A 288,358-nucleotide genomic window follows, 5' to 3' on the forward strand; every position below is an offset into this window, starting at 1 on the left:
TTAGTTTCCTTAGGGAACTAGTTGAATAACGAGTAGAGGTTATGGTGGTAGTTTAAAATTTAAAATAGTTGTTTTTGAGGTTTGAGTTTTGTTTTTCTAAAATGGCAATAGTAGCAAAGATAATGTTCCCTTAAGCCCAGAAATGACTTTCACAGATCCTGGATCTCGTGAGTAAGGTTGGGTATGTTCCTGGCGTATTTGAGATAGTATGAGAGAGGTAGAATTGCGCTTGCATAAGCTTAAGCAGGCCGCAGGTGAATTGTGATGTATGAGAGGGAAAGAGTAGGGAGTTTGCGTACTCCAGTTTAGAGTTAGGAGGAGTGTGCGTACTCCTAAATGGTGTGCGAGCAGGGAAGTCGTCGAACTTCATGTGTGTGTAGCGCTTTGTGCTATAAAAAATTGTCCACGTGGTTGTTGGTGATGTACGGACCCTGCGTGGTCTACGACTCTGGAGTATATTGACAAGTGTAGGAGACACTTAGGTATATGTTGTAATCTGTCTGGTCTAGTAGGTTGATCGGGGTGGTCAACAAGTCTGAATGAATGTACATCGAATAAAAGATGCTTCGACTGAGATTTGGCGAGTCCTATGTGCACCAGGTCAGACCCAAGGATCAGTTGAGAGTAAAGTTTGAGGGTCGAATATTACTTGCAAATGTGGGGGATTGAGAAAGAGGAATAGCTAAGGTCCCAGAGTGTGCCTTTTAGTGAAAATCTGTAAGGTCCCTGAAGTGATTGTGTCCCTTCCTGTAGTAGACTGGTGGATATGTTTTAGTTATTATTTGGTGAAGACGCTCGCAATATAATTGCATTAGTCAAATGAAATTGAGTTGAGGAAGGCGAAGCCGCAAGACTTTGTCAGCTGCTGTATGTTAGTGTGACATCAGTGTGTGCCACGCTGGGATAGGTCGGTTATTGAGAAGAGGCACGACCGGATTGGCAGCCATCCGCAAGAGGCAATTGGTTGAGCGAATGGGTGAAGGGAATCTTGGGAGTAAAAGTAATTTCACTTATTGAATTGCTATATATAAAACAGGCAAAATTAAGTTTTTCAAAGCTTTTAGAAGTGCGATGAAGGGTGAATCTTACATTAAGGCTTCAGTGGGGGAGCCAACCCCCCCCCAGACGACAGTACAGCACATCTCGTAATGACAGAAAAGGGCATAGCTTCTTGTCTTTGGTTAAAGCAATGGAGCGAATTGACTTAGAATCATTATCATTGTATGACATGAGACCATTACCGAGACTAGCACAGTTTGAGGCTTTAGCAGTTTGGGAGCTAGTGGCCAGACAGCAGCATGAGCTGAAGACCAATAGAAGGATAAAGAAGATAGAGAAGTCACTAGCTGAAGCTAGGTGGGATTGGGAACAGAAAAGATGGTGAATGGCAACCATGAAGGAGATTAAGATTTTCCCTGCAATTACGGAAGGTGATGATTCAGATAAGAGAGACGATAACAAGGAAAAGGAGAATGAGGAGAAAAGAAAGGGGAAAAAGTCTTATGTAGACGATGACGATTCTGATGTTGAGGATTACATTACGCAGTTACTGAGAGATAGACCTCCACGTATGTTGACTTATGCAAGGGGTTCAGGGAATATTGCTACAGCCCCTCCTGCTACTCCTGGGACATCCCAGGGAGCCGCGAGTGCTGTACAAACAGAAGGAGGACAGATACCAGGGGTAATGCAGAATACGCCGTTTACAGGAATGAGAGCGGAAGCTCAAGTGCAGGTACCTACACCTTCAGCACCAGTGATTTACCCGAATGCACTAACAATTGAGACTGTTTCGAATATTTTGGTGCTGAGTGAACAAGTGCATCCTCAGCCAGTACTAGTTCAGACAGACCCGACACCAATGTTACTGCCGCCAGCACAAATACAGAATATGTCAGGGTCTAATCAGTTAATGGGGACAGCAGTAGGTCTCGCACTAGTTATGAATCAGGCAATGGGAGTACCACTTACACAAAATACAGGCTGTAGTACAGCCCCAGATGCAATATCGCTACCGATTACTGTTGGTCCAGCGGTACCCTTATATGCTCAGAAGAAGCTAGAGGCAAGAGGACATATCGAGATATCACAGAGTCTGGTGAAACAAGGAACGGGAGACTTAGTACAGTCGACATCATCATCAAGTACTTGTCCGGGTGAGATTAAGGGGGTCATTCTGACCCTGGCGGTAATTACCGCCATGGCGGAGGTCGGCGGTAGCACCGCCAACAGGCTGGCGGTGCACCGCTGGGCATTCTGACCGTGGCGGTTCAGCCGCGGCCAGAAACGGAAAGTCGGCGGTGTACCGCCGACTTCCCGCTGCCCTTGAGAATCCTCCATGGATTCTGACACCCCCTACCGCGGTTCTCCCGCCAGGAACAGGATGGCGGTAGGGGGTGCCGCGGGGCCCCTGGGGGCCCCTGCAGTGCCCATGCCAATGGCATGGGCACTGCAGGGGCCCCCGTAAGAGGGCCCCACGAAGAATTTCAGTGTCTGCTTTGCAGGCACTGAAATTCGCGATGGGTGCAACTGCACCCGTCGCACCTTCCCACTCCGCCGGCTCCATTCTGAGCCGGCGTCCTCGTGGGAAGGGTGTTTCCCGCTGGGCTGGCGGGCGGACTTTCGGCGGTCGCCCGCCGGCCCAGTGGGAAAGCCAGAATGACTGCCGCGGTCTTTTGACCGCGGAGCGGTCTTTCGGCGGGAACCGCTTGGCGGGCGGCGACCGCCGTCCGCCGCGGTCAGAATCACCCCCTAAGTCTCCTGTGGGATTTAGTCGTCCAATGGCATTGCCAGATGCGAATAAGAGTATGAGACTTTTAATGCCACAAGCTGTGGGAACAGGGGTACAACAGTCAACAGTGGCTAGTACGAGTAATGTCTCATTACAGGGATTGACAGCACAGCAGTTAAACAGTTGGCTGGAGAGTTTGAGTTCTTCGCAAAGTGTCTCAAAGGGAGAGCAACTAAATCGAGTAGGACTAAATATTGAGGCGAATGAATTGGTTGAGGGTACAATGGGATTGAACAGGTTAGAATCCTATACTGAAGAAGAGCTGAGGTATTTATTTCCAAGGATTACAAAGGAAGTGGAGAAAATACACCAGAAATTAGCAGAAGTAGCAGAGAAACATGAAATTGATCTTAAAACAACGAAACATTTAAGACGAAGCTACAGATTTAATTTTGAGGCAAAAGATTTCGAACACATGAGATGGGCAGGAACGAAGGCACATCTGAGAGACTTTCTGCAGAGTGCGCAGATTTGGGGAGCATTGGAGAAGTGGGAAGGCAGATGGGCGAAAAGAAAAGATAAACGGAAACAAGATTCAGAAGGGGAAACAGAGGGAGTAGAAAAGGGAGAAGCAGTCAAGATGTTACCAATGAGGGAAATCCCAGAGAGACAGTTTGTTCATGTTCCTTGGCATCGAAGTGACATACTGTCTTTTACCAATGATTATCCTAAATTGAAAGAGAAGCCAGTTGAATGGCATCAACAGACTGAGAGGTACATGAAACTCTCCAAGTGTTTGTGGGAAGATTTGAACACTTTGTTTGAAATAATTGTGCCAGTTGACTTATGGGTCGAGTGCAAAAGAGCATTAGATTGGCCAACGAGTGAACCTGAGAGGCACAAAGTTACAGGTGCACCGTCACCTGAGGTAATGAAAAATTATTACAAGGTGATTGAGTACTTGAAAAGTAGGATTTCTCCAAAAAACATTGATTGGCAGAGAATTGACAGGACGGTTCAGGAAACAAAGGAGTCAATACATACCTACTATGAAAGATTGCTAAAGGCCTTCAAGGAGTACAGTGGTGTGTTAGTAGTGATTTGCTGCTGGTCACTAGGCACACTGCTAGCTAAACGCCAGTCCACACACAGGGCTTTTCATTTTTGTGAAAGCTCTTAGTAATAAAATTTTATATATTGAACCATCACTCACCTTTGTGCCAAATCCAAGTAGTATGTGTGCGTACTTGATGAATATATGATTGTGAAGAAATAATTGTATTTTCTGTCTTTCTCTGCCAGGCTGTATATTGTCTCTACATTGTCTCTTGTTGCGAATGTTGTAATGCGCTGGGCCCAAGGCTGGCAGTGTGACTAGCCTTGTGTTTGTCCCAGATGAAAGGAGTGTGAATGGCTTATAAAGCGGTTGGTGCTGGTGCCATGTCACGGCTTTACAGCCCACAAGCTGTGACCCATTGGTTCAGTTTTTTGACCCTTCAATTATTAACAGTGCATTTCATTTTTGTGAAATCTCCTGTTAATAAAATGTCACATATTGAACCATCACTCTCCCTCATGCCAAATCCAACTAGTATGTGTGTGTAAAAATAATGGTGGGTAGCCACAGGACGTATTTATTGCACTTCTCCTCTCAGTTGGGAATTCAACTCACAAAAAAACACTCCACTATAATCAGGCCTCAAATCACTCCCCTCACATGATAGGTGTCTCAGGTGGGACCCCAATGATAAGCATGCCACCTACTAGGTTGGGGGGTGAGGGGTGTAGGAAAGTACCATCTTGCCTGGCATGTTACCCCCATATTTCACTGTATATACAGTATGTTGTTTTAGTTGTATGTGTCACTGGGACCCTGCCAGCCAGGGCCCCAGTGCTCATAAGTGTGCCCTGTATGTGTTACCTGTGTTATGACTAACTGTCTCACTGAGGCTATGCTAATCAGAACCTGAGTGGTTATGCTCTCTCATTTCTTTCCAAATTGTCACTAACAGGCTAGTGACCAATTTTACCAATTTACATTGGCATACTGGAATACCCTTATAATTCCCTAGTATATGGTACTGAGGTACCCAGGGTATTGGGGTTCCAGGAAATCCCTATGGGCTGCAGCATTTCTTTTGCCACCCATAGGGAGCTCTGAAAATTCTTACACAGGCCTGCCACTGCAGCCTGAGTGAAATAACGTCCATGTTATTTCACAGCCATTTTACACTGCACTTAAATAACTTATAAGTCACCTATATGTCTAACCTTTACCTGGTAACGGTTGGGTGCTAAGTTACTTAGGGGGTCATTCTGACCCTCACGGGCGGCGGAGGCCGCCCGCCAGAGTTCCCCCCTCCAGAACACCGCTCCGCGGTCATAAGACCGCTGCGATGATTCTGGCTTTTGCACTGGGCTGGCGGGCGGCCGCCAAAAGGCCGCCCGCCAGCCCAGTGCAAAAGAGCCTTCCCACGAGGACGCCGGCTCAGAATTGAGCCGGCGGAGTGGGAAGGTGCGACGGGTGCAGTGGCACCCGTCGCGTATTTCAGTGTCTGCAATGCAGACACTGAAATACAATGTGGGGCCCTCTTACGGGGGCTCCTGCAGTGCCCATGCCATTGGCATGGGCACTGCAGGGGCCCCCAGGGGTCCCACGACAATCCATACCGCCATCCTGTTCCTGGCGGGAGAACCGCCAGGAACAGGATGGCGGTAGGGGCTGTCAGAATCCCCCATGGCGGCGCAGCAAGCTGCGCCGCCATGGGGGATTCCCAGGGCAGCGGAAAACCGGCGGGAGACCGCCGGTTTTCCCTTTCTGACCGCGGCCAAACCGCCACGGTCAGAATGCCCTGCGGGGCACCGCCAGCCTGTTGGCGGTGCTCCCGCCGACCCTGGCCCCGGCGGTAGTGAACCGCCGGGGTCAGAATCACCCCCTTAGTGTGTGGGCACCCTGGCACTAGCCAAGGTGCCCCCACATTGTTCAGGGCCAATTCCCTGGACTTTGTGAGTTCGGGGACACCATTACACGCGTGCACTATACATAGGTCACTACCTATGTATAGCTTCACAATGGTAACTCCGAATATGGCCATGTAACATGTCTAAGATCATGGAATTGCCCCACCAATGCCACCCTGGTATTGGGGAGACAATCCCATGATTCCCCAGGTCTCTAGCACAGACCCGGGTACTGCCAAACTGCCTTTCCCGGGGTTTCACTGCAGCTGCTGCTGCTGCCAACCCCTCAGACAGGTTTCTGCCCTCCTGGGGTCCAGCCAGGCTTGGCCCAGGAAGGCAGAACAAAGGACTTCCTCAGAGAGACGGTGTTACACCCTCTCCCTTTGGAATAAGGTGTCAGGGCTGGGGAGGAGTAGCCTCCCCCAGCCTCTGGAAATGCTTTGATGGGCACAGATGGTGCCCATCTCTGCATAAGCCAGTCTACACCGGTTCAGGGATCCCTCAACCCTGCTCTGGCGCGAAACTGGACAAAGGAAAGGGGAGTGACCACTCCCCTGACCTGCACCTCCCCTGGGAGGTGCCCAGAGCTCCTCCAGTGTGCTCCAGACCTCTGCCACCTTGGAAACAGAGGTGCTGCTGGCACGCTGGACTGCTCTGAGTGGCCAGGGCCAGCAGGTGACGTCAGAGACTCCTTCTGATAGGCTCCTTCAGGTGTTGCTAGCCTATCCTCTCTCCTAGGTAGCCAAACCTCCTTTTCTGGCTATTTAGGGTCTCTGCTTTGGGGAATTCCTTAGATAACGAATGCAAGAGCTCATCAGAGTTCCTCTGCATCTCTCTCTTCACCTTCTGCCAAGGAATCGACTGCTGACCGCGCTGGAAGCCTGCAAAACTGCAACAAAGTAGCAAAGACGATTACTGCAACACTGTAACGCTGATCCTGCCGCTATCTCGACTGTTTTCCTGGTGGTGCATGCTGTGGGGGTAGTCTGCCTCCTCTCTGCACTAGAAGGTCTGAAGAAATCTCCTGTGGTCGACGGAATCTTCCCCCTGCAACCGCAGGCACCAAAGAACTGCATCACCGGTCCTCTGGGTCTCCTCTCAGCATGACGAGCGAGGTCCTTTGAACTCAGCAACTCTGTCCAAGTGACTCCCACAGTCCAGTGACTCTTCAGTCCAAGTTTGGTGGAGGTAAGTCCTTGCCTCCCCACGCTAGACTGCATTGCTGGGAACTGCGTGTTTTGCAGCTACACCAGCTACTGTGCACTCACCGAGGATTTCCTTCGTGCACAGCCAAGCCTGGGTCCCCAGCACTCTAACCTGCATTGCACGACCTCCTGAGTTGCCCTCCGGCGCCGTGGGACTCTCTTGTGCAACTTCGGGTGAGCACCGATTCACTCCACTTCGTAGTGCCTGTTCCGGCACTTCTGCGGGTGCTGCTTGCTTCTGAGTGGGATCCTTCTCTTGCTGGCCGCCCCCTCTGTCTCCTCACACAATTGGCGACATTCTGGTCCCTCCTGGGCCACAGCAGCATCCAAAAACCCTAACCGCGACCCTTGCAGCTAGCAAGGCTTGTTTGCAGTCTTTCTGCGGGAAAATACTTCTGCACGACTCTTCACGACGTGGGACATCCATCCTCCAAAGGGGAAGTTTCTAGCCCTTGTTATTTGTGCAGAATCCTCAGCTTCTACCATCCGGTGGCAGCTTCTTTGCATCCACAGCTGGCATTTCCTGGGCATCTGCCTACTCCCGACTTGATCGTGACTTTTGGACTTGGTCCCCTTGTTCCACAGGTACTCTCGTCTGGAAATCCATCGTTGTTGCATTGCTGGTGTTGGTCTTTCCTGCAGAATTCCCCTATCACGACTTCTGTGCTCTTTGGGGAACATAGGTGCACTTTGCACCCACTTTTCAGGGTCTTGGGGTGGGCTATTTTTCTAACCCTCACTGTTTTCTTACAGTCCCAGCAACCCTCTACGAGGTCACATAGGTTTGGGGTCCATTCGTGGTTCGCATTCCACTTCTAGAGTATATGGTTTGTGTTGCCCCTATCCCTATGTGCCCCCATTGCATTCTATTGTGACTATACATTGTTTGCACTGTTTTCTATTGCTATTACTGCATATTTTGGTATTGTGTACATATATCTTGTGTATATTTGTTATCCTCATACTGAGGGTACTCACTGAGATACTTTTGCCATATTGTCATAAAAATAAAGTACCTTTATTTTTAGTATATCTGTGTATTGTGTTTTCTTATGATATTGTGCATATGACACTAGTGGTACTGTAGGAGCTTCACTCGTCTCCTTGTTCAGCCTAAGCTGCTCTGCTAAGCTACCTTTTCTGGTAGACACCCCTCTACACTAATAAGGGATACCTGGGCCTGGTGCAAGGTGTAAGTACCCCTTGGTACTCACTACAAGCCAGTCCAGCCTCCTACAAGGGGTCTTCTTTAAAAATAAAAAAATAAAACCTAAGGTCATTTATTTTCACAATGTGAGTGTTTGGGACATCAACGAAGTAAGAGACTTGGTAGTGTGCTCGCGTCTTGTCTACAGAAAATCCACCAACTCTAGATATATTGGAAAACTAGACACCCAGAGGAGTACAGCGTGGTATGCCTCGCATGGAACCCAACAAGTGTTTTCACCCACTATGCCCTGCTAATCTCAAAATGTGACTAAAACCTCACATTTCCCTTACATTTCTGTGCCATACCTTCCACAAACAGAAATAAAGCATAAATGTCCTATCACCCAGAGTACCCCTTGGTCTCCGGATAAAAATGATAACTCACTTGTGTGGATGCCCAAAGCCGAGTCAGCCTAAAAACATATTAAAAGAAAAATGTGCTTTTGAACTTTTTTTTGTGCCCCCTCAATCTCTCCAGGTTTTTGGCTCTTCTCCGTTGCAGGCACTTGGCCCAACCACACATATGAGGTATCGGTTATTGGGAGACCAAGGGGAACATTAAGTGGTAGGACATTTGCGGTTCCCCCCCAGATTGCGTAACTTTATTTTAGTTTAGAGAAATCTGGGGAAATGTGTTTTTAAACAATTTTAAGGTTTACAAGGGATTCTGGGAACGAAATGTAGAGAGAGAGACACACAAGTCACTCCATCCTGGATTCCCCTAGGTATCTAGTTTTAAAAAATCGACAGGTTTGCTAGGTTTCCCTTGGTGCCGGCTGAGCAAAAGACCAAAATCCACAGCTAGGCACATTGCGAAAAATGAGTCAATTTTTAGGGGTAAAATGTGATGTGTGCATGTTGTGTTTCTTGTGGTAGGCACTAGGCCTACCCATACAATTGAGGTACCATTTTCATTGGGAGACTTGGGGGAATGCTGGGTGGAAGGAAATGTGTGGCTTCCCTCATATTGCAGAATTTTCCATCACAGAAATGTTAGGAAAATGTGTATTTTTAGACAAATTTGGAGGTTTGCAAGGGATTCTGGGTAACAGAACCTGCTGAGAGCCACGCAAATCACCCAAACCTGGCATCCCCCTAAGTGTGTAGTTTTAAAAAATGTAGAGGCTTGCTAGGTTTTCCTAGGTGCCGGGTGTGCTAGGCCTTAAAATCCACAACTTCGCACATTACAAAAAGTCAGTCAGTTTTCAGTGGGAAAATGTGATGTGTCCAAGTTGTGTTTTTGGCCATTTCCCGTTGTGGGCATTAGACCTACCTCCAAAAGTGAGGTATAATTTTTAACAGGAGACTTTGGGGAATAATGGGTGGAAGGAAGTTTGTGGCTCCCCTCCGATTGCAGAACTTTCCATCACAGAAATTAGAGGAAAATGTGTTTTGAGACAAATTGTGAGGTTTGCAAGGGATTCTGGGTAACAGAACCTTGTGAGAGCCCCACAAGTCACCCCATCTTCGATTCCCCTAGATAACAAGTTTTAAAAAATGCACAGGTTTGGTTCGTTTCCCTAGGTGCCGGCTGAGCTAGAGGCTAAAATCCAAAGCTAGGCACTTTGCAAAAAACAGCTTTGTTTTCTTTGGGAAAATGTGATGTGTCCATGTTGTGTTTTGGGGCATTTCCTGTCACAGGCACTAGGCCTACCCACACAAGTGAGGTACTATTTTTATTGGGAGACTTGGGGGAACGCTGCATGGAAGGAAATATGAGGCTCCTCTCAGATTCCAGAACTTTCTGTCACTGAAATGTGAGGAAAATGTGTTTTTTTGCCAAATGTTGAGGTTTGCAAAGGATTCTGGATAACAAAACCTGGTGAGAGCCCCACAAGTCACCCCATCTTGGATTCTCCTTGGTGTCTAGTTTTTAAAAATGCACAGGTTTGGTAGGTTTCCTTAGGTGCCGGCTTAGCTAGAGGCCAAAATCCACAGCTTGGCACTTTCCAAAAAAACACCTCAGTTTTCAATGTAAAAATGTAATGCATCCATGTTGCATTTCCTATCATGGGCATTAGGCCTACTCACGCAAGTGAGGTACCATTTGTATCTGGAGACTTGGGGGGACACAGAATAGCAGAACAAGTGTTATTGCCCCTTGTCTTTCTCTTCATTTTTTCCTCCAAATGTAAGCCAGTGTGTAAAAAAAGACATCTATTTGAGAAATGCTCTGTAATTCACATGCTAGTATGGGAACCCCGGAATTCAGAGATGTGCAAATAACCACTGCGTCTCAACACTTTATCTTGTGCCCATTTTGGAAATACAAAGGTTTTCTTGATACCTATTTTCACTCTTTATATTTCAGCAAATGAATTGCTGTAAACCCGGTACAGAAAGAAAACCCATTACAAGGCGCAGCTCATTTATTGGCTCTGGGTACCTAGGGATCTTGATGAACCTACAAGCCCTATATATCCCCGCAACCAGAAGAGTCCAGCAGACGTAACAGTATATTGCTTTCAAAAATTTGACATCGCAAGAAAAAGTTGCAGGGTAAAACATGGAGAAAAATAGCTTTTTTTTAGCTGTTATTTTCTGTAGAAAAACCTTGTAAGATCTACACAAATGTGCTTGCTCAATTCAGAATTTTGTCTACTTTCCAGAAATGGTTAGCTTTCTGGGATCCAGCATTGGTTTCACACCCATTCCTGTCACTAACTGTAAGGAGGTTGAAAGCACAAAAAATAGTAAAAAAGGGAAATGTCCTAGTAAAATGCCAAAATTGTGTTGAAAAATGTGGTTTTCTGATTCAAGTGTGCCTGTTCCTGAAAGCTGGGAAGATGGTGATTTTAGCCCCACACACCCTTTGGTGATGACATTTTCAGGGGAAAAACAACAAGCCTTCTTCGGCAACCCTTTGTTGCCATTTTTTTTTTTTAAACGAAACGTTTGCTACATTTTGGCTAATTTCTTGGTTTCCTCCACTGGAAACCCACAAACTCTGGGTACCTTTAGAATCTCTGGGATGTTGGGAAAAAAGGACGCAATTTTGGCGTGGATAGCTTATGTGGACCAAAAGTTATGGAGGCCTAAGCGGGAATTGCCCCAAATAGCCAAAAAAGGGCTCAGCACTGGGAGTTGAGGTCCAGCAGCCAAGGGGTAATTTGCCTCTTTTCGACGTTTAGTCATTGTTTGGCTGTTTTACAGCACGGGTTTATCGAGCTGTTGTACCGCCACTGCTTCAAAATACTGTAAACGACAGGTCAATAGAACTGATGTTATCTATGTAAAAAAAAGAGATAGGTGAAGTTAAGCTCTTGGTCATATTTTAAAATCATTGCGAATTTATATAAATATCTGATGCATTTATGTAAGTGCGACTAAGGTTATTTACTGGTAAAAACCAGGCAGCGTTTGAAAAGTTTGGTTTAGTGAAATAGTTATCGATATTTCCGGGACAAGCATTTCTCAAAGGCTGATGTAATCTCGTCTGTTTGGTTAAGAAATACAAAAGAGATTAGCATACCAAGAGACAAGCAGCGTTGCAATGTTCACCTGTGGACCAATCAGTGACACGGACGGACTCAACAAGAACAGCTCCCAGAGCCATGAGAAACATTCCAAACAGCTGAAAGGACAACATTCACCTCAGGCAGGTGCAAGGCAGAGGGCAAAGGCAGGGCTGACTCTCCCACACACCATGGATTTTCTTCGAAACCTCTCCATGGAAACGTGGACTCTGCTCGTCGTGCTCGTGACGGTCGTTTTTCTGTAAGTACTGCACCTTCACGGTGATTCTTTACTTTTGTGTCCAACTTAAAGGAGCTGCAGATTATTCTCCTAAAATTGACCCGCATAAATGCCCTTCCTTGAGGGGTATTCAAGTATTTCATTAGCTAAATGGATGAAGCACCAGCCGCACTGCCCTGTGGCCTCCCTTACTTGCAGGCATCAAGTTTGATCCTGGCAGGGCTGGCTCAGCCTTTTGTCTTTCCAATGTGGGCAAAACGAGTGTTGTGTAGAAACAACTGCTAATAAACTCATAGCGACAAATTTGTTGTAATTTATTTAATTAATATGGTTATTACTATACACTGAATAAAGTACTTGTCGTTGTGAGGATATTGCAGCTCAATAAAGACTTTCATGATAACAGAGAGAAACAAGCCTTAAAACCCAGTGTTTTTTTAAGACCACAGAGCCTCAAGGTGACTTCTATAGTCTATTTTACAGCCAACTATTGCATTTTATTCTTTATGATATATGGCTGCAAAACCTTAACCTCCTTTCAGAGGTTGCGACTGAGTGCATTTATATTTCTTTCGTGTTACAGACTACTGAGTGCCTCTTACTGTAGTTAATACTGTAGCAGTACAGGGGAGACACCTCTGAAAATCAAATGCTACTAGTGGGTATGAGTAGCCCTGTAAACATGGATCAGACCCACCACTGCAGTGTCTGTGGGTGCAGTTTTAAACCGCCAATTAGACCTGCCAAGTGTAACCACTTGCCAGGCCCAAACCTTCCCTTTTTATACATGTAAGACCCCCCACCCCCCACCAGGGTAGGCACCAGGTAGCCCCATGAGCAATGTGCAGTGCATTTTAAAGGTAGGACATGTACTAGTGGGTTTTTACATGTCCTGACAGTGAAATACTGCCACATTTGGTTTTCACTGTTGCAAGGCCTGTCTCTCTCCTAGGTTAACATGAGTGCTGCCTTAAAATAACTTTTAAATGCCGTTTTCCTTTGCTAGAAGATAAAAATATGGAGTTTGGGGTCTCTGTACTCACAATTTAAAAATACATATTTTGGTAAAGTTGTTTTTTAAATTGTTAGTTTGAAAATGCCACTTTTAGAAAGTGGGCATTTTCTTGCTTAACCAGTGCTCATGTGCCCAGGACGTAACCATTACGTCCTGGGCACAGAGCCCAGAGGGAGCGCTACGCTCCCTCTGTGTTCTTCCCTCCCACCCCCCAAAGGCAGGGATGGAAGGGGAAGCCCTTCCCCTTTCACCCCCGACAGCCCCCCCAACCCCCCTGTGACAACACCGCGTGATCACGCGCTGACCCTCACAGAGGCCTCCTCCCATCGTGCTGGAAGCTCAGCTTCCAGCCCAATCGGAAGAGAAATGCTCACCATTTCTCTTCCAATCACGAGGAGGAGGCCTGAGAGGCTTCAAAGGGAAGGAAAGGAATTTCCTTCTCTTTGAAGTCTCTCTGAGCATTTTAGCAGCAAAGCAATCCGGCTGCCAAAATGCCCACTAGACACCAGGGATTTATTTTGTAGCTGAAATTGGCATAAGGGGAGCGACCCCTTGGGCAAGGGTCGCTCCCCAGGGGGTCATTTTTTTTAATATTAGGCCGATCTGCACCCGGGGGGGCAGAAACCTCTAGGCACCAGGGATCATTTGTGTTTTTTTTGTTTTGTTTTTGTTTTGTTTTTTAGAGGTGGGGAGCGACCCCTTAGGCAAGGGTCGCTCCCCTAAGGGGCATATTATATTTAGGCCATTTCTACCCCCAAAGGGGGGCAGATTGGCCTATTTTTATGAGGCCAATCTGCCCCCAAGGGGGACAGAAACCACTAGACACCTGGGAGTTTTTTTTGTGTGAATTTCCCGCAAGGGGTGCGACCCCTTAGGCAAGGGTCACTCCCCTGAGGGGCAAATTTATTTTAGGCCATTTCTGCCCCCCTGGGGGGCAGATCAGCCTATTTTAATTAGGCCGATCTAGGCACCGGGGATTTTTTTTGTTTGTTTTACAGATGGGGAGTGACCCCTTAGGCAAGGGTCGCTCCCCTGGAGGAGTAAATTGTATTTAGGCCATTTCTGCCCCCTTTGGGGGCAGGTCAGCCGATTTTAGGTTAATCTGCCCCCAAGGGGGGCAGAAACCACTAGGCACCGAGGATCTTTTTTTTTGCGCCAATGTCACGCAAGGGGAGCGACCCCGTAGGCAAGGGTCTCTCCCCAGGGGGGGGTCTGGGGCAGGGGGGAATAAAAAGCCATTGCCAGGTGCAGCTCATTTATTGGCTCTGGGTACCTAGGGTTCTTGATAAACCTACAGGCCCTATATATCCCCACAACCAGAAGAGTCCAGCTGACGTAACAGTATATTGCTTTCAAGAATCTGACATTGCAGGAAAAAGTTACAGAGTAAAAAGTGGAGAAAAATGGCTGTTTTTTTACCTCAATTTCCATATTTTTTTTATTACAGCTGTTATTTTCTGTAGGAAACACTTGTAGGATTTACACAAATGACCCCTTGCTGAATTCAGATTTTTCTCTACTTTTCAGAAATGTTTTGCTTTATTTTACATTAAACATTGGTTTCTCACCCATTTCGGTCACTAACTGGCAGGAGGCTAAAAGCACAAAAAATAGTAAAAATGGTGTATGTCCCAGTAAAATGTCAAAATTGTATTGAAAACTTGGGTTTTCTAATTCAAGTCTGCCGGTTCCTGAAAGCTGGGAAGATGGTGATATTGCCACCGCAAACCCTTTGTTGATGCAATTTTCAGGGAAAAAACCACGAGCCGCCTTCTGCAGCCCTTTTTTCATTTAAAAAAAAAAAAAAAAACATTTTCACTCTATTTTGGCTAATTTCTTGGTCTCCTTCAGGGGAACCCACAAAGTCTGGGTACCTCTAGAATCCCTAGGATGTTGGGAAAAAAAGCGTGGGTAGCTTGTGTGAACAAAATGTTATGAGGGCCTAAGCGCAAACTGCCCCAAATAGCCAAGAAAAGGCTCAGCACAGGAGGGGAAAAGGCCTGGCAGCGAAGGGGTTAGACCCTTCTGTGACTCTGCCTGTTTGTGTATTCCCTGTCTGGGTCAGACTGAGAGTTGGGCTGTTTTTGAATCTCCACCAGACAATGGCAGAAAGCGAGCTAAGGTGTAGCCTGCACATCCCTCATGGGCCATCTGGGCTAGAGTAGAGGGAGGAGTTGACACACCTGAATGGGCTGTGCCTACCTGCCCTTACACAATGCATTCTCCAACCCCCTGGTGTGAGTCTGGAGGCAGGCCTGGGCAAGGCAGGATCGTGTGGACAACAGAGACTTTCCTTTGAAGTTTGCCTACTTCAAAGGCAGAAAGGGGTATAAGTAGTATACCCAAAACCCCAGATCTTTAGATTACTTCTGGACACAATAGGAATCTCTGCCAAGGAGAAGAACTGAAGAGCTGGAGGAGGAGTACTGCCCCTTTGCTTGTGACTGTGATTTGCTGGGTTGGTCTGCAGTTGTTGCGTCTGCCTGAAAGAAGACAAAGACTAGACTTGGTGGTATATTTCTGCTTGTGAAGTGTCTCCAAGAGCTTGGACTGAGCTTGCCTTCTGTTTTGAAGTCTCAGGGCCATTAAAGACTTCCTCTGCGAGCACCTGGACTCTCTGCTGAGACTCCTGCCCTGCCAATTGGTGCCCCGCTCCAGTTCCTGTGCCCTTGAAATGTTAAGCTAGTGGAACCAAGATGGAAATCCATGCACAGGAACCTTGCGGGAAAACAATTTGATGCACCACCTGCAAGACGGCTGTAAAAATGACTCACCACCTGCATCGCGGCTGGGAAATCAGCGCATCACCTGCATCGCAGGTGGAGAAACGACGCAACACCTGTGTGTGACTACTGAAGTGAGCGCAAGCCTCACGCAGTATGGTTCCTCATCACTGTGCAGCCGGATTTTGCGTGCATCATTGCTGGGCATCAAAATCAACATGAACCTCTCTGGACCCGAGGTGACCCTCCAGAAACAACACATCGCCTACCTGAACGGAGAAGAAATGACACCCGGCCTCACTTGCGAGTAAGGAATCGACGCATCAATGACTTTTCCAACACCCGCTCGCCTGCGAGGCTTAATTTTTTACACAAACCAGGTACTTTGTGCAACACCAATGCATCCTTCGTTATCTATGTACATGTGTATGATGGATATTTGTCATCTTGGTCTTGTTTGATTTAGGTAAATATTGGCTATTTTTCTAAACTGGTGTGGTGTCTATTTTGTAGTGTTTTCACTGTATTACAGTGTGTTTTGGTACAAATACTTTACTCATTGTCTTTGAGATAAGCAAGACTGCTTGTGCTAAGTTGCCAAGAGGGTGAACAGGGGTTGTCTTTGGAGTGTAACTTCCTTACCAAATTTAGAGTGAGGATCCTTGCTTGGACTGAGTGCAAACTGACTACCAACCAGAGTCCCCATTTCTAACAATGGTCAAACCTGTGAAGGTTAGGTGGCAGAAAAAATTCTACAACAGCTGCATTAAACCACTGAGCTATCCTTCCATCTACTGGGGCATCAAACTCACTTCTACGTTTGCATAACAGAAGCTCAGTATTTGACCAGTTGTGAATGATTGACTCCTATTTTTCTCCTATTTCAATTAATACAGTCTTTTACTGTTTGGCCTTGGAATGGAAGTAATGAGGTTAGCCTCTGGGTCTGGATATTGGGTCTAATGATCCAGAAAAGTATGTTAGGCGCAAAAGCATACATAGGACTCTATTTAGACTTTAGTGGAGAGGTTACCTCAGTGGTGACAGTGCACAATCCCTGCTAAAGCAAAGTTTTGCTCTCATTTAGAGACAGGCGGAACTTCATAGTTTCTGCTGCCTAAATAATCCACAGATAGCCCTATGTAGTAAAGGTCGTCAGAGGTTTGGTCATTTGTCCACCCACCATATTTAGAGTTGACATGCAAATGTTAACTTTTCACTGTCTGTTATCTCCAGGTAAAACCTGGTGTTAAGGGACAGTGAAGACTGTGAAATGACCCCCATAAGTGGGAGAATTGTTTTTATATTTAAAATAAAATTCCGCTTTGGCATTTTCTTTTTAAAAAATATTTTAAAAAATTGAAAGATTAACGTACAGTTCTGTCACATTGACAGACCCGTTCATCAAACTTTCAATGCCTTTACAGGAACTGCCATGATGACAGTACACAGAAATGCAAGAGATATCAGCTGGGCTGGTGGACTTCTCTAACTTTGGCTGGCAGACTGCCCTCACCATGACAAGAGTAAAGAGTAAAGTACGTTACTAAATCCACCTGCCAAATTCTAAATAAGGCCCTTAGTTCTGAAAACGCATTATGTATGTTTGTGTGCATTCCCAAGCTCCAATCTACTCTGTTTCCACCATGGAAATGGTTGCATAAGGTGGAATGGATCACCACGAGATTGGCTGGGTGTGGAGGAAGAGCTTTGGAATGGAAGACTGCATACAACCAAGTGAATTGAATGCTATGTAGAACGGTGCACTGACAGAATAGGAGTCTGTGGTAATTGTCACATGTTGTTCCCATCAACACATCTGCACCTGCTGTCCAATGTACTACTCAGAATGATAGTGCTAAGAAAAAAAAATTGAAAATACACCCTGATGTAGATGTAAATCTCTGCCCATATTTCTACTTTATGTGTGATTTGGGCCCATTGTATTTCATGGCAAAGCCTTTCACTGTGAGAGGAAATTGCAGCATCATCTCTAAATGGGAACCAGATGGGGCTCGTGCTGCTACACCATTTGCTCTGGTTTCTTCTTGGGCCCCATCGATTCAAGTGTTGAATTTGCTGGGAGGCACCATGAAAAAAAAGACGCTGCACCTTCCCTCACTCAATTAGTCCAACTACCTTTCACTGCAAAGCAGTGATTCTTTCAGGCAGTTCATGAGTCTACATTTGTATAAAATATTTACACCGGATTTCCGATTCCGTATTTAATAGGGACTGTATCTCGGCTGGTGACCTCACAATCTGCAGAGCATACGTCTCTCTAGCTGATCTTTCAGACTCTGGTGACATATTGTGACCTCTACTGCGCTGTCTAACAGTGTCACTGCCCACGTCATGTTCTTCAGCAATGTTCTCAAGTGTACTGAGGTTTTTAATTGACAATGCTGCCACCTTTTTCTTTTTAAACTGTGGCTTCTGTTGTGGGGACTTATCTTCTTTTTTGACTAAAGACTGTGGTGAGCCTTTCTTCTGTTTCACGGATTCAGGACATCGATCAGGATGGCCCCCTCTCTTGCTACATCTATCCGGTGCGTCCTGAAAGGAACGAGAGGGACGTGAATCAGTATATCTGTCTGGAGCTTTTATAATTTCTCTATTTCTGAGAGTATATCTTCTTTCGGAGTTCTCCATATGTGGAGAATCTACTCTCTTATATTGTCTTTCTTTAAATTGTTTCTCCTTATCCCAGCTCTTCTTAGAACTTTCCTGTGCTTGTTTAGTAGCTTCCTTAGGGATGGTACTTTGTATTTCCAGCTTCTTCGACTTGGCTCCCAAACTATCCCATCCTGTACTAGTGTTGCGTGGGCTCTCATTATCCTAAATGAGACTACTGGATTTCTAGGTAGCAGGATCGTTCCTGGTGTGGGGGACTGAGTCTGACCCACTTGAAAGTACCTCTGTCACCCTAAATCCGGTTTTGCTCCGGCTAACTAGCATTCCCTCATCTCTCCCAAGGGGGAGGGATGATTGGGCAGCCGAGCACATGACATCTTTAGAACTTCTCAGGGAAGTCGTGGTCACTCAGGTCCCAACTAGCTCTCTCATTTACAGTATGATCTCATGTACAAATGACAAAGGCAGTTTAAGTTTTATATATATTTTTTAATTAAACGTCTGCATTTTAGATATTAAGGCATTAGCCGCAATAACCAGAACCATACAAAACAGTAGGATTAAAATAGTCACGATGATAGTGAAACATAAAAACAACGCTATCATGGTGTTAATAGATTCTATTCTCTCTCAGGAAGTTATATTTCGAGCACAGCATGTTAAGCTATTAACTTGCCCTTCAGATTCCCTGGGAAGACATCAACCCTCATACCTGAGCAAAGGCCTGTGATCTGGTTCAGCATCTGCAACAAGGCAGTCAGCGTCTAGTTGTGGTTCCCTGGTCGGAATCTCCCTCTTGCGTGTATTAGGACAAGGAAGTGTTTTTATAACTAACATGTCAGTGTGATCACAAAATGTCCTTACGCAATAATGTATTCAAAGACTAAACTCCTACCACGTCCATCAGCAATGTACCAGACCGTATCCTTGACTGGAGCCCAGAGTGAGCAAGAATGTGTTATTGAGAACTCCAGCTCTGAAGTAGGCTAAACAGTGTGATATCAAAAATATAACAAGACCGTAGAACTGGCTATTTGAAAAATAACAGTACGAAGCTTAATAAAAATGCATTTAGAGCAAAGTGCACAAAAGCTCAATGCTGCAAGCAAAGGAATAAAATATACCCAGGGCAAAGTGCACAAAGGCCTAACGACTGAAGCAAACGCGCAAAGGATACATATACCTGACCACACTACACCCTCCCCTTGTCGGTAGTAAGTGGTTCTAATTTAAACAAAAATAATATGCCCTAGATATAAAAACACACACAATATATATTTCGACAAGTCCAGAGGACAGCAAAGCACAGATCCACATATTAATTTTGATAAGCATGTGACGGTAAAGCCGAATCAATATAATGTCAAATTAAAAGAAAACCAATTTTAAATGGAAGCCACGGAAAGCAGGACATCCTCCACTTCGACAGATGTCAACACTGGAAAATCCACGCCAAATACTATCATGGAGCAGGTGTGTTCCAAAGCCCCAGAACCATCCAAGGCGGCACCCCGTGCAGGGCCTATGAATGAGACAATACCATCTTCCTCCAGGAAGGGAATCTCGTAAACTGCCTCACTAAGCAAACTCAACCGCAGTGCACAAGTCTGGGAATGAGCCCTAATCGGGAACATCAACAGATCAGCATCAACCACTGCGGAGCGCTGTAGTGAGAGACAGAGAGCCAGTGCATGTTCAAACGAGCACCAAAGGCACCGAAACACGGGTTGCACACAATCCAAAACTGGTCGGAATGACAGAGACCAGTCACACTCCAACTGTCCCAGGAGTGTTGCTCCAAAATGCTGCATCATGCGTTCACGACACAGCTGCGCTGACGGGAGCGCCAATATTGGATCTCGTTGCGGTGGGACAGCCATTGCGGAAGAACAACAGCAACAGCAAAACACCAGCCAATAAAGCCAAAGTAATCGGAAATCCCCCAAAAATGCTTCCAAAAATAGAATGAATAGCCGAAGGTATCAAACCGAATATGGAAGAGAAGGTATGAGCAAACCAACACCAACGGCTTTGAAAAAATGTGCAATTCCAGCAGTGCTGGACGCATTAAATATACGTCCCACGAGTTCACCAAAGTGGCTCGGAAAGTTAGTATTTAAAAGGGACTGTATTTCTGCCGATGACCTTGCCACCTGAAGTGCGTAGGTCTCGCGTGCAGATGTAAGGGCCACATGCTTTTGAAACAATAAAGCCTTTAGTCAACTCAACTTGTCGAAATTCACCTTGGAAGTAGCAATGTGAGGCCAGATGTCTGCTACCTCCCTAAATTGAGTGGGGGGAAATAACACATTTCCACAGCACGTAACGGCCTTGGTGACAACGACCACGTAAACTATTCCGGCACGCATGCCACAACAGGCTTCACTGTTAAGAAGGACGTAGCTGCCGTTTGAAAGCACTTGGAATGTGTTTTTAATCCCGGGAACTGGAACTCCCTTTAGATAGCAACCCAAATTTGCAACCGAGGCGTTACACGCCCCATGCAAGGACAGCTGCTTACAAACCATCAAATGGCTGACAGAAGTTTCACACTCGCTACCGCTAAGAAAAACCTCCCTCATTCCATTAAGACATCTGTATAAAAAGGGAAGCTCCCACACCTCATGTATGTAACTGTCTCCCAATTTCTCATATCTGCCCACCGGAATATGCTTTAAACAGGAAGTGAATTGCAGAGTAGAAATAGGCAAATTGATTACCCCGTGTATCAACCATTCAGCCGACGGAATCTCAGCCACAGTAAAAGTCAATTTTTCGAATTTTTCAATATTCAACATGACATATGTTGCCTCCTTCTTAGCCATCAGCTGCTGCTGACGTGTCAAATTAAAGGAAAAAAATATCTCCCTGGCCCTGATGTGCTGCCACAGAACGCAACCTGCCTTTAATGTCTGTAGAGTCCAACCCAACTGCATAATGGACCGCGTTTGACTCTGCCCATGATATAAAGAAGACATATCTGATCTAATAATGTCTATAGCAGAGGAAACAATGTTATCAATCGTATATACACGGTCACACAGGGTATGCATTCCATTATCCACAACAGATAATGCTTGTTTCAAATTCTCTTGATCTATCTGCCTCAACCGGGCCGCCGCCTCCTGTTGTGAAAGTTTCCATATCTCACTGTACACTTCATACAGAAAACTTTTTTTCCGGGGCACTCTTGGACCTGACAAAAAAATCTTGCAAGTCAGTATGATTAGACAGTAACGTGAGATGTGTCTTAACTGCATCCAGCGTGGATGACTTCAACCATTGTTGGCAAAGTTTCCCCACGCTATATGTAGTAATGATATCAGCATGTTCTGGTGATTTGTAGCGAGGGTCTGCCCTACTAGTCCTGAACCCCCCCGAAGAGGTGACAAAATGCTGATGACACCCATTAGTGTCTATGGGCCACAATAAACACCCGCCTGGATGTGTCAATGAAGTGTTAAGCGTACCATTCTGGACCCAGTCTGTAAGCTCACTAAACGTGGCATTAATATATTGCTGCCAATTTTTCATTTTGTAAGGGACAGGTATGCTAGGCAAATTCAAGTCTCTAATTGTTGCTAAGCCCAAACAGCTAGTCTGTTGTACAGTGTAATTTAAGAAAATCATTTGGACAGGAATAATACATGCCCTAAACAATGTGTCCCTACCCCGCATTTGCCAATTTTTCGTTCCCCAAACACTTTTCAAATCAACAGTTTTGGACCAGTATTCATACCCCTCAACCGAAAGTTTGGATACAAACAAATTTGAATACAGTTATTTAGTATCAGTCAATAACATCTGCTTATTAGCATGCAGAGTAACCTTAAAATAGTAAGACTTAGCACTCTGTTGATGATGCTCAGAAAAATATGCAAATTTATCAGAATAAGTTTTAGAACTCTCCTGTGGAGGAGTCGGGCAATTTTCCCATTGCATATACTCAAATATCGATTTAGGGCTACTAGCTTTATGAGTAAAGTGGTGTCCATAATAATTGTAACAAAACATGTCACCATAATTATCTCTAAACTGGTAAGCATCTTCATTTTCATAGACAGTATAATACTGCAATTCTGTCAACATAGAATCAACTGTCTTCACATCTCAATCATCAGATATAATGCCTGGTATTACTATATCATTCATTGATAATTTGAGAACATACGGTAGTTGAGTTATTTCCGTGGGACCATATATATCAAACATTACTCTATTGAACACAATCACATCCAGAATTGGTATAGCAGAAATGTTCACAAAGGACAAGTCTCTTCGAACCATATGTGATGAAAAATGCGGTTTCAACACCTTCTCCACCTGCTCAATCTCCGATCGTTCAGGAAGAAAATGACCATGTATCACCAAAAAAAAAGTGACAACAAACCCCAGCCATAGGAAAAAAGCCAGCACAGTCATAAAAAGCCACAGATAGTTCCAAGGAAAAACAAAATACTTCTGTTTGAGCCAATACAGCAGCTTACGTGGACCCATGACTGGTGTTGAAGAGGACGAAGAGTCCGACACGGTATCATCATTGGTATTAAAGCAGCCGGAGGCAGTTCTTGCAAAAGGTGCAACCGTAAACAAAGGAGCAGATTGTGGCTCTCGCCGTGGTACGCTGTAGATAACACCTTCAGCAACATCAGTAGTCACAGCAACTTGATCAAAAGATTCCAAATTATTCGCCGTTAGTGGAACAATCGCAAGATCAGATTCCACCCTCCCCAAGCTCGGAGAGGAAACAGCGTCGGTGCAAATCACCTGCAGCGGAACATCGTCCCCAGTAGTGAGAGGGATTCGGGAACTACTGGGCGTTCCTCTTGGTCTGCTGTGCAGAATCGGCCACATGTTGTAACTTGACATTGTTGATGGAAACAAAGCGATTTCCTTTGGCCCCTTGGAGCGGTGGCAAAATCACGGTTCTTGTGCCGTGGATCCCCAGTACAGGGACTGGTACTCTATATGAAGGGCCAAATTCTTTTTTCACTGCGACCTTTTCACGCACACAATCCCAAATTCTGGGAATCCAACCAGTAGGCGTTACTGGTTCATCCTTAATTCCTGTGGAGGCAGCACTGGCAGAAGAGTTATCTTCACGGAATTGTTGTAAATCCTGCAAAACAGTGACACGATCATTTATGTCAAAGGGCGTATCTGCCGTCTGCACACCAGGACCATCTAGATCAGGAACATACATTCATGTTCCAAACAGGCACTCATATGAAGTACGACCCCCCAGGGACCTTCTAGGCAAGTTATTAAGTGCTCTCTGTACTCCATACAGGTGGGCTAGCCAACTACAACCCGTACCTATAACTCTAGCCGTTAAGGATTGCTTTAAATCACGATTTAAACGCTCCATGACAGAATTTCCCTCGGGATGAAATGGAGACGAGAACTGGAGCTGGACCCCCAACGAAGCCATGGTGTCCCTGAATGCCTTAGAGGCAAAAGCAGGGCCCTGGTCCGAATAAAAAACTGCAACTGCATATGTATCGACAAAGATGCGCAAATCTTTAATAACAGTTCGAGCGTCAGCTGAGCGCTGTGGCCAGACCCACACAAATCTGGAGCACGAATCTACAGCAACCAATATATATTTGTATGCACTATCTGGTGTCAGTGGACCACAATGATCCAAATACACACACTGTAATGGTTTATTTGATATCAGAAGGGGCGTCTGCTGCGGGCGTCTAGCCGTTGAAACTTTAATTTGTTGACAAATGTCACACCAAAGGACATACTGCTTTGTCTCCTTATAGACACCAGGCCACCAGTAACGGGCCTGTAAGAGCGAAATTGTGGCAGCCATGCCAGCATGTGCAGATGCCGCCCCCTCATGTGCTGCTGTAATTAATCGAGGTCGCTCAATTTTATTGGGCATCTCACGTACACCAACGCCTGGGATCTTAACCTCAGCGTTCAGCATACCACCCATGGAATAGTGATATTTGGAAGGGAATTCTTTAGGATATGGCGTGCCATCAGCTGTAGCCTTTATGGCAGCCAAAATCTCTGTGTCTGGTTTGGAACTCGAACAAGTTACTGCGGCTACAGTGGCAACTGCCACTGCCGATTTCGCAGCTTCATCAGCCAAAGTATTCTCAGCAACGTGTATTCCAACGCGCTGGTGTCTAAGTGTATGCACAACATGGACTTTAGGAAGCGTTTCCTTCAGATCCGCAACCTTCCCCCACAGCAATCTGTGTTTTATGGTGTTACCCTTGGAATCTCTGACCCCATTCAACCTCCAGTAATGTAAATATTCATTGAAAGACTGAACACAGTAATAGGAATCACAAACCAGCAGTGTGAATATTGCCGGATCTGCATGTTCCAAGGCTAACAACAGAGCTTTCAGCTCAGCCAACTGTGCTGTATAGTCTCCCAAGGTCTGTGTAAAAGTATGTTGGGGGCATAACTTCTCCCCCTCCATATGGCCGCTCACCACCGCACATGCAGCGGCAGAATACTGTTGTTTAGTCCCAACCGCTGGTTGCTCAGAACATCGGTGTACATGACCACCTGATATTGATCAATAGGCAATGTGCCAGCGGGAACTGGGTACTCCATTTCATATTGAAGAAATTCCTAAGTCTGCAGTTTAGGGTCAAATATGTAATCTACATCAGTGGCTGTCAAAGACGTTGCCCATTGTATCCATCGCAGGTGTAAAGCTTTTTAATTAGGAACACTCGCTTTTGTAACAGCCTCTAAGACTGGAATCAGGGAAACGACAATGATGCGTTGGCCCTGGGCAAGAGGTCGTTCTTTAATCACAGCCATCTGTACAGCAGTGAGAATTTTCTCAGTCTGTGCAAAACGTTGTTCTGCAGCAGAATACAAGTGGGACGTGTATGCTATCAGGACTGTCTCACCCTCATTAAAGGTGACATATGTAAACCCAACGGCCCCAGCTATAACCCTGATGACCAGATGTGTCTTATTGTCCCGTGTGTATAAATGCTTTACCGCTAAGAGATCAGTTTGCAAATCTTGAAGAATATGTGTATGCTCAATCGTCCAAAATCTACTCAAAAAATTCGGGCGAATCAACTCATACAAAGGCTTTATAAGAGTAGCATAATCAGGAATGTAAGTTCTGCCAAAATTTAGAAATCCCAACAACGACTTGAGTTTCTTAATCGTATTAGGAGGTTGCAAACGTGCACATTTTTCCAAAAAGTGTGGCGCTAGGCTCTTGCCCTCATTCGACAGCTCATATCCCAGGAAAATGATGCTGAGGAAGGCAATTTTCGACTTCTTAAAGTGAAATTTGTAGCCAAGTTCGGCAAATCCCACAACAATGCGGGCTACCCGCCTTAAATGTTGTAGTAACTCGTCATCTGTCAGATATATATCATCGACATAAGACAAAGCTTCAGGGTCCAACTTGTGCAAAATTTCAGTCACACGAGCCGGAAAAAGTCCTGGGCTATTCTTATACCCCTGAGGCAAACGACAAAAAAATTTCTGAGAGCCAAACGCACTAAAGCTTGTAAAATCCCTACTTTCGGGCGCTATATTTTGGCAGAAGAAACCATTCGAGATATCTAAAGTTGTTTTGTATTTCTTACGCACAATATTATTCATGAGCACTGCGCTGTGTGAATTTTGTATTGCATATGTGCGTGTATGTCCATTTAAATGTCTGTAATCCACCACTATCCTATAAGAATGGTCCGGTTTAGCTACAGGAAATAAGGGATTATTCATCGGCGAGACACAGGGTTCAATAACTCCCTGGTACTCCAATTGTGTAAGTATTTTCCTTACCGATGCCCTTGCTTCAAATTTTATAGGATATTGCGGTTGCGGCTGAGGTTCGCCCTTAATCGGAATTACATGATAAGGTGAATCCCTATCCCACCCCACATGATTTCTATATAAGGCGGGTGCTTGTGCCAGAAAAAAATATAAGACTCTGTGAGTTCTCCCGGAACAAGTGGTGAGAATGAAGGTGTAATAACCTCCTCCCCAACTGGACAGTCGCGAACAAAGTCAGGTGGGCCAATCCTGTTTGGCTAGAAGAATGTCATACAGTTTGACTACACGATCCCAAAAGATGGCGTTTATTGTGTGCTCAATGTCCCCTTCTAATTGTAAAGTTACTGTATAAACTCTATCAGGATCAGAGACACGCATATCTGCTGTTTCGACTTGTATGAAGTCATCAGTTGCTTTCACCTCCAGATGCTCTAGAAGATTCTGGCGAACTATTGTGACCTCTGCCGCACTGTCTAACAGTGCTATTGCCCATGTCTTGTTCTTCAAGAGAACTCTCTTCTTGTGTGGCATGTCTAACCGAGACCGCCGCCACTTTCTTCTTTTTAAACTGCTGTTTTTGTTGGACCGGTTTCTCTTCCTTCTTGACAGAAACCTCCGAAGAGCGTTGTGATTCCTGTTTCGGTTTCACGTACTCAGTTCTCTGCTCTGACCGACCACCTCTCTCACTTCTCTTTTCCGATGAGTCCTGAAAGGAACAAGATTGGCGTGTATCAGTATATTGATATCTATCAGGCGTCTTCAAATTATCCCTATTTCTGAGATTATACCTAGCCTGCGGGGTCTCCAATCGCAGAGATTTTCCCCTTTCTTTTTTAGGTGTTTGTTGTTTTTTCTCCCAGCGCTTTTTAGCGCCCTCAGGTTGCTATTGTTTTGTAGTATCTTTACTACCCTTAGTCTGAAACTGTGGTTTTTGTGGTCTAGCCTCCAGGCTATCACGACCGATACTGGAATAAGTTTCCGCTATTATTCACGGCAGCTCCCGCTCCTGGTTAAGTTGCGGGACGTCTTGAAGGCGCATACGCACCGCCAGTGCCACTGCCTCCCCTTTCAGATTACTCAATATAATAGAAGAAACCGTGGCAAAATTGCCCATCAGTTGCATTCCTAAATCTAAGGCTGGGGCAGCCCCATATTCATCTTGAATTTGTTTGAGCACCTCCGGTAAATTAGCCAATGTCGGAGTACCGTGTTCTGTAGTGTAGAGCACGGCAAACACCGTGTCCCATGTATTACAATGGTCCACGGTAGGAACCATACCAAACGGCAAACACATCGTTAATATTCTATGTGTATCCTGAGAGTCCCGTATGGGGAAATACTGCTTCCAGCGTATTCATTTTTTGCGCCAGCCAAAATGGAGTTTCCTCTCGTTTAGCCGGTACTTTGCCCATAACCGAGTGCACAGTGGCCGGATTAATACCCGGAACCACTGCATGTGGTTGCGCCGGAGCAGCACGCGCTGGGTTTGTGTTTAGTGTCTGCATCACAAATTGAACTAAACGTCTATATGTAGACGTTAATTCCGTATATAATCGACGAACTTCAGCCACTGCCAATTGAGCAACCGCAAGATGTGGTGTATATGTAGCCAATAAAGGCCAGGTAGGGCCATCATTACTCAGCGGACCCAACAGAACTTGTGCTATGGTGTGTGGGAGGGCGCCATCAAGCCAATTATGTTGTTCTTGATGAGATAAAGGTATCTCTAAGTATGCATATGCCCTGTATTGTCAAGGGGCATTCACAACAGTGTAATCATGAAAAGTGTGTGAAGCCCCATCAACTGTCGGAAAGACGACCCAAGAATACAAAAGTTCTATTCTATAGGCTGCATGGGCATCCACCACAAATGTGACCGGACCCCCCTGGTTCATCAGACCATGTGTTATTAGAAGTCCCGTGAGCGCTTGTCGCATATTAAGTGCGATGTTGACTACTTGGGGATTCCCCATTATGAAAACAGCGCTAGGTTAGAGAAGGCACACCAATATCGGGGTTTTCCTTTCAGAGTTCAAGCTTGAACAACCAACCACAAAAAATAGGAACTACCTATATTGCGGTGGCGGAAGTCCTCAGTGCCACGGACGTCTCCGTTAACGGAACCGAGGAGTCAATATATATATGAGACTGAGAGAGTCAGCCGGACCCGAAAATTAGAGCCTGACCAATCATTGGCGGCGCCATGTCGCGTGGGCTCTCATTATCCTAAATGAGACTACTGGATTTCTAGGTAGCAGGATCGTTCCTGGTGTGGGGGACTGAGTCTGACCCACTTGGAAGTACCTCTGTCACCCTAAATCCGGTTTTGCTCCAGCTAACTAGCAGTGCCTCATCTCTCCCAAGGGGGAGGGATGATTGGGCAGCCGAGTGCATGACATCTTTAGAACTTCTCAGGGAAGTCGTGGTCACTCAGGTCCCAACTAGCTCTCTCATTTACAGTATGATCTCATATACAAATGACAAAGGCAGTTTAAGTTTTATATATTGTTTTTAATAAAATGTCTCCATTTGAGATATTAAGACATGAGCCGCAATAACCAGAACCATACAACACAGTAGGATTGACATAGTCACGATGAGAGTGAAACATAAAAACAACGCTATCATGGTGTTAATAGATTCTATTCTCTCTCAGGAAGTTATATTTCGAGCACAGCATGTTAAGCTATTAACTTGCCTTTCAGATTCCCTGGGAAGACATCAACCCTCATACCTGAGCAAAGGCCTGTGAACTGGTTCAGCATCTGCAACAAGGCAGTCAGCGTCTAGTCGTGGTTCCCTGGTCGGAATCTCCCTCTTGGGTGTATTAGGACAAGGAAGTGTTTTTATAACTAACATGTCAGTGTGATCACAAAATGTCCTTACGCAATAATGTATTCAAAGACTAAACTCCTACCACGTCTATCGGCAATGTACCAGACCGTATCCTTGACTGGAGTCCAGAGTGAGAAAGAACGTGTTATTGAGAACTGCAGCTCTGAAGTAGGCTAAACAGTGTGATATCAAAAATAAAACAAGACCGTAAAACTGGCTATTTGAAAAATAACAGTACGAAGCTGAATAAAAATGCATTTAGAGCAAAGTGCACAAAGGCTCAATGCTGCAAGCAAAGGAATAAAATATACCCAGGGCAAAGTGCACAAAGGCCTAACGCCTGAAGCAAACGAGCAAAGGATACATATACCCAACCACACTACACTAGTATAGGTATCGGAAATAACTTTCGGTAGCTCACTCTCCTGGGCCAAATGTGGAATCTCTCAGAGACGCTGGTGTATAGCCAGTGCTAACGCTTCCCATTTAATGTTACTGAGTATGACTGAGGAGACTGCGTAGAACTTCTGCATTAATTTCATCCCCAAATCTAGGGCTGATGCAGCCCCGGGCTCATTCTATATTTGTTTTAACACTGCTGGTAAATTGGCAAGTGTCTGGGTACCATGTGTAGTAGTGTATATTGCAGCGAAGACTGTACCCCATGTGACGCAGTCATCCACGGAGGGAACCATCCCGAAGGGCAAGAATATGGTGAGAATTCTATGTTCCTCCTGTGGTCCCTTATGGGGAAACACAGTTTCCAGCTGATTTGTTTTCAGGGCTATCCAGAACTGTATTTTCTCTTGTTCTGTGGGTACCTTAACCATGAGGGTGTGTACTGTTTGTGGATTAATCCCAGTAGCCAATTGGTCTCCAGCAGGTGCTGGTGTTGTGTTCAAGGTTCACATTACGAAACGAACTAGTCGTCTGTAAAGTGTTACTACTTCAAGATATGAGTCTTGCAGGTCTGCTGCAAGACTGGGTGTTGTGTGTATGTGGCAAACATAGGCCACGTTGGTCCGTCATTACCTAAAGGACCTAATCTCACATGTTGTATTACATGTGGTAGGATGCCTTCAATCCAATTCTCTTGATAAGTGAGCAGTATTTCAAGATACTGGTATGCTTGGTACCGTTGAGGTACGTTCGCAATGTTATATGTGTGGAATGTGTTTGATCTGCGATCTTTAGCAGGAAATGTGACCCAAGAATAAAATATTTCTGTTTGGTAAGCTTCACTAGCTTCTACTATGAATGTAACATCCCCGCCCTCTTCTGCTAAGCCATGCCCTACTAGGTGCAAAGTTGATGCTGGTCTAGCATTCTTGGGAATGTCTATGGCATCAGCCATATTGTGAAATGAGTAAAGGGATAGAACACCAAGTGGGGAGTAAAGTTCTTTTATGAGTTTGAACTTGAACAACCTACAGCCTAATTAGCTGATCCCTGTTCAGCTGAGGAGGATCTTCTCCAAAACCACGGACGTCTCCATATAATGGTACTTTGGGTACCTGTATTATCCCCTTCGCTGCCAGGACTTTCCCCCTCTTGTGCCAAGCCTTTTTTTGGCTATTTGGGGCAGTTCGTGCTTAGGCCCTCATAACGTTTTGTTCACAGAAGCTACCCACGCCAAATTTGCGTCCTTTTTCACCAACATCCTAGGGATTCTAGAGGTACCCAGACTTTGTGGGTTCCCCTGAAGGAGACCAAGAAATTAGCCAAAATACAGTGAAAATATTGTTTTTTTCAAAAAAATGAGAAAAAGGGCTGTAGAAGGCAGCTCTTGGTTATTTCCCTGAAAATGGCATCAACAAAGGGTTTGTGGTGGCAAGATCACTATCTTCCCAGCTTTCAGGAACAGGCAGACTTGAATTGGAAAACCCAATTTTTCAATACAGTTTTGACATTTTACTGGGACATACCCCATTATTACTATTTTTTGTGCTTTCAGCCTCCTTCCAGTTAGTGACCAAAATGGGTGAGAAACCAATGCTGGATCCCAGAAAGCTCAATATTTCTGAAAAGTAGACAAAATTCTGAGTTCAGCAAGAGGTAATTTGTGTAGATCCTACAAGCGTTTTCTACAGACAATAACAGCTGAAATAACAAAATATTGAAGTTTTACTCTGTAACTTTTTCCTGCGATGTTAGATTTTTGAAAGCAATATAACGTTAAGTCAGCTGGACTCTTATGGTTGCGGGGATATATAGGGCTTGTAGGTTCATCAAGAACTCTGGATACCCAGACCCAATAAATGAGCTGCACCTTGCAATGGGTTTTTATTCTATACCGGGTATACAGCAATTCATTTTCTGAAATATAAAAAGTGAAAAATAGGTATCAAGAAAACCTTTGTATTTCCAAAATGGCCACAAGATAAGGTGTTGAGAAGCAGTGGTTATTTGCACATCTCTGGATTCCGGGGTGCCCATACTAGCATATGAATTACAGGGCATTTCTCAAATAGACGTCTTTTTTACACACTGCCTTACATTTGGAAGGAAAAAATGTAGAGAAAGACAAGGGGCAAAAACACTTGTTTTGCTATTCTGTGTTCCCCAAGTCTCCCGATAAAAATGGTACCTCACTTGTGAGGGTAGGCCTAGCGCCCACGAAAGGAAATGGCTCAAAACACAACGTGGACACATCAAATTTTTTCACAGAAAACAGAGGTGTATTTTACAAAGTGCCTACTTGTGGATTTTGGCCTCTAGCTCAGCCGGCACCTGGGGAAACCGAGCAAACCAGTGCATTTCTGAAAACTAGACACCTAGGGGAATCCAAGATGGGGTGACTTGTGAGGTTCTGACCAGGTTCTGTTACCCAGAATCCTTTGCAAACCCCAAAATTTGACCCAAAAATCACTTTTTCCTCTCATTTCGGTGACAGAAAGTTCTGGAATCTGAGAGGAGCCACAATATCCTTCCACCCAGTGTTTCCCCAAGTCTCCCGATAAAAATGGTACCTCACTTGTGTGGGTAGGCCTAGCGCCCACGAAAGGAAATGGCCCAAAACACAACGTGGACACATCACATTTTTTCACAGAAAACAGAGGTGTTGTTTACAAAGTGCCTACCTGTGGATTTTGGCCTCTAGCATAGCCGGCACCTGGGGAAACCTAGCAAACCAGTGCATTTTTGAAAACTAGACACCTAGGGGAATCCAACATGGGGTGACTTGAGGGGCTCTGACCAGGTTCTGTTACCCAGAACCCTTTGCAAACCTCAAAATTTGACCAAAAAAACACTTTTTCCTCTCATTTCGGTGACAGAAAGTTCTGGAATCTGAGAGGACCCACAAATTTCCTTCCACTCAGCGTTCCCCCAAGTCTCCCAATAAAATGGTACCTCACTTGTGTGGGTAGGCATAGCGCCCACGAAAGGAAATGTCCCAAAACACAACATGGACACATCACATTTTTTCACAGAAAACAGTGCCTACCTGTGGATTTTGCCCTCTAGCTCAGCCGGCACCTGGGGATATCTAGCAAACCAGCGCATTTTTAAAAACTAGAAACCTAGGGGAATCCAAGATGGGGTGACTTGTGGGGCTCTGACCAGGTTCTGTTACCCAGAATCCTTTGCAAACCTCAAACTTTGGCCAAAAAAACACTTTTTCCTCCCATTTCGGTGACAGAAAGTTCTGGAATCTGAGAGGAGCCACAAATTTCCTTCCACCCAGCGTTCCCCCAAGTCTCCCGATAAAAATGGTACCTCACTTGTGTGGGTAGGCCTAGCGCCCACGAAAGGAAATGGCCCAAAACACAACGTGGACACATCAAATTTTTTCACAGAAAACAGAGATGTTTTTTGCAAAGTGCCTACCTGTGGATTTTGCCCTCTAGATCAGCCGGCCCCAGGGGGGGCAGAAATGGCCTAAAATAAATTTGCCCCCTAACCCCCCCCTCCGGGAAGCGACCCTTGCCTATGGGGTCGCTCCCCTTGCGTGACATTGGCACAAAAAAAATAATCCCCGTGCCTAGTTGTTTCTTCCCCCCTTGGGGGCAGATTGACCTAAAATCCACTGATCTGCCCCCAAGGGGGGCAGAAATGGTCTAAATACAATTTGCCCCCCAAGGGAGCGACCCTTGCCTAATGGGTCACTCCCCATCTCTAAAAAATAAAAAAAATAAAAAAAACACAAAACAAAATTTGCCCTGGCGCCTGGAGGTTTCTGCCCCCCCCTTGGGGCAGATCGGCCTAATAACAATAGGCCGATCTGCCCCCGGGGGGGGCAGAAATGTCCTAAAAATGTGCCCCCCAAACCCCCCTGGGAGCGACCCTTGCCTACGGGGTCGCTCCCCTTGCGTAACATTGGCGCAAAAAAAAAATCCCCGGTGCCTAGTTGTTTCTGCCCCCCCTTGGGGGCAGATTGACCTACAATCCGCCGATCTGCCCCCAAGGGGGGCAGAAATGGTCTAAATACAATTTGCCCGAGGGGAGTGACCCTTGCCTAATGGGTCGCTCCCCATCTCTAAAAAAACAAACAAAAAAAACCACAAAAACAAATTTGCCCTGGCGTCTAGAGTTTTCTGCCCCCCCCCCAGGGGCAGATCGGCCTAATAACAATAGAAATGGCCTAAAATAAATTTGCCCCCGCCCCCCCGGGGAGCGGCCCTTGCCTACGTGATCGCTCCACTTGCGTGACGGCGCAAAAAAAAAAGATTCCTGGTGCCTAGTGGTTTCTGCCCCCAAAGTGGGCAGAAGTGGCCTAAATACAATTTGCCCCTCCAGGGGAGCGACCCTTGCCTAAGGGGTCGCTCTCCATCTGTAAAACAACAACAACAACAAAAAATCCCCAGTGCCTAGTGGTTTCTGCCCACCTTGAGGGCAGATCGGCCTAATTAAAATAGGCTGATCTGCCCCCCAAGGGGGCAGAAATGGCCTAACATAAATTTGTCCCCCCAGGGGAACGACCGTTGCCTAAGGGGTCGCTCCCCTTGCGTGAAATTCACGGAAAAAAAAACCTCCCTGGTGTCTAGTGGTTTCTGTCCCCCTTGGGGGCAGATTGGCCTCATAAAAATAGACCAATCTGCCCCCAATGGGGGCAGAAATGGCCTAAATATAATTTGCCCCCTATGGGAGCGACCCTTGCCTAAGGGGTCGCTCCCCACCTCTAAAATAAAAAATAAAAATTATCCCTGGTGCCTAGAGGTTTTGCCGATCTGCCCCCAGGGGGGGCAGAAAAGGCCTTAAAAAAAATGCCCCCCCTGGGAGCGCCCCTTGCCCAAGGGGTCGCTCCCTCATGCCAATTTCCCTTTAAAAATTAAATCCCTGGTGTCTAGTGGGGGTTTCAAAAGCCGGATTGCTTTACAATCCGGCTTTTGAAACGCAGAGAGAGACTTCAAAGGGAAGGAAATTCCTTTCCTTCCCTTTGAAGCCTCTCTTTCCTCCTCCACGTGATCGGAAGAGAAATGCTTTGCATTTCTCTTCCGATCATCGTGCTGGAAGCTGAGCTGCCAGCGTGAAGGAGGAGGCATTGTGACAATCAGCGTGCGATCGTGCGCTGACATCACAGGGGGAGTGGGGGGGTCGGGGTGGAAGGGGAAGGTCTTCCCCTTCCATCCCTGCCTTGGGGGGTTTGGGGGGAACCCCACAGAGGGAGTGCTAGTGCTCCCTCTGTGCTCTGTGCACAGGACGTAATGCTTACGTCCTGGGCACACGAGCACTGTGCCTCAGGACGTAACCATTACGTCCTGGGCACAGAAGGGGTTATGTGAGACAGTGATTATCACAGTATCCGTAAATTAGTGCCTCAACACCATCATTGGGTGCCATGTCGTAGTTGGACTCTTGTACTAGGCAAGACTGCTGGTTTAAGGATGACAGTACTTATGTGTGTAGCCAACTATACCAGTCCTACAACAAACCCCTACTGTCGTCCCAACCCTTTCGACTCACAAGCAGTACCTCACCAAAAACCCGTCAGTAAAAAGTGATTTGTGGCAGCCTTTACACATTGACTAAAGATTATGACATCTCAGGGAGCATCATGGTTAAACAGAGATTACCCCTTTCTCACATTAACAACATGTCTCAATCACACACAGGCAATGAATAAGATGCAGTAAAGTTTCAATATGTTTTATTTTAGCAAAACTGCAATCTGCGATAAGTTGCATGGGCTGCAATGATTATGGTAGGGAACAGTGCAAGAAACAGAATGGTAAAGACAAGAGTAATTAATACAAAGACCCTCTTGCAATATCATGAAATAACATGAAGTGTGTGATATGTCCTAATACCCTAGCATGGTAGGCCTAACCTCGAACCTAGAAGAGAGATAGTTATGATAAACCTCAATCTGCCAATGCCATGTCCATGAGAAGAGCCCCAAACCCTTGGAATGAGGTCTCTAGCTCAGACTCCGTAGGAACAAGAAGACTGGGTCGGCGAAGTGCAGCATCGATAGCAGCGATGGCATCTGGTCGGAATCCCTCTGACTATCTGTTAAAGTGAGGAATATTTATACAGATCTACTTGGACCCCTGACATAGGTTTATTCCAAAACAATAGATAACAAGGCATGCTTGGGACGGCAATTAATATAAACAATCCCCTCAAAAGCATGAAGAGGAAAAGTACTTAGAGTGAACACCTACAGTTTGTTTGTCTTTGTTGCTTGATCTTGATGCCTTAGCACAGTGGCACTGATAATGCAAACTAAAAGTATCCCACTAAAACAAACTAGGATTCACTAAACTTCCTGCAACATGTTCAACTTTTTTATTACTCTTTCTAGTAAATCACACCCTCTCAAGCTGGGAGAATAGTAAAGTATAAGTGAAGGTCGATTTAGCAGTTGATTATATGTCAAGTTCAACATAAGGTTGTGTAGGTACTATTTCCCAAGTACATAATGAACCAACCTATTTTCTGCTGTTCTCAAATTATGCAAAAAGTAATTTCTCTGTCTTTTAGTTGCTCCTGCTCACTGCCATTAAACTTGAAACTGGGCCTAGTGGATATTGATCAAATAAATCTAAAAAAAAAAAATGCAGACTTTTTTTTTCATCTTCTGGACCTCACACTGTTACAATTCTTTAGCGATCAGATTTGAAAATTAAGGCACGTTACCCAATATAGTAATTCTGACTGGTAAGCAAAAAATACAGGCGCCACAAAACAAGAATCTTTGATTGTGAGGTAGGAAAATGTAGAGTTAGCACTTTGTGGCTATGTTGAATTCGACTGGCACAACAATATTTCCTAATTTACTTGGAAAATGCATACGCATAGTTTAGAATGGTTTCAATATTACCTTTAAAGAAATTAAAGATTCATTCATAGCCTTGCTTGAGATAAACAGTTACCTGTTGTGATCCACTTGTCACCATATCAGATGATGCCTTAAGTTACTAATAATTTTTGAAGGCCTTTTGGGGTACATGGTAGTAATATAAGATTCTCAGCCTATGTAAAACTCTTGTTGAACTACTAATTGGAGTAGATTCTAAATGTGAATTAATTGAAAGTTATTTATAATATGTCAGAGTTATATGAGTTGCCAAAGACAAAAACTGCTTCCATTGCAATGCAAGAGAAGTGTAGTTGAAATGCATTAATAGACTGTATATAAAATGCCGGCTTCACTGTCTGGCATTAGAAGCTGAACACATGACACAGGAAATGTAGCAGCTATTGCTAGTGAGGATTCTCCGATTCACTCACATGGAAAATCAGGTGGAGAAGCAGAGACGTTTTGCAGAACCGGGAGTTGGGTCAAAGTCATATAAGGCAGTCTCTTGTGGAGTACTGAAGCATTGTAGAGTCAAGTAGGGCAGTATCATGAGGAGGTACAGAGTCATGTAGGACAGTTTCACGTGGAGAACAAGAGTCATATACGGATGGATATTGGGAATTACCAGAGTCATTTAGGGTGGTATCTTGAGGAGTACAGGAGTCATGTAGGGCGTTATCTTGAGGAGGACTAGAGTCATGTTGAGCGGTATCTTGAGGACTAGAGTCATGTAGTGCGGTCTCTTGAGAAGGTACGGAGTCATGCAGGGAGGTAGCTTGAGGAGGACCAGAGTCTAGAAGGGTGTTATCTTGAGGGGCACTGGAGTATTCTAGGGCAGTATCTTGAGGAGGACCAGAGTCATGTAGGGCAGTATCATGAGGAGGTCAGAGTCATGTAGCACAGTTTCATGTGAAGGACCAGAGTCATGTAGGGATATATCTTGAGGAATACCAGGGTCATGTAGGATGGTATCTTGAAATCTCACTAATGCAAGATCTATTGGTGTTATCAATGTTTTTTAGCCATGTTGTATAGCAACGCAGCTCTGTAGCATGGCTGAAAGTGTTCAAAAAAAGTGCTATGACGCAGTCACTCCTGGGCGCGTCATATCTCATTTTTTTGTTTTACTTTCATCCATGCTGCACATCAGTCATGCAGATTTTCACATGGCTTGAAAAACTTTAAAAGGCAAATAGTAGAGCTATTTGGATTTTCTAATGTTTTCTTTGCCATGGTGTACATCTGTGAGTCTGCTCTGCTACATGGTTGAAAGTAAAAAAATTAAATAAAAAAAATATACTATAAAGTAGCCAGCATTGATTGTGTCATAACACTTTTGTTTTCTTTTAGCCATGCTAAACAGCATCTCCACTGCTGTACAACATGACTAAACGACTGACAAAGCCATTAGACCTCACATAGGTGAGACCTATTGGCTTTGCCAGTGCCTGTATTTCCAGGGGAACATGAGCTTCAGCACTGGATATAAGGTCTTATCACCGATGTGACCTTCTGCGCTTGACACAATCTCCTCTCTGAGGCTCTCAGACACTGTCAATATTGTACCCACCTGTAAAATGCTTGTTTCTCTTTGGCTTGACACCCCGCCCTTGTTGGTGAAGGAGGGGTATGATGGGAAGTAGATGGTGTGGGGGCTGTTGGGGGAAGCAGGGCACACATGAATCTACACTTCATGCTCACAGATTTTTGTATAGCGCCACATCGCCATCAATATGGCATCTCACCTAAACTTATGTTAAAGAAAGCGTGTCCAGACTCTACCAAGGAGGGCCGGATCGTTGCTACTGTATCAGGATAATCACTAGCTCTGTAAATGAGTTCTATTTAGCGTAACTGGTTGTGAAATATTCTGTAGATTCCTGAAAATCTGGCATTGACGCAGCTCCTCATGGTGGATCTGTGCTGGACACACCTGAAGAGAGTGGGGTAATACCCGTACATCACTTGACCCTATAACAATATACTGTGCAGACATTCTACAAAGGGAGTCAAACTGCCCCCACAATCAGTGTCCGCCAATGACAGGATAACACACAGATTATGTTACCATCTCCGGCATGTTTCCTTATCTGGCATTTGCCAAAACATTGCATGTTAAATAGGATGCAATAATAGATGGACAATGCACAGACACACATTCCATGTTGTCCACGTCCATCCTAGTACAACAGAGTGCAGAAGTAAGCTTTAGGTCCATCGACTTCTATGGATCATTCTTGAAAAGACTGCGCAAACCATTTGTGGCTCGCTGCACGGTGAAAGGTTGGGACAGCACTCAGTGGGGGCAAATAAAAAATTAAATAAAAACATACCTGCCTCGCCGTGGTACCGCACCGCTCCTCTTTCCTGGGCAATAGATGCACAGGCTCCTAGCCTGCCCTGCGGCCAATCTTAACGCTTCATGGAAGCAGCATTAGGATTGGCTAGAGCGCTCTGGCTCGGTGCTCCCAGGCAAACTGGTAGCCTGTGCCTGCTCTCTCCAACCCAGCGAAACATTGCTGGGTTGGAGACAGCACAGTGCGCATGTGGGTTTGGCCAGCCAAACATATACGCGCACTGTCATCCCTTTGTCCCTGTCATCCCACATAGCCCCACCCCTCTAACAATAATAAATACAGTTTTATAGTGTTATAACAGCACACTCCATGCTATGAGTGCATTATGCACATTTCATTTCTCAATTGTGTGTTTATACCAGTGCAATGCACAATAGTGACTCTACACAGAGGCTTGGCTGGACAATACAGCAACTGACTAAGGCAATTCTGACCTCCTGCCCACCTTCTCCGGACTACATCAATCAGACCAAGAAGTGGCAGAGGATCGGATGAAATATCTAGACTACGGATCCGATTCAGCATCCTGTCTTTCCTAGTTACGACTGACTCCGGGTATCTAAGGGGCTCACTCCTCCCCTGGCTTGAAACCTCTTGATATCTGTGTCACTGTATATCCCAGAATGCACTCCATTTCACCCAGTAAAATCAATCTAAATAATACAGTGACCTAGCACCTGCAGTGGGAGCAAGTTGACAAACAACGTTAGCAGAATGGGACAAGCAATGGCAATATGACTGTTAGATTTTTTTACATGATGTATGTGTATCTGTCTAGCTTTCTTTCTGTAGCCACATGTACCTGTATGCCCTTTAATCTGTCTGGGTGTGTTTATGTTTATGGATTTTACTGGGGTTTGTATTCTTATGTGTCCACATGTTTAACATTATTGTAGCATTTGTATAGATGTTTTCGCTTTGTGAGCCCGACTGTGACAGTATGTGTGGGGATGCTATATGCTGGTGAGTTTATGCATCTTTATGTCTTTATGAATATTGGGGTGAGTCTCTTAGGTGTTCATCTGTTTCTGTACATGCCTGAGAGCCAACAAATAGCTGACAGATTCTGTAAATAAAGGAAGGTCAGCCTGTCAGACTGTAAAAGAGGGTAACTGTGATATGTATATCTTGAATTGGGCAGTAAGATCAGACTTTACTTATCCTTTGATGCATGCACGTTCATTGTCCTACTACCATTCTGCAGTGATCAGGCCTAGTACATAACGCTGTGGTAGCTCTGTACTTATAGGCACAGAGAAGTAATGAAGAAAAGAATATTGTGTAGTGAAAAGGGAGCAGCATTTGATAAGGTGCTGCTCGACTCGCTCTGCCTTTTCCTCTGTGCCTTCAACTTTATGAAGCTGTAACGCCATCATGTCCCATCTACAATAGTGTGTGGTGACTCCAGGTATGTGTGTTCCTAATTGCATATCGATCACTTACAAATATTTCTCCAAATGACTAACAAATTTAGTTCCCAACCGTGTGTTACAGACCACAGAAGCATTTTTGTGTTTTGTTTCACACAGTGAATCAAAGGGCTGGTATTTTAAGGGGGTCAAGTTGCATTCATGAATGCAGGTGAATGCAACAACCAGCAAACTAGAAAGTTTTATTCTTGGGAAAACAGAAGTTCAGCACTAACTAGCCCACTCTTCTATTTATGTGCTGCAAAAAATCCTTCTCAATCCCAGTACCACCACAATTGTCGTATAAATCCTCTCACCTTGAAGTCGGATAAAGAAAAGTAAACACCAAGCTCCCTTGGAAAACATTTGACCTTTGTCTCTAATGCACAGCACATTTGACAAGATAGGAACACAATTTAAAGGCCTGTTATGGAAATCCAGTACTGGTGGAAGATTATAGTAAATAGGGTTTGGGCAACAGAAGAGACTAACTCAAACTGGACAGCCTAAAACAAATAAAGTTTGCAAATAGAAAGCAAGTAAATGCGATTGACAAAGCCAATGGTAAGCAATGGCGGAACAACATTCTCAAGGCAGCTTTCCAATTGTCCCCAACACAAGGCAGCTGAGCTTGCTTAGCTATTTGACCTAATAATGGGCTACAGTGGCTGCATGGTGCTCAGTGTGCCACATGTGGCATCCTGTTGCTGTCCATTGGCTCCTGGTAGCCAAGTGTCCCTGGTTCCAGGTTCTTTACATTTGCCACTATTGTAGCTGAAATTTTCGTATTGTCTCTCATGTCACAGTGATCATCTATATGTGACACTTTATGCATTTTGTTAGTCAACGTACACATAGTTTGACTGTAAAGTGATGCACTGAGAAGTCATATTACTGTGCCTTCACCTTAGACTAATCACTGAAACCTAGGTGGTATCAAGATCAAATTACATGTTTGAAAAATTAATATGTCATTATGTTACATTTTAGAGTCTAATCTAGTAGTCTGCATTGACACAATATTAGGTTTTTGATGTTAAGTGTTTGAAATTCATATGCAAAAACAGAGAAATGCAATTCTGTGACACACTAATGGAAATATATTGACAGTTATATTGTTTCAAAGTTACTGTAACATTAATACTAATGAAAGATTTATTAATGCTGAAGTTATAGTTTACATATTAAAATGGTTATTATTTGAATGATTAATATGCTGTTTTAATTCACTTGCATTAGCCTAAACAAGGCCTGATGGGTCCTGTATTCGTGACTGTGTAGAAAATCTACAGTCATCTTGCTAACGTATACCTTTCTTCCAGATTTCGTTCCTATGAGAATGCTAGTTTGGTAATAGAGATCTATTGTCAGACACATTGATCATTCGTAAATTCACCCTTGAATAGGGAACATTTAGTGCTGTGGCCTGACATATACAATTGTTGCAGTCCCGCATGGAAGTGTACAGAAGGACAACATTCTCAGTACAGACCTGGGAAACTGTGCTGATGTTTCAAGTTGGAGTTGCATGATTGATTTATTTTTTATGTTACCCATTCAATGTGGATTGATAAGCTGACAAATCATCTTGCCCTATGAACTTTAATATATTGTCCCCCGGTTAAATTAAGAACAGATTATTTTTACCTACCTTCAGCTGCTGAACCCCCTGGACTCTGAGAGATTTTGTCCTCTCTACCCTTGTCCCCTTGAAATGCCTTGCTGAGAGCTAGAAATGTTTCCCCTGATTACAAGAAGACTCTTGACCAGGCTTCTAAATGCCTTCCTTTTTAACTTACCTTTTGCCCTCTCTAGTTAAGGACTAGATGCCCAAGATTTCCTTTTCCCAAATTTTTGGTCCCTTTTTGTCTGCATGCGTTCTGCCCAGCAGAGGTTGATCCCTGATTGGCTAATTTGTAGGGTATTCCTTTGACCAATGATCTGTATTCAAATAATTTAAATTCCCATAATGTTTATAAGAATTGAGCAGCACTTGTTTTCTGTACATTAAGAATTTTTATGGATGTTTTGTATGATATTTGTTGAGTGTCTAGTTATCTTAATGTTAGTTCACCTGAACCTGTTTTGTCGCGTTGGTCAACCCTTGGTGATTCTGTATCTTTAAATCTTTGTTTTGAGAATTGTCTACATGACTTTGAGCTTAAGTTTGTACTAAAACCCCATAATTGTATTCCTGACTGGAGCTTTCCTTGCATGGCCACATGGGTCATTCTCAATAAATTAATAGGTTTGTATTGAAACTTGTTGTCTGGTTTTCCACACTCCTATGCTGGGTCCAAAGATCCGTTGACCTTGTCAGACATTGATTCCTGCAAAGAAAGAAAATGATCCAGCACCACTAAGACTGTTACAAAGCTGATCCTTTGTTCATCCAATGTTGGTTGTTCTCCTACATTCCTTTCAGAACCCTCTATCACTCTAGGGCCATATACCATGAAGTGAGCACTGTAAATGCTGATTTAAAACTGGTCTCAGGGTTTTGGGCTGACTGGTGTCTAAAATAGTTGCATAGCAAGCGCTGTGGTATTTGACCACCTTAGGTAGTGGTAAATTATTGATGCTACATGAACTTTAAAGGCAAATGCTGCTGGCGGCTAAAAACATAGCAGCATTTGTTGACATTTAACGTATGCAAAAGAACATACTACAATAACATACACAACATGACAACAAAATGGAAACAAAACAGAGCATGGACAACAAAACAGTCCCAATGGAAAACACAACTACTACTACAGTATAACTCAGCTACTGCCTATTGCAATAACTCAAAACAAAAACACAGCAGGACAAAAAAAACAAGAGAACACAACACCAACCCAGCAAAATGCCACACAAGAAATATGCACAAAAATTCTTGCCACACATTTCCACAGCAGGCCTGGTTTCAGGATTTAGGGGATCTGGGTGGGCCATGAAGAAGCATGGGTGGGCCATGAAGAAACATGGGTGGGCCATAAAGATGAATGGGGTGTCCAGAAGCTCCCAAGTGTCTGTCAGATGGGTGTAGGTATGCTGGATGGTCGTGAACTGGTATGATCTGTAAGCCCTAGCTACTGCCAGGTTCTATTATTTTAAACTGTGTATTACTAGAGATTTAAACCTTTGGGCCCGATCGTTTCTGCTTTCGCCACCTCAACCTCGTTTCTTTCTGTCTCACCTTTCTCTCTCCTGACTTCGTCCTCCTTCCTGTCCACTACATTGGCTGTCCTGCTAACCTCTCAATCTACTTCCTTCCACCTCACTGTCTTCACATCATCCTACTCTCTCTCCACTTTACCCACCTATCCCTGTGCTGTGCACTTCTCTTTCTCCACTTATTTCTCACACCTCACCCTCCTCTCCGCCTTTTCCTACTGTCTCACTCCTGAGCTCGCCATTCTCGCACTGTGTCAACTTACTCTTGCTGCACTTCACCCTTCTTTTTCCACTGAAACATTCTCTCTCCACCTCACCCTTCTATGTCTTCTTTCCCCTCTTCTCTGTCCCTCACGTTCCTCTAACCCTTGCTCACTCCCCTCTGTCTCTCTGACTCACCCACCCTCTCTCCATCTCGACGTCCTTCTTTTTCACTCATCATCCATCCTTCCTTCTGTCTCGGCCTCCTCCCTATTACCCTTCCATCCCTCTTCACCTTCCTGTCTCTACACCTCATCCTTCTCTTTCTTCAGTTTAGGACTGAAGGGATAATAACAGCACTATAATGAGGGCTACTGTAATTATGAAACACAGAAGTACCAAATTTTGCAGCGTAATGTGAGGTATTATTGCTTTATTAATTTGTCATTTTTTACAGATTACAATTGTCTGGAAAAGTGTTGTACTTCATTAGTACTCGTTTAAAATGCAAGTACAACGATCAGCATCTGAAAGGTGATGGGTAAACCTTTCTGGAGGGCCTTCCACTGTGCAACAACATGTGACCACATTTTTAGTGACTTTCGATCTGTTTAAGATGGCTTTTTGTTAAAGTCTGTGTTAGACATGGGGTCTTTAGTTGGCAGTTAGTTTGCACTCTGTCCAAGCAGTGACCTTCACTCTAGTCAGGCCAATGTCGATACACACTTAGATAACCACTGCTCACCCCTGGGTAGCTTGGCACAGGCAGTCAGACTTATCTCAAAGGCAATGTGTAAAATATTTGTACCAACACACACAGTAATACAGTGAAGACACTACAAAATAGACATCACACCAGTTTAGAAAAATAGGCAATATTTATCTAACTCAAACAAGAGCAAAACAACAAAAATCCAACATACACAAGTCAAGATATTAATTTTTAAAAGAATAAGAGTCTTACTCTATAGGATATAATGGAAATGTTGATTTTACACAAAGTACCTGGTTTGCGTCCAAAAAAAAGCTGCAATGGCCTGCGTGCGTCAGAAAAGTCAGCGATGCGTTGATTCTTTACTTGCAAGTGAGCCCGTGCGTTGTTTCTTCTCCAGTCAGGTTGGCTATGTGTCATTTTTCTCTCCTGCAAGAGAGCAATGCGTTGATTTCTGGACGGTCACCTCGGATCCGCACAGGCTTGCGTTGATTTTTGATGCCCAGCGATGAAGTGTGAGAAATCCAACCACACGGTGTGGGAAAACAGAGTTGCGTGCGGTTTGCGTAGTTTCTTCCGCTGCGATGTGGCGATCCCCCAGCCACGATGCAGGTGAAGCATCGATTAGAGCCACGAAGCGGGTGGTGTGTCGTTTTTCAGCCACGTTTCAGGTGGTGCGTCAAAATTTCCCTGCAGGGTGTTCTCTGCGTGGATTTCAGTCCTTGTTCTGCCAACTTCACCTCTCGAGGGCCCAGGGACTGGATAGGGCACCACTTGGCAGGGAAGGAGACACAGCAGAGAGTCCAGGTGCTGGCAGAGGAAGTGTTTGATGGCCCTGAGACTTAAAACAGGAGGCAAGCTCAGTTCAAGCCTTTGGAGACTCTTCACAAGCAGGTATATACCACAAAGTCCGATCTTTGTCCTCTTTCAGGCAGAAGCAGCAAGTGCGGGCCAACCCAGCAAAGCACAGGCACAGGGGAAATACTCCACCTTCAGCTCTTCTCTTTGCCAGAAATTTCTCTTGGTTCCAGAAGTAATCTGAAAATCTGGGGGTTTGGGTCCACTACTTATACCCCTTTCTGCCTTGAAGTAGGCAAACTTTAAAGGAAAGTATCTGTTGTTCACAAGATCCTGCCTTTCCCAGGTCTTGCCCCAGACACACACCAGGGGGTTGAAGACTGCATTGTGTGAGGGCAGGCACAGCCCATTCAGGTGTAAGTGACCACTCCTCCCTCCACTCAACCTCAGATAGCTCATCAGGATATGCAGGCTACACCCCGGCTCCCTTTGTGTCACGGTCTGGGGGGGATTCAAATACAGCCCAACTATCAGTCTGATCCAGACAGGGAATAAACAAGCAGCCAGAATCACAGAATGGTTTAAGCAAGAAACAGGCCCACTTTCGAAAAGTAGCATTTTAAAAACCAACTTTACCAAAAGATGCATTTTTAAATTGTGATTTCTGAGACCCCAAACTTCAGGTCTCTATCTGCTCTCAAAGGGAAACTGCACCTTAAGGCTATTTAAAGGCAGCCCCCATGTTAACCTAGTAGAGAGATAGGCCTTGCAACTGTGAAAAACAAATTTGGCAGTATTTCACTGTCAGGACATGTAAAACACATCAGTACGTGTCCCACCTTTAACATACCCTGCACCCTGCTCAGAGGGCTACATTGGGCCTACCTTAGGGGTGCCGTACATGTATGAAAAGTGAAGGTTTGGGCCTGACAAATGGGTACACTTGCCAAGTTGAATGTGCAGTTTACAACTGCACACACAGACACTGTAGTGACAGGTCTGAGCCATGTTTACAGGACTACTGATGTGGGTGGCACAGCAAGTGCTACAGGCCCACTAGTACCATTTGATTTACAGGCCCTGGGCATCTCTAGTGCACCTTACTAGGGGCCTGCTAGTAAATCATATATGCCAATCATGGAAAAAACAATCACACATATAATTTACACAGAAGCACTTGCACTTTAGCAAAAAACAGCAAAACAAGAGCCCAGCCCAAAGTCAAAGCATAGGATGCAGAGGCAAAAAAGACAGGGGAGACCAAGCCAAGGATGCCAGGTCTAACAGTCTGTAAGTTATGCAGCAGATGATGGAATATGTGGCAAATATGACAAATCTATATCTACACATAAAAAGCTGTGGCTACACAATCGTCGCTAATTACAGTGGGCCTCGTAATCCATTTCTGTCTCTGCATGTGACAAAATCAGAGAACTTGTTGGGAAAGAATAAATGCACAGTCACTGGTGCCTCAAAGTGTGGTGTATGTTATTCAAGTTCTTTCTATTTAAATTAGAGGGCACTGCCTTCTGCGAGCACCTCAGGAGATTGAGAGTAGGCAGGACAGCAGCATGTTGCCAGTGCTACCATAAAAGTGTTGCCAGTGCTTTTCTTGGTATAAAAGACATTTTTATTGCTTCTTCACATTCTCTACCTGCACTGCATTAGTGAAACTTGACAAGCTTTTTTACTTATGAAGAGTCAAAACGTTGCTATTGTCAGTGTTTTTCTCTTATTATAGTGCCTTAAGCAGGCTCACTGCAATTATACATTTCTGCAGTATTCTGCATAATTATGAATTTGTCACATTTTTCACATGAACTACCATATTCTGCTGCATACTTTGCAGATTGTATCAAAAAATTGTTTGTTGCTCAATCTGTACAAAAAGTTCCTAAAAGTTCAGTAACAGCATAGTGGAAGGTTCTTCGCAAAGGGTAACTAATCACCTTTTAGTTTTTTATTTCTGTATTGTGGTATTAAATTGGTAATAACGAAGTGTAACCTTTGCCAAAGCAGTGTTAAAGTATAAAAATATGAAAATAAAAAAGTGATACTGTCACAAAATGTGCCCATTATGCAGTGTAATTTGCCTTTAATTGTCACATAATTTAATCAATCCTGCAGCAGAATTTGATTTTCCCCAGCCACATAATTCTAGAGGCCTGGCGATAAATTAGCAATAGCGTCATAGCAGAAAGAAAATAAAACCAACCACTACTAAGATATATATCCTGCTTGTATATACATTTTCACTTATTTTTCTTGAACGGCAAAGTCTTTCACACTGTTTTTATCTTTTAATTTCTGTGTCACGGGAGCTTGTGATCTCCATCTGGGGGTCTCAACTTCTTCCATTTACACTTGCACAGTAATAGCAGTCATTCCCGGTGATTTCACTTCTGCCTCCAGGCACTTAAGGTAGCCCTAGTCACTGGCATTTTACATGAAAGCTGCACATTTAGCCCTTAATAGTGAGGCTGTTGTCCCGTGTTATTTGTTCTTAGGAAAAATAAGAAATTCTTATTTTATTTTCTACTTATAAATGGGCATTGGCTGGGTCAAAGAGCTATTTAGGAGGGCCTGGCCCACCAGGCCTACCCTCTAGAACCGGACCTGTACCACATTCAGAATTCTGTTTCATACTAACGTGGTAAAAGGTGTTTGCACCAAGCTCTGTTTGAATTTACCACCCAGTCTTGAAACCGCGCCAGTAAAAAATGTTTGGTCATCAGGCTGTCTGGCTTTCAAATACTGGATCTATTTTTAGAAGATCCGCAGTGATCCCAGGCAGCGCAAACCGGGAAAATCTGGGTAGTAACTCGGATAATCTCGGTTTAAATTATGGCTGCCTCTGCTTTACTTCATTTTAGCCCCGGGATGCCCTTTTGGTTAACCATTTCATTTGTTTATTGATATATCTTAATATTTCTTGATGTTATAAAACATCCTGAGTTGTCACGTGCCATGTTATTGCTGCTATGCTGGGTTAGGCAGTGAAAGTAAGGCGCGGCCACCTCCAGTAACCAGAGCTGCGTGGGACAAATCTTTAAAGACTGTCAGGAAATATCTCGGAATTAGTAACCAGGAACAAAAGCACAGCTAATATTTCGTATGCCCCGGCTTCTAAAGTGCGCACAATTATTCCAAGAGCTCTATCCTTGTGCTGTTTCATTTTGAGATATTTTTCTTCGGGGTTTAAAATCAGGAACTTATTGTTCCGTCCTATACACTCACACCACCGCCCCTGGTTTGCATTATGCATTTATCCTCCCGCTGTGGTTGATTAAATGAGGGGCAAGACTGCTGGATAATGGCATTTGTTTCACAGAGTTGCCCCAGGCACACCTGCAACAGGTTTCTGAGACATACAAGCAACATTCTTGTAAACATTATCTTCTTTTAAAAAAACGAACCGTGTATTCTGTTGTACGGCTATTGCAGAAATCAGTGTATTTTTTTCTCACACTCTGGTACGAGTAGTTCCTTCATGACTATGGTTACCAGATGACCGCCTTTCATGACGTTCGAAAAGCTGCAGTCATGAGCTTTTCTTTTGGACATCAGTTTTCAAGTGTGCTAGTTCAAGTGGAAAAACTGAAAGGAAACAGGAGAGCAAGCACCTACCAGCTTTTGAACTGCAGCCGTTTTGTGCATTTGAACAATTTACAAGTGAAGAGACTTGTGTTCAACAAACGTGGCTCAATGAGAAAAATAGTTATATTGAATGTTATATGGAGTTTATCGGACACTTTGTGCTAACACTACTAATTAGTAGTTATGTGACTTCAACCACAAATAGTGTTAAAAGTGCAAAATTAACAGAAATGCGAAAAACGTTTCTGCATAGTTTTCCACTTTCAGCGGTCAAATATAGCACCCACATTTTGAAGGTCATAAATAGGCCTTTATATACTGTTTATTAAACAAGCATACTTTTCCTTCGACCCTGACTGTTTGCTTACCCATAGCTAGAGTCATTTTCTGTCTTACCTACGCCTAGTCAAAGTAAATAACTTGTTTCTCAAAGGAACTGTAAAACTGGATGCGTGCCCTGTATTCCAATACGGACATTTACCATGCTGTACAGAAACTGGATGGATCCACATGGGCCCTTGCGCACGGCGAGGCTTTTGTACGCAAGTTCACACCTCATGCGCATGTTTGCCTTGCAAATAACTAGAAATTCTTAGCTGAAAGGGTGTGAAATCAATTATACTCAGAAACAGCTATTGAAAATAGGAATCTTGTGAAAAATGGCATTGCAAAGCACCAATGCTCACCCAGGCACCCGCCCTTGGGTAGCATGCGTAAAAACAATCCACATACTAAGCAAGGAAGAAACTAAGCAACTTCACTGACCACCTGAGGGCCTTGTTTAGGCTGAAATGATAATTGCTGTAGCTTTTTGATTCTCAAAATGTTTTTCTTTTCCTCCACAGCTATGGAACCTGGACACATGGAATATTTAGGAAACTGGGGATACCTGGACCGAGGCCTCTTCCATTTATTGGAACATTCCATGGGTACAGAAATGTAAGTACTCCAGCTGTGATCTGCATGGAAAGGACACCGCTCATTATCTGTTTAATAAGGTCACCAGATAATCTTTTTGGAATGGAATCTAGGTGCAACCAATGTGACCTGGCCTCAAGATTTGTCTGTGGAATGTGCACCATATTTTATCTTTGTGGGGTGGCAAAGAGGTGTTATTTGTGTGATGTAGACTGCCAATGTGTTTTTTGTATCGGGGAACTTTAAGTAGAAGGGGCATCCTGTATGATCTGTGTGGAATGGGATGTATTTTGGAACAACAAATTCATTTACAACGCATGCCTTTACAACGCGGTCTTTACAACGACCACGTCTTTACCATGCATGCCTTTACCACAAATTTAGTTGTAAAAGCATGTTTGGTAAAGTAACATCCATGGTAAATTCTCCCCCGCCCTGCCCCCTAAACCTGACATCATACTCCACCTGCCCAAGCCCTTAAAACTGCTGTTTCCCACCCCTGCCCAGAGCCCTAACCCCCCCAGCTTACCCGGCCCTGTCCTAAAACCTGTCCCAACCTTTCTAAAAAACGACCCGCCCCCCCCTACCCTGCCCTAAACTCTAAAACCTACCCTGGCCTAAAAATTACCCCACCTGTCCTAAAAACTACCCCGACCCCTGCCCTAACCCATAAAACCCACCCTGGCCAAAAAACTACCCTTCCCTGCCCTGCCATGCCCTAAAACTACTCCCACCCTTATCCCGAAACCTAAAACCTACCCCACCCTGTCCTAAAAAGTACCTGACCCCCTACCCTAAACCATAAAATCTTCCCTGTCTTAAAACCTACCCCACCCTGTCCTAAAAGCTACCTGACCCTCTGCCCTAAACCTGAAACTGCCCTAAAAACTACACCTCCCCCACCCAAAACCTTAAAAGCTATCCAGTCCTAAAACCTCCCAGCCATGTCCTAAAAACTACCCACCCCCGCCCTAAGCCCTAAAACCTACCCTGTCCTGAAAACTACCCCACCCTTTCCTAAAAACTACCCAAGCTCCCATCCTGAATTTTAAAACCTCCCCTGCCCTAAAAACGACCCCAATCCCCTGCCTTCGCCCTAAACCCTAAAAGCTACCTTGCCCTGTCCCAAAACCTAGCCCACGCTGTCCTAAAACTACCCGACCCCTTTCCCTGAACCCTAAAACCTACACTGTCCAGTCCAAAAAACTACCCTAACCCCGCCCCACCCTAAACCCAACAACCTGCCATGCCCTAAACCTACCCCACTCCATCCTAAAAACTACCCAACCCCTGCTCTAAACCCTAAAACCTACCCTGTCCTAAAACCTACCGCGCCCTGTCCTAAAAACTACCCCGACCTCACCCGAAAACCTACCCTACTCTTGGCCTAAAACCTACTCCGCGTTGTCCTAAAAACTACCCGACCCCCTGAACTTAACCCTAAAAACTACACTGTCCTGTCCTAAAATCTACCCCGACTCCCTGCTCTAAAACCTTCCCTGCCCTGTCCTAAAACCTACCCCGCTCTGTCCTAAAAACTAGCCAACTCCACTCTATACCCTAAAACCTACCCTGTCCTAAAACCTACTCCACCCTGTCCTAAAAACTTCCCTGACCACTGCCTTCACTCTAAAACCTACCCTGCCCTAAAACCTACCCTGTTCTGTCCAAAAAATTACCTGACCCTTGCTCTAAACCCTAAAACCGACCCGGTCCTAAAAACTACCCCACCCTGTCCTAAAACGACCCAGTCCCCCTCTTCAATCCTAAAACCTACCCCATCCCACCGCCCCGCCCTAAACCCTAAAACCTACCCTTCTACTGTCCTAAAACCTACCTCACTCACTCCTAAAAACTACCTGACCCTGCTCTAAACCCTAAAACCTACCCTGTCCTAAAACCAACCCCACCCTGTCCTAAAAACTAACCTGACCCCCGCCTTCAGCCTAAAACCTACCCTACGCCTGTCCTAAAACCTACCCCGTCCTGTCCTAAAAACTACCCTGACCCCGCCTTCAGCCTAAAACCTACCCTACTCCTGTCCTAAAACGAACCCCACCCTGTCCTAAAAACTACCCCGCCACCTGCCCCACCCTGAATCCTAAAACCTATCCCACACTGTCCTAAAAACTACCCCGACCCCTGCCTTCACCCTAAACCCTAAAACCTACCCATCCCCTGACCTAAGACCTAACCCACCCTGTCCTAAAAACTACCCGACCCTGCCTTCACCCTAAAACCTACCCTGCTCATGTCCTAAAACCTACCCCGCCCTGTCCTAAAACCTACCCTGATCCCCCGCCCTAGACCCTAAAACCTAGACTGTCCTAAAACCTACCCCAGCCTGTCCTAAAAACTACCCGACCCCCGCCCTAAAACCTTCCACTGTCCTAAATCCTACCTCACTCTCTGCTAAAACCTCCTGACCCCCGCTCTAACCCTAAAACCTACCCTGTCCTAAAACCAACCCCACCCTGTCCTAAAAACTACCCTGACGCCTTCAGCCTAAAACCTACCCTACTCCTGTCCTAAAATGTACCCCACCCTGTCCTAAAAAGTACCCCCGTCACCAACCCCACCCTGAATCCTAAAACCTACCCCACACTGTCCTACAAACTACCCTGACTCCCACCTTCACCCTAAACCCTACCAGTCTCCTGTCTTAAAACCTACCCCACCTTGTCCTAAAAAGTACCCTGACCCCGCCTTCACCCTAAAACCTACCTTACTCATGTCCTAAAACCTACTGCACTGTCCTAAAAACTACCCCTGCCCTAAACCCTAAAACCTACCCTGTCCTAAAAACTACCCTGACCCCAGCCTTCACCCTAAACCCTAAAATCTACCCTTCCCCTGTCCTAAAAACTACCCCACCCTTTCCAAAAAACTACCCGACCCCGCCTTCACCCTAAAAGCTACCCTACTCATGTCCTAAAACCACCCCTGCGCTTTCCTAAATACTACCCTGACCACCCGCCCTTAACCCTAAAACCTACCCTGTCCTAAAACCTACCCCGGCCTGTCCTAAAACCTACCCGAACCCTTGGCCTAAGCCCTAAAAACTACACTGTCCTGTCCGAAAAACTACCAAGACTCCCCGCACCACCCTAAAACCTGCTGTGGCCTTTTCTAAAACCTACCCCGCTCTGTCCTAAAAACTACCGGACCCCGCTCTAAACCCTAAAACATACCCTGTCCTAAAACCTACCCCACCCCATCCTAAAAACTACCCTGACCCCAACCTAAACCCTAAAACCTACCCTGCCCTGTCCTAAAACCCACCCTGACCCCCACCCTGTCCTAAAAACTACCACAACCCTCCCTCCCCAACCCAGGCCCACCGTACCTCTCTCCTCTGGTTGCCGCTCCTTCCTGCTTGTTTTCTTCCGCCCGACTGCTCTCTCCACCATTACCACGCATATGCGTGGTAAACGCATGAGTACTCAATGCATATGCGTGGTAACGGCAGCGTGGTCCATGCATATCATTGCATTGACTGTGTTATTAGTGCTGTTTCCCATGGAATGTATTCCAGATGTTTTCTGTGGGAAACAGAAGCTAGATGTGTTTGTGGGAGCTGGATCTTCGATGCAATCTGTGTGGGTTGACTCCAGATGGGATCTTTCAAAATGGATACATAATAAAGGTGTGGAGGGGGGAGTAAGTTAAAGTGGGTGCGCTCACTTAAGGCTTAACCTAGGAAGAAACACACTAATAGTTCCACAAGCATTCTTCTATTAACTGGAATAGCGGGGATTCCTCCTTTTTGAAAGACTTGGGCGGTCATTCCAACCCTGGCGGTCCGAGACCGCCAGGGTTGGGGACCGCCGGAGCACCGCCAACAGGCTGGCGGTGCCCCCATGGGCATTCTGACCGCGGCGGTACAGCCGCGGTCAGAAACGGAAAACCGGCGGTGTACCGCCGGTTTTCCGCTGCCCTGGGGAATCCTCAATGGCGGCGCAGCTTGCTGCGCCGCCATGGGGATTCCGAACCCCATACCGCCATCCTGTTCCTGGCGGTTTCGGCCGCCAGGAACAGGATGGCGGTATGGGGTGTCGTGGGGCCCCTGGGGGCCCCTGCAGTGCCCATGGCATGGGCACTGCAGGGGCCCCCTAACAGGGCCCCAAAAAGATTTTCAGTGTCTGCCATGCAGACACTGAAAATCGCGACGGGTGCAACTGCACCCGTCGCACCCCTTCCACTCCGCCGGCTCCATTCGGAGCCGGCATCCTCGTGGAAGGGTGTTTCCCGCTGGGCTGGCGGGCGGCCTTCTGGCGGTCGCCCGCCAGCCCAGTGGGAAACCCAGAATAACCGCGGCGGTCTTCTGACTGCGCAGCGGTATTCTGGCGGCTCCCGCCGGCCCTGCGGTTACCGCGGCCGGCGGGAGTCAGAATGACCCCCTTGGTCTCATACACCTAATAGTGTCATCATAGACCACCTCTCCTCACCTTGGTAGGACTCAACCTCTTGGTTCGGGCCTACCAGAGGGAGTTCTTAGATACTACTTACTGGATAATAACGGAATCTAGGTTACTAAAATACCTAGTGGACTACCAGTAATTTACCTTTAATTGGGGTGTCCACTGATATGATTAAAAACAAGAATTGATGATAAGCATAAGTGTAAAGACTCCTCTCATTTTCAAAAAAGCCAACATGTTTCTGCCCACTCTAAAAGCCTGTATTTGTCTGGGGTATTCATAAGGGCTGTGGATCCCTATGTATGTTGTCATAGAAAGTCACCAAACTAATTATACAGTGGAGACAAACTACAAGGAATACACTCTGGGCCTACTTGAGTGGCAATGATCATCCGAGAATCTATTAGGGATAGATTACAACTAAAAAAACAGGATGACAAACTATGGGGGTCATTATGACCTTGGCGGGCGGCTACCGCCGCCCGCCAGGCGGTAACCGCTGTGCAGCCGCACTCACGCGGCCCCCATTATGACATTCCCTCTGGGCCCACCGGCCCAGCGGGAATGAGGCGGCAACATGGTAGCCGGCTCCTAATGGAGCCGGCGGTGTTGCGGCCGTGCGACGGGTGCAGTTGCACCCGTCGCGCTTTTCACTGTCTGCTATGCAGTGGCATGGGCAGTGGCATGGGCAGTGGCATGGGCAGTGCAGGGGCCCCCAGGGGCCCCAGGACACCCCTTACCGCCAGCCTCTTCCTGGCAGTGCAAACCGCCAGAAACAGGTTGGCGGTAGGGGGGTCATAATCCCCAGGGCAGCGCTGCTTGCAGCGCTGCCCTGGTGGATTATCACCGCCGGGGCTAAAACGGCGGGAAAACACCGGCCCCCGGCGGTGCGACCGTGGCTCTACCGCCGCAGTCGTAATAAGGGCCTCCGTACCGCCAGCCTGTTGGCGGTACGGACGCCACATTACCCCTGGCGGTCTCTGACCGCCAGGATCGTAATGACCACCTATGTCATCATCTACAAGGGAACTAGGTAGTGAACATGCAATGTGTGAAAGACACTGCAACCTGCTGCAAACATATATGATTCTGAAAAGTGTTGAAGTAGAAACATGCATCCGTATCTAGATAAAGCTGGGCATGTTCCGAAAAACACACTTCCTCGAAGTATCCAGTGTGTATTGTAAACCTTGTGCCGTGCCACATTATGGCACAGCAAGGAAATGTGAGCTCTCTAAGACATCCTTACCCTGTTCAGATGGGTTAATGGCCTCGAGTCTGGGACAGGGGCGATGCCTCTTATGGCCACACACTGTTTGGGAGAAGGAGATATTGCAGATGCTCATTTAATGACGTCATAAGTACCACAACAAAGGTTGAGCGGTTGAAGACAACTCTTGTTTTCATCCAAGTCAATCATCGGTAGAGGCGAGATGCCAACTGGGTCAGTGAATGCTGAAATCATGAGGGTCTTGCTTATTTTATACTCTTGTGTATAAAAGTGGTTCCCAAGAAGCTCCAGGATATTTCTGCTGTTTCAGTAAAATGTGGTGTTGTGTGTCAGGGATAGGTCTGGGCAATTTCAAGTTAACCTATGCTTGCTGGGATCAGGGTAGCGTGCTCCCACATAGAAAACCCCTAATGGTTGAACTTATTTGTCCTCCTCCTCTTAAAACAATCAGTCCAAGCTATGCTAGCAGGGTTCCCTTGTGGTGATCCCCGTAAGGGTCAAATGTCCCGCAGATCGCGCACTGACCTTTGAAAGGTCACCTCCGATTGCGCTGGAAACTGTGCTTTACACACAGTATGAAGCAGGCTGCGGATGTGGGTTAGGGGAGGGCTGGTTACAGTTTGGGTCGACTTCTTGGTGGGGGAGGGGCATAGGAACTTGCAAGGTTGCAGGGGAGGACTTGAAGGTGGTAGGGCTGGACTTGGGAAGGGAAACTGATCTCTTGGGGTTCACACGGGGTGGGAAAGGAGTGGAGAAAAGGTTCAACTCAGTAAGGAAAAACTTTTTAGACACACAGGGACCGTCATGGCAAAAGGGTTTGGGAGTGGAGGGAGAGGGAGTGATTCTAGGAGGTGTCTTGGTGGACGTTTTGGGTGCCGGTGTGTGGGTGCAGGTGTGTGCGAGGAATGCTTGTGTGTGCTGAGTGGGTGCATGTGGGTGTTTGTGTTTTTGGGAGGAGGGGTGGTGGAGGAGCTGGGAGATGCCATGCTGGATGGATGAGTGTCTGCAGGTATGGTGGATGTGCTGCATGTGGGTGTGTCTGTGATTGTGGTCGCTGCAGATGTGGCATCTGGGGTGGATGTCTGAGGGTCTGCTATTGTGTTGACTGTGGGTACAATTGGAGCTGTGGCTGGATCTGTGAAAGTTGGTGTGATGTCTGCTGTGTGTCAGGTGTAGTGTATGTGAAGGTGGAGGTGAGGGAGTCTGTGCAGGTAGTGGATGTTGGTGTGTCTGCAGGTGGGTGTTGTCTGTGTGCATGCCTTGATGGGGCTTGTGGTGCTTGTGATTGACTTTGGGAACCTTGTCTGTTGAGGTGGATGCATGTTTGTCTGTGTGCTCTGGCTGAGATGGGGAAGAAGGGTGTGGGATTGGGTTGTCAACATCAGGACACCGTGCGCTATACAGGCGACATAAATGCAAAAACCCAGTCCTTATGCAGAGGCATATTTCATGCATTGTGTTTCTATGCAGTATGTTAACCTTTTGCATTACAGAGCTTTCACCTTGAAAAATCATTAATGCTGTTTGTAATTCATTGTTCATTTGCAAGGCTTGTTTGCAGGACCACAGGGTGTGGTCCTTTAGTCTAAGACTTTCTAGAAGCCTTTCTTGCAGCATGGTTGGGTGTGGCTTGTGGGCGGGGCATGGCTCTATATAAGGGAGCCAGCCAATCTCCACCTGCTCACTATTCAGAGGTCCCAGTGCAGAGCAGCAGCATTTTCCAGGGCTCCTGTCCCGGAGGCCTATCCAGTCATTTCCAGGCCAGCACTTGCTTATTTGGTGATCTTCAAGCAGGGTGATAAGGTGGAGGTCGGGTTAGGCCCCGACTCCGTTTTCCAGTGACATTCGAGTATTGGGCCTAAACTTGAAATCGCATGTGCAATTGTTTTCATGGCATTTACATTGTGAATTCCGAATCGGCAACAGTGTGCGCGATTCTTTCCAGGCATTTATTTCTTGGCATTCAGATCGGCAGTGTGCGCAATCATTTCATGGCATTGGAATTGTGAATTGCGAATCGACAATAGTGTGCGCGATTCTTTCCAGGCATTTATTTCTTGGCATTCAGATCGGCAGTGTGCGCAATCATTTCATGGCATTGGCATTGTGAATTCCGAATCGTCAACAATGTGCGCGATTCTTTCCAGGCATTTGTTTTTTGGCATTCAGATCGGCAGTATGTGTGATCATTTCATGGCCTTTGAATCTTGAATTCCGAATCTGGAACAGTGTGAGCGATTCCTCCCAGGCATTTACTTCTTGGCATTCAGATCAGCAGTGTGCGCGATCATTTTGTGGCATTTATATTGTGAATTCTGAATCAGCAACAGTGTGCGCGATTCCTTCCAGGCATTTACTTCTTGGCATTCAGATCGGCAGTGCGCGCGATCATTTCATGGCATTTACATTGTGAATTCCGAATCTGCAACAGTGTGCGTGATTCCTTCCAAGCATTTACTTCGTGGCATTCAGATCGGCAGTGTGCGCGATCATTTCATGACATTTGTATCGTGAATTCTGAATCGGCACCAGTGTGCGCAATTCCTTCCAAGCATTTACTTCGTGGCATTCAGATCAGCAGTGCGTGATCATTTCATGACATTTGTATCGTGAATTCTGAATCAGCACAAGTGTCCACGATTCTTTCTCTGCATTTAAATCTTGAGTCATAGATCGGCATTGTGCGCGATCATTTCATTGCATAAAAATCTAGCTGTTCGAATCAGCAACAGAGTGCGCAATTTTTTCCTGGTGTTTAACTTTTGAAATACAGATCGGCGGACTACGCAATCATTTCTAGACATTGAAACTTAGATGAGTAGTTTTGATTAAAGTGCATAATATTCCCTGAACATCTAAGTCTTGAAATTCTTAATCAGAGAGCGACGTAGAAATGTTATTCATGGTACTGGTACAGTTCATTCATGTAGAGAAAAAAACATGTGCTCTTTGATTCTTGCTACAATGCAGAGATTGTTCTAAGGAGTATTTTGGAGAGAGTTTATTGTTCAAAATATAATATGCTAATTCTGGAATTTTCATGTGGAAACCTTGCATAACCTTTCTTGATTTCCAGGTGCCTAGATTCTTGAGGCCTAGTTATAGTGAAGCCTTAGCCCATTCATGTTTTCAGCATAAGTGTTTTATTTGAAACAAAACCTATTGAAAGTCATAGTGATTAATCTTGCAATTGTGTTGTTTAACTCTTGCTTCCACAGGTCTCTTTCCCCGCTGTTCACAACCCAAAACCTATTCCCCCACTTGGCCATTCTTTAACTCTGTGCTATATAATTAGTGGAGTTTGGAGCTGCCAAGAGGTGGGCATGTTGGGAATATGCGCAAGCCCCGAGGATCTGGTCTCCTTGATATGGGTAGAGTAAGATGGAGGGAGGGAGAGTGAGAGAGTCAGAGAGGGAGATAAAGGGTTATCACATTCCTTACATACACACATATAAACATGCACAACTGCAGGTGAACATGATCAGGTTAGGCTAACCCCATTGGCATTACACATATCCCAAATCAAGTCACATCATGTTACTACTATCCACCCCTTCATGTCATCCCTCCCCCCCACATCATATTCTGAGTAATTTAACACGACTGGACTAATCTATCTGCACACCTATAAAGCCATGTCGGCATGCTACTCATGCCCTTGCAGAAGTAGATATATCTTATTCCAAATCCTATCTTTTAGAAATAGGATTTTTGGTTGGCAGTCTGGTTGCTCCTGTCCAAGCAAGGACCCTCACTCTAGTCAGGGTAAAGGAGAATCACACTCAGTTAACCCCCGCTCACCCTCTTGGTAGCTTGGCACAAGCAGGCAGGCAGGTAGGCTTAACTTCAGAAGCAATGTGTAAAGTATTTGTACCAAAGACACAGTGATACAGTGAAAACACTACAAAATGAACACCACACCAGTTTAGATAAATAGGTAATATATATCTAAATCAAACAAGACCAAAACGCAAAAATACAACATACACAAGTTAAAACACTGCATCCTGCCCCTGGGGCTACCTAGGACCAACCTTAGTGGTGCCTTACATGTATAAAAAGGAAAGGTTTAGGCCTGGCAAGTGGGTACACTTGCCAAGTTGAATTGGCAGTTTACAACTGCAAACACAGACACTGCAGTGGCAGGTCTGAGCCATGTTTACAGGGCTACTAATGTGAGTGGCACAGCTCTTGCTGCAGGCCCACTAGTAGCATTTGATCTACAGGCCCTGGGCACCTCTGGTGCACTTTACTAGGGACTTACTAGTAAATCAAATATGCAAATCATGGAAAAGCCATTACACCTACATTTTACATAAGAACCCTTGCACTTTAGCATTGGTTAGCAGTGGTAAAGTGCCTGGAGTATCAAAAACAGCAAGAACAGAGTCCAGGACACATCAACAACCTAGGAAGCAGGGGCAAAAAGTTAGGGGAGACCACACCAAGGATGCCAAGTCAAACACCATCTCTCCATACTCCTATCACCTATTGGAAGAGCAGGTATGTGATCACAACACATCATACATGTCCTGACCAGTCCTGACCAGTCTATCTCAAATACTAATATCCCTTGAAAGTACCGAATTCACATCCCACGCTGCACATGCCATATATATCACATTGCTGGCTGACCCCCCTATACATATATGCCAACATGGGTACCTGAACTGATGAAGCCAAAGCAAGTGGCACTCCTATACAGGTGACAACTGATGTTTACCATACATGTCTGGAGAACAGCCATAGCATAACATTCATACAATCAGAGAGAAAAATCTGCACACACTAAACACAGATGCACTACATCACTTCATTAGTGCATATGCAGCCAAAACGGCCTACATTGCACCCATTGCACATCCATAGACAATCAGTGAGTGCAGTGTCACAACAACTATACTACAGGAAGCCACCATAGACATCATAGGCCACCTACCATTCCACCTGACATGCAGTTATAGTTCCAGGATTTGACAACATGAGTACACCAAAAACACTTGCACCATACCTGACATGTGATTACCTATACCTAACTCAAGACTACATAAATGTGACACGGAAATGACATGTACATATGATTTACACATGGTCCTACACGACTGCCAGTGCATTAAAAACATGTTCCCTTACAATGTGTACCCGCTTTCAACATAGTGGTACAACAAGACCATCACTTCATTAATACATAAGTGATGCAATACCGAATCCTCACCTGAGTGGACACATCAGCTAGTCCAAGGGTAGCATGGATTGTCCTACTCCACATGGTGTGCCCCCAATAAACCATTGAGCCATGATGTAGGTATCATATTACCAATGTTACAAAGGAATTGGTAGGGCATTTGCACACATACCAGTGACATCGCATATTGTATAAGTCTGGCTCTGCAAAGGCACTTACCTTCTCTTTAACTCAGCCATTGGGACAGAGATGAAATCCCTACATGTCAATGACATGGAAAATCATTAAGATTTAAAATCCAGAATTCAGACCCCAAAAGTAGACTGTCCCTTCCTTGCTTACTTCACATACCCCAATTGAATGGAGATGAACGGACAATGGGGTTACAATGACAAACACAGATATGTGCTGGCCTAGACTGGCCGTATCTTTGTTGTACATGAGATTGCAGCCTCACATGGAGTCCAGACGTGTACAGGTAAAAGTTATGTTTGGATCCTGTACCAAATACGTGACTCAACCTGTTGCTACAACATGTGATCAGCACAGATGGGAGTGGTCAGACACCTTAGAGCCAATGATGCACATATGCAGAGGAATGGACCGGGAAAAGGTAAAAGGGTATGGTGAAACACCAGCTCACATGCATAAGAATGACAGGATATGCAACACATGTGCCATTGAAATTAGGGCATCTCCACATGCAGTCAGAATGATGTCTTGATACATGATCCCAAAACTTACACTTAGCAAACCATGATGCCAGCTCCACATCTTATACACTGGCAAGGTGATACCAGCTGATTACCATTAGTCCAGAAACATTCGTCAGCTACTACATCGCCAGAAGATACAGTGAGACAGCAAACAACATACAACTAGAGCCAAGTACCAGGTAAATGCTGTGCTGCCCTCAAACACTCATCCCCTCAGGGTAGGCCACTGCCAGAATGCGGGCCATTAGGGGGGTCAGTTCCCACAGGCACCCCTGCCTCCTTGGGAGGACATCTCCAACTGGGCCTCCGCGGTCTTCACGGGTCAGTGTCTCTGGTCCTCCTACGGTTTGTGACAATGGGTGCAAAGTCGGCTGTGGGCCCCAGGGTCTGCACTTGCATGGTGATGGCACACCAGATCCCTTTCTTCTGATGGGCCTTTACCTGCATGGATGACACAGATAAAAGGAGAAAGTCATATACACATACATGCACCATACCAACAGTAGTTGACACAATGCAACTGTAACAGCAAGTGACCACACATACCCATTCTCCCTGCCCACACGCCTGTACGGTATGCCACATGCATGCATCTACACCCAAAACAGTACACATGGCCAACTCACCATCAAACACAACACCAATCACACATGTCTAAGGCATTGGACTCACCTGTTCCTCTGGTTCCCCATATAGCTGTCCATAGAGGGTAGGACCTCCTCCACCAGCTTCTCCAGCTCTTCCTGTGTGAAGGCAGGCGCCCTATCACCTGCAGGACATGACATGATGGCTCCCAGAGGCAGAACACAGCTGCTCACTTAGAGGAAGTCTTGCTAGCAACAATGCCAGGAGGCAAATGAGCAAGACTGTAGAAAATGGCTGTCACGGCCACCACGTACAGGACCGTCATCGCCATTGGCCCCAGTCCGCCATAGGCATCAATGTTAAACTATGACAAGTTGCATGGCAGTTGCAAGTGCCTACCACCATGACGACTTCCACCGGCTGATTTAGGTCACTTCCAACTGTCCAGAACAGTAGGTCAGGCATCTGCCATTTTGGTCACATGTAGTCAATGCATGCGCGTAAATAAGTGTGTCAGAAACCTTATCGACCAGAAATCTATGTCACCCAATGTTGTGACTTCATGATTGTGCTACATAATGAGACAATCATGAAAATATGATGTGTTAAGCCTGTATATATGTGGATAGTTCTGTTTAGCTACTCTGAGGTATATAGGCGTCAGATAAATATAGGTTCATTTAGTTACATATGTGTCATCAGTGCAGGACTGCACAGTCACCCACACATTTTCACATACATATGTGTCTTATCTGACTGACATTCCAGCCAATGTGCTGCAATGACGGTGCATTATGAGCATTCCTATGGTCTGTAATGTTTATGTCAGCACTGCTCTGCATCCCCTACATATGTGTAGGTGTCTGCAAGTATTCCATGTGCTGCTGACATGTGCCAACTGCATGACTTATTGTACATTTTCTCCTCTCAAATTAGATATCATGTTAAGAGGGAAATGAGACCCACCAGTGTGCTGTCCACTTTTACACACACCTGACAACCATGGAGGACAGGCATGTCATACAGACCTACGGTCTGAATCACCAGACGATCCAGGATCTATGTAGACAGTTGGAGCCAGATCTGATTCCAGGCAATCGCAATCCCTATTGCATACCTTCCATCGTTCAAGTATTGTCAGTGCTACACTTCCTGGCCACCGGCTCATTCCAACATACTGTCGCCTTAACAACAGGGATGTCTCAGCCCATGTTCAGTCTGGTTTTGAGGGATGTAATGTGTGCTTTCTTGCAACACCTGGACAGCTACATCAGGCTCCCCCAAAGAGCAGATATGACCAATGTGAAGGGGTGACTTTTATCAGATGGGACTGATTCCTCAGATGGTAGGGGCCATTGATGGCACCGGTGTATCCCTGGTCCCTCCCACTGTCAGTGAACAGGTGTATAGGAACAGGAACACTCTATCAACGTGCAGATGGTGTGTCTGGCAGACCAGTATATCTCCCAAGTGACTGCCAAGTTTTCTGGATCAGTGCATGACTCCTACATTATGCGGAACAACAATGTCCAAACCATGATAGCACGACTACACATAGAGAGGGCCTGGCTAGTGAGGATGCATTGTCATGTGTTTCAATGTAATGTGACCTGTCATCACAATCTGCACACTTGCAGTACCTCAATTGATTTTGTTACACCATTGTGTTCACAGGTGACTATGGCTATCCAAACATACCTTGGCTGTTGACACCTGTGAGGTACCCAGCCACTCAAGGGAAACTCCGTTTCAGTGAGGCCCACGGGAGGACAAGGCATGTAATAGAGTGTACTTTCGGCCTCCTGAAGGCAAGATTCAGGTGCCTGCACCTACCTGGAGGAGCAATCTTTTCGCCCCACAAGGTTTGCCAAAACATCGTTGCCTGCTGCAAGCTCCACAATCTAGCCCTGAGATGTCAGATACCATTGCTAGCTGATGAGGGTTAGGCAGCAGTACATGTGCTTGCAAATGGTGATATGGAAAGTTATGAAGAGCCAGAGGAAGAATGAGCAGCTGACCGTAGGACTGAGCTCATCAATTGGTACTTCCAGGGACATACATGTATGTGCGGTGGACCATTCCATGTCTTATCAGTGCACAATCAGAAGTGGGTAGCTGAAATTACACCTCCTGACCTTTAGCATATGTGATGATGTAATGATGTCCAATGCCTGTGTGTGAGTTGTGGTAGCAGACAGAAGGAATGTAAGGTGTACAGTATTAGTGGTTCAGCCCTAACATGTGTTGTATCAACTGAGTCCAAAATTCACTTTTCTCATGGACTGACAAGTTTAGAGCTTGGTTTTCTGCATTCTCCTATTGCCCGCTCCTCTCACCCACAGAATGCGTGGGTCTGCGACTTAGGGCTTGGGGTATACATTGTTTGTAGTCAATTGCAGTCAATGGCGAATGAGTACAGTTCTGAAAGGTGTTCATGACAGATAGCTTGTTAAAATTGTATTAAGAAGGCCCTGAGCCTTGTGCTGTATAGGTCCTATCTGGGTGCCCATGAATTGGAGCCATACTACAATAGGCATACAGTTGATTACCTGTACTGTGTGCTTATGCCTTCCATCCTGATGGTACTCTCTGTCTTTCTGTATTTGCATATGGCTCAATGGTCTATACCCTGGTGTCACTGGATTTCAAAATCATACTGTGACATCTGTCCAGTGACATTACTGTTGTCACGTGTGTCCTATTGAGGGGACCTCTGTCTAATAGCCATTATACTACCAGTTGGAATCAGGGGGGGCATTACCAGACCACATTTTGGTAGAAGGACATATGTTGCTGTACCATTAAACACACATGTACAGTTGATGTGTCCATAAGTGATTTATTGTGCATATCAGTTTTGTGAGAAGTAAAATAATAGTGAACAACATAACAAACAAGTGATGAGTGGAGTCATGGTAGATGGATTGATCAGAGTAGCTGCTACAACATTTGGTCACACAGGTCCTGTGTCCTTGTACCATGGGAAAATTGAGTTAGGATTCAGAACAGTCAGCTGAGTGTCTCAGTGGCATACAAGGGTGACAAAGCAGGAGAGGTTCACCTCCTGGCAGTGGGTTTCATTTTGGCATCTGCTGCAGCTGGAGGGGTATCTGAGGCTTGGGGTTCCCCTGGTAGGTCCTCCATTCCACTAGCTGCCTTTGATGTAGAGGGGGCCGATGTTATGTTGCTAATGGAAGGGGCCTGATGGTGGGTAGGCATATCACAAAGGTTGGTGTTGATGTCCCTCAGCAACCCTGCTATGGAGGCCATGGTGGGATTGTGTGACTGCCACTCCTGCATGGCCTCCTGGTGGTATTCCCTCTGCAGCCTTTGATTTTCCCCCAACATGGTGATGATCTGGCCCATCCTGTCCTGGGAAGTTTGGTAAGCTCCCAGGACTTGGCAGATGGAGTCCCTTTGAAGCCCCATCCTCTGTCCCACAGCATCCCTCCCATGCCCCCTTGCCCCGGTGCCTGTGCCCCTGGCACAGGATGCCCACCCCCAGTGTTAGCAGGACCATCATTGTCTGGGGTGTGAAGGTCCGACTCAGGTCCCTGTACTGTGGGGCACACATTAGATTGAACAGTCCTTGGGACACATATTTGGGGCCACTTGCTTGGCTGGGATGTCGGAGCAACTGGGGTGAGGGGTAATGATGTGGTCAGGGTCAGGCTGGGAGTCATCGACTGACCAGATGTCCCGGTCGGGCCGGTAGGTCGTCACTGTCCAGACATCCAGGCGTGTTGTCCTCACTGGGGCCTTCATCCTGAGGAGGGCTGGCAGTGTCTGGTATCCTCTCGATGGTGGCAATGGCAGGGTTACCTGTGGAAGGAGTGAGAGACAGAGTACAGTTTGAAAGTGTGTTTGGTACCCTCTGTGTGATACAGAAAATGGCCTACCATGATTACCAGCAATGACAATGACAGATGCTGCACAGCATAACTTGGTGGTACATAGAAGTCTGTGACAGGAGTGCCATACTCCATGTTGTGTGCTGTCATCAATGATTTGTACATATGGCACTGACGAGGGATTTCTGTTCCTATTTGATACTGATACTTGACATGACTAACAGACTCTGCTACCTGGTGTGTAGTCAGACATGGTAGTTGTCACACAACATGGCTGCACATTGCACCTTAATGTCATATAGGGAACAGAGTATTTGGGTATGCAAGGTTAATACTCATGTCTCTGGATCCTGTAAATGAGCATGGAGGCTGGCATCTTACTTTCCTACCCATGGTCAGTCCATTACAGGCTTCGGGATATGGATCAGTGTCCATTTGGTATAGTTACAGGGCTGTGTTTTGCCTTGCTTGTCATTGTGGTGTGCCATTGCATTGCTGACATGTACTGGTCCTCAGTCGTAAATTCTAGTTGGTGTAGGTAGTACAATAGTCATACATGCATGAAATGTGACGTTATATGCACATTGCAGGTATTCACATTGGTGGGTTGGTGCATTGTGGGAGTTGTAGTGAGAGTATTAGGCTATGGTATCCCTGCCCTTGCCAAGGGCTGTGTGGGCAGTAGCGCTGTGTGGGGTGGTCGCATGCAGGAGAGGGGCATTGGGTGATTGACAGGTAGGTGTAGTGGGACATTCAGTGAATTATGAGTTATTTGGGTAGTGAGGAAGCATGCAGGTCACGAAAATTGTGTAACATGGATGTAGTGGGCACTTACTAGACTCCAGTCCTCCAGGTATTCCAGTCAGGCCCTCAGGATGCAGTATCTCCAAGACCTTCTCCTCCCAAGATATGAACTGTGTGGGAGGAGGTGGGGGCCCACTGCCATTCTTCTGCTCGGCTGTTTGGTGTTTCAATGCCCTTGAACGCACCTTACCCCATAGGTCGTTCCAACTCTTCCTGAGTGTCGTCCCCTGTGTGTGGGTGGCTGCCCACTGAGTTGACCCTGTCGACTGTTATTTATCATAACTCCATTTTCCTGTACCCCAAACAGTTGTGACTCTACCCTGACAATTTCATTGACCATGACCCTCAACTCATTGTCTGTGAATCATGGGTGATTTTGTGAGGACATGTTTGAGATTGTGTTTACGGTGTGGAGGTGTATTGTGTATGAAAGTGTTCATTGTTGGGTGAGTGATGGGGTATGGGTGGTACATTGTGAGGGATGGACGGTTGTAGCGGAATGTGTGTGCTCATTTTGTGTGTATTGTGTTTGTTTATTTGATATGTGATGTGTGTGGGGTGTGCATGTCTGTGTGCCTATTGTGTTAGGGTGCTGTTCTCTCTGTATGTGCCGGCTCTCAGTGTCTCTGTATGGCTTTTTAGTTGCAAAGGATTGTGGGTTGTGTGTAGGTGTGCGGACATGTGTCAGGGGTGGGGTATTGAAACTGTCCAATGTGATGTTGTGTTCTGTCAGTGGTGGTTTCTTCCACAGCGGTTTGCACGCCAATGTTTTACCGCCATGGAAGGACTGCTGTGTTGACTAGTGAGTTGCTATCTGGTGGGTGGATTTGTGTCAGGCTGTCGGGGCTGGTGGTGGGACCACCTCTTTACCACCCACCAGTGTCATGGGGGTTTAGAATATTTTGCTATTTTTAGTGATCTTCACGGTGTGGGTCATAATAGGGCGGTCTGATGACTGCCAACATGGCGGTCTTTTAGCGGCGGCCACCGTGGCTGTCTTGCCTAAAGACTGCCAAGATCGTAATGAGCCCTTTTATGTCTATTCTAAGCCAGGTGGTTCAGCAGGGCAATTGTGTCTTGCTTGCAAGTTTCCTGTGTATCCGACACCACCAACAGGTTGTTGATGTATTGCACTAGGGCTGAGTTATAGAGCACGACAAAGGACTCCAAATTCTTTATGAGGATGTGGTTGGAAATTGAGGGGCTCTGTGTACCAGTGTGGAACTCAACACCATGCCAAAACATTTTTAAAAAACTAGAAGGCAAAGAGGAACCGACTGTCTTTCTGCCATGATATGGAACAGAATGCTGGCACAAATCGATAACAGTGAAGTAATCACATAGCAACTCGAATAAAATTACTGCTGGATTTGGTACTATATGACAACATGGAACAACAATGATGTTTATTTCTGTCTAATCTTGGACAGTGCGGTACTTACCACTAGACTTCTGCAAGCCCATAATGGGTGAGTTACATGGACTTCCCATATCTCCTTCAAAATGTGTTGCTGTGCCATGGATTCATTTACTGGGGTAATCCCTGCAATCATTTTGGGTGTTCAGTTGTAATGTGGGGGTCTTGGATACTCAACATTAGATTTCACTTCAATGCAGATAGGTTTAACACCTTTGAGACCTATGTCCTGTCTTGAAAAGTCCCAAACTTCAGGCTTAACTGTATCTCTAAGATCTGGTGGTAACTCATCAATTGTCATCATGTGGAGCAGTGCAACATATAGACCATCTCTTCCCATTCTAAAGGCTACATACTCATCATGAGTCTTCAGCTCCTTTCGTTACGGGGTTTGTAAATTGGCTGTTTGCAATTCCTACAATTTGGATTATTTTTCCTGAGAGGGATAGTTCTGGAAAATCTACTGTTCTAATAGTAGAGCAGGTAGCACAAATATCGATCAGAAATGATACAGGGGTAGCCATTCACCTCACCATCTACAAATGGACCACTTTGGTCTACCTCTAAGACTGCACTAAGCACACAATCCTCCTCCCTGCCTCAAGCACCATCATAAGGACGGGTCAGAACCGTAGTCCTCAAATGAGTCAAATATAGGGAACTGGTGGAACGTGGCCTGATTTTGGGAAAAGTCTGGGTTTAGTTTTGGGACCTGATTAAAATTTAATCTGGGACCATGTATATTTTGCTGTAGAATAGGGGCTTGTGAAACCTGCATCGCTCGGGCACATTCAAATTTTGTGTTCTGTCTTTGTATGTTCTGTGACTGGATGGGATTATTACTCTTGGGTTCTCTTAGTACTGAATTTTGAGGATTAAGATGACATTCCCATTTCCAATGCCCCAATTTATTGCAATGATGACAAAGATTTTACTTAATTTAAAGTAATCACATCAATTCCAGTACTCAGATCAAGCATGGCAGCATGTGCTCTACCTTGCTGTGGGAACCCATTTCCAGCTTGCATAATCGAAGCTCCCTACCATACATTCCCATCAAAAGGTTGACTCCGACTTCCTCTCTCTGTGCCGCCATTTCCTTCAATCGCTTCTGCTTCATTTTCAATTCAGTACTGCAATATCTCTAATGTATCTCAAAAACTCATTGACTGACTTATTCTGGCTACAAATCAAATATGGTTGAATCATCAAGCTAATCTCTGATCTCAGTCCCTTCACAAATCTGGACACAAGTTACAATAGGTTAAATTTACAATAGGTTCGAGAATCACCATTCCACTCTACTGTTTAAACACCTGCAACAATCGCTCATAAAAAGCATACACTGACTCTATAGGCTCTTGTATCATTCTTTCAATCTTGAGCCTATCCATGTCCTTTCCCTTCAAAAAGGTCATTACTTGTTGATGCTTTTTCATCACCAATGGTGAAGGGGCATTTGTTATTGGATTTCTCTCAAGTCACTCTTTATATGCTGTCTAGCAATCACTCGGAAACACTATGTCAAAGTGTTTAAATCCACCCACAAAACGTATGAAATCTTCACAAATTGCTCAGCCTGTTTATACTATTCCACAGGGTTTTCTCCCAATCTGTGGAAATCATTAGTAATGGATGCAAGGCCACTCCTAGTCCAATGTACATGAACATAACTTCCACCAGGCACTTACCGCAAGGGAAAAGCTGAATTACCCTCTCCATCCCTTAAGGATGGAGAGGGTACTTCTTTTGTTTTTTGTTTTTCTTACATCTACTTTCCCATTTGTCCAACTCAGTCCATTTTCAGATGCTCCTAATTAATTATTTAATAATTGCATTTTCATTGCTGCTGTTCTTATCCTGCAAATGACATTCTCATCAAAACATACTATAGCTTTTCTGTAAGGACTTGGTTCAAATTAAATCTACCTCATAAGTTTGAGCCAATTCGGGCAATTTATCATGAGCTTGTCCTGCACATTAAGTGACATCTTCACACATGAATAAAAGTTTGTTCTCTTGATAGGAGTCTAATGGGAAAGATCAAGATTCCCCAATATCATCTCATCTAATTTGAACTTTAATTTGACCATGTCCACTGTATTCTCTGTCACTGGAGTCTGGATTATTTCTCTGACTGATCTTTTCTTGGGGACCCATCAAGGAATCTAACCAAATTTTCTAGGGCTTGAGAATTTATTCCATTTTGTTTAATAGGGGTTCTGGGCATGACTCTTTTTTCAGGATTACTATTTGTAGCATGTGGAAGTGGGCTCAGATTAGACATGTTAATATTTTGCAATCTTGGGTGGACTCCTACAGGAACAAATCTTGTATGATTTACAATTGACTTTGGAGAGGCAACATGAGGAATATTTGTCTGTGGTGAAACTAGAGGAGTTCCTCCTGTAGGTTCTCTCAAAGTATGTGTAGTAGCTCACAAAGACTGAGGTCTGTATAATGGGAGTTTAGGACCAATAGTGACTGGAATAGTAATCCTGTCGTGGGCATTTGGAACAAAGGAGTTTACAGGGGCATTAATCCGTGAACTCTCACCCGTCAAGTTCTGACTCACATTTACTGGTGCAAAGGGTGTTGCTGAACATATACCAGTAGCTAAACCATCTGTTCCTTCAGTTTGGGCCACATTGGACTGAGTTGGATGTGCTGATAAGAAGGCATCCAATAAGTCACCACTAGAATCACTATTGCTTTGCCATTGTCATGTATGTTCTCTGTATCCTTTACCTTTTCCCCTTTCAGTTTCCTTGACTTTTCTTCTCCTTTTTCCTTATCCATCATCATGCTTTTCAGTGCTCGGTACAATCTAGCTCCGTCTATCATGTCATTCCACAACCTTTTCTATTCTGCATTCCATTTAACATGTGCACATGTATGCATTGCCTTTTGGAACCTTCCTTGGAACCTTCCTTAAAATGTTTCCCTCTGCTTGGCCTGGTCTGCATGGTTCCAACCGTTTAGTGCTTCATAATGTACAGGTCTAGGTCATGCTTTCACCTCGTAAAATATCCTCCTCAAATTTTCATTAATTCTCACATTGAATTTCCGTAGCGTGGAAACCTTCACGCACCTTCCTTTGCTGCGATCCTATGTCATTGGATCAGCCAAACACATGTATGAAGACCCACATTTATATCCATATAATGACCTGGCGTATCTTCGGGTGGTACCTTTTTCCCTACCTGAACAGGTATTTCCCCATCTTCCCTCAGTAGATCTCGTAAATCCTTAAATCATTTCTCAACAGTATTTTCAGCAAATGCAAAGTGAAATCAGCTTTGAATTAAAATTAGTCCTTCACCTACAATCCTCGTCTGACAGTAACAGTCAATAGTCATGTGACACTCAATGATGTAGACAACCAATACCAGCGCAGCTCAACACCAACCGACCAATATCAGTGCAGCACACCGTGACGTCAACCTCACTTGCAGCAGCAGCTCACCCTCCTTAACAATTTTCACAGAAGAAGCTTTCTGAACACAAAAAATGCACAGCAAAATGCAAAGTAATTCCAACAAACATCTTTGTCTGCTCCACTAAAGAAATGAAAGTAATCAACCACACAAGAAGTTGTTCAGAGTGACACTTTTTGACCCACTCTGACTCATACTCAAGTGAAACCTCAATCTGCGGGAATCACCCGGATTGACATAGTTTCTTTCTCCCTGCTCACTAGGAACTCACAACTCTAACCACACTTTACTCCCATGCAAAGAAGAATGTCCCTATCTCAATTGCGCTGTTGACGGTGTCTCACGACGAGCACCACCAAACATAGCAGAGAATTCAAATATAGTGTCTGCTTCACTTTTTAATACTATGTCAGGATTTTAGGCCACGTCGGATCCAATAATAGCTTCAATTTCTCTGCATCAAACGCCACATTCACACAACTTAAAATATTACTGTGTCTCAGTGTGGAATCTCTACAAGACAGCAAGCTAGACATAAACGGCGACCCTATTAATACTTACTCTTTCGCCGCTACAAATCTCTCCGGAATGGCTGGAACTCCCTCAGTCCCCCAACTCGAACCATGGGTTGTAGGGCTTGGACTGTGTTTGGGAAAATGTAGAATAGGGAACACCCTAACTCCCTGCTCCAGTAACTAACCATCTGACAAGCTACCATCTTGCAGGAGCACGCATGGAAGCAGTGGTCATTCCTTTCCAGGATCTTGCAGTGTACTGGGAATTCAAAGGAGTTGGTATCAAATATACAATGTACAATTTTGTGAAGCCCATTTGGCAACACAAAAAGCACCAGGGATTGATATTTGAGTTTAGTGGATTTATTACAAATGAATAATCAATCCAATATAGATGCGTATCAGAATCAAATTGTAAAGGTACAAAATCAGAACTGGCAAGTTGAAACACCGGAATAGGTTCAATCACTATCATAAGGCATATAATAATTTCAGTCACAGCAATACAGAGGCTAGTAAATTAGAGGTGTCAGCATTGCAAAGACTCCAGTAGAAGTCTTCAGAAATAAAAATCCTATGTTATCATGTAGCTGTGCACTGTAAAGGCAAAAGGGTCTTAGATGTCTGCACCCCTTCAAGTCTAAAGGAATCTGCTGGAACTCTACGAAGGTGAACACTAACTTAAAGTGGAAAGTTCAGGCATAACTATATCTCTAGTCACGTCATCCAGAGACTCCAATCATTTCTCATTCTCATAGAGCAAACTTGTAGCATGAAGCAATTCTCCCATCCCACAAAACTCTAACCACCAGGTCAACCTGGAGTCTCTTCCTCTCAGATAAGCATTGAGCATGAAGTTTTCTTTTCTTCATTAAATCATCTAGTTATTGCCAAAAATGTCCTTCTCAGACGTCGCAATCACTAGTATACAATATTCCTTCCTCTGGCTAATGAATAACGAAGGTACACCTGCAAAAGAAGAAAGATGCAAAGCACTGGAAAATACCTTTCACATTAATATGAAAAGCCTACTCTTGCTAACTTAGCAAATCATGGTTAATGTGCTCTTTTAGCGCTCAATTATAACTGCAAGCAAAATATCAGAATAAATGCAAAACAAACAATACATTCAGGATTATAGATGTAATGTGCTTTTCAATAAATGCAACATTTGGAAACACAAGTGTAAGTATGGGTGAGAACTAAATTTTTCACACTAAAGTTAAACATTAGAACATACACATATATATGAAAACTCTAGTTTCTAAAGTGAATGTACCTTCAATAAAACTTCTTAATGTTTATTTTATGATAATAATTCTAAGTCACACTGAATATATTGTCAATATTGTCAATTACAATTAACGTTACTTCTGTAACGTGTAGGAGTGAAGCCAAAATCATGCTTCTCCAGTGTATTTCATTACAGGCTAAATACATTTGTACCATTATAGCTGAAACATGTTTCATCATTCCAACTGACATTTTGAAGGCTCTATTTGTAAGTCATTTAAAATGTGCTCTTGGGGTCCGTTAATAGAATTAATTTAGCAATTGCAATTCATCTTCATTTGAAAAGCCTGACAAGATGAATCATGTATTGGGTACAAATGCATCAATGGATTTTCTTTAACTAATTAAATACAATACATAAAACAACAGAAAGGAATGACAAGAAAGCCAGATTTGAAATGTGCAGCATGAACATTGAATGAAATCATAATAGCAAGGGTTCAGTATGTCATTTGTATGCCACAGATGTGAGATGTGATTTGTATGTTAGGCATGTCAGACAGAAGTGCGACAGGGGAGCCATGTGTACTTCCGGAGTAGAAACAACAGATGTTCTGAAAGTGATCCTAGGTGTGATTGGGGCTGTGGATATCTCAAAGACGATCTCCTTGAGGTGTGGAGGGAGGTATTGGGAACCAAATATGTGTTATTTTTAAGGGTAAGTGAAAATTTCAATTGTAAAATAGGCAAGAGAAAGGGTTTATAATCCAGGCTTCTGTTCTTTTTTCCTTGTATCTGCAGGGCTCCACCTTTTCAGTAGTCTTATACCTGTGTTCTCTGAAAGCTCTCTTTGTTAGCCTTCATAAGAGACATTTATCATAGCCAATGTGTCATCAAGTAGATAATGAGTGATAGAGGACCAAACACTGACACATTTAGTTTCATGTGTGGGTATCAGATGTTTGTGACATGTTACTGGAGTGGCTACCATTCTCTCCTTGCTGACCCTTCTTTTGTAGCCAATGCTGTGAATAAAGGTATATAAAGAATAAGTAAAGCTGAATAAACTGAATAAAGGTAGCGCAGCTGGAATTATTGTGGTAAAAGACGCTAAATTGTTTGGAAGTTTGGACTAAATATGGAAAGAAATGGCACATTATGTGGATCATTTAGTAGTTATAATATCTCACAATTTTTTATTTTAAAGCAACTTCAGAAAAAGGACCTCACAAACACCTTGAAAAATACATATGTTTCTCATGAAACAAAAGTATATATATATATATATATATATATATATATATATATATATATATATATATATACATACATATATATATATATATTCACAAGAACCTATTGCAAATGTTACTCACCAACAAGTTACTATTTTGTTTTGCCTAGGAAGCTCATGAACACTATTTCATTAAACTGCCCTTCATAATTTCAACAGTAAAAAGTGTCCACAGGTAGACTTGTTTTGTCAGTGCAGCACTTTTGCTGCATTTAGCAGAAAACAATCTTACATGTATACACTTATGGTAATACACACTGTTTTACTCCAATCACTTACAGAATATTGGAAAGACGAATATAATGTAGACAGAATATCATGTAAAAAAATAAGGAGGATCAAAATATTGAAGGTAAGTGCTAATCTTAAGTGTAAATTTCCATTCGTAACTCCACACCTGAATATATATATATATATATATATATATATATATATATATATATATATATATAAATATTGTCAAAGTACATATATGTGGAGTTATATACTTAACTTTACTTACCTATAGAAACTTACATTCATGATATTTTTGTCCTTGCTATGTATGACACGATATTTTGTCTCACTATATTTGTGTTTCTGATATGCTTTCTAAATACAGTTGTACTCTTGGACTCAGAAGAAGAAATGTAAAACAGCTGCACCTCTTTTTTCTGTTCATATCAATTGTATGTTTGAGAAATGGTCTTTGCTTTTGTTTTTATTATGTACACATGTGGCCCTTTAAAGCACCTCTTTTCGATAAGAAAGAGCCCAGAAGAGCTGTACAATACAGGCCGGACAGGCCTCTTATTCCTCTGGAGATGGGCATTTTCCCCGTGGGCTGGAACCCTTGGACACTGGTTTGAAAGCCCAGGGACGATCCTGGTGCCTCTGTCACTTTCCACAGCTCTCTGAGATTAACTGTAGCAGAGGGCTTCAAGAAAACGAAAACGGGAAGAGAGGGCTGGAGAGATCTGAGTGGGAAGAAAAAGGATGGATGGTGAGCGGGATAGAGAGGCAATGCAGAGCAAGGGAGCATGGATGATTTGAGTAGTCAGTCAGAGCTTGTTTTGGTTCGCCAGTAAGACCCTGGCAGCATATGCTTTTTTGATTGTATATTCAATAAAAAATATAATAATGCACAGCACCATATATGAATAAATTACATGAGAACATGTGATAAATTGCAAGATCATAAAAGCCACACTCAGTAATACAAAAAAGGAACAAATGTAATCAACAGATGATTCTAAGAGAATTAGCTAGTTGGGAGGTAACCAAGATCAATTCATTCATTTGAGTTCATAAGCATGTGCCCCGATCATTTGCTGCCCAAGTTAGGGGGGTGGCATTTAATCTTGGCAACTATGAAAATAGATTGGTCAGACATATAGTTTAAGGTGTGGGGCAAAATGCAGCCCTGCTTGACACCAGTGCTGGTTGGCATCTGATTTATATATTCTAGGTAATTATCAATTGTATTTGTACTCATGTTAAATCACGTAGATTTTACATAAAATAAAATAGCATGAGGCTTATAGTCTGGGCTTTCATCTCAATCTAAAGTCTCCTCTGTCAACCGTGTTAGATGCGTTACTAAAATCAATGAAACAACAATAAACTACACCTTTATTCATTTGAACTACCTGACCAGCACATGGTCAAATAAAATCTTCATCTCTTGAGATTAACATAATTGTAACCTGATTAAATTAATATAAATAAAGATTACTAAAGATTACAAAAAGAGAAACCTGATCAACAGTTGAATATCTGAGAACAAGGTAGTCCATCATTAAGTAGGTCACATGGAAATTAATTTACCATTGGGAGGGTGTCATTGACCAGGGCATGCCAGTCTTTTTCACTTAAAGTACAAGCAGGGGATGGTTTTTGCTGAGTCATCTCGAAAGCCATGTTCCAAAAAGCTTTGAAAGATTTTCTCTTCCATATTTCAGATTTTACCACTATAATAAGTCCTGGCTTTCGGACGTTTATAGAGGGCAAAGCTCTGATGCTGAAGACCGTGTAAACTTCAAATGTCAAATCAGAGGTGTGCCTATATTCTTGCAGACACACACAATCTTAATTCTGAAGGAAGTTGAAAAAATAAGTAGTCCTCTCAGTTTGCTGCATATCAGCACAAGTTGGCAACTATTCATGTGGACATATTTGTTTTGAAAGACACGCATGAGTTAAATATCACTTTTGTGTATGGGTGACCTAGTACAATTAAAGTTGGGCCAGGTGTCACCAGCTTAATATTTTGTTCCATTGTCCAGAATATCAATTGCCTTTCAGATGTAATTGATATTTTCAATTAATTTGCTGTAGAACCATATATAGATTGAACCACTATGGGTACTGGATCATGCATGTAGTGCGTTGTGGCTAAATTGATCCACCATACTACATATTGCATATTTTTATGCCCACATCGTAGAAATGTGGGGATTTCATAAGGCACGAAGGGCATCTCTGTGCTGGGACAGAAAGTAACCCTAGTACATTTTTCCTGTGAGCAAAGTATGGCATCCTGGAATTCTACACTTCTGGTATGACTCGTTTTTATTATTTATTAGGTCTGTTATCATATTTACTTTATATATATTTCCACTGTTAGGACTATCAAAACGTCCTTCCAGCTGAAAAGGAGGAGTAAATATAAATGCATGTAACTTACCACAGAGTCCTTTTTCCTCTGTAATATCTGGAGTTGTCAATGTGAGTAGAAACACTTAACATCTAGGTCAATGAACAGTGCTAATTTGGAGGGCCACCCAACTTTATTGGAATGATTTTATATCTTGTCGCTTGAAAAAAATAGTTCCTAATTTTAGGCAATAAGATGCCTTATTACTGATGTTTTTGACTGCAAAAGGTGTTCGTGGCTGGACGCTCTGGATGCTACTCCTTGAAGAGGTTACCCTCTTATTAGCTGCTTTTAGACTTACCACTATTTGTACTTCAGTGTAATGATCACCATGCCACGAAGCACCTTTTCTCAATTACAAAGCTGCACTTGAACAATTTTTTATTTGATTTTTGGTTAATGGCTTGGTTTGTTGCAAATTAATAAAAGAAGTGTGTCCCAAATGTAAAGGGGAAACTTGTAAACTGGGAACATATTTACTTCATTGTTTAGATCAACATCATTAAAATCAAACCTAACTGTTGTGTATTAATTTCTCTTACACTTTTGTCACTAACCACTTTAACTTGTCTTCCTTTTCAGGGTATGTTGGAGTTTGATATGGAGTGTTTTAAAAAGTATGGAAAAATTTGGGGGTAAGTTTAAGCTGTTTGTTTATTCTATAGGCAGTGCAATTTCTGTTTGCCATTGTTTGATGTAGTGTCCTAGTTACTGGTCTATGAAATATATGTTTTTCTTTGTCTCTTTTTGAGATTTTGGTGGTGTGGCAACCCCACAGTGTTGAAATGCATTGTCATGGTATAGATCGAGTCAGGGGGAATGTATGTGATGGAAGCCGCACATTTTTTAATTTCATTCAATGAGTGTGTCATGCTACTTTGACAATTATTGAATACAGAATATTGAACCTGTGATAGGCTAGTTTATTTCTCAGAATTAAATACGATAGCCATCTTAAATGGTATTTATAGGACTACATGAGCAGCAGTTCACATATAGGAAACGTGGAACACTCTTGAAAGCAAAGTAGCAGGCAATGAATGTTGTGATGTTCAAAACAGAAGAAAACACTTGTTAGATACTTGTAATGTTGCTTGTCACAAATGTCGATTTAGCACTGTCATATTCAATTGAATATGTATTAACAAAATGATGAAGTAGAGACAAATCTTGCATCATGCATTACAATAAAATACTTTTAGAAATTAACATATTTTGTCCCTTATGTACAGCAACCTGGGCCAGACATTTTAGCATCAAGATGCTCACTACCAATTAGGTAGGCAAAACCATATTGCATTGCTAGCAATGTATGGTGATACTGGATTGATTTTGGGAGGGGAGTTATAGAACGGAAACGTCTCTTATGTGGCATGTACGCCTGCTCTGATTGCCTGACTGCATGTGAAATTGGCACCCTGCCTTTTATTTTGCAGATGGCGTCACACTTATCTAGCATGTGCACAGAGGCTGAGGCTAAGGTCTGTCCCTGACAATGTGAGATCAAGGACCAGTCCTGTGAACTTAAAGGAGGCCACCAAACAAGCCCTCATATCAGGCAATGGTCTACTGCCCTTGCCCTGGTTATATAGCATAAACTTCACACCATGTTGTGAATTTGTAGTGTGACCAGAATGTTTTTCTGTGCCAATTCCGCTTTCATGAGAAATTCAGTAATTTTTACTGACACTGTCTTTGTTTGTATGTGCAGTGCCTTTGTAGCATGGCACAAATTGAAAGGTGAGGATAGCTTCCCCAGAGAGAGGAAATGCACTGCCTGCATTTCTGTGCCTGGAGGGTGGAGCCCCAGGCACTAAAGTGAAGAGGATGGAGATAGGGCTACTCGTATATATTCCATGAGGGGTTTACAGGTAAAACACTGCTAATTAGTTCACTCCCATCCAACTTTTGGTAGGGATGAAAGATGGGACTGCAGTTTTAGTTGTTCAAGATGAGAATGTTACTGGGCAAGGCCTGCCCTTTTGTGACTATTGCTTCTGGAAGGCAAAAATAGCCAATACAATTGTTGTTAATTATTTTCATTGCAGCACTATTCAGCTCTTGCCAAAATAGACCAATCATTTTTTTTCTTCTTCAGAGGGAGACTCATTGTCTAGTTTGTTTCTTCCGCAAGACGTGTATCCACCTGACTCAGCTTGCTGAATATATCATAAACTGTTAATTAAACCATTACTCTCATCAGACAGTAAACAGTGTTTTGTAACCCTACTCCAAGTCAATATTTCTATTCATATCCAATACATAGTGGGATACTTAAGCATTAAAACATTCCACAATTAAAGTGAAATGTACTTGCTCTTGTTCACGTGTACTCATGATTAATTTACAAGTTGTTGTCTGCATCTTGGAAGAGTTTGAAGGGTGGGTGATGGTTGGACAGGAGTAGCCTGTTGGCCACACAATCTGCTTTTTTCCATATATAAGCATCTTCATTAGACTTCTGCTCAGCTCTGCATTTCCTTACACCTTACACCCTCTGTTCTTACAATCCACGTTTCCCAGATATTTTTGAATTGTAACTGACAGAAACACAGTCAATGGTTGTACACACTGTTGACAGTGAAATCCGGAAAAGTCTAAGGGCCTGATTACAACTTTGGAGGAGGTGTTAATCTGTCCCAAAAGTGACGGTAAAGTGACGGATATACCACCAGCCGTATTACGAGTCCATTATATCCTATGGAACTCGTAATACGGCTGGTGGCATATCCGTCACATTTGGGACGGATTAACACCTCCTCCAAAGTTGTAATCAGGCCCTAAGTGTTCTGTCAAAGGTCTTGTGCAGGACCACCACTGTGATGGCAGGGGTGAATTATGGGACAGAGTTATGTGTTGCTTGCTACCAGTCCCGTCCATGTGTCGTGGTGGCCAGATGGATCATTGCGTGGTAGGGATGGTATAGGTTGATATTCACATCCTCCTCTTAGTTGAGTAGGAGGAAATTAAAAGAATATGAATTGCATATCTACTCGTTGAGTGTTTGTTCCATTGTCCACTTATCCTATTTAAAATTATGCTTACAGACACATGCTTATCTTTCAGCCTCAAGGCCCATCTGGCTCTTGCAGTTAAGTTACTCTTCACTTATGTTACTCTCAAAATTTCTTTCAATATATGAATAGAGGCCACATCACTCAGTTAAATTCTATCCACAGCATTTGTAGGTAGTTCGCAAGAGCTCAAGGTTCCAACACTAATTATTTGGCATTCATTGTATTTTTTTCTTGCATCACCATCTTGACCTTCATTAGTTACTGACCACTCCATCGACCTGACCAGTATGCTGGACATATCTATCACCTCAACCTGACATTACTTTGATGTGAGTGCATGGAACTTAGTTTTGATTTATCCGCTGCATACTCTAGAATTTCCAGGAGTGAATAAAACCTATTCATGTGAATCTAGCACTCCATTCCCAGCAAGTTTTGGCAAGAGTCAAATAAATGTTATTACATGTAAAAGAAAAGGTTATGGTTGATGTAATGTACAAAAAAGTCTGTAATGCATAAACAGTAAAATCCAAAGTATGAAGAATTCGTTGGTGAATGAGGCACATCAATATTTCATGTTCCTCATAGAACATCTTTTTATTTTGAAACCGCAGTTTGGTTACATGAGAAGGAACGTCCATCAAACACAGCCAACACTTGTTTCGTCACACATTTCAAGCCTAGAATATAGGCAAAACTGTAGAAAGTTCCAAGTTGGGATTTTGTACACAAAGTAGAAACTGTTCAAGACAAGTAAATATGCGCGTCCGTGTAGGCAGTGTAGATCAAATGTCGGATATAAGGATAGGAGGACCTTGGTAAGTCCTAACGTGGTCCTTGTGAAGCGGAGTACCGTGTAACGTTCGGTCGTAGGGAGTCAGTGTGGTTGATGTAATATTCAGACTAAAGTAGTGGGCCAAGTGATTTAATGATCGTGGTTCATGTAATAGTAAGGCTAATGTAATGGTTAGTTTGAAATAATGGTCAGGTTAATGTCATGATTGTGCTTTATATTAATACTAATGGTTGATGTATTAGACAAGTCAAAGTATCGGTCATCTAATGTGAGCAAGGTGGGGTTCTGTCCTTCTGAGATCTATACCTACTGGGTTGATGTAATGGTCATGGTCGATGGATTTTTATCTAATAGTCTGGTCAATGTAATTGTGAGTAGATGTACTGATGTAGAGAGGAGGGATGTCCCCACCTGCTGATTGGCTAGACCCTCCATCTTTCTAGTTGTCCACTGATCAACACCGCTGTTCTGCAAATATTCCCCTATTGACTGATATTCCCAAAAAATACCTGATTACCTGTGTGCCATATAACTACCGTTTTATGTCTTTCTTCTTTATACATCACCCAATCATATATTTTTTATTTATTTAGCCTGGGCCTGTTTTCACAAATTAACCACCACTAACTATATACCTTATCCCTGAAAGTAAAGATTGATATGGAGCTTTGTGTATTGCAGCATCAGTACTTTTAAGATAAAAGCTCTTATCTTATGTAGTTGTTTGGAACAGTCTTAAAATATTTTTCTCGCTTGCAATTTTTTGTGCTTGGTTGTAACCTTTTTTTTACTTAGTAATATTCTGTTTTTCTGAAACATATTTGGGATCCTCTAACTGTTTTCGTCGTTCCACTTACTCGGATTTGCAGTTTGTAAGAATGTAATGCATGTCACTAACTTCCTAAAGAGTGCAAACCACGAAGTGGGATAGTTTATCTAGATAATATCAGATACATGTTCTCTGATCTTCGTGTTCTCTTCCTGGATTTAGGTATGGGTAGATAATCGGAGGTGTTGCACTTTTATTCTCAATGTACGACCCAGCACTTTGTGGAATGTCTATTACTTCTTTACCTCATGCGTTTCCATCTGAAGGTTTAATCCACACTTGCGCTATTTGTTGTGAAAAAAAACCTGACCTGCATTCCATCCATGCGCAGAATTGTAAACGAACTATGAATAACATCATAATGAAGGAATAGACTTGCTGGGCGATCTACACTAGGTGTAACAAATGGGCAGGCGCGGCATTGTAATGCGGGCCTTGTTTATGAGCAAATAATATGGATCTAAGGGAAAAAGCAAACCTGAACTATGTACAGATGGGGCAACAGATTCGCAGACTTGCGCTCTCCCAAATTTATCATCGGGACCTAGACTCCGACACCCTTGTTTTAGTGTAAAAGACCATTTATTAGGACAGGCTTGCTTATCATAATAACACATCAATGTAACCGTAACTTAGATGACAACTTTTATCTTTTAACCTTGTAACTCCCCTTTTTCCATCCTCACTTCAATCCACCACTTATCCTTCGCTCACCCAATTTCCATTTCCATTCCCACACATCCCCCTTTTCTTTGTATCTCCTGCCTGACTCGGGCCTCCCCCAATCTGTCATCATTCACCTGCTTCTGTTTCCCTCCTGGAAGGTTGGACAAGCCTGACTCTGACTCTCCACCCTCCTCCATCTACTGCCCGCACCAAGCAACCTGCCCTAAAACTGGCAATGAAACTCCCCCACCCCTTTCATACAGCCTCACACCTGACCCATCCTTCTCATCTTCTTACCTGTAGGGCGGGCAGGTCGATCCTCCAGCCCCCAGCCCCCTTTGTACACTCCCTGAAGACCCTCCCATGCCCACACCCCAGCCTATCTCTGCCCTGGCACTCTACATCCAGCCTGAGTGCTCCCTTGACGAGACTGGACTTCGTCCTGCTCTTCACGGTGCCCTGTCAGGACATACACTCCGACACCCTTGTTTTAGTGTAAAAGGCCATTTATTAGGACAGGCTTGCTTATCATAATAACACATCAATGTAACCGTAACTTAAATGACAACTTTTTATCTTTAATCTTGTTACTCCCCTTCTTCGAATCCTCACTTCAATCCACCACTTATCCTTTGCTCACCCAATTTCTACTTCCATTCCCACACATCCCCCTTTTCTTTGTATCTCCTGCCTGACTCGGGCCTCCCCCAGCCAGTCATCCTTCACCTGCTTCTTTTTCCCCCCTGGAAGGGTGGACAAGCCCGCATCTGACTCTCCACCCTCCCCCATCTACTGCCACACAGCACAAACCCTATTGGTGTTTTGCTGCCCCACCAGCAAACCCACTGCAACACTTCATGCCTTTCCATCAGCTTCACAATGCCAAAGTTTTTCTCCCCATAAGTTAGTCAGCAAGAAACGCAACTCCATCATGTAATGTGTGTTTCCCATTTCCGAGAGATGCACACCATCATCCCTGAAAATCACCTGCTCCTCTTCTTTTCTCCCCTCGTGTGTCAGTACTTTATTATCCTGAGCCCAGCAGAAAACCTGCATAGCCCTATTGAGCTTCCTCCGAGCCCTCTCAATAGCCCCATGTTTTTGCGCTCCACGCCATTTCCTACGTGGCACAAATTCTGTCTATACTTAGCAAGTCCCATGCATGTTGAGCCTCAGCAGTACCATATCATGGTGCATGTGTTTTAGTAGGGTGAGCCCAGAGAGATGGACCAGGTCATTCTCCGAAGGTGTAACACCAATACATCAGGACATTCCCACGTCGGCAAAATGGATATTATAAAAGGAGGCAAATTGCCCCACCTCATGCTGCTCTTTCCCCACCACAGCACTTCATGCCTGCTACTCGGAGTCCCAAAGATCGTCCATAGACCTGCCTCTCTGCATATTTTGCCGCCCAATGAATAAAAGAATGTCCAACCAACCACGTGATCGCCTTATGTTTCTCCGGGCCACTCATGCAACCTGGAAAGAGAAGCAATTGTCAGAATGGAAACAATAAGCCCCCCCCCATTTTACGAAACCACACCCCTGACAATTGCTCAGTACTCCCAAACTTGCCTGTACTATTCCCCTTAACCAATTAAGACCTTACATATCCCTTACAGCATTTTGATCGCCACCGTCCAATGCACCTGATCCTATCCTGATCCCACCCATCTGGGCCGCTTCAGTCGCTGCGCCAATCCTAAAGGAGTGAGTACCAAGGAGTCTCAGAATCATTCTCAGAACAGACAACAGCTGGAAAGCTGTAACCTTCGTGCCATTCTCATGACTAAGCACAATTTCCCTCTGACTCCCCCTTTTCTCCATGAAAGTGTCCCATTCTCGTTCCGAGCATGCTTCCAACACACCCCCTTGCTCCACCCATATCCACTTACCCTTACCCAATTGATCCGTCTTTGATCGCTGCAACCAGATCCCTAGCCTCTCACCTTGCCGTTGCACCTCACTTACTTTTAAACCACAAGCTTTCCCCACTCCCAACAATTCAGACACACAAAATGCCCCAAAAAACATCCATATCATACATAAACGAAAAAGATCCACCTCATTGGCATTCAGACAACAAACTGGCAGAACGTGCAAGATTTCCAAGAGTAACTCAAATGTAATAGCTTCACAAACAAAAACTGATCCTGTTCGGATTCTCCCCCAACCTTTCATCATTTTTCCCAGAATGTCATTCCTCTCTGGGTCCCATCCAAAAAACAACTTCCCATAAAAGACACTCCTGCCAACTTGCCCGCAATCTTGGCTGGCGATAAACCCTTCCAAATCAAAAATACAACAAAACGCATTCTTTGTTCCTGTTTCCAAAACTGACCCCTGTAAACTTCAAAATCCTGAAATTCCAACTATGCCAGGTGGTAACTCCTGAGGGTTGATACCACTAGCGACCTCTCCACCAGTCTCATGACCATCACACCCCCCACACCCAAATGTCTGACCTCTGTCTTGTGCTCCTCTGCGCCAGGTGCCAACTGTCGGAAACTCTGCCATTGCAAATGAGACAGGGAGTTTGCAATGGAACTGTTTACCCCAGGAATGTGCGCATCCTTAAATATTATATTCAAAGTTAAGCAACGCAACATAAACCTCCTGAACAACTGCAGCACCCTAAGATCCCTAGCTCTCTGTCTATTCACCAAATCAACTAGCGTCAAATTGTCCACGTGAGACATCACTGACCTGTTCGCAAGTTCGTCTCCCCATACCGACAATGCCACCAGCAGAGGAAAGAATTCCAAAAAGGCAATGCTCCTCCCTTGACTCAACCATTGGGCATGTCATGTCTCTGCACATCAACAACCATCCCGAATCAGCCCAAAATCAGATGCACCTGAGACCCCATTAAACTGTGTCAAAAACATGTCCCATACTTTAATGTCTTCTCGCAGACACATGGTCAACCTAATCCTGTGATGTTGGAGGGATGCACCTGACATTGCCAAACCCATGCACCGGCAAAAAAGTCCTGCTACCCTGGACCACTCTACATGCAAAATTCAGAACACCAAGTAGTTGTTGAGCCACGCGGAGTTCAATTTTTTGATATATTCTGATTTCCCTAAAAAATAGCAGAATCTCTTCAACCTTTATACCGGTAGGTGAGCTATAAACTCCCTTGCGTCCAGTTTGATGCCCAAAAAAGTCAAGACACAACTAGGGCCCTCCGTATTCTCTGGGGCTAAAGGTACCCCGAAATCTTGTGCCAACTTCCCAAAATGCCGCAGTGCCCTGCCACACGAGTCCAACTGTGCTGTTCCTACAAAAAGAAAATCATCTAGATAGTGTGACACCATCTGATGTCCACTCACTTGAACAAAAACCCACTGCAAGAAGGTACTAAAAGCCTCAAACAGTGCACAGGAAATCGCACATCCCATAGGAATGACTCTGTCCACATATATAGCCCCACCCAACTAGATCCCTAGCAAAAATAATCATCTGGGTGAATGGGGAGCAGCTGAAAAGCTGCCTTAATGTCACACTTGGCCAGTTCAGCAACTTTCCCGCACCCCCATATGAGCCGAATGGCATCATCCACGGTGGCGTATACCACCCTTGTAACTTCTGCTGCCATGAAATCATTCATCGATGCCCCTTCAGGCCCTGACAAATGATGTATCAGCCTAAAATCCCCTCTGTTATTTTTTGGTACCACCTGCAAAGGAGAGATCATCAAATTCTCCATAGGCCATTCATGAAAGGGGCCCAAAATCCTGCCTTCTGCCACTTCCTTGCTCAATTTCGCTGCCACCACTTCTGGCATGGCCTTAGCTGACTTGCAAGTTATCCACCCATCTCCTTCTTCGTGGCCCCTGATATCCCACCCAGAGGCCATCTCTGAAACCCCATTCCAACTTTAGCGCCATGTCCGTATCCGGGTACACGCGCAACCAATATAGTTACCTCTCCAAACTAATTGGAGTAGGCACCCTTTGCCCAGGAGCATCTTGGCCCCCCCTTCCCCTGGTAGACCTCCACTGCTCGGCCGGACTAGCGAGTGAAAAGCATTGCATGACTGGTTGTTTACTCCCACATTTTTAACACACATGTTTACATTTACATTGTGCCTGGAGCAAAACCCCGTGTTGAAGTTCCAACATGCTCCTGAGTTAGATACCTGCGCCCTCTGAGGCATACCCGCCCATCCCTGATTGGGACGCTTCTGAAATGGCTTATAAACCACAGTAAGACTACTAGCTGTGTGTGTGGATGCCGCAGAATGTGAAGATGCCATCCATTGCTTCCATAATTCCAAATCCAGTCCCCCCAGGGCTTCTCAGGGTTAATGCTAACTCTGGCTCTGAACTCCTCATCGTAGTTCAGCCATGCAAAAAACCCGAAGTGCATTTGGGCTTTCCAAATAATGTCCATGTACTTAAACATGGCAATGGCCCTGTCAAGGTATTTTTTCACTATATATACTGACGTAAATCAAAAGGTAGAGGTCCAGTTGTCCATACTTATTGGAACCCAAGGCCTCCATGCCAATTCCCACTCCTCTTCCTTAGAACCTTCTTTCGCCTGAATATCCCTGTGTAAAAGTTTGAAAACATCAGCATATTCATGCTTCCATATCCTCGCTTTTATCTTGTCTGCCACGTGTGACCCCAACGGCATAGCGACTCCCATGTATGGGAGTCTCTTCTTGTGTCCCGCCCCCCATTGTCCTCATCTTCCTTCTCCCTGCTTACCACTGTATCTCCATCTCTGCTTTGCGCTGGTAGTGCGCTGTCTCCCCCTTTGTCCTTACTGCCTGCATCGACCGTACCTGTATCAGGCTGCAAGTGTATCGAATCCTCCCCCACACCATTAGATTTGTATTGTGCCATGCTGGCCTTGCCCCTCCGGTCACACCATGGTGCACACCAGTCTCCTTTACCTTGGACCCCACGACCAGTCGTTGCGGTGTCCAGCCGTGGCCTGCGCCTTCCTCCATCCTTGCAGGAGACCTCATGCCCATGTGTGATAGATGTTGAAGCCTGCAAAACAGTAACAGAAGAGGGTGTTGTGCCGCTCCTGCGCCCCTGCCCCCTCCTTTGCCCCCGCTCACCTCTTTTTCTTGAAGCTCCCCCTCTTCCCACTCGTCCAGATCCTCATCATAATCCAATTCAATCACTTTCTCTTCATCCACACCCATTCCGTCATCAGCGCCAGCTGCATCCACCATATCGTATTCATCATCCAACCTGAAACCCCCTTGGCATAAGCCAGGCGTGTGCTTCGTGTGTTCCCGCTGTGTAGAGAAGGCCACTGAAGACTTCTCTTTCACTTACGACCAACGTCCTGGGGCCGTGTTGCGCCCCATTGGCTTCACCACCTTCCTGCCAGCCTCTGACGCTGGCATTGACTCGCCATGCTTGGCTGTGTGCGCCAGGCGCTGCCATCCCGCTGCCTATCCCGCCAGCCACACCAGCTTCCTGAGCTGACCTCTGCTTTTCATGTGGCATCCACACCGAACAGCCCTTCTCTGCCCGGTGCCCTTCGTCGTGGCCCTTACTAACCTCCACTGACTTCCTCTTTGCCATCCTAGTCCTCACCTCCTCCCTCTCCTTCCATAGCTTGGCCCACCTGAATTCAGTCTCCTCCACCAGTTTCCTCTGCTCTTGGATCCTAGCCTCTATGTCAAGTGACGCGCAGTCAGTGGCAAGGGGGTGTCGTGCCTCATGCACCTCCTGTGTCCTGCTGCTCCCCTCCAACTGCGCCCCATCCGCTTGGCCAGCTACCTCACCCTTGCCAGTCAATACCCCCACCCAGGGCCCCCTGCCACAGCACTAACTCTTTTCCCCTTTCCCTTGTTGCCCCCCAGGCCCTGTCCTTTTCCCAGTCTATGGCCCCTGACTGGGGCCCCAGCCAAAGTGAGATCTAGGGGCTGCTCTAGCCCCAAAGGGTCATTGGCATTCTCACCTGCCTGCAGGGCAGGCTCCACTTGATCCAGGCCCTGTGCCAGAGGGCCTGCTGTGTCCCATGATGACCCCACCCTTCCCCCAGGTCCTCTCCTCCCAGCTCAGCAACCCTTTTAGGCTCCCCCAATGGCCCCCCTTCGGTGTAAGTGGGAGGGGGTGGCCGCGCTGCTATTAGCTGCTTGCATCATGCCTACCCAGGCCTCGTCAAGAACGCCAGGCCTGAGTAGGTCTCCCAGGCCAGCTTTGCCGAGCAAGTGATGCGCGGCCGGAATCGCGCCAATATCGCGGCCATGATTTGATGCGTTATAAAACCAAACCTACCTCTATAACTAGGTTTGCCCAAAACTCTGCGCAGCGTAACTTGCTGCCGCCGAAGAGGCCGATCCTCCAGTCCCCACCTCCCTTTGTAAGCTCCCTGAAAACCCTCCTACACCCCAGCCTATCTCTGCCCTGACCGTCTACATCCGACCCGAGAGATCCTGTGAAGAGACTGGACTGCGTCCTGCTCTTCACGGGGCCCTATTGGTAATGCTTTCCAGACTTAATTTCCTCTGCGCATGTGCAGGTTTATTTGCAATGTGCTGTTCTGCTGTGCAATGGGATTGCTTTCTGAAGCCTTGCCCTTAAACACCCTCATTAAACTGCACCCATTGAGCACCCTACTACATCCTCATAAAATAAAATAATACCTCAGATCAAGCAGTGCCTACGTAATCTGTGAACACGTGTTCAAGTTAAAGCTACATTGGCAAATCCAAAAGGGCTGACTTGCATGTTGAATCCTCAGTGAAAGCATAGAGCCCCCCCTATGTATTTTTGAAAGCTTTGATACGAATAGGTCTGGAAAACAGCTGTTCTGTTTGGTCAGACCTAAAAACATAAAGACTAAGTTAACAGAGAGCAGAGTCCTCACAGCTGAACTCTTAAACTTGATTTCTGATCCCTGCACAGCACTTCAACTTGAAGAAAACATTGATGATTCCCCCCTTCTATTCTGGGACTTGATTCCAGAAAGCACAGGGACCACTGCATCCTTAGCCATGTTTCTGAACAGCAACATCATTAGAAATGATCATTTGGACTCTCCTATCATAGCTATCCATCTTAAATCCAGATCATCTCTTGCGGGCTCCTTGAAATCTCTTCCCTGTAGGAGTAATGAATATTACAGCAAATAACTGCAGAATAATTCCTGTTGTTCAGATCGCTAACTGACAAGCTCAAGTTCTTCCTTCACATTACAATTGACGTGTAGCAAATTATTTTAACTTGCTTACTTGTTTATCCAAATACGAGCTAGGGAAGATGGCCCCCATTTGCAGCATTTGGAATGGCACTCTTACTGTACCCTTCTACTGTCACCTCGTCACTCCAGATTTATTGTATATTGTTTGATGTAATGTCACCCCTCACTCAAAAAGTCATCATCCCTTTTTCTATCGACCTTTACATAGACCTGCTGAGAATCCTAGTGTCCCTCGGTCTGTCTAGGAAAGTCAGTAATTCCAGTACCTCACAAAAGAAATCAGGGCCAGCAGGAAGTGAAAGTGAATGCACAGGAGCACTTGCTGCTGTAAGGTGATTTTAGGAATACACAAAATCGACTGCCATCTGCTAGCAGATTGGTATGCTGTCTTGTTCAAAGTCTCAGGTAGGATTTGGAGTGAGTTCTGGATTAGTATGATAAATGCCAAAAGTTAATGGAAGTTAAATGCTAAGTAATTTCTGGTATAGTGCGGTGTTACCCACAATGTGGACAAGTAATTTATCTTGTTTCAGGGCAGGAATATGGTAATCAAAACCATACATCAACCAGGATACCATCACTGATCCCTAGGATCCAAAAGAGCAGGAGAGTTCTGAACAGATGCAAACGAATAGAAGCAAAAAAATAGGTACAAAAAGCCTTGCAAGCACTAAACTGAAAAAGGAAACCGAGAAGCAAGAAAACAAGACCTATGGGGGGAATCCATGGCCGAGTGGACAACTAAGCAAGAGCAGAAAGCCAGTTCAACTACCAATTGTTGGAGCCATGCGTGACACTATTCACCCAGAACTGGATTTATGTTCTTGGAAGTTCCCACCCTTGCAGTAGTTAGTAGTTTGTTCTTTCCAAAAGCTTTTGCTTAATCATCTATAGTATCTAGTCCCTTCCTTGCCTGAATTGGTTGATTCTATGATTAACATGGTGGGAGAGGGGAGTGATGTAGTGATAATGTGATTGCAATGGACATTTGAAGGGTGATCAATTTTATAAAGAGGGATAGATGGAAAAACTGGTTGGAAAAAGTGTTAACTAAAGAAAAACTACTGGCTGCAGTGCTCTTCTACATGGACATCATTTAGGGGTCACCAGGGGTCGGAGCTGCGCCCCGCACATTGCCCATTGTGACCCCTGACAACCGCCTCTGCGACCCCCTAGCCTCAAGGGTGGCAAAATCAGTGCCAGGACACTTATGGACATTGCTTGCGGCTCCACTTCCTTGTTTTCAGTCAGTTTTTTTAGTACCCTAATAGGGAATAATCTATTATTCACTATTAATAAAACAAAAATCGAGTACAATTAGCTGGCATATAACCCTCCTTGGAGCTGAGGTAAGTAAAAAAACACTTTTAAAAGTATGTTGTGTGTATGCTTGCAGGTGAGAACCTTCCCACCACTGTGGAAAAGGAACAGGAACAACTGACAGTGGCCCCTGAGCTGCAGCCTCTAGTGGCCCCCATCGTCGGCTCCCCCATTTGCCCCACTCAGCGCCGAAATAGGTAGAGAGCCTGCAGGGCACAGAGGAGGGCAGCGGAAAGCACACAGGAGACCCTGCTTGCTGCCCTTCTGCCAACGCTGCCTGCCCCCAGCCCCTGAGCGATATGATAATGATTCTTGTCCGCATCATGCCAGTTGGGCCCCAGCATCCACATTCCTCCCAGCCAGCCCAGCAGCCGCAGAGCACCACGAGCAGCACCAGGGTCACCCAGCACAACTCAGGGTGAGTCCTTTTTCTATACGCTGTCTTCAACTCGGAGTTTATTTTTTTAAACGTGTGCTGTAGTGTTAAGCCACTTTTGTTTGTGCTAATGGTGCTTTGCACAGGGTGGGTGGAACTCTGCGGAATCGCACAGTTTTTATTTAACTCTACAGAATTCCGTGTAGTACTACTCAATGCATTCCTCCCACCTCTACTGATAACACAGAGCAGATTGCCTTTGCAGTTTGCAGATATTTATTGTGTGCCTAGTGGAAAAGAAATGGATTAAATAAAGCATTTTAATATTTTAGAACGACAGATGAATTGGGTATTTTTAAGATATACTTTTATAGTGTGGAATGGAATCATAGATTGTATTTCATAGAACATCGTACTGTATTTTATATTTTGTGTATGATTCCCCCCCAAATACATTTTAAACTTTAATATAACTTGTACTCTGTAAGTAATTAAATGTGATTATTAATGCTTGCATTATATTAAAGGCTTACAACATTGCCAGTCCCTTAGAGGATCCCATATAATAAGCATGGTAGGAGTGAGCAGTTCAGCTGATAATATGGAAATCCAGATCGCTCAATGACCTCTAGTGAAGGACGGACTCTCAATCACTACAATGCATTCATGCAAAAAAATGCCCAAATTAAGGTCATCCGATCTCATGCAGATGGGAATAATACAAGAGGGGTCTTATGTGTTCCCATTAAAATTGTTGATGTGCAAGACTTGCCTCTACCTGCAGTGTAAACAATGCAACCCCATAAAAGGAAGGAAAGCAGACTGATATTAATTGCAACACACTGGCTGCATGTGTCAATTCGCAGATGCACAGAACATCCTAACAGTAGATCTTATAACATCCCCAGTGAATCGAGTGAAATGGAAGATCCTGATTGCCAGAATTCTGTCAATGACACTTTGATCATGGGGTTCCAAAAAACATGATCTTTGACTCCAGCATTCATACATAGACCTGCTAACTACAGCATTCGAGCAGCTGAAGGTCTCAAAGACCACCCTGCTGGTGGCTGGGATCATAGATAAAAGCAGATTTTAATTCTCAGGTTAATGTAACAATCTCAAACTGTAATGCTATCCACTTTAATGAAGGGGAGCTATGGCCATAATATGATTTGTATAATGATTACAGTACGCCATGGAAGCCAACAATGTACCACATGAAGCCTCTGAAGTGGATAAACTGATGGGGAGGAGGGACCAATCAGACCACAGTTTTTGTATGAAATAATTTCAACACACTCTAAATAATTGGGGACATTTTTCGGAGCGGGGTTCGGGGGGTCGGGGTAATTTCAGTTTTTAGGGACAGGGGGTAGGGGAAATTTTTGTTTTTAAAGGCGGGTGGTGGGTCGGATTAGTTTTAGGGACGGGTGGGGGATGGGGTAATTTAGTTTTTAGGGGTGGGGGTCAGGTAGTTTTAGGTTTTAGGAGCGGGGTAGTTTTAGTGGTGGGGGTTTTGGGTAGTTTAAGTTTTAGGGGCAGGAGTGGGGGTCTGTGTAGTTTTAGGTTTTAGGTGTGGGGGTTGCAGTAGTTTTAGGGGCGGAGGTGGGGGAGCTGAGGTCATTTTAGTTTTTAGGGGCATGGTGTGGGGGTCGGGGTAGTTTTAGGTTTTAATGGCAGGGGTGGGGGATCAGGGTAGTTTTAGAGGCGGGTGGGGGGTTGGGGTGATTTTATTTTTTAGGGGCCCGTGGGGGTCAGATAGTTTTTATGTTTTATGGCCGGGGTAGTTTAGTGGCGGGGTTTGGGGTAGTTTAAGTTTTAGGGCCGCAGTGAGGGGGGTCGGGGTAGTTTTAGGTGTTAGGGGCAGGGGGTCGCAGCAGTTTTAGGGGCAGTGATGGGGGTCCGGCGTTAATTTTATTTTTTAGGGGCGAGGGGTCCTAGTAGTTTTAGGTTATAGGGGCGGGGTAGGGGTCGCAGTAGTTTTAGTGGCGGGGTGGGGGGCCGGGTAATTTTAGTTTTTAGGGGCGGGTGGAGGGTCGGGGCAATTTAGGGTTTTAATGGCAGGGTGGGGGGGTCGCTGTAGTTTAGGTTTTAGGGGTGCGGGTGAGAGGGGTCAGGGTAGTTCTAGGTTTTAGGGGCGGGGTGGGGGATCAGGGTAGTTTTAGGCGTGAGTTGGGGGTTGGGGTAGTTTAGGTTTTAGGGGTGGGGAGTCAGGGTAGTTTTAGGTTTTTAGGGGTGGGGGTAAGGGGTCGCAGTAGTTTTAAGGGTGGAGGTGGGGGTAGTTTAGGTTTTAGGGGCGGGGTGGGGGGTCGGGGTAGTTTTAGGTTTTTAGGGGCAGGGGTTGCAGTAGTTTTAGGGGTGGGGGTTGGGGTAATTTTAGGTTTTAGGGGCGGAGTGTGGGTAGTTTTATGTTTTAGGGACAGGGTGGGGGGTCGGGGTAGTTTTAGGGGTGGGGTAGTTAAGGTTTTAGGGGCTGGGGTCGGGTAGTTTTAGGCTTTAGGGGCAGGGTGGGGGGTCGGGTAGTTTTAGGCTTTAGGGGCGGGGTGGGCGGTCGGGGTAGTTTGAGGGGCGGGATGGGGGTTGGCGGTAGTTTAGGGGCAGGGTTGGGGGGTCGCAGTAGTTTAGGTTTTAGGGGTGGGGATTGGGGATAGTTTAGGTTTTAGGGGCTTGAAAAATCACTGTTAAGGCATTCATGGTAAAGACATTAGTGGTAAGAATGCAGTCGTTGTTCAGACTGCGTTGTTCAGGCATGCATGGTTCCAGCATGCGTTGTACCGGTGTATATTTCATATGTATATATATATATATATGTATATATATATATATATATATATATATATACATAAAGTTTTTAAAATGACAATTGCATCAGTGATGAGTGCATTTTTCCCCTCTCTATATTTTTAACTCATTCTTGTTTCCTTCAAAAGCCCCATTCATTATAGCACTTATGTCTGTGCATGCAGAAGCACTGACTACTCCTTGCAGGGCTGTCTACTGTTATTGTAAATATAGCTTTAAGTTTGTCTCTGACGTCAAAGTTTCCTATTGACCTCTTCAGTAGTTTCTACTGGGACGTTGGAGGCCGAAAAACACATGGAAAGTTGAGATAGAATAGAATGAGAATTTGTGGTTGTAATACACGTCCCCATGACAATATCACAAGTCTGTTCTGCTATTCTGCTGGCTTCAGTGAATTTACAGATATTGTTGTTTTTGTTCTATAGGATATTTGATGGGCGGACCCCGATACTCGCTGTCATGGACCCCATAATAGTGAAAAGCATCCTCGTGAAAGAGTTCTTCACCCACTTCACAAACAGGAGGGTATGTTTCTAAAAAGGTGTAAATCTAACAGAAGTGGCCTGGTTATTGAATTAATACCAACCACAGGTTCAAAGGACAGGACCATTTTTGTTGTATTTGCAGTCATAATCTTTATTAAAGACTTCTAGTTTAACATATCTGTGCTGTGAGTGTGTGGTTGAAAGGTGCAGGGTGACTTGCAAACCCCACATCTTCGAGGTGCCTCGAAAGTACCAAATCTTTATAGTAGTTAGGAATGTATTTGGGCCCTTGCTAGAGTGGTCTGCACTGCGTTACACTGTTACTAACATATTACATGACACATGGAATGGAGCCTTGAAGAGAAGTGGCACTAGGACGCTGAGACATAAAGCAAAATTATGCCTCTATCCCTCCAGTATATGGTGAGGCACAGCTGAGACTCCCATATCACGCAGAAATGCATAGATCATAGGCTCAATGGAGGTGCCCTGGAGCCCGGCAATATGCTTTCCTGCTTGACAGTTTTGCTTGATTGGGAAATATGAGATCTAACCTTCATTCTACCAGCACATGGAGTCTGAGCAGTCTTTATCACCCTGATTAATCTGGGGCCGCTCTGCAGAAAATAAGCTCTATATTCTACACCTGTGCCAACAAGTATGTGTGGCTCCCTATTAGAGTAGGAATTTAATACTCTGTTAAGATTATTTTCATTACTCCAAAGATCACACACAACTTCATTCATTGAGGCACCTTGAATTCCTTTATGCAATTCAAATATAAAAAACATAAGGGGCGGTACTATTCTCATGAAAAATGAAAGTCCAGGTGGTACATTCATGATGTTATCTTTCCATTTTCAGGACTGCACTGTTGAGTTTATGTTTGACATTATAGAATTTATTTATAATATGAATAAGTACTCCTAAATCCAAGCATCCTGTCATTCTTAGCCACTAGAGAATATGCCATCATATGTGAAAGTCTCACTGACCGGGACTGTTGTGGCTTTGCCAAAAGAGTGTGGTGGTTCTCCTGCCCAATCTAGAGTGACTTATCATTCATAATGTGCAGCAGAGGTGTATTGGTGAAACTTTGCAAAACCAAAGGAGGCATACTTTTACACAAAGGTGAGTGTAAAGTCATGAACATGCTGGGAAGCACTCACCAGTGGGACTAGGTATGTGAGAACTGACAATGTGCACCCACTTGTGGGGAACATAATCAGCCCCCACATTTGGTGGCAGAAATTCCGTCATGTGCCTTCACAGAGAAAGAAAATACCACACTTCTTACTCGAACTCAGTTTAAGTAATAAGTGCAGAATGTTTTGGAGGACATCTATAAGCATCAGGGTATGGTTACTCCATTCCAAAGAATATAAGCAGAAAGGACTGCTGTTGCAGCCCTCTTGTTCTTCTTTGTTGCAAGGGTAAAAAATGATGGCAAAGAAGTTGACCAATAGGGACCATTTTGAAATGTTTCTTCAGAGGCGATAATTATTTTTGTATGTATATAAGTTTTCTACATCTGCTACTCGTTATCTAGTTAATAGCTGTCTCTTTAACCTAATTTTTGAAAAAGCATAATAAAGATCCGCATGAGGTTTCATTTGCTGTATTTAAATGTTTATCATTGGCAAGGTAACGGCACAATGATTCTTGTACCTAAAAACCTCTAGTGTGGTGAATTTTAAGAAAACAAGACTTTAGTTCACCACAAGATGATAGCTAATTAAGGGGGAGTTGTACACTAAATCCTGATTATTCAACCCAAATTCCTGATGTATGGGAGTAGGACAAGTAAACTGAGGCGGCTGAAAAATCCTTCTATTTCCAATACACTGCATCTTATTCAAGCTGGGTGCAAATTTTGATGGAAAAGTCTGATGCCCTTATGTTAATGTAGTTAAATCTTTGTCTTTATTACCTATGAAACTGTTTACTTTTTGCATTGTTAAGATCAAATACAAGAATTTACAATCCTAGCATAAAGTGTCTGCTTTATTCTTAATATAAACTAAGCTGGTTTGTGGTTTACTAATGTCTAATAATCAAACTTATAAACAGTTGTATGTTGGTGTGAACCCTCACATGATAGGGCGAAAAAGGCAGGTTTAAGGCTAGAACATTATGAGCATTAACAGATTTCTTTTATATAAACAACAGCGATGCACAGATGTTGCTTGCAAAAATGGATTTTGCTGGTCTATCTACGAAATAGTCAAATTAATAGCTGTGGGCACATATATGGAAAGAGACCTCCAGATGGTCTATCAAAGTTGTTGGGCTTGACAGCCAGACAACATATTTCTTGGAACCTCCCAATTGGAACTGATGCAGTATTCCAGATTTCCTGCAAGCAAATGATGCCCCAGTTGTTAAGACGGTTGCCTGAGACTAGCCACGTTTCATGAAATGAATGACAGTTGTGACCTGCACAGCTGTTTCTCGATTTCAGTTTGGGTCGGGGTAGGAAGGCTGCGTAGAAATAGAACCTAGGGTAGTGCCTATCCAGCTCCAGTCTGCTAGATTTTCTGAACTTGTTGGTGCAGTTATAATGCAATGATTTGAATTGTTTTCCCTCAGGTGTATGAATTAGATTATTGAAGGGAAACAGAGAACTTGGCGTCATTTATGCCTTAAAGAATCCTTTTCAAAACAAGAAGGCGTAGTCAGGACAACAGGATATTTTTCATGGTTTGGATGCTAATCCCCCATTGAATGAAGAACAATTTGTCTCAATGCACTTGTACTACCTTATTTGAGATTTTAATGTTATTATTGTGGCTACCACACCAGGCGCCACCTGGAGTATAACAAATTAGTTTCTAGTAATGTCCTCTTTTCGGAATGTATTGAAATAATCATAGAATATTGCTCATGTTTCAAATATCCTCTCTGCATTAAGAGTTATATTTTGTGAGAAAGTGAATTCACATGGGTACTTTTGACCAGGATGGCTTGTTCTGGTCAAAGGATTTTCTTAGGTTAGGCTATCAAGATGTTTGTTCTCATGACATACTTGTGGTCGGAATACAGTAGCTTTGGTCCTTCATTTCAGACTTTGATTCAAAGACTATTGGCTCATTGTTATCCATTGATACAGATATGCTTTTTGGCCTTATTTGGGGCTCCGTCTGCCTTTCTTTCTTAGTCTGCAGATCTGTCTGCATAATAGTGAGGGCCACTGGAATTATGCGGCATGAGAGGGCTAAATTATGCTTCATAATGTGGCACTTATCTGATAGTGTTACTTTGTGATTTTGCCATTTTTACACTTGTTAACACTGCCTGGGCATAGGTTACACCTCAGTTTAACACTAACATAGCAATAGGCAAAAGAAAGGTGAGAAGTCAACCTTGAAAAAGGACCTTTGACAGTGCGGCAACACTTAGCTGGAATTTTAGTAACCCTTGAACCATTTGAGCTAGAATTTGTTTTTGTTAACACATGCAGATTATGTAGCAGGTAATGGATTATGTGGCAAATGCGGTTGATACATATTTAGGAAAAAAACTCTGCACAGTCACATAATTCCAATAGCCCTGAAAATAGCATGTTTCTTTCACTTTGTTAGGAAGTGGCCCAATTAGTGTGTATTTGGTGTGACCAGTTAAAGTATCCTGATTCGAGTTTAAATATATATATCAGGAGAAGGCCTTGTCTACAATCCATCTGGTCTGCCACTAAATATTGGAAATATTTTGGTTTTTATTACAACAACGGTTTAGACCCTTATACTGAATCCAGGGATGGCTGATAATCATGAGTTGATAATATATCACTCACACCGTTCAAAAGAATATATGTCGGAACAACGCATGCTGGAACCACCCATGCCTGAACAACGCGGTTGGAACAACGACCGCGTTGTTACCACTAATGCCTTTACCACAAATGCCTTAACTGCGATTTTTCATTGTAAAGGCATGCGTGGAATGGCATGCATGGTTCCAGCATGGGACCCCCCCTGATCCTGCACCCCTAAAACTACTGCAACCCCTCCACCCTGCCTCTAAAACCTAAAACTACCCCGATCCCTGTCCCCCCACCCCTAAAACCTAAACTGCCCCAACCCCCACCCCTAAAATTACCGCAACCTCCCACCCACCCCTAATAGTACCCACACCTGCCCTTAAAATTACCACGACCCCACACCTCAACCCCTAAAACCACCCCAATCCCTCACCCCGCCCCTAAAATTGTCGCAACCTCACACCCGCCCCTAAAACCTAAACTACCCCAAGCCCCCAAACTACTGTGACCCCCCACCGCCACACCTAAAACCTAAAATACCCCCACCATGCCTCTGCCCCTAAAAACTAAAATTACCCCCACCCCTAAAACTACCCCAGCCCCACTTACCTGACCCCGTCCTCTCCAATCTGGAGTCTGTTTTCCGTTGCCTTAACCATGCATGTTCGTTGTTACGGACATGCATGGTTAAGGCAGAGGAAAACTGGGTTGTTATTCAGGAAAGCGTTGTTCTGCTGTCGTGGACAACGACTCTCGTTGTTCCTGTGTCGTTCTTTAGACTGCTTCCCTGTTCAAAATATTCTCTGTTGTCTCCCCTAGGAAGTTCTAACAAGTGGTCCTCATTTTTTTTTTCACTAGAAGGTCAACATTTTGGTTGGAAGCTTTGACATATAGAGTGGTAACCATGGTGGTGAGGTCAGTGATTATTATGAACAGCCCCCATTGCAGCTGATTGGTTGGGCTTTCTATACTAAGACAGCTTATTTTCTTTAAGTTATCCACTAAATTATGAGTAGGATTGGTATTGTACAAAGTTTACCTACCATCAGGGTTCATGCACATTTCGAATTTAAGTGCACAGTAATGAGTTTATTTATGTTGATTTATAAGTTGCTGATTCTGTTGTCTGAACTACTAATGAAGGTGGCCAAAGACTGTAACTGTCCAACCTGAAGCTTTGTATGACTGCCATGTTAGTGCATTTGCTGCAGCAGAAAGGGTGGAATTAACAAATGTTAATTTGTTGCCACACAATGATTTAGGAGTGTTGGAAGAAAACTCCACAACTCCTCCTTCACCCTGCTGCAAATAGTCCACCTCCTCTGATAATCAGGCATCTAACTCACTCAGAGCAAGGCTTATTGCACTATGTACTGCCCTATGGAGGTATTTCCAAGGGATCTATAGTTAATGACATTTCCATTATTGGGTACTTCATCCAAGCCCTCGTTATAGTAATGAATTTGTGCAACCATTTAAACAATGCATGATTTTGGCCCTGGCCGAGGCATGTCACCAACTAGAGTGGGACAGTATTATAGAAGTTATCTGAGGTGAAGGTTTCTCTAATTCACTGTTTTTCATTCTCTTAAAATAGTGTTTCATGGATAGTGGCTCTGGTGACTAATTACCACCATCTCTAATATTGTTGGTATGTCCATGATGTCCCCTTTAATCTTAATGGGAGTGGAGTTGATTCAGGGTGAGAGGCTTATCTTGTTTTCTCAAACTCACTATTAAGATGCGTTAAAAATACTTATTCAATAACAGCTAACTATGTGAGAATGCTGAATTGCAACCTGTGTGTTTCTGACAAACAAATCTCCCTGGGTTAAACTAAGGCCTTTGATTAGACATTAGCAAGGCATAATCAGTGGTTAAGATGTTAGACCTTGTGCAAACAGTCAGGCAGCAGTGAAACTGTTTATAAAACAACTAGCTGGACTATCTAAAATCCAAGGTCTGGGAAGTGGGCAGAAATGAGCAGTTGAGTTTTTAGGTGGTGTCTGGGTTACTACCGCAACCAAGTCACCATCCACTCTCTGTCTTCCTTGGCCCAGTGCAGCTCAGCAGAGCATGTGCCCTTCTGACCAGTGTGTCCTTGCTGTGGGACACAGGTGAACACCCAATGAAGTCACTAGAGTTGCAGTCTGCTGCGTGCCCCCCACCCCCAAAGGCTCCCCGTTGAGTACATAAACATATCAATAGACCCAATTCAAGCAGAAGACATTTTTAAGCAGAAAAATGGCTTTATTTTGGCTGTCTCCTGCCTGAAATTGCCTCTGCTGCAGTAGTAGTCAATAGGGAAATACAGTCTCCTGATTATTATTTTTTTAATCTCCATCATTCCTCTCCTAAAATGTTGCCTTCTATGGGCACAGTGTAGCTGTTCAAATTGCAAAGAGCGTGGCCCACGAGTCTGATCAGTAATCTGGCAGCCCACAGACAATGCACCTGATGCTGTCAGCGAACTAACTCAGAGCTTTGGCCAGGATACCCTCCATGGTGATTGTGTGCTTTACAAATACACATAACATACCAGTAGAGCTCATAATGTCGCCTTGCTACGTAGCTGTGTGACGTAGCACACTGTGTGTCGATGAGTCAGGTTGGAGGGCCAGCACAGCAAAGCACAGAGAAGGACAGGAGTGGTCTCAGTGTTTCTGATTAAATATATGTGGAATTAAGTAGAGTGAATCTGTCCTAATCTATATTTGTATACCTTCAAGATATTGCAGCAGTCGATATTTGTCTACAATTGTTTTGTGGTATGCTATTTTGGATGCAATATTCTGTGGGAATAACACATTTTACCACTTCATAACCACTGTGGCATTAGACAGTAGTTAGTTGAATGCCTGTAGAGGTAATGTGGCTAATGACACTTTTCTACTATAGTTTTTTAAACACAATGCTTTATTTTATTATATTTATGTTTTAGGACTTTGGCCTGAACGGACCCTTGAAAGATGGAGTGACTGTGGCTAAAGACGATCAATGGAAAAGGATTCGGACAGTGCTATCACCAACTTTTACTAGTGGTAAACTAAAAGAGGTAAAAAGGAAAATTTGAAAACTTCCCAAATATGATTGCCTGCTAATAATGTGGTTATTTCCATATGGATCTGCCTTCTGAGCATATTAGCTGAGAGGCCAAAGTGCATTGTAGTGAAACTATGCCTGTGCCTATGTATGTTGTACTCTCCCCGTGTATGATGTGATCCATGAAAATCTACATTATTTCTCCATAATATTACATTCCATATACTAAGAATAATGTAAATGCACTCACTTTGATGAATAAAATTAGGTATTTGCATAACTTGATAGCATTTACTACACTCTTCTTGAACTTGTGTATACTGTGCCCACCAGGCATAGGCATCAAGCCTGGGGACACCTGTGCAGTTGAGTGACTGGTGCAAGCTGGTAAATGCCTGTAATTGCACCTATGTGCATTTGGCACCGTATACATGCCAACCATGTATGTAAGATCGTTAACTGGATGGATGCTGGAGTCCTCGCACTGCTGAAAGACCAGGAAATGTTGCAGGATTGAACTGCTCTGGTTCAACAAAACATAAAATTTAGAGGCAAGCATACCCTATTTAGGCAGGTTTATACAGATGCTATGTTCATCACTGAGTTGACGTCTGGTTTGGTAGATGGCTGATTTGACCTCAGTACATGCAGTCGAAGGACTGGATGGCATGCACCTACAGCGTGATCTGAAATAAACATTGTTGGACCAGGAAGGGTTCACTGACTTCCCATACAGATGCATCTTAACTTAGTGTTTATGATCCCGATGTACGAAACCCACACCATAAATCAACATGTGCAAACTGCTCTATAACTGGATTGTGATCTTGGCTTCACTTCAAAAAGAAAGCTGCGGCCATCACATATGGTCTTGCCTGCCTTAATAAGAAATTAAAAAGCCCTTCTGCCATCTCAAGAAACAAAGTCATTAATACTACCCTTATTTCAGCCCTACACTGTGAGCACCTTGCCTTTCTTGGTGCTTGCCCTCCCAGCTTGTAGTTAGCCCAGTCCTAAGGTTACAAGAAAACATTTGAATTGCCCAGGTATCTTTTTAGATCTCAGATCCGCCTAGAATTCAGCCAGGCACATCAAAAGGTAACCTGCGTGTCAGACACTCTGGAATGCTATTTGCAGATCCTGAAGGCACCTGGGGACTCACTCAGGGCCTGTTTGAAGGACGCCTTTGAGAGCTTTGGTACACCCATGGCATCAGCAACTACAGAGGGCAAAGGCAAAGTTTGAAATAAAACTTTCACACACACATTAACACTGAACTTTACTCCTATTTTGACCTGGAAAAGGTAATTAACAGACATCTGTATCTAATTTCCTAGCAGCCAGATATTGCCTCCTTGAAGCCCTCAGACATTCTCCTCAATCTGAACACTTCATACTTGGTTGGGAGATCCCAACCCTACCTCTCCGAGGCTATCAACAGTCAGGTGTGCAGAAACATTATGTACATGAGATTGCTTGGCCTAAAAATAATAGATTTCAACACAGCATGGGTCACCCCAAGCAAAGAGGGGGACATGCAGACTGCAACTTTAACCCTTTCCGTGCTGAAGACAGCCCCCAGTCGTCCTCTGCCCGGCCGTCCTCTGCACACGAGCAGGAAAAAAAAATCCTGTAGAGGTGAGGAAAAGCTTCCCCATCTCCTGAGACTGTTTCCTTGTTTTCATTGAAATGATGTCACACCAACTTCATTTCAATGAAAACAAAAGTATGGTATGCCCCCCACCCCAACTGAAGGGGGTAGCAGTCTTTCAGCCCCTCCTCCCCCTGTGGACTAAAGCATCTCATCCCCATGGAAAGCAAGAAGACATTTGACTCTTTTGGGTTCTGATTTTAAATATGGGCCAAAAGAGCTTGGCTAACTCCCAATATTGTCCCCTTGCAATGGTGAGTGGCTGCACTTTTTGAAAACCCTACCAGACACCTCTGAAAATGAAACATCTGGGGGAATCCAGGGTGGTGTTCTTCACATGCACCCCATATCATTGACTTACCTACGATGCCCTGCAAGCCTACAACTTTGCCTGAAATCACTCATTTTCCCTACATTTCTTTGATGGAAACTTCTGGAATCCACAGGAATCAACAAAGTGCCTACTACCCAGCATTGCCACATCTGTACCGATCGAAATTCTGCTCACTTGTGTGGGTGCCCAAAGCAGAGCCAGTCTGAAAACATTTGAAAAAATACTGCCTTCCTCCTCAATTTCGACACGTTTTTGGCCCTTCCCTGTTGCAGGCACTTAGCCCACCTGCACAAGTGTGGCATCGGTTTTATCAGGAGACCAAGAGGAACGCTGAGCTGTAGGAATTTTGGCTGGTGTGGTGATCTCACATAGAAATGTGAGGAAAATGTGTTAGGTGGCTGCCAAGCCGGGACCTAAAACACAGGTGCCCCCCTTGAAAACACAGGTAATTTTGTGATCAATAATTTTGATGTCTCCACAATATGTTTTGGGCTGTTCCCTGTTGCGGGCACTAGGCCTATCCACACAACTGAGGTAACAGTTTTATTGGGAGACTTGGGGGGATTCTGGTTGGAAGAAAAGTTGTTGCTCATCTCTGGTTCCAGAACTTTCCATCACAGAAGAGTGATGAGTTTTGAGGTTTGCAAGGGATTCTGGTTGATAGAGCCTGGTGAGAGCCCCACAAGTCACTCCATTCTGAATTCTCCTAGGTGTCTAGTTTTAAAAAATGTATAGGTTTTCTAGGTTTCCCTAAGTGCTGGCTGAGCTAGAGCTCAAAATCCTCAGCTACGCACTTTGCAAAAAACATGTCTGTTTTCAGTGGTAAAATGTGATGTCACATTGCATTTTCGGGTGTTTCCTGTCATGGGCAGTAGGCCAACCCACAAAAGTGAGATACCATTTATATTGGGAGACACGAGAAAACACAGAATAGCAGAACAAGTCTTATTAGCAATTGTCTTTTATTGCATTTGCACCTTCCAAATGACAGACAGTGTGTGAGAAAGAAGTCATTTTGAGAAGTGCCCTGTAATTCACATGCTGGTATGGGTACCCCCAAATTCACTGATGTGCAAATAACCACTGCTTCTAAACTCCATATCTTGTGCCCATTTCAGAAATACAAAGGTTTCTTTGATACCTATTTTTCACTCTATTTCACCAAATGAATTTCTAAATACCCAGTACACATTGAAAACCCATTGCAAGGTGCAGCTCATTTATTGGCTCTGGGTATCTTGGGTTCTTGGTGAACCTACAAGTCCTATATATCCCCGCACCCAGAAGGCTCCGGCAGGTATAACAGTATATTGCTTTTGAAAATCTGCTGTGGCTGGAAAAAGTTACAGATGAAAATGTAGACAGAAATGTCATTTTTTCCACCACAATTTCAATATTCTTTTATTTCAACTGTTACTTTCAATAAGAAAACCTTTAAGGATCTACACAAATGACCCCTTGCTGAATTAAGAATTATGCCTATCTTTCAGAATGTATAGCTTTCTAGAACTAATTGGAAGGAGGTTGAAAGCACAAACAATAGGGAAAATGGGTTATGTCCCAGTAAAATGTCAAAACTGTTGAAAAAATGGTTTTCTGATTCTAGTCTGCATGTTCCTAAAAGCTGGGAAGATGGTGATTTTAGCACCACAAACCCTTTGTTGGTGCCATTTGCAAGTACAAAACCAGATGCTTTCTTCTGCAGCACTTTGTTCCCCAAAAAACAAAATTGTAGCTATATTTTGGCTTATTTCTTAGTCCCCACCAGGGGATTTCACAAACCCTGGGTACCTTTGGAATCCCCAGGATGTTTGGAAAAAAGGACACAAATTTACTGTGGATAGCTTATGTGGAGAAACAGTTATGGGGGTGGAAGAATTAAATTGAGAATCATTGCTTCACCTTCCGTTCTGCAGCCTCTCATGTGATGCCATCTGGAGGTCTTCACTGAAAAAAACACTTCTGATGAAGGGGGAATCACACTTGCCAGGAGGCCTCCTCGATCTTTATCACTCAGACTGATACAATATCCTTATCAAAGTGTGCCATATACGTCAAAGAACTCAGAGCCCACCTCCAACCTCACACTAGGGACCCAAATCCTGCTAGCGCGCCTGGTCCTTAGTAAGTAAACTTACAAGGGGACGCGTATAGGCTGATGAACCTTTTGAGTCTCATGGAGTATCCTAGCCATGTAGTGACTAAGGTATATCAATAATTCAATACACAATCAATAATCGCAAAGAGAAAACATAAATCAAGTGTTAATTTCATCAACAATCCATGAATGACTATAACTCAATATACGTTTTAACAATTTTTATTTTCCTATTTGTTACAATTCTAAGGCATAATGCTAATTCAAACTTTATTCGTTCAGCTCAATATTAGTTCATTAGTGACCACCAATAACATAATACAATCAGAACTTGAGAAAATATTCTCTCTAAAATTTCAACATAAGCTAACAAAGAAGAATATGTCAACATTAATAGCAGAGTTCAGCAATCAGTATGTCAATTCATTTGTCACTGTCAACGTCACCCAAAGTACCTTACCTAACCCAGATTAGCATTAGCATGTGGGACTTCATGTGAAAACAATTTAGAACATGAATTTGGAAAAAACATCTAGCTAAGAGAAAAACTATAAAACAGCACAGTTGGTACCTAGAAGAAAAGGCACAAAGTTAATCAGTCATATTGTCATAGCTACCTAGCCACAGAATGGATCAGCAACAAAGTCAGTCTTCATCTTCAGGTCATTAATTGATCAGCAATCCATCAGGCTCTCAAGTGCATAAGCCCAATGACAGAATCACTAATCGTGTCTTCTGATGTCATCAATCCTCCCCTTACATCTCTCCAGTTCTCCCTCGCATCTCGTTTTAGCCCATTGTCATGACTTTTTATTAGAGTTTTTCAGTCCATCCCCTAATTCCTAATTGGTCCACTAATCACCAGTTATTACTGTTGCCAATGAATTTTAGTTAACAAATCTATGAATTCTAATATTTTGCCGTTCTCAGTTCGTTGATTGGTTCACTGTACTATGTCCTCATCATCCCTCTCATCAGGTATCAAAAATTTTGCATCTTCTTCTCTAGTCAGTGTCTCTATTGTTCAAGTCCTGGGAAAGTACATACAGTCTACTCTACACATAATTGTATCAACTTGATTCCACCATCTCCTGACCATCGGTACATTGCAGAAAATTCTAGCTAAGCAGACTTTAACATCGGGTGCTTCAAGGCTAGTTCAACATCTCAACTTCACTACAGTGTGCAATTATTCAGCTTCGGCATAAGGCCTGGCAAACCTAGGCCACAACTTCGGCCAAGTTAGCTCTACAATATGATGCAAAACATACGTTACACATCTCACTATGGCATATTATTACATTTTTATAATTCATTTTCATTATTTCTCATATTCTATTAATTTTTAGTACAATCCGTGAACATTAGCAGCCAGTCTTCGTGGTCACATTTTCAACGTGCACATTAATGTCTCTAGATTAGTCATTTTACCCTTTTTCTTGTTTTTAATGCATAACACTCATTAATAATTTCCATTAGCTTATCTGCTTCAACAATCCCATCAACTCCACGCAAAAGCTTATAACTGATTATGCCATCCAGAAACAGAGACATGTTTTACTTTCATTGTATAGGGGGACCTACTGCATGAAGCACTTTAGATACTAGTCAGGCCTAAATTAGTAAAATGTATACTTGCACTTTAACCATCCAGTCCTCGGATTTAATCAGTTTTTTTGATTTTTTAGTATTTTTAATGTTTGCACAATACCAAATTAAGTATTGGCTGCATGCAGTGCTCTTTGTGGTTTTAGAAACACTTTTAGTTTGTAATTTGTGAATATGCATCATTTATAATGATTTGCAAAAATATTTGGTATGTTTTTTACTAACATACAATAAAGCTGACATGACATGACTTCACTTTGCAATGCAACTGATGTTTTAATGAGTCGAATCGCAAAGTGTAGGTCTGCAGGAGGCTGCAAAACCTTTTCCTGCAAAATGAATAATAATTAGGTAGGAGGCTTTTTTCGACCCCTCTTTCCACGAGATTGCATGTGAATTCAAGGATGGATGCCTGAGAGGGACAGTAGACCCCTTTACCTGCATTCCAAGAGAATTTTTTTTTAAAGTATCCTTTATTCATACATGTTTAGTTGCAGTGTGAGCTAACTGTGGTAGCATGCCGTTGTCCCATGAAACACTGTCTGCTCATTCCGAGACAAATCAGCAGGATCTGAAAGGGGAAGGTGTGAAACACAGACAACTTGTCCTTTGAAAATCTGTTACCCCCCTTTCTCGGGGTTGGGTCCCTGTTCAGTTGATCTGTAAAACCCTTGATAAATAGCATTTTGAATGCCTAACTGGAGGAGGGAGCCCACTGCACTGGGCCACCTACTTGTGAGTTGGACAGGGTCACAAAAATTACTGTGCAAATCAAAGACCTTTCCGACTCCCAGAGTAACTATTTTAGATTTCCGAACACTCTTCTGCTGTCACAAACTCTCTGGATTTGCAGCGCAAACTAGATTTGTATATTGGCACCTAAACACAGTTTTTTCCCTCAATTAAGAGCACAGTGTTGAGCACAGTGTTGATCATGTTGCGCGCACTCAAATCTCAAATAACAACTCTGAACCAATAGTTCCTGCTGATTTTCAGAAGGTGCTTTTCAAATACTAACAAGTTCCCACATGGTTGCATTGTGAATTCTATATGAGATTACATTATTTTCAACATTAAAATGTTTCTTAGGACCCATGGCAGTATAATTATTTACCTCATTCTTCTGCATTGCTCAAGTCTAACTGCAGACACCCACCTAAATATCTAGGCCCAGATTCACTAATGCTTTCCGATAGATCTGTCTCAAAATAGTGACACAAACCCAGGGCAAAAGGTTGGGAGGAGGCATTTACTATCTAACACAAACCAGAATTTGGCTTGAGAAGTTCACCAAAGTAACTCGTAGTTGCACTAAGATCTACTTTAAACCTAGGGGCCATTCCATCAGTGGTATCTGGGCATTCCAATGCAGCCACCTATGGGTTCTGAGGCAAATCCATATTTAATAACATTCATAGACAGGGATTTGAGCCAAAACCTTACGTCTTCCTGGTGCAGGCATAACAAGGATAATTTTTTCAACTTTGCATGTGTGCTACATTGTACAGCACACATGCAGATTGAGAAAAGTCATTAAAGATGAGTTTTGTACTGATATCAGATATGGCACATTTTTTATCTCTCCAGTTGGCTCAAGGCAGAGCAGCAACTTTGGTTGCTGCACTGCCTTGCATAAAACATTAATAAAGCTTGGCCCTCATGAACACACATTTACCTCAGTGCACTCTACTTTCGTCCCTGGGTTTCCAGCTCAGCTGTTTCTTGTCCAGCTCTGATATGTTGTTGTCTAAGATGAATGGTCTGTTACTTTAAGGAAAGTCAGAAATGTCTTGTATTTAGAACATGTATATCCAACATAATTTGTATATCATGAATTTATTTCTTGATTTTCAGATGTTTCCAATCATGAAGAATTTAGGAGACACCTTGGTAAAAAATTTACAGAAAAAAACAGAACAAGATGAACCCTTGGATATGAAACAGTACGTAGGAAATCAAACCATATTAGGAAATTGTGGTTGCATGGGGGCCGCAACATGTCCATAGTTGTCAGAGAAAAGGTTTAATTTATAACAGTGTTGTGAATGCAAAGATTTACACTGGAGTGACAAATGCTGATGATTCTAAGAGATTTGAAAGTGTTTGGGGAAAGATTGAGATGTAAGAATGGGAGCCGTATCAAACTTTGTATTTTGAAGATTTGAGTTTGTTGTAAAGATGGGAACTGATGTGACTTCATCTATCTTATCTGGGGCTTGATTCACAAAAGTATTTTTTGTGCCTATCCTTATGACCTAGGGGCGCAGATGTGAACCCTCACTCGCAGCCTTGGATTACCGTGTCCCTCTATTGTAGGAAGTGAGCGTTTACGGATGCACAAGGGATAAACCTTGTGAGCCATACCACTATTTAGCTTAAGCTTGTTTCTATTTGTGTGCCTGGACTCCATATACACATATTGGTGTTAGAAAGGGCAAAATTATTCCTTACATATACAGTTCTCTGTGCTCATCCTGAAAAATTGCTCTACACTTTGAGTTACTATATACTATTCCATTTGTTTTATGAACATAATTAAAGCTATTGAAATAAATCCCTAGCTCAATTCTTCAGCAGTCAAAGGACTACCTTAAAACATCATCATTTCTCTTTCTAAATCTGCAGTCAGTGGTTGAAGTTGTGCCTGCCTGAACCTCTTAAATACTCTCTCTTCCTGGAGCAAGGAGAGTGTGTTACTTCATACTTTTTATTAGTTACTCATTTATCATGGGCACACTTGGCCACAAAAAGAGTTCTCTGAATAGTAGATCTGCGTACACTGGACAAGGTAAACACCACTCTTTCCCCCTTAGTGGAGAATTCACCCTCTCTAGGGTTCTTACACGAGTGGGGTCATATTTACCCTTCAGACAGTTTGGACATGCTAGCAGTAAACTTGCTAAGCATCCTGCTTCATATCAATTTGGACAGTCTGGGTGAAAATGCAATCTCAGCACCCACAGGGGGATGTGATACTGATCATTATCTCTGAAAAACCACCCATCAACATGTCCTAATAATTCAAACCAATTGCCTTTCACAGACCCTCTCTTACTTCTGTATTCTGAACATCAATAGAACAATGTCCCATCTGGGTGCTTACACTGCTACCTGCAGGTATGCTGTTTCCTGAGGAAGTCAGAACTTCTGGGGCAGCTGGAGTCCATTTTACCTCTGGATAAGGAAATCTCACATCCTAACACTGTACTAATACTAAGCTATGCTTGATTCACCCCAGCCTCACTCGCTCACCTCAATTAGTCATTCACCTTTTTACCTGGACCCAGTCACCAGTCAGCGACAGGAGCACCCTAAGGCAGTGGCATCTGTCTGAGTCCTTTTGCCCACCACAAAGCTTGTGGTGAATCTCTCACATAGATAATTGACTACACATCGGTCAGGATGACTCCAGGGGCCGTGGACCTCCCTTACATAACAATGAGAGGGGTGCTGGGTAGTGCTATAAATCCTAATATTGCCCTGAACTCAGTCTATTCCTTGCTTGCCTTTTTTAGCACACCTAGAAGAGCCAACTGTCCTGTCCTCAATTCAGAGGAGAATGTGAGACCTTCATGCTTCCATGACATAGAGCACACCCATATTCCCATGCAGAGATGAACTATGATGTGTTTAAGAGGAATCCTGCATTTGTCCGCTTGTGTATAATATGATGTGTAGCATCAGCATCACTGGTCCTAGCTCCAAATCTTCTCACCAAATCTACATGTCACATCTAGCTATTGGGCTCAGATGAGCAGTAGGGTTGTCTTTGGAGATATGCTTAAAATTACATATCCTGCTTTTGTTGGTTGAGGGAGATGAAAGATGTTTTTCTTCCGTAAGAGTTATGTTAAAAGCAGTCTGTGATTTGGAGTTTTTACTCCAGTTCTGTATGGCTGCAGATGGATGTGTCTTTCATTAGTATCAATATGGGCTTGGAAGCTGTAATATTGGATTGGGCTTGTGGGACGCCACATGTCCATGGTAAAAAAGCATTGGCAATAGCCAAGAGTCTGCTGTACTGTGCATGCTGCAATGCAGTGTGAAAGAGCCCCAATCATTTTGGAAGGATGAGCTAATCTTTTTTAGACTTAGACTAGTCATTTTGATCTAGTACTATAGTCATAAAAACAACTTTTGGGAGGTGAATCCATTCTATATTACATTTCATTAGAAGAAAATCTTAATTTAAAATATTCTTTTTGAGGGATAAAATATGATATAAAAAAAATAAAATCGACCTGTTCATGAACAACAACTTGTCCTTCAAGCCATTCTTTGAGGCTACCCCAGTGCTTCACAAATCAATTACTTATTCCACTACCGTTATGGCATGACTCTTGAAAAAATAATGTCCTTTTGATTTTCATTTTTCAAATGAGGGGGCATCTGTAGATTTCCATTTTTGTGCAATTAATGATCTAGCAACCAATGATGTGGAATACCTACTGGGAAGAGGTGATGGGAAAATTAGAGCAGGTTACTGACAAAACAGGATTGCTCAGACAAAAATGCTGCCTCTTCGGACTGTATCTACATCCCAAAAAGAGGAACATGCTAAATAAACTAATATACTTATCTCTAATCTAATTCTCGATAAAATGACAATTGTCACTGCTGGAAACATTGGTAGTTATCAAGAGTACAAAAATGGATGGAGCTGACAATTCATTGGGAAGGGATTGAATTATACGTCATCCGACCAGTCATTCACAAAGAACTGGGTAAGCAAGGCCATACGTAAACATGGGAGGGCCTCCTGACTTTCTTCAGTGAAATACTGCCATATAGGAATAACAAACCCCGGACCGGACTGGTTAACCCTTCATGTACCTCAGATGATGTAGCGGACTAAAGAAATGGAAGGCAATAGGGTCTTTGAAGTAGGCTCCTTATCCATTCCTTTCAGTCATCCATACATTCTTGTGTAGCCCAGTGCTCCCCTCCCCCATCTGATGTACCCTCCAACCCACTAAATGATAATTGAGATGCACACCCTGTTGATGTGTTGTGATGTTACTGTTTCTTTTCTTATGGTTGCTGACAATGTCACATATATCTCTTCAATATCTAACCTTATTAGCAGTGACAATTACATGAAACTAAGTAAAACAGTAATGGTGTGAAATACAATGTTATATTAATTGTTTCCTTTCTTTTAGACAATCTTTCCAAGTCCAGCTCCCCTAAGCGGGGATCTGGTGATAAGGGCTGTTCTACCTTTTCCTCCAGCCATTTAAACAGAGGCTTATCAAGGTTTATGATTTTGTTATAGTCCCCTAGCATGTGCTTCCAGTGCCCACTTGCTTAAATACATCTCTCACATGTAGCTGATAATGATTCTGTAAATGTATTAATGCAAGCTAGCATTAAATACAACTTATATATATAAAAAAATCCTGTCTGTGCTATAGATCAGAACTTTAAGGTAAGTGGATATCTGAGTGTATCCACCCCAATTCTGCTCTAAGAACTGAAAACCTAAATCTAATTCTCAGGCTGTTCTAATTTTATCATTATAACATTTTCTTAGGTTACAAATTGTCATACATTTTTGCTGTGCTGCCTTTATTGTTGGGATGGTCTAACTTCTCCCTTAAAATATCTGACTTTCGTCCAAGCTGTGCGTCCCAAAAGTAATTCTCAGCTGCAAATACGTCTTTTTAATTAAATATTGAATTTTTGTCCAACTTCTTCCAATGCCCTAAACCTTTTATGATTCCTAAATTGTATGTTTCAATAAGCCTTTCTCGGCCCTTTCACATATTACACTAGACAGATCTTCAGGGAGTTCTGGATAGTTCCATATTAGTAGACATTGCTGCTTACTATCTATCTTTGATCGTCTGATCTGTAATGCATACATTTGACAAAAGTCTCCGAGAACTTGAAACCTAATGGTTTTTTATTTTTTGGTTTTTAAGAATTTACAAACATAACCATTTAAATTATATTTTCCTAACATTTTTGTCATAAGAATCGTACAATATTGGCAATTATTCACCTTAATCATGAGTCTTTGAAGCATCTGAGATATGGCCGCTAAGTGGGAAGAGACCATTTCTCTTTTCCAAGGGTAGGCATAGTTTTTTCCTTGCTACCCTGAGTCGTTTGAATCCCCATATGAATGATGTAATCATCCCATTGATTCTTTTAAGAAACATTTTTAAATAACTTGTTAGTGTCTGAAAAAGGAATGGATTCTGTGGTAGGGTAACCATTTTGATGATATTAATCCTACTTATAATTAAGCGAGGTAAATTATAGTAACACCACTTATTGAAATCTTGCTATATTTCAACAAGTAGTCGTGCATAATCGAACCTAAAAATATCTTGTAATGATGCAGTAAAGATTACTCTTAAAAAAACTAGTTGTGTTGGTGGTTACCATGCTTCGGTATTCGAGGGAAAGTTCTGGTGGTGCAAAGGTTCTCAACTGGGTCTATTTCTTGGTAGCATTTGTTTACTACTCTGAGATAATACTAAAACCTTTTTTTCATGGTGTGAAAAACTGGCTTGATATTACTCTCCTCTAGAGTGAGAGCAAGAAATAGTGCACATCCTCTGCATGTATTGTATTGATCCTTGGAGGATGTTTTGGTGCACATTGCTAGGAGCAGGAATGTTAGCGCTTTTGGTCTGTTTTTCTCTACACTGGAAAAGTTGTTCATCTAGGTTCATTCTGGGATTGGTGCTTCTTGATGGTCACAGCCTTGGGTGCAAGTCATGAAACAAGGTCTGTTTATTCACAAACTCCTGTAATTGACTAGCCACCTCCCTTTCATGATTTTATGGTTGAACAAATGCTGACAATTGTAGAACTCAGTAGTAACGTTAAAAGATTGTGGGATTCTTTACAGCATTACGAGAAGTGGAATAAGTTCAATTTGTGTGAGCTAAAAATGTAAGAGAAAGGAATGGTCTCTGTTTGGTGTAGTTGGTGTCAAAGGCTTGTGGGATGTGATGAGCATTTTAGATACTAACAGTTTTGTGGTATGATGCAATATTGTGGGTTATGAGAGGCTGACAATGCAAAGAATAATGGGATTTCAAAACTGATGGAGTTTAAAGGTGTGTGGAGCATGATTTAGGTTATACATGCTTTGGAACAGCAAGTACTTGAAAATGGAGAGGTAATGATTCGGATTTGGGTGGTTTGGAAAGACGGGTTAGTAGTGTGGGTGCATGATGAGTCTTTGTTCTTGAAAACACTTGAAAAATGTGGGATTTAAAAGAATGTGCTGTATAAGGTTGAGAATGGGTGTGGGTCAGTCTAGGAGGCTTGAAGAAGGGGGGTTGTGGATATCGTCAAACTGATGGATGAACATCTAAGGGAACGGTGGTTGCAACATAAAGATCAACTGCAGTGTGCAAATGATTGAAATTCAAGTTTTACAGTAAACCACACCTTCCACAATTTTCACCTGATGAACTGTAGTAATTATTGCCCACCAAAATTTATCAGAGGAAAAGGGCGCTTAAAATAAAAGCGGAACATGTGGAATTTGTTATGGTAAACAATCGATCCTGCATTTCATAACTACATTTCCCCCACAAAAAACTCAGAATAAAATGTATTTTACTGCAGCTGATAAATACCATACACCAGTGTAGAGACATTTACTGGGTGCTGAAAATTCCACTCCTATTCTGGCCCACTCAGGATCAGGACTTAACTCTTACAATGTCAACTTAATACTTTCAGCATAGGTATTTCTGTGTTGACCATTCTTTGCAGAAAGATGTGAGTTGAGGGTGTGGCATCTTTGTATAACTGTGAACAGATACAATTCAACAAACAGTTTAAGGAAAGATCTGTAAAAAAGGTGAATGTGGTATTTCATGCTGATAATGCTCCAGATATCTCTAGAGAAATTTGAGCTTTTTATCATTCCAGATAGCTCCTTAAATTTGCATGTCTGTTGAATGTATGCTCGACTCATGCTGCACAGGATTGAAATCGCATAAAAAAATCTTGAAAATATTTACTTGGTAATGATGTAAAACGTATGAAATCACTGTAATAATAGATCTGTTTACCCCATTCCTCTGGTACCCGGGTCTAAGCACTGTACAGTTTATAGATTTCCCTTTGCCGCTTATGGGTACGAAGGTGAGATAGTTTAACGTAGTGCCGACGTTTGTAATCAGCACATACATAGCACTTGAAATTATTGCCTGTTAGAAGATATTGATGATTTAGCTCTAGAATTTGGATTTGAGCTACACAATGAATAACTCAATTTACATTTCCTTTCTGCTCAGAATGTTTTCTTCCTATAGTATTGATGTGGTCATCAGTACCTCCTTTGGTGTGAACATAGACTCTATGAACAACCCGAAAGATCCCTTTGTTACTAATGGAAGGAGACTCTTTAATTTCAGATTCATTAACCCATTGTTAATTGTCATAGGTAAGAATCCTGAGTCATTTTGTACTGTTAAAGAGCATTTTAGACATAACTTAACTTAAAATCTATTTGATTCCAGCATGTGCTGTTATACTAGCATGATTTTCCTTTTTGTTTATCATTTCTCTGAAGTTGTGATTGGTCATGTAGTACACACAAGTTCTGCCTTCAAATGAGATGACTCTAGCATTTTTAGCCATGAATGTTGCAGTCAGGACCACCTTTACATAACCTAAAAGTATCAAGGTGCTTTTGTCTACAAAACATACTGTATATTACTTCAAATGATTGTAATACCAGGCACTAATGTCTGACCAGTACAAAAATCTATATATCTCCTAGGCAAGCTCTTCAGATGACTTTAATATGACTCCTCATTGTGGTCTAGCATCTCTTGCATAATCATTTTCTCTGTGCCCTTGCTGAAATTGCAAAAGCTTATTGGAGACAGAGTTAATGATGGGTGTGGTTAGGAATGTCATCATGTGGCAGACATTACAAATAAACATGTCAATAGATGGCTAGGTAGGTGAAGAATTGTTCTAGACAAATCTAGATTAAACAGCTGGGTACATTAGTCCCCATTTTGCAGGTTTTAGCGCACGCAATCTCAAAAACGATCGAAGATGTGGGCATTTTAAATGCATCCCTTAGTGCTTCCTGAATTCCTGTCATGGCTTTGGTTGCAAAACATCTGTTATCAACATTTTAATTGTCTTCAATAAGAATTCTTTTTATTCAGCCTTAGAGTGACACAAATGTTCGTACTTGAACTATAGTCTTTACCATTTGTCCATAAATTCTCTCTTTTAAAAAAATAGCCTAATTCCTGAGGTTCTAAACCACTTTCTCTGAAATAATTTGGTAAATGTTGGTGCCTTGGACCATAGGCCTTCAGACTTCTGTCTTAACACAGAAATTGGCATCTGTGACATCAATTTGCATCAATCTCCTGTCTTGCATTTGAGCTAGACTAGCTAGATATCCAGCATCGTACCCAAGAGGTAGTTACTTATGGAGATCTGTTTTCACAATTTTGATTTACTCCTCCTTAATTGATGTTAATGTTTACACTGGTACAAAGGTCAATTAAATAATCCACTGTACCCTACATTTGCACAAGCTCTGAGTGCCCTATGTTGGGTCTGGGCAAAGACCTTTGAACCAAGTTCTAACTGCCATGAGTTTTTGTCAAATTAGGAGTTTATGAAATCCAATCTGTATTCATTATGCCAGTGTTTTGTGAAAACACTGATGCCCTGACATGCAGAAACATTGACCTAGCTCTTCAGAAATGCAAGAGACGAGAAACACCTGAGAGCAAAAATGGCTGAAAAACAAGGGCAAGGCTCACATGATACTTTGAGAGAAAGGATAGAGTGAAGACCTTCATCGGACTTGACCTGCCTAAAAGAGTCTCATCTGATCCTACTAACGTAATCTGTCTACTATAACATGTGTGACATTTAACAAGACTCAGCCTTAAAATTTTAGCACCCAGGCGTGTTTTCTTGACATTAAATGTCTAAGACTGTAATTGTCACTTTTGAGTCACAGAGATATACATGTATGCTTTCTTCCAGGAAATCAAGTATGCACACCTATTTTTAGCTTTAAATGCTGACTTGCATCCCAATTATTCTTGGACGCAATGGTGCAGCCTGTCATACAATTGCACAGGCTCAAACACTAGTAGTTTCCATCATTGTTCCAAAAATGTAATTTACCAAGAAAGTCTCACATTTATCACATAACCAGAGTTAAAAACTGAACTATAGTTCTCACTGAAGCATGCAAAACCACAGAAATTCTGCACTTATGGAATGTAAGGTCCTCAATGCATAACTCAAATTAACCGCCATGCACAAAACACCCATTTGCAAATGGCAGTAGATAAAGGGTGATGAAGGAAGACTTAAGTATGGCAGGGGATGCAAGCTATGGCATACATTTCATAACCTAACTAGTGTATTACAGTGGTTTTGCTCATTTGAGCCAGAACCATAACTCAGTCCATCCACACACCCTACTATGCACACCTGTCATCTGAGAGAGACAGCTGACAGGAAAGGGCAGGCCCTCCTCACATACTACAAAGTACACCCTTCATCTGACGGAGAGGTCTCAAAGGAGAGGTCAACCCATCCACACACCCTACTATGCACACCTGTCATCTGGGAGAGAGGCCAGACAGGATAGGCTACTCCATCCACACATGCTACTACGCACACCTGTCATATGAGAGAGAGGTCTGACAAGAGAGGGCAGTCACTCCCCACACACTACTGCGCACACCCATTGTTTGTGAGAGAGTTCTGAAAGGAGAGGCCAGTCCATCCACACAGCCAACTATGCACACCCATCATTTGAGAGAGGTATGAAAGTAGGGGCCATATGTACAAACACTTTTTCCCATAGACACAGAATGGGTAAAAACCTTTGCTACATTTTGCCCTAGGAGCCTAGCACTCCCCCCACCCTACTACACTAACCAATCATCTGAGAGAGAGGTCTGAAAGTAGAGGACATTCCCCCACACACCCTACTATCCACACCTGTCATCTCACAGAGAGGTTTGGAAGGAGAGGCCAGTCCATCCACACACTCTACTCTGCACACCCATCATCTTAGTGAGGCATCAGACAGGAGAGGGCCATCCCTCCACACACACTACAACACACACCTGTCATCTGCCTTTGTGGATGCAGAGATCTGAGGTGCCTCCACATGCCTATGGTGTACTCATACATTCTCTTTATTGCTGCTCCCTAGGCTGAGCTCCTTCTTGTAGATGACATACTTTGCAGAAACATTTTTGCCACCTTGTCTCATGTCGAAGAACTGCCATGCCAAGGATTCCCTGGGAGGCTGAGTTGACTGACCTGGTGAAACTGATCCCGGCTGCTCATCAAAATCTGATGAAGACCTGTTTCTGTTTCTGTTGGAAGGCAAAAAGGGAATGAGAGCCAGCCAGAAATGTGTACCCTCAATAAAATAGGGAAATCTTTTTTTTCTAAATAAAAACGTCCATATGATTAAATCACAACCCTTCCTTGCTGTGTATTTCCTCTCCCGGTCCTCTCATGAGTGCCTCGTGAGTTACTCGCGTGACTGAAAATAACAAATTTGCTTTATACCTGGAAAGGAACAATACATAATTAATTGTTCTAAGTTAATCAACATCTCTAATGTCCTAACTTGTTGATAATGAGAAGAAAACATTGTTATTAACTCAATTCCAAATGTATGATCTTGCAAGTGTTTCGCAAGAACCAAACACAAAGTTCAGCCCATTCGGAGTCCGCTCAGGGGATTGTGCGACCGGCTCCCGTTTGCATCTTGCAATCTATCAATTAAAAAAATATATATTAATAATAATAACTCACCATTTTTCAATTACTATTCTATTTTAGATTATCATTAAATCATAACTGAAAACATGATCAATAACTACATACAAAGCATTACAATGAAACTTACAACTCTACCATCTTGTGAGTGTCCCGCATGCTGCTCACGAGCCTCTTGCTGGAATTATGACACCTCCAAAATAGATTGCTGGGCAGCATGTCTCAATATGAGAGTTACAGGAACTGAGGAAATTCACAATCTCAACTATAAATATAGCTATATTAATCTGTTTACATTGTTTAGAAACATTTTACAAACTGTGAACCGTTTCACATTGTTCCAATAAAAAATATTCCTATTCAAAATAATCAGTACTCATAGGATTTACTATACAGTCATTGTTCCACACATACACTCACAAAATAAATTAATTTACTTTGGAAAAAACCTAGGAATTCACAGAAAAAAACAAAGGTTTAACCACTTAGCTGCTGGGCCTTTCCCCTACCCCCCCAGTGCTGAGCCCTTTTTTGGCTATTTGGGGTAGTTCGCGCTTAGGCCTTCATAACTTTTTGTTGACATAAGCTATCCACACCAAATTTGCATCCTTTTTTTCCAACATCCTAGGGATTCTAAGGGTACCAAGAGTTTCTAGGTTCCCCTGGAGGAGACCAAGAAATACACCAAAATTTTGTTTTTTTTTTTTAAATGGTGGCGCTGCCAAAGAAGGCTTGTGGTTTTTACCCTGAAAATGGTATCAACAAAGGGTTTGCGGTGCTAAAATCACCATCTTCCCAGCTTTCAGGAACAGGCGGAGTTGAATCAGAAAACAACATTTTGCAACACAATTTTAGCATTTTACTGGGGCATACTTCATTTTTACTATTTTTGGTGCTTTCATCCTCCTTCCAGTTAGTGACAGGAATGGGTGTGAAACCAACACTGAATCCCGGAAAGCTAAGTATTTCTGAAAAGTAGACAAAATTCTAGGGGTCATTTGTATAGATCCTACAAGGTTTTCCTACAGAAAATAACAGCTGAAATTTTTTGGGGGAAAAATTGAGCTGAAAAAAACAGCCATTTTTCTCCGCGTTTTACTCTGTAAACTTTTCCTGCAATGTCAGATTTTTTAAAGCAATGTACTGTTACGTGTGCTGGACTTTTCTGGTTGCAGGGATATATAGGGCTTGTAGGCTCATCAAGATCCCTAGGTATCCAGAGCCAATAAATGAGCTGCACCTTGAAATGGGTTTTCATTCTATACCGGGTATACAGCAATTCATTTGCTGAAATATAAAGAGTGAAAAATAGGTACCAAGAAAATCTTTGTATTTCCCAAATGGGCATAAGATAAGGTATTGAGCAGCTGTGGTTATTTGTCCATCTCTGAATTCCGGGGTGCCCATACTAGCATGTGAATTACAGGCCATTTCTCAAATAGACATCTTTTTTACACACTGTCTTACATTTGGAAGGAACAAAATGTAGAGAAAGACGAGGGGCAATAACACTTGTTGTGCTATTCTGTGTTCCCCCAAGTCTCCCGATAAAAATGGTACCTCACTTGCGTGGGTAGGCCTAATGCTTGCGACAGTAAAGGCAACATGGACACATCACATTTTTACATTGAAATCTGATGTGCTTTTTGCAAAGTGCCTAGCTGTGGATTTTGGCCTCTAGCTCAGCTGGCACCTATGGAAACATACCAAACCTGCACATTTTTGGAAACTAGACACCTAGGGGAATCCAGGATGGGCTGACTTGTGGGGCTCTGATCAGGTTCTGTTACCCAGAATCCTTTGCAAACCTCAAAATGTGGCCAAAAACACTTTTTCCTCACATTTCGGTGACAGAAAGTTCTGGAATCTGAGAGGAGCCACAAATTTCCTTCCACCAAGCGTTCCCCCAAGCCTCCCGATAAAAATGATACCTCTCTTGTGTGGGTAGGCCTAGTGCCCGCAATAGGAAATGCCCCAAAACACAACGTGGACACATCACATTTTCACAAAGAATACCTCACTTGTGTGGGTAGGCCTAGTACCCGCAACAGGAATAGATCACACAACGGTCAATGTTGGTACTCACATGAGGCAACTGTTGACCCTGGGGTGATCCATTCCTTATGCAGGCACTAGGTATAGGCACTCAGGTGGGGTAGTGTTTTTATCAGGACAGGTGAGGAATCACTGGGTAGTAGGAATTTTGTGGATTGCAGCATATTCTTGTAGTTTTTGTGACAGAAATGCAAGAAAAATAGAGTTTTTATTCAACATTTCAGCTTTGCAGGGTATTCTGGGTAAGAAAACTTTGGGGAATCCACACAAGTCACACCTCTGTGGACTCCCCCGGATGTCTAGTTTCCAGAAATGTTTGGGTTTAGTATGTTTCCCTATATATCCGCCGAACCCAGGACCAAAAACACAGGTGCCTGCCTTACAAAACCAGTTAGTTTAGTCATAGATAATTTTGATGTCTCCACAGTACAATTTGGGCAGTGGAATTTGGGGCTGAACTAAATTGGGGAGTTCCCAAGAGAGCACCCTCTCTGTGCTTGCCCCCACATTCACCTGCTCTCTGGGTTGGGCTAACCCACTATTGCCCTGTTGCACAGACTGTGCTTGTGAAGGGACAACAGAACTGGAAGGAGTTATGCAATGGGACTCCTCCAACTGAAAAATCACTCTCAGAGTCTGCACCATTGTCCTTTCCCTCAGATGCTGTCTCAGTATCTGCTGTCCCAGTCTCTGATCCTATGTCAGAGCTGTCCTCTATAACCCGAGTGACATCAGCAGCAGTCATCCATCAAGATGCCATCTCTGCTATTGGCTAAACTGTTGCTCTAAAACACTAGCCTACATAGACAGTCCCAAAATTACTGGTGTGTGTGTGTGTGATACGTGCAACAGTAGAGGCCAACTTACCTGCACTTCTTCCCTCAATCAGCACGTTCTTTCAAGACACTCAAACACCTTGTCACATACCATTCGTCACAGTCTTTAGCACCTCCTGCGCCCAGTCCAATAATCATTATTGGTGCTCCCACTTCCATGTCCTCCTCCTCGGATTCCCTCATTACCACCCAGCAAACGTGCTCTTCATCTCTCCATAGCCACTCCCCACCCGCACATACATTACATTTGTATTATAGCGCAGGTAGTGGCTGACTTTACTAAAGTACTCAGCTATTTACATAAAATACAGATTTGCTCTTTGCAGTAGTCATATAAACCTTCTGCGCTTCTTTATGGCACTAAAACTGCCACTAGACAAAAGTCTGATCCTTTTGTAGCAGAAACATAATCACAAGACTTACTTGACTTTTTATTGCTGCCTAAAAGCTGCAGTTGAAATACGTCAGTTGAAGTACGTGCACTGCTTTGAAGACGCAAGCTGCAACTGCAAGACAACTGGTGGCAAATATATATATATATACATATATATGATATATATATATATATATACCTATATATGATATATATATATTTATATAAAGATATATAGATCACTTTTAAATGTGGGTCTGGTTTTCCTGGGGGCCGATTGCAGCCCCCAGGGAAACCACACATGCACTGACAAAAGTGATCTATATATAAATATATATATATATATATATATATGTGTGTATATATATATATGTGTGTGTATATATATATATATATATATATATATATATATATATATATATATATATATATATATATATATATATATATGTATATATGTATATAGATCTCTATATAGATATATCTATCTACATGGATAAATCTATAGAAACATCTATATACAGGGAGTGCAGAATTATTAGGCAAGTTGTATTTTTGAGGATTAATTTTATTATTGAACAACAACCATGTTCTCAATGAACCCAAAAAACTCATTAATATGAAAGCTGAATATTTTTGGAAGTAGTTTTTAGTTTGTTTTTAGTATTAGCTATTTTAGGGGGATATCTGTGTGTGCAGGTGACTATCACTGTGCATAATTATTAGGCAACTTAACAAAAAAAAATATATACCCATTTCAATTATTTATTATTACCAGTGAAACCAATATAACATCTCAACATTCACAAATATACATTTCTGACATTCAAAAACAAAACAAAAACAAATCAGTGACCAATATAGCCACCTTTCTTTGCAAGGACACTCAAAAGCCTGCCATCCATGGATTCTGTCAGTGTTTTGATCTGTTCACCATCAACATTGCGTGCAGCAGCAACCACAGCCTCCCAGACACTGTTCAGAGAGGTGTACTGTTTTCCCTCCTTGTAAATCTCACATTTGATGATGGACCACAGGTTCTCAATGGGGTTCAGATCAGGTGAACAAGGAGGCCATGTCATTAGATTTCCTTCTTTTATACCCTTTCTTGCCAGCCACGCTGTGGAGTACTTGGACGCGTGTGATGGAGCATTGTCCTGCATGAAAATCATGTTTTTCTTGAAGGATGCAGACTTCTTCCTGTACCACTGCTTGAAGAAGGTGTCTTCCAGGAACTGGCAGTAGGACTGGGAGTTGAGCTTGACTCCATCCTCAACCCGAAAAGGCCCCACAAGCTCATCTTTGATGATACCAGCCCAAACCAGTACTCCACCTCCACCTTGCTGGCGTCTGAGTCGGACTGGAGCTCTCTGCCCTTTACCAATCCAGCCACGGGCCCATCCATCTGGCCCATCAAGACTCACTCTCATTTCATCAGTCCATAAAACCTTAGAAAAATCAGTCTTGAGATATTTCTTGGCCCAGTCTTGACGTTTCAGCTTGTGTGTCTTGTTCAGTGGTGGTCGTCTTTCAGCCTTTCTTACCTTGGCCATGTCTCCGAGTATTGCACACCTTGTGCTTTTGGGCACTCCAGTGATGTTGCAGCTCTGAAATATGGCCAAACTGGTGGCAAGTGGCATCGTGGCAGCTGCACGCTTGACTTTTCTCAGTTCATGGGCAGTTATTTTGCGCCTTGGTTTTTCCACACGCTTCTTGCGACCCTGTTGACTATTTTGAATGAAACGCTTGATTGTTCGATGATCACGCTTCAGAAGCTTTGCAATTTTAAGAGTGCTGCATCCCTTTGCAAGATATCTCACTATTTTTGACTTTTCTGAGCCTGTCAAGTCCTTCTTTTGACCCATTTTGCCAAAGGAAAGGAAGTTGCCTAATAATTATGCACACCTGATATAGGGTGTTGATGTCATTAGACCACACCCCTTCTCATTACAGAGATGCACATCACCTAATATGCTTAATTGGTAGTAGGCTTTCAAGCCTATACAGCTTGGAGTAAGACAACATGCATAAAGAGGATGATGTGGTCAAAATACTCATTTGCCTAATAATTCTGCACTCCCTGTATATATATATATATATATATATTTATATATATATATCGGGCACTGGTCGTGACCCTCACTAAAGGGGTTAAGTAACGTTATAGTTGGGTGAATTTCTCAGTGACAACATTAATGTTTTGAACAAAAATAAAACCCACAGAAATTCAGCAGATATAGCTCGGAGCACAAAAATTTTGCTTTCCCGCATTTTGCTGTATAAATTCCTATGGCATTGCACGTAACATAGTTCACATTAACAATCACCTACAGATATATTGGAAACACTCTTTGAGTACGGTGTTTAATCTAAAAACAACAGTTCGGAGAAGGCCACAGCTAATCACGCCACATACTGTATCACTGATGACATCTTCTATGGCATCTTTGATATTATCACTGCAAGATTTGCAAGAAAAGTATTGATAAGAAAACTGTGCATGGCAAGAGCATGAGTTATAGTTTACCTTAGGGCGTGAGTTATTGTTACTTGAAATAACTCTAACTATAACTGCTGAATTTCTATGGTTTTTGTAGAAGTAAATTCAGAGCCTAACTATAATGCCTTTTACTTCTTTACATTTATTTTTTCATAGAGACCCTGATACTCATTAATAATTTGAACACTGTTGTTCTTTACAACTAAAGAGTGATGTGATCACTGATGTCATGTAACAAGTCATCAGAGACCACTTTCAGATATATTTCCAAATGCATATAACATGTAATCTTTCCTTAATGACTAAATTAGATAGAAGTGCCTCTTTAAACTGCATTTACTAAAAACCTTCATAATATTCAGGTTTATCCTGCCTTTGTGGCAAGTACGTTCCAGCTGTGGTTTTGCAACTGGTCACCTGCTCTTCCATTGTTTTAACAGTACTCAAGTAAAGGGTGACTAGGGGTGGCTAGGGGTGACAAGCTGTGTCGAATTATATTACCACAAGACAAGACCTTTCAGATTAGTTTAGATTTTTTGTTCCACAGACTACTCTGTAGGTTTAAGAGGTTTGTGGGCTACCCTAGGCTCCACAAGACAATCTGATATCTGAGACGTGGCCACACTATGTTTGTGTTTGGATTAGACTAACAAAATCTGCCCTGATTATAGCCACTCACACATCGAAGTCCACAACCCTAAAAAATAAATCTGCCTCTTTCTTCTATATGGTCACAAACCTCCTCAGTGAGTTGCAGTGCCCATATAGTATAGAGTAATGTGGTAATTTAACCCTGTGTCATCTGCAAGGTATGTTTATCTTCAAAACATTCATAATTGTAATGAAAGGTAAATGAAATGATCCTTGAAATTGGATTTGAAGATCAGAAGTATAAGTGTAGGTCTTGTATGCAGGACAGGGCCTTTCCAGATCCTACGAACATTCTCTGAGAAGGTTTGTTTCAGAGTGAACGCTATTTCTTTTTTGTGTTCAAGTTTCTTTATTGCATTTCCATAACACAAAAGACAGTCTAGCCAACAACAAATAAAAATATTAGTAATCCATTATTATTGTTATAGTAAACATTATTTCAAAGAGGTGGTTTGAGAAATAATGTAGATTTCCATCCCACACTAAAGTAGAAGGCTGTTTGGCTATGTTTAACACCCAGTCAGTCCTTCTATATCCTTACAGGCTTCATCCAACATGTTTTACAATTGAATTTGCTTCCCTTCCCATAACAGTAAATGATTTTGATATTCAGGACTAACAAAGTATCTACTAATTTGAATCCTAGTTATGGTAAGAATCCTCGGATGGTAAGATTCAGCTGATAAATATTATTACACTCTTGTTTCGACTATGTGATTCCACCAATGCCAACAATTATTTTTTTCTTTCTAGTTTTGTTTCCATTCCTCATTCCTATCCTGCAAAAAATGAATTTCTGTCTGTTTCCCAATGACATGCTGCTGTTTTTTACGAGTGCTGTCAAACGCCTCAAGGAGAAGAGGCAAAAAGGCAATCGTGAGGTGAGTGCAGCCCAATATCAGGAAAAAAAGGAATAGAAAAATCCATGTGACAATCAACCATGTTTTGAAGATTGAAATGCAACTGCATGATTCTACCTAGTTCCAAAAATATCCACCGCCCCTTCGAATGACTAACAAAGAAAAATAATGGTGTGCCTTTATTAATCGGATTTCAGGTTCCAGTCTCTGAACCAATCCATCAACCGCCTGGCCACATTCATGGCCTCACCGTTTAGATGGTGTTCATTTTTACAGGTTTTTGATGCAGTGGTGGCCTGCACAAAAATTAAGGGGAGGGCAGTGAGAACTATGGGGATGGGGGGGATCAAATAATATATATTTTTTTAAAGACTTAGGCCCATATTTATACTTTTTGACGCAAAACTGCGCTAACGCAGTTTTGCGTAAAAAAAATTTGCGCCGTCTAACGCCATTTGGATGCGCCGTGCGGGCGTCAAATTTATACTTTGACGTACGGCGGCGCAACCAACAGGTGGGCGTCAGGATATTGTGACGCACACAGCGGCGTCAAGTTGTAAGGAAAAACCACGTAAAGGCGACGCACATCACCGTGGCCCGATTTACGACAGCGCAATCGTGAAAGCGCTGGTTTTTCTCACGCAATTGCGTCAAATTCTAGCGCGAAAACTGCAGTGTTACCAGAGAGCCAACATGGATCCCAGTGGACACAACAGAGCCCAGGATGATGACAGCAGACCAGGAACCAGCCAAGAGGTCCCACAAACAAACCAGGATAACCAAAAAAAGAAAAGAAAGTGTCGCTTCAGTGAAGAGGAGCAGGAAATCCTGGTGAGAGAGGTGACGGAACACCAGCACCAACTTTTCATTACATCCAAATTGCCACTCAGTAGGAGAGAGGCCATATGGAAGCAAATAGTGGACAAGATCAACAGTGTGGCTGAAGAACGCCGCACAGTCACTGAGTGTAAGAAACACTGGCATGACTGTAAACGCAGGACCAAAGAGAAAATGGCCAGGAACAGGAAGGCAGCAATGCAGACTGGAGGTGGGAGTCCAGCACAACAGGAGGCCCTGGACCACATGGAGGAGATGGTTGCAGCCGCCATCCCCGAGGAGATCGTCACAGGGATTCAAGGGCAGGACAGTGCAGACTACCAAGACACAATGCACATGCAGGGTAAGTCGCATGGGGAATTATAATGCACTAATGTTAACTGCAACCAGGGGGGGAATACCTACTACACAATGCATGTAAGTCAGCATATACATAGAGTGGCATGGGTAAAGGAGCACAGTAGGGGGGCATGCCTAGCACACACTGAAGCTGGGGCACCACCAAACACAGCAACAAGTACAGCCCCATGGGGACATCCTGTAAGTACAACAATAGAGCCAAGGGAAAGCAGCGACAGGTAGGAAGGCCACTACAGCAAACTCACATCCAGGCACTTGTTTTGTAAAATCTATCCTACAGCAACTAGGTCCCTATCAGTAACCCAGTAGGCAAAGCAACAACTGCAATGTAACTGCCACAACACCTTACAATAACGCCTCTCATCTCTGTGCAGCTACAGTACCAAATGGCAGCAACCTCCCCATGGAATATACATACACAAATTAGGGGGTGACATTGACATCCGCAACAAGTCAGTGTAAAAATACAAACGCACCAGTACACTCAAATGCCCAATGTCCATACCTGACACATACATAAGCCAAAGTAAACAGCAATAGGACCCACACAGCACCAACCACACACACATGCTGCATACGTCAGGGTCCCTCACATGCCTGGATAACAAGGCTACATCACTAATGTCATACTGCTCAGACAACACCTGAGGAGGAGACATAGGCAACTGGTCACTCAAACACACCTGCAAAGTCCGACAAACAAATCGGACCTTCATACGATAAACAGGCTTATACAATCAAACACACATGACCCACCTTCATCTTCAAACATCAACAATGTTTACATCCACACCACATCCAAACATGAACATGCATAGGAAATGGCACGGAACATGTACACTGCATGCAATGTGAATCAAAAGTGAATGGGGCAGGTCCTGAGAGGCAAGTGTGTTGGCAGGGCACTCACAACACCCACAGTCAGTCAATGTGTATTCTGGCAAGTGTAATGTATACTTTGCGCATTAGCCTCAGGCTGTAGGCCTTTCTGCACCTTACCCTGAATGTACTCTTACGCATATGCTCACATCTAAGAGCCTCTGAGCACTTTGCACTACATGCTTCTCATTGGCCTTCCTATCAGGAAATATACCAAATAGCCAGTCCTAGGGTGTTGTTAATAAGTCCAATCACACTGTTTTGCCTACATCTGCACTGGAGTGTGCCAGAACAGATACACTCTGTGCCCCAGTCAAGGATACAGTCTGGTACTTTGCGGATAGATGGGGTAGGGGTTCTGATTTGGCATTCCTGCGTAGGGAAACTATCTCATCACCATGACTTATGACTTATAAAATCACTTCCTTGTCCCAAGACACACAAGAGGGAGTCTCCAAACAGAGAAACACCAGACGCTGCCTGCCTTGCTGCAGATGCAAAAACAGATCACAGGCCATTGCTCAGATATGACGGATGAAGTCTCCCCAGTGATTCAGACAGGCAGGCTAGAAGCTTAACATGCTGTGCTATAAATAGAACAAGCAGAGGGAGAGTACAAACTGTTAGGCACCATGATAGCTTTCGACCAATGTCTTACTCTCCTGCTGACTATTTCAAGTCTACCATGTTGAAGTATTTGGGTTATTGTGGCTCACACCTAAATATAGACAAGTCAGTTGTTCAAAGAGATCATCATATGAAACAAATACTGTCTTTGACATTTGTGTATGAGTTCATACTGGAAAAGAGTGAAGATGTTGGGATCTGAGTGACCACAACTTCCCTGAAAAGTTCCAAAGATGTCATGCGCTCGGATGTATAATCATTCCTTTGCTGTGGGAGACATGAGCCAATGCTAGTTAGCTAGAGCAAAATGAAAGAATCAGGGTGACAGAGTCAATTAAAAGTGGGTCAGACTCAGTCCATCACACCATTAGCTATCCTGCTGCCTCGTAAGCAAGTCAGCTCAGGTCGGATAATGAGAACACACCCTCGAAAATGTCTCTACATAAGAATAGTTAATCACGGAGGGACTAGTAGGACACAAAGATGCCTATTCACAAAATGTTACAAAGCAACACCTAGCGGCAATTAGGCAGACAAGTCTGGTAGCTCCACATCACACATGTGACACACAGGTGGGCCATAGGCCTACAACAATGCCCATATGAAGGACAGCAGATACCCAGAAAAAAACAGACACCAAAGATAAGGCATCCAAACGCCTGTAACTGTTTGCAAACTTGTTACAACACAGACACACTAATTGTACCCTGTTTCATTGCAGAGGAACATGGATCTCCTGCCGATATGCCTGACCCTGATTTCCCTGATGACATCGATGACGACCCCATCAACCTCTCCCCACAAACCCTCAACATGGTCTTAGGAAGCCTCCAAACCCCACCTTCAGTCCCAAGGAGGAGCCCAGAAGAAGCAGCCACCCCAGTAGACCCACCTGCCACCCCAAATGTAATACCTGCCAGCTCCAACACAGCTGAGGACTCCGACGACACTGGAACCAGCTTTGAAAGAACCGTCGTTGGGGTCCAGCGGGAGCTGGCCAAGGAGGTGCGGGTGGGGATGCAAACTATGGCAGCCAGCCTTGAGAGGGTGCGTTCGTGCATGATCCCTCCTGCTGATCAGACAGCTGTGATGCAAGCACTAACATCGCACATGCAGGAACTTGTAGAAACACAAAAGCAAATCGCCACAGCTGTCATCCAGTTGACGGAACAACTAAGAATGCAAGCCAGTCAACGGGTGCACGAATGCAACATGGAACCCCTCAGGGCTGACCTGGCTGCCTACCATCGGGATGTGGCTGCCATTCTGAGAAACCAGCAGGCCCTCCTTGCTGCAGTATTGCCCTTCCTAAGTCCACAGGGACTAGCCCCCGGGATGTCTGCCTCCATGTCTTCTAACACTGAGGTGTGTGTTGCCCCTTCACAACCAACAACAACAAGGACAGAGGAGGCAACACACACATCAGAAGAAGAAGACGTGGAACAGATAACCTTCACACGGAGGAGTACCCGGAAGCCCTAGTCCCTGCACCATGGCCTACTCTGACCAAGGTCCTGCGTTTAGTCAAAGCCCAGTTTCTGAACACCTACACTCAATGACTGTTTGGCAATCCACTGTTTGACTTGTCCACATTGCCAGTGAATGTCTCTCTCCTACAATTTGGTAATCCTGTCCCTCTGCACTGACACCTTCTATAGGCTCACCAAGAAATGATGCCCCAGAACGGACTCAGCCAAAATGTTGAATGGACAATTTGCACTACAACACCTGTAAATAAATCGCACTTGCTCACCTATTGTGTCTCTGTGTCATTTCACACTTCAACTGTGCAGTACCTAACTCCAAAGTGGCTGTGTGGCAACCCTGTTGAATCTCTATACTACTGTCCTGATGTCATATATTCAGATCCATCTGTGCATTGGCCAGGATTGCATCATAGCCCTACCATACTGAGGGAAATAACTGAGGAAGGAACTAAGCACACACAATCATGCTGTGTTGGTCAGAATGATGCACCATCTATCGCTATTCCAGAGAGCAAATGGTGGCTGGGAAATGTAGGCTCCATGCAAGACTTAAATAAGAATGGATGCCGCTTAATGTAATGAATCGGGTACAAATCACACTGCATTAACTTCCCTTACAGAGTAGGCTTCCATGAAGGAAATTCATGCTGCTTCAGTACACACATGATGTAGCTCAGCAATGAAAGCAGCAATACATGAGTGTGAACAACTCCTCATCTACAAAGATCTCCCTGAGCTTCACACTGCTGTCCGACCTAACAATTAACCCACATTGACATGTAATGAAGCACTCTTTGTGAAGTTGGACACATATCATAACAAAAGCTTGGTGTACAATGCACACTACCAATGGGGAGTCTCCCAATTTGAGGATACTTAACAAGTGAGCACACGGGTAGATGGGATGTTAAACATCCATTCCCAGGGGATGCTGAGCATAGGACACAAATGTCACACTAAATCATTCTGCAACATGGATGTCAAGGCCATGATAAAGTAGCACCTAACGCATCAAGTAAAGGGTTAACAAAATATTTATTTATATCTAGTACTACAAGAGGCAACTAAGGGAAAGGTACACCTACACTAATCTAACCTGACTACTAATAACCCACAACTGTCCCTATCTAACCTAAGCTAAACTTACTCTACACATGTAACGAAACGATCTAAACATCAACCCCCCACCCACCATTATGAGACAGGACACATGCAGGACAAAACATACTAACCTACACACATACTACACTATCCTAAACAAGCAGATATATTTTTTTGTTTTTTTTTTTGTTTTATTAAACATGAATCCCAACATTGACGTCCACCCACCCACCCACACACAAATATTTGAGAAAAATAACAAGGACCCCCCACCCTCTTCCCTAACACTAACTAAGCTACATACCTATCCTAATCCTAATACTAATCCCCAAAGCCCAACTAACAGGAGAAAAAAAGGAAAGAGGTGAGAGGGGAGGGATAAAAGTTTAAGAGGGCAAACGAACTAGACATTTGCACTCCTTAGTGTGCGCCTGATGTCGCGGACCCGGGTCTTTACATAGTTCATGTCATCAGTCAGGTTGTCCACCTTCCTCAAAAGTTTGTCCACTTTCTGGGACAATGCCTGGAAGGCTGCAGGGTCCACGGGAGGGTCTGTGGGGAGGGTTTGTGTGCCAGCAGAGGTCGAGCTAGTGGCAGCTGTTGGTGGGACATGTGACTGTCCTGCTGCCAGCACACGGCTGGGTCCAGGTCGTGCTGCATGCGGCGGGTCCATGGCAGCCGAAGTAGATGGGACCACTGGGCCAGACCTGGTGGCTGTGTCGTTGGTGGCTGTAGGTGGCACACTTGTTGGAGGCTGTGGTGTGGCCCACCACGCCCCGGAGGCCCTTTCGGAGTGATACCTGCGGCCCATCCGCCGATACCCAGACTGCACCTGCAGGATGTGCCTGTAACGGATGGCACGCCGCTCAAAATGGATGCGATCGGCCGCCCTCATGTTAGCAGCTGTGAAGAGAAAAGGCAGATATTTACCTTTGGCTTTGCATTGGGTGGGATAGCACAATGGGTTATTTGTACATTACTAGAAATGTATAGGTTGCAGCAATTGTCACAACATAGTTCACAGAAGGGCTCAGAGGAAGTACATGTGAAGCATGCATACATAAGGGCATATCACACCTAGAATATCCAGGTCTCTACATGATGGATGACATCACCCTACACTACTCATCCTAATCATCCCTACGGTTTTGTACATCATGGCTGCACCTCTTCCGCATACTTACTTCACTACATATGTCACTATATGTGATAACTATCACACTCCTCACTCTAAGCCATCTGGAATTGGTTGTGTGCTAAGATTGAACCAATGGGCTATAACCCAATGTCTACACTAGGGACCAGATGTTGGAAGATGGGAAATGGGACGAACAATCTGCAATGCAGAATGGGGTATCTGACACCGTCTGTGAGTTGCTATGGGGTTGCTAAGAGCCACCTCATTTACATCAATGATGTGGGTTGCAAGTTGCTCCACCTTTGCAACTATGGGCACTCACGGGGATGGAGGCCTGCTGGGAACAGCAGACCTCCATGTCCGTGACCGCTTGGAAATAACGCAGAACATGTTCCCCAAGTGTAGGCCGTTTACCTCAACGGGAAATGAGCAGCACTTAGAAATAAATTACGACAATTTCAATATTGAATAATTTAAGGCACTTAGGCCCGTATTTATATTTGTTGTTGCGCCGCATTTGCGTCACTTGTTGACGCAAAAGCCGCGCAAACTTGCAAATTCCAATTGTAATTTGTAAGTTTGCGCCGTTTTGGCGTCAAAAAGCTGCGCAAATGTGGTGCAAAAAAATTATAAATACGGGCCGCAGTGGTCCCAAGGACCACTGCCTGTTTTGTACAGGATTATTTTGGTACACTCGGAAAGGTGATGGGTTACAATGGGGACCCCTTACAGCTAGCAAGTGGGTTACCATCCACTTAAAGTGGATGATAACTGCGACTCACTTAGCAACCACAAACTCCATTGCAAATGGACTTGCATACCACTGTCAGTTGCAAATAGGACTGGAAAAAGCCTTCATATTTAGGATTAGGAATAAAATCTCCCATATATTTTCATGATCACCTAATACATTTCGGATTAGTAAACTGATGTTTGCAACTCACACACAATAATTATGAGTTTATCAACTTGTACACAGTTTGGCACATCTGGCCCTAGGTTCTGACTCACGACACAAAAGGTGTCAAGTAAGTGTGAGATACTGGTTGCTACAGTCCAAGGTAGCCTGTTTCACATTAACATCCCAGTCGTTGAGGGTGGTGTGGGAAGAACAACCACCAATCCCATGTGAAATGCACACCCAGGAGTGTATTGAACGTTCACCAAGTATGTGCCTTCACACACAAGACCTATGAATGGCTAGCAACACGTTGGACTTAGGCACACATTGTGACATCCATGGACCACACATGTCACAATGATATGACTTTTGCAAACATGACATACTATCAGTGAGGCATGTTTTACTACACACACAGAGGAGGTGGAACACCCATTCTCATGATTCAACAGAACACATAGGCCATTGCACTCAAGTCACACACACTCCTAGTTCAGCTTGTGTAAGTACATGCCCCCGGAAGATCCAACCTACAGTGTGCACAGTCCATCCTCAACTAGGAAGATGCACTTTTCATCACAGCCATGTGCCTAAGCTATATGGGAGAATGTCAGTCTGATATGCAGACTCAGTTCATGTCAAGTCCCCGACCAAGTCTTACTTTGACCAGTGTATTCTAAGTAACTCATCCCATTCCCCATTGCGGCCCAACTGTAATGTCCTACAGCCCCTCAATCTCAGAGATGGCTAGGTGTTGCTTAACAGAAAGATAAGTCCAATTTGATATCACACTAACACGACAATGGCAATGAACGGCCAGCGCATCACATCATGATTTCTCTTGAACACACAGTAGTCCATTTTGCGTCATTGGCAAATAAATATATCAAATAGCACTCAGGCAACACTCACTGTAGGTATCGGGGTCGTCGAAGTGTGCCACCTCTCCCACGGTGTAAGGCTCTGGTCCACCTGTAAAGCATGACAGGAAGAATGTACTTAGACTGGGTGGACTGACAAAATAATTCTGTTACAATGACACTGTGAGAATATGACATGGTAATGATACACTTTCACACATGCTCATACTGCATGGATGAGTTTGTATTCAACATTAACATTGGATGATTCTCCTGCTACAGTTACACACCCTACTACACACATGCAGTGGCCAGGACAGTCAGGTGTCGTCCAAGTTTACTCACAATAATTATGCCCCGACAATATTGTTATCCAAACATCTCAGCATGTGCATTCCAGAGAGACATCCAGACACTTGTTCCATGAGGACTGCATGACCACTCACAGTCAAACAGCCTATGTGGACATGTTCAACACACAGCAACCACACACACATGTGACATGTCTGTGGAAAACATATCTGACTTCATGTGACGTGTATAAAACAAACATGTATATCATCATCATGGGATTCAAATCAGATTTCGAGCGATGGGGTCTCCATATGTAGGTATGTTGTTTCGACATGACTTACTCATTGCCCATTATGACATGTAGAGTACAAATAGAGCCATTAACGTGTTGCTTGTCTGACACAAATGCTACACTACATTACATACAGCTACAGCCATCTGGTATGTGTAGAACAACTGAGCCATCTGACTGCTAGCATAGGTCTTCATACACATTCTGCAACACGTACACATTAGGGCACATATGTAAACATTAGTAAGGCAGCATTTGCATCATTGCATCACGCAGAGATGGGCCACACCTGCCAAATACAGATATATGTATTAAGTTTCTGCTGTTTGAGGGAGAAAAAGTGTAGCCAATTTGGGGATATCAATATATATTGACAAGGGCCTAGGTTTCCCTAGCATTACACATAGGCAGCTCCTTATCTAGCAGATTGGGTAACATTCATCACATCTTCACACACAGATTACTATCATGTCCATGTAATTGATTGCTACTCACCAACAGGGCCACCAATCCTGACTCCCAGGTGGTCCAGAAGGTCCTGTTCCCTCGTGATCAGATCGGCCCAGCGGTGTTTCAACTGATGGACATTCCGCATGGTCCCATGGACCCGGACCATGTGATGGCGCACCTTCTCCCAGCGAATTTTCCGGGCCTCCGTGTGATACCCCTGTATCACACGGCCCCCAGCCTTCAGCATCAGCGGGAGGAAATGGCACACTAGCCAGATAAATCCCCCCAATTCATCTTCGCCCATCCTGGACAGGCGAGGCCTCCCTGACATTCTGACTGATGACTAACAGAAAAAATAAAGTAGGAAATGGGGAAAGGTAGAGGTGTGAAGTTAAGAAAAGGAGAAAATAGCCCAACTAACCCCAATAACTACCCTAGCCACAACAGACTCCCACAGACAATACAAACAAATACAGGACTGGACAAAACTAGACTTAACAGACTGAGACAATGATACACAACAATATTAGACTGAACAAAGTACAAAAGACAAGCTACACAGGACAACAAAGCAGTAATTCACAGGACAACACTCTTCACTGAACCACACAGTCTAGAAAAATCTGAGACTGAAAAGTGAAAGTGAAAGTCAACTTCCAATACAGATTTGGCAAACAGGATATCCTATTACATCACTTCCTGCATAAAATGGCCGCCGTTTTTTAATCGCGGTTTGCGTCGTATTTTCACGCATACATAATTTCGCGTCATTTTTTATGACGCATAATATTGCACATGCTGCTGAGTGTAAAAATATGATATGAAGATTAATATTTATTTACTGTACGAGATGTCCAAAAATATGTGCATGTTGCGTCATTTTTTCCGACGCATACATGATGGGCGTCATATTTTATCCACCTACAGGAGTGCTAATGCTGCTGAGTGAAAAAATATGATATGAATATTAATATTCATTTACTGTACGAGATGTCCGAAAATATGTGCATGTTGCGTCATTTTTTCCGACGCATACATGATGGGCGTCATATTTTATCCACCTACAGGAGTGCTAATGCTGCTGAGTGAAAAAATATGATATGAATATTAATCTTCATTTACTGTACGAGATGTACGAAAATATGTGCATGTTGCGTCATTTTTTCCGACGCATACATGATGGGCGTCATATTTTTGAAACGTACAGGAATGCACATGCTGCTGAGTCAAATCTGAAATATGATGTAACTTATATTTTGCTGTCTAAATCTGTGAAATTTTTGTATACATTCAGATTTGACTCTGCATTCTGTGCACTCATGTACGTGACCAAAATATGACACCCATGCTGTATGCGTAGAATTATGATCAAATCTTTTTGTTACATCTTCATGTTTTTAACTTGGGGAAGGTGATTTGTCAGGGTCAAACGGGGCAATGTGATACACATTTGTGTTTGGATATGCCACATGTCCATTGTTGTATGTATGGCAGGCATTCACACAGTAATGGTGTGGATACGTTACATAATGTCTTTTCCATATTTGTCAACATATTTGTGGCAATTGCTGATGGCTGTTTGGAAATGATGGATGGGATACCATGATGTATTCCTTCTCCAAATTTGGTCCACACTTATGATGGTGATGCTTTTATCTGGAGTCCTAACAGGGAGTGCAATGGTCACTTACAGTTATTATGGGGCTAACCATGTCCTAGCCTCATTTTGTGTTTGTGCTTTGTGTTCTACTCTTGACATGTAGGCCACACATGTACCTTATGCATGTGTTTGGCTCACAAGTACAGGATTTGTGTATGTTTGTGGGACCGTAGAAGTGGACTTAGGCCCCCAGCACCCTAGGATTTGACCATCCTGATTAGTTACAGTATCCATGGCTTGGCTTAATATTTTATGGGAAACCTGCAGCAGCAGGCTAATGTAAGGCCATATGGTATGTATGACTGTTGAGCATTCATTCATCTCATTAGCCCATTAGAAGTTTGCAGTAATGATGATTTTGAGCTGACATGCCTACCATTTCCCAATGACTATGTTTGGAAGACTCTGAGCGTTCCTGATGTTCTGGGGAATATTCTTTAGTGGGTGTCTGTGTCCCTTTCTGCATTAACTGGTTAAGTGGCATGTCACATTCTTCCTGCTAGGTTCAAACTGGGACCCGACTGTGATGGTCTACTTTCAATAATTTGGTTGATTGTATGACATATGTGTACATGTGTGTTGGTATGTGGATCCACTATCACCTGTCTGGGTGTATGTTGTCACTGTGACATCCAGGTCTCCTCCTGAGTTAGTGGCAGCTAATGTTGTCCCAATTGTGTTTTGCTCATATCACCCACTGGAGAGAAGCCATTGATGACATGGTGACGTACACATGGATGGTCCCACCCTGTCTCTGACCACATGTGATGTGACTTTCACATGATCTACTTTTTTTGTCTGGGTGCAAGACTGTCTCAGGTGTTTTGATGTAGCATGTGGATTTGCCACATTTGTACTCATGTGGGCCTCTGTGTATGGCAATGTATCATGTCACATCCTACCCTCTGTGCATACAATTGAAATGTTCTTTTTTGTTGTGATGATTGTTATGGCATTGTTGGTCAAGGAGACCACATTCTTCGTCAGCATTTTATAAGTAAAGGTGCTCAGTAATGCATGGACCAAAGCATGATGTGGTGTTTGATATCTGTGTTTATTTACAATAGTGTAATACAGGTGATTATTATACATTAAGCAAAAAAATTATTTACAAGCTGCTGGCGCCTACGCTGTCCTGCTGCCGTGTTGGGTTGTCCCCCCTCCTGTTGCGGCCCAGCATCCTCCTCTTCGTCATCCTCAGGCATGCCTGGGTCCAGTTCAAGGAGGGGAATGTTCCTCTGGACACATATATTGTGCAATATGGCACAAGTGAGGATGATTTTGCACACCATCTCTGGGGAATAGAGTAGGCTCCCGCCAGTGATGTCAAGGCAGCGGAACCTAGACTTTAGGATCCCAAAGGTCCTCTCCACAATGCTGCGGGTCCTCTTGTGGGCGTCATTGTATGCCCGCTCTGCAGCAGTGATTGGGTTCCCGAATGGTGTCATCACCCAAGGCTGGATGCCATACCCCTGATCAGCTGAAAGAGAAAGAGAATGGATTGAATTAGATGTAGGAGGCAGTGTTGTACGGATCTTTGATGGCTGTAGTTGTCTTGTGTTGTCTGTGACTCTTTTGTGTACTAATGTTCCAACCTATGGTTGTTATTGAAAACTTTGCTTTGATATATTTTCCCTTGGCTGAGCAAGTGTTTGTTGGCTAACCGTTTGTCAGAAGGACTGTTTTTGTTGTTGCAGTAGAGTGTTCCCTCCCTAGCATTGTGACTAGTGATACAGTTGTCTGTGTGTCCTCACTGGGGGTGTGATGTTAGTTCCATGCCGAGTTAAAACGTGAAAGTGTATTTGACACCTTCATGTGTATGAGCCCAGGCCATCCCATACCTTTTGACTTATGCATTGTATTAGTGTACAGGTTATTTTGAGACTTCCAATCTGTAAAGTGACATTTGGCCAACCACACTCATTGATGTCTTCACATTAGGCTGTGGATTAAATTCCAATGTGTGACAGGTTAAATGTTGACTTCTGACACATGGCTAGTGATGTGAGTACCTCAGTGTGTTCCTGGCTAGGTGTTGCTATTGTGGTGTATGTGTTGTTTGTCGTAGAGGGTTTGTGTGCGGTGTGTGTATGGGTTTGTTTTTTGTCCTTACCAACAAGTAGTCCATTGCCATAGCGTCCATCCTGGAAGTGTTGGTTGATGGTGGAGTGACGGAAGATGAATGCGTCATGTACACTCCCAGGATATTTGGCCACGATGTTGGTGATCAGTCCTTGGTGATCGACTATGGCCTGCACGTTGATTGAATGTGTGTGCTTCCTGTTGCGGTAGAGGTGTTCTGAATCAGCAGGTGGCACAAGGCGTACGTGTGTGCAGTCGATTGCACCAAGGACGTGCGGGAAGCCACTGATGGCGTAGAACCCCTGTTTAATTTCCTGCTGCTTCTGCAGTGTGTTAGGGAAGCAGATGTGGCGGGGTGTCAGGCGAATGATGGCATCCAGGACTTTAGGCAGGAATGCAGAGAATGATGGTTGGGATATTCCACCAACCAGGGCACCAGTTGTCTGAAAGGAGCCACTTGCCAGCAGGTGTAGTACGGCAAGCAGCTTTGTTTCAGTTGGGATAGTGCGGGGTGTCACTAAAGTGGGGGCCAACTGTTGTTCGATATTTGCCAGCAGCTGCTGAATGGCCTGCCAGTTCAACCGGTACCTCTGGATGATGTCCCGTTCCCTGAGGCCATGCAGGGTTGTTCTTGGGCGGAATATCCTGTCCTGCCTTCTGCGCTGTCTTTGGGGTCCCTGCTGTTGTTGTTGTAGCTGCTGTTGTTGCTGCAGGGCTCTGCGTCTACGTGCACGTTGAAGAAAAAGCACCTCCATAGCTCCCTGTTGCTGCTCTGCTGCTCTGTTGTTTGTTCTGTGTGTTCTGCTTAAGTACAGGTGTGTTTGCCCCATTTTAACGCCTGCCCTGACCCAGGCGTTAAAATTTAACGCTATTCGTGCTTTGCGTCATTTTTTTGCGCCGCCTACGGCCCGGGAGACATTTTTGCCCGGAAGCATAAATACGATGCACCGCTGTATGCGTGGGTTTTTGGACGGGAACGCCTACCCTGCATGTCATTAACGCAGGGCGGGGTGCCGCTTCCAAAAACTCACGCACATAGCGCCATTCCCCTTGTGCGCCGCATCGGGCGTCAGGGTATAAATATGGGGCATCGTTTGCGCTGAATGTGCGTCAAAATTTATGACGCACATTCGGCGCAACCGGAGTATAAATATGGCCCTTAACGTTCCCACTGCTGTCTTCTGCTGCCTCACTCGTTGCTCCTTTCCTGTTCTGGTGTCCCAATGCTAGACTTTTCATCCTTGGCATGGTCTCCCTTAACTTTTTGCCTCTGTTTCACAGGTTGTTGATGTGTGCTGGACTCTGTTTTTGCTGTTTCTGTTTCTGTTTCTCTGGACACTTTACCACTGCTAACCAGTGCTAAAGTGCAAGTGCTCCCACACAAAGTGTGTATGTAATTGGTTTATCCATGATTGGCATATTTGATTTGCTGGTAAGTCCCTAGAACATTACACTAGAGGTGCCTAGGGCCTGTAAATCAAATGCTACTAGTGGGCCTGCAGCACTGGTTGTGCCACCCACATTAGTAGCCCTGTGATCATGTCTCAGACCTGCCACTGCAGTGTCTGTGTGTGCAGTTTTAAACTGCCAATTCGACTTGGCAAGTGTGCCCACTTGCCCAGGCCTTCCTTTTTCTTACATGCAAGGCACCTTTAAGGTAGCCCCATGGGCAGGATGCAGTGTATGTTTAAGGTAGGACATATACCAATGTGTTTTATATGTCCTAACAGTGAAATACTGCTAAATTAGGTGTTTACTGTCGCAAGGCCTATTACTCTCATAGCTTAACATGGGGGCACGAGGTTGTGTGTTTGAAAATGCCGCTTTTAGAAAGTGAACATTTTCTTACTTAAACCATTCTGTGACTTTGCCTGTTTGTGGATTCCCTGTCTGGGTCAGTTTGACAGTTGGGCTGGTTGCACATCACTCTAGACAGTGACACAAAGGGAGTTGGGGTGTAGCCTTCTGTAATGAATGCTATGAATCCATAAATTGATGAGTAGGTTCTATAATAGGAGTATCTTATCCACAACCTACGAAGACCAACTTCTCCCTCTGCTCCCCATCAGCTCCTCCAGAACCTCTCTTCCCAACACTCCATTCTGATGTCAAGTATGACATCAGCCTCAGGAATAAGATCCCTTACATTCTACCATCTACCACACACCTTCCCTCTTAAAGACAATTAAATGGTTAACATATTTCAAATAAAACATGAAAGATTTAAAAGGAAAAAAAACTAAAACAGGATTGCATACAATATATTAGAGATGTGAAATCTTTGAAATGACAACCCGATTGAGATTCCATACCCTACCATCCTTAATCTTTACAGCATTGCTGAAAAGTTTGATGACTTCAAATGGACCCATAAAATTACTTCCATTTTTACATAAAGTTGGTTTCTTGATTAAAATCTCATCCCCCACTTTCACTTCAATTTTTTATGCGCTCTTTCTGTTGTCAAGATATTCCTTCCTTCTTTGTATACGTTTTCTCTCATACTCATCTTTCTGATACTCGTTTCCCACTACACACAGTCATTTTTCCCCCAAAATACCCAACCTGGTGCTAACCGCGTGTTGGCCTTTTGACCTCTAAAAAGTTCAAAAGGAACTTTACCAGTGGTTGTGTGAGGAGAAAACCTGTGTGCGTGAAGAAAAGATTTCAGACCCTCATTCCAATTCCTGCCAGCTGCAACTTCCAATTGTATGCATTCTTTTATGCATTTATTAAATCTCTCCGCTGTACCATTTCCTTCGGGATGATATAAAGAACACTTCCTATGTTCAATACCTCTGCACCTGAGGTACTCTTCCATTTCACCTGACACAAACTGTGACCCATTATCTATCACAATAGTGTTCGGAAAACCCTCACGACTGAAAATCTAATCGAAAAAGTTAATTATTTTCTTGGTTTCCATGCTACTACTGATGCCGATTTCAGGCCATCTAGAAAACTGATCCACCAATACTAGAATATAATTGCATCCACCTTTCCCATGAATAGGTCCACCACATCAACAGCTACAACATCCCAAGGTTTGTTTGAAGCATCTCTAATACACATAGGTGGTACTCTGGTTTTGTAGACTTTGTCACTATTGCAGCAATCTGAGCATGCTCTAATCTTCCTTTCTATCATGAGATCCATGCCTGGCCACCAATAATTAAGAAAAATTCTAGATTTCGTCTTACTCATTCCCTGATGTCCTTCATGTCCCAAATCTATAATTTTCTCCCTCAAAGAAGTGGAAACAACTAACCTTAAGCCACGGAAAGGGATGCCTCTCTCCATAGACAATTCCTCTCTCACTTTCCAAAATCCTGCTAATTCCTCATCACGCTTCACATTCGAACACCATCCACTACTGAGTTCTTTGCATACACGCTGTAACAAGGAATCTTCCAACACCGCTCTCAACCATTCATCCTGTTCTACAATTCCTCTTGTTATACTACTCACTGATTTCATTTTCCTGATCCTTGATCAAACATTCCTCTGTCTCTATACTGAGTCTAGATAAACAATAGGCTATCCTATTATTGGGTCCTGGAGCATAGAACACCCTGAACGAGAAATCCTGTAGACCAACAATCCACCTCCTAATCCTGCTGGAGATCGTATCAAGACCCTTATTTGTGAAGCCCTCCACGAGAGGTTTGTGGTCCGTGAAAATCTGAAATTCCTTTCCCCACACAAAATTCTTTAATTTGTTGACCGCCCAATATACACTCAAAGCTTCCTTCTCAATTGTGGAATAATTCATTTCAGCTCCTCACAAAGTCCTAGATCAGTAAACGATGGGTTTGAGATCACTTTCTCCCATATCTTGTAACAAAACTGCTCCCAGACCTTTCAAACTGGCATTTGTCATGATTACACACTTCTTCCCTGGATCAAACAAACTCAAATTCTCAACAGTTGAGATCCCTTTTTATACACTCAAATTCTTCCTTACATTCTTCATCCCATTTAAATTCACTACCCTTTTTCAGTAGTGTACGCATGTGAACCATTTTGGATGCCAAATGTGGTAAAAATTTAGCATGGAAATCTACCATTCCCAGAAAAGACAACAGTTCCTCCTTTTTTTCTGGATTACGCAGTTTCAAGATGTTCATTACAAGATCTTCCTTTGGAGACACATCTTTTGATGTTATTTTATGGCCTAAATATTGTGATGCTATTAATTGTGTTTGACCGATGACTTTGTGTTTCACCACTGCGCATATTAGTTGCTCAATGTTCACCAGTAGCACATTATGGTGGTCATTACAACCCTGGCGGACGGTGTTAAAGCGGCGGTAAAACCGGCAACAGGCCGGTGGTAAAAAAATTGCAATTACGACCGTGGTGGAAACCGCCAACAAAGACAGCCACTTTAACATTCCGACCGCCACGGCGGTACAAGCAAACAACGCGGCGGTCACCGCCAACAGACAGGCAGGAGACAATGTACCGCCCACACTATTATGACAGGCCAATCTGCCACCTTTTCCGGGGCGGATTCACCGCTGATAAAAACACAGCTGAAACAGGAATTTCGAAGGGGAAACGCTCACCTCTACACACCCCACGAGGACACCATGGAACCGGAACTCCAAATTCTCCCTGCGATAGTCTTCCTGCTTCTCTACCAGGAGCACGAACCCGGGCGGCGAAGACCACAGTGAGTACTGCACCTACGACACAGGGGAGGGGGAGGCAAAAAAACAGGGACACACACATGCAACACCCACACCCACACCCTCACCCACTACAACACACACACTAATGCGTATCAATACATCAGAGTTACACCGCCCAAACCCCCCGGAAGAATGCAAAGACAATAGAAACTTAGTGTAACCATTGTAATATAGTAAAAGCAAGTAGGCAGAAATAGATATATACACCATGTACATAATATATACCAAGCATAGTAGTCTAGGTAGTGTTCTAAGAAAGTCAGTGGAACACCGGGACCACACGGTATGGGCGAGGCCCACACAAGATCCCCGACCATGACGGAGAGAACACTGCAGGGGCATCAGACAGCAACTAAACAGGCACCTCGGGGGGGAAAGGGGGGCACCTCAGCCGCTTGAGTGCACGACGACAAATCCACGAGGGGGCCACACGCCCACTGTTCAATCCTGGGGAGTGCAAAACCACAGTCTCTCAAGTCTCTACAGTGGGTGGGCTGCCCACTGTTCAATCCTGGGGAGTGCAAAGCCACAGTCTCTCAAGTCTCTACAGTGGGTGGTTTGCCCACTGTTCAATCCTGGGGAGTGCAAAGCCACAGTCTCTCAAGTGGATGCCTTCTCCACTGGTTCTGGAGGGGGCATGGTGCCCAGAGTGCTTCATCCTGCTAAGGACAGAGGTCGTGGATGTATCTCTCCACTGGTTCTGGAGGGGGCATGGTGCCCAGAGTGCATCATTCACCCCGTGACGGACTCAGTTGCGTCAGTGCCCTTGCCGCTCATGCGCCAGCGGTGCTTGAGACGACGGTGCCCTGTGCAGCGGTGCTTGAGACGGTGGTGCCCTGTTCAGCGGTGCTTGAGACGGCGGTGCCCTGTGCAGCAGTGCTTGAGATGCTTGAGACGGCGGTGCCCTGTTCAGCGGTGCTTGAGACGGCGGTGCCCTGTGCAGCGGTGCTTGAGACGGCGGTGCCCTGTTCAGCGGTGCTTGAGATGGCGGTGCCCTGTGCAGCGGTGCTTGAGACGGCGGTGCCCTGTGCAGCAGTGCTTTTCAGCGGTGCTTGAGATGGCGGTGCCCTGTGCAGCAGTGCTTGAGACGGCGTGCCCTGTGCAGCGGTGCTTGAGATGGCGGTCTCCATTGCAGGGTCTCGGCTGCGGGCGGTCCTTCATGGCCCAACGGGGCTTTTGCTGGCAGTCCTTCATGGCCCAATGGGGCTTTTGCTGGCGGTCCTTCATGGCCCAACGGGGCAACGGGGCTTTTGCTGGTGGTCCTTCATGGCCCAACATGGCTTTTGCTGGCGGTGGCCTCCTAGGCAGCTGGGCTGGTGCTGGCGGTGGCCTCCTGGTCAGCTGGGCTGGTTTTTTGCGGTGGCCTCCTGGGCATCTGGGCTGGTGCTGGCGGTGGCCTCCTGGGCAGCTGGGCTGGTACTGGTGGTGGCCTCCTGGGCTGGCGGTGGCCTCCTGGGCAGCAGGGCTGGTGCTGGCGGTGGCCTCCAGGGCAGCGGGGATGATGGCGGTCTTCTCCGCCGTGCTGCTCTTCCCAGACTTGCCAGGTTTCTTGTGGCCCTTCCCCACCTTGGAAGGTGTCACAGCTGACTCCACACTCCCACCGGGACCGATGGGAGTGGCTTTGGTGGCTGGAGTCTTCACCCTCTCCCGCCGGGCACTGGCCAACTTCTGATGCTTCACAGGTGGGGGACTGTCTGTGCTGTGGCTCCGTGCCACACCTGGTGGCCGGTGCATTCCAGATTCCAGTGACTACAGGCACCACTGGTCCCGGAGATGTTGTGGCTGAGGTGCTAGTTCTGGACCTATGAGATGGACGGGGTGGGGGAGGTGTGGGAAAGAGGTCAAGGGTGGACAGGAGGTTTTTTTGGACACACTGGGACGGGTGGCTGGAGGGTGTTTAGGAGTGGAGGAAGAGGTGGTGGTTGTAGGAGGTGTACGTTTGGTGACTTTGGGTGAAGGTGCATGCGCTGGAGGCTGTTGTGAGGTAGATGGCTGTTGGGTGGGTGTGTGCCTGCGTTTGTGTATCTTGGGAGGGGGTGTCACAGACACACTGGGAGAGGACACAGGGGACGTGTGAATGGTAGTGGGGGTGGTGACTGTACGTGAGCTGGATGTGGTGATGGGTGTGCTGGTGATGGACGTAGTGGCTGAGGATGTAGTGCATGCAGGTGTGAGTGGAGACGTCACTGGGAGGGAGGAGGGAGACGAGCAGGAGGGGGTCACAGTGGAGGCAGTGGATGTTGGTGTGTCTGCATGTGTGTGATGCTTGCGTGACTGCCTGTGGGATGTGTGGTGCTTATGTTTGCCTGAACTACCTTTGGGTGTTGACCTGTGTGCATGTTGATCTGTAGGTGTGCTTGGGATGGGCTGAGGTAGAGGGGATTGGGTCTGGGTGGAGGAAGTTGGAGGGGGGAGGCTAGAGATGGGGATAATGGCTGCCATCAGTGCTGAGGCCAGAGTCTGAAAAGCTTGGTGAAGGGCCGCCTGACCAGAATGAATGCCCTCCAGGAATCCATTAGTTTGTTGCAACTGCCTCTCTACACCCTGGATGGCATTCAAAATGGTACACTGCCCAACAGTGAGGGACCTGAGGAGGCCAATGGCCTCCTCACTGGGGGCAGCAGGGGTGACCTCTGGCAGGGCCTGAGGTGCCTCTGGCGAAGGTGATGCCCACCCTCCTGGGTGAGCGGGCACGGGGCAAAGCCTGAGGGACTGCTGGGAGAGCGGTGCTGGTAGGGGGGGTGGCGGCTGTACCTGTAGATGCAGGTGGCACAGATGTTGCCGCCACCACAAGGGAGCTCCCATCAGAGGAGGAGTCTGTGTCGCTGGTCTCAGCTCCTGTCCCCGCCGTGGAGCTCCCCTTGCCCTCCGTCCCACTAGTGAATTCAGACTCCGTAGTGTCGCACTCCATGGCCATGTGGGATGCTGCTCCCTCCTGCTCCGGTGCCACTGCTCCTCCGCCTGATGATGCTAATGCACACAAGAACAGTAAGACCACAAAAAGGGGGGGGAAGACAGACATGTTGAGTGCATGCATTACCGCTACCGTTGGCGGACACGACAGACACAGAAGCCCCCTGTACTATGCCGCGCTCTTGGGCTCCACTGTTCAATTCCTGGGAAATGGCCTACAAGGCTATGGACGACATCTGCACACATAGATGACACAGGGGCATAACTAGGTGTACTTGGCACTCTACAGAGGTGGGCTGGGGTACCACATGGCCTGCCTTATGGAGGGGCTTTGCCTAGGGAACTCGCCCTGGCCTAGGGAAACCCACAGCCAACCTCCCTCACCCAGACAACATCACTGCGCGCAAAGTCAGCAGAGTGCGAGTGTACTCACCCCCTTGTGGCTGCTGTGATGCCCTCAAGCGCCCATCCAACTCCGGGTACGCCACCGCCAGGATCCTGAACATCAGGGGGGTCATGGTGCGACGGGCACCCCTCCCATGTTGGGAGGCCATCCCCAGCTGAGCCTCCGCTGTCTTCTTGCTCCAGCGGCGAATATCCTCCCATCTTTTCCGGCAGTGGGTGCTCCGTCTCTGGTAGATCCCCAGGGTCCGTACGTCCTTGGCAATGGCACGCCAAATATCTTTTTTCTGGTGGGCGCTGACCTACATGAAATGTATAGGGGAAAAAGAGTAGTTATTACCAACTGCACCGTCAAAGTGATTGGCCCCCATCCCTATCCTTGCCATGATGCACATGCACTCACCGTCGTTTCATGCACGCCTCAATCTCCCCCCCCCCCTCTTTCATCCACCCCACTCCACACAGTCATAGCCCATACAGCATGCTCACAGTGTATTTACCTGTTTGTCTGGAGGACCGTAGATTAGCGTGTACTGGGGGAGGACCCCATCCACGAACTTCTCCAACTCCTCCGACGTGAAGGCAGGGGCCCTTTCCCCAGACACTCGAGCCATTGTCTCTTCCAGACCGAGGTCATAGCAGCACTTGCAGTGTAGGTCCTCTCCTGTCGAAGATCAGGTATCGAGTGATTGAACAAATAGAAAATGGCGGTCACGTCCGCGGCGGTGCGTAACGTCACCGCCGGCGCACATCGTCACTGGCGCCTGGGACTCATAAGGGCCAATGTTAACCAATACAGCATTGCGCCGCGGTCTTCGAACGCCTAATGCGACGGTGTACAACGCCAGCCCAGTTACCTCACATCCCATTGTCCCACTTTAGAGGTCAGATAGCCGCCATTTCAGGGGCCCACATGGCTTCATTTCCAACTGCGTCACACATACCTAGGCCTAGACTCAACACACATACAGGCCACCTTTTGTGTATGATTGGTGTTCTGTGTAAACTGTGGGTACGTACCGTCTGAATTGTTTGACTCTGTGCTCGCTGTTGTCCTTCATAGGCACCGTCCGCTGGGACATGTGAGGAGATGGCGGCATCCTCCGGTGTGCCGACCGTTGGTGGACCTGTCGACAATGGAGGAGCGACATGTCATAATCACATACAGGCTTGACCGTGCCACAATCCAGGAACTGTGTACCCAGTTGGAGCCAGACCTGATGTCAGCAATCCGCCATCCCACAGGAATCCCCCTTCAAGTGCAGGTGCTGTCAGTGCTCCATTTCCTAGCAAGTGGGTCATTTCAAACAACAGTGGCCATAGCATTAGGGATGTCCCAGTCTATGTTTTCCAACGTGTTGTCTGCCCTTCTGAAACACATGCAGAGCTACATCGTGTTCCCTCAGGTGGAGGATTTGCCTACAGTGAAAAGTGATTTATATGCCCTGGGACATATCCCCAACATTATAGGTGCCATTGATGGGACCCATGTGGCTTTGGTCCCCCCCCACAGGAGTGAACAGGTGTACAGAAACCGGAAGAGTTATCATTCCATGAATGTACAGATGGTATGTTTGGCAGACCAGTACAGCTCCCATGTGAATGCCAAGTTCCCTGGCTCAGTGCATGACGCCTACATCCTGCGGAATAGCAGCATCCCTTATGTGATGGGTCAGCTCCAGAAGCACCGTGTGTGGCTATTAGGTGAGCACCTGGAAGCAAGAGAGTGGGAATGGTTGTCTGGGTCTGGGGTTACCATACAGGTTAGTGTGTGTCTAATACTTGTTCCTCGCCATTTGCAAGTGACTCTGGTTACCCCAACCTGTCATGGCTACTGACCCCAGTGAGGAATCCCAGGACAAGGGCAGAGGAACGCTACAATGAGGCCCATGGGCGAACTAGGAGGGTGATCGAGTGGACCTTCGGCCTCCTGAAGGCCAGGTTCCAGTGCCTCCATAGGACAGGTGGATCCCTATTCTACTCACCAAAGAAGGTGTGCCAGATCATCGTGGCCTGCTGTATGCTTCATAACTTGGCACTGCGACGACAGGTGCCTTTTCTGCAGGAGGATGGTCCAGATGGCGGTGTTGTTGCAGCTGTGGAGCCTGTGGATAGTGAAGACGAGGAAGCAGAAGAAGAAGACATGAACAACAGGGACTCAGTGATCCAGCAATATTTCCAGTGAGACACAGGTAAGAGTACAGACCTGCCTACTAAATGTACTTAATCATTACTACCTCTCTACTGTCTGTCCTTTTCACCCAGTGTATGGTCACTGAGTTGTCATTTTCCCTTACGATTTTACAGATGTGGGTCCCACAGTGTGACATCTTCTTTGATTCCTCATGGACTTGAGCTGTGTGATATAGGTATGTTGACATTACAATTGAAAGAGCATTTTGTCACTATAATTGCTAATACACTATTTTGAAATAACAAACAGACTGCAGATTTTTTTGTGTTTTAAGTGTATTTATTAAAGTGCTCAATATTGGAGGGGTAGTGAAATGGTTAGGGGTGATGGCGGAGGAATGTCCATGGCAGAGTCCAGTCTATTGGTCTCACAGGTGCATTGCCCAAATGGGCATAGGAAGTGGAGGTTGGGCAGTTTAAGTATGGGCAGGGTGACAAAGTGGGACAGTAGGATGACAATCAGGGTGGTCTCATTTCGTGGCGGGGGTCTTGGCATTGTGCTCTGTCTTTGTCCTGGATCTCAGGGACCATTTGTGGGGTGGTTCTCCCTCTGCAGGGGGTGGGGTGCTGGTGTGGTGGTCCTGTGTTGGGGCGTCCTGTCCACTAGCGCCGGCGGAGGGGGTGGGCAGTTCATCGTCCATGCTAGTGTCAGGGGCCCCTTGTACTGCCACAGTGTCCCTCCTTGTGTTCACGAGTTCCTTCAGAACCCCTACGATGGTGCCCAGGGTGGAGCTGAGGGTTCTGAGTTCCTCCCTGAAGCCCATATACTGTTCCTCCTGCAGGCGCTGGGTCTCCTGAAACTTGGCCAGTACTGTTGCCATCGTCTCCTGGGAGTGGTGGTAGGCTCCCATGATGGAGGAGAGGGCCTCGTGGAGAGTGGGTTCCCTTGGCCTGTCCGCCCCCTGACGCACAGCAGCCCTCCCAGTTCCCCTGTGTTCCTGGGCCTCCGTCCCCTAAACCGTGTGCCCTCTACCACTGCCCCCAGGTCCCTCTTATTGTTGGGGTGGTGGGTTATCTTGGGTTCCCTGTAGTGGTGGACACACATCTGATTGACGTGTCCTGGGGACGGAGGTATGGGCCCGCTGGGTGGGTGCTGTCCTGGTGTTTCCAGAGGGGGAAAGGTCTGTGATGGCCTGCGCTAGTGTGAGGGGAACCGACTGTCCAGAGGTCCCCGACGGTCCGGGCTGGTCATCTAGATCAGGTTGGACAGAGCTGTTGTCATCACTGTGGGCCTCTTCTGTTGGTGGTGTGGACATGTGTGGACCCTCCTGCCGGTGACGTTGGGTAGGGGTCCTGCAGGGGTATAAAAGGATGGTTATTACATCTGTATGTGTCATGGTGTGCAATGGGTGGGTGAGCGTGTACCCCAGTGCTTGCATTCCTGTGTGGGAGCTTGTGTGATGGTGGTTTAGGGGGTTGTATGGGTATGTGCCATGGGCATGCTTTAGTGATGGGTGTCCATGCTCTGTTGTTGCATGCAGGGCTTGGTGTTGGGATGGGTGGTTTGTGATGTTGGGACATATGTGAGGAGTAAGGGGTGCTGGGGGTAAGGGTGTGGTATGTGATAGCATGCAGGTAGGGTGGGGGATGTAATAGTTAAGGTTTGACTTACCAGAGTCCATTCCTCCACCTACTCCGGCGAGGCCCTCAGGATGCAGAATCGCCAAGACCTGCTCCTCCCATGTTGTTAGTTGTGGGTGAGGAGGTGGGGGTCCGCCACCAGTCCGCTGAACCGCCTGGTGGTGTCTTGAGACCACGGAACGCACCTTCCCCCGTAGGTCGTTCCACCTCTTCCTGATGTCCTCCCAATTTCTTGGGTGCTGTCCCACTGCGTTGACCCTGGCCACTATTCTGCGCCATAGCTCCATCTTCCTTGCAATGGAGGTGTGCTGCACCTGTGATCCGACAAGCTGTGGCTCTACCCGGACGATTTCCTCCACCATGACCCTGAGCTCCTCCTCCGAGAACCTGGGGTGTCTTTGCCGTGCCATGTGGTGGTGTAGGTGATGTGTGGGGTGGATTGTGTGGTGATAAGTGTGCTGATATGTAATGGTGTGTTGTGTGAGGTGCGTGGAAGTTGTGTGGGTGATGGTATTTTGTGCCTCTGGATGCTGTTGTTCTTGCTGGTGGTGTCTCTCTCTGGCCTTCTCTCAGTAATTGTGGTCCTAGGGGTTTGTGGGTGATGTGGGTGTGTGTTTTATATTGTATTGGGTGTGTGGGAGTGGTGTGTGTATGTGTATCAGGTGTGTGTATTTTGAATTGTCCAATGTAGCTGTGTTTTGTAAATGTGTGTGTATTTTGAACGCGGCGGTATGTACCGCGAATGGAATACCGTGGTTGAAAGACCGCCGCGTGGATTCGTGTGTCGTGATAGTGTGGGCGTATTTCTGTTGGCGTGATGGTGGAGGTTTTGTTTTCACCCGTTTATCACTGACCTTTGGTGTGGCCGACTTGTGTGGGTGTCTGAACTTTGGCGTATTCCGAAATGTGGGTCATAATAGCTGTGGCGGTTTTCCGCGGCGGTGTGTTGGCGGTCTTCTGCACGGCGGTCAGCGGCTTTTACCGCCAATGTTGTAATGAGGGCCTATGTGTTTTGTTCAGTTTAGCTGCCTATTGGCTTTGACACGGCATTAGCCATTACATTCTGTATTCAGTTTAGCTGACTATTAGCTTTGACATGACATTAGACATTACATTTGATATTTAGGTTAGTTGCCTATTGGCTTTAACTTGGAGTTAGACATTGCAGTTGAGACATTACAAATTAGCTGTGTTTTTCCAAGCTGTGTTTTTCCACAAGGTGGACCAAGCTGTTTTCTTCACACCAGACCTTAGCTGATAAGAGCACCTAGATTTTGTGTTTACCTCGCAATCCAGTCTGAGAACGAGGAGCTCAGGAGAATTGACCCCTCTCAAAGGTTCTTCGTCTTCGGCTCTCACACTGAGTTTGCTTTTAAGGATGACTCTGGGCTACAGTGAGTTAGATTTGAATCTGCTTGACTTCAGACGGGAACTAGACGTCAGTTGCCCGTCTCCCGTTTGGGTGGAGAATCTCTTTCTCGCAGTTGACCAGAGTCATCAACTTGCAGACCCCAGAAAGATGAAGCTGAGTATAGGCCCTACTGCCTTGCCCATACGGTGATGAATTTGACTTTTATGCTTTGCTTTGAAGTTATCCTATAAATATCTTCACCTATATTTACTGTGTACATTGCAACTGAGAAGTACTTTGATATATTTTGCTTTCATTGCTGCAACTACTTTTGAACGTGTGCTTCCAATCTACTAATTTAGTCTCTCAGGAACTTGTAGGTGGGGAATTAACAACAATAAATGTCTTCTTTAAACTCAGGAGTGCGTTCCAGAGAGGTTCTGTAAGCTCGGATATGAGATAAGAGGGAAAGCAGAACAAATATTCCATTTCAGTATTACAGAAAGAGCACCACTTAAGTTTGAGAGCCAAACCATGATCTTTCAAAACGGCAAGAACTCTCCTTACTATCATTTCATGCTCTGCTTCAGTTTGTCCATGTACCAAAATGTAATCCTGGAAACATTTCACTCCAGGTTCTGAACTAAACAGATTGTACATTATGCGTTGAAATACCACAGCCGCAGACACCAACCCAAAAGGCAATCTCTTAAATCTGAAAGTTACAAAAGGCGTGATGAATGTGGCATAATCTTTTGAATCATCATGTAACATGACTTGATGGTACGCTGAGGTTAAATCTAGCTTGCTGATATACTTAGACCCATGTAATAACGTAACCATCTCCGTTATATTTGGTAGTGGAAATTGATCACTGACCACATACTTATTAAGATTTCTCAAATCCACGCACAATCTAATTTCTCCAGTTTGTTTGCGTGCCACTACTATGGGTGAAATCCACTCTGAGGACTCCACTGGCTCAATTATTCCTTCATCACATAACCTCCGTATTTCCTTCTCAACATCTCCTTTCTTATAGATGGGAATGGGGCGTACTTTGCCGGCTACCGCAACAGACCCTTCTTTAATCCTTATCCGATGAACATACTTCTTTAGACAACCTAACTTATCTCTGAATACTTCCTTGTATTCGTTAACAAACTTTGGTGGAACTTCTCCCTTTCCACTTTGCATGGTCAGTTCACATACTCTCTGAAGGTTTTCAATAAATTTGCCTTTGATTATAACTGGTGTAGATGAACTGTCTCCCTTGACTGGGACATACATTTTCCCATAAATCATGTTCATTTTGAAAGAGGTCTCAGACTCAAAGTAACCTCTTAATTCAATGATCTGTCCGGCATATGCACCTGGTATAACATCTGGCTCTTTTAAATTGACTTTGTGGCTTAAATGTTCATCAAATAAATCATTTGACAACAAAGTTAGCCATGCTCCAGAGTCGAACAATACCTCACTGTTTACACCTAAAACATTAATTAATTATATCCCATGGATGACTCTTCTATTGAGCACAGGTGAAAACCGATAGAATGCAGTCTTCAACAACTTTCACTGACGTTTGACTCTTAGTAGACTTACAACATTTGGCAAAATGACCCTTTTTATTGCACAATTTGCAAGTCATATTGATGGCAGGACATTTCTTATACGATGCATAATGACCAGCATTGCCACAGCGGAAGCACTTCGTATCTTTGGACCTGGACCACTGCCCTTCAATAACTTTTTCTTCCTCTTTATCACAATCTATTTCTTTCCTTAAATTTTCTTTCTTTGTAGTAACTTTATTTATTGCAGCATTTTCCCCTCTCTCCAACTCTTCTACACAAGCTAAAGTGTGTTCCACACCCTTAGCTAGAATAATCACTTCATGTAAAGACGGATCTTCCTTGCTCCATAATTCCTGTCTAATTTTAATACTCGAACACCTTAACATAAATTGATCTCTAATGCGTTCTTCGATTGTAGATCCAAATTTACATGTAGATGCCAACTTTCTTAAGGCAGTGATGTATTCCTCAATAATCTCTCCTGGTTTTTGCTCTCTCATTCCAAAATGGTATCGCTCCAAAATTGTACTAATTTTTGGTAAGAAATGCAGATCTAACTTTTTCAAGCATATTTCAAACTCATTTATATCTGTTCCTTCATCGCCTGTGTCAGGTAAAGTTCCAAACATTTCTTGTCCTTCACACCCTAAACAATGCATCAGTAAAGCTGTTTTTCTTTCATTCGATAAATTAGTTCCACATACTCTGGAATAGTGTAGAAACGTCTTTTTCCACTTAGACCACTTTATCGGTGGTTCTCCTGGTGTGGTTAGAAAAAAGGGTGGAGGAGATATATTCTGCATTATGAGCTTCGCAAAATGTAATAGTACGAATTTACTGTTTGCTTAACAAAAACTTAGCAAAACGTTGCTTTTCACACTATAAAAAAAAGATTTTTACAAATGGTAGGTTTATGTTTATAAAATGTTGTAAGACAATATGATCCTTGAGAAAGTACTGTTTATAACGTTATATAGAATTTTATATGGAGATATGAGAAAAACTTCTTTGTGCACTCTCCTTCGTTGTTACAAAAGGAAAACCTTCACTTCGTTTTCTAAAGGCGGTTGCTCTTGGTCACTTCCGTTCGTAGGTACTAAGGAACTTCTTGTGAATGCTTCCGTAGCTCAGGTTGAATGCTCCCAAAAGTAAAAAAAAAACTGTTCTCCCCGTAAGCGGTTACCAAAAAAAACTGCTCTCCCCGTAAGCGGTTACCGGCTCCCAAGAGCTGAAGAGGTTTGCATGACGAAACTGTGGGAAAACCTCGTGTACAAAGCGTAAGTAAGTAAAATGCACGCTGCATGTGTAATCCTTTGTCTGCGCTCGACAGAGTAAACACATTCACACGGAAGCACGTGAAAGATCCTTATTGTGCGAAGGCGTTCGAGCAGAACCAGCGTGCGAGTAATAACGAAGCTGATACACGCGTGTGATGCAAGCGCTCGAGGGCAACCAAAACAGTTGACTTAAAAAAAATAATAAGGTTTTCCCACTTGAAGAATTCTTAAAGAGCAGGGTAACGGGGAGGAAGAGAAAGTAAACAAAATAAATATATATGGCTCACTGAATTGTTGAAAATCAATTTGTAGAGGATGGAGCCGTTTCACTTTGAAATCTCCTCTTCTCCTCTGTCATGACAGTTCCAAAAGAAGCTTCCTTGAAACTTGACACAGCGTTAAGATACTCCTAAAGTCTCCATCCTCGTCACCAACTGTAAAGAATGCTATGAGTCCATAAATTGATGAGTAGGTTCTTTAATAGGAGTATCTTATCCACAACCTATGAAGACCAACTTCTCCTTCTGCTCTCCATCAGCTCCTCCGGGACCTGCACTCCCAACACTCCATTCTGATGTCAAGTATGACATCAGCCTCAGGAATAAGATCCCTTACATTCTACCATCTACCACACATGCATATCCTGATAAGCCATCTGTGCTAGGAGGGACGGGAGGAGTGATCACTCACACCTGAAAGGGCTGTGCCTGCCCCCACACAATGCAGTCTCCAACCCCCTAGTGTGTCTGGGGCCTGGCCTGGGCAAGGCAAGCTTCCACAAACAGGAGAGACTTATTTGAAGTAAGCCTACTTCAAAGAGCAAAATGGGTATAAGAAGGGCACCCAAAACAACAGACTTTAGATCACTTCTGGAAACCAAGAGGAACGTCTGAGGAAGAAGAGCTGCACTTCCTGTGACTGTGCTTTGTGGAGATATCCTGCAGTTGCTGCTTCTGTCTGTGCTAGAGGGCAAAGACTGTACTTGGTGTGCCTTCCTGCTTGTGAAGAACTCTCCAAGGGCTTGAAACTGAACTTGCCTCCTGTTGTTGAAGTCTCAGGGACAGCAAAGACTTCTCTCTGCCAGCACCTGTAGCCTCTGCTGAGACTCCTGCCCTGCCACGTGGTGCCCTATCCAGTTCCTGAGGCCTTGTCAAGTGAAGCTGGCAGACCAAGGTTGGAAATCCACGCACAGATCGCCTTGAGGGGAAATTTCCGACGCAACCTCCGAGAGCTGCTAAAAGAACAATGCGCCGCCGGCTCCACAGCTGAAATTGACCTTGCAGTGCGGCTGTGAAATCGACACATGCGGCTGGAGAAACAACGCTCGGCATCACTGACAGAGGCTGCAACAATGCAACATTGCTGGGCGTGAAAAAACAACGCATGTCTGCCCGGACGCGAGGTGCTTTGTCCAGATCAACGCATCTCTTTCCTGCGGGGAAAGAAACAACGCATGCCGATCGGACCGGAGAAGGAGAAATGACGCACGACCTCGCTTGCGGGTGAGAAATCGACACACTGCATTCCTTTTTAGATGCACACTCGCCCGTGCGGGTTATCTTGATGCAACCCAGGCACATTTTCACGCTAACTGCGTTAGCATTGTGTTTAAAAGAACATGAAGACCCTTTTTGCTTTTTAATTAATAACTTGACTTGTGTATGGTCGATTTTTGTCGATTTGGTCTTGTTTTGTTTAGATAAATATTTTCTGTTTTTCTAAACCTGTTTTGTGTCATTTTGTAGTGTTTTCATTGAGTTACTGTGTGTGTTGGTACAAATACTTTACACCTAGCAATGGAAGAAGAAAGAAAGAAAGTGGAATTGGTAATAAAGTAAGAATCTAAATGAGGCCAAAGTTTGCGGCTCGCTTCCAGTCCAAAATATCAAATATTGCTGTCATAGTTAAATGTAGTGACAAACAGGCGGGGTGGAACAAAAGTATAAATATATATATATAAAAACTTACCATGACTGCTGCACTGCCGCTCTCAGCTGTACTGCAGGCACAGGCTCCCAGCCTGCCCTGCGGCCCATCCTGACGCTTCTCAGAGCAGTGTTACAAAAGACTGGAGTTCTCTGGCTGGGTGCTCCAAGGCAGAGTGGGACCTTCTGCCTGCTCTTTCCAACCTGGCAACACAGTGCTGGGTTGGGGAGAGCCCTGTGCGTATGTGTGTTTGTCCGTCCCAAGACGGCTGGGCAAACATACACGCACACTGAGGGGTTTGCTGGCACTGCCCTACATGGCTGTCATCTCCCCATGGCCCAGCCCCTTTAAAGATGAAACAAAAATAAACTACATTTATTATTGTTTTATTTTTAAAGGTTTGCAGCTGTTGTTGGCGGGGGATGGAGGTGACGCATCTTCACCATAGCAGAGGGGCTGCCTCTGACAAACACGTTTTCAAACCAGGGGCATCCATGGTTAACCATAAAGAAACTCCAGATAATTACGCTCTGTTAGTGAACATAACAACTGGGCAGTTATAATAAACAGTACTTGATTTGTCGGCATTGGCTGTATAAAGAAACCCCAAATAATTACGCTCTATTAGTGAACATAACAACTAGGCAGTTATAATAAACAGTACTTGATTTGTCGTCATTGGCTGTATAAAGTGAAATATTGCAGTCTGATCATGTGTCATAAAAAGGAGTTCCAGGTTCACTTTTACTTGGGTAGATGCCATACTTTGATCCCCCTAATAATCCTGTAAAGCAAATAATCACCGTAACACGTTAGCTTAATTCTTAGAGACTGTACACATTTGTATAAGAACTTTTTCACTGATTTTTCACTGATTTGCCTTAGGCATCTCTAACTCTAATGTTTTCAATATACTGATTTTCTTTCCTTCTGTTCCCAGAATCGAGTGGATTTTTTGCAGTTGATGGTTGATTCTCAGATAGAAGACATTCCCTCATCCAGTGACCTGAATCATGGGTACAAAGGTAATACCCTAGAATGTACACAATCGTAAGTGGGTTTTAATGCCTATGATAGTGATCGAGATGAGAAGGACTGACAGGTAGAGGAAGTGAGTTATTTGTTTTTTTAAATAATTATAACATACATCACAACGATATGCATTGCACATTTCCGATGCTTAAAACCTAAAAAAAGGACACAAAGGGTTGTAGAAAAAACACAAAACTTTCAAGTGAATTGTAAACAACGAAACAACTATCCATTAAACACAAAGGGATGCAGTTAATGGAAAATGTAAAAGTTGACCGTTCTTGCATTAGAGCAAGTTGACCTTCATCTGATATTGGTCTCATTCTCAACTTCTTCAGAGTTTGGGGTCCATAGCTTAACTCTAGCCACCTTACAAAATATGGGTTCTAGATAAAATTTAAAATCTCTTATTGATGGCTATTTCAAATCCAGGTTGCAATGTGGACTTTGGTGGGGTGGAGACCATATTTAGGTCTGGACAGCTTATTTGTCTCAAAGACCTCATGTCATCAATTCCTCAAACAAGTATAATTGCACAGAGAGGGTGAGTGGGCTTTGGATCAGTTCCCTACGGCCACTGGCTTTCCTGTGGTTTTCATGCTTTGCATTGCTTGGTTCAGCTGTCCATGAAATCCGTGTCATTTTGAGGGCGCTTGCATCGTCTTATTTGTGTTACCCTTTGGTTTTGAGGATAGGACATCAGGTAATTATTTTATTAGTCTGTAGAAGCAACATGATGTGTAGCTTGCAATGGAGAGAGATTCTTTTTTTGTATGTAGTTACGTGGCTGGCACTAAGACACAACACAAAGCAACACATCATAATATAGCATAGCATAGCATGACACAACATACTACACTCTAGGATAACAGCAAAGCACAACATGGTTTTATTTCCAAACTTTGATTTTTTATGAGTTCCTTAAGTGCTTTACGTTCGTGCAGAGTGATATTTTCCCTTTTGGTGTTTTTGATCTTTTCCACTCTATCTAGTTCTTCCACCACCAGATCATGAAATATATACATCTTGTTGCCTGGTGAGAGAGCTGGACAAAATTTAGATTTAGGCTTGAAGTTAGTTCGGCAGTGCCCTCCTGTGTTGATTCCTAGTTCCTCTAGGACTTGAGTTTCAGCGATCTTCAAGATTGTACATCAAATCATAGGCTGGCTTAATATCAGATTTTTGTTGCCTAGTTAAATTAGGGGTCAGTACATCATAATCATTATGTAATCGGTCCTTAGGAGCATTTTTGGAGAAAGATTTAGCCAGTTTCAATTTCCACACAAATTTATATAGATCAATTCTGGTTTCCACACGATCCTAATGCATTTCTGGACAAAACGTTAGTCCTGTATTTAAAAGAGTCCTTTCTTGTTGTGTCAACTTATGATTTGAGAGATTGACAATCAGATTTTCATTCTGTTCTGATTCTATTGGTTCGTTTGATTCTTTTGTTTGATTTTTGCACTGTGTCCACCTATAAAATAGTTTATTGCCATTTTTACTCAAACTGTGTATTCTATTGCTCTAATTCAAAGTTCCTAACTTACCTGTGTGGAGTACCTTTCATTTCATGTATTTACTTCAAATCTTGAACTTGTGGTTCTAAAAATAAAATTAAGAAAATATATGTTTCTATATAAAAACTATTGGCCTGGAGTTAAGTCTTTGAGTGTGTGTTCCTCATTTATTGCCTATGTGTGTACAACAAATGTTTAACACTACCCTCTGACAAGCCTACTGCTCGATCACACTACCACAAATTAGAGCATTAGTATTATCTAATTTTGCCACTATCTTACCTTTAAGGGGAACCCTTGGGCTCTGTGCACACTATCTCTCACTTTGAGATAGTATATACAGAGCCAGGTTCCTACACTTTATATTTATATTTTCTCTGAATGAATCTCTGTCTGGTTTCAATGAAGTTGACAATCAATAAAAGGATCACTTGCAACACCAGCTATGTGGTTTACATAATAGATTGTTTTTGTGGATTACGTTCTGTGGAGAGTACGATTTGCCCCCTAAAGAAATGTATTTTAGAACACATAAGAGCTGTGCAAAACAAGGATTTGACTTATGCCATGACTAAACATTTGATGATACATGATGGAGTGAGCTGGAAAGGCATGAAATTCTTTGGAATTGCAAGTATTGACTGCAATGAGAGAGGAGGAGAACGAGAGATAAAATTGAGACGCTTGGAATCACGATTCATAATACAGCTCAAAACAAAAAAAACAAATATATATATATATACATATATATATATATATATATATATTGTTTATAAAACCAGACCAAAATGACATAAATAGATATGTTTTCTAGAACATGTACATTTTCAGATAGTACTCATTATCCTAATCAAAGACAAATCTAAGACAATAAAAAATAATACAAGTGCTATTCTAATTATCATGATAAATGCCTGAAGAGTATACTGTGGGCTAAATATGCATTCGCTTCTTTTAGGGACTTAACAGCCACATGAAGGGCAACATATAAGCATCAAGCTTCGAAGCACCTATGCTTCTATCAGAACATTCACTGTAATTAGTCTGTGAAAGGAAAACAATCCCTGTCGGGATCAATCAACGGGCTCCTTGTATGCAGGAGCAGGAGACGAAAGGCACCCAAAGGTCCTGGTGAGGTTTATATACTTATGAACTCCAATGGTTATAGACCTTAGTCTTTTCCGGTGGCAGGGGGAGAAGGTCACCATCACTGGGACACAGGGGCGCTTCCCTGCGCCCGAGGGAACAACAAAAAGAGACTCCAAAGCAGGCAAAGCTGAGCACTCTTCACACGCTTCAGTGTAAAACATAGCGCTCCCAGATGCTATCGTTTCAGGACCAGGGGCAGCACTAGCAAGAGGAGGGAGAATCCTCTGCTGACCCCTTGTTGAACACTGGAGCCCTGAGACAGGGTGAGGGCAGACCCGCAGAGGAGGGTCCTGTTGGTCCAGTGGCAACCCTACTGAGGACCTAGCAGGCCACTGGTCAGCACAGCAAGTAGGTTACTCCTAATAGCAGTCACAGCCCCTTCCAGCAGCATCCGTATACAAGTCCATGCAGTGTCTCTCTCTGTGGGGTTACTACCTCCTGTACTTAAGCTCATTTGTGTCCTGCTTCCAAAAAGGTGGGGCTGGGGGGTTGCAACCAGTACTAACAGGTTCCAAGAATGTCCCCTTTCTCCTCCAGCACTGGCTCCAGACATCAGTAGGGAGTAAACAAGCCCTTTGTGTATGTGGCCAGGGCACAGCCTTAACAGGTGCAGATGTGCCCGCCTCTACCTCTCCCAGCCCACGAAGACCATTCAGTATGCAAATGCACTCTTGTGACACCTCCACCATCCCTGTGTACAGGCTGTCTGAGAAGTACGAACAAAGCCCAGCTGTCACTCTGCCCTAGATGTTGATTGTAGTCAAGCAGCAATACGCCAAAGTTATAACCACAGAGTAATCCCACTTTCTAAAAGTGGCATTTCTACAATGGTAAGAAAAAATCCACCTACTCCAGCAAGCAGCATTTCTCACTACCATTCCAACCATACTAAACATGCCTACCCCACCCCTCATAGATCAGACACTACCACGTAGACTTATGTTAGGGCATTTCCATTGCAATCCTTTGAGATGAGCAGCGCTCAAAGTAGTAAGAAACTAAATAGGAAGTTTGTCACTACTAGGACATGTCTTTAGTACCTAAAGACATATGTCCTACCTTTTACATGCATAGGCCCTCATTATAAAATTGGCGGCAAAAGCCGTCTCCCGCCACGGCGGCGGCCGTCAACATACCGTCGTCGGGGCTACCGACCGTCCACCAAATTATGACCGTAGCTGGAATTCCGCCAGAAGGCTGGTGGAATTCTGGCTACGGTCATGGCGGCAGATGGCAGTAAGGTGGCTCTGCCGACCATATCATGAGCCATGATACGGCCTGGCGGTGTTTTGCTGGCGGACGCTGCTGCTGGCAGGAGTGCCACATCCCGTCTCCTGCCAGAGGACCCCCTGCAAGCAGGTAAGTCAGGTGCTCCGACAGGAGAGGGGGTGGGGGTGTTGTGTGCATGTGTGGGGGGGTGACTGTGTTTGAATGCATGTGTAATGCGTGTGTGCATGAATGGGTGTGAGTGTACGTGCATGTTGTGTCGTTTGATTGCGTGTGTGCCTGGATGTATGTTAGTGAGTGTTGCCGTGTGTGTGTATGAATGTATGAATGCGTGGGCGAATGTGGGTATGCGTGTGTGTATGGGTGTGTATGTATGTGCGTGTATGTGTGTATATGTCGTGGTGGGGAGGGGGAGAGGAGGGGAGGACTATGGGGAGGGGAAGGGGCGGAGGAGACCCCTATCAGTGCCAGGGAAGAAATTCCCTGGCACTGATAGTGCCTACCGCCATGGTTTTGTGGTGGTACAGAAACCACAGAAATCATGGCGGTGGGTGGGGTCAAAATCCTATGGGCGGCCTAGTGACGGCCACCGGGATGGAGACTGTAGTCTCCAGCCCAGCGGTCGTTACCGCCATGGCGGTTAATGTGTTAACTTGGCGGTTTGGCTTTGGCCAAACCACCAATGTCACAATAGTGGCGGTATGTACCGCCAGCCTGTTGGCGATACTACTGCCACTATTACACCGACCGCCGGGGTCAAAATAACCCCCATAGTTCCCTGCCAATTGGGTTAGCTAGGGCCTAACATAGGGGTGACTGATATGTAGTAAAAGGGGAGCTCCCGGCCTGGCAAGCCAATTTAGATGCCAGGTCCCTGTGGCAGAAATTGCACATGCAGGCCCTGCGGTGGTAGGACTGAGACAGGTTTAAAAGATCACTTCTGTGGGTGGCACAAGCAGAGCTGCAGGCCCACTATAGCACTAATTTACAGGCCCTGGGTATAAGGGATACCATTCTAGAAGGGACTGATAGGTAAATTAAATGTATCAATCAGGTGTAAGCTAATCATACCAGGTTTAGAAGGGAGAGCACATGCCCTTCAGCACTGATCAGCAGTGATAAAATGCTCAGAGTCCTAAAGCCAACAAAAAGAGGTCAGAAAAATAAGAGGAGGAAGGCAAAAACTTTGGGGATGATGCTGTAAAAAGGACCAGGTCCAACAGAGCCCCAGTACTTATACTCAAAAATGTCCTTGATGAAGGGGTGTCTTCAAAGGAACCTTTAGAAGTTCACAGCCATTCCTCCTTTCAGCACAGCGATGGCCCAGATGATCAGTAGGGGGTAAGTAAGACCATTGTATGAGGGCAGGACACAGTCTATGACATGTAAGTGTGAACCACCTCTCCCTCTCCCAGCTCAGGAAGACTATCAGTATGCAGGTGCATCCCCTTCACACCTAGCTCTTCCTGTGTTGTGGCTGTCTAGAGAAATTTGTGCTTAATTATGGCAGAATGTACAGACTCAGTGGCAGCGGCAGATGCCCTGCCCTCTGCTAAGTCGAGTCAGTCGCATGATTTAGAGTCATACAGGAGGACATATATGGCAAGCCAACTGGACTGAGAAGAAGGAACTTAAGCTACTTCCATGACCTCAGACTATGTAATATATCAACAAACCAAAACACAAGATGTAAAGAAACAGTCAGGAAAATAGAGGCATGGCTTCCACATATAGGTCCTCATTACGACTTTGGCGGTCTTACAAAAAGACCGCCGAAGCCGCAGGCGAACCTATACTGCCAGTGCTGACGATATTTGTGGCTCCCTAATATGACTTGTCCGCTGGGCCAGTGTACGGAAACAGCATTTCCGTCCGGTGGCCCAGCGGAAAAGTCACATCAACATTGCAGCCGGCTCATAATAGAGACAGCGGCAATGTTGATGTGCAGTGGGTGCAGAAGCACCCGTCGCACATTTCACTGCCCGAAATTCGGGCAGTGAAATGAGCGATGGGGCTGTGCCTGGGGGCCCCTGCACCGCCCATGCCCAATGCATGGGAAGTGCGGGGTTCCTCAGGTGCACCCCGAGTCCCCCTTGCCGCCAGCCTTTCCATTGCGGTGTTTACTGCCATGGACAGGCTGGCGGTTGGGGACTCATAATCCCCAGGGCAGCGCTGCTTGCACCGCTGTCCTGGGGTTCATGACTGCCTGGTGGAAGCCTGCTGGTCAAGTGGAGGGACCGGTGGTATGGTCGTGGCTAATTCTCCATGGTCATAATACACTGCCGGTACACCGCCAGCCTGTTGGCGGTGTTACCGCCAGTGTTCCGCCGGCCACCAGAGCCGTAATGAGGCCCATAGTGTATCCAATATTCCAACTGTAAAACATATCCAAAAGGAATGCATCTGAGAGTGACAAGACCAGTGCACTACCAGCAATGTTCTCGAAAAACAAGCAAAGTAGGTCAGAATTGAGTAACTGGCCCTAAAAAATTAAAAAATGCGAACCAACATTTGGAGGGAAGCACTAGGATAGCCTGTAAAGGTCGAAGCGCTGAGAGAAGCTAGTCATATGAGGCATAAGAACAAAGCCCCAGAGACAGAAGGTCCACCATTTCATTTCTATGACTTATTTACATCTAGGATATGTCTGAAACTCCTAGAACTATCCAACAACTGCAGAGAAATACTCTTTCAAAGTCTATGAGGGAAGCAGTGATTGTAATTCTACCCAAGCAGAGTATAGACTTGTACGGCAAAGCATTGTATAAGCTGTTATCATTACTAAATGTTGATTACAAGATTTATACACCCTGAAAAGAATGACTTTGTGCCAGGTCGCAAAACTCCCTAACACTTAGTAGAGAGTTTCAAGTCCTAACAGAGGTCCCTGTAGCATACTTGTTGGCCTCAGTGAAGGTGCTTGACATAGAGAAGGTCTATTGCTCCCTGAGTTGATCTTGCATGGTATATAGCCATGAGAAAAAGGGGACTTGGACCTTCAAGGCATGCAAAGTTGGATCTAGCTGCTGTATACCGACCCAGTGGCCAGACTATAAAAGTGAGCAGTATCTTCAGGAGAATGGATAGTAAAGAGGGGCATGAGAAAGAGATTTCCTCTTTCACCCTTCTGGTTTGTGATGGCCATAGAGCCCCTAGCAAAACACTTCCAGCGATATGGAATGGTAAATGGAATAGATATAGCTCGATGCCAGCATATGATCTCTCTGTATGAATATGATATCCTTCTGTGTCTTAAGACACATGAAACACAGATGCTGAAAACAATACAACATTTAGATATTTTTAGTGGCCTGTCCACACATAAGGTATATTGAATGAAATCATATTTACCCAATGCATCAGTGGTCGAAATAGACAGGCTTTGTGGGGCATGATGTGCCCATGCTTTTTAAATTTAGGAAAACAGTTCCCCTGAGAGAACTGTCCCAGTGTGGTCAATTCCGTGAGCAGAGATGCTTCAGAGTAAAGTAGAGAGTTTCCTGTGCTGTGAAACCGAAGGAGTGGTAGGCAGCTCAACAAGCCTTCTTGCCATGGTTCCTGCTTGCGTGGAAGAAATATAAATGTGCACAACTTGTCAATCTGCAAATGTAAAGGGTGCTTGGAAGCCGCTATTGCCTTTAATTGATGTAATTACTCTAAGTTTCCTGGGGACACAGATTTATTCTTTGTAAGTGATATTGGAAGGGGGTTACCATCTGAGCTGTGAAGAGTGCGATTTTGAAGGACATTTATAAAAAAAAACTGCACTGTGAAGTCTGGGTAATACTAAAATCTATATTTTGGTAACACTTTTTTATCCTAAACTTTTTATGCATTTTGTTGTAGCCTATCTTATACTGTGTGCAATACAAGTTTCATTTAATATATATATGTTCTTTTTTATTAAGCAGGTTTTAGTACATACAGTTCAACAGGGCACAGCAGTGAGCAATATATTACATTCAGAGGTATTAACCCCTTCGCTGCCAGGCCTTTTCCCCTCCTGTGCCGAGCCTTTTTTTGGCTATTTGGGGAAGTTTGCGCTTAGGCCCTCATAACTTTTTGTTCACATAAGCTACCCACACAGAATTTGCGTCCGTTTTTCCCAATTCCCCAGGGATTCTAGAGGTACCCAGACTTTGTGGGTTCCCCTGAAGGAGACCAAGAAATTAGCCAAAATACAGTGAAAACCTTGTTTCTTTTTTTAACAAATGGGAAAAAAGGGCTGCAGAAGGCGGCTCGTGTTTTTTTCCCTGAAAATGGCATCAACAAAGGGTTGCGGTGGCACGATCACCATCTTCCCAGCTTTCAGGAACAGCAGACTTGAATTAGAAAACCCAATTTTTCAATACAATTTTGACATTTTACTGGGACATATCCCATTTTTACTATTTTTTGTACTTTCAGCCTCCTTCCAGTTGGTGACCGAAATGGGTAAGAAACCAATGCTGGATCACAGAAAGCTAAACATTTCTGAAAAGTAGAAATTCAGCAAGGGGGCATTTGTGTAGATCCTACAAGGGTTTCCTACAGAAAATAACAGCTGAAATAAAAAAATATTGAAATTGAGGTGAAAAAACAGCCATTTTTCTCCACATTTTACTCTGTAACTATTTCCTGCGATGTCAGATTTTTTAAAGCACTATACCGTTACGTCAGCTGGACTCTTCTGGTTGCGGGGATATATAGGGCTTGTAGGTTCATCAAGAACCCTAGGTATACAGAGCCAATAAATTAGCTGCACCTTGCAATGGGTTTTTATTCTATACCAGGTATACAGCAATTCATTTGCTGAAATATAAAAAGTGACAAATAGGTATCAAGAAAACCTTTGTATTTCCAAAATGGCCACAAGATAAGGGGTTGAGAAGCAGTGATTATTTGCACATCTCTGAATTCTGGGGTGCCCATACTGGCATGTGAATTACAGTGCATTTCTCAAATAGACGTCTTTTTTTACACACTGTCTTACATTTGGAAGGTACAAATGTAAAGAAAGACAAGGGGAAATAACACTTGTTTTGCTATTCTGTGTTCCCCCACATCTCCCGATAAAAATGGTACCTCACTTGCGTGGATAGGCCTAGCACTCGCGACAGGAAATGCCCCAAAACACAACGTGAACACATCACATTTTCACAAAGAAAACAGAGCTGTTTTTTGCAAAGAGCCTAGCTGTGGATTTTGGCCTCTAGCTCAGCCGGCACCTAGGAAAACCTAGCAAACCTGCGCAGTTTTGAAAACTAGACATCTAGGGGAATCCAAGATGGGGTAACTTGTCGGGCTCTCACCAGGTTCTGTTACCCAGAATCCTTTGCAAACCTCAAAATTTGGCCAAAAAAACACTTTTTCCTCACATTCCGTTGACAGAAAGTTCTGGAATCTGAGAGGAGCAACAAATTTCCTTCAACCCAGAGTTCCTCCAAGTCTCCCGATAAAAATGGTACCTCACTTTTTGGGGTAGGCCTAGCGACAGCGAAAGGAAATGCCCCAAAATACAACGTGGACACATCAAATTTTTCACAGAAAACAGAGGTTTTTTTTACAAACTGCCTACCTGTAGATTTTGGCCTCTAGCTCAGCTGGCACCTGGAGAAACCTAGCAAACCAGTGCATTGGTGAAAACTAGACACTTAGGGGAATCCAAGATGGGGTGACTTGTGGGGCTCTGACCAGGTTCTGTTACCCAGAATCCTTTGCAAACCTAAAAACTTGGCCAAAAAAACACTTTTTCCTCTCATTTCGGTGATAGAAAGTTCTGGAATCTGAGAGGAGCCACAAATGTCCTTCCATGCAGCGTTCCCCCAAGTCTGCCGATAAAAATGGTACCTCACTTGTGTGGGTAGGCCTAGCGCCCAAGAAAGGAAATGGCCCAAAACACAACGTGGACACATCACATTTTTTCACAGAAAACAGAGGTGTTTTTTACAAGGTGCCTACCTGTGGATTTTGGCCTCTAGCTCAGCCGGCACCTGGGAAAAACTAGCAAAGCAGTGCATTGGTGAAAACTAGACACTTAGGGGAATCCAAGATGGGGTGACTTGTGGGGTTCTGACCAGGTTCTGTTACCCAGAATCCTTTGCAAACCTCAAAATTTGGCCAAATAAACACATTTTCCTCACATTTCGGTGACAGAAAGTTCTGGAATCTGAGTGGAGCCACACATTTCCTTCCACCCAGCACTCCCCCAAGTCTCCCGATAAAAATGGTACCTCACTTGTGTGGGTAGGCCTAGCGCCCACGAAAGGAAATACCCCAAAACACAACGTGGACACATCATATTTTTTCACAGAAAACAGAGGTGTTTTTAACAAAGTGCCTACCTGTGGATTGTGGCCTCTAGCTCAGCCGGCACCTGGGAAACCTAGCAAACAAGCGCATTTTTTAAAACTAGACACCTAGAGGAATCCAAGATGGGGTGACTTGTGGGGCTCTGACCAGGTTCTGTTACCCAGAATACTTTGCAAACCTCAAAATTTGGCCAAAAAACACTTTTTCGTCTCATTTCAGTGACAGAAAGTTCTGGAATCAGAGAGGAGCCACAAATGTCCTTCCACCCAGCATTTCCCCAAGTCTCCTGATAAAAATGGTACCTCACTTTTGTGGGTAGGCCTACTGCCCGCGAAAGGAAATGCCCCAAAACACTATCTGGACACATCTCAATGATCAAATACAAAACTACCTGTTTTTGCGGGGGCACCTGCATTTTTGGTCCTGGGCTCAGCAGCCTTCTGGGGAAACCTACCAAACCCAGACATTTCTGAAAACTAGACACCCGATGGAGTCCAGTGAGGTGTGACATGCGTGGATCCCCCAATGTTTTCTTACCCAGAATCCTCAGCAAACCTCAAGATTAGCTAAAAAATCTCATTTTTCCCACATTTCTGTGTAGGATCACCGCACTGGGACACATTTCATACCACCCAATGTTCCCCTCAGTCTCCCGGTAAAAATGATACCTCATTTGTGTAGGTGGGCCAAGTGCTTGTGAAAGGGAAGAGCCAAAAACATGTCAATATTGAGGGGGAAGCAAAGGGGGTCCAAAAGGGCAGTTTGCAAAAAAACATTTTTAGGCTAACATGTGCAGCAGAATTTTTATCGGTATAGATGAGACAATGCTGGGTGGTAGGAATTTTGTGGATTCCTGCAGATTCTGGAAGGTTCCATCACAAAAACGTGGGAAAAATATGTGATTTCCAGCAAAGTTGGAGGTTTGCAGGGGATTGTGGGTACAAAAATGGTGCAGGGTGCATGTGAAACACACCACCTTGGAATCACCCAGATGTTTAGTTTTCAGATGTGTCTAGGTCTTGTGGATTTTTCTACATGGCAGCGTCCCAAAGTCCATAAAGTGCAGCCCTCACCATTCCAAGTGGGACGATTTTGAGAGTAAGCCAAGCTCTCATGGCCCAAATGTAAAACTAAAACCCCAAATAATCAAATGTCTTCTTGCTTGCTGTGGGATAAGATGTTTTAGAGTGCAAGGGAGAGCTGAAAGACTGTTACCCCCTTCAGTTGAGGTGGGGGCGTAACCAGGCCCATACTGGTTGGTAGCCACCACTCCAATATATTTTTTTTTTAATTCCCTGGCATTTAGTAGACTTTCTGCCCCCCCCGGGGTGTTGATCAGGGGTAATTGCCCCATCTGCCCACTGGTGGGCAGAACAACCTTAGCCCCATTTATTTAGGGTGGTGGTATGGCCATACCCCCACCCTCTTATTTTTTAAAAAAACACTTCCCTGGCCTCTGGTGGGCCTTCTGCCCCCCCTTGGGGGCAGATGGCCACCCAAAAATAGGCCCATCTGCCCCCAGTGGGGGGCAGATATGGCCAACAGTAATGTGCCCCCATGGGGAGCGACCCTTATCTAAGGGGCTGCCCCACTAAAGAAAACACACACATACACACACACCAATCCCTGGTGCCTAAGATGTTTCTGCCCCGATGGGGGGCAGATTGGCCTAACAAAAATCGGCCGATCTGCCCCCACAGGGGCAGAAATGGTCTAAATACAATTTGCCCCCCAGGTGAGCGACCCTTGACTAAGGGGTCGCTCCCCACCTCTGAAAAAAAAAACGTTTTTTATCCCTGGCGCCCAGAGATTTCTGCCACACCTGGGGGCAGATCGGCCTAATAACAATAGGGAGGGCAGCAAAGGCCTAAAATAAATTTGCCCCCTCCTTCCCCGGGGAGCGACCCTTGCCTAAGGGGTCGCTCCCCACCTCTAAAAAACAAAACAAAAACAAAAAATGTTTTATCCCTGGTGCCTAGAGGCTTCTGCCCCCCCCGGGGGCTGATTGGCCTAATAGCAATAGGCTGATCTGCCCTCGGGGGGCAGAAAGTCCTAAAATAAATTTGCCCTCCCCGGGTAGCGACCCTTGCCTGAGGGATCGCTCCCCACCTCTAAAAAACAAAACAAAACAAAAAAAAAGTCCCCAAAAAATGTATCCCTGGTGCCTAGAGGCTTCTGCCCCCCATGGGGGCATATCTCCCTAATAACAATAGGCCGATCTGCCCGTCAGGGGCAGAAATGGCCTAAAATATATTTGCCACCCTGCCTCCCTTGGGGTTGCTCCCCTTGCGTGACAGTGGCGCAAAAAAAAAGATCCCCGGTGCCTAGTGGTTTCTGCCCCTCTTGAGGGCAGATTGACCTAAAATCGGCCGATCTGCCCCCAAATGGGACAGAAATGGCCTAAATACAATTTGCCCCTCCAAGGGAGAAACCCTTGCTTAAGGGGTCGCTCCCCATCTGTAAAACAACAACAACAAAAAAATCCCCGGTGCCTAGTGGTATCTGCCCCCCCTTGGGGAAGATCGGCCTAATAATAGGCCGATCTGGCCCCGGGGGGGGCAGAAAAGGCCTTAAAAAAAAATGCCCCCTGGGGAGCGACCCTTGCCCAAGGGGTCGCTCCCCTTATGCCAATTTCTGATCAAAAATAAATCCCTGGTGTCTAGTGGGCATTTTAAACTGCTCAGAGAGACTTCAAAGGGAAGGAAATTCCTTTCCTTCCCTTTGAAGCCTCTCAGGCCTCCTCCACGTGATCAGAAGAGAAATGCTGGGTCTCTGTGATGGTCAGCGCACGATCGCGCGCTGGTGTCACAGGGGGGTCGGGGGGTCGGGGAGCTGTTGGGGGTGGAAGGGGAAGGGCTTCCCCTTCCATCCCTGTCTTTGGGGGATGGGAGGGAAGAACACAGAGGGAGTGCTAGCGCTCCCTCTCGGCTCTGTGCCCAGGACGTAATGGTTACGTCCTGGGCACACGAGCACTGTGCCGCAGGACATACCCATTACGTCCACAGCACAGAACCGGTTAAGTACCACTGATAATGTATAAACAGATTGGCAGGCATACAGGTGACATGTAAGCAAGTATGAATTCAGCTTCAGCAAGGTTATTGTTCATCATACGATAATAGGAGAAAGCAAGTCCCCATTGGGACCTAAAGGTACATAAGCGTACGGTGAGACAGGGGTGTACCATAAAATGTAAAATGTAAAAAACAATCACTCACATTACTGGCTACTTGGGACACATGACCACCCTACGGACACTTACAGCCTCACCGTCGCCCATCTACCTCATTGGGTACTTCCTCACCTTCCACCACCCCTGCCTCCTTGCCCAGTTGGTAGTTCTGGTATGGTGCCCAAGGGTTCCTCAGGTAGCTCTGCGGTAGAAGTAATTCACTATATATGTCATTGTGTGTGTTGCAGTAAACCATATCCGTGTGCCATTCCTTAAGGGTTGGCGGTGGGCCACGTGCCCACCTCATAGTAACTCTCCATCCAGTCACCTAACCACCCTGCCTGGTTTTTATCATATTCTAATAGCGTTTGCATCGGAGTGCGTTCTGTTGATACCCCTGTTATGGCCTCCAAATCTCCAAACTCTGCCTGCCAGAACTTGCGCACTCTAGGACAGAACCATGCAGTATGCAGAAATCCTGCTGCACTCTCACCACATTGTTGGCAATCAGCGGCGTCTCTCAGACCATATCTGACTAGTCTTTCCTTGGTGTAATATACTTGATTGATATATTTAAAATCTACCAGCCTATGTCTGCCATGTAGCGAGACAGTCTGAATGACTGAACAGCAATATTGCCATTGTCTATCAGATATAACTATGCCAAGATCCCTCTGTCATTTGAGTTGGGGTTTAGTCAATTAAGGTCTGCTTGCCTTCTGAGCATATATGTAAGTTCTCGCTACTAAGCTAATAGGGGTGGTTACCTCTATTAGAGAGGAAAATGCAGGCACATCAGGGGGCTCAAGGAGATCATCACCCAACATGTCACTCTGGCTCTGTAATAATAATTCCTGTTCCCTCTCCCACATGTCCACTGAACCATCATGAAAACAATTGCTCATTTTAGCGATCCCAAGTGTGTGTAGGAGGCATACAGCCCCTTTCTTGTGACCCATAGGGAACCAGGAGCTCCAAGCCACTGGTATGTGAGGAGAATACAGAATGGAACCAGCCTGTTATTCCAGAAGATTGTGCCAGGTGTATACTGTGACGTTTATAGAGTCAAAAACACCATATTACTGTTTTGGGTTGCTAAATAGAGTTTGAGGTAGCAAGCAGGGGTGCGCAGCATCCCTCTCCAAGCGTAAGTGAGGTATATCACTCAGGCCATGCAACCAGAAATGCAACCCAAAATGGGTGAACATGCTCTGCGCAGACGTTTAGGGGCATATTTATACTCTGTTTGCGCCGGATTTGCGTCGTTTTTTTTTACGCACATTCGGCGCAAACACTGCCCCATATTTATACTTTGACGTCCGACGCAGCGGGCGTCAAAGTTCCACCATGTGCGCCATTTTTTAGAAGGGGGAACCAGCCTTGCGTTAATGATATGCAAGGTAGGCGTTCCTTTCTAAAAAATGACTCCCAGGCCTGTGCGCCATATTTAAACTCCCGTGCAAAAATGACGCACAGGAGTGGGCGGGTCAAAAAAAATGACGTCCAGCCGCGTTTGCGTCATTTTTTAACGCCTGCTCAGGGCAGGCGTTAAGGGACCTGTGGGCTCTGAAGGAGCCCAGAGGTGCCCTCCCATGCCCCCAGGGACACCCCCTGTAATCCTTGCCCACCCCAGGAGGACGCCCAAGGATGGAGGGACCCACCCCAGGGACATTAGGGTAAGTGCAGGTAAGTATATTTTTCCGTAATTTTTTTGTGGCATAGGGGGGCCTGATTTGTGCCCCCCTACATGCCACTATGCCCAATGGCCATGCCCAGGGGACATAAGTCCCCTGGGCATGGCCATTGGGCAAGGGGGCATGACTCCTGTCTGTGCTAAGACAGGAGTCATTTCAATGGGGGTTGGGAGTAAAAAAAAATGGCGCAAATCGGGTTGAGGCAGATTTTTTGCCTCAGACCGACTTGCCCCATTTTTTGACGCCCAAGCTCCATTTTCCCCTACGCCGGCGCTGCCTGGTGTGAGTCATTTTTTTTGACGCACACCAGTCCGCAGCGCCGGCTAACGTCATTCAATAAATAAGGTGCCCGCATGGCGCTTTGGAATGGCGTTAGCCGGCGTTAAATTTTTTGACGCACAACTGCGTTGGCGCAGTTGTGCGTCAAAAAGTATAAATATGGCCCTTAATGTCTTCAGGTCTGGAGCATTCAGGCCTCCCATGTTATATGGCAGAATGAGTGCCTCCCAGCGTACTTTCAGCTGCTTCCCCGTCCAGAGTATTTTTATTATAAGTGGCCGTAGGTTAGTAAAAAACACTCAGACAGTAATATTGGAATATTATGAAACTGAAATAAAAATTTACCAACTAACTATAATGGCAATTTAATCCAGCGTCCACATCCTCGGACAGCTTATGTGCAGCTCTACTGTAATTCTCAAGGAGAATCACTGCCAGGTCCATATGCACTTAGATCCCCACGTAGCATACCGGGTCCGTCGACCACTGTAGAGGCTATTCCAGTGATATAGGCATCATCACGGGAGTGAGAGGAAAAATAATAGATTCATCCCACTTTCTTCGAAGGCCAGAGAGCCCCCGAAGCGCACAACCACTCGCAACAAAGTTGAAAGGTTATTTTCCGGATTATGTATGTATAACAGTTTATCGTCTGCGTATGCCAAAATGATCGGATTATAACCTGTGAAGGGCGAGCCCCTATGTCCGTGGTACTCATGGAGTGCACATATTAAAGTTTCCGGCACCAATGCATACAGCTGTGGGGACAAGGGGTAACCCGACCTGGTGCCCCTAGTTATCGTGAGAGGAGCGGAAACGACCCCATTGATATGAATCCATGCAGTTGGCAACGTGTAAATGTGTCAGGAACCTGAACTAAGCACAGGAATACCTCTTCGACTCCATTCCAGTGCAGCACGGCCAGCATGAATCCCCATTCTACAGAATCGAAGACTTTTTCCGCATCTAAAAATACCAAGGTTACCCTCACCTCTGAGTCAAGACGTTTGATAGTGCCAAATAACCTTTGAAGGCTGAAGGTGAGACTGCAGCTTGGGACAAAGCCAGCCTGTTCAGCGGACATCACTCTCGGCAAGAGCAAAGCTAGTCTGTTAGCCAGAACCTGGGCATACATTTTAGTGTCCACATATAGTAATGATAGTGGTCTATAGAAAGAACACTAGCTAGGGAGTATGCCAAGTTTTAAAAATGTCACTATTGTGGCCTCACAGAGAGATGCTGGCATGATGCCCGTTTAGACCTCGTATAATGTGACTTGTGAGGCTCTGATAAATCCTGGTAGGCTTTGTAAAAGGCTACAGTGAGCCCATCAGTGCCCGGGCATTTCCTGATTGCATGGCTTTATGTGCTGCATGTACCTCCACTGGTTGCAGAGGCTCCATGTTCCCCATGTTCCCTATGTTCTGTCGTGAGCCAAGTCATAGCAATGTGCGCCAGGTAATCAATGGTGGTGACTTCATCAGATGGTATGAGTCAGCATATTAGCACAAAATCTGTCGACTACCTGGTCTGGGTTAGTTAAGGGTTGTCCTTGCTCATCTTCAATTTCTAAGATTACTTCAGACTCCCTACTGGCGCACATCAGTGTCACTAGTGTTACACTGGGGCGTTCTCCCTCGGAATATTTGCGTGCAACTGCGTATTTTCCTAAATGATGGACTTCGCTTTGGGCCCTTTCGTGGAATTTGTCTACTTTCGCCTTGATATCACCCAGAAGGCGATCATCAGATGTGCCTTGGTGCCGCCGCTCCAATTACCCCTCAAGGTGGTTTAAGCAGCCTTGTATTGACTTATGTTTGAAGAGTGTGACTCCTCTGAAATAGTCCTTAAAGGCATCCTAGGCTGTTGCAAACTTTTCAACGATTCCCACGATAATCAAAAAAAACTATTCTATGTCCTAACCCAGTTCTTCTCTGAATGCTGAATCCAGCAGGGAGTTGGAGTGGGGAGGGAGAGTGCCAGGTGAACGAAGTGTCCTTGTTTTCCTTAAGTTCCAGCACCAACCCTACGGGGGAGAGATCGTAGTAGGTCAAAGGCAATGGTTCACATCGCCTGACCTTAGAAATCAATCCCCTAGATATAAGCTAAAAATCTATGCATGTGTAGATGTCATGCATGGAGGAATAATGAGTGTATCACGTCCCACTGGGGAACCTATGTTGCCAAACATCGAGGAGGCCCTCCCTAGCAGCTATTTCCGTGAGTGCATGTGCTGCCGCCGAAGGACGACGTGGAGGGCCTTGGAATGGTCGATCTCAGGATTAAAGACACAATCGAAGTCCCCACCCCAAATCTGTAGATGATCACCTCATTGTAGTAGGCGCACACTTAAGGAGTGATAAAACTGTGAGTCCTTATTAGGACCATACACTCCAACAAGTAACACTGCTAATCCCCCTTGTGACAGCGGGCCACAACATACCTGCCCCCCAGGTCTATATATACTTCCTGTACACAAATCCTAAATCCTCATCTGACCCATACAAGTACTCCACGCGCAAGCGTAGTAAAGTTGGCTGCATAACAATAGCCCTGCATTCTACGGTGTGTCAATTCACTGCTTCCCGGAGCTAAATGGGTTTCTTCTAATACTGCTTCCTCTATTTTTATATATACAAGCTTAAAATAATTACTTAACTATACACAGTGCTTTCTGTCACATACTGGGACCTCATAACTAAACATGCACGAGTCACTATCCTTCACAGGACTAAACAGGATTTGATTCTGTGGCTCTCTGGTGACAGACACAGACCTCTGAGTGCATTAACTAATAAAGGTTTCATAATGTATGATAGTGCATTTCCCACTGATTATATTAACTTCCATTTATTTTTCATTTAAGCCTTGCCCTATTTTATATGTAGTTACCTAAAGGTGAAGGACTAAAAAAAGTTACAGAATATTTTGTTTTTTTAGCTTCTCCTTTGACTCCGCACCTACGCTCACTCACCCTGCCCCCTTTGCGTATAGCATCACAGTTCTCATACTTTTTAGGATGTGCTTCAACCTCTGCACTGCCTCCTACAGAAACAGTCCTGCAGCAGTGGGATGTTCCAGACACTTTAATGCCTGCACCCATGTCTTTCAGATGCCTGGTGGTACAGATCAACCACACAGATAAAAGTGTACTAGTGGGTACAATCCTCAAAACTGTGCTTGTGTTTACGGTATGTTATGATAAGACATTTTGTAATTTTTTTTAAAACACACGTTTGCCCAGAAAAGGGAAGCTTTATACCAGATTACAAAAAAAATAAATCAGACAGGTCAGAGGGAGAGAGAGCTTAAGGTAAAATAAACCACTAAGCACCAGGGCTTTTTTTTATGTCAGTTACATGCAAGGTGAGCGACCCCTTAGGCAAGGGTCGCTCCCCTGGGGGGGGGGATTTATTTTACAGCATTTCTGCCTCCTTTGGTGGCAGATCAGCCTATTTTAATTAGGCCGATCTGCCCCCAATGGAGGCAGAAACCACTAGGCACCAGGGATTTTAATTTTTTAATTTTTTTACAGATGGGGAGCGACCCCTCGGGCAAGGGTGGCTCCCCTGGGGGGCAAATTTATATTAGGCCATTTCTGCCGCCCTTGGGGCAGTTTGGCCAATTTTAATTAGACCGATCTGGCCCCAAGGGGGCAGCAACCACCGGGCACCCGGGTTTTTTTTTTTTACAGATGGGGAGCAACCCTCTAAGGCAAGGGTCGCTCCCCTAGGGGGCAAATTTATTTTAGGACATTTCTGCACCCCTTGGGGGCAGATCAGCTTATTCCTATAAGGCCCTTCTGCCCCGAGGGGGGGCAGAAACCACTAAGGAACCAGGGATTGTTGTGTGTGTGTTTTGTTTGGGGGGGGGCAGCCCCTTGGGCAAGGGTCGCTCCCCATGAGGGCACATTACTGTTGGCCATTTCTGCCCCCCGGATCCACTTCCCGGGGGGAAGGGGCAGAAAGCCTACTAGATGCCAGGGAATTAAAAAAAAGAAAGAAAAATAGTGTGGTGGTGTCTACCAACCAGTATGGGCTTGGTTATGCCCCCACCCCAACTAAAGGGAGTAACAGTCTTTCAGCTCTGCCTTTGCACACTAAAAGATCTTATACCAATGGAAAGCGAAAGGACATTTGATTATTTTGGCTTTTGGTTTTATATTTGGGCCATGACAGCTTGTCCAACTCTCAAAATCATCCCACTTAGAATGGTGAGGGCTGCACTTTTTGGACTTTAGGATGCTTACTTACAATGCCCTGCAAACCTCGAACTTTGCTTGAAATCACGCATTTTTCCTAAATGTTTGTGATGGAACCTTCCGGAATCTGCAGAAATCCACAAAATTCCTACCACCCAGCATTTTTTTTCAAACTGCCCTTTTGGATCAGCTTGGGTTCCTTCTCAATTTTGACATGTTTTTGGCTCTTTCTTCTCACAGGCACTTGGCCCACCTACACAAGTAAGGTATAATTTTTATCGGGAGACTGAGGGGACCGTTGGGAGGTAGGACATTTGTGCCAGTGTGGTGATCCCACGCAGAAATGTAGGAAAAATGTGATTTTGTTTTAGCTAAATTTGAGGTTTGCTAAGGATTCTGGGTAAGAAAACACTGGGGGATCCAAGCAAGTCACACCTCCCTGGGCTCTCTCGGGTGTGTAGTTTTCAGAAATGTCTGGCTTTGGTAGGTTTCCCTAGATGGTTGCTAAGGCCAGGACCAAAAACTCAGGTGCCCCCTGCAAAAACAGGTAGTGTTGTATTTGATAATTTAGGTGTGTTCACATAGGTGGTCATTCTGACCTCGGCGGTAAAAGGCGCCTACCGCCGGTCAGAAATCCTCCATAATCCCGCCGCGGTCGCGGAAACCCGCCACGGTCATTCTGACCCGCAGAAGGCAAACCTCCGAAAATCCGACCGCCACAACAGACCGCCAGACCAGCGGTCGGCGGAAAGGTGGAGGTGACCAAACCTCCACCGCCACGCCAACAGAAATACGCCCATGCCATTACGACCCACGAATCCACGCGGCGGTCATTCAAACGCGGTATTCCATTGGCGGGACACACCGGCGCGGTCAGAATACACACAAACGAACAAAACTCACCCACATTGGACGATTTGAATCCCACACACCTGATACACATACACACACCACTCCCACACACACAATACAATATAAAACACACACCCACATCACCCACAAACCCCTACGCTTAAAAATTCGTAAAGAAGACAAGAGCGAGACACCAGCATCCAAAACATAACAGCCACAGCCACTCAACACCATCACCCACACACTATCCACACACAAAACAACACACACCACCACACTCAACTCACTTAAATACACATACTCCACCCCACACATCATACACACCACCCCATGGCACCCCAAAGACAACCCCGCTTCACAGACGAAGAACTCAGGGTTATGGTGGAGGAAATTGTTCGTGTAGAGCCCCAGCTGTTCGGCACACAGATACAATACACCAGCATTGCCCGGAGGACGGAGCTATGGCAGAGGATTGTCGACAGGGTGAACGCAGTGGGACAGCACCCCAGAAATCGTGAAGACATCAGGAAGCGATGGAACGACCTACGGGGGAAGGTGCGTTCCATGGTATCCAGGCACAACATCGCCGTGCAGAAGACTGGCGGAGGACCCCCACCTCAACCCCCACAATTCACATCATGGGAGGAGGAAGTCTTGAACATCCTGCATCCTGACGGCCTCGCAGGAGTCGGCGGAGGAATGGATACTGGTAAGTTGAAGCTTCAATACTGCTTCCCCCCCACCTGCATGCCAAATCCGACCCCAACCCTCACCCCCATCCTCGAATCCCACCCTCACCCCCACCCCCATCCTCACCCCCACCCTCACCCCCACCCTCACCCCCACCACCATCCTCACCCCCACCACCATCCTCACCCCCACCCCCAGCACACCTATTCCCCGCCAATGACTCACCATCACAACCCACACATCCCAAAACCTAGGCCTGCATGCGTCCACTAAGCATGGACACCCATCACCAAAGCATGCCCAATGCATATACACATCCCCCCCACAAGCCACCCTCACCAAAGCCCCCACACACGAATGCCAGCACTTGGGGACACGGGAACCCACAGATACACCCATATGCCACACATTGAAACTATAACCATACCTCTATACCCCTGCAGGACCCGACCGTCAACACACCGCGGCGGAGGGGCCAGAATTATCCACACCCCCCACCCAAGAGGCCGTCAGCGATGACAGCAGCTCTGTCGATCTGGACACCGATGACCAGCCCGGACCATCGGGGACCTCTGGACAGTCGGTTCCCCTCACACAGGCACAGGCCACTATAGACCCTAACCCCTCTGGGAACACCAGCACAGCTCCCACCCAGCGGGCCCATGCCTCTGTCTCCAGGGCGCGTCAATCTGCGGTGTGTCTACCACTACAGGGCACCCAGGATAACCCACCACCCCAACAACAACAGGGACCTGGGGGCAGTGGTAGTGGGCACACCGGCCAGGGGGCAGAGGCCCAGGGAAACAGGGCAACTCGGCGGGCAGCTGTGCGACAGGGGGGGGAGGAGAGGCCCAGGGAACCCACTCTCCACGAGGTCCTCACCACCATCATGGGAGCATACAACCGCTCCCAGGAGACGATGGCGACGGTACTGGCCCGGTTCCAGGAGATCCAGGTGCTGCAGGAGGAACACTATCGGGGGTACAGGGAGGACATCAGAGCCATCAACACCACCCTGGTTACCATGGTAGGGCTGCTGCAGGACCTCGTAAACAGCAGGGCGGACACTGAACAACACCCAAGGGCCCCTGCCACTAGCCTGGACCAAGAACAGCCATCCACCTCCGCCGGCGCTAGTGGACAGGAGGCCCCCGCACAGCAGCAGCCCACCAGACCCCCACCTCCTGCAGGAGAAGAACCACCCCGCAAGAGGGCCCTGAGATCTCGCAAGACAGAGTAGGATGTCAAGACCCCCGCCAGCAATGGATACCACCTGATGTCATCCCACTGTCCCACATTGTCACCCTGTCCATCCTCGAACTGCCCATGCTCCATCTCTCCACAGGCCTCTGGACAATGCACCTGTGTGACTGTTACTCTGGACTCTGCCATGGACATTCCTTCACCATAGCCCCCACCCACTTGAAACCACCCATCCCATTTTGAGCACTTCAATAAACACCTATTTTGCACCAAAATATCAGGAGTCTGGCTGTGATTTCAATAGATTGTAATTGACATGACAGTGCAAATATGTCCTTGTACATGGTGAAGTCAACAAACAGCTGCCACAAAGCTGTAGTCCATGGGGAAACGAAGCACAGGACTCGTAGTGGGGACCCCAGATCTGAAATAGGGAGGGAAAAGCCAAAACTCAGTCATCATACACTGGGGCAAATAGACAGGCAGCAGAGATGCTGCAGAGTAGTTAACATTTACTAAATTATCTTTGAAATGTTACCTGTGTCCTATTGGAAGTACTGTTCAATGATTCTGTCCCTGTTGTCTGTTTCAGCCCCGTCGTCTTCCTCCTCGTCACTCTCCTCAGGTTCCACCGCTGCCACAACACCACCGTCTCGACCATCCTCCTGCAGGAAAGGCACCTGGCGGCGCAAAGCCAGGTTGTGAAGCATGCAGCAGGCCACGATGATGTGACACACCTTCTTAGGTGAGTACATTAGGGATCCACCGGTCATATGCAGGCAGCGAAACCTGGCCTTTAGGAGGCCAAAGGTGCGTTCGATCACCCTCCTAGTACGCCCATGGGCCTCATTGTACCGTTCCTCTGCCCTGGTCCGGGGATTCCTTACTGGGGTCAGTAGCCACGACAGGTTGGGGTACCCAGAGTCCCCCACTAGCCATACACGGTGTCTCTGTAGCTGTTCCATCACGTAAGGGATGCTGCTATTCCTTAGGATGTAGGCGTCATGCACTGACCCTGGGAATTTGGCATTTACATGCGAGATGTACTGGTCAGCCAAACACACCACCTGGATGTTCATTGAATGGTAACTTTTTCTGTTCCTGTACACCTGCTCCCTGTCTCTTGGGAGAACCAAAGCCACATGGGTCCCATCAATGGCACCAATTACGTTGGGAATATGTCCAAGGGCGTAGAAATCACCCTTCACTGTAGCCAATTCGCCCACCTCAGGGAAAATGATGTAGTTCCTCACGGATTTCATCAGGGCAGACAACACTCTGGATAACACCTTTGAAAACATGGGCTGAGACATCCCGGAAGCAATTCCCACGGTTGTCTGAAATGACCCACTTGCCAAGAAATGTAGTACTGACATGACCTGCACCAGAGGGGGAATCCCTGTGGGTTGGCGGATGGGGGACATCAGGTCGGGCTCCAGCTGGGCACACAGTTCATGGATAGTGGCACGGTTAAGACGGTAGGTCAGGATAATGTGGCGTTCTTCCATTGTCGACAGGTCCACCAGCGGTCGGTACACGGGAGGATTCATCCGTCTCCTCGCCCAACCCAGCGGACGGTGCCTAGGAAGGACAACATGGAGCACACAGTCAGGCAACCCACAGGTACGTACTCACAGCTAGCACAGTATACGATTCTCTATGCAGTGAATGGCGTGTCTGAGTGGCTATGCAAGGCCTAGGCCTGTGTGACGCAGTTGAAATTGAGCCATGTGGGCCCTGGAAATGGCGGCTGCCTGACCTGTGAAGTGTGACAATGGGATGTGAGGTCAATGCGCTGGCGTGGCACACCGCGGCGGGCGGCGGGCGAAGACCGCGGCGCGAAGCCGCATTGGTTAACATTGAAGCCTATGGGTTTCAGGAGCCAATGGCGAAGGGCGCCGGCGGTGGCGGGACGCACCGCCGCGGTACGCACCGCCGCGGACGTGACCGCCATTTTCTATCTACTTATCCACTTGCGACTTGAACTTTCACAGGAGAGGACCTATACTGCAAGTGTTGCTGTGACCTCGGTCTGGAAGGGACAATGGCTGCTGCGACTGGGGAAAGGGCCCCTGCCTTCACTGGAGAGGAGTTGGAGAAACTTGTGGATGGGGTCCTCCCCCAGTATGCGCTACTCTACGGTCCTCCAGACCAACAAGTGAGTTTAATTCAATATGGATTTGGGGCCACTGGCTGGCTTGGGGGCCTGGCGGGGATGGGGGGCATGTTGGGGCTGGCGGGGGGCCTGGCGGGGGCCTGGCGGGGATGGGGGGCATGTTGGGCCTGGCGGGGGGCCTGGCGGGGATGGGGGGCATGTTGGGCCTGGCGGGGGGCCTGGCGGGGATGGGGGGAAGTTGGGCATGGCGGGGGGCCTGGCGGGGGGCCTGGCGGGGATGGGGGGCATGTTGGGCATGGCGGGGGGCCTGGCGGGGGGCCTGGCGGGGATGGGGGGCATGTTGGGCCTGGCGGGGGGCCTGGCGGGGATGGGGGGCATGTTGGGCATGGCGGGGGGCCTGGCGGGGGGCCTGGCGGGGATGGGGGGCATGTTGGGCCTGGCGGGGGGCCTGGCGGGGATGGGGGGCATGTTGGGCATGGCGGGGGGCCTGGCGGGGGGCCTGGCGGGGATGGGGGGCATGTTGGGCATGGCGGGGGGCCTGGCGGGGGGCCTGGCGGGGATGGGGGGCATGTTGGGCCTGGCGGGGGGCCTGGCGGGGATGGGGGGCATGTTGGGCATGGCGGGGGGCCTGGCGGGGGGCCTGGCGGGGATGGGGGGCATGTTGGGCCTGGCGGGGGGCCTGGCGGGGATGGGGGGCATGTTGGGCATGGCGGGGGGCCTGGCGGGGGGCCTGGCGGGGATGGGGGGCATGTTGGGCCTGGCGGGGGCCTGGCGGGGATGGGGGGCATGTTGGGCATGGCGGGGGGCCTGGCGGGGGGCCTGGCGGGGATGGGGGGCATGTTGGGCCTGGCGGGGGGCCTGGCGGGGATGGGGGGCATGTTGGGCATGGCGGGGGGCCTGGCGGGGATGGGGGGCGTTGGGCCACTGGAAAGGAAAATGCTGAGTAACTTGAACGTGGTATTTCTCCCTCCCTGTACGTGTCACATAGGTCCGCGCCCATGAGAAGATCGGGATTTGGCGTGCCATCGCCAAGGAAGTCCGGGCCCTGGGGGTCCACCATCGACGGGGCACCCACTGCCGCAAGAGGTGGGAGGACATCCGCCGCGGGACCAAGAAGACCGCCGAGTCTCTGCTGGGGATGGCCTCCCAACGTAGGCGGGGTGCCTGCCGTCAACTGAGCCCCCTGATGTTCCGGATCCTGGCGGTGGCCTACCCTGATTTGGATGGGCGCGTGAGGGCAGCACAGCAGACACAAGGGGGTGAGTCCAAGCATTATCTACTCTGTTGTCGCGCAGTGGAGGTGTCTGGGTGGGGGAGGAGGGCTGTGGGTCCCCCTAGGCCAGGGCGATATCTGTAGGCTGGGCACCCCCGTAAGCCCCTGTGTCCCCAGCCACCACCCTCAGTAGTTTGTCAGTACAGCCATCCCTGGGCCGTGTCATCCATGGGTGCAGTTGTCAACTCTAGGCGTGTAGGGCATGTTCCACGGAATGCGTAGCGGACCCCAAGTGCGCAACTTAGTGCAGGGGGCATCTGTGTCTGTCATGTCCGCTAACTGTACCGGAGATCCATGTAATCAATATCCCTTTATTTCTCTCTCCCCCCCCTTTTTGTTTGTCTTTCTGTGCTTGTGTGCATCAGCATCATCAGGCGGAGGAGAAGTGGCATCGGGGCAGGAGGGAGCTGCATCTCACATGGCCCAGGAGGGCCATGCCACAGAGTCAGACTGGACCAGTGAGACGGAGGGCGAGGGGAGCTCCACGACGGGGACGACTGGAGCATGCAGCGACACGGACACGTCCTCGGAAGGGGGCTCCCTTGCGGGGGTGGCACCATCCGTGCCCCCCGCCATTACAGGTACAGCCGCCACCCAGCGCACCATCTCCGCCCTCCCAGCAGCCCCTCAGCGTTCGCCCCGTGCCCGCTCTGCCAGGAAGCCGGGCATCTCCTTCGCCCCAGGCACCTCAGGCCCTGCCCCTGTTACCCCCGCTGCCCTCAGTGAGGAGGTCATTGACCTCCTCCGAACGCTCATTGTTGGGCAGACTACCCTTTTGAATGCCATCCAGGGGGTGGAGAGGGAGGTTCATCGCAGCAATGCGTACCTGGAGGGCATTCATTCGGGTCAGGCTGCCCATCAGCGATCGTTCCAGGCTCTGGCCTCAGCACTGACGGCAGCCATTGTCCCTGTCTCCTGCCTGCCTCTACTAACTCCCTCCTCCCAGTCTCCTGTTCCTCTGCCTGTCCCACCCACACCATCAGACCAGCCTGCACACACCTCAACACCCAAGAGAAGCTCATCCAAACATAAGCACCACAGATCACGCAGACATTCACACACGCAACATTCCGATGCAGACATGCCAACAGTCACTACCACCTCTGTGACCCCCACCTCCTCGTCTCCCTCCTCCCTCCCTGTGACGTCTACACTCACACCTCCATTCACCTCACCATCAGCCAGTGTTTCCATCACCAGCACACCCTCCACTCCAGTCCGCACACGTGCAGTCACCACCCCCACTGCCATTTACACGTCCCCTGTGTCCTCTCCCACTGTGTCTGTCACCCCCTCTTCCACACCACACAAACGCAGCCACCCACCCACCCAACAGCCATCCACCTCACGACAGCCTATCCCTCCTGCACCTGCACCCAAAGACAGCAAACGTGACTCACCTACAACCACATCCTCTCCCTCCACTCCCATTCCCACTGTACCTACCACTCTCCATTGTCCCAAGAAGCTCTTCCTCGCCACTACTAACTTCTTTCCTGACCCTGAGCCCCCCCCTCCTTCTCGTCGGGGTAAGAAGAGCACCTCAGCCACCACCAGCCCTGCAGCCCCCTTGACAAGGGTGCAGGGGTATTGGAGCCCGCCTGCCCGCATGTCTGGATCTTCGCCCAGCAGCAAGGGGACAGCCAGCCCACCCCCTGGGAAGAGGAGCAGAAGGCGGAAGGGGCGCCGCAGGAGCCCGCCTTCTACATCCCCCCCGGACACCACCCAGAGACAGTCACCAGCCACAGCTCCAAAGGGAGGAAAGGGCCACAGGCCGATGACTAAGGAGGGCAAGGGCAGCAAGTTGGAGAGGTCAGGCAGCAGGCCTGCTGCCCAGGAGGAGCCCACAACCCCCATAGCCGCTGCCCCGGGAGGAACCGGCACAGCTGCCCCGGGAGAGCCCACCAGCCCCATAGCCGCTGCCCAGGGAGGACCCAGCCCAGCTGGCCAGGAGGGCCCCACCACCCACAGCCCAGGTGGGCAGTGAAGGAGCACCATCCCCGCTGCCCAGGAGGGCACCACCAGGCATTTAGCAGTTGGCCATAGACCGTCCGCCGTCTCAAGAACCGCTGAACTGGGCCCTTCAAGGCAAGAACCGCTGAACTGGGCCCTTCAAGGCAAGAACCGCTGAACTGGGCCCCGCCGTCTCAAGAACCGCTGAACTGGGCCCTTCAAGGCAAGAACCGCTGAACTGGGCCCTTCAAGGCAAGAACCGCTGAACTGGGCCCCGCCGTCTCAAGAACCGCTGAACTGGGCCCTTCAAGGCAAGAACCGCTGAACTGGGCCCTTCAAGGCAAGAACCGCTGAACTGGGCCCTTCAAGGCAAGAACCGCTGAACTGGGCCCCGCCGTCTCAAGAACCGCTGAACTGGGCCCTTCAAGGCAAGAACCGCTGAACTGGGCCCTTCAAGGCAAGAACCGCTGAACTGGGCCCCGCCGTCTCAAGAACCGCTGAACTGGGCCCTTCAAGGCAAGAACCGCTGAACTGGGCCCTTCAAGGCAAGAACCGCTGAACTGGGCCCCGCCGTCTCAAGAACCGCTGAACTGGGCCCCGCCGTCTCAAGAACCGCTGAACTGGGCCCTTCAAGGCAAGAACCGCTGAACTGGGCCCTTCAAGGCAAGAACCGCTGAACTGGGCCCCGCCGTCTCAAGAACCGCTGAACTGGGCCCCGCCGTCTCAAGAACCGCTGAACTGGGCCCTTCAGGGCAAGAACCGCTGGCCCTTTGGCAGACGTGGCAGGGCAGGATCTATCTCGGGCAGGGCTGCAGGATGTCCTCTGGCCAACTTGCCTCCTCCAGTGGCAGTGGGGTCTGTTATGGACTGTATGGACTGTGGCTTTGCTCTCCCCAGGATGGCCCAGTGGGCAGGCCACCCACTGTATGGACTGTTTGGACTGTGGCTTTGCTCTCCCCAGGATGGCCCAGTGGGCAGGCCACCCACTGTATGGACTGTATGGACTGTGGCTTTGCTCTCCCCAGGATGGCCCAGTGGGCAGGCCACCCACTGTATGGACTGTATGGACTGTGGCTTTGCTCTCCCCAGGATGGCCCAGTGGGCAGGCCACCCACTGTATGGACTGTATGGACTGTGGCTTTGCTCTCCCCAGGATGGCCCAGTGGGCAGGCCACCCACTGTATGGACTGTTTGGACTGTGGCTTTGCTCTCCCCAGGATGGCCCAGTGGGCAGGCCACCCACTGTATGGACTGTATGGACTGTGGCTTTGCTCTCCCCAGGATGGCCCAGTGGGCAGGCCACCCACTGTATGGACTGTATGGACTGTGGCTTTGCTCTCCCCAGGATGGCCCAGTGGGCAGGCCACCCACTGTATGGACTGTTTGGACTGTGGCTTTGCTCTCCCCAGGATGGCCCAGTGGGCAGGCCACCCACTGTATGGACTGTGGCTTTGCTCTCCCCAGGATGGCCCAGTGGGCAGGCCACCCACTGTATGGACTGTATGGACTGTGGCTTTGCTCTCCCCAGGATGGCCCAGTGGGCAGGCCACCCACTGTATGGACTGTATGGACTGTGGCTTTGCTCTCCCCAGGATGGCCCAGTGGTCATGGAGTCCCCTCGTGGATCTGGCGTCGTGTACTCAAGTGGCTGAGGTGCCCCCCCTTCCCTTCCCCCTGAGGTGCCTGTCCTATTTTCTTTCTGATGCCCCTGCAGTGTTCTCTCCGTGGAGTTCTTGTCGTGGGACTGGGCCTTGCCCCTTTGCACAGGACCCCTGTGATCCACGGACAGTGGTTGGACTACATTTAGTAGCTGTATATATTTTGTACATAGTTTATTTATTTTTTGGGATTAATGGCGTACATATTTCAATATATCTGCCCGTTTATGATCTCTTCTTTTGGTCTTTGCATTATTTCGGAGGGGGGTGGTTTGTGGGTTGTGACAGTGATCTGTGGGAATGCATTGATGTGTGTGTTGTAGTGGGTGTGGGTGGGTGGGTGTGTGCCGGTAATCTTTTCCCTCCCCTGTGTCGTAGGTGCAGTACTCACCGATGTCTTCCGCGCCGCCGGGCGTGCTCCTGGTATATGAGGAGGAATAGGAGTGCGGGGATGACCTGTAACTCTGGCTCCATACTGGCGGAATCTCGCGTGGAGTGCGTAGAGGTGAGCGTTTTCCCGTTCGTAGTCTGTTTCCGCCGTGTTCTTATCGGCGGTGCTCCCGCCCCGGAAAAGGTGGCAGATTGGTGGGTCGTAATAGGGTGGGCGGTACTTTGTCTGCCGCCGGGCTGTTGGCGGGAACCGCCGCGCTGTTTGTTTGTACCGCTGTGGCGGTCGGAGTGTTAAGTTGGCGGGCTGTGTTGGCGGTTCCCGCCAGGGTCAGAATTGCATATTTTAGACCGCCGGCCTGTTGGCGGCTTGGCCGCCGCTTTATCACCGACCGCCAGGGTCAGAATGAGGGCCATAGTGTTTTGGGGCATTTCCTGTCGTGGGCACGAGGCCTACCCACACAAGTGAGGTACCATTTTTTTCGGGAGACCTGGGGAAACGCTGGGTAGAAGAAAGTTTGTGGCTCACCTCAGATTCCAGAAATTTGCAGCACCGAAATGTGAGGAAAAAGTGTTTTTTTTTGCTGAATTTTAAGGTTTGCTCAGGATTCTGGGTAACAGAACCTGGTGAGAGCGCCACAAGTTACTCCATTCTGGGTTCCCCTAGGTGTCTAGTTTTCAGAAATGTCTAGGTTTGCTAGGTGCCAGATGAGCTAGAGGCCACAATCCACAGCTAGGCACTTCGCAAAAAAAAGGTCCATTTTCTTTGGGAAAATGTGATGTGTCCATGTTGTGTTTTGGGGCATTTCCAGTGGCGGGCACTAGGCCTACCCACACAAGTACCATTTTCATCAGGAGGTTTGGGTGAATGCTGGGTTGACAGAAATTTGTGGCTCCTCTTAGATTCCAGAACTTTCTATCACCGAAATGTGAGGAAAAAGTGTTTTTTTGGGCCAAATTTTGAGGTTTGCAAAGGATTTTGGGTAACAGAACCTGGTGAGAGCCCCACAAGTTACCCCATCCTTGGTTCCCCTAGGTGTCTAATTTCCAAAATGCACAGGTTTGGTTGGTTTTCTAGGTGCCTGCTGAGCTAAAGATCAAAATTTACAGCTAGGCACTTTCCCAAAACACATCATTTGTCAATGTAAAAAGATTTGATGTGTCCATGTTGTGTTTTGGGGTGTTTCCTCTCGCGGGCCGTAGGCCTACCAACACAACTGAGGTACCATTTTTATCGGGAGACTTGGGGGGAATCTGGGTGGAAGGACGTTTGTGGTTCCCCTCAGATTCCAGAACTTTGCAACGCCAAAATGTGAGGAAAAAGTGTTTTTTTGCCACATTTTGAAGTTTGCTAAGGATTCTGGGTAACAGAGCCACATGCTAGTATAGGGGCCCTGGAATTCAGAGATGTGCAAATAACCACTGCTTCACAACACCTTATCTTGTGCCCATTTTGGAAATACAAAGGTTTTTCACTCTTTATATTTCACCAAATGTATTGCTGTATACCCGGTATACAATGCAAACCTATTTCAAGGTGCAGCTCTTTTATTTGCTCTGGGTACCTAGGGTTCTTGATGAACCTACCAGCTCTACACATCCCTACAACCAGAGGAGTCCAGCTGACGTAACGGTATATTGCTTTTACAAATCACCCGTAGCTGGAAAACGTTATAGAAGTGGCCAGAAATGGCTGTTTTTTTTAGCTCAATTTCAATATTTTTTTATTTTAGCTGTTACTTTCTGTAGGGAAACCTTGAAGGAGCTACACAAATGACCCCTTGCTGAATTCAGAATTTTTTCTTTTTTTTCAGAAATGTTTAGCTGTCCGGGATCCAGCATTGGTTTCACACCCATTTCGGGCAATAACTGAAAGGAGGATGAAAACGCAAAAAATAGTATAAATGGGGTATGTCCCAGTAAACTTCCAAAATTGCGTTGAAAAATGTGGTTTTCTGATTCAAGTCTGCCTGTTCCTGAATGCTGAGAAGATGTTGATTTTAGCACTGCAAACTATTTGTTGATGCCATTTTCAGGGGAAAAACACAAGCTTTCTTCTGCAGCCATTTTTCCCATTTCTTTTTTTTATGCAAATTTTTCTCTGTATTTTGGCTAATTTCTTGGTCTCCTCCAGGGGAACCCACAAACTCTGGGTACCTCTAGATTCCCTAGGATGTTGGGAAAAAAAAAGGTTGCAAATTTGGCGTGGGTAGCTTATGTGGACAAAAAGTTATGAGGGCCTAAGCGTGAACTGCCTCAAATAGCCAAAAAAAGGCCTGGCACCTGAGGAGGGAAAAGGCCTGGCAGCGAAAAGGTTAAAGTTTTAATAATCTGTAAATTGCTATGTTTCCTTAAGTTACCTCTGATATTATTACTGCGGTCATTATTTAAAAACCTGGACACACCAGGCCTGATTCACAAAGGTAAACTTACACTTCTGTGTAAGTTTACTATTGTTTGCTGTTCACAAAGGGAGTGCGGAGTCTCTGAAAATAGACTCTGCATTCATAAAGATACTGCTCGCAAATCCCTTTGTGAATAGCAAACAATGGTAAACGTACATGGAAGTGTAAGTTTACCGTTGTGAATCAGGCCCTCTCTTGGTGGCACTTTGGAAATGTAGAAGTAGTAGGGAAGCACTCCACAAACTAAGACTCCCACAGCTGAAGGTGGGGCTGTGAGTTCACGATTATGAATATTAGTGTATAGCTCCACAACTCCAATTTGTTGCAAAATAGACTCCCCACTCTGATAAACCAGAAATGGAATACCTAACGGTGGCAGTGGCACCGGACATACTATGGTGTGCGATATTCAGAGCAAGAACTAACAGCAGGCAAACTCCTAGTGGCACATTGTTGTAATAGATTCACTAAGCTGAAGGGAGTTAAATACGCATCCGTGAAATTTTGTTGAGCTGTCTAAACCACTGGGCTGACACTGGGCTTAAAATTTGTGGCAGACATATGGGAGAAATCATGGATGCTTAGGAGTTTTGTGGTGTGCGGGACAGGTACGGGATATCACTATGAAAACGTTTGTCTTGGGGCATTGATGCATCCTATCAAGGTCACATGGCACAGGGACAACACAGAGTCGCCAACAGACATATGGGGTCATTACAACCCTGGCGTACGGTGTTAAAGCTGCGGTAAGACCTCCAACAGGCCGGCGGTAAAAAAATGGGAATTATGACTGTGGCGGAAACCGCCAACAAAGACAGCCACTTTAACACTCAGACCGCCACGACGGTACAGACAAACAGCGCGGCGGTCACCGCCAACAGACAGACAGGAGACAATGTACCGCCCACAGTATCACAACCTACCAATCCGCCACCTTTTCCGGGGCGGATTCCCCGCGGATAAAAACACGTCGGAAACAGCCATTTCAAAGGGAAAATGCTCACCTCTACACACTCCATGAGGAAGGAGGGCACCATGGACCCGGAACTCCATATTCTTCCTTCACTAGTCTTCCTGCTCCTATACGACGATCATCAACGCCGGCGGCGAAGACAACGGTGAGTACTGCACCTACGACATAGGGGAGGGGGAGGCAAAAGACAGAGACACACACAACCAACATCCCGACCCCCACCCCGACCCTCACCCACTACAACACACACACCAATGCATATCCAAACATTACAGTAACAACCCCCAACCCCCCTGGAAGAATGCAAAGACTAAAGGAAATGAGTGGAACCATTGTAATATATCAAAATACAGTAACCAAATATATACAGATATGTATAGACACATTAAACAAAATATACATCACGATTAGTACTGCAGGTAATGCACCATTCATTGTCCGTGGACCACTGGGCCCAAAATGCATGGGCGAGGCCCAACCTAGATACCTGATCAAAACGGAGAGAACACTTCCGGGGCATCAGATAGAAATACAACAGGCACCTCAGGGGGAAGGGAAGGGGGGAACCTCAGCCGGATGAGTGCACCACGCCAGATCCACGAGGGGGCTCCATGCCCATTGATGTATCCTGGGGAGTGCAAAGCCACAGTCTCTCAAGTCTCTACAGTGGGTGGGTTGCCCACTGCCATATCCTGGGAGTGCAAAGCCACAGTCTCTCAAGTCTCTACAGGGGGTGGGTTGCCCACTGTACCATCCTGGGGAGTGCAAAGCCACAGTCTCTCAAGTCTCTACAGTGGGTGGGTTGCCCACTGTCTAATCCTGGGGAGTGCAAAGCCACAGTCTCTCAAGTTGATAACAGTCTCCACAGGTTCTGGAGGGGGACTGGTGCCCAGAGTGCTTCATCCTGTGAAGGACAGATGGAGTGGATGCATGTCTCCACTGGTTCTGGAGGGGGACTGGTGCCCAGAGTGCTTCATCCTGTGAAGGACAGACGGAGTGGATGCATGTCTCCACTGGTTCTGGAGGGGGACTGGTGCCCAGAGTGCTTCATCCTGTGCAGGACAGACGGAGTGGATGCATGTCTCCACTGGTTCTGGAGGGGGACTGGTGCCCAGCGTGCTTCATCCTGTGAAGGACAGACGGAGTGGATGCAAGTCTCCACTGGTTCTGGAGGGGGACTGGTGCCCAGAGTGCATCACTCACCCCGTGACGGTCCCAGTTGCGTCACTGCCCCTGCCGCCCATGGGGTAGCGGTGCTTGCCATGGCAGTCTTTGCCCTGTTCAGCGGTGCTTGACCTGTTCAGCGGTGCTTGAGTTTGCAGTTTCTGACCTGTTCAGCAGTGCTTGCCCTGTTCAGCGGAGCTTGCCCTGTTCAGCGGTGCTTGCCATGGCGGACTTTGCCCTGTTTAGCGGTGCTTGAGTTTGCAGTTTCTGACCTGTTCAGCGGTGCTTGCCCTGTTCAGTGGTGCTTGCCATGGCGGTCTTTGCCCTGTTCAGCGGTACTTGAGTTTGCAGTTTCTGACCTGTTCAATGGAGCTTGCCCTGTTCAGCGGAGCTTGCCATGGCGGTCCTTCATTGCCCAGCTGGGCTGTGGCTGGCGGTCCTTCATTCAGCAGCTGGGCTGTGGCTGCCGGGGCCCTTCTGGGCAGCTGGGCTGTGGCTGGCGGTGGCCTCCTGGGCACTTACTCTGGTGGTGGCCTCCTGGCCAGTGACGATCGGGCTGCCCTCCTGGGCACTGACTCTGGCGGTGTCCTCCTGGCCAGTGACAGTCTGGCTGCCCTCCTGGGCACTGACTCTGGCGGTGGCCTCCTGGCCAGTGACGATTGGGCTGGCGGTGGCCTCCTGGGCAGCGGGGATGATGGCGGTCTTCTCCGCCGTGCTGCTCCTCCCAGACTTTGGAGATTTCTTCTGCCCCTTCCCCACCTTGGGAGGAGTCACAGCTGACTCGACACTCCCCCCGGGAACCTTGTGAGTGGCTTTGCTGGCTGGAGTCTTCACCCTCTCCCGCCGGGCACTGTCCAACTTCTGTTGCTTCATAGTGGGGGGACTGGCTGTGCTGTGGCTCCGTGTCACACTGGCTGTCCTGGTGGCCGGTGCACTCCACATACCTGTAACAACAGGCACCACTGGTCCCGGAGATTTTTTGGCTGAGGTGCTAGTACGGGACCTATGATTTGGAGGGGGGGGGTGCGAAAGAGGTCAAGCTTGGTCAGGAAAAGTTTCTTAGGAACACTGGGACGGGTAGCTGGAGAGGTAGTGGTTGTAGGAGGTGTACGTTTGGTGACTTTGGATGAAGGTGCATGCGCTGGAGGCTGTCGTGAGGTGGATGGCTGTTGGGTGGGTGTGTGCCTGCGTTTGTGTATCTTGGGAGGGGGCGTCACAGACACACTGGGAGAGGACACAGGGGACGTGTAAAAAGGAGTGGGGGTGGTGAGTGCATGTGAGCGTGGTGTGGTGGTGGGTGTGCTGGTGCGGGACGTAGTGGCTGTAGTGGTAGTGCATGCAGGTGAGAGTGTAGACGACACTGGGAGGGAGGAGGGAGACAACGACGAGGGGGACACAGTGGAGGCAGTAGATGTTGGTGTGTCTGTATGTGTGTGATGCTTGCGTGAGTGCCTGTGGGATGTGTGGTGCTTATGTTTGCCTGAGCTTCCCTTGTGTGTTGACGTGTGTGCATGCAGGTCTGATGGTGTGATTGGGATAGGCTGGGGTACAGGGGATTGGGTCTGGGTGGAGGAAGTTGGAGGGGGGAGGCTAGAGACAGGGACAATGGCTGGCATCAGTGCTGAGGCCAGAGTTTGCAGGGTTCGATGAAGGGCAGCCTGACCAGAATGAATGCCCTCCAGGAATGCATTTGTGTGTTGAAATTCCCTTTCTACACCCTGGATGGCATTCAAAATGGTAGACTGCCCAACAGTGAGTGACCTGAGGAGGTCAATGGCCTCCTCATTGAGGGCAGCAGAGGTGACAGGGGCAGGGTCTGAGGTGCCTGGGGCGAAGGTGATGTCCACCCTCCTGGGTGAGCGGGCACGGGCGAAGGCTGAGGGGCTGCTGGGAGGGCGGTGCTGGTAGGGGGGGTGGCGGCTGTACCTGTAGAAGTGGGGAGCACAGATTTTGCCACCACCACAAGGGAGCTCCCATCGGAGGAAGAGTCTGTGTCGCTGGTTGCAGATCCTGTGACCGCCGTGAAGCTCCCCTCGCCCTCCGTCCCACTGGTGTATTCCGAGTCCGTGGTGTGGCCCTCCATGGCCATGTGGGATGCAGCTCCCTCGTGCTCCGGTGCCACTGTACCTCCGCCTGATGATACTGATGAACACAAGAACAAGGAGACCACAAAAAGGGGGGGGACGACAGAAGAAAGACAGGTTGAGTGCATAGCTTACCGCTACCATTGGCGGACAATACAGACACAGAAGCCCCCTGCACTACATCGCGCTGTTGGGCTCTACAGATGAAATTCCTGGGATATATCCTACATGGCTATGGTCGACATCTGCACACATAGATGACACAGGGGCATGTCTACCTGTACTTGGCACTCTACAGAGTTGGGGTGGGGTGCCACATGGCCTGCATTACGGAGGGGCCTAGCCTACGGAACTCGCCCTGGCCTAGGGAAACCCACAGCCCTCCTCCCCCACCCAGACACCTTCACTGCGCGCAAAGTCCGCTGAATGATGTTGTACTCACCCCCTTGTGTCTGCTGTGATGCCCTCAAGCGCCCATCCAACTCAGGGTAGGCCACCGCCAGGATCCGGAACATCAGGGGGGTCATGGTTCGACGGGCACCACTCCCACGTTGGGAGGCCATCGCCAGCTGAGCCTCTGCCGTCTTCATGCTCCAGCGGCGAAAGTCCTCCCATCTTTTCCGGCAGTGGGTGCTCCGTCTGTGGTGGACCCCCAGGGTCCGGACGTCCTTGGCGATGGCACGCCAAATATCCTTCTTCTGGTGGGCGCTGACCTACATGAAATGTACAGGGGAAGAAGAGAAGTCATTACCAACTGCACCGTCGAAGTGAGTGGCCCACATCCCTAGCCTTGCCATGTGGCACATGCATTCACACTCCTTCATGCATGCAGAACTGTGCCCCCTTCCTTCTTACAACCAGCCCTTTCCACACAGGCATAGCCCATACAACGTGCTCCCTGTGTCATTACCTGTTGGTCTGGAGGACCGTAGAGTAGCGTGTACTGGGGGAGGACCCCGTCCACGAGCTTTTCCAACTCCTCTGCAGTGAAGGCAGGGGCCCTTTCCCCAGATGCACGAGCCATTGTCTCTTCCAGACTGAGGTCACAGCAGCACTTGCAGTGTAGGTCCTCTCCTGTTGAAGATCAGGTATCGAGTGATTAAACAGCTAGAAAATGGCGGTCATGTCCGCGGCGGGGCGTCCCATCACCGCCGGCTTACATCACCATTGGCTCCTGAGACCCAAAGGGTCCAATGTTAACCAATGCAGCATTGCGCCGCGGTCTTCAACCGCCTACCGCGACAGTATACAACGCCAGCGCAGTTACCTCACATCCCATTGTCCCAGTTTAGAGGCCAGGCAGCCGCCATTTCAGGGGCCTACATGGCCTAATTACCAACTGCATCACACATACCTAGGCCTTGTCTCACAACACAAATACAGGCCAGATTCTGTGTATGAATGATGTTCTAAGTAGACTGTGGGTACATACCTCTGAGTTGTTTGACTCTGTGGTCGCTGTTGTCCTTCCTAGGCACCGTCCGCTGGGACCTGTGAGGAGATGGTGGAATCCTCTGGTGTACCGACCGCTGGTGAACCTGTTGACAATGGAGGAGCGACATTTGATCATCACCTACAGGTTTGACCGTGCCACAATACAGAAACTGTGTACCCAGTTGGAGCTAGACCTGATGTCAGCAATCCGCCATCCCACAGGGATCCCCCCTCAAGTGCAGGTGCTATCACTGCTCCATTTCCTTGCAAGTGGGTCATTTCAAACAACAGTGGCCATGGCATCAGGGATGTCCCAGCCTATGTTTTCCAACGTGTTGTCCAGAGTGTTGTCTGCCCTTCTGAAACACATGCAGAGTTACATCGTTTTCCCTCAGGTGGAGGATTTGGCTATAGTTAAAGGTGACTTCTAGGCCCTTGAACATATCCCCAACATCATAGGTGCCATTGATGGGACCCATGTAGCTCTGGTCCCCCCCCCCCACAGGAGTGAACAGGTGTACAGGAACCGGAAGAGTTATCATTCGATGAATGTACAGATGGTATGTTTGACAGACCAGTACATCTCCCAGGTAAATGCTATGTTCCCTGGCTCTGTGCATGACTCCTACATCGTGCGGAATAGCAGCATCCCTTATGTGATGGGTCAACTCCAGAGGCACCGGGTGTGGCTATTAGGGGACTCTGGTTACCCCAACCTGTCATGGCTAATGACCCCAGTGAGGAATCCCAGGACCAGGGCAGAGGAAGGCTACAATGAGGCCCATGGGCGGACAAGGAGGGTGATCGAACACACCTTCGGCCTCCTGAAGGCCAGGTTCAGGTGCCTCCATATGACAGGTGGTTCCCTATTCTACTCACCAAGGAAGGTGCCAGATCATCTTGGCCAGCTGTATGCTTCACAATCTGGCTTTGCGACAACAGGTGCCTTTTCTGCAGGAGGATGGTCCACACTTCTACCTCTATCCTGTCTGTCGATTTCAACCAGTATATGGTAACTGAGTTGTACATTTCCATTACGGTTTCACAGGTGTGGTTACCAACATGTGTCATCTGCTTACATTCCTCATGGATTTGAGATGTGTGACATAGGTATGTTGACATTACATTTGAGAACGCATTTTGTCACTGTCATTGCTAATACACATTTTCAAAATCACAGACTGACTCCAGATTGTTTTGTGCTTCAAGGGTTGTTATTGCAGTGCTAAATATTGGAGTGGGGTTGTAAAATGGTGAGGGGTGATGGTGGAGGAATGTCCATGGCAGAGTCCAGTCTATTAGTCTCACAGTTGCATTGCCCATATGGGCATAGGAAGTGGAGCTGGGGCAGTTCCAATATGGACAGGGTTACAAAGTGAGACAGTAGGATGACAATCAGGGTGGTCTAATTTCTTGGTGGGGGTCTTGGCATCGTGCTCTGTCTTGTTCCTGGATCTCAGGGACCGTTTGCGGGGTGGTTCTCCGTCTGTAGGGGGTGGAGTGCTGGTGTGGTGGTCCTGTGGTGGTCCTGTGGCGGGGCGTCCTGTCCACTAGCGCCGGTGGAGGTGGTGGGCAGTTCTTCGTCCATGCTAGTGTCAGAGGCCCCTTGGAGTGCCACAGTGTCCCACCTGGTGTTAAGTATCTCCTTCACACCCCTACGATGGTGCCCAGGGCGGTGCTGATGGTTCTGAGTTCCTCCCTGAACCCCAAATACCGTTCCTCCTTCAGCTGCTGGGTCTCCTGAAACTTGGCCAGGACCGTTGCCATCGTCTCCTGGGAGTGGTAGTATGCTCCCATGATGGAGGAGAGGGCCTCGTGGAGAGTGGGTTCCCTAGGCCTGTCCGCCCCCTGTCGCACAGCAGCCCTCCCAGTTCCCCTGTGTTCCTGGGCCTCCGTCCACTGGACCCTGTGCCCACTACCACTGCCCCCAGGTCCCTGTTGTTGTTGGGGTGGTGGATTATCCTGGGGTCCCTGTAGTGGAGGACACACAGCTGATTGACGTGTCCTGGGTACGGAGGTATGGGCCCGCTGGGTGGGTGCTGTGCTGGTGTTACCAGAGGGTGGAAGGTCTGTGGTGGCCTGTGACTGGGTGTGGGGAACCGACTGTCCCGAGGCCCACGATGGTCCGGGCTGGTCATCTAGATCCAGTTGGGCAGAGATGCTGTCATCACTGTGGGCCTCTTCTGTGGGTGGGGTGGAGATGTCTGACCCTCCTGTCTGGTGACGTTGGGTAGTGGTCCTGCAGGGGTGTAAAAGCATGATTATTGCATCTGTGTGTGTCATGGTGCGCAATGGGTGAGTGACTGTGTTACTCCTGTGTAGGGGCTTGTGTGATGATGGTTGAGGGGGGTGTTATGGGTATGTGCAGTGGGCATGCTTTAGTGATGGGTGTTCATGCTTTGTTGTGTCATGCAGGGCTTGGTGTTGGGATGGGTGGTTTGTGTTAGTAGTACATATGTGAGGAGTTGGAGTGATAGGGGAGGGGTGAGGGTGGGGGTCTGTGATAGCATGCAGGTAGGGTGGGGGATATGATAGTTAAGATTTGACTTACCAGAGTCCATTCCTCCACCAACTCCTGCGAGGCCTTCAGGATGCATAATAGTCAAGACCTGCTCCTCCCATGTTGTTAGTTGTGGGGGAGGAGGTGGGGGTCCGCCGCCAGTCCACTGTACCGCGATGTTGTGTCTGGAGACCACGGAACGCACCTTCCCCCGTAGGTCGTTCCACCTCTTCCTGATGTCGTCCCGATTTCTTGGGTGCTGTCCCATTGCGTTGACCCTGTCGGCTATTCTTCGCCATAGCTCCATCTTCCTTGCTATTGAGGTGTGCTGCACCTGTGATCCGAATAGCTGTGGCTCTACCCAGACAATTTCCTCCACCATGACCCTGAGCTCCTCCTCCGAGAACCTGGGGTGTCTTTGCCGTGCCATGGGGTGGTGTAGGTGATGTGTGGGGTGGTGTGGTGATAAGTGTGGTGATATGTAGTGGTGTGTGGTGTTTTGTGGGTGGAAGTAGTGTGGGTGATGGTGTTGAGTGCCTGTGGCTGCTAGTTTATGGATGGTGGTGTCTCTCTCTGGACTTCTCTCTGTAATGGTGGTCGTAGGGGTTTGTGGGTGATGTGGGTGTGTGTTTCATATAGTATTGAGTGTGTGGGAGTGGTGTGTGTATGTGTATCAGGTGTGTGTATTTCGAATTGTCCAATGTGGTGGTGTTTTGCAGATGTGTGTGTATTTTGAGCGCAGCGGTGTGTACCGCCAATGGTAATACCGCGGTTGAAAGACCGCCGCGTGGATTTGTGGGTCGTGATAGCATGGGCGTATTTCTGTTGGCGTGACGGTGGAGGATTTGTTTTCACCAGTTTATCACTGACCTTTGGTGTGGTGGACTTGTGTGGGTGTCTGAATTTTGGCGGATTTCGGGATGTGTGTCATAATAGCTGTGGCGGATTTCCACTGCCACGGCGGTCTTCTGCACGGCAGTAAGCAGCTTTTACCGCCAATGTTGTAATGACCCCCAAAATGTTACAGGCAAGAGTCCCACAGGAAACAGAACATGGAAACATGTTATATTATAGGCCCCCTTTGGTCAAGGTGTGGAAAGTGGCAGAGATAATTCATTAGCCATGAGATGAATGCAACGAGCAAAACTAGAGGAGTGATAAGCCGCATGAGAGGATTGGATGAGAGATTCCAATGAGCCATATTAGTTTCTTAAACTGTCCTGCTCTCCGCAAATGACACTATCTGAAACAATAGGTGCTGTAAGAAGTACTGAACTTGAGGTGGCCAGATGTTAGCTTCTATTTCATGTGCTCACCGCCCACGCTCACGCATTTTACATTTTGTGACAATAAAGTAGATGATGATGGTAAAGTACACACTGATGTGACAAATTTAAGTTTAAACGTGCAATTCAAAAGTGTTGAAAATATTGAATAAAGATGTCTGTGATGTAGGGTTTTGTTATTGAAAAATATGTTTTTTTTTTAAAAACAAAGTATGGAATGTGGTGTTAGCATGGAGTGGCACAATATATACCACATCATAACATGAATAGCACAGGAACACAACATTAGGCAGTGATACATGATGTAGCATAACATAATGCACCTTAACATGACATATTATAGCCTTAGAGCCCGCCGTAGTGGGCTACACGGTCATTAAAAGCCTGCGCCAGTATTAAAGGTCAGAGCCAAAGGCAAGGCCCTGTAACAAGAGAACGGGAATTTAATTGCCTGTTATAGCCCAGCTACAAAGGGGTACAAGGCTATTAGAACATTCTGCCACTAGAGGGCAGAATGTTCTAATAAATAAACCAAAGTCCTCACGGAGCCCAAGGGGATGGAGATCCCCTCGGACTCCGTGAGCCCTGTGAACAAAGAACATTGGAATGTTGGCGCTTCGGGCTTTTACCAGCCAGTAACAGTCCAGAGTACTCCATTGTCTCCAATGGAGCTCCCAACATTCCAATGTTCTAATATAGCACGACATACCAACACATCATAAAAAAACATAACAGAGCACAGCATGACATAACAAAGCCCAACCTAATATAATATAACATAGAGGATCACTTACAGAATATCTGAAACAAAAATATTGTGTGGACTGGATATATATATATATATATATATATATATATTTGGAAAAACTTTATTTATTACTTTTATAATAACAACACAGAAACTGCACTGTTCATAAAATACACAGCAGCATCACAGCATTACAGACCAAATTGACAATCATGATGTCTGTGTCACGTCTCCAGCTAGCACTGTAGTGGTACATAAAGTGATACCCATACGTAAGACAAAAGATCAGACTAATCGATGTGCCTGCAAAAACAATTGCAGCGAGACAAGCACCACCTGGACAACGTAATGATATCTACCAAGCACTATATGTCCTGCAATATGGACAACGTTTCAGGAACAAACCAGTGTGCAATACTGTCGCTGAGGTAGTGTGAACGTCCGAGTCAGAAGGGAATGTACAGACCTGGGCCAGAACCGCCCGCCTACAAAACACACAACGGAGGAACCATCCAGCCCAACAACTTCGCCGAGCATCCCACATGGGTTCTACTATGCAGGCAGGTGAAGGGCCGGGTATGCATCCCCCAGCGACAACTGATCGGCGGAGGCGGGGCGGGTGGCGGGAGGGGGGGGGGCAAGGGCAGACCCAACCTCCAAATGTCTCCGAGCATTCAAAAAATCCACACGAAAGTATTTCAAACATAAATGATATCATCCAGTCTCAACAAACAGAAGCCTCTTCAGAGGAGTCCCCCGCCAACTCATCAGAGTCCTCTAATAGGGAAACAATCATACTCCATCTCTCCAGGTCTCGCTCAGCAAACTCATCTATACGCACTCTACGAAGCCGACACTCCTCCGCAGTCGTCCACTCAACAAGATCAGCTAAATAAGTGTCATGTAGAGGGGGAACGGGCTTGTCCAGTGTATCGCAATGCGCCGTTTGGCAAGAATGAGTCCCAACTGTGCAAATCTGTAAGTCATTTTACAACCTTTTTTAGGGCAAGGGATTAGACCCAGTAGCCAGTGTTTCCTATTCACCCCAACGTCAATTTGCGACACTTCCCTCAGTGTTTGCACTATTTGGGTCCAAAAGGGTTGAATCATACTACATACCCATGTCATATGGTCAAAATTAGCAAAAGTCCCACCACAGCGAGCACATCTATCTGGGCATGCTGGGAATATCCTATGTAGGCGGTGCAGTGTCAGGTAAGCCCGGTGAACGTAATAAAAGTGTATCAATTTAAATCTCGCATTGCTGGTCGCATCCCGTACCAGGGAACAAGTTCTAGACCATTCCCCATCTGTAAGTGGACCATCCAGAACAGCATCCCAACTATCTCTAACCCCTGCTATGCTTATCTGTCTGTCCTGCTTTAGGGCCTTATAGAGCAGGGAGATGAGACTGCAGATACCACCAGAGTCAACAAGGGTAGCTGCAAGGCGGGATTCGATCGGCTCTGTAGTAAAAGAGATCCAAACCTCACATGCCTACTGCGAGAGACCCGCGTATTGCAAAAATTGACCCTGGTCAATGCCAAAGAGGGTCTGCGCTTAAGTAATAAACGCATTGTTTTGGTAAAGATCACCAGCAGTATTACAGCTGTGGTCTTGCCATTTTCCAAAGTCCAGCGTTTCTGCAAGAGGGGCGAAGGGGCACAGCCACCAAAGTGGACGCAAGCACGCATATGGCGCCCTACGCAACACCCTCACAATGGTCTGCTCCCGGACTCGCGACACCTGCGCGACTAGGAAGGGGGTCTCCGGTGGCGACCTAGGGCCACCCATCAACAAGCACGGTGAACGCGACAAGCAAACAGAGCCTTCCAACAGCTCTTTCTCCCAATTAGAGCCAACTTCGAATCACAAAACCGTATATTGCAGCCAGCATGCCGCATAGTAGAGGAACAAATTGGGAAGGCCCAGTCCACCGTTGACCTGGTCTAGCTTAAGCACATCCATGCGTACTCTGGGCCGCTTACCCGCCCATACCAGAGACAAAAGTAATTTATCGAGCTGATGAAAAAGAAGGGTTAACATTTCACAGAACGAGTTCTGTAACATGTATAGGCATCTCGGGAGAAGAATCACCTTGCAGAGCGCAACTCTACCCATAACTGACAGTGGGAGGGAGGTCCAGAAGTGAACTGAGGCACAGAGGCTATCTATCACCCTGCCCATATTTAAGGCGTATTGTAGGTGAGGGGAGTGTGTCACCTGCATACCCAGATACTGAAACAACTCCGTCTCCCACTCCAGAACCATCCGTGGCAACCCAGATACAGCCACTGACAACAGACCCGCCATAGGGAACAATACCATCTTCCGTCGATTTATGAAGAGTTCCAACACCCTACAGAAATCGTCCATCAGCTGCAATAAGAGAGGGACTGACCTCTCCGGATCTGTAACATACACCAGGGCATCATCAGCATATAGCGATACAGTGTGTGCTGTTGCCCCAACCAGTATGCCCCAATTCCGCAGGCATTTTTGCAACTGTATAGCTAGGGATTCCATTGCCAGAGCGAACAGTAGCGGAGATAAGGGGCAGTCTTGTCGGGTGCCCCGCTGTATAGCAAACGCCTCAGACAAAAGAGCCCCAGTGCGGACCCGAGCCCACAGGGATGAGTAGAGCATTTGTACCCATGACAAGTAGGAAGGTCCCAGGCCCATTCTATGCAAGACGGCCAATAGGTATTCCCAGGACAGAGTGTCGAAAGCCTTTTCTCAGTCCAAGGCGACAAGCGCAGCATGATCAGGGAGTCCACGCGTCTCGTGCACCACATGTGAAAATCTCCACAGGTTCATGTGGGTCCCTCTTCCAGTAATAAACCCACACTGGTCTTGTCCCACTTAAGAAGCCACCACCCGTCCCAATCGCATGGCGAGGATTTTCACATCCACATTTAACATAGAAAGTGGCCTATATGAGCTCAGGTCCGCAGGACCCCTCCCAGCTTTAGGTAGCATCACAATCAATGCCTCCCTCATCTGCTGTGGCAGCAGGCCCCCTTCGCGTGACTCCTGAAGTATTTCCAGAAGTCTGGGGAGCAGTGTTGCAGAGTATGTGCAATAAAACTTGACCAGGAGGACATTGGGACCCGGCGCCTTCCCAGAGGCCATGTCACCCAGGGCTCCCTGAATGTCTTCCAGGGACAATTCAGCCTCCAACTCCGCCGCCTGAGCGTCTGTGAGTCTGGGTAACTGGAGGCCATCCAGGTATTCTCGTGTTTGAGAACTCACATTGCACTGCGGAGGAGAGTAGATGGGCATTCACGCGCGTTTTACCTAAAATCCTATCACTAGTTGGACCCCGAAGAGATAGAATTATGGGGGTGGAGCGCTCATGGCGGAGCAGCCAAGCGAGCAAACGCCCAGATCGATCCCCTTCACGATGCAATCGCTGTCAGAAGTCTTTACGAACATAACTATCCAGTCTACTCCACAGGGCACCTGTGCAACCACGCACCATGCGACTCTCATTCTCCAGCGCGTCCCCATTGTCAATTTGACGTTGTAAGGCATTTAAGGCGTCCTTCTGCTGCGCCAATTCTTGATCTAGTTTCCTCCGAACACCGCATGTTTTAGCGAGCCTTTTGTCTCTAATAACTTTAAGGGCCTCCCATTCTAAGCCGCGACGCTGGGCCGTAGACCAGTTCTCGCAAAAATACCCAGCCAGCGTCTCCTGAATATCACGCCTATACTCACGGTCACCCAGAAATTCTGGCAGCATGCGCCAGAGGGGGATCGCTGGCTTAGGTGTGTGGATACCACATTCCAACAGAAGAGGGGCATGATCCGACAGAAATCTGACCTGATAGTCAACCCGACGGACATCGAGGGACACGTCGTTCCCCAGTAGAAATCTGTCTATGCAGCTATATGCTCCATGTGTGGGAGAGTAACAAGAAAAAGTTGTAGAGGTGGGGTGCATCTCCCTCCATATGTACACAAAGTGTAGATTATCCATTATACCGCAAAGCATGGCAGTCATATGGGGCTTAGTGCCCATCCTGGGGGGACTTCTATCCAAGGCCCCGTTTAAAACACAATTAAAGTCACCCACCCAAATAATGTGCATCCCAGCATGGGACACCAACTCACACTGAAGCTTGTGGAAGAACTCTGCATCGTCGGAGTTGGGGGCATATGTATTCTGAATGCAAAGTTCACGGCCATTCAACTCCCCATGCAGAAAGGCATAGCAGCCTTGCACATTTGCGGTGCAACTCCTTAATTGGAAAGGTGTCCCGGGGTACCCAGACAGACATCCCCCTGGCATAAGATGAATATGTCGCTGAGTATAGCTGGCCTCGCCACTTTCTATGTAATTTTTGCACTTCATTATCTAACAGGTGTGTCTCCTGCAGGAGGGCAATATGGACCCTAAGTCTCCGTAGATACGTATGCACCCTATAATGCTTTACAAAAGAGTTCAGCCCCCTCACGTTCCATGTGACCATTCTGATCAATGTACCTGCCATGCTCTATGCCAATCTACAAATGCTGCCCCCAGCCCCCCCGATCCCCGCACCAACCAACCACCACACCGGTTCAGCGCCACAGGCACTTGCATTTTCAGCAATGAAGGCGCGGTCCACCCATCCGTCTCAGGAAGTACAGTGCAATCAGTGCATGATACAAAACTCCAACAACAATCAAAATTAGAATCCATAAACAACAACCCGACCCACTCCGGGTAAACACCACCCACAACTAGTGTCTGTCCACTCCGTGTATGCGCCCCTCTGTCTACCTGAGAGACCAGGAGGTAGCAGCAGCACCAACCTCTACTACTGTGGGGAACTGGTCTGGACAGAGTCTGTTCTACGCTCCAACCCCTCGCACTTGCCTACTCAGACTTCGCACACACAGTACCCAAATCCCAATGCTACTCACAACAAATACTTGAACCACAACGGGTGACTCTCCCCACTACAGAAAGGTGGGGGCAAAATAAACAGTGTTCGCCTTGGTCATGCAAAAGGGGGATGAGGAGGGGAGGTAGAGTGTGAAAACCACATTAACCCCACCCCATGCCTTATAGCCTCCCGAGACTCCACCACCCCGCAATAAAAGGAGCTGAACAGAAAGGAGAAAAAGGAGAAGGGGGTTGTGGGGGGGAACGGGAAGACAGCCACAGAACAGGAGGAAGGGAGGAGGGAGAGCAAGCAACCAAGGTAGAGTCTCAAGTCCGGCAGCGGTCACAGCATCGCTCATCCAATTCAGATATCCATTCACAGCGGCTCTTCAGGCGTTGGTGCTGTCTGAGTCATGTGTCAATCTACCATCCTCGAGGGCGGAACAGGACCGAGGGAACACCTCTGCGGTGACGGATTGCACCAACAATCTCGCCTCTTCCCGCTCCCGGCATCTCCTGTCCAAACTCAATGTGCCATCCGATCACACTATCACCTTGCCTCCCCGGGCGGCACGGCGTCTCCTACTGGTCTGGCGCAAGGCGGATTGTATGTTACCAATTTTGGCAGGCTGCTCAAGGACTCCTCCTCTCTGGGACCCCGGTGTTCCACCGCCATCACCCAGCTCTAGCCAATCCCATAACGCCTCAGGTGTCTGAAAAAAGTGAGAGCAGCCTACATGGAGAACCTTCAGCTTAGCTGGGAATAGTAACATGTAGGTATACCCAAGTTTTTTCAGGTTGCGCGTAACACCCCTGAAGGACTGTCTTTGGAGCTGCACCTCCTGGGTGTAATCAGGAAAAAAGCGGATGATGTTGTTCTCATAGGAAGGGTCTCTATATATGCGCACCTCTTGAAGGATAGTGTCCCGGTCCCTGTAGTTGAGAAACTGGGCGATGATCGCTCGGGGGCTAGCACCCTTTGTGCACATTCCACCATAAACACAGTTGACAGGGAGGCATTAGGCAGTACTCTTTTAATCCAGTCCTCCAAGAAGGCCTCTGGGTTCGTACCCTCCGCCCCCTTGGTAACCCCACCACGCTGAGGTTGGACCTACGCACTCTTCCTTCTGCATCCTCAACTCTCAATTCCAGTCTGCACGTTTTAACTTCCAGGGCGGCCACCAAGGTCTTTAGGGTGTCAATGTCAGCCCGCATAGAGGTCACTTGTTGTGCGGTCGCCACTGAGCATTCAGCCACCTCTCTCAAATCCACTCTCAGCAAGTTTACATCAACCGCAATGGCGGCAAGATGCGACTTTACTGCATGTCCTGAGGCCTCAATGGCGGCCAGGATTTGCGTGCCAGTGGGTCCGCTTCCATTGCTCAAGGGACACGGGGATCCTGCGGCAGAGACCCACCCATAGTCTGCGCTGTATATTGGTCCATCCGGGTTTGCTGCGTTCCCTTCCCCACTTTGTCCTTGCCCATAGTGCACATTGCAAGTTAGCACCCGCTTTCACCACTCGTCTAGGGCACTGAGGGTCTCAGTGTGTGCAACAGGGCCAACTCATAATCTCATGTACTCACCAGCCGTAGAAGCAACGTGGAGAAGGGCCCAGCACAATCCAACTGGCTCAGGTCAGCATCTCACATAGGTCTCAGCTGCACACTAAGACCGTGCGCCAAAACCACACCACTGGCACTTAGGTCGCCACTCAGGAGATTCACAGTGTCTGGTGCCATGTGGCGCCCCGGGGGGGGGGGAAACCAGGCCAATTGCCACAGCATCCGCTCTGTACATCCCCAGTGCAGAGATAAAGCAGAGGGGGGGTGCAGAATCCGTTTCCCACCAGCACCGATCTGCTCAAACCATATCACCGCCCCTGTGCACCCCTTTCATCGAGCTCTCCAGGTGGCACCACTCGACACCTCTGGCCGCAAATGTGATGACAGGCCGACACGGCGGCCGTCACACTGGGAACAGGCCGTCACGTAGGGTTGAACCAGCCTGGGGGGGCTAAGCACCTCAAACAGCCCCCCAACAGCACGATATAGCTGAGCGGCTCCTCCTCCTGCGCTGCAGGGGCCCACCACAACTGGAGCCACACACATCCCAGTGGGGCCACTAGGCCCCAAGCCAGCCACAGGCCTGGTCCACCCCTCGCGACGGGCAGAACAAATGAAAAAGGGGGAGGGGGTTGCCCGCTCCCCACCGGCACTGACCCCCGCAGGCCAGGACACCAGCACCAGGGGGTCCGCCCCTCGCCAAGAATGCCAGACGGTGTTCCGCAGGTCCTCCGGCACCAGGCTAACGGCCAACGAACATTGCGGCTGCCATGTTGAAGTCAGGCAATTGCTCGGGCCCGGCAGTGCTGCTTAGCCCCAGCATTACTCTCACCTCCCTTGGCGAACCCCCATCCACAAGACCCCTGTGACTACATTGCGGGGTCTGCGGAGCCTCGGGCGGCAGGATGGTGCAGGATTCCGGACATGGGGCTGCGAGCACTTCTTTAGTGCGTCCAAGCCTCCATCTTGCCGGCCACACCCCGTGGACAGAATATTATATCAAAAGTATCGACAACCAGAATATCGAAAAGGTAAGTGTAAATAGGTAAGCATAGATTTACTATTCTTAACTCCACATCTATGTTCCTTGAAGATACATATATCGTCAAGGTATATATATGGGAGCTATATATAGTAATACTTTGCTTACTTATAAAAATGTACTTACACAATATTTTCTTCCTCGAGATTCTTGACATAATATTTTATCCCACAATAGGTTTGTTTCCGATATTCTGTTTCAATGCATACCAGCATAGGACAGCCCCAAAACATCATAACATACCGTAGCAGCACAGAATGAAGGTACATAACACAACGTGACATAACACATCAGAGCATTGCACAGCTTGAAATAACATTACATCAAACTATAACATAAGGAAGCATAGCACAGCATGAGCAAACGCAGCACACCCTGACATAACTTCATAGTATAGCATAGCACAACACACCCTAACGTAGCACAGCATGACCAAACTTTACAGTCCATAACGCATCACAGCATATCGCTCCATATCACAACATATCACACCACACCATAACACAGAATACAACATACCACAATATATCACGCTTTACCATAATGCAGCACAGCATTATGAAACATAACTCATCCCAATAAAAAAAACGCATCGCACAGCTGAACACAACATATCACACCCCATCATGACAAAGTATAGCACTTCTTGACACAATAATACACACTCCTATATAGCATAAAATACCATTACAACACATCTCAGCATAGCTGTGCACAACACACCACACCATACAATAAAATAACACGGCATACAGAGCATGACACAACATAACACCTTAACATAACATAGCCAAGTATAGCATAATATAGCACAGCATATCATAACGGAACACTGCTCAGCACAAAACAACATAACACATCCTAAAATAATAACGCATACCATGTATGCTCTCTCACTCTTTGTATTTCTTTACGTGTGATCTTCTTTCCACAGCACTGACCGATAATGAAATTATGGCACAATCCATGATCTTCATATTGGCTGGCTATGAGACCACCAGCACCACCCTTTCTTTCCTGTCCTACAACCTGGCGACCCATCCCGATGTTCAGCAGAAACTGCAACAGGAGATAGATACTCTCCTGCCAAACAAGGTGAGCCGAAGTTCCCTGCCGAAGGAGGATGCTAATGAGACTATTTTGAAGGGCATGGGAGAAAGGCATAATGATATCTGCTGGTGTTTAGAGGATGTTCTATTCCCATCTGCTTCTAATTGGTGACCGAAGTAGGCTTTTGTTTTAAAATTCGCAAAGGCGGCTTCAGTCACCAGAATCTAAACTAATTCTTCATGCCGTGCTTGGTGCCATTGATACCTTTTGGGAGTGTAGCGAAGGTGTCAATTGTCTGGCCTTATTTTAGTCTCAAGAAAAAAGGTTGAAGCCGTGCCATAACAGTTAACAGCCACTCTTGTGCCCTGTTTACAGGTGTGTGTATGACTCAGGACAGTAATTACCTGTAGCGGCTGGTGCAAAAAATAAAGTTGCAAAATACTCTTTTCCTTCCCTTGAGCAAGACAAAAAGAGGGATTATGATGAAACCTCCCCAGCCTCTGAACCAATTAAAATATGGGGAAATATTCTCTGCACGTTCTTCTTGTAAACTGTGGTGGTAGCTGAAACAACCTTGGCCCCTTGTAGGATGGATGTCATGTTTGGGGAAGAAAAAAGCCTTCCTGCTTTCGTGCAAAATTGCCCTGAGTCAAGGTTGGTGTACAAAATAACCCTTCCAGACCTCTATATCAGTTGAAAGATAAATCTGAAAATTTCCACCTTTTGGGTGGGGCAGGCTGAGGGTTGGGGGGCTATTATCACCGTTATTACATAACACTTTTCAACATACTGTACTAATGAAAAAGCTATTATCTTTGTAATATTAATGGATAATGTCATCTATAAAAATATTATCACAGTCTGTTGGGCAAAATTAAATGCGGCTCCCCAAAAATGTGTTCCTGTGGACGTTAATTCAAGGGAGTTAAAAACCGTCTCGCAGATGGACTGTCTGACTAGCTCTTCAGGCACTGCCAGAATCTCTTATTGGCCTGTCCAATATCTGCATCTGGAAGCTAATGTTGTGCAACTGGTTGCATTGGCCAATGGCATAATATTTTTTTTTACGAAAAACTGGTAATTAAGGTCTGTGGTACTTCTCATGGGATTCTGCTGAGGTTGTCCACGTGGGGCTGCACAAAGTAAATGCCTTTCCCCAAATCTTGACTCTGATCGTAGAGAGTTTAGACGTATGATATGCTTAATGGTGTTGAAGGCAGCACAGATGTCGAACAGAAAAAAACACTTCATATGCTCGATATAGGTCTGTCATGATCAGAGTCTGTGGTTTGCCTTAATTATTAGAAAGACATTATCTATAGACATAGCTTAAATGATGAACTAATGAATGGATTTATAGAGCACACAGCTACTCAGAGGGTACTGGCTCTGAGAAAAAAGTGATGCGCACCCAGGCCCAAGTGCCCTGTGCCCTAGAAAAGTGCCAAGTTTTCAATTGCCTTCTAAAGACGATCTCAAGAACAATCTTACAGAGATCACAAGGGAGCTTGTTCCATGCTTTAGTAGCGAGAAAACAAAAAAGCTTTGCCACTATTCCTCAAGCGAATAATTCACGAATGTGAAGATCATGGTATATTGAAAAAGTAGGTTTTGCAAATCTTTGAATAAGGCAGATGTTTGACATCCTACTACTTGTTGGACTTAAATGAGGGGATTCAATCTAAGAACATTTGTGAGGGTAACAAAGAGGGTGATAGTATGGAGTTCCCACCGGCTCCTTAAATATTCCATAGATTCTTTATGACAAGCTTGCCATTTTGGCAAAGTGGGAAAGAACATGAGGTTGCTAGGAAGCACCAATTTGTACTTGCACTAAAGAATAATAACACTATAATAACACTAATAACATTCTATTCATTTTCTTCTTTTGCTGTATTAGTGTTTTGCAGTGGCACTTAATTTGTCAATGGTGAACCATTTCTTGGCCATAGAATTTGCACATTTGAACTTGTGACATTTCAAGTAGGGCATATGCTGAAGCGTTCAATGTCTGCATTACATACACATATTAAGTACATTTTTCTATCTTTCTGAAGCCAATCAACACAAAGGTCAATGGTGGTAGCGCTCTAGCTCCTTTGAAAACAGTAGGCTACTGTTTGTTTTAGAAACCTGTATTGAGAAATAAGAAGAGTTTGGTAATGTGTATGGATAGGTTTGTTTAAATCTTTAAAGTTGGTATAATTAACATTCAAATGTTTTGGGAAGATGAGCGATCCAGAATGGAAAAAGCACCAGATTTGTAAACAATCCTCTTCAGGATTCTAGGCCCCTCAAGTCAACATCTCTTGCACTACATGGGTGATGTATTTTTTGTCAAACAAGAAAGCTGTATATTAAGTACAGTGCTTCACTTCTAACCTGTGGTATTTTCCGTTAACTGTAGGCTCCTCCTACATATGATGCACTGATGCAGATGGAGTACTTGGAGATGGCAATTAATGAGACCCTCAGAATGTACCCTCCTGGAGGACGACTTGAAAGAGTCTGTAAGAAGACCGTGGAGATGAATGGAGTGACAATCCCAGAAGGAGTGGTGGTAATGATCCCGTTATACCCACTGCAGCGGGATCCCGAGTATTGGTCAGAACCAGATGAGTTCAATCCAGACAGGTATGATATATCAAGGGTGCAAGAAGGAGAGATAGAGTGGCAGCGAGGAAGTCCATTAAGGTTGTGGCTCATTATCAATGATTCAAGCTACTGAAGAAATAATGGGCATAGTGGATATGAAATCTGGCATTTTTAGATAGAAAGAATTTAGAGTCACTTTTATTAGCACGGTTAGATTGAACTAAAGTGCCGTCTCTTACAGCGCACATTGCCGATACAAATTATGCTTTAACGGACCACAAATGCATACATTAGATAACATTGTGAGCCGTTGGATCGTCTAACTCCAGTTATCTATAATCACCCAATTAGTTACACTGTTCCTTTCCTGACTTAATTCAGTTTGTGTAGGCAATGTCTTGTAAGTTCACATTGTGTGTTCACTCTAAGGCAAACAAACTGAATAAAAATGGCTTAGAAAGTGTGGTAAGTGAAGTGTGTCTACAGCACCATCATAGTGCTCTCCCAGAAGATCTCCAAAAGATTGAAATAAACGGTGGTCACTGCAAGTTCATGTTTTTACACTTCGGTCCTAAAGATGTCAGGGATTTATTTTTGCCCTTTGTTACATTGAACGTACCATGCTGTCTGCAAGGGGAAACTACAGATGTTGGTAAACCTGGAGATGGCGACAAGAGCACTATAAAACATAGATCCCTAGACCCCGAAAACAGGCTACCAAACATGTAGGTAAAACTTTGCATATTCTAAGGATATACTCAAGTATATAAACATATGCACAATAAAGTTGGGTGTAAACATATGAGGGCCAGTTCACTAAAGTATTTACAGTAAGGAGTGCTCTTTTAAGTACTCTTAAATGCCTTTGAAAGAACCATCTCTCTAATAATTAAAGTGCAAAGAGGACGCTATCCTTTCTATTTGTGCTACTCATATATAAATATTCCTATTTTAGTCCCATTTTAGATGTTTTTTTTGCCATTTCACAAAAATAAGAGAGTAGAGGAAAGGAAACAGCAGGAATGCTTCATTATGTATTATGACATTTCTTTGTGAACATCCCCTTGTATATATCACTCAGTATATTTCTAGGGCAGCAAGTCACAATATGAGATTCACTGCAGGTTGTCTGGAACAGGAACAGAAAGTACCTCATTGGAAGATTCCCAGTTGTCAGGTCAAACTTGCTGTCATCCATTTGGGGGGAATAATGCTCAGTATTTTCCAGAAAATGCAGATTTTTGTTTGACAAGCACGAAAATCCTCAAGTTACTCCACAGAAAGTTGTAATTGTGTGATGTTTACCCCAACTCATAACTTCCAACTTGGATGTTACCAGGTGTGATAAATATTACACCATTTACCGGCTGCTTGTAATGTTTTCACACAGAAAAGTTAATTAATGTATTGAATTGCCTCGCCGCTGTTCTGCTGGAAATATATGAATTTATTAAAGAAACGTGTCAGATAAAGCATTGTAAAGCACTTTGGCATAGTAATGTTGCTTAAGGAGGGAAATACTATTTTAGGTAGGTGGTTGAAGACTCTCCTCCTTTGCTTATATTTGTCATTCTCCTTCTCTGTACCTCTCTGCTCCTGTATCCTGCTTCCCGTACTTTCCTTCTCGTTTCCTACTCTTTCCACCATTTGTTCCTTCTTTGCATATAACCCACTTTCCATTGTTACTCATCTAGTCCATTATTGTCAAACTCTTTTTGGGATCACTGACAGAATATTGGAACTGAAAATATAGTGTGGACAGAATATTGTGTTAAAAATATCAAGGACCAAAATATTGAGAAAGTGCAAAAAGGTAAGTATAGATTTACTATTCTTAACTTTACATCTATGTACCTTAAAGAAATATAAGAGATAGTCAAGGTACATATAGGTTGCGTTATACATAGTACAATTTTAGTTACCCATAGAAACTTACTTTCACAATAGTTTTGTCCTCGATATTGTTGAAATGATATTTAGTGCCACAATATTTTTCGCTTCTGATATTCTGCCTAAACTCCCTTTTTGGTCCTCCCCTCACCATTTACGCATCACAAACCACCATTCATGCTTTTAAAATGTCTAAGAAACAATCGCTGCCTCGCTGTAATTAGAAATCATAATCAGCAGCCTCATGTGTAAGAAATTCAAACCCATTGGCTGTATCATATAAAGTTTTTGTAATGTGTTTGGGCTGAAGTGTAAAGTGCTAGAGCAGTGACATTTTACCACCTTATAAACCTGTTAATGGCTGTTTGTCCTAGAACTTTCAAGGAATGTTCTGCATTTAGCTGGAATTATAGCAGGATTTGCTGACATCTTAGTAGTAATGAAAGAGCACAGCAGAACGAAACACACTGACATAGCCAAAGCAAAACAACAAAAGAACCAACACATTACAGGGCAGAAAACGCTCACAATGGAATGCAACACAACAACCACAGTGCAATACAACAATACCACAATGAGACAATTGACCACTAAAACAAAGCTGCCCAAAAAAACAACAAAACCCATCATCCCCACAACAAAATGCAATACTATGTATATATATTTATATATATATATATATATATATATATATATATATATATATATATATATAAGAAATTCACTGAAAAAAACAAAGGTTACATGGATGTTATAGATAGGTTCTGAATTTACTTGCCCAAAACCTTAGAAATTCAGCAGCTACAGTTATTTCAAATAACTACAACTTGCGCCCTTAAGTAACTATAACTTGCGTTCTCGCCATGCACAGTTTTCTGATCAATAATTATTTCAAATGTTGCAGTGATAATATCAGAGATGCCAAAGAAGGTGTCATCAGTGATATAAAATGTGGATTAATTAGCTTTGCATGGCGAAGGCACGAGTTATCGTTTTTTTAGGGCACAGAGTTAAAAGATCACAATCCAGAGCTAGTACGTACATATGCAACTTTCATCCAGAGCGGGTACGTACTAGTTACCACTGCTTAATTCTGGACTACTTTCCTTAGAAGTCCATTGATCCTACTCCATTTCCTGTCAAAAGCTACTTTGTTTGTTTTTCTGCCTTGTCTCTCATCAATAATTTCTTTTATCACATCTTTTTCCTTGTCTCTTACACAGACTAGAAACTGTTAGCACGTTGGAGCCTTGATAAACTTACAAGGAGACAAGCCTAGGTCGATGAACCTTTGGACCACATTCGGAGACTTCCCAGTACGAGGTGTCTCTTTGACATCACAAATCAATAGGTCAATGACTCAATCAATAATCACAATAACTAGTCATTAAGCTTTAATGTGAATCAATAAGTTGAGCACACCACAAGCTTTCAATCCTGAATAAACACACCAATTTAGTTGAATGTTTAGGATATTTATTTCCCTATTCATTACAATCTAAAGTCATTCCTGTTAGTCTCATTATCAATTCACCTCATGAGTAACTTTTCAGATTTGTAATTAGAACACAATTAATCAATGCTTAGAGAATATTAATTCAGCATTAGTACGTCATTAATAAGAAGCAGCTTAGCGAAGTCTCAGTGGTACATGATTCAACAAAGCAAGAACTCAGTCATTTGTCCATTTGCATAGGATATTTTTGAACACCTTAACTAACCTCCGATTAGCCTTAGCATGTTGGGCTTCATGCAAAACAATTTAGCGAACACAAATTTGCAAAACATCTAACTATGGCCTCTATCAAAAGCACAGTTGGTACCTAGAGAGAAAGGCAAACAGACAATTACAATTTTCATCAGATAATTACCCATCCAACGGATCAGCAAACAGCGTCAGTCTTCGTCCTCAGGACATCAGTTGATTCACCATCAGCAGAGATAGGACAGGGCAAGGTCTCAATATGGCATAGCTAAGGAATAAGATCTTCCCTCATATGGAGGAGAAGTAAGTATCAGGTAAGAATGGATAGAGGATGGTTTAAGTATCAGGAAGAATAAACGGCAAAGTCTCAAAAGAATAGCCTAAATGCCTCAGTAGAATGGCAAAGAATGGCTTGGAGTGGAATTGTTCGATTTCTCCTCAAATCATGAGGTTAAATCAATACTGCCTAATTTGCTCCTAATTCCTCATTGGATAATAATTTGTGCATCATTATCTCTGTCCAATAATTCTCCACGCATTTCACTAGAATTTTCCATAAACCACAGTTCTCATATCGTTGATTGGCCCATGTTATTGACGTCTTTATCGGTTGGAATGTCAGGTAAGAAAAGTTACACTTTACGCTCCAGTCAGTAGCTCTATTGTTTTCTCCTATTCCAGGCAGCCTTGCACCTGTTACGAATTACACTGTTACATTCAGCAAGAATGTCTCCTTGAGCAATTCGGGCCCCATGAGAAAGAATTTACTATGGCTACACACACATCTAGCTTCTGGGAAAGTACAGTTTAGTGTCCTTCAGTAAAACAGCACATTGCACGTTAGGAAAACACAGTTTAATATGAGACCATGCAGCTAGGCCCAGATCCTCACTAAACAAAGGCCCAGTGATTAATTTAACAAACTCCTAATACATTACTCTAATTATGATATGCTAATACAAATTCAAAACATTAGTAAATAATTAATTCATCACTAATACGCTTCATTAATCTTCGTATACATTGGTAGCCACTCCCCGTGGGCACATTTCACACGTATGCATTATTTTCTACGTTAACACATTTTCTATGCAGCTTCATTACAGAATATATTGCAAGCTTTTCATGCTAATATTGCTTTTGAAAAGACACACTCCAACAAGTCCTTCTCAGATTATGTGAAGTTCCCTAACTTTTCCCACTCTGTCCCTCCCTCCATTCCAATTTTGCTGAATTTCCACTGTCTGTACCTCTTCTCTGTTATCTTTTCCTTACCATGTCTGCACTGTTCAGAAGTTTCTTTGTTCTCAATTTTACTTCTTTCTGTTAATTTCTCATTAGCAGCCTTGCTTACCCATCACATTCACCTGTTTGAAGTCTCTCTTCTCTGAATTTTATGTTTGATTCTCAGTAGCCTCTGGTATTCTGGAAGTTCTCAGTCTGTCTTTAAGGGTCGGGACAGGGAACAAAAAGCAGCCTGTGGCATTCTAAGATGAGAATGGATTTCATAGAATACTGGGAGTCACCTAGGTGATGGGGTCAGTTGAGGATAAAAGAAAGTAGGAGGTGAGATCGTGGAAGCATCTGTAGGCTGAGGTGTTCAATTGTACCAAGAACTTCAAATAAAACTGAAGATTTACCTTGGAAGCGAGATTCCGTACTTTATTTCACTGGCGACGAGGATGGAGGAACTCGTGGTATTCGTCATCGTCTGAACACCTCAACTCCCGCTTTCCACATTGCTCTGGTACTGTGCCACTGCAGTGCAATTTAACTCTTGTTTATTATTTCTAACTAACTGCGCTGCAGCTCCTGATTGACTTACTATTAATTTCTTTTAAGCGCGCCGCTCCTCGCCTTCCAACTAACGTGGCACGCGCTACTTCCTGACACGCGACGTCTCTCGTGCGATTCTGGCTCCGACGAATGACGGTTGTACACGCGCATTTCCAGGCACGTCAAGAAACGTCTCAACGTCAGGAAACTGATGTCTTGACGTTTCGGCAGCCATCTTACTTGGTTGGGATCACTCTAGTGCACCTTGCTTGTTTACAACGGCTGCTGTTGTTATTTCTCATGCGCATTACAACACGGCAGGAAACGTTAGCAGGAAAGAGTGGCAATATTAACATTCAGCCTGTCTCTTCTCTTTGGCGGCGGCCATCTTAAACGTTTTGAAGAAGAGTAACAAATTCCAGAACATTAACAATCAGCCTGCTTCTTCTCTTCAGCGTCGGCCATCTTACACTGGTGTGAGAATTTTTCAAAACGTCTCATTAAGTTTCAAGAACTCATCGCTTTGGCTCACTCACCAGAAACTTACCAGTTTCAGCTCAGTGACGGGCACAATTTTAAACACAACGAAGTGGCTGCGTCATATGTTCTACACTTCTGAGTGTACTCTGCTCTGTGACAGGCACACTTCTGAATGTTAGCAACCAGCCTGTCTATTCACTTCAGTGACAGGCACACTTATACTCTCTGCAACGTGCCTTCAACTCTGTGACAGACACACCTTCTTCAGTAACAGACATCTTATCTGTTAAACATCTATTTTTAATATTTAATTAATTATTATACAAACATGCAGAATGTCACCTGTCCTCCATATTTTTTATCCTCTCCCGGGGAACCACAAATCCCTTGGAAGAAATGGAAATGTGTTTTTGCACACTATCCTAGGGTTTGTGGCACTTCTTTAAGTGCCGAGCGGAAAATGTCTCTTTTGTTACACTGCTTGGGTCCTGAAGGACAAGAGGTCTTTGAAAACTTTCCCGAGCTCTCTGTTGAAGATGCTGGTGATCTCAATGATTTTGAAATTTGCATAAAGAAACTTGACTTACACTACTTGCCAAAAATGTCCACAGTTTTAGAGAGGTATCATATTGGGAAGAGATTTCAAAGGTCAAGAGAATCTGTTGAGGAATATATTACTCTTCGAAGGAAATTGGCTTCAACATGTGGTTTTGGAAGTAGTAAAGAAGAGAGATTAAGGGATCAATTTATGTTAGGCTGCAATATTGATAAGGCAAGAGAATCCTTTTGGACTAAAGAAAATCCTTCCCTTTTTTAGGTGTTGCTAAAACTCGTGAACATAGTTCCGCTTGTCTTGAGGAAATTAGGAAGACTAGTTCTTGTGGAAAAGAGGATGAAGTTCAATATGTCAGTCAAGGGGGAAATTTACAAGACAAAACAAAATCCCAGAAATTAGTAAAAGAAAATTTGAGTAACTCCAAAGGTAAGAAAAGTATACAGGGTAGATGTTATAGGTGTGGTGAGCTTGGTCACTATGCCAATTTTAAAGGTTGTGTAGGTTGGAAAGTTTTTTGCAAAAACTGTGGTAAGAAGAGACATGTTACTTCATGTTGCAAGAACACTAATTTAAAAAAAGGGTGTTCAAGAAATAACTTTAAAAGACGGTGATTCTCCTACAGAATATGTTTTACAAATCAAAAATGGCATCAGTGGCCCGGTGGAGACGGTACTAATTGAGGGAGTACATGTTCCTATGATGTTTCATTCAGGTGCGAAGATCACATTAATTCCTATGAGTATATTTGAAAAACATCTGAAATCCTCAGTAAAACTGTTCAAACCAGATATTTCCCCTAAAGTTTATGGTGGTGAACCTATTAAGTCATTGGGTTATTTCATAGGTTCCATTCAATACAAGGATAAACTCACATCAGGGAAGATCTATGTCTCCATCAGAGGAGATTCACTCATTAGTTGGTCTCACCAGAGAGATTTATGGGTTTAGCTTGATCCAAATGACTCCCCGTCGATTAGATTGAAAGATCTTGGCTGTGTCAATACTGTAGAAAACATTAGACCATCCTATGAACAAGAATTCCCTGGTCTTTTTCAGTCTAAACTTGGTTGTTTGAAGAGTTATGTTCATGAGATTAGGATAAAGAAAGATCTTACTCCTGTGGTTAGTAAAGTAAGAAGTGTTCCTTTGATGGTAAAAGAGAAAATGAGAACAGAATTGGAAAGGTTGGAACAGAATGGCATAATTGAGTGGGTAGAGGCCACAGAGTGGTTGGCCCCGGTTGTGATGGCTGTAAAAGTTAATGGTGAGCCGAGATTATGTGTTGATTTGATAGAGCTAAATAAATGTGTGGTAATTGATCACTATCCTTTGCCCAACATTAACAAAATGTTAGCCCTTCTTAATAATGCAAGATGCTTTTCATCTATTGATTTGACCTCTGCCTCCCACCAGATTAAGTTACATAAAGATTCCCAAGACTTAACTGCATTTATTATACCTTTCGGTACTTACAAGTTCATCCGTATGCCTTTTGGTTTGGTTTCAGCAGCCGCTGCATTCCAACGTGCCATGGAGAGAGTGCTTGAAGGGATTCTAGGCATCAAGATATACCAGGTTGATATTTTAGTACATGGCAAGGATGTAACAGAACATAATATGAGAGTTCGCCAAGTTCTTCGGAGGCTGAAAGAGTGTGGTCTAACATTGAAAGCAGAAAAATGGAAATTTAATCTTAATGAAATTGATTATCTAGGTCACAAGATCTCTTTTCGTGGTATTAAACCAAAGGAAAACTTAGTTGACACAATTGTTAATCTTGCGAGCCCGACTTCAAAATAAGAAGTGACTAGGTTTCTGGGGATGGCTGAGTTCTACAGTAAATTTGTAGAAAACTTTGTAGATAAGACTAAGACTATGAGAGGTTTAGTGAGGAAGGGTGTTACGTTCAGATGGGATAAAGCATGTGAGGACGAATTTGTGAATGTGAAGCAAAACTTGAAGTTTGCTTCAAGTTTACAAAGCTTTGAACCTGGCCAAGATATTATAATTATGTCTGATGCTAGTGCCAATGGACTTGGTGCTGTCCTATTACAAACTCACAGTGGTGTGGAGAGAACTGTAATTTTTATTTCAAGGTGCTTAAAAGGAGCGGAATTAAACTATTCAGTAATCGAGAGAGAGGCATTGGCTGTATTTTGGGCTGTGAACAAACTAAGGAAGTTTGTTTGGGGCAGTAAATTTCTCATAAGAACCGACCATAAACCTCTAAAAGAGATATTTGAAAAAAAGGGCTTAGATGCTGTTTCAGGTAGGATTAGAAAGTGGGTAGTGACTTTGCAATATTTTTTTTTTGAAGTTCAATATGCCCTGCTGCACAAAACCTTATCGCTGATTACTGTTCTAGACTGGTGAATGAGGTTTCAAATTCTGAGGATCAAGTTGTAGGTAGTTTTGATGAATTTGATGTTTGTATGATCAGAGAAGGAGTAATTAAAGAAAGTGAGGGGATGGCTGAGTTGCTCAGTGATGTGGTTTTACAAAAAGTTCTTAAGAAAATCAAAAATGGATGGGATGGCACTGAGAAGAAAGATCAACACTTGTGGTTTCTGGAGGGTCAAAGAAGAATTATCCTCTCATGGTGACTTATTATTGAGAGGGACTAAGTTCGCTCCACCAGTGAAGTTGAGAGATGAACTGATATCTATAGCACACGAGAGTCACCCTGGAATCTCTAAAACCAAGGAAAGATTGAGACTCATGTATTGGTGGCCGGGTAGTGATGTTCAGATCGAGCGGGGTGTTAGAGAATATATAGAGTGTTCCAGAGCTGATAAGGCTTTGACTTGTAGAGTTCAGCCTATGCAAGTGAGGGAATTACCAAAGGAGCCGTGGCAAGAGGTTTCATTAGACATCTTGGGGCCTATTAGACATTCCAGCATTGACAAGTATGTAATAGTATTAATTGACATGGGCCTGAGGTGGCCTGAAATTGGGATCATGCCTTCAGTTGAAACACAAGTTGTCATAGATTTTCTTAATCAAATCTTTGACAGGGAGGGGTTCCCATCTTCCATCCTCACTAACAATGGTGTTCAACTTGTTTCCCAAGACATGCAGCGGATTATAGGTGACAGGGGAATTGAGCATAAGAAGGCTTCTCTGTATCATCCTGAAACAAATAGTATGGTGGAGAGGTTAAACAGGGTGCTAAAGGAAACCATTCAATTAGCTTTGGTCAGTAACAGATGTTGGAAGGAAGAAATTTTGAGCAAAATCAAGAATTATCGGTTGACCCCTCATACAAGCACAGGGTTTTCGCCATTTGAGTTGTTCAGGCGAAGGAAACCTAACACACTAGTGTGCCCTTCATGGGTAAATGATAAAGTGGGTTCAGAATCTGAAATTGTGTGTAAAGAAGAGCGCAAGTAAGACAGAGAACTTAAGAAAGCTTTTGAAAGGAAGGTCAATTTTGATAGACGGAAGGCTGTAAAGAAGATAGTGATTAGTGTGGGTGATCTTGTTAAAGTGAGAAAGCCTCGTCTTGGTCTATCTAGTGATCATTCAAAACGTTCTTCCCCTCTCAAAGTAATAAAAGTCATGGGGAACGCTGTGAAGACTGAGGATCATAAAATATGGAACATTGGGAGAGTAGTGAACATCACTTGAGATGGGGAAGATAAATCTGTGGACAATTGTGGGAGAAGGGGTGAACAAGATGAGAGTCATGGAAAATTGAGAAAGAGCTCTAGAACCATCAAACGTCCTAAAATGTTAGATGACTATGTATAATGAATAATAGGTGTGTAATCTAAATGTTCTAAACTTTGCTTGACTATGTATAATGTATAATGGCGAACAAGATGATAGTCATGTTAAAATAAGAAAGAGTCCTAGAACCACCAGACGTTCTAAAATTTTAGATGACTATGTATATATACAATAGTGTAATTTCTTTCTTTCTGTGATGTGTTAAGGGTGTACTTATTATTTTTATTAGATTTATTTACAGTTCTTTTAGCTGGTTTGTTTTTGATAAGGGGAAGATGTGTGGCATTCTAAGATTACAATGCATTCCATAGAATACTGGGAGTCACCTAGGTGATGGGGACAGTTGAGGAGAGAAGAAAGCAGGAGGTGAGATCGTGGAAGCATCTGTAGGCTGAGGTGTTCAATTGTACCAAGAACTTCAAATAAAACAGAAGATTTACCTTGGTAGCGAGATTCCGTACTTTATTTCACAGCCCTCGAGAAAATTTTCAAACCAGCCTTGCTCCCTTAATCTTCTTGTGTAATCTCCTTCTTCCCATACATGCTGTCTGTCTCTCCTCTGAACACTCTCTTCCTACTTTTCCCCTCCCTCCCTCTCTTTCTTGAAGCCTCCCCTGCCCGCTGCTATTAATCTCGTGGAGCTGGGGAAAGTGATAGAGGCACCAGGAGTAGTCCTGGACTTTCAAAACCGGCCTCCATGGGCTCCGGCCCCCTGGCGAAATGGCCAGTGAAATATAAGGACTGTCTGACCCTGCTCTCTTTGACTGTTTAGCAGTGCCTGCTGTCATCATTTGTCCTCTTTCATCTGAACAGTTCCTGCTCTCTTACTTCACCAGTCTAAAATCAGTTTATTCTCTCTCTCTCTCTCTCTCTCTCTCTCTCTCTCTCTCTCTCTCTCTCTCTCTCTCTCTCTCTCTCTCTCTCTCTCTCTCTCTCTCTCTCTCTCTCTCTCTCTCTCTCTCTCTCTCTCTCTCTCTCTCTCTCTCTCTCTTTCTCTCATGCCCTTCTCTATTGTCCAAGATGTTGCCCCTGCTCTCACAGCTCAGCAGTGCCCGCTCTTACTATCTGTCCAGGCTTCTTCTTTTCCCTCAGCAGCTCTGGATTTTATTTCTCTTCTGCTTCTTTTTCACAATTTTATGGGTCTTGGCCAAATGTTCCGAATGGATGTGCAGTCATCTGGCCTAGATTTGAAGGTAGGTGATGAAGAGGATCGAGATAAACAGGCTGGCAGACTGTCCCAGATTGGAAAGTTAAAGGAGAAAAATTTGAGTTAGAATGGAGACAGTGGAAAGTTGATATCTATTTTTCCAGGTAAATATTACGATTTTGTGTATTTGTAGGATAAACATAGCTTAAGCTATGTCTAAATGGTGCAAGTGGAGAGCCCATGCTTTTGTGCACCTAAATGCACATAAATACTTTTAATGAGTTGCATATCAGAATATAATGTACAAAGTTCCCATTGTCCAATGGACATGTATAAAATCTAGCTAAAGTGTCAAGGTACAGAGGTGGAGCTAAGAAGTTTAAATCTTCACACATTCACACATTTATTTATCTATTTCTACAGTGCAAAGGTCAAAATCAAGTTTATTGCCAGTACAGTGAAAGTAACATTAGACAAACACATTTTACTGCTTCGCAGAAGGGATGTAGCCATTTATATACACATGAAAACAGATCTTTTAAGAGTCAGGGTATCTCTCTGGTGTGAAGTGTTTACCTTGCTGCACAAATTTCACCCTTGAATTACAAACATTATTTAGAACCAATGCACGTTCTTTGGGATAAACCACATATGCAGATGCACAGAGTATATTATGCTATTTATTAGCATTGTTGATGAGGGATGGAAGGGGCATTATCCTCCCAAGACTTCATCGCTCATGAGTTGTGTATCCTCTCCATGCTCAATAATGTTAATAAATATCATATTGCACTCTGCACACATTCTCTAATTTGTCTATTAATGTGAACACCAGTAGAAAGTATTATAAACAATAGCATTTAACATAATTTCCCCAAAAATGTCATAACACCTAGCTCACCATATGTGGCAATGCCTCTTTAGAGTATCTCACTGTGGGTTTCACTCTTTGGTCTCATTCATTTTTCCAGGTTCAATAAAGAGAACAAAGATACTCAGGAACCCTACACTTTCCTGCCCTTCGGAAGTGGCCCCAGGAACTGCATCGGAATGAGGTTTGCTCTTCTCAACGTGAAGGTTGGGATAGTTAGCCTGCTGCAGAACTTCAGCTTCCATATCTGCAAAGAAACACCGGTAAGGAACCAAATTCGAGCTTAGCAAGGGTTTCTTTTGTGTAGGTAGCTTGTTGAAAAATTACTCACTAATCTTGTGTGCAATGGGCCCAAAAAATTCACAGCAAATTTTAAATCTGTGCCCAATGGTCTGTAGCCCCACATGGTTGAAGAGTCATAGCTTTCCGGAATTCTAAAGTTTTCCAAATGTATGCCTTGGAATCTGACAGTTTCAGGGATTCAGACTTACTCCTCAAAATTATTCCTTTTTTCACGAGTCTGCAAATATTTTTTGCCTGCTTAATTGTACACATTGTAAAGTTATGAATGGTGAAATGCAGTTGCTTCGGTGCAGTGAAGAATTTGCCCTTTTGCATAAAACACTTACACCACACCCCCTTAGTTTTTGGGCTGCTACTTCTAACCTCCACCATGGAAGGGATTTTCTCGTGCACTTGCGCAAGTACATCTTAGACTGCTCACTCCTCAGTTTTTGAGTGGGATTTACTCACACACATTGTGCACAAACGTGGAATGCAACATACGAGTGCAGGTCACCTTTTGTCAATACCGTGCACTCGCAAATTGAGCCATTTGCACCTAAAAGTCAGACTCACACGTGTAAATGGTACCAGAAACTATTAACTTATAGAAACCAAATATTTGTGAAAATGCAAATTTGATTCCATGAGCTTTCCCAGAACTCAAGTTGTATGCAAATCTTTTGGTTACTAGAGTCCACCATATTATTCATAAATGTAAGGAGTGGAGAAGCACTTGATGTTAATAACGCAATATGAAATTACATATTAGGGGTGTATCATGAATACCCACATTCCAGTTATGGCTTTGAAATTATCAAAATAGGCTCACTGAACAAGGCATTGAATCCACAAGTAAACAGAAACCTTACTTTTCACATCTCATTGCCAAGCATCCTATAGCTTGTAAGTTCATACATAAATCTTTTTTTTCACACAACTCTTCATTGTGGTTAGTGAAGACCAGACACTTTTGAAAACATTTTCCCGGTTAAAAACTACAGAAATTATCATTGAAAATGAAGATTGCTAGTGAGTAGTCTTCAGTGCAATGATGATTTCTAATAAGTATTGAAGCTTCTACCAGCTTGTCCATCTTTCTCTTCAAGATTCAATGCTATTTAAGACTTTCTGTTGGATTAAGGAACATTTCTAGTAAGGAGGTGAACTATTCCTGTCTCGTCCATCTTCCTCATCACATTCAGTGCGGTAGCTTCAGAGGGTGTATTTGCGGGGTTACACCCCTCAATAAATGTATTTTGTAATAAATTGCTGGGAACTGCTGCTTTCAGAGGGATATGGTTCACTGCACTACTTCCTAAAGCCTCTGGACTTCTCACTTGGCACTAGTGAGCCAATAGGTTTAGACAATGTGTTCGTGGCCATACAGATATAGCGAACCATAGCTATAGAACATCCTTGTATCAAAGCTCAGATCACAGAGAAATAATTTTGAGTGACAAAACTATATGATAGTCAACAATTCAAGTAAGCTGTCATGCTTATGGCCTGCAAATAAGGCCAACAATATATTAATGATCCCAACAAACAGCTGACAACTGCTTAACAAACAGTGACTGTGATTTTGTCACTGGAAATGATCAGCGTTACTCATGTACTTGTTTACTAGTATTGTTCAGTGAATCCAATAATTTCAGAACTTAAAATTGATCTGTATACCGGTGCACCTTCATGTTTTTTTGAGTGTTACACCTGCCTACTCCATGCTGCTCACAAATTAATATCTCTACTCTCAGTGACCCTCAACAAATTATTATTTTTCGGTATAACTCAATATTTAGTTGTTCTTGGTACCCTCCTTCAGTTTCACAACTGTCTGTGGCACAAGGGAGTGTGGCCAGATAAGATGTCTGACTAGGTGTGCCCCAGGTTGCTCCCAATATGAATAACAGTATCCTACACCATCCTACACGTTACCGCCCACAACGAGCTCCACAGAGAAAAGTGCATACACCCTCTGATCATTGCAGTGCGGCTAGAGAATATTGTTCTCCTGTGCGGCAATCGGACTCCCGAATTCAGACGGCAGTGCGGCAGTCATCATATTAACAGCCGGGAGGCAGGGAAGAGCTGCGAAATGTGAAGACTGTGGCCCGACGGTTGGCGCTGTGAGAACTGAAGCTGATTGCAAACTGTAACCACCCCATCCCCCCCCAGGTGTCCCCTTTGGCCCACGTGGGCTGCACAAACAACTTTGTGGCGGACTCGTGCCCAGGCAATGAAGATGATCAGCAGTGGGCCCAAAATTGCACCTTTGAGAGTGGAAGAGTGGGAGGAGAGCCGAGGCTGGTGAGCTGCCCATGGAAAGTGACTAATGCAAAGTGGACCCTGCAGTTGAAAGAGGTCAGAGGCTGTGACCCGGTCTCAGCCAATGAAGGCAGGTGTGTATTGCTAGACGAAGGCTGAGCTGTCTAGTGGCCCTAGCGAGTGGAGTCGTGGTGGAGACTTACTGAGAGTTGGAGCACTGCACGAGACCGGCGCTGATTGCAATCCCGATCTCGGGCCCTGGTGGAGGACCGCAGTGACTGGTGCAAGCTGAGCTGTGGAGTCTGAGATGCTGCTTGCACCAACAGGGGGACAGAGTCTGCTGCCAAGAGGCCTTAGGAGAGATGAGCGGAAAGGATGCCAGCAAGTGGTCCCCGTGTAATCCCCCCAAACAGAGGACTTGAGTTTAATGGGAGTGGGGCTACAACACCCTATGTGCCCCTGGGTCATGTGTGGCAGCCACCCCCATGACTGTGGTGAAAATGTAAGTGCCACCAGGGGGGCTACAGTGTAAAGGCATTCGGGAAAGTGAACTGCCTGTTTTTGTAGCGCCACCTTGCCATGTGCTCCTGGCGTCAGTGTCTAGTGCTCATTAGCTGTGTCCTGCTTAAACATTTGTAATTACTAAAAGACTGAGCTGAAGCAACAGGGGCAGGGAGTCTGGTTTTCACAAGACAACAGGGTTGCCTCCTGGAAGGGGCGGAAATGGCTACACCAGAGGGGCTTTGATATGGGTGGCTCCAGGGGTCCCTGTCAAGAAGTCTCATATTCAGGTTGATATGGATAGAAGGTTTTATACTAAATATGTTGGGCACATAACCAGTAAAGTCAAGAGCTCTACTGTCAGGTTCTCATTTTATTCATAACACATCATAGTGTGTTGGACTTTTTGCCTTACGCAGGGTCATCCCCAGTCTTTTTGCCTCCTTCCTCCTGGTTTTTCTGACCTCTCGCTGTTGGCTCTAGAACTCTGAGTACTTCATCACTGCTGACCAGTGCTAAAGTGCAGGGGCTCTCCCGTCTAAAGTTGGTATGATTGGCTTATACCTAATTGGCATATTTAATTTACCTATAAGTCCCTTGTACAGTGGTATCTCTATACCCAGGGCCTGTAAATTAAGTACTACTAGTGGGCCTGCAGCGCTGCTTGCGCCACCCACTGAAGTAGACTTCCAAACCTGTCTCAGGCCTGCTAGCGCAGGGCCTGTGTGCGCAGTTTTCTGCCACAGGGACCTGGCATCTAAACTTACTTGCCAGGCCCAGAACTCCCCTTTTACTACATGTAAGTCACCCCTAAGGTACGCCCTAGCTAGCCCTATGGGCAGGGTGACATGTATGTAGAAAGGCAGGACATGTGCCATATTGCATGGCCTGTCCTGGTAGTGACAAACAGCCTAACTTGGTGTCTCACTGCTGTGAGTGCTGCCTTCTCATAGGATTGCATTAGAAATGCCCTGCCTTATGTGTAAAGGGTATTGTCTGATTTATGAGGGGTAGCGTAGGCATGTTTGGTAGGGTTGTGACAGTGATAATAAATGCTGCTTACTGGTGTGGGTGCATTTCTTATTACTATCACAGAAATGCCACTTCTAGAAAGTGCGCATTTATCTGTGCTTATGACTCTGGTGTTGTGCAGCTTGACTCCAATCCACGTCTGGGCAAGAGTGACAGTTGGGGCTTTGTGCATACTTTTCAGACAGCCTGTACAAAGGGAGGGTGGAGGTGTCACAGAAGTGCATCTGCATACTGAATAGTCTTCCTGGGCTGAGAGAAGAGACACGCGGGGCACACCTACATTTGTAAAGGCTGTGCCCTGGCCTCACACAATAGGGTCGTTAACCCCCTACTGATGTTTGGAGCCTGTGCTGAAAGGAGAGAGGGGGCACTCCCAGAACCAGTTGTAACTGGCTGGAACCTTCTCTCCCTACCATTGTAAAACACTGTAAGAACTGACTATAAGTACAGGGGAATTTTCCCCACAATTGAGAGACTCTTTGAACATCATGGAACTGGACACAGAAATGCTGGAAGGACTTACCAGGGACCGCCATGGACTGTTGCTGATGTGCTGACCTGTGACCTGCTTGGTCACTATAAAGGACTTGCCACTTGCTGCCTTTCCCTTGTGCTGGACTGTTGCTAGGGCCCCACCACCTGTGGGCCTTTTCCGGAACCTTGACTCCCCAGGGGCAGGGTGCTGTGGCCTCTGACCCCTGCAGTGACTCCAAAGCACGAGAGGTGCTTCGCTGGATGCCTAAATCTAGCGCTTAGGAAAGCGCTCCTTTGGGGATTCCCCTAGCGCTTGAAAGCGCTTCCCGTTAGGCAGTGATTCTGGTTAAAGAAATCACCGCCGCAGCCCGGGGGAAGTTGTGGCCCCAAGCGCAAATGAGAGCACTGCTTTGTGCCCCCGGGGCACCCGAAGTATCTGTGTTTCTTAACTCTGAGCACAAGTGCTCCTGTCGAGCCCCCGGGGAGAGGCGCGCTCCGTGGAGCGCCCCCGGGGCACTGGCAGGCACCGACATTGGTGCCTGCCTCTTCTCCGACGGCCGGACGGGCCGCACCTGCAATTGGACGCCGGGCGGGGGGAAGGAAACCTCATTGGAGGTTCCCTCTGGCCCCAACGAGGCCATCCTGCTGCTTCTTGGACCGCTGGTGGGGTGGGAGCCTTACCAGAGGCCCTCTGTGCCGCCGGTCCTTGGCGTGGCCCGTGGGTGGGCCAGTTTGGGTATTTTCCGGCTCCCCCCTTCGTGGAGGGCCAGTCAAGGCCCAGGGGGGCCCCTACAAGGTTTGCGGGTCCCAGGAGGGGCCCACCCTCGAATCGGAGGGGGTGCGTGGCGCCCCCTCCTCCCTAAAAGTAGTGGGGGACCTTGGCCCCCCTCGTGAGGGCCGCTGGAGGCCCAGGGTGGCCCCCAGTGATCACGGGCCTCAGGAGGGGCCCGTCAGTAGTGCAGAGGGGGTGCGTGCCGCCCCCCTCTTCCCCAGGATTGTAAGGAGGCCCTTCCGTTTCGCAGAGGAGCACCGGGGGCCCCTTTCTTCTTTATCTTCTAGGCACTGAAGGTGCCTTTATCATCAACCAGGTACTCCTAAGTGACAATATATAGAACCTAAGTTCTTACTGTAGACTTTGCGCATTTATATATTGCCTACCTGTCTTTTGATGGTGTCTTTTATACATATGTATGCAAATGTTCCTTTTATGGGCATGACTTGCTAATATGTTTCCCTAACTTGCCATATGTTTTCTAATGTTCCTACTATGGGCGTTTTATGATATTCTTATGACTAGTGTTCTAATGTGATAACATGTTTCCTGACTACAGCTTATGTTGCAGAATACTGAGTAACCTGTGTGTTATGTGTGACTACTGCTAATTTGCAGAGTAACTAATGTGTAACGTTCTGACAACTGCTAAGGTAGCAGGATAGTACTGATATGTGATGTTTGGTCTGATAATTGCGTTGTGTACAATACAGTATATTTTCATATAATCTGGTGTTGTGTTTCCTTTGTGGTGGGGATATTGCGTCACATGTGTTGTGTGTGTTGTGCAGACGCTTTACGCATTGCCTCCGGGTTAAGCCTGACTGCTCGTGCCAAGCTACCAAGGGGGTGAGCAGGGGTTATCTTGGACGTGTAACTCCCTTGCCCTGACTAGAGTGGGTAAGTTCTGCCTGGCTGAGGTGCATACCCTAGCCAACCAGAAACCCCATTTCTAACATAGTGCAAATACTTTCAAATGTACAATCAAACGATAATCTTGAATATTTCCATAAAGTCATGCTAACTTAAAGAAAATAGCTAAAGATCATTGCATCCCAAATAGGCAGCTTGATGATTTTCAGCCAACATGAGTTTCACGGCATGTTACGCTGCTTCTTCAGAGCTAATGGGAATGATCTGTAATAAGCCCTATAAAGGAAGTTATCCAATATTTTTTTCACTCAAGACATAAGTTAAGTGGACTATGAAATCAATTTGGTTTCCCAGGCAATGTTCTAAAACAAAAAATGTGAGCATGGATCGATAGTAAGGCCATGTGAATCATCAAAACTGCTCTCGCCATCAATATAATCTGGAAAACAAAGATGAACATCCAGAGCTAATGCATTCCACACTACTGTACAGATCCCCGCCCGGTCAGGGTACTAAACCCAACATGACATCATGACATTAATGCTTGCGAAGGCAAAGTAAAACTTGGAAATTGGTGGATGTGTGGAGAGTGCAGCACCCTCAGACTCTCACATATTCTTGCTACATTCTGGTGGCTAAGGCACACAGCAGATTGGATTACTTTCTTACACACTCAGATGCAACACCTCAGATAGTAGAGCCAGCCAATTTGGCCCAGTATATATCAGACCACTTCCCCCTGTTGATCACTTACACTCTGAATCGGTTGACACCTGGGTTCCGCTGTTGAGACTCTGGGTGGAAGTGCTGAGAGACCAGGTCCTCCAGGACAGTTTAACAGATGTCATTATGTATTACTTTGGCCTGAACTAGGGTAGCACAAGTATCAGAGTGGTAAAGTGTGACGCTATGAAAGTGGTACTTTAGGATGTGTGCACGGCTACATCGGTGGGAGTGTGCTACCTGTTAGAGAGGGAACTAATGCAAAAGGGGCAGTCTTGGAGGCCCTGGAAAGGGCCCTAGCTACCAACACAGAGCTCTGGAGAGACTAGGATAGGGCCTAACATCAGGAATTTACAGTCTGGAATCAACTAGAGAAACTTGTCCAGCTCGTCTGGAGGAAGAGACTTTACATGGAGAGAGATGCTCATTGGTGTAGCTCATTAAAGAGACATTGGTGCAACCTGTATTGGCAGTGTGGGATCAAAGGGGCGGTATTGTATCAACCCAACATGCCATCAATGAATTCTGTGCCACTTATCTTCGGGGGGGTACATCGTACCCAGTGGCTTTGATGAACAGTTGTTCGCTGCGTATCTTGTAGCAATGTTGCTACCGCACCTCTCTGTGAAGGAGGGCGAGGAATTGGGGCCTCATTTACCACCCATGAGTTGGCTGTCTTCAGTGCATCTGCTGCCCCAGGCAAGTCTTCTGGGGTAGATGGGTTACTGGCAGAATTTTATAAAGCATTCTTGGGGACCCTGGTCAACAAACTGCTGCCTGTTTATGCTGAAGCACTGGAATGGGTGGGTTCTCTCAGACTTGATGAGGGAGGCTCTTATAATATTGATACCAAAACAGGGGAAAGACCCTTTGAGGCGGGTCCCTAAAATCAACTCTCCATATTAGATATGGTCCAGAAGATCCTTAGCCGTGTCTTGGTGGCACGCCTGATGTCTCATCTCCCACATTTGGTCCATCTGGACCAAGCAGGATTCATCCCCTGACAAAACACACTATGCAACCTCCGCTGACTCAAGCATATCCTCCAAGCCCCTGACCTGGAAAATTATTCATATGCTCTTGCCTTTTTAGACATCAAACAAGCTTTTGATTCAGTTTGCTGAGATTATATCTGGCAGATATTGGATAGAATGGGGCTGGGCTGCAACAACGTCAAATGGGTTAAGCTGCTGTGCAACTACTGATAGCGTGAGTGTGAACTGGACGCTATGTCTCGACTGAAATATTATTACAAAAGGGCAAGTGTCCTCTGTCACCACTGATCTTTGGCCTTGTAATGGAACATTTGGCATGCCCTCTTCGACAGGTCTTGCATGAGTGGGGTATACATGGATGAATGGTAAGTGTGGCCTTGATATACGAGGTGATGATGTTGTCATGTAGGCTCTCATTATTCTAATGAGACTACTGGATTTGAGCGGCAGAATTGCTTGCAGTGTGGGGGACTGAGTCTAACCCACTACAGGTGACACCTGTCGTCCTCATCCGAGTTTTTGCTCTGGCTACTAGCAGTGCCTCATCTCTACCCAAGAGCAGGGATAATTGGGCACCCGAGCGCATGACACAATTGATTCCTCAGGGAAATCGTGGTCACTCAGATCACATCCGTTTATCTCAGTTACATTAGTCTCACATGTACAAGGACAAGCAGAGGCAGTATATGTTTCAACAAGGTTTTAATGAAGCAAAAGCATCTTAGATAATAAAGCATGTACTGCAATAACTAGGACAATAAAGCATGGCAGGATTAAAATTGTGACAAGGAGAGTAAAGTATATGAATAACGCTACAATATTGTCACTAGAGTCAATAGACTAATTCCTACCTAGGTTAGAGCACAGCATATTAAGCTCTACTTCTGCCCTTCATGTTCCCCTGGGAAGACATCATCCCTCATACCTGAGCAAAGGCCTGAAGTCTGCTTAAGCAGCTGTAGCGAAGCATTCAGCAATCAGCATACAGTCGTGGTCATCTGGCTGGAATCTCCCTCTAACTTGTATGGGACAGTGAAGTGTTTTTATAATAAAACAGCTGATGTTCTGAGAAAATGTCCCTACATAAGGATGTGTATGTTTCTATGAATACCAGAGACAAAGCATTGGCACGTTTACCGGCAACCTATCTTACTGCAGCCTTGAGAGAAGCACAGAATGAACGAAATGTCTTGTTTAAGAACGCAGTGCTGGCCTAGGCAAAGAACAGCTAGATAGAGAGAAATAAAACAAGACCGCAAATGCAGCTATTGTTAAAATAATAAGCGAAGCTGGATAAAATATATCTAGGGTAAAGTGAACAGCTGCAGGCCTGGTCTTGCCAAAATAATGTGTATGGAGCTATAACTAGAATGGCTACACAACACCATAAGCCCAATATATTGGTTCCCATATTGTTGAATGTGATGCAAGAGTTCAGCCAGCTAATGGGGCTTCACATCAACAATGCCAAATTGTTGCTGTTCCTGTTGGATCAACTGAAAGAGCTGCCCTGGGACCAGTTTCCAGACTTAGGCTGCCCTGGAAATCGGGTAGTGTCAAAGATTTAGGCATGTATATCGCGCATGATGAGCGTAATTTGCACCCCACAACTGCATTTTGGAATATGCTGAAACTGTAGTTGGTGGGAAAAATAGCGCTTATAAAATTGTTGGTATTACCCAGATGCTTATACGTTCTCTAGGGTGCTATGTATGAGATCCTGCGGAGAGTATTCTGAGAGCTGGACGGCCTTTTGGTGGAGCTCCTGCTGGCAGGGAAACGCTGTCAGTATGGTTTGGGTATGCTTAAAAGAATGGGAGAAAGACGGGGTGGAGGTCCAGGAACTAGAGTTATATATACCTTGGAGCACACCTACAGAATGCAAAACACTGTCTGGAAGGGGAAAATAACTAGAAAAGGTCACTTTTAAATGGTACCTATGCAAACTATCAGCTGGGGGGCACTGTTGATGAGAGGAAAGGGGATCCTTGACTTGCTTCCACATATGATCCAACAGCTATGCCGACTATGGAAGAGGACAGTGCCAGGATGATCCAGCAAGCACCACATGCACTGGATTTAGATCTGTGAACTGTGTGACCATTGCACCAATTGAGTAGTCTGGGGGGGGTCGAAAGATAGCAAGAGGGAGGGTGTGTCATGCTGTCTGACCTATATCCAGCTGGCCAATTTATCACAATGCAGGATGCATTTGGGTCATTTGGTCTGGGTCCTGGTCAGTTCCTCCAGTTTGCCAAAATAATGGCCACAGCACAAGGTTTGTGGTCCTCATTTCCCGAGGTCCCCAAACCCACACAGGTGTTAGTGAGCATGCTTTCATTGGCAGGATTCCGTAAGTTGATAATGCACTTGTACCAAGCATTGGATGTTAACAGACAATTTAGGGAGCAGAGGTGACATCACATCAGCAAGGACCCCATTAGCCCTCAGGAATACATAAAAATCTATGATAGTGTGAGTAAGGTCTCTATTAATGTAAGATTCAATTGATGCAATACAACTTTGTGCATATGGCCTACCTTTCCCCTAGGAGATTGCATTTAATCTACCAGGCTGGAAATGAGGGCCGCTCTAGATGCAGGGCAGTTGCGGCCGATTTCTTGCATGTCACATGGCACTGTCCAATTACTGTAAAACTACTGCGTGGTGATACTAGCGCAAATTTGGAAAATAAGTGGGTGGGGAAGTCCCCTGTATGAGTAAGCAGTGTTTGTTGGGCCTACTTCCCGATAGCGCCAAGAAGAAATTGATAAGAGTGTTCATGGTGTTGGGTCTCACAGTGGCTAAGAGACCTAGTGCTATTAGTTGGCAGAGTCCGCAAACCCCACCCCCCCACCAATGCTAGGACTGGCAGTGGGACATGCTGGAATGGGCTGAAGCGGAAGAAGCACATATACGACAATTGAGCCGAGATTAGAGGGTGGGAGCTGACTTGCTGTCCTGGAAAGTCATGATGCAGGCGCTGGCGGACCCTACGGAGGAGGACATGCCGAGCTAAATGTACGAGGCTCCGCACTGCGCAGGGTGGATGACAGGCAGGCGGGGATACTGCTGGGGGAAGAGTCAGCTGCAATGTGTGTAATAATGGTTACATAGGGCCAACCAGGAGCATGACTGGCATTTAGATGCCCTTGAAGTTGTTCCTCCATAAACTGATTGGATGGTAACTGGAAGCCGTTGTGTTGGGGGTTTCTTTTGTTCTTTTGTCAGAAATGCTGTTGGTACCGAAGGGAACTGCTAGTTATTGTGGAGACTTGAAGTAGTACTAATGCTTTGACTGTTACCCAGCACTGATGTACTAGCCCAGAAATGTGTCTTAGCATGCTGTACATGGTCCTGTACTTTTCGAAACGCCAATAATCAAGTTTTAAAAAACACATCTGTTTCCTGCACAAGACGCAGTGACTCTCAGTGCTATTTAGAAGGTTCACAATTATAATTTTGCATATTTCTTTGCCCCCAGAACCCAGTAATATAATTTTTCCAGTTCCCAGCAAATAAATGTGTGTGTTAGACAGCGGATAGTCGTAAGGGCTGCTGGGTACATTACTAGACAGTGAGATGTTTTTCTTGCCAGTTAGTTATATCTTGAACCTCATGGCCTGTGAATTAGTGCTCCTTACATGTCTCTCATATTTCAGTTCATGTCTCGGGGTCATGATTCAAGGTCACTGATTTTTTTATTTCCATTTTTTCAGATTCCACTTGAGTTGGACACCAGGGGGTTCATAAAAACCAAAACTCCAATATATCTGAAACTTGTGCCTAGGACACCTGCGCTGGTAGAAGATAAATGAGTGAAACACACCCACCCACACGAAGAAAGCCACCCTTCGACCAAGCTCCATACTTCCAACATGGAGCCAATTATGAATATCACATTGGAAACTGAAGACACAATATACTAGTCAGCAACGCCTGTCCTTGAGGTCCTTCCTGAAAGCATCCTGCCTAAGAGCCCCTACCAGTTTCTACTGTTCTACTGGTCGCCTTTGAATTTTGTTTCGTTTTGCCTGTGCTTCTTACACTTCAGTTGCCATAATCAGCGACGCATTGTCAATTGACATAATTATGCCTCAGATATGGTGTTTTATACAAAACTCAACCAATTATCACCTCCTGTTTCCCAGATATGTGTGTGTAACATACGACTGCTGGCTTGAAACCACGAGGAGAGCATCACTCTGTAATATGGATTATATATGTATGTATCTTTTCGTATTTCTCTTGAGTCGATTCTCTTTCTCTTTTACCTTTTTTTAAAACTATGTTAGGGTCTCCATCCCTTCAAAACATGTTGCACTTCCCATGCGTGCCCTTCTAGATCTGTCTGAAGAACTCTGTGACAACCCCTCTCCCTTTGTAGTCACTTGGTATGAGCTGGCATTGGTTGGTCCAGACGTCTGTTTAATCTGAAACCACATCTGTGCTCCCCACCCCATGCCCCACTCTGCACCTTGATTCAAGTCACCACATGCTTATTTCGACTTGATATTTAGATTCTATAGTGATATGATGTACAAGAGACATGCTTTTAAATAAATATATTTTTCTTGTCATTGTGTTGTCCAGTTTCAGTAAGGCAACCAAATCAATTGAAGTGGCTCACCAGTAGGGCAATCAAATAGATCAAAGTGGCTCACCAATTCAGAGACCATTGTTCCATGCAAAATACTTTGGGCCAGGTGTAGGAAAAAATCAAATTGCGACTTGCAATGTGCGAGTCTGTGCGACTCGCAAATTGCAAGTCGCAATTTGACATGCAGAAAGGTGTCTCAGACACCTTCTGCAACTCGCAATGGGGTCGCCAAGACCCACCTCATAAATATTTATGAGGTGGGTCGCAGTTTGCGACCCCATTGCGAGTATAGGCACTCGCTAACATGGAGGCCTGCTGACGTCAGCAGGCCTCCATGTTAGCGACCTGCCTTTTAAATAAAGTTTTTTTTTTTTTTTGAAGTGCAGCCCGTTTTCCTCACAGGAAAACGAGCTGCATTTCAAAAACATCCGAAACCTTTTGTTTCGTTTTTTTCAGGGCAGGGAGTGGTCCCTTGGACCACTCCCTGCCCTGAAAAAATAATTTGGGGTCCATTCACAAAGGAGAAGGGGTCCCATGGGGACCCCTTCCCGTTTGCGAGTGGGTTACCATCCACTTCAAGTGGATGGTAACTGCGACACCATTTGCGACTGCGTACGCGGTCGCAAATGGAGTTGCATACCACTCCGACTCGCAAATAGGAAGGGAACACCCCTTCCTATTTGCGAGTCGCAAATGCATATTGCGAGTCGGTAACGACTCGCAATATGCATTTGTGCATTGCAAACCCACGTTTGCGAGTCGCGAACGGCGATTTTCGCCGTTTGCGACTCGCAAAAGGGTTGCTACATCTGGCCCTTCGTGAGGTGTTTCAGAATACTGGCTTGCGAGCCCTAGATTTCTTACCCTCTTTTTGTAATTTAATTTAGGCCCTCAATTTCTCTGAAAAAAAGCTTGCATTTTAAATGTATATCCTTGTTGAGCTATTAGATTGCCTTTCGGACAACCTCTCCATTTGATCCCTTGTTATGAGCCGTCCTTGGCTGGCCCTGGGCAGAAATGTCTCTGAGCAGCTTGTTCATGTTTCTTGCCCTGGACTGTGCCCCAGGGCAGCAGTGGGCGTGGAGAACACTGGAAGGTCATATTTACTATTGTAACTTCAGTCCAAGAATATTTGGGTGAAAAGATTAACTTTCCCACAAACATTCCAAGGGCTTATTTACTATTCTATCTCCGGTCCTGGAATATTTGAGGAAAGTTATAAATTCCCTTCCTATTTTTGAGGAGGGTTGAAAGCAGTAGTTTTAAATGGGAGAAAGTGCTGTTCTGAGGGCACAGATCAGGACAAAAACCTAGGAATACCCATAGAGCATAGGTGCCATAGAAGCTGCCTGTATGCCTGCAGTGTTATTTCTCCTTGCCATTCTAAAGTGCTCACTACCATCTGTTAGGCGAGGAGTGATATGTGGGATGTATCTCTCACGAATTTGAGGAATATATTGATTGCCTCAAGTTGTGTAAGTAACAGTTGTTATAAAGCGGACCAAGCAAATATAAATGCACTTTTAGTTTGTTATACACTCACTCAAAACTACCTAAACACACTAAGGGGATGGGTCCTCATTACGCACCAGTCCTCACATGGTTAGTGCTTGGGCCCAACAGTGTTTACCCATGCTATGAGGACCGATCCGACCCTGACACAGTGGGTGCTATGGCCGTGGGGACTAAAACACACTATGGGGGTCATTACAGGGGTAATGTTGCGTCCGTACCGCCAACAGGCTGGCGGTACGGAGACCCTCATTACGACCGTGGCGGTAGCGCCGCGGTCGCACCGCCGGTGCCGGCGGTTTCCTGCCGTTTTAGCCCCGCGGTGATAATCCGCCAGGGCAGCGCTGCCCTGGGGATTATGACCCCCCTACCGCCAGCCTGTTTCTGGCGGTTTGCACCGCCAGGAAGAGGCTGGCGGTAAGGGGTGTCCTGGGGCCCCTGGGGGCCCCTGCACTGCCCATGCCACTGGCATGGGCAGTGCAGGGGCCCCCTAACAGGGCCCCAGGCAGCTTTTCACTGTCTGCATAGCAGACAGTGAAAAGCGCGACGGGTGCAACTGCACCCGTCGCACGGCCGCAACACCGCCGGCTCAATTAGGAGCCGGCTCCTATGTTGCGGCCTCATCCCTGCTGGGCCGGCGGGCGTAAACTTGGTTTGCGCCCGCCGGCCCAGCGGGGATGTCGTAATAGGGTCCGCGGGGCGGCCGCACAGCGGTTACCGCTTGCGCCGCCCGCCAAGCTCGTAATGACCCCCTATATCTGTATTTCTCCAAAAGGACGCCAAGCTCTCATGGAATCTGATTGTATTATCCTAGGTCTATTATGCCACAATGAAATCAGGAAAAAATAACATAAAGGCAAACTCTTTTCTGCAACAGCCTTGCACAACGCCTTGAGACGCCGAGCTGCCATTACACATTTTAAAGTTTTGTTGCCTCCCCTCATAATTAAGGAACACAAATAATGGACTATTTAGTTTAACATTGCGATTACTCGAATAGCAATGGACACCATCTTAACACTGAATATTCGTCCCAAATTAGTAATTTAACATCAATAGAAAATGATATTCCACGACCGCCCGTGTTGAGAAATATCGCTGGAGGTGGTGATTTCCCTCATGGGCTATATCCTGCCCCCTTATAAGTTTTTACACTGTTCCACCCTTCCAGGCATTGCAAACAAAATGGCAGCCACAACTTTTCTGTTAGGTTGCGGCCAGGCAATCAGGACCATGCTTTTACCCTGGATTCGAGGAGGATTCATGTCCCTATATATACACATTTAGTTTTCATTTAAGAACTTGAGAACTAATGAACGGATTTACACCAAAACCCTAAAAGGGTGCTTTCTGGACCAAGAGCTATCTTTCTACGAAATGTGGTGTAAATTTGTCCAGTGGTTCAGGCTGTACTCGTGTTCCAAATCCCTATGGAAATGAACATGGAGAAAACACGTTTTGGGACTCCCTCTTTTCCACAGCTGCTGCTTGACAGGTCACCCCAAAACTTTCCGTACAGCAGCTGATGTGAGAGTCAAATGTGTTTGTGATATTTTGTGAAGATTCAAGCAGCGCCAAAGATATAGGCAAGTCAAAAAAAATTTTTCCTATGGAAACTAGATACCAACTTCAACTATCCACTGGCAAATGATAGTAGGTGTTTAAATATAAGTATATATATATATATATATATATAAATATATATATATATATACAAACACACACACACACATACACACAAGCTGAGTACTCAGAGGACTGCAGCACAACCAGAGCTGGTATCTGTCTGACAGCAGCTTCCCAAATGTGTGGAGACATCACCTCCAGTTTGGCCTTGTTGAAAGATGCTGAATCTTGAACCGAAAGCACCCTGAAGCCAAACTGCTGCCGAGAGAGGGAAGGGGCCTGTCAGCTCTGCAGAGGTGTGACTGATCCAAGGTGTTACAGCAGCTTGAACCGCACAATGTATGGGTCCTCCTGCTGAAGGATGACTGAGGCGAGAGAGCTGTATGCCCTGAGGCATGCTGGCTGCAGACTCTCTGTGAGGACGATTCTTGAAAGACTAGCAGACAGCAGCTGTTGCTGCTGCCCCCAAAAAGACTGTGCCCAATGCAGATCATGCCACTGGCTAGAAGCTCATGTCAAGACAGAGTTCAGTGCCATTACACAGTTGTGCTTACATGGAGTTACCACCGTAAAAAAATTATTAAGCCCTTGGCAGTGTGTGACATGCATGTGACAGCGTGTGATAGGGTGGGCTGTGCTGCCACCGGTCAAATAATTGCACTCCAGCTGCTATACCTCTGCATCTGTGACACCTGTAGTGGCTGCTGTGACCTCCAACCTTGCTGGTCTATTGACCACAACTCACCAGTGACTAGGGAGGTAGTATTTTGGTCACTAGAATTGACACCTGCAGCTGAGGACATCAGAAACTATCTTCTTTTAGCGTTCTGCTGTGGTTCTCTCTTGACCAGCCTGACTTGTGACGCAGGCCACCATCTCAGCGCAAAATTCAAACACTGAGATTTGAACAGGGTGAAACTGTAAAACCTAAGATTTGCCAGCAGGACATACCACTAACACTAAAATCAGGGAAACCTGCACCTATGCCTTGGGATTTACGTGAGAAGCACTTCACCTCCAGGGTGGGAGGCCTGCTTAAATTCACTTATGGTAGGCAATCCCCACAAGAGAGGAGGACTAGGAAGGACAGCTAATAAGTTGAAACAACTTTTGTGCCCAGAAAAGAATTATGCCTGTTTTTGATTGCTGTGAAGCACTATGTTTTATGTATGCAGATTAAAATACTTTTCTAAACCATGTGGATCTACATTCAGTTATAGCTGGGTTCCCGTTTAGTGCTGAGCTTCTGTCCTTTCACATTACCTCACTCAGAAGTCTGTGACTTCTCACCATGGCTATCACTGAGGGTCAAGTGCTGAAGGGGCCGTAATTGGCTCCGTTTGCAGAGCCGTTTTAGGATAGGCCCCGGAACATCAGAAGGAAATTATCCAAGCCCCCACACCTGATGCCAAGCAGCCCCTGCTTGATCCTTGGCTCCCGCGAATGGAGATCTGAACATACTTGTACTACAACAGAAAATAGATACAAGTGGCAAGATTAAAGTGGCCCCAAGTAGCGAATCATATACTTAAACAAACAATAGCAAATCCAATAAGTCTCACTCATGCAAGAGTTATTGGCTTTGTCAATATTGTTTAGGTATATTGTACAGTAGCATGGCTGGAGTATAGCATGGCAGAAAGTTAGAAAATAAAGTGCTGTGATGCGGCCAGTGCTGGTTGCCTCATAGTATTTTCTTTCTGCCAGGAAGAGTGGGGCATGCAACAGAGCGTGAAAGGAGGCAAGCAACAACGTAGGAGGGGGTGTAGGGGACTGGGTAAGCTATACAATGTGTGGGCTGTATGTGGCAAGCAACACAGCATGGGAGGGAGACAGGGCAAGCAATGACGGGCAAGAAACAGAACAGGCAGGAAGGGGCAAGCAAGGAAGAGGCAACAGCAACAACACAGGAGGAGGCAGGTGCACGGAACAACATTGTTAGTGGTGGGTTGCGAGACATCATTTAAACGTATGCACTCTTATGGAGTGCTATAACTAAAGAAAAAAGTAGCTCGGAAAACGTGAGCATGCAGAGCAAAGAAGAAGTACTTGGGTCATACTCCAGGGGAGGGGTAAACACATGAAGAGAAAGTGAAGCCGGCACGAGCTGACCAAAAATAAACCAGAAATTGAGAATGATGAAGAAGCCAACAAATGATAAGCAATGGATGGGCCCTGAACCCCATATGCTGTCTCAGACAAGACCTAATGATTCGTTGGGGCAAAGTTCTGGACTGGAAGCACTGCCAATAATTACGTGGAGGGGGTTTTAGGCCTAACACTGCACATTAGCCCTATTAGGGTGCTTGGGAGCATAATATTCATGTCAGGACCATTGCACGAGCTGCTGGAGTCCATCAGGGGTGTTTTCTGATTGTCTGAAAGACCGCATATAGGACTCAAACCTTTTGTGGTTGAAGAGTCAGGAAGGTTGGTGCTCTCCTTCTATCCCTTGGATGTAAGGGATTGTGGGCTAGAGGGGTCACCAGTGCGCTTGTATAAAAACACTAAACATTCCCTTTATTGATTTGCTATATTAATGAATATATTATCAGTGAATATATAGAAATTCTTAATTGTTCCAGAAACGAATAACACACTGTTTGAAGATTTATTCATTTATGAAATTTGATTTATGGTAATTACAACATTCATTGTATTTAATTTCACTGAAATATTTCTATGAAAACGATTCCGCCATGAATATTGTGTGCTTTACAGTATAAATAAGTGTTCAACACAGGTCGAGATGGGGGCGTTCACATCATAATTTAAAGATAAATTTAACTACTGATCAATTACATAAATTATCTTTCAAATCAGTGTAAGTACATTTGCATGAGAATGACAAGAAAATCTAACATGAATATTGTATTGTATTGTAATCGTATTTATATAGCGCTTACTACCCCTGACGAGGCGTCGAAGCGCTTTTCGATGAGTAGCACGCTACTCCGGAACCCAACAAGAATTAGTGATGGATTAGTATCATTTAATAATGAGTACAGTTTTAGTATTATTATGAGTTAATTTGAGCCGCGGATATGAGAGTTTGTTAGTTAGATTGACTGGAGTAATGGAGGGGTGGAGGAGGAAATAAATCCAGAAGTGTTAATTGGGAGTATATCCTTCATTTACTCAATCCAAAGGCTTGGGATGAATAAAGTGGGGCGAAGGGGGGAAGAGTATGTGGAAGGGTTAGGGAGAGCATAGTAGCAGGTTGAGATGAATGCAGGAGAATTTAGTAGGGTTGTGTGGGAGGTCACAGAGGTAGAGTGAGGTTTGGTGAGTTAGATGTGGAGGTGGAGGGAAGAGTTTAGGCAGAGATATTTAGGAGATGAAAGTGGTCGAAGGGATTTGGGATGAGTCAGAGTGAGACTGGAGGATAGTTTGATAGAGACATGACATAAGAGTGATGAAAAATGAGAGCAGAAATTCATAGATATCTAGTATAACAACCCAAAAACCAGGAGCCATGCAATGATCCACAAACATGCCAAGCACAGAAACAACATATACACATACATACACATATATATATATATTTATATTTATACACACACACATGAATACACACACATATGCACATACAATACATAATTAGAATCATGGGTAAAAAATACTTAGTCAGACAGGTTTAAAAGAGTGTGTGTGTATTTTATTGTTAAAATATGCTGCAGTAAGCTAGAGTAAAACAACTGACTTCACTAATTTCTGCAGTTCTTGCTTCACAACAAGGCTACCCTTACTAGAACAGTTTAGATAAATGTACAACATCGAATAACAATTGGAAGTGTGTCTAAAATGTGTAAAAGTGCAGTAATATTAAGGATTCATTGTGATTTAAGCAGGTATAAAAACGACATAGCATTTTTAATACAAACAGAATGGAATATTCATGTTTACGTCAATATCATCATACTACTAATTGTACACAACAAAATAAAAAATAATCCATCTAGGCCTTTAGAGGAGCTCTCCGCCACATAGTTTCTTCATTAAACAACAATTTCCAATGCCAACTGGTCATGCTTATAAACCAAACTTCCTCTTCAGTCACTGATGGGTTTGGTTTAGGAACTCAATACACCATATATGCACTGGCACTCACCCATGCATCTATTTTTCCACCTACCCATTCTTACATTCATCCACTTACACAACCACAATAAAACACGAACTCAACCACACATGCAAGATACATTTAATGAAACTAGAAAAAATGCTGTTGCCTAAACATGCAAACGTATGATTGCAATTACAAATGAAAAATAAACAGAGCAACCGATGGCCATCTTGCAAAGGTAATTTATATAGTATTGTTGTTCTGAAGTTCCAGCATGGTCAACAAATTGAAGCCAAGTGGTTGGCCATCTTGGAATAGTAAAACAGTGATACAATATGGCTAATGTCTATCCATGATAGTTCCTTGGTTTAGAGGAAAAGGCTATATGCTGTCCTACATGGAAGCAGAGAGCAAATTATACAGGAGGGGGGCAACCTAAATCCCCTATACTTCTGTATATTTATGTCTTTATGGTTGATTTTTTATTACAAGATCCTAGCAAGCAACTAAGCCTTTCAGGCCTTCTGAAGACGTCTTAGCAAAAAATATAATAGTGCAAATCCTCAAACCCTAAGGTTTGTCAAAAGTGTCAATCAGCATTAATATCATTGTCTACTAGGTTAATCAGACATGGCATGCATCAAGATACATAGCTCCAGGCTGTAACACGGTGCAGTACCAATCCACAATTAAAAGCCTCTTGGCTTTAACATGTTTAATAATAAATAATTCAGCCCTACTTTATCACAAGTTTTCATAAACAGATTAGACATATGGCATCTCACATAACGTTTAACAATGAGCAAATCAGATCTCCAGCCTTTATCATTAACTTTGTCACCATAAGCTAGCCATGGCTACTGTACTGAGCACACACTTTCCCACAAGGCTACCATACCCTAATAAAAAAATATCATACAAGCTAGGAATAGTGGTTAGCAACACAGCAGGCAAGTAATATTTGAAACATAGCACACGAGAAACAGCTAGAAAACACATGCACTCATGGAATGCTGATGAAACGGAAAAAGTAGTTCCCTAAAATTAGGCAGTTGAGGGACATAAGTCAGCCATTCAAAAGGACCATAAAGAGGCTATGCTGCAGGGGAGGGATAAACAAGAAAAGGATGGAAAGTCATCGAATAAAACACAAGCCAATGAGAGTGACAATTAAGTCAACCAATGGTATGCAATAGATGGGCCGTAAATTAACAATAGGTATTTCACAACCAGTCTGGTAGGCTCCATCTAAAAATAGAGGTAGGTCCTGCCACCCTCAGCGAGTCTTGATGCCTGCTTACTCACTCAACGATCAAAATAGATAATCACACAAAAATGAACAGGTACATCAAAATAAGCCTAGTTTCAGTGAAAAAAAGCAGAACAAGAACATTTAAATATAACTAGATTTTCGGATAGCATTCCACTATGCTGGCTCTCCTGGCAGAAATGTTAATTCTCCAGGATGCAAAGCCAACAAAAAGCTCCACCGTACCTGCACTCAAAGAGCTAGCTTTTGTCTTCATGGCCATGGTACAGACAGCAAAAGAATTAAAATTAATTAAAGCAATACCCTCTGTGCACCTTTAGAACGTCTGAAGAAAATTAAGGTATTTAAAGTGTTTACACCAGTGGTTCCCAACCTGTGGTCCGGGGACCCCTGGGAGTCCGCAAAACCTCTTCAGGGGGTTTTGAGACTGCTTAGAAAATTAAAAAATATTAACAGATTAGGTCCCTAGCTTTCAGTAATGACTAAGTGGGGGGTCCCCAGATTCCAATAATGATTCAGTGGGGGTCCCCGGGTTCCAGTAATGATAAAGTGGGGGTCCACAGAAGTAAAAAAAAAAATGTTTTTCCTGGACCTACATTATGCACCCTTGTAGTCAGTCATGTGTTGTTATTTTAGCTACTCAGAAAAACAAAAACTGGCGCAAGAATGGTTGCAAAACTGAATTGCTGCCTTGAACTTAAGCAGTGTGTTTTTAAAATTAAATATATTCTTAAACAAATAACATTTTGCGTAGTTATGTCTTGTTACTAAGTGACGTACACCTTACTGTACGTTTTGAAGGTCTTGAATTAACCAAGGTGATTTCATGAAAAAGCACAGTGTATTTAATGACTGAGCCTGAATAGCGTCTTAATGAAGATTGGATCTTTCTTGGGCTCGCTGGAAGCTTTTGTGACACCCTACGTAGTAAATTGAGCAAAGCGCTATGTCATGCTGCAAACAAATGACTCCTGTTTACATAGGTGCTCAGGAATAAGAATGTCACTTCAAAAACGTAAGTTGTGTTTCCCACAGTGTCCCTGCCTCTAGTTTGGAGATATTGTTCCACTTAAATAACTTCTGAAGTAGGAGAATAAACAGGACAGTTGATACACCAACTTGGATGACCGTTGCTAATGAAAAAAAATCCTATATCTCGGATATGAAATGGAGGCACTTATAGTGAACTGCATTTTGCTGATGAAAGCACCCAGAAGCTGTCAATCAGAAGGGCAATGAATGGATGATAGAGTGTAGAAATGAGGAGACTGGATTGATTTGCTGCAGAATATGATTCTCTTATCCATCATCGACACTAGTCTCACTGACTGAAAGTACAGAAACCTCTTCTTCCCTTAATTTGGGGCACGGAAATTCAAAGCGGATTTGAAAGATGGGTGGGTGTGCCTTTCTGAGCTGCAGTCCAATACGTGAAAGGACCCAGTCCAACACAACCATAAGCCCAATGCCTGTTACGTGGCTCTGAAATATGGGCATCAACTCCATAATTGACCAGTGACCACTTGCCACCTCTGACACCGTCGGTAATTATTCTCTGTTTAGATCTCTGTCTTAGACAACAGCTAAATAAAAGTGCCCAATGAGTTAAAAAAATAATGTGCTAGCAAAGTATTCCATCAATGCGGCAAGGAATGGAGGAGAGAAAGTGAAAATGACGAGACTGGATTGATGTACCACCGAATGAGCATCATTAGCAGAAATTGCAGTGCTTGGATTCAAGGAAACCTCTTCCCCACAGCACTGAAGTTAAAAGTGGATTTAGGAGACGGGTGCGTTTGCCTTTCTGATCTGCAATCCAGGATGTAATAGCGTCAGTGTCTAATGAAACCATTAGTGAGTGACTTTAAGGAATGCGAAAGTAAATGAAAAACAAGCATTTGCAATGCAATAGATCTCGCATTTGCTTGAGTTAGTTGGAAATTGATAACTTGACGTTTCTTGCCACATAAATTGGTCAACACATAATTTTTGTCTTATCCTGCCACATAATTCCAGTGGCCACTGTACAGGACTTTTGCACATTTAGAGTGGTTGTGGCTTTTAAAAACAATTAAAGTGATGCATTTCATAAGGCAGTTACTCTGGAATTTTTAACTGCCCTCCCTCATGTATTTAAAATTGTGTACAGATTCCAGGCTGCCACATCAGCAATACGTTTTGCCTTCACTTTCTTTAAATTTCAGTTCACATTCAAAAACTATTAGTATCAGAATTTAAAGGACGAACCCTGAAGGTTTGATGAGTATAGAATGTAGCTCTCCACGCAGTCCGAGACACTGGGCAAAAGAGTATTTCTCCGCTTAGCTAAGAACATTAAGAATGAGGACAAAATGTTTAACAATGTAATCTTTCAGCATTTGAGGGAAATGTGCATAGATAACCACATGTTTTGTACATAGCGCTTCATACCACATTCCAAAGCACTCTAAATATGCTTTACTATTACCCAGTTCAAGAGTACTTACGAGCCTCCAAAGGACGAGTTACCATGATTTAAATGTGTGACCTGCAGTTCATATAAGAGATAAACAGCAAGCAATAACTTGCCAGCTGGCAGGAAATGTGTTTAGTGAGAAGAACTGCCTACAGTGCATCTTTCTTAGGAGAGGGTCTCACAGGGATTTTTTCTAGGTCCAGATTTGAATTGATTTTTTTTTTTAAAGTGCTGTAAAATGCACTATTGCTATTCAAAGGACGTCACCCCATGGGCAGCTAGCCACACGTATCACCTATACCAGAGAAAAGGGCTGAGAAGAAACTCAGCAGAAAGGCATGGGATAAAAGGTAGGATGGCAGATTTACCCATAACAAAATATGATGGTAAACAGTGGCAGAGAAATTGAGTGTGGGAAGGGGGCTGTCGCAGAAATAAATTGAATAACAGATAATGAAGAAAAGGGGGTAGGAGAGTCCAAGAGTGTGAATGAAAACAGACACAGGGAAAGAAGAGTGACAGATAATGATAAGGAGTAGTGCACTGATTGCAACAGATAGAATAACATCTACACAGTGACAGAGTCAGACTGAAATACAGAAACAAGATGGAAACAAGAAGATGACTACATTACCTTGAGTTGTGTAAACATCTGAACATAAATTGGAAAATAAGGCTGGAAAAGCATTTTCTTTTTATGTTAACAGAATGAAAAGTCTTGCAAGTGTTCTTGCCTTGCAATTCAACAAACCTCTAATGAAGTTAACAATAGCAGAGCAGCCTGAGAAGATTTATGGCCCCAGTAAAGGAGATTAGCAATGCCCTGTGTGCTGATGTTGGGAGGGGCCCTGGAGAGAGAGCATCTCCAGATGCCAGGCTCTGCAAGTTTCACATTATTGCTTCTAGGTTTAGCTACATTCTACGAGAAAGGGTGTATTGTTGCTTTCCTGAGCCAAATGTCAGGGACATAGGAGGAATGGAATGCTGCAATAAAACACAGGCAGCTACCAGCCTAAAACACCCACAGTGAAATGGCAGCAACAAAGAAATGACAAAAGAACTCCATCGCAGCAACAGATAAAGAAAGCAAAGTGGAATGATACAGTAGTTGGCCGCGGCTCTGAAACAGAAAAAGGAGGGAGAAAAAGGCAAAACTGACCACTAGCAACAGTAATTTTTAAAGGAAACTACAACAAACAAATTAAATTGCTTTAAGCCATTAGAAGTATACTGAAAGTATACACGATGTCGAACGTGTACGCTCAACCTAATAGAACCTCAATTGATATGAGCAGTGGTAGGGCCCTAATAACGAGCAATGAAGGGGGGCATGGGGAGAGGAATGGAGAGAAAAAAGTACAGTGAGCTGACTGCGACCAGCAGAAGGACACATATAAATGTATCAGTCAGTGCTTGGTCCATGCTCTGTCAAAGGGACAAAACAAAGGAGAAACAACCATTGGCATAGCCAATAGGAATTGCTTTTTGAACCTTATAAGTATTTAGCCATGCAGTACATTATCCAACTGCAATTTACTTCAATCCTTTTCCATGTGTCTTGGTTACTCTGAACCTTGCTTATCACATCTCTTCACTTTTAAGAAAACTTCTACTGAGGCCCCCATCCAGGCCTAGCACCCTGCAGGCATTCCAAATTAACAGTGCTTCTTCCCCACCCCCCGAAATCAGTGGACCTGGCAATTGTTTTACAGCATCTGCTGCAAAAGGATTAATGATTGCATGCAATTTACTGAGCTAAAGCCAAAACTCTGTAAGTTAATGGGTGCAGATGGAAGCGCTCATGCAGATACAGAGACACAACTTTCACAGATTTCTGAAACTTGAAGTTCTCTGGTTGACAATGACATGCACACAATACATTCAGGAACAAATCCGTACATAAAATCATCAAGATGTGCATTTTAGTAGACACACCTCTTGAGCGGTCAACTTTCACTATAGACTACCTGTCAATTGTGCAGGCATCAGGGGCCCCTTGCCACATTCTGCGGGTGGAGTGCAGGGAAGAGAGATAGGTAGTATTTTGGGTTACGCCACTAATCTATGAAATGCACTTGTTAATAACTTTGGCTTCCAATGATGTCACAGTTGGCAGCAAGCATGGGACAAAGATGTTGACCCAATTTTGATAAGCACAAGATCATGTTTTGCGGGCGGTTGACTTCCGAATGACTATTAGAGAATATATATCAGCAATGGAGGTCCTACATGTTGAGTATTACAAGTATTACTTCTGTATTTATTAGTTATGTTAGGAGGGTGTCAGCTATAAGACATTAACATAATCTGAAGGTTACTATTCAGAAATCACTTCATGGATTTAACTGTAATTGACATGTTTGATGAAGTAATTCAACAGATGTTATTTATAAAGTGCTTCATGCTCGAAGCTCGTGATAGTCAGCAGTCGTCATTCACAAAGCGCTTCATGTGAGAAGCACACATTATTGAATAATTGTAATTCATAAAGTGCTTTGGGTTTGTGTCCCACATTAATCAATGCTTCTTGTTTGGAAAGAGCTTGCTCTCTGAGCACATTTTATTCAGTGACCGATGGCCACAACACTCGTTATAATGTAAAAAAGCCTTAGAGTTCAGCTACTGTTGTCGACAAGCATTTTATGTTAGAAACGTGTATTATTCAATCATTGCAAATCATAAAATAGTTTCAGTTGAAACATTATTTAATAACTGCCTTATGACTTATAACACAAAGTGCTTAGTAGCAAACCACGACATTTAAATGAGCAATAGTCATAAAATACTCTGAGGAAACACAAGTTATTCGGTAAATGCATTTATGAAGTTCAGCTTATAAAGAAGCTGTGAAAAAGGTGCACGAGAAAAAATGGATATGCTCACCTGGGCACAACACTGAATTAGGGGGCTGCAGGATTTGAGAAATGATGGGGGGCCCAAGAGTGAATGTTACCCACGAATGTGCAATCTCAGGAGCTCAGCGCACACACCACACCTGTTAGCACGTCTGACCTTATTTGGTTATCTGTCATTAGTTTATGAGGGGACGCATTACAGGTTTGATGGACCTTTTGACTGCGCTTAGAGTAGTTCCCACCATAAATTCAGTTCCGGTACAAATCAATATCAATATCAATCAATAACATTAATAATCTTGGGAGTCAATAATTTCCATGCACCATGACCCCTTGGCCATGAATACCGACACCTTTATGTAAAAGTTAGAATGTTTATTTCCCTATATTAACAATGCTAATATCATGAAACTTAGGTGGTCATTACAACCCTGGCGAACGGTGTTAAAGCAGCGGTAAGACCGCCAACAGGCCGGCGGTAAGAAAAAGGGAATTACGACCATGGCGGAAACCGCCAACAAAGACAGCCACTTTAACATTCCGACCGCCACGGTGGTACAAACAAACAGCTTGGCGGTCACCGCCAACAGACAGGCGGAGGACAATGTACCGCCCACAGTATCACAACAGGCCAATCCGCCACCTTTTCCGGGGCGGATTCACCGTGGACAAAAACACGGCGGAAACAGGACTTCGAAGGGAAAACGCTCACCTCTACACACCCCACGAGGAATCAGGACGCCATGGAACCAGAGCTGCAGATCCTGCCAGCCCTTATCTTCTTGCTCCTCTACCAGGAGCACAAACGCCGGTGGCGAAGACACCTACGACACAGGGGAGGGGGGAGGGAAAAAACAGGGGCACACACATGCAACACCCCCACCCCCACCCTCACCCTCACCCACCACAACACACACACTAATACAGCATGATATATTACAGTTACACCCCCCAAACCCCTCCGGAAGAATGCAAAGACCAAAGTAAATGAGTGTAACCATTGTAATATATTAAAATCTAGTACGCTAAAATATATATACACACCATAAACAAATATATACATCAACAATAGTAGTTCAGGTAGTGCTCCATTGAAGTCAGTGGAACACTAGGCGCACACGGTATGGGCGAGGCCCACACAAGATCCCCAACCATGACGGAGAGAACACTTCAGGGGCATCAGATACCAATAAAACAGGCACCTCAGGGATAGGGAAAGGGGGGGTCACCTCAGCCGGTTGAGTGCACGACGCCAAATCCAAGAGGGGGCCACATGCCCACTGTTCCATCCTGGGGAGTGCAAAGCCACAGTCTGTCAAGTCTTTACAGTGGGTTGGTTGCCCACTGTTCCATCCTGGGGAGTGCAAAGCCACAGTATTTCAAGTCCATACAGTGGGTGGGTTGCCCACTGTGCAATCCTGGGGAGTGCAAAGCCACAGTCTCTCAAGTGGATAACAGTCTCCACTGGTTCTGGAGGGTGCATGGTGCCCAGAGTGCTTCATCCTGCCAAGGACAGAGGTAGTGGATGTATCTCTCCACTGGTTCTGGAGGGGGCCTTGTGCCCAGAGTGCTTCATCCTGGCAAGGACAGAGGTAGTCAATCTCCACTGGTTCTGGAGGGGGCCTTGTGCCCAGAGTGCTTCATCCCGCCAAGGATAGAGGTAGTGGATGTATCTCTCCACTGGTTCTGGAGGGGGCATGGTGCCCAGAGTGCTTCATCCTGCCAAGGACAGAGGTAGTGGATGTATCATCCTGCCAAGGACAGAGGTAGTGGATGTCAATCTCCACTGGTTCTGGAGGGGACCTTGTGCCCAGAGTGCTTCATCCTGCAAAGGACAGAGGTAGTGGATGTATCTCTCCACTGGTTCTGGAGGGGGCATGGTGCCCTGAGTGCTTCATCCTGCTCATGGTGGCCTCAGTAGCGTCAGACGCTTTTGGCGCTCATGGGCCTGCTGTGCTTGAGGCCGCAGTGCCCTGTTCAGCGGTGCTTGTGGCGGCGGTGTCCTCGGCAGCGGTGCTTAAGGAGGCAGTGCACTGTTCAGTGGTGCTTGTGGCGGCGGTGTCCTTGGCAGCGGTGCTTGAGGCGGCGGTGCCCTGTTCAGCTGTGCTTGAGGCGGCGGTGCCCTTTTCAGCGGTGCTTGTAGCGGCGGTGTCCTTGGCAGCAGTGCTTGAGGCGGTGGTGCCCTGTACAGCAGTGCTTGAGGCGGCGGTGCACTGATCAGCGGTGCTTGTAGCGGCGGTGCCCTGTTCAGCGGTGCTTGAGGCAGCCGTGCCCTGTTCAGCGGTGCTTGTGGCGGCGGGCTCCTTTGCAGTGACTCAGCTGCTGGCGGTCCTCTCTAGCCCAGTGGGGCTTGTGCTGGCGGTCCTCTCTGGCCCAGAGGGGCTTGTGTTGGCGGTCCTCTCTAGCCCAGTGGGGCTTGTGCTGGCGGTCCTCTCTAGCCCAGGGGGCTTGTGCTGGTAGTCCTCTCTAGCCCAGCGGGGCTTGTGCTGGCGGTCCTCTCTGGCCCAGCGGGGCTTGTGCTGGCGGTCCTTTCTAGCCCAGTGGGGCTTGTGCTGGCGGTGGCCTCCTGGGCAGCGGGGATGATGGCAGTGGCCTCTTGGGCAGCAGGGCAGGTGCTGGCGGTGGCCTCCTGGGCAGCAGGGATGATGGCGGTGGCCTCTTGGCCAGCAGGGCAGGTGATAGCGGTGGCCTCCTGGGCAGCGGGGATGATGGTGGCCCTTCCCCACCTTGGAATGGTCGCAGCTGACTCCACACTCCCACCAGGACCTCTGGGAGCGGCTTTGGTGGCTGGAGTCTTCCCCCTCTCCCGCCGGGCACTGGCCAAGTTTTGATGCTTGACAGGTGGAGGACTGTCCGTGCTGTAGCTCCGTGCCACACTGGCTGCCCTGGTGGCCAGTGCACTCCAGATTCCGGTGACTACAGGCACCACTGGTTCCGGAGATGTTGTGGCTGAGGTGCTAGGTTGGGACCTGGAGAGTCGGGCCCTAGGAGACGGACGGGGAGGGGGAGGTGGAGGTGTGGGAAGGAGGTCAAGGTTGGACAGGAAAAGTTTTTGGGAGACACTGGGACGGGTAGCTGGAGGGGGTTTGGGAGTGGAGGAAGAGGTTGTGGTTGTAGGAGGTGTTCGTTTGGTGACTTTGGGTGAAGGTGCATGTGCTGGAGGCTGTCTTGAGGTGGAAGGCTGTTGGGTGGGTGTGTGCCTGCGTTTGTGTATCTTGGGAGGTGGCATCACAGACACACTGAGAGAGGACACAGGGGATGTGTGAATGGTAGTGGGGGTGGTGACTGCACGTGAGCGGGTGTGGTGATATGTGTGCTGGTGATGGCAGTAGTGGCTGTAGATGTAGTGAATGCACAAGTGAGTGTAGACAAGACTGGGAGAGAGAAGGGAGACGAGGAGGAGGGGGACACAGTGGAGGCAGTGGATGTTGGTGTGTCTGCATGTGTGTGATGCTTGCGTGAGTGCATGTGGGATGTGTGGTGCTTATGTTTGCCTGAGCTTCCCTTGTGTGTTGACGTGTGTGCATGCTGGTCTGAAGGTGTGCTTGGGATAGGCTGGGGTAGAGGGGATTGGGTCTGGGTGGAGGAAGTTGGAGGGGGGAGGCTAGAGACGGGGACAATGGCTGCCGTCAGTGCTGAGGCCAGAGTCTGAAAAGCTCGCTGAAGGGCCGCCTGACCAGAAAGAACGCCCTCCAGGAATGCATTTGTTTGTTGCAACTGCCTTTCTACACCCTGAATGGCATTCAAAATGGTAGACTGCCCAACAGTGAGGGACCTGAGGAGGTCAATGGCTTCCTCACTGAGGGCAGCAGGGTGACTGGGGCAGGGGCTGAGGTGCCTGGGGTGAAGGTGATGCCCACCCTCCTGGGTGAGCGGGCACGGGGCAAAGGCTGAGGGGCTGCTGGGAGGGCGGTGCTGGTGGGGAGGTTGCGGCTGTACCTGTAGATGCGGGGGGCACAGATGTTACCGCCACCACAAGGGAGCTCCCATCAGAGGACGAGTCTGTGTCACTGGTGTCAGCTCCTGTCCCCGCCATGGAGCTCCCCTCGCCCTCTGTCCCACTGATGAAATCAGACTCCGTAATGTCGCCCTCCAGGGCCATGCGGGATGCAGCTCCCTCCTGCTTCGGTGTCACTGCTCCTCCGCCTGATGATGCTAATGCACACAAGAACAGGGAGACCACAAAAAGGGGAGGGACGACAGAAGAAAGACATGTTGAGTGCATGCATTACCGCTACCGTTGGTGGACACGACAGACACAGAAGCCCCCTGCACTACGCCGCGCTCTTGGGCTCCACTGTTCAATCCCAGGCACATGGCCTACAAAACTATGGACGACTTCTGCACACATGGATGACACAGGGGCATGATTAGGTGTACTTGGCACTCTACAGAGGTGGGGTGGGGTGCCACATGGCCTGCCTTACAGAGGGACCTTGCCTACTAAACTCGCCCTGGCCTAGGGAAACCCTAGACCGAGGTCACAGCAGCACTTGCATTGTAGGTCCTCCCCTGTCGAAGATCAGGTATCGAGTGATTGAACAGATATAAGATGGCTGTCAAGTCCGTGGCGGTGCGTACCGTCACCGCCGGCGTACATCCTCATTGGCTCCTGGACCCATAGGGTCCAATGTTAACCAATGCAGCATTGCGCCGCGGTCTTCGACCGCCTACCGCAACGGTGTAGAAAGCCAGCGCAGTTACCTCACATCCCATTGTCCCACTTTAGAGGTCAGGCAGCCGCCATTTCAAGGGCCCACATGGCTTAATTTTTAACTGTGTCACACATACCTAGGCCTAGCCTCAACACACATACAGGCCACTTTTCGGATTATGATTCGTGTTCTGTGTAAGCTGTGGGTACGTACCTCTGAGTTTGTTGACTCTGGGCTCGCTGTTGTCCTTCATAGGCACTGTCCGCTGGGACATGTGATGAGATGGCGGCATCCTCCGGTGTACAGACTGCTGGTGGACCTGTCGACAATGGAGGAAAGACATGTGATCATCACCCACAGGCTTGACCGTGCCACAATCCAGGAACTGTGTACCCAGCTGGAGCCATACCTGTGTCAGCTATCCGCCATCCCACAGGAATCCCCCCTCAAGTGCAGGTGCTGTCAGTACTCCATTTCCTTGCAAGTGGGTCATTTCAAACAACAGTGGCCATAGCATCAGGGATGTCCCAGCCTATGTTTTCCAACCTGTTGTTCAGGGTGTTGTCTGTCCTGCTGAAACACATGCGGAGCTACATCGTTTTCCCTCAGGTGGAGGATTTGCCTACAGTGAAAGGTGATTTCTATGCCCTTGGACATATTCCCAACATCATAGGTGCCATTGATGGGACACATGTGGCTTTGGTACCCCCCGCAGGAGTGAACAGGTTTACAAAAACCAGAAGAGTTATCATTCCATGAATGTGCAGAGGGTGTGTTTGGCAGACCAGTACATCTCCCATGTGAATGCCAAGTTCCCTGGCTCTGTGCATGACCCCTACATCCTGCGGAATAGCAGCATCCCTTATGTGATGGGTCAACTCCAGAGGCACCGGGTGTGGCTATTAGGTGAGCACCTGGAAGCAAGACAGTGGGAATGGTTGTCTGGGTCTGGGGATATCCCTACAGGTAGTGTGTGTCTAACAGTTGTCCCTCGCCATTTGCAGGTGACTCTGGTTACCCCAACATGTCATGGCTACTGACCCCAGTGAGGAATCCCAGGACTAGGGCAGAGGAACGCTACAATGAGGCCCATGGGCGAACTCTGCGGATTATAGAACGGACCTTCGGCCTCCTGAAGGCCAGGTTCAGGTGCCTCCATATGACAGGTGGATCCCTATTCTACTCACCAAAGAAGGTGTGCCAGATCATTGTGGCCTGTTGTGTGCTTCACAACTTAGCTTTGCGATGCCTTTTCTGCAGGAGGATGGTCCAGATGGCGGTGTTGTTGCAGCTGTGGAGCCTGTGGACAGTGAAGACAAGGAAGCAGATGAAAAGGACATGGACAACAGGAACTCGGTGATCCTGCAATATTTCCAGTGAGACACAGGTAAGAGTACAGACCTGCCTACTACATGTACTTTAACACTACTACCTCTCTACTGTCTGTCGTTTTCACCCACTGTATGGTACCTGAGTTGTCACTTTCCCTCATGATTTCACAGATGTGGGTCCCACAGTGTGACATCTGCTTTGTTTCCTCATGGACTAGAGCTGTGTGGCATAGGTATGTTGACATTACAATTGAAAGAGCATTTTGTCACTGTAATTGTTAATACACAATTTCAAAATCACAGACTGACTCCAGATTGTTTTGTGCTTCAAGGGTGTTTATTTAAGTGCTCAATATTGGAGGGGGTTGTAAAATGGTGAGGGGGGATGGTGGAGGAATGTCCATGGCAGAGTCCAGTCTATTAGACTCACAGGTGCATTGCCCAAACGGGCATAGGAAATGGAGCTGGGGCAGTTTGAGGATGGACAGGGTGACAAAGTGGGACAGAAAGATGACATTCAGGGCGGTCTCATTTCTTGGCGGGGGTCTTGGCATTGTTCTCTGTCTTTGTCCTGGATCTCAGGGACTGTTTGCGGGGTGGTTCTCCCTCTGCAGGGGGTGGGGTGCTGGTGTGGTGGTGCTGTGGCGGGGCGTCATGTTCTCATGGGAAAGAATTTCAGCTACTAGCATTCAGGCAGCGCAATGGAAAATTACAATTTAATTCTCTAAGCAGCCATTTTATGATCCGTCTAAGCAATGCAACTTGACATAAGGCTGTGCAACTAGGCCCAAGACCTCACTAAATTAAGGCCTATTATTAATAAAGCAAGTACATAATACATAACATTAATATGACATACTACTACATTAATCCAAACGTAAGCTTGACATTTTACATTAAAAGGCTGTTAATAAGTACACTTCGTGAGTATTGATGGTCGCTCAAGTAGGCACAAATTCAAAAGTGTGTATTATTTTTCTGTGTTAACTCATTTTCTATGCAGATTTAACATTCAGAATACATGAATATTCATTAGTAAAATTTCAGCGTTAGCACACCTTCACTAGTGAACACTCTTCCCAGATGAGCAGAAGCGGCGGTGAACAGATGTCCATGCTGCGAGAGAGCGAGGGTCACTTCCCAGAAGAAATACACCATTCTGCCATTTCTCGACATGGCACCATGTGTATAAATAATGTGTGTTCCATTCAAAGACCCACTGGGCAGTTATCTCCAACTGCAAAATACCAATGTGCCAATACCCCGAGCGTGTTGGCATATGATTTATGCAAATATGGTCTAATAATGAATTTTCGATACGTGTGGAGGTTTGTTGTATTCCTCTGATAAACAAAATCTCCAAGAGTACTCTTGGCAGTATACATCATAAAAAATTAGTACACTTCCTTTCCTCTTGCATGCACAAACTTTTTTTAGAACTGCAATATTTTTAGAACTAGCTACTTGTGATATGTTTCCTATATAATACACAATATTGTTTTTTAGGAGATGGTAGGATCTGGGTTAATTTGTCCCCACAGGGAAACACTTACTACTGTACCGTTTGCTTTAAACTGATTATGGTTGGCGCCAGGGTGAACAGGGAGATGCTTTCTGATTAATTTAGCAATATTTGTGTACATACATCATAAAAGGCAGTGCTGTGGCGATGTGCTTTGTGTACCTTTGTTGAAATTACAAAGACTGAATGCAAAGCACTGCACACAAGGAACAACAAGCACAGCAAAGACTGTTTTTATCCATAACCTAGGAAGGTTGTCGTTTCGCACCAGGCTCTTAACAGAGGTCAAGTGATAGGAGTGGGGGCGGGGTTACAGACGACCTCCCAGCAAAGGCTAAGAGGAGAGGAGTTTGTGACCAGGTTTGTATTATTGAAGGCAAAGAAAGCTCACAACACAGAGGCTGCAGCGGCTACATGTGAACCTCAGCCCATGTATGAAGCCTGGAGTGTGCATGCCAATCACACTAGGTGTGTGTGACAGCGCCGATAAAAGCGTACGCCTGCGCATCTACTGGGAAGTCAGGTGTCAGAGACCTGGAGCAGAGGAGGCAGCCGGTAGCCTGGCACAGGCTCTTATTGTGACATCAGCCAGGTAGAGGGTGAATGGGCTGCCTCCACTGTATAATCAGAGCAGGGGAGGTGAAAAAGGGACTGGTAGGAAGAGCTAGACTGTAGCACCATGGGCCTGCAGTGCTGATCAGGCTTCAGATACAACATCCTTATAATTAACAAAGTTAACATTATTTTTGACATGTAACACTGAACTGGCCCTGCCCCCTACTGGAGACCTCCCTGCTCCCACTGAGACACCAGATGAAAACACATGAGGAACTGTGTTTTCCAGCAGGCATTGCACATGGCACTTAACTGAGTGGCAGGGGCAGCTGGATGCTTGAAAGCACGAGATAATATCATGATTTACCGCACTGTTTACTGAAACAGATCTTGGAGCAACTGGAAACATCTAGCGCTTATGTCAGAAGCTGTTAGTAAAAGGAGAAAGTTGTGCCTAAACGGATGCCACAATGGGACAAGTGGAAGGGTACAAGTACTGGGTCACTGCTCTATGACAGAGAACAAATGATGAAAGGGGGGAACAAAGAGGAAGGACTGACCACTAGTAAGCAAGGATTTTTAAAGGAAACTGAAACAAACAAATAAAAAGCAGTGGGTGGGCTTTAAGCCCACGAAGAAGTATACAAAAGTATACAAGAGGTCTCCAAAGCTCAAACTAACTAAAGTATACAAGAGGTCTCCAAAGCTCGACCTAAAAAATGTGAGACCGGATGCAATGACTGGACACAATGACAAATCAGGATCAATGAAATGTGAGTGAGTATGAAGTGCACCAATAGTGAGCAATGGGCGGGCTTAAACACCCCTTTAGAGTTTTGTTTTCAAGAAATAAGTTTGTCACCTAGCAAAATGGCCCACACTGTAAAATCAGGACAGTTGTGAACTTGTAAAGTTTCCCTGTACAAGTGTTTTTCATGTTACCTTGTTACGAGAAATTACTGAAATTACACCATTACACCACCCTACATAATCATACTATATATGCAGCAAATTTGTAGCTCAAGAGTGTAGGAAAATCATAATCAACAATAAAGCGAGTGGCTGTTGTTTACAGCACTTGTGTTTTTCACAGTTTTTTTTACTGCTTAATGCATCCTTATATTGCAAAATGGAAATGAGGATGCTTTTCATGCTAAAATATAGCACTAGATATACGATTTACATTTAATGTAATTATGCATAATTTAATGTCATTTTTCTGAAATTTAACAGAGTTATGCAACATTTCTCACTCTCTTAGCTACACCTTAAGCCCCACCTCATCATCCTCGCCCACCACACCTCTCCTCGCCCACCCCCAGTCATTTTAAATCATGTCCTCATTATAAGTCACTGAGATCAGGAAGTTTTGTACATGTACAAATTGTTAGATCCTCTTTAGTAAGAGACCAATCAACAGACTATAATGTTGAGATTTGAAACTCAGTAATCAATGATGAATTCCCAAGAGCACAATACATTATAAGTGACTCAACAGGTCAGGGTGCAGTATAGACCAACAATTCAGACTTCATTGTGGGCGGTGTTGATTAATGAAGTAAATTATTATCTTTGTTAACGTGTGGAAGGCTTGAACCTGTCCAGTGACAGAATCTTGGCTAGTTAAACATGAAGTATTATGACTAAAGCCTCATTATGACTCTGGCGGTCTTCAGACCTCCAGACTCACAGTGGTGGTCAGACTGCTGTGGCTTTGATGGTCCAACCTCCAAATTATGACTTTGGCAGTCGTACCGCCAAAGGATCGCTGTCACTGCCAGGAACATGGTTCCCGATGGCATGACAGGAGTCGGGGTTGTAATCAGCCATGGGGGCTCTAAACTCAGCGCCGCCATGCTGATTCCAACCCTCCTTTCTGCCAGCCATTTCATGGCTGGGACCCCGAAATAAAAAGGCTTGTGGAAAGGGATTGCAGAGGGCCACAGGGGGCCCCTGCAATGCCCATGACTATGTTGTGGGCAGTGCAGAGGCCCCCCTGCCCAGCACCGCCAGAATGTGCACTGTCTGCTTTGCAGACAGAGCTCATTCCGAGGGTGCTCATCGCCCCCCTCTATGATAGGAGATAGCACTCTGCTCCTTTAAGGGAGCTGAGTGATAGCTCGAAGCACTGTTCGTGACAGACTGACTGGCAGGAAAGCTCTATTTCAAGATTTACATTGGTCAGTCAGGTCAGGCTGGCGGAAACCTTCTATCAGGGTGGGGGGGGGGGTATGGTGGTGGCATCCTCCCCTTGAGTTTGGCAGTCCTGTGTTAGGACTACCAAACTAAAAATGAGCCCCCTAGTGCTAGAATTAAACACCAAACTGCTGCAACTCTTGCTTTCTTTTGAGGTCCTTGGTGGTTTGACAAATGTTTTTTTCAGTGTTTTCACATGTGATTTTTCACATCCACTTTTACCTCATGCAGAAACATTGCAAAACTGAAACTGAAACTGAAATAATTCAGTAAAGGCATTTCTCTAAATCAGGTCCTTCAGTGTTTGTAGCAACGAAATTTAATGAAATTAACTTTCTAAGACTCAGTGAGGTTGGAATGCTGCACAGTATTTCTGAATACGTGTGTTAGAGATCTGTAAATCTTAGTGAGGGGCTATATTCGCTATGTTTCTCAAAAGAGTTTGAATAAAGGAGGGTCCATCCGTGCGATTTTTTGTGATACTGTTACTTCATTATTTGACAATTTTTGCACTTGTTACCAATGTCCTGTCAAGTGTTTAACTACATTTGCAAGAGTTTAACACCCAAAACAGCAGCATACAATTAAAAAGTGACCAGTCAATCTTTGCTGCAGGCTCCAACTTTGTTCACATATTCCCTGGATTTTAGCATCTTTTGACCTGTTTGAGCTCGAAACAACATTTTTTGGCAAAATCTGCAGATTATGCAGCAGGTGAAGGATTGTGAGGAAAATGCCACAGCTGCAGAATTTCATAAGTCCAGTGCCCCGGAAATAGAGCTATGTTTACCGTGAGGTGCTTGTGAGGCATCATTAGGAGGTTCTACAGTTCAATGGGCAAGTCACTGTGCTTTCACTGCCTTCATGACCTCTCAAACTCTAATGAAGAGTAAAAATCTTAAGAGTGCTTATTGCACTTTTTATTTCTTTTGTATCGAGGAGGCTGATAATGATATAAAAGAGATCCTATGCCACCTCATGTCCTGAAGTCTTTCTCAGACATCATTGCACCGTTATGTCAGGAGTTATTTGCCTCATCTCTCCACTCAGGTATCTTGCCTTGAGTTAATGGCTAACTTTAGACCCGTTACAGCTCTCAGAATCTATTAAGTTCATTCTGGACTCTGGCCTTAATGTTGCCCTGCTGGAGCTTGATGACGCAGAAATGAAGGTTTTATATTTATTATAGCATAAACGTAGTGCTGCAATAATCAAGTGTGACTTTAACCGAACTAATAAAGATTGTACGGGGACAAATGTGCCCTGAGAGTAGTTTGCCAACATTTATAAGTGTGCTTTATATAACGTGATGTATTAGAATTGTACTAATCTGACATAATCGTAAACGTGTGCTATGATTTGCTTGTTTGAAATGTTTTAACTTAGCATAACTTTAGTGGAGGCTTTGGCCTAGTTGCCTTGTCTCACGGTTTAGATGCTCGTGTTTTTCTAACGTGCTAATGAAACGTGTATTCTTGCTTGAAGCTGTACTTTTCCAGTGAGATCGGTTCACATGCTTATCTTTAAGGTTTCGTGCCAGCCTGGCATCTTCTTCTTTGCTACAAGGTCAATCTGCAGGTGCAGACAATGGACGCTCTGAAAGTGAGTTAATTGGTAAAATATGTTGCAATTTACGTTCCCGACTCCAAGGATAATGTATGCCTAGGTAGAAGCTTGTGAACTGTTGTTTTTGATTGGACAATTTGAAGCCAACCTATGAACCCTCCAATGGAAGACCCTACTGGATTTGAACTGATGTCTATTTAAACCTGGTGCACAAGAGGAAATTAGCCTTTTACCAGCCATTCGCCATTTTTACGAGCCATTATGAGACATTGCAGCCATTACCCGCCATTTTGCAGGACATTGCAGCCATTATGGCCCATCTTGCAGACTTCGTCATTTTGCCATCTTCTACGATGCCAATTAATGTTCGATGAGACTTTGATGCTTTCTCTAATCGAGAGAAAGAGACTTTAAGTAATTCTCGCCCTAGAGACTTTAACTTTGATTTGCCCCTTTGCATGAAGTAATAGTTTTGTCCTTTTTGCCGCTGTGAGGCAATTGCCCCGTCCACCCTGCCCCTTTGCCCCGTCCCATGCTGATCGGAAACCGGTACCTGCGAGACGAAGACTTCCTTGAATGCTGATTGAATTTGGTAAATATGAAAGGAAAATGTACAATTGCATTGTGTTTCTTTTTAGGTAACCAACTGCTGGTTTTTGATAAGAGCCCTAGTTAGGAGTTTTCCAAATTAATGTTGCTAAATTGTTTTTGCATGAAGTCCCACTTGCTGATGCTAATTTGAGGTTAGATGAGGATTAATTTGTTGCACGATGCAATTTGAGACCTTGTTATGCTGACTAATGTATGCAATTAGCTCATTACAGATTATAGTTTTAGTGGTTTGTGTTGCTATTATCGAATGCATTGTTATTCAAATGCTGCATAGATTGCATCTTTTTCGCCGTTATGGACAGCTATTAAAGTTCATTTACATATATCATTTGGTGTTGAGACACATTTATATTGTGCTAGCTTTGTTAATATAGGGAAATAAATTCATTAACTTTGAATTAACTGGTGTGGTTATTCATGGCCGAAAGGTCATGGTTCGCCGAAATGTTTTCTGGATTAATTGTGAAGTGTTATGTTGATCAAGGTATTGCTTATGTTCGTTATTGATTATTGATTTGATTAAATTGATTACTCTCGGGTGAAGAGAGCCCCACTTGGTCAAAAGATTCATCGACCTAAGAGCGTCCAGATACAGGTAATTTATTAGATCGTAACGCTCTATCAGTAGATGGTAGCAGAGGACGGTTTCGCCTTTTGGGACCCCATTCGAGAGGTATATGGTGTTGAATTAACGGTTTCGCCCTTTGGGACCCCACTCGAGAAGTTTGAATTAGATTTTTCTTGGGTAAAACAGATTGAGAGAATGATGATGGGCTAAGTCCCCCGCGACTTTCCCAGGATCTCGGAGCTTGCGAATGGAGAGAATGGAGGTGTGAAATCGGCGTTGGCGGTACTAGTGATGGTATGAGTGAAGTTAGGATTTTGCGCTTGCACAGCTTATTGCCGCAGATTGTTTGAGAAGGTTGCGAGGATTTTAGAGAATAGCGGAGGTGCGACTCCGAGTGTGAGAGTAGGGAAGTCGTCGAACTTCATGTGCATGTGGCGCTTTGTGCAGAAAAAGGTCCACGTGGTTGTTGTTGTTGAGACGGGCCCTGCGAGGTCAAGAGACTCTGGAGTATGTTGAAAAGTGTATGAGACACTTGTTTTATGTTGTGGTCTGGTTGGTTTAATAGGTTGACCGGGCGTGGTCAACGAGTCGGTACGTGTGTTAAGGGAGTGAAAGAAAACTTCGACTTCGGGCTTTGACAAATTCTAAGTGCACTAGAATAGATCACTGACAAGTTGAGAGCAGAATCTGCGGGTCAGATTTGCTTGCGAAAGTGGGGACCGAGAAAGATGGAATAACTGCCGAGGCTAGTGAAAAATCGCTAAGGTCCTGAAGCGATTGTGTTACCCTTCCTGTAGTAAACCGACAGATCTGTTTTATTATTATTTGGTTGCTCGCGATACATGCTAGAAGTTGTTACGAGAGGAGCTGAGTGAAGGAGGACAAGCCGCGAGGCTTTGTCAGCCGCAGTGTGTGTGAGTGTGACGTCACTAGGAGCCGCGCTGGGATAGGTTGGTTGCAGAGAAGGGTCGCGCACGGATTGGACGCAGTCCGTGGTGCTCGATTGGAAGGGGAAAGGCAAGTGAAGAGTATTCCGGGAATTAAAGTCACTTATTGATTACAAACTTTGTGAAATAAAAGACGAGAAAATGAAATTTTTTAAAGCATTAAAGAGTGCGATGAAGGGGGAGTCTTATATTAAAGCGAGCGTAGGAGAGGAGACGCCACCCGAAGGTACACAAGCTTACATTGTAATGGAGGAAAGGGGGGTAGCTCCGTGCCTTTGGCTAAAGCAATGGCACAAGCTGACAGAGAAACATGGGAGCGTAGCGTTCCCGATCCATGGGACATTCAATATAAGGATCCTAGAGAATTTGAGATTCGCGATGTACGACATGAAGGTACCTCCAAGGCCAGCACAGTTTGAGGCTCTAGCGATTTGGGAACTAAGGGCTAGACAGCAACAGCAAAAGAAGTTCGAGAACAGGATAAGAAAGGTAGAAAAGACACTAGCGGACGCTAGGTGGGATAATGCACAGAAGGTGTGGAGGTCAGATATATTGCAGGGGATAAAATTGTTTCCCGCAATTACTAAGGAAGAAGAGGCGACAGGTAAGAAAGCTACATGTAAGACAAACAGGAGGTGTTCCAAAGACAGAGAAGACGAATCAGATGATGAGGAGTTCATCATGCAATTGCTGAACGACCGTCCACCACCTTATGTAGAGAGTGAACAGGGTCCAAGTACCAGTTCTGCCCCTCCGGCACCGGTACAGAATAATGAGATTCCGAATTCAGAAACGCCATCGGGATCTAAGGACCCGAGTTTACTGTTCACCCCGCAGATACCGCAGGTTAGGAGAATATATCCAGATGTGCATATATTGAAAACAGCAGAAAATTATCAGCCGCAGGTCCCAAGGTACTACAGCAGTGACAACAGTACGGGAATGATTCTAGATCCAACCGTAATGGGAGTACAGAATGGTCGCAACCCAACATTGGCACAAGCTGAATCAACCCAGTTTTTGATGCCTCAAAAGCAGATGCAGGGGGGAACAGCACATGCTCAGATGACGGGGAGTCAGACGGGCATGCCAGCAATGATGACCCATAGTGTGGGAATGAACATGCCTCAGAACCTGGGGAATGGACAGAATCCAGATGCGATATCCCTACCCATTACTGTAGGTCCACCGGTACCTTTGTACATTCAGCCTAACTCAGGTATGAGCGGTCAAGGATCAGTGGTGCAGAATGGGACGGAAAGGAGGTGCATAGAAAACACTCCAGAGACAACTCCGATAGTGGCTCAGCCAACTGGATCTGGGTCCTTGATGGAGTTTAGTCCCATATGTGCTCAGTCAACAGTGGTGAGGTCGAGTCCTCCACTGATGATACCGCTATCGTCGAACACTGAAAAGTTGCCGCAACCATCAATGGCAGTCGATGTGAATGCTACACTGATGGGGTTGAATGCGCAACAGCTGACACAGTGGTTCAACAGTCTGAATTCCACACAAAGCTCAGCCAGTGGGAAGGGAGAAGACTATCTGAATAGGGTAAGGTTGAACATGGAAGCAGAAGAATTGGTGGAAGGGACTATGGGTTTGAATAGGTTAGAGTCCTACTCGGAAGAAGAGCTGAGGTATCTATGTCCCAGGATTACGAGAGAAGTGAACAAGAAACATAGAAGGTTGCAAGAAATAGCTGACAAAAACGGGGTTGAGATAGACAAGACAAAACACTTGAGCAGGAGCTATAGATTGGATTTCGGGACCACAGACTTTGAACACATGAGGTCAGCAGGCATGAAAACGCACCTTAGAGAATTGCTGCAGAGTGCACAAGTGTGGAGGTGCTTAGACAAATGGGAAAGCAGATGGGCAAAGAAAAAGGAAAAGAAGAAAGACAGTGTCCCAGAGCACAACGAGAAAAGATCACAGAGTAGTGATGCAATAACCATGTTACCAATGAGGGAGACAGCAGGGGGAAAATTAATACATGTACCGTGGCACAGAAGCGACATTCAGTCTTTTACGGATGATTTTCCCAAACTGAGAGAGAAACCGGTTGAGTGGTATCAACAGACTGATAGGTTTGTGAAGCTTGCGAAATGTCTTTGGGAAGACCTGAACACCCTCTTTGAGATTGTGGTTCCGGCAGATTTGTGGGAAGACTGCAAAAGGGCTGTAGGTTGGCCGACAAGTGAACCAGAGAGAGACAGGGATACGGGTGCACCATCACCTATGGTGATGAGCTTGTACTATAAGGTGATTGAGCATTTGAAGACGAAGGTTGCCGCGAAAAATGTGGATTGGCAGAAGATTGATCGGACTGCCCAAGAGGCTAAAGAGTCGATTCATGGTTACTATGAGAGGTTGTTGAAGGCGTTCAAGAACTACAGTGGCACGGAAACAATAGAGGCGAAGGACATGCTTCATTTTGTGTTTAGATTTGTGGAAGGGCTGAGACCAGAGATAAGTCAGATGATAAAGACGCATTTGATTTGTTGGCAGTCGAAACCGATTGATGAGGTGTTGAATTATGCGAAATACTGTAGCGACGAAATTGAAGTGAAACAGAAAAGGTTGAAAGAGAAAGTGATGATGATGCAACTTAAAGCAGCTCAGACAGGTTTACAAGGGTTGCAAGGGTTCCAACAGCAGATACCGCAGCCGCAGCCGCAGGGAAATATGGTGTTTCAGCCACAGGCGAGAGGCAGAGGCAGAGGAGGTTTTGGGAGTAAACGTCCGGATTTGAACACTGTTGCGATTCCGAATGGTGTGCAGGCAATGAAAAGGGTGATGCCGTGTCACGTGTGCGGAATCGTCGGACATTGGAAACGCGAGTGCCCGATGGTGGTGCAGGAAGGTGCAGGTGTTGGTCAGCAAAACAATGATGTCAATGCATTCCAGACAATGAGGGGACCGAAAATGAGAGGTCCAAACCCAAATTTTCAGACCATAAATCAGCTGCAGGGATTACAGCCCATGCAGCCGCAGCAGATGCAGATGCCCCGTATGCAGATGACGCAAATGCAGCCAATGCAACAGCAGTTTCCCCTGGTACCTAATCAGCAAATGCAAATACCTTTGGCACCAATGAGTCAGCAGCAAGCGATGGTTCCTCCACAGGTCTCGAGTCAGGTGATGAATACAAATGGCACAGTACAACAGTTCCCATTACACAGTGAGAATGGAATAAACAATGTATGGGAGAGTGAAAGTTCAGATGAGGAGGGAAATTATGTGCTTGCAGCATCCTTGGAAGTTGATCAAAAGGGTCCATATGTGGAGGGAAGAGTTATGGGTCATCGTGTTTCATTCTTGGTTGATACAGGAGCCACACGTTCAACTGTTAGGAGCATTGAAGTACCAAATTTGCCACTCTCAGGCAAAACAGTTCAAGTAGTGGGAGTAGCAAACAGGCACCTGACGAACCCAATCACAGATCCAGTACAAGTCAGAATTGGTAACTATCAAGGGTTACATAAATTCGTGGTATGTGACTCAAGCCCAATAGCACTGTTAGGGAGAGACCTATTGTGCAAATTGGGAGGTTCGATTATGTGTTCGGACGATGGAATTAGAATTCAGACGAGCAGTGATGGGGAAGAAGAGGACAGTGTAGAAGGGGATGAGATGGAAACTGTCGATGAAGAATATCCTCTGATTAACCTTTTTCCGATGATAACTGAAGAGGATATTCCAGCTGAATTACGGGAAACAGTCGGAAAGGAAGTGTGGGATATGACAGGAAAAGAGGTGGGATTGGTGAAAGGAGTGGAACCAGTGAAAGTGACCGTAAAACCCAATGTAACCTTTCCCCAGACCCCACAATACCACATGGCACAAGACACCCTTATGAAAGTCGCCCAACTCATTGACGAGTTTGTAAAACAGGGAGTACTGAAAGAAGTGTTAAGCAGTCCATGTAATTCACCAATCATGGGACTAATAAAGCCGAGTGGAAAGGTCCGAATAGTGCAGGACTTGAGGAAAATAAATGACATCGTAGTTAAATGCTGCCCTGTAGTACCGAATCCAGCTGTGATAATGTTTCAAGTCCCTTGCGATGCCGAGTGGTTCTCAGTCATCGACTTGTCACAAGCATTCTTTTCGGTGCCTCTTCATGAGGACAGCCAATTTCTCTTTTGTTTCAAATTCCTAGACAGAGTTTACAGTTGGTGTCGAATTCCTCAAGGGTTTTCCGAGTCACCGTCAATTTTCAATCAGATTCTAAAGAAAGACTTGGAAGCGTTAGAATTGCCATTCGAGTCAACCCTAGTACAGTACATCGATGACTTACTGATTGCATCTAAGACAGAAAGTGGCTGCACAGCCGACACCATTGCTTTACTGAACCATTTGGGAAGGAATGGACACAAGGTGTCTCCTTCAAAGTTGCAGTTCTGTCAGAAGAAAGTAAAATACTTGGGTCATCAAATAGAGAAAGGGTCACGGAGAATAATGAAGGAAAGAATAACAAGTGTACTTCAAATGAGTCCACCAAAGACGAGGAGGGAGGTGAGGAAGTTTTTGGGAATGGTGAGCTACTGTCGTCAGTGGATTCCCAACTTCTCAACTCTAGCAAAGCCTTTACTGAAACTGACCCAGAAGGATGCACTGGATGAAATTGAGCTGAAAGGAGATGAGATGGATGCTTTTATTGAATTGAAAGAATGCATGTGCAGGGCTCCAGCTTTAGGTATGCCTGATTACACAAAGCCTTTCACATTGTTTTGTCATGAACGTGATGCATGTTCTTTGTCTGTCTTGACCCAAGCCCATGGTGGCATAAACAGACCAGTAGCGTATTTTTCAGCTACTTTGGATCCGGTCGCAGCAGCACTTCCAGGGTGTTTGCGCGCCGTAGCAGCAGTTGGTATCAACCTCACTCAGAGTGAAGGAATAGTGATGGGACACCCATTAACAGTCATGGTCCCTCACTCAGTTGAGATACTTTTGACCCGCTCCCGAACGCAACACATGACTGGAGCAAGACTCACAAGGTATGAAACAATAATTCTGGGCTCACCGAATGTGCAGCTGAAAAGGTGCACTATGTTGAATCCAGCAACCTTGCTTCCCGGCGAAAATGCTGAAATTGAGAACGCTGAAGACGTCGAGCACGACTGCCTTCAGGTGACTGAATTTTGCACAAAACCCCGACCTGACATTAAGGATACTAAGCTTGATGAAAATGACCAAATTGTTTTTGTTGATGGGTCATGTTTAAGAGATGCATTGGGAATATTGAAAGCAGGATATGCTGTATGTACTGTAACAGGTGTCTTGGAAGCGTCCTGGCTTCAAGGAGTCTATTCCGCACAAGTAGCAGAGCTTGTAGCCCTTACAAGAGCATGCCAACTGTCTACATTGATGAAGGTTACCATTTACACTGATAGTCAGTACGGGTTTGGAATTGTGCACGACTTTGGGCAACTATGGTCACAGAGAGGTTTCCTGACCTCTTCAGGGTCCCCAGTGAAAAACGGGGAGAGAATAAGGGAATTGTTACACGCCATTCAGATGCCAGCCGAAATTGCAGTGGTAAAGTGTAGTGCTCATACAAAAGGACAGGACTATGTTTCCCTGGGAAATGCATATGCGGATCAGGTCGCAAGATTTTGTGCCTTGAACTGTATATTGCTCAGGGATGAATGGAATTTGATAAGTGAGCCAGAGCTCGAACCAGCTGAAGCATTTGCCTTGAAGGTCGTGGATACAATAGATGAACTAAAAGCATTACAGAATAGCGTCGGGGAGGATTTGAGAGTTTCCTGGATTAAGTCACAATGTACAAAGAGACCAGATGAGTTATGGGTTTCAAATGAAGGAAAATTCGTTTTACCAAATTGTCTCTTATCGCAGCTAGCGCGGTTCTATCATGGGCAGGCTCACCTAGGGAGAGATGCCATGATAAGATTGTTCAAAACTGATTGGTTTAACCCCAGATTCCGTCAAGTTGCAGAAGCAGTCTGCCATAGTTGTGTCATTTGTCAGCAGATGAACCCAGGAAAGGGAACGGTTGTGAACGTGAGCCACATTGGCAGGGCGGGTGGCCCGTTCAGCAGAATGCAGATGGACTTTATTGAGATGCCTGTGCATGGAGGTCTGAAGTATGTGTTGGTGATTGTGTGCATTTTTAGTCACTGGATTGAAGCATACCCTACACGTAGAAATGACAGCCTTACAGTTGCAAAACTATTGTTGAGGGAGTTGATACCACGTTTCGGATTCCCGATCTCTTTAGAATCAGATAGGGGAAGTCACTTCAATAACGAGGTGATAAAGTTACTTTGCGCAGCGCTGAACATTGAGCAAAAACTGCATTGTAGCTATCGCCCAGAAGCATCAGGACTGGTGGAACAAATGAATGGTACACTGAAATCGAGAATGGCGAAAATATGTGCATCGACAAATTTGAAATGGCCTGACGCATTGCCTTTGGTGTTAATGTCAATGAGAAACACCCCTGACAGAAAGACTGGATTGTCCCCGCACGAAATTCTCATGGGCAGGGCTATGAGACTTCCTGCAGTTCCCGCAAACGCGCTTTTGAATATTACAGATGATATGGTGTTAGACTACTGCAAAGGTCTGGCTGACGTGGTTCGCTCTTTCTCTCACCAGGTGGAAGCAACCACCTTGCCACCGATCCAAGGTCCAGGACACACACTGAAAGCAGGTGACTGGGTCGTGATAAAGAAGCACGTGAGGAAGTTGTGTCTGGAACCCCGTTGGAAAGGCCCTTTCCAAGTGATCCTGACGACCACTACCGCTGTGAAGTGTGCGGGAGTTCCCAACTGGATTCACGCCAGTCACACAAAGAAAGTGTTGTGTCCCACAGATGAGGAAGTTGAAGCACTGAAACTGCCAGTACCTGATAACAAAGTGCCGAGTGCTCAGACAGAGCAAAACAGAACTAAGAGCGAACAGGCAGAAATAGAGGAGAGAGAAATATTCTCTGAGGACGAAACAACCGATTCACTTGGGGAAGACCAAGGAGAGACCTCAGACAGCGACGAAGCAGCTGAAAGTAACAAAGAGCCTGAAGCAGCTGAAAGTAACAAAGAGCCTGAAGCAGCTGAAGGTAACAAAGAGCCTGAAGCAGCCGAAAGTGACAAAGAGCCTGAAGAAAGTAACGGTGACAAAGGGCTCGAAAGAGGTGAAAAAGCAGGAGAGCCTGATCAGAGGAGGGCTTTCCCAGAAGCAGACGGTACAGAAAAAGAAAAGCAAAACCTGATTGACTCCCCAGAAGGAGGGGACAAGGTAGAACAGAACGAAACTGTACAAACTTCCTCAGAAGAGATCGCAGGTCCATCAAGTGGACACAGTGCAAAGAGAAAACCAAGTATATCACCAGTAAAATTAAGAACTAGAGAAACGTTGAACGACAGTGAAGGGCCAAGAGTGAAAGAGAAAAGAAAGGAAGTGTCTGTCGTGGTACCGACCTCAAGTGAAGAAAAAGACTTGGCCAAAGAGGAAAGTACCAGTGAGGCAGAATCAAAGAGAGATGCAAAATTGAAAAGGAAAAGGATACCAAACAGGAGATATTCCGGTCCAGAATGGGCATATGTAGTCAATGACGATTGGACTGACGAATTTGTATCTCTTAGCCTCGAGAACGAAGAAGAAGAGATACCAATAGAAAAGAAAAGTTTTATGGACACTATTGACTGAAAAAAAAACAAAAAAAAAAAAAAACTGATAGATGACATTGCTTGATATAATCTAACGTGATACAACCAGCTGAGACATTGCTAAACCGGATGAGACATTTGCTAACTTGATAAGACTTTGATAACCTGATTGACTCTTAAACCCGATTTGAGACAACGTTGCTAACTTTGAAAAACAAAAAAAAAAAAAAAAGAGAGACTGAGTTATTGCCGAATTGAGACAAATGCTGCTAACCGATAAGTGACTGGGCTCCTGAAGAAGACTGTGTGAACATTGCGCTCGTTCAGCTTTGTAACTAATTGCTAAATCGTTTCTTTATAGGTGCTTCTAGCTCTCTGATTCTATACAGATCATGACGCAAAACAGTAGAGTGAAATAATGTAAATATGCGTGTATAGGCTTGATAACTGCATGTGTACTAATAATAATGGCAATAGTGCTTGCAACGCGTGGTAAAGGTGAGAATGAGAAAATTGATGCTTCTACTTCTGCTCCTGTTACTGTCACTGAACTAACCGCATTGAAAAGACTAGAATTAGATGAGAGACACTTGCATGATAAGAAGGAACTTTCGTATAATGTTTTCTATCGCCTACTAACAGAATATGTTGAGACTATGGATGCGAAAGATTGTTATGTGTGTACACAGATACCGACATCGGTAAAGGAAGGGGTGACTTATCACCACATGCCTCTTACATATGGGATTACATGTAGTATAGTAACTTCTAGATTTTATGGTCAATCTAACATACAGTATTTTTACTCAAATTATGATGTTACCTTTGCATATGTTCCTATAATAACGCAACTAAGCCAGATTGCTAAAGATTGGGATGCTAAACTAATGAGGGAATTTTTCGAGCCAATGCAACCTTTTGAAACAGCTCACGCTCATAGGGAAAATCTTACCTGCTCGCTCTCAGCAGTAGAAATAAGCTTTTTAGATCGCACAGATGATAGAAGGGCACAAATGAATGCGAAATTAGAAAAAGAGCTAAGTAAGAGGACTTCAGTAGATAATTATGCTTTTGCCGCAATAAAAACACAAGGGAGAATAGCTTTAGATGCTTGGCATGTAGGGAAATTTTGTATATATCGAGGTGAATCTTATTATGATAACATTTTCGTGGGAGCGAGTGAATGTAAACATACGTTTATCTTTAAGGCCAAATGGACATTCATGCTGAACGGACTTGACCCTGTCATACCTGGCGTATATTACATTTGTGGGCATAATGCCTATTATCGGCTTCCAAAGGGATGGTGGGGGAGATGTTATTTGGGTATAGTGTTCCCAAAGGTTTATCAACTGGATGACCTATCGGTGATTCCAAAAACGTCTGGATCTCATCGTATCCAGAAAAGAGAGACCGCAGCTGCTGTGGTAGGAGATATATTTGGAGCCATGATTCCTTCATTGGGAGTTGTGTTGAATTCCATCAAAATAAGAAAGTTGTCTACTATAGTGGATAACATGTTGACAAAGTTTTCAGGTGCTATAATCCTGATGGATGCTGAACTTGCAGCGGAAAGAGCTATGACTCTTCAAAACAGGCTTGCCCTAGACATTCTTTTAGCAAAGGATGGCGGCGTTTGCAAAATGCTTGGTGCGCGTCACTGTTGCACGTATATACCAGACAACAGTGTGAAAATTAAAACAATGCTTGCTAATCTAACAAAAGAGAGTGCAGACTTGAAGGAATTGAAAGAACCAGGAGTGTGGGAGAAAGTTGGAAAGGGAATTGCTTCAGTGGGAAATTGGCTTGGTGGCATTTGGAATGGAATATTACTAAAAATAATACAGGGAATACTAATAGTACTAATTTGCATCTTTGGGATTTGGGGAATAAAGAGGGGAATACTAATGATCATGGCAAGAATTAAAAGAAGGAAGGAAGAGAAGGTGATGAAAAGAATGGCAGAAGAATACAAGGCAAGAACGAGGGGAACTAAAAGGCAAAGAGAACTGACAGAATTTTAATGGAATAAAATTTGTGGGAATAGTTTTGTGTGATGACAAGTAGTCATCAGAGGAGGGATTGATGACGCAGAAATGAAGGTTTTATATTTATTAGCGCATAAACGTAGTGCTGCAATAATCAAGTGTGACTTTAACCGAACTAATAAAGATTGTACGGGGACAAATGTGCCCTCAGAGTAGTTTGCCAACATTTATAAGCGTGCTTTATATAACGTGATGTATTAGAATTGTACTAATCTGACATAATCGTAAAAGTGTGCTATGATTTGCTTGTTTGAAATGTTTTAACTTAGCATAACTTTAGTGGAGGCTTTGGCCTAGTTGCCTTGTCTCACGGTTTAGATGCTCGTGTTTTTCTAACGTGCTAATGAAACGTGTATTCTTGCTTGAAGCTGTACTTTTCCAGTGAGATCGGTTCACATGCTTATCTTTAAGGTTTCGTGCCAGCCTGGTATCTTCTTCTTTGCTACAAGGTCAATCTGCAGGTGCAGACAATGGACGCTCTGAAAGTGAGTTAATTGGTAAAATATGTTGCAATTTACGTTCCCGACTCCAAGGATAATGTATGCCTAGGTAGAAGCTTGTGAACTGTTGTTTTTGATTGGACAATTTGAAGCCAACCTATGAACCCTCCAATGGAAGGCCCTACTGGATTTGAACTGATGTCTATTTAAACCTGGTGCACAAGAGGAAATTAGCCTTTTACCAGCCATTCGCCATTTTTACGAGCCATTACGAGACATTGCAGCCATTATCCGCCATTTTGCAGGACATTGCAGCCATTATGGCCCATCTTGCAGACTTCGTCATTTTGCCATCTTCTACGATGCCAATTAATGTTCGATGAGACTTTGATGCTTTCTCTAATCGAGAGAAAGAGACTTTAAGTAATTCTCGCCCTAGAGACTTTAACTTTGATTTGCCCCTTTGCATGAAGTAATAGTTTTGTCCTTTTTGCTGCTGTGAGGCCATTGCCCCGTCCACCCTGCCCCTTTGCCCCGTCCCATGCTGATCGGAAACCGGTACCTGCGAGACGAAGACTTCCTTGAATGCTGATTGAATTTGGTAAATATGAAAGGAAAATGTACAATTGCATTGTGTTTCTTTTTAGGTAACCAACTGCTGGTTTTTGATAAGAGCCCTAGTTAGGAGTTTTCCAAATTAATGTTGCTAAATTGTTTTTGCATGAAGTCCCACATGCTGATGCTAATTTGAGGTTAGATGAGGATTCATTTGTTGCACGATGCAATTTGAGACCTTGTTATGCTGACTAATGTATGCAATTAGCTCATTACAGATTATAGTTTTAGTGGTTTGTGTTGCTATTATCGAATGCATTGTTATTCAAATGCTGCATAGATTGCATCTTTTTCGCCGTTATGGACAGCTATTAAAGTTCATTTACATATATTATTTGGTGTTGAGACACATACGGTAGATCATAGTATCCTCTGGCACAGGCTAGAACAAACAGAAGTGACAGGCTCAGCATTGAGTTGACTGCGTTCCTTTCTTAAGAGATGAGAGCAGGTAGTCTGGATGAAGCAGTTCGCCTCGGGATCTAAAATGTTGATGTGGGGAGTGTCACAGGGCCCTTCTCTAAGTCTCACACTCAAACATTTATATGACTCCTTTGATTTATTTGGTGGTATGCTTTGATGTTCAAGTCATCTCTAATGTGAACAATACGCGGCTCATGCTCCCGTATGATCGGGAGCAGGAAAAAGCTAAAGATGCTTATGCACGTTGTATGAATGCGCTGCTTGATTGTCGAGAACCAACAAACTCCAGTGCAATCCTAATAAAATGGAAATCCTATTGTTTGGGCAGAATCCTCTCCCAGGCTGGGAAAGAGCTTGACCCAACAGCGTTTCCCCACTGCCGCCTCAACAGTGGTGGTTAGAAATCTGGGTGTGATGTTTGACTCCCAAGTCCCCACCAGTTTTTTTCATTGTGGAAGAAACTACACTGGCTGCCATTGCAACAACATATAATGTATAAGGCATTATTGTTGACACATCAAGCACTTTATAATAAGGGCCCATTGTACCCAAATGAGAGGATTAAGAGCTACTGTCCAGTAACACCCCTGTGTTCTAGCACCCCAGCCTAATTGTGATCCCCCGTTTTAAAAAACAAAACTGAGGAGGCTCTTCTTTTACTGTTATAGCTGGCAGCTTGATAAATCAGTTACCTGGACATCTGAAGTCCTTCACGGAGGAATTAAAATTTAAGAAAGAGCTGAATTTTTTTGTATTTCAACGTTAGTGGGTGTTAGGATTTCTGTTGTTCTCTGCTGCTTTTTCCCACCTCAAATTACCTGAGCGCCGGTACACCCTGCTGAGTCCTGTGCACTATATAAGACTATCTCATTCATTCTTTCAAGAGTGATCACTTAACTCAGATGAGCATATAACCTCATTTACCAACATTGAGTAACATGGCTCAATCCCATGCTGTAGTAATCATCATGTTTTTCTGTTTAGGTATCCCCTTGTAGAAGTACATGTGTTGGTTGTTCAGATCTAAGTATAGAAATATAGGATGTACATTTTCTTCATCTTTTTATTCATTACATCATGATAATCAAGTCTGCTTGAATATATTCATGTTATTTCGTATGAATCAAATGTTCTGTTCTTGTGATTGTTTTAAATAGTGAAGAAGGATTAATGGAAGATCATTATTTCACTACTTATTTATTGGTTTTAAGCACAGTTCTGAAGAATGTAAGTAAGTGAAAGGGAATCAAGGCTTTTTCTTCTAGTTGCATATTTTGAAATTTCAGTACAGATCAGATGTCTTATATAAACTATGAACAGAGTGTGAAGAGATAGAGAAGAACTTTGTACCAGAGACTTGTAACAGTGATCACACAGAACGGTATCATCCTTTGCTGAAGGTTACCATTAGCCTTCACTCAGTAGGCTTATTGGCCCTCCTGTTGTACAGAGGAAAATAGCAGACACTGTATTTCACTGAACATTGATTGGTTCGATTGTTTAGATGAGGTGTGCAAGTGTGAACCATCTTTAAAGTTGAAATTAGGCCCCTTCTTTTGTGTTAAGATTAGTTTGGTTAGACAAAGAGATGAGGGTTGAGTTAGTGATCTTAATATAAAGACGGCTCTAAGATTTAACCAATATATTGGAATAATATTTATTAGTCACACTTTTGATAAACTTTGCTTCCACATTTTATGGTTCTCATAAAAATTACTATTCATATTGTACGCACTAGGTAGGATTTTGATTTGGAAAAGAAAAATCTTAAAAATATATCCTTGTTTTCCTAGTGCACTAGAGTGTGCTTTTCCATGATGAAAGAGGGCCAGAGTTCCACAGATTATCCCTGTAATACCTAATCGATAGTTACGTAGAGCGCACCTTACTCAAATAGTGCTCAGTAGTTGCGGGGTGGCCTGGCAGTCCCTGAAGTCTAGCATCCCATTAGCCAGGAAAGGTGGTCCGCAGCAGGCCAAGTGACAAGCATCCTTAAGTGACAAGAAGCCCTGAGACAGTAAGCCAGTGCCAAACACCAGTTAGGAACCACAAGCCAGGTCCCAGCGGGGTGTGAGAAAAGGCTGATTTTCTTTAGGAACACTTGAAAGCAGCTAAACTATGGCATGCTGCAGAAGAGAGTAGCCAAAAAATTGGGACACCCCTCACTTGAAATGCACCTCTATTTCTTACCACCAAGCATGCATAGCAAGCAAATAAGACCTTCCTTTAAGAGTTCCTTTCATCTCAGTTCCAACCATCTAAACATCCACTCATTCACCATTTCATCTATTTATCTATCCATCCGTTCAGTTTTTCACCTTTCTATTTTCCCACCCCTTCACCTTTCCATCTACCCACTCATCTGCCAATAATTTGATCCATCCATGTATACTTCCATCCATCCATCCTTCCGTCCTTTCATAGTCATCCATCTGTTCATTCTTACATCTATTCACCCTTTCACCTTTTTATCGTTTCATTCTTCTATCCACCCTTTCATCTTTCTATCTTTTCAAGCTCTTACATTTACATCAGTTCATTCTTTCACTGTTCTATTGCTTCATCTTTTTTCTTTTCAGTGTTTTACTTACTATCATCCTTCCTTTCTCCAACTGTTCGTTCTTTCCCCTTTCTGCATACCAACCTTATTTCTCCTATTTTTACTTTTTCTTTCTTAATTTCTCTTCCATGCCTACTTTATCTATTGATCCCTCTCCCTGTGTTTTTTCACTATTTTAATTTTTCTATTTTTCTATCATTGTGCACTCAGTCAAAGCACCACATCCCTCCTTGATGGTGTTCCACATATTGTTATTTGTGGGCATTTGCTTGCAGACAGAAAAGGACCATAAACAAGTAATTAATTTTTAAGTGAGACAAAGTTCACCAGCCCATGTGCCCAGGATCAACCCGGCTTAAGCTGCTGCAGTGGGGGGTTGCCTATGCGCCTGATGCTGCAGCATGCTTCTTGCGTCTGGCTTTTGCAGATCTGTAGCATGAAGGTGAGTTCACCAAAAGACCAGGGGTAGCAGAGGTGACATCACATATCATTTGACCTTTATATTCACTCATCCACAGATGCTTACACATAAACACACAGTAACACACAAGCACCCTCACATAAACACGCACTTACTTGCACGCATGCACACAATATACATTTAAAAGCATGTTTTACTTACCTCAACTGCTAGGGGGGGGTCATATTCCAGCTAATTGTACGCTATTATATTACACTAGTAGTGAATAATATGTTATTAATCACTATTAGCGTAATACAAATTGGCAAAAAACAAGGAGATTGCATCGCCAACCAATGTCCTTAAGGGCGAGGTGCCGCTGTGTTACTGCTGTTGAGTTTGCCACCTCTGAGGCCAGGAGTCGCAAATGCAGTGCTAGGGGTCGCAGCTGCAACCCCTGGCAACCCTTAAATTACATCCAGGCACTGTAGTTTCACCAGCAGTACTGTAAATTCAGAGATTATTAGCTAGGTTTCACTTACCACCAAAGACAGCCTCACAACTTGTGTAACATCCAGTTTAGCCCTTTGCAGCTGAAGGGATCGTAGTGGTGATGGGGGTCTCACATATCACCAAGAGCAACAATCCTGCGTCTCACCTACCACAAGTGCCTATAAACATCTTTGATTTCCTCCTCCATTATCATACTTTTACTGCGGAGAGTTGGATCCGTTTTTTTCCTACCTGGCTGGAAGGACATCACATCGGATCACTTAGTGTTGCAAATATTTACACTCTATTCTTCACTTTCTGTGACCGGTACCTCCCACCCCCAAAATGCCCCACCTGTTTTCACACTGTATTGTGTACTGCATGACACCATCCTTCTGCAGGAGGATCAATCCTTTTTGGCACAACAGGCCATAGAGGGGGTCACAGTGGTGGAAAAAGGGAAGGTGTGTTACTCTTAGTATTGCTTGGACTCCAAAAAGGGTGAAGAGCTTAATTCTCTTAATGCCTTTTTGTTTGAGAATAGATTGAAAATACTGACTTCAACCAAGGACCTCTCTGCCCTGCATCTGGGCAATTGAAGTGAGTCTTTGGAATTAAAGGATGCATACATTCATGTGCCGTTATGTAGTCTCACAGACACTACCTTCAATTCATGGGGTTTTGGAAGCATTTTCAGTACACAATTATGCCATTACACCTCACCTTTGCCCTTTGGGTGCCTGCAGAGCTGGTTACTGTTACAGTGCTCCATTTTTGCAAACCTCCAAATAGGTCACCCAGCAGGGTGTGAGGTACTATTAAGGAACCACAGGCCCCGGACACTGCAGTGTCAACCACTGGTGGGGAACCACAGGCCTGAGGACTGCAGGGTCTGAGCCTCTGGCAGCCACTGGCAGCAACAAGCCAAGGCCCTGTAACTTATAAACCACTAGTAAGGAGCCAGAGGCCTGGGTCCAGCAGGGTGTGACGTACTAGTAAGGAGCCACTGGCCCCAGACACTGTGCAGACGGTGTCAGCCACTGGTAGGAAGGCACAGTCCTGGGCACTGCAGGGTCTGAGCCACTGAATCAACAGGCCCTGTAACTAGTGTGAGCCAAAGGCAATCAACCACAGACCTTCGGCCTAGCAGACAATATCATGCCCTGAGAACTCAGGGTGTAAGCCACTAATAAGAAACGACAGGTCCAGGCTCTAGTAGTATAGGCAAAAACTGGAAGCCAAAAGAAGCAGTTAGATCAGCCAATGGAGACATGTGGATGTATTAACTGTACTATAACACATTTATAGGTGTTTTCTCTTTATATTTGCTGTTTGAAGTATGTACAAAGGGCTCATTGAAAATACAGGCTTTGGGTGATTTTAGTTTATTTGTGAACTTGCTTGGACATTAAAATTACCAGTGGAAAACCGCTCAGGTGGCAATAGTAAGGGAAAACAATGCCAAATATATACAAAACAGAAAAGTATGAGCTTTTAGTTAAAACGCAGAGTGCATCATATATGTGGCCTAGATTGTTATTACTAACCACATAGCTGTATAGTCACACAGGAGAGATTTTGTAAAGTGTCCACCCTGAACTAATGCTTTTCAGGGTGCTGTCATGTGTGATAAGAAAGAAAGGGGAGGCATTGTGTTGAAGCATTGATAGCACTTACTAACCCAATGATTGGCCCTGGAGCACTTACCTATGTGATCAGCAAGCTGTACTATGTAGTATGCGTGGTTGGAAGTATTTTCTTTGGTTTGTGATCCTATGTAGAAAGCGTTTTCATGCCTTGCCCGATGAACACCAAGGTGCATTTATCTGAGAACATAAATAAACTTTATCATGTTATGGAATGCAGCATGTGGCAGTTTGGTGGATGATGAGTTGTGAGACAGATATACAGTTTATGATTCTCATTCTGCTGACAGCTTTGAACATCTCTACAGGTCCTATAGGTATTTCTGGTGATTGTAGTAGTCTGCTAGCAGCCGTTACTCGTTACTACTGAAGTCAGGACCACACAGTTTGTTGAAAAGAGAGGCCGGGATTGATCCAAGGTTTTCTGGTTTCATGTTGTACAATTCAACAACTGGGTATATCCTTCTCCCTAGATATGGCTTGGTCACCTTTAGTGCTTCATTGGGTGAGTTGCGACCTGTGGCGTACTGAAGAAGATTAGACACAAGCAGTTTAGAGCAGCAGTGCTCAACGACCTGGCTTTTCACAACAGGGCAAGTCAAAGAATAACTGGTCATCCTGATACCAAGACATTTTCAGTCCTAAGTATAATGGAATAATCAGATAACATTATTCATTGCCTCAGGCAGCTGTGTGCAATATGGAATATAGGTGACACCTCACCCAATGAAGTAATGTTTGATTTAAAACTCAGTTGAGTTTTAGGTCCAGGGCATCTTCTTGTATCTTGTAATTGCTGCTTTTATGCAACGTATCAAAAAAAGTGCATGTACTTCTTTTAATTATTTTTCTGAATTTATGCTTATCTTGCCTATGTGTACACTTCTTCTCTCAAACGTGCAGTAGAAGGAAGGCATTTAAGAGGGTGATCCCAAGGGAGTAGAGACTGAATATCTTTAGGAGGGTGAGACTGGTTTGCAGGTGTCATGGAATATTATTATCTAGAGTAGTTTTGAAAGCTTGTCCTAATTCAAAAAAGTCTAATGTTTGCTACAAATGAAGGAGTACCCAATGTATTTACAGAAGTCGGCTAAACTCCACACCACCCCAAAACTATGCTTTGGTCAAACTGAATCAAATCTCAGGTCATTTATGAAAAGCAGTCATCCAGCGTTCACAATTAAGCATAATTAGGGTGAGGTAGTTATCTCACTTTCCAGTGGGGCTGTTTAATTTACCAGAATGGCTGCTAATCACAAATGGCATGCAATACAACACCAGTAAAGGTGTCCACATGGTACTCTTGCCTGTTATGGATTGGATTTTTACTTCATCAATATTTCTACTCTTGCTTAGAGCCTTAACAACTATTATCATGGATGAAGAACCAGGTCCCTCCAAAGAGTAAGACATACTACGCCCATCAAGAGTGGGCAAACACATTTTTATTTACACAAATTAAAGACAGGTGTGTATGTTCAAACTGTGGAGCAAAAGTTGCAGTGGGAAAAAAAGGCCAATGTTGAGAGGCATTTTTCAACAAAGCACATGCATTGTGAGAGGAAGTTCCCTAAAGGAAGCATCCTGAGGTCGCAAAAAGTAAACAAACTGAAATCTGCATTGCAGACACAGCTATCCTTTGTGTACAAAGCCAACAAAGAAAGCCACTGCAGCAACTGAAACATTCTTCAAAGTTACTCATCACTTGGTCAAACACAAAGCAACATTTTTGGATGGAGCAATTGTAACAGAAGCAATGCTTCTAATGGCAGAGTCCTTATTCAAAGATTTCAAAAATAGCCATGAAATTATGTCTGCATTTGAGATGTGCAGTTAGGGTCGAACACTCTGGCAAGAAGGGCATCTTTATTATCAACCAACACGATGAAGCAGAGTGGGATTTAAAGACATGCAAATATTTTTCTATTCTATATGATGAATCAGTTGATGCAAGCAATATTGCCCAGTTGGCAATGTTCATTAGAATTGTTTATGAAGATTTCACTGATAGAAAGGAATTTTTAACTTTACTGCCTCTGAAAACCACAACCAGAAAAGCTGACATTCACAATGATGTGAAGAATTATTTTTTTAAACAAAATGTACCATTGAAAAGGTTAATGGCAATAACAACTGATGGCGCACCTGCGATGATAGGGAGTCATTCTGCCTTCCTTGCCACTTGAAAAACAGATGCAGATTTCCCTCCGTTATTGAACTACCATTGCATTATACGTCAACAGGCAATATGTGCCAATGTAATGGGGTTTGATCACGTGGTGACTCTTGTTGTTAAAGTTATTAATTCAATTTGTGCAAAGGCCAAGCAGCACTGATCCTTCAAATTATTCCTTGAAGAACTATCAGCCGAGCATGGTGAACTTTTACTGCATACTCAGATCTGATGGCTTAGCAAGGGAAAAATACTGTGTAAAAATGAAGATACCACACAGTTATCAAACATGGAGTAGTTGCTCAATTTACCATTTTTAAAAGATCTGACAGAAAAATGTTATGTATTGAACTGCGAATTTTAAGGAAAAATTAAGACAATCACCAAAATGATTAGTTCTGTGAAAACATTCAATAAAAACTTAACCTTTTCAGACATCATGCACAGAAAAGAAAGATGCAGCACTTTCCCTCTGTGCTCCAAATCCTTTCAGGAAATTAAGCTGAGACTTAGCTCCTGGACATAGAAGAATAAATCAGCCTCCTTATGAGGCTTAATCAAGAGTTACATGACTGATTTAGTGATTTTGAACAACTGGAGCCCTGTATGATGTTCACTTAGATTCCGAAAAGTATAGGAACATCCACACAGCTGCATCAATTTTTTTCCCTGTTTGCCTCTACTCATCTTTGTGAATCAGCATTGTCTGATATGAACTCTACAAATCTAAGAGGCAGATTTATGGAAAGTGCTGCTGCACCGAGTGCAGCGCCAATTGCCCATCGCCCCTTAGAACCCCCCAACCGCCACCAAGTGTGCGCCGTATTTAAAATGGCGCACCATGGCACGGGGTAGAGGGCAATAGCATAATTTTTCATGCTGCTATTGATGTACTCTGCAGGAGCAGCTCCAAAATATTGGCGCTACTCCTGCAGAGTACATAGGGCCCCATTCTAAAGAATGGAAGGCCCCTTTGTACATCCGCTCTTGAGCAGGCATTAAAAGTGCCGTAAAAAATGTCATAAGGAAATCTCATAGATTTCCTACGCCATTTTTCTGGCTCACCAGAACCTCTTTGAATCCATCTGCATTTGAGGTTCAGCAAAATTTTGCACCTGCTGACTGCCATGTGACTACCATAATGACTTCTTCGTAATTGCCCTCCAAGGCTTCCAGAATACACAGTTCCACATTGAAGGTAAGATTAATTTTCTTGTATATTTGTTAATTGAGCTGCATTACAATGATTATTTTAATGGCAGCTATTAATTGAAAGGTCTTGAAGCGTGGTGACAACGCAAATACTAAATCATTTCTATCAGTGTTTCTTGGGAACTTTAAGTTATTTGGTCAAAGCACAGTATGGGCTCTGAAGAAATTAAGCTTAAAGTTAATAAAGCTGGGTGTGGGGGACTCTTGGAAAAATGCACAAGTTGCTTGCCCTTTAGTAGCTGATGACAATTTTCACTGACCAGAATTAGCTCTCACTGCAGAAAAGGTTGGATACCCGTTGTGTAGTCTATTTTACCAAATTTCGGAATGTTTGCCATAGGGCCTGGTTGAAGGTGCCTTGTTAGTGGCTAATGAATCCCTGTCAATCTCTTGACTTAAAATTGAGGTCTTGCCAGGTCTTTAAGAGGGTAATACCATTATGGTAAATGCAGCTAATGAGATCTGTCCATTTAGTCCGGTAATATTTTTCGCAAATGACTGCCTGGTTTTTGGTCTTTTACTTTGGGTGTGTTAGGCTACCTGAGTCTCACTTACGGTTAATTCAATGTAATTGGACTGAACGATCAGGGCTGTTTACACATGAACACATGTGCATACACATGTGCACACTTGTGCAGGCTGCATGTGTAAGACTGTCGTGTACAGCACAGTATCTGAGCACAGGTAGCCTGCATCCTAGAAGCATAGGTGCTGACCTTCTGTGAGCCTTATTATATTAGTGGGCGTTCTTAGATAGATCAGTAGTGTTTACGGGAAAATCTGTAGTGCATTTACACATATAGGTGAAATCTGCCCTAAAGAACAGTTTGGCTCCACTTAGGACCACACAGTCCAGCAAGATGTCACACTGGAGTACACCATGCATTCTGAGTTTGAATTTGAAGTTTCCAGCACACTACAATCATCTTATAGGACTACTGGACTTTGGCTCAGCCCATAATCTGAGTCCAAGCCTTTGTCTGCCATACTGGGTCAAGTTAATTATTCTGCTCCTCAACAGACGGAACAAAGGCTTGCACACACAAAAGGTGAAATTAGCAGTGATTGACTCAGTTCCTATGAAAGTAAGGGGTATGGGAGTAAAGTGCATCTAATAATTAGCTTGTCACTAAGTACCTGGGCTGGGACCACCCAGGCCCACATGAACAAAGGGGGGGCAGCCATGTACATCATTTAGGAGTCACAGGGGTTGCAGCTATGACCTCTAGCTTGCCCTTTGCTACCCCTGGCACTGTCTTTGCCTTACAGGTGGCAAATTCAGTGCAAGGAACACAGTGGCAGCTCTTCCTTATTGACATCAGTGGTGGCTTCACTCTATTTGTTTTCTGTCAATTTTTCTATCACACTTATAATATATTATTCAATATTAGTGTACTAAAAATGGAGTACAATTAGCTGAAATATGCCCTTCCATGGCAGCTGAGGTAAGTACTAAATGCTTTTAAATGTGTGTTGTGTGCATGATTGAGGGTGAGAGTGTGTTTATGTGAGAGAGTGTATGAAAATATCAAGTTGTGTGTATGTGTAAATATGTTTGTGTGAGTGAAAGTGGAGGTCAAAAGGCAATTGATGTCAATTTCGCTCCCCCTGGCATTTCGGTGAATTGACATCCATAGGGACAGCTAAACCTCTGCGGCAAGCACTGAAGGACCTCGCCTTTGAAGTTTTGATGGGAAGGATTGAGGCAGTGATGCCAGCTAGGGATGGAGATAAGGCCCTCAGAGGATAAATGGAGGATACAGAGATTCCACTATTGAGATACTGCAGATGTTGTCACCTTCCACTTGTTGAGGACCTTCAGGTAATTGGTAGAAGTCCACAGTGTTCCTACACAGTGTCCTAGGAACCCTGAAATGTTCTTTTACATGGGGAAAATACTGCAGTGCCTTGCACTGCTAGCTTTTGGTGCGGCTTGGCACCTACTTTCCATTGCAGAATCAATGCAGGTGGTTTGAGTATTTGGCTAATGCCAGCAATTTATCTTTTGACTCTTCCACCAGGGGACCATCTTCATTTGAAAAAGAATGATTTATAGTCGCACTATAGTTTATAGTCATAGTTTGATTTTGTTGCCAAATGCTGCTAGACATTCCTTTGGCGAAATGTATTTGACTGGTTATAAATCAGTGGAATTGACCATTTATTTTCTTGTGTCATATAATTTTGAGAATTTCTGTTGGGAGGATTTCTGGGATATCTCCATGACACAATATTCAACAACCTTTACTTTTCTTGTTATTGGATCTATGAGTGTTCATCACAGTGAGAAATGTTTTTAGTCACGGTATGATTATCTCTGTTTAGTAAATTTATTTTTCACTGCAGGAAAATTATGCATGTTTGTTAAATCTACTGCCACTTTAACAGTTCAAGAATTTTACCATCCAACCTGTTCTGACATTTGGACATTTTGTTGGCAGCAAAACTAAAAAAGTGCTTTATAATGTCCCTTTAATTGCTTAAATTGTTTTCTGCATGCTCTCAATGACCCAGAACTGTTTGCAGCGTGTGTATGAGTAAATATCACTATCATTTGGATAGAACATTGCTACTACTAGCATTACTCTGAAGCACTGTAATTTTACCTTCTGAAGGCATGCAGATGCATGCAAATATGGATGGAAAGTGTTTTGGTTGGCACATTTGGGGGGTCATTCTGACCCCGGCGGTCTCAGACCGCCGGGGCCAGGGTCGGCGGGAGCACCGCCGACAGACCGGCGGTGCCCCGCAGTGCATTCTGACCGCGGCGGTTCGGCCGCGGTCAGACAAGGAAAACCGGCGGTCTCCCGCCAGTTTTCCGCTGCCCTTGGAATCCCCCATGGCGGCGCAGCTTGCTGCGCCGCCATGGGGGATTCTGACACCCCCTACCGCCATCCTGTTCCTGGCGGTTCGCCCGCCAGGAACAGGATTGCGGTAGGGGGTGCCGCGGGGCCCCTGGGTGCCCCTGGGGGCCCCTGCAGTGCCCATGCCAATGGCATGGGCACTGCAGGGGCCCCCGTAAGAGGGCCCCACTGTGTATTTCAGTGTCTGCAATGCAGACACTGAAATACGCGACGGGTGCAAACTGCACCCGTCGCACCCCTGCAACTACGCCGGCTCAATTCTGAGCCGGCGTCCTCGTTGCAGGGGCATTTCCTCTGGGCCGGCGGGCGCTCTTTTGGAGAGCGCCCGCCGGCCCAGAGGAAATGTCTGAATGGCCGCCGCGGTCTTTTGACCGCGGTGCGGTCATTTGGCGGCTCCCTCCAGGCGGGCGGCTCCCGCCAACCCGCCGGGCTCAGAATGAGCCCCTTTGTGTGTGTGTATAAATTATTTATTTGGCTTAAAACCTTAAAAGTAAAAAACAATAAATTATACAATAGTTCATTAAAATTTTCTGTTACATGATACATTCTCATACAATATTCATAGTTCATTCCAGTTAATGTTTACCGTGCCCTCCTTACATAATTCATTAAATTATTCTAACCTAAAATGCATATTTAATTTTCCTATTAATTTTCCAAATTGCAATGTCCATACTCAATTAACCCACTTATAATTCTAATAAGCCTTAGGTTCTTATAATTTCATAGAGGGCAATTTCTATATAAAGTGCCACCACATTTTACTTTGCACCTCGCTATAACAAGGCAAATATCATATGTTACATTGGATCAATATAATTTTAATACAATCAATTTGAAGACTCTTCATTCATCTAAGAGAGAAAGTGCCATCTCTTGTTCAACTTCACATCCTACATTTTGCAGGACCCTATAAATCCAGTTAAAACCCCTCGGAATCCATTTAAAAATCGGCCTAGCGCACAAGTTACATTCAAAACTCTCATATCTACCAGTAACTTAAGCGCTTGATCCCTATTTATAATATTATATTCCTTAAAAATTGGTTTTAAAAACTTCTTGTGCACTTCTAAAAACCAATAACAATCCAAAAGTATATGTTGAGTACTACATTTCTGTTGTAAGCCACATGAACAGAGGCCCTTGGCATCCTTAAAAATTGCTTTTGCTTTAAGGTCCCTATAACCTGGGTTAAACCCAATTCTAAACTGTAACACTGAATCCCTTAATTTTTGGTTAGGTAGGGCCTCTACATAGGGGAACTTATCCAGATTCCTCCATCGACCTACCATAAACTGGGTTGAAATTTTACACTCCAGGTACTTCAGATCTACCTCTCTTGCCCTTTCCTTCACCATTATACGCAGAATCTGCTTTGGAATTTGATCTTCACACCACTGGTTACCGGATAAACCTAAGAGGACGCAAATCTTTTCTAACTGTCCTCTCACTTGTGATGCCCAGTGTAACTCAATTGTTATTATTTCTTTTTTACACATTCTTGCAGTCTTAAAGATCCCCTCGTCCCTTAGGTTTAACCAAAATGTCAGCGCAACTTGCAGTCCCTAGTAGGTCCATGCAACCATTTGACATTCTGCTCTTATAGCTTGTAACATACTTGAGGGAGGCAGCGATAGCATACGCTTTACACATATGCTTTCTTCCTTCTCCCAATTTAATTTCCCAGAAAATGTTAAAACTTCTACCCCATATTGAAATTGGGGACATACCACAGCATTAAAGGCTGAGACAACTGGCTGGAGGGATGGTCCCCCATATTTACTGCTAAACTGCTTCAATCCCCAAACCGATGCTAGAGCTCTATTCTTTAGGGCTTCAATATGATATTTCCATCTCAATTAAGAGTCAAACCACATGCCTAAATATTTATATTTTTTTCATTCTCTACTTTTTCTCCTCCTAAAAGGTAGGTAAATGCACTCTACTTTTTCCCTATTGACATTATTTTTGTTTAATCCATATTTACTACAATTTTTTTCCTTTGGCAATAACTGTAAAACACCTCCAATTTTCTTTGTAGCCCTAACTCCCGCATGTCAATTATCACTAGGTCGTCCGCATATAGTAAGCAGGAAATATGTACCCCAACCTTTTTTGGGCATAGGCCTATAGCCTCCTTCAACAACCCTGGTAAATCTGACAGAAATATAATAAATAATAATGGAGCCAACACACGTCCTTGGCGTAAACTATTCTTTATGGGGATCTTCTTTGAAAGTGAACCACTCGTGTCTAAAGTTACTTGGGCCCAGTTTTGTAAATGCAGACCCTGAATGAGAAATAGTAAATTTGAATCAATCCCTAACTGTTTTAACATATCCCATAATAATTTTCTGTCTACCAAGTCAAATGCTGCACGAAAATCAACAAAACAGCAAAACAAACTTCCTTGCATTTCAATTGATTTTTTTGCTAATTATCATAGAGTAAAGCGGTGGTCGATTGTCGAGTGGCCTTCTTTAAAACCGCCTTGCTCTACTGGTATCAAATTATTTTTCTCTGCCCATGATTTAATTAACCCCAGTAATAGCTTTGTAAATACCTTTTCACCTAAGTCTAATAAACTTATCAGGCAATAGTTTTTTGGTTGGGTGGGGTCATCCTTTTTATGA

At 45.2% G+C, this 288,358-nt stretch overlaps 1 protein-coding gene across 1 annotated transcript; it reads left to right on the top strand.

The window, feature by feature from the left end:
• The first annotated feature begins 11,614 nt into the window (after positions 1–11,614).
• Positions 11,615–235,456, top strand: LOC138261213 (cytochrome P450 3A21-like). Its single transcript, XM_069209966.1, has 13 exons — positions 11,615–11,823; positions 49,107–49,200; positions 77,086–77,138; positions 93,917–94,016; positions 100,678–100,791; positions 108,324–108,412; positions 114,737–114,885; positions 125,401–125,528; positions 157,330–157,414; positions 208,092–208,252; positions 210,615–210,841; positions 223,057–223,219; positions 234,596–235,456. The coding sequence occupies exons 1-13, from the start codon at positions 11,753–11,755 to the stop codon at positions 234,692–234,694; spliced, it is 1,533 nt and encodes a 510-aa protein (XP_069066067.1). The 5' UTR covers positions 11,615–11,752; the 3' UTR covers positions 234,695–235,456.
• The last annotated feature ends 52,902 nt before the right edge of the window (positions 235,457–288,358 follow it).

Source organism: Pleurodeles waltl, chromosome 10 (assembly GCF_031143425.1).
Source record: "Pleurodeles waltl isolate 20211129_DDA chromosome 10, aPleWal1.hap1.20221129, whole genome shotgun sequence".
Taxonomy (NCBI): Eukaryota; Metazoa; Chordata; class Amphibia; order Caudata; family Salamandridae; genus Pleurodeles; species Pleurodeles waltl.

What these genes read in the sequence shown, in the direction of transcription:
- LOC138261213 (XM_069209966.1), top strand. Translation starts at nt 11,753, where the DNA reads ATGGATTTTCTTCGAAACCTCTCCATGGAAACGTGGACTCTGCTCGTC. An exon ending in CATTCCATGGGTACAGAAAT is followed by an intron (nt 49,201 to 77,085) that starts GTAAGTACTCCA and finishes CTTCCTTTTCAG; the next exon opens with GGTATGTTGGAGTTTGATAT. An exon ending in GAACCCTTGGATATGAAACA is followed by an intron (nt 108,413 to 114,736) that starts GTACGTAGGAAA and finishes CTTTCTGCTCAG; the next exon opens with AATGTTTTCTTCCTATAGTA.